The 288,358-nt window shown below is 37.8% G+C and overlaps 7 protein-coding genes across 11 annotated transcripts in view; 6 read left to right on the top strand and 1 right to left on the bottom strand.

The window, feature by feature from the left end:
* The window catches only part of elapor1 (endosome-lysosome associated apoptosis and autophagy regulator 1), a 20,709-nt gene extending 5,306 nt beyond the window's left edge, over positions 1-15,403 (top strand). Inside the window, exons 3-22 of the mRNA XM_036578398.1 lie at positions 739-919; positions 1,520-1,667; positions 1,856-1,936; positions 2,511-2,616; positions 2,815-2,964; positions 4,132-4,220; positions 4,513-4,690; positions 5,641-5,769; positions 6,750-6,840; positions 7,052-7,157; positions 8,571-8,708; positions 9,030-9,293; positions 10,309-10,482; positions 11,460-11,610; positions 11,724-11,817; positions 11,921-12,022; positions 13,385-13,511; positions 13,652-13,830; positions 14,083-14,248; positions 14,556-15,403. Coding sequence (XP_036434291.1) covers positions 739-919; positions 1,520-1,667; positions 1,856-1,936; positions 2,511-2,616; positions 2,815-2,964; positions 4,132-4,220; positions 4,513-4,690; positions 5,641-5,769; positions 6,750-6,840; positions 7,052-7,157; positions 8,571-8,708; positions 9,030-9,293; positions 10,309-10,482; positions 11,460-11,610; positions 11,724-11,817; positions 11,921-12,022; positions 13,385-13,511; positions 13,652-13,830; positions 14,083-14,248; positions 14,556-14,624 — 2,723 coding nt within the window. The 3' untranslated portion in view covers positions 14,625-15,403. The remainder of the gene's footprint in view (positions 1-738; positions 920-1,519; positions 1,668-1,855; positions 1,937-2,510; positions 2,617-2,814; positions 2,965-4,131; positions 4,221-4,512; positions 4,691-5,640; positions 5,770-6,749; positions 6,841-7,051; positions 7,158-8,570; positions 8,709-9,029; positions 9,294-10,308; positions 10,483-11,459; positions 11,611-11,723; positions 11,818-11,920; positions 12,023-13,384; positions 13,512-13,651; positions 13,831-14,082; positions 14,249-14,555) is intronic.
* A 3,544-nt stretch (positions 15,404-18,947) lies between these two features.
* mapk14a (mitogen-activated protein kinase 14a) lies at positions 18,948-45,763 on the top strand. 2 transcript variants are annotated; one of them, XM_036578397.1, is made up of 12 exons: positions 18,948-19,380; positions 22,237-22,366; positions 24,060-24,118; positions 31,110-31,221; positions 31,445-31,474; positions 31,790-31,837; positions 32,130-32,244; positions 36,143-36,214; positions 39,405-39,484; positions 41,620-41,698; positions 41,980-42,153; positions 43,633-45,763. In XM_036578397.1, exons 1-12 carry the CDS (start codon positions 19,262-19,264, stop codon positions 43,698-43,700), a joined length of 1,086 nt encoding a protein of 361 aa, XP_036434290.1. In that variant the 5' UTR covers positions 18,948-19,261; the 3' UTR covers positions 43,701-45,763. The 2 variants fall into 2 exon arrangements, with proteins under 2 accessions (XP_036434290.1, XP_036434289.1); XM_036578396.1 differs by lacking the exon at positions 39,405-39,484 and adding an exon at positions 38,472-38,551.
* Positions 45,764-47,577: 1,814 nt separating this feature from the next.
* On the top strand, positions 47,578-64,805 carry srpk1a (SRSF protein kinase 1a). Of its 2 annotated transcripts, none has more exons than XM_036578391.1 (16): positions 47,578-47,652; positions 48,556-48,610; positions 51,417-51,544; positions 52,591-52,699; positions 52,888-52,975; positions 54,007-54,094; positions 54,524-54,630; positions 54,878-55,043; positions 55,502-55,527; positions 55,773-55,989; positions 56,210-56,551; positions 56,773-56,873; positions 58,177-58,284; positions 58,658-58,727; positions 61,747-61,839; positions 63,698-64,805. In XM_036578391.1, exons 1-16 carry the CDS (start codon positions 47,601-47,603, stop codon positions 63,880-63,882), a joined length of 1,935 nt encoding a protein of 644 aa, XP_036434284.1. In that variant the 5' UTR covers positions 47,578-47,600; the 3' UTR covers positions 63,883-64,805. The 2 variants fall into 2 exon arrangements, with proteins under 2 accessions (XP_036434284.1, XP_036434285.1); XM_036578392.1 differs by lacking the exon at positions 61,747-61,839 and adding an exon at positions 61,157-61,249.
* Positions 64,806-64,928: 123 nt separating this feature from the next.
* On the bottom strand, positions 64,929-67,913 carry lhfpl5b (LHFPL tetraspan subfamily member 5b). The gene is made up of 3 exons (XM_036578393.1): positions 67,327-67,913; positions 65,588-65,824; positions 64,929-65,163 (listed from the first exon to the last, which is right to left on the bottom strand). Exons 1-3 carry the CDS (start codon positions 67,736-67,738, stop codon positions 65,153-65,155), a joined length of 660 nt encoding a protein of 219 aa, XP_036434286.1. The 5' UTR covers positions 67,739-67,913; the 3' UTR covers positions 64,929-65,152.
* A 2,519-nt stretch (positions 67,914-70,432) lies between these two features.
* On the top strand, positions 70,433-73,524 carry LOC118813190 (colipase-like). Its single transcript, XM_036578394.1, has 3 exons — positions 70,433-70,639; positions 71,117-71,239; positions 72,251-73,524. Exons 1-3 carry the CDS (start codon positions 70,433-70,435, stop codon positions 72,377-72,379), a joined length of 459 nt encoding a protein of 152 aa, XP_036434287.1. The 3' UTR covers positions 72,380-73,524.
* A 4,095-nt stretch (positions 73,525-77,619) lies between these two features.
* Positions 77,620-79,735, top strand: LOC118813191 (colipase-like). The gene is made up of 3 exons (XM_036578395.1): positions 77,620-77,842; positions 78,324-78,446; positions 79,172-79,735. The coding sequence occupies exons 1-3, from the start codon at positions 77,663-77,665 to the stop codon at positions 79,298-79,300; spliced, it is 432 nt and encodes a 143-aa protein (XP_036434288.1). The 5' UTR covers positions 77,620-77,662; the 3' UTR covers positions 79,301-79,735.
* A 45,092-nt stretch (positions 79,736-124,827) lies between these two features.
* On the top strand, positions 124,828-262,058 carry cpne5a (copine Va). Of its 3 annotated transcripts, XM_036577976.1 has the most exons (21): positions 124,828-124,937; positions 144,263-144,303; positions 149,157-149,203; positions 161,352-161,455; positions 165,676-165,715; positions 166,647-166,661; positions 166,828-166,904; positions 199,495-199,558; positions 209,206-209,309; positions 210,940-211,044; positions 217,520-217,561; positions 218,765-218,840; positions 224,603-224,656; positions 227,729-227,790; positions 240,185-240,231; positions 243,332-243,513; positions 245,975-246,102; positions 248,976-249,078; positions 257,437-257,494; positions 257,898-257,971; positions 261,817-262,058. In XM_036577976.1, exons 1-21 carry the CDS (start codon positions 124,828-124,830, stop codon positions 262,006-262,008), a joined length of 1,725 nt encoding a protein of 574 aa, XP_036433869.1. In that variant the 3' UTR covers positions 262,009-262,058. The 3 variants fall into 3 exon arrangements, with proteins under 3 accessions (XP_036433869.1, XP_036433868.1, XP_036433870.1); XM_036577975.1 differs by lacking the exon at positions 166,647-166,661 and having other exon boundaries at positions 165,676-165,736; XM_036577977.1 differs by lacking the exon at positions 166,647-166,661 and having other exon boundaries at positions 124,861-124,937; positions 165,676-165,727.
* The last annotated feature ends 26,300 nt before the right edge of the window (positions 262,059-288,358 follow it).

The raw sequence follows: 288,358 nt of genomic DNA, 5'->3' as shown, positions 1-288,358 counted from the left end.
TAGGACTATATGCATGCTAACATATATTACAATTAGGGGTGTTAAAATGAAGCAAAAACATTTAACTACATCTGCCTATTCGGCCTACAGCAGTTTAATTCCGCCGCAGTTCTAGTTGTGTTTCAGCTATTTTTGAATGAAGGGCAGTCAAAACAGAACAGAGCTCATTTACATGAGTCAGTCTTAAAGGCACAGAAAAAAAAATGCCAGTTTAATTCTAGGGATAAAAAGAGGTAGGAAAATTTTGATACTAATAAAGTAACTGATTAACTAAAGTAATCTGATTGATATTATAAAGGTATTGGATTTTGATGCCCAGCCCTAATTGAGTAAGAGTACAAGTAGTCAGTTTCAATAATACTCCAGTAAAATAATGCCTCAGTATAGTAAATACGTTCAATTACTCGAGTATTTTCCACCCTTGTGTATCAATAAAGCTATTATAATGGAAGTACCTAAAGCAGAGTTGCCTGTCTGTGGTTCTGGTTGGTGTCCATCCCTGTCTGGTGATTTTCATGCTCTAATGCACTACCTGGTAACCAAGAGATAAGGTGAATGTGTATTTTAGCAGAGAGCAACATTATCAGATTACATATGGTGTAGTACATTTACTCTGCCTTAGCCTTTGCCTGCCTAATCTATTTTACATTGACAAAATCTGATTCATTAGTTTATTTAGGGAGATTCCAAACCAGCACTCAGCATTACAATAACTACTGTACCAACTTCTCTTGACAGCATTTTCATGTAAAGAGGGTGAATACCTGGACATGAAGACTCAGGAGTGTCAGAAGTGTGCAGCAGGGACGTATTCTCTAGGCACAGGTGTGGCCTTCGATGAGTGGGACAGTTTGCCTGCTGGGTTTATTAGCCATGGCATCAACATGGATTTAGGAGACATGTACACAAACTGCACCAAGTATGTAGTATTGAAACATTGTGATTTAAAGCCTTGTGTGAGTTGATTGTCAAAAATGACATCTTATTGGCCATATCGCTATGAAAACCAAATAAATTGTTAGATGTTGTCTGTTTTTTTCACAGTAGAAATAAAAGATGTTGTAAAATATCTTCGCTGTCAGAACAAAACCTTGTACCTCCTAAAAGTAGCTTTACATGAGAAGGAAAATCATTCTGAACTTTCAATGGAAGTTAATGTAAAGAGATTTTATTAACTTATTTTGTAGCTTTTCTATTCAACACAAAGTTTTAACATAATAAAAAGGCCAGCTGGTGTAAATAAATAATGTAAAGAAATAAAAAAATACAACAAGATGCAAGGTTTTGTTCCAACAGCTATGATATTTTTAAAATATTACTTTTTAAATGGGTCATTACCTTGCTGTGTGTAAAGGCTGCCAAAGAAAAGGCATTACAGAATATTGTCTGGCAATAAACATCAGATAAATGTTCTGCTGCAATCAGATGCATTATATTTTACTTTATTTCTGGTGGTAGAAAGTTTTCCGTTCCTGTTGTTGACTGTACTGTGATTCATACTGTGTGTGTCCTTATCCAGTTCAACCTGGACTCCTAAAGGTGACTACATAGCCTCCAACACAGATGAATGCAGCTCCACACTTTCGTATGCTGTGAGTCTAAAGCAGCCTGGCTCAGTGTCCTTTCAGTACTTCTATCCCGACACCAACATCTTCTTTGAATTCTATGTGAGTATTATTTTAAATATCAACTCAGTTTAATGTAAAAGATAAGATAAAGCTATTGTGTTCAGCAGGGTTAACTGGAAGGAATGTTTTTAATTCCTGGTGTGACAGAAGCAATGTGACTCAAATATAAAAAGGTTAAAACTATAACAATGTCACTCGTCTTATTCAAGTTTGCTTCATTTTGTCAGGTTCAAAATGACCAGTGCCAGTCTACTGACTCCCAGAGTCGCTTGATGAAGAGCTCAGAGAGTGACTGGGACTCTCACTATGTAAGTGCATCTCTGTGTGCTGGTTTGTGTGGAGCAGAGATAGAAATAATGTGGCCAATAGGAACCATATCTTGAAAGAAGTTCCTCTCACATTTTTGAAATGAAAGGGTTTGATATACTATGAAAACAATGGTAAAATTTCAAAACATAGCTTTCTCTCCTTTCTCTGCAGTCTGTTTTTGAATGTATTGTGTGATGTCACTGTTGATGACACTATTGTGTCATGTGACTGTTCATTCAGCTTGCAGCAGTTTAGTGATACAGTGAAGTGATAAGGGATGTTGTTACTGCAGACTGTCTAAAGTAGACTTATTGGAGTGGAAGGTATCGGGTGTAACTAAAACAGTGGCCATTTACATGAATTAGTCGTAAAGGCACAGAAACTGAAAACAGCCTGTTTAATTTTAAGGCATAAAGAGAGGTTGGAAAATGATCATGTAAAAATTAATTTTGACTGTTGTTGTTTTAAAAACCAACTAAACGTTATAAGTGAAAATGTAACATTTAAGAAAAGAAATGTAGAATGTGGAACCTTTAGGCTTTCATACTGATTTGTCCTGTGTTCTTCAACAAGGTGCAGCTGAGTAGTGGGAACAATGTTTTGTTCTGGAGAACCACTGGGTTCTCTTTGTCTAACAATGCTCCTAAGCCAGTGCTGCTAAAGAACATTGCTATCTCAGGTTTGTATTCTGTCATCATGATCATCATTATTAAAACCAGAACTGAAGTCTACCCAATTTCGTTAGTCCTTTTCAATAGATCTTCAACATAAAATTACATGGCTTTTGTCTATTTTTGTTGGAACTATCATTTCACTTAAGCCAGCTGCCTAAAATAAGGAGAATGAAATCAATAAACACTTGATCCATTCTTCACAGGGGTTGCATACACATCTGAGTGTTTTCACTGTAAGCCTGGCACCTATAGTGTTAAACCTGGAGCTGCCCGCTGCGCCCCCTGCCCGGCTAACACCTACTCCAACAAGGGAGCCACTGCTTGCCAGGACTGTGATAAAGAGAAATACTCAGGTATGTTTCTTTTTGAATCGTCATGTATTCTACATTTTTATTGTATTTTGTGATGAATTTTGTTATCATGATAGACGATATGCTTTTGTGAGCATGTCGTTAGAGATCATCAGTATTCAGAACACTGAATAACTGCATGTTTGATTAAAAAGAGATCATAATTAGTCCTGTTTGATTGGTTTTAGTGCAGTGCAGAATGTGAAATGTTGAATAAATATCATTGTACCAACAACTAGTGCATTATGTCTGTGTGTCAAAATATATTTATATATGATATGTATTTTATATTGCAAAAATGTCTTTCAGTATCGTGATGTGATATTTTTGCCACTCATAGCTTTATACATATAAGAATAATCAATGTTATATTACAAATAATACCACCATTACTAGAGTAAAAAAATGGTTTCCATTTTACATTCACTATTATTTTTTCCAAAAACTTGTTGTATGTAAAATTATTACAAATGTATATACAGCATTGTGGAATAAAACTCTTCATATTTAAATGAGCTCTGTTCTGATTGGCTGTCCTATATTGCACCTCATTCAAAAATCAGTCCGGGATGAAAGGCTGCTCATAATATCAAATTGAATTAATTGAATAAATGGATACATTGAAGTATACAGGTATTTGTTACCTCACAGAAACATTGAATTCTGAAGTTTCCATGTATGTCCTGCACGGACTGGAGAGTGAAAACTACATTTTAAAACTGCAGTGCTTATATACTACACCATACTCTTTTATCTCAGAAAAGTGAGAAAAAATGTTTTTCTGTAATTTAGACCCTTTAAAAATGTAAGCATGTTTAAATACTATCTGTATGACTATGTGTAGGCATTGTTTGGCAAAAGCGCAAATAATGTGCTTTATAATGCGTTAGCATGTTCCAGAGATTCAAGACAAACGCACTGTCTTTACCTGTCTGGTCACTGTCAGAGAGAAAAAGGCTTATTACAGTTCTTGTGACAGTTACATCTGCATAGATAAAACATTTGCAAGTAATCAAGAAGGTGTAATGTGTATGGAAATTGGTTGCACACCTAAATGCAGAAGCAATGTGGATTTGCATAGCGGAGTATTGTGCACTATCACCGAATCTAAATGTGTGTTGTTTTTTCCTAACGCCGCTGGCTCTTCGCTCTGTGTCCATGGCACTCTAGGGATCGGATCAGGAACGTGTCAACAGAGGCCACCCTGCACAGCCAATGACTACTTCTACACACACACCCCATGTGACTCCGCAGGACAGGTGCAAATATGAAAAAACTTTGATTACTATGACCGCTGACCAAATGATCAATTTCTGATATGACAACTGAAATCAGACTGTACGTGTACACAAGAAGCTTCAGGAAATGTAATCATTTTAATTGATATGGTTTGCCCCTTATTTTGTACCAGGCTCCTCATGACTGATCAAAACCACATAGACTTTGTTAGCAAACTGTGTACTCCAGATACTTGACTATAGTTTTGTTGCAGATATTGGCCATCACATTGGTTATATGCATAACCTCAGATCTCTGTGTTTCTCATTATAGACACAGCTCATGTATAAGTGGATTGAGCCGAAGATCTGCAGCGAGAATGCAGAGGGAGCAGTGAAGCTTCCGGCCTCTGGAGAGAAGCAGACCTGCCCTCCCTGCAATCCTGGATTCTTCTCCAGCAACTCCTCTGTCTGCAAACCCTGTCCTAAGGGATCCTACTCCAATGGAACAGGTACAATACGCACACAATTCACAACCCAGCAAACTTTCCAAACTTTTAGCGGTAGTATATATACTTATTTGCGAAAATAAAGATAAATCTTTTAAGCTCTGACCTGTACATAGGCCGCATGATTCCTCATTGCTACAACTACAGATTAGTATTCTAGTATCTTGTATCATTGTAAATACCCAATAATTCATAGTAGTTACTAAGAAATAAGTAAAATAAGACTAATAACTGAATAATAAAACTGTAGGGTTCAAGAGGTTAAATCAAGGATGCACATGACCGCTTTAGTCATTAAAGGCTTGATCATTAGGTGCTGAGGTGAATTCCAGTTGTATGCAAAAGTTTGGGTGCCCCAGGTCAAATTTCATTTTGTTAATTATATAAGTGAAAATAAGTGAAAACATCCTCTACACAGTACACTCTTTGGCACATTTTAATGTACAGTTGCTGTTTAATTTCTGAATTTCACATATTGACAACAAATAAATAAATAAAATGTTGTATTTACAAAGGTTATGGCATATTTAATATGTTATGCTTTATTTTTTCCAGTATTGTGCACTAAAATTATATTTATATTATATTTGTTTACTTTAGAGGATTTGTTAACTTTTTTTTTAACAAAATGTGTAATTTGACAGATTTTTGCATGCAACTTTGTATGAATTTACCACAAAATCCCTAGTGTTGAATCGTCACTTAAAGCGTTAATTTAACACAGATTATTTTGCCATGTATGGGAAAACACCTATGCAGGAAAGAGTTGTGTGTCCTTGCTTTTTCATTATTTACACCCATCCATCTAGAACAGCCTACCTAGCATTAAAGATTTTGCTGATTACACACACAAACACACACACTCACACACACACACACACACACACACACACACACACACACACACACATACAGACACACCACAGATTAACCTTCATGTTTTGTTTACACAGAATGCTCAAAGTGTCCTGTTGGAACAGAGCCGGTTGTGGGTTTTGAGTATAAGTGGTGGAACAGGATGCCTAGCAACATGAGGAGTTCCGTCTACAGCCGAGAGTATAGTGACAGTCAGAGGAGCACAGGTAAACACAACCTTATGGTGCTCATCTGGTCCTAAGATCAGCTGTCTGCAATTCAGTGACCCTCGCTGACTGTGGAGTAAACACTACTTAGCAAGACCTTATGGTAGTAATAAGACTGAGACTCATTCATTCCCAGTAAGGCAGACAGGTGGGATTATCAGATAATTAACAGTGCCTAATTTGATACTACTTTACAATTAGACAACCTTTTTAAAGGCTTTATGAATGGCTTTCAAATTAGCTTAGTAATTAGATCTTAAACACCTTAAAATCATTAGTAGGTACTTATAACACATAAATAAATTATAACACATAAATAAAAAATGCAACAGTGACTTGTTATAACTGATGAATATAAATACCTGATGAGCCTGACAGGTGTAATGCTGACCGATGGAGAAGACAGAGTAAGAATCAGTAAGATTTGGGGTTTAATATCCTAAATGAATGTGGGCTCACTATGTGGGAAGTTATAATTTCTTATTAATGATTTTAAGGTGTTTAATGACCTAATTAATAACCATAATTCCAACGATTCATAAACCCTTTCAGTTATTTATTTATTTTGTGCCATTAAGTTGGTTCCAACTCATGGTGCGTATACGGAGGACCTCAGAAAAGGCTATAGCCTGGACAATTCTGATCTTTATTTGTAGAGACACATCATTACATTTAAAGATCTTTTTAGGCCCCCTCATCTTTGTTTTGCTGGGTGCCAATCTGTGTTGTGCTTCTTGAGTGCTGGATTGTTTATTACTAGTGGCACCTCTAATTCTTCTGTTGAAAAGTTAAAAGAGTCCATTATTGTTTCTAATTCAAAATCCCTTGATTCTATAACTTAATTGCAAAGAAGTTTTACACTGAGTCTAGAAGACCTGTAGTTAAAGATTATGTGCACAAGCTGAGGCATATAGAACTCATTTACTATGTATTTTCACTGTGGTTTAGTTGTGTTACTGTGTTGTGCTTTGTTATGACAGGATGGGAGGTTGCGGGAGAGTACATTTACACCACACCAGGAGATCTAGACTCGGACTACATGATGCTGACACTTACTGTTCCTGGTTATAGGTAAACAAATTGCAGAGATAAACACTCAGCTATTATTCTCTGCTCAAAGAATAAACATGCATAAACTTAATTTATATAGTATGGATAGTATGTAATTAATGAGAGCTGCATGAACAAGCAGTGTTTGACATATTCTTTTGTAATATAACGAAGCTAAAATACGCTTTAAAGGAAACTCTTCATATCTTTTATATCTTTTCACTTCCCTCAGCTTGTCGTATTCTGCGGACAAAAATAATGAGAGAGCAGAATTCTCTGAAATCACATTTGTATTTGAGACCAAATGCACAGCCGACTGCAGACTTTACTTCATGGCAGTGAGTACTTCAGTTTCTGTAGTTTCACAAGCTCATTTTAGTCATAGTAATTATCAAATATTTGTATGACTAGTACTTGTCCAGTTTATTTATGAAGTCAGTGAAGCTCTTTAACAATGGAGTTAATTTTGTGCCAAAAGTTTCAAATAAATTTTAAAATCCACAAGCAGGATATTGAGTATCAAAATGTCCACAATTTTTGCAAATACAGATAATGAGATTTCTACACATTTTCACTCATTCTTATATACATTTATTACCCTTTTTGCCACTTTTTGCTTTCATTTTTTCTGCTTGCTGATTTTGCTTTGCACTCTTTTGCTTTTGAGTTTTGGCACTTTTTAAAAGGGGACAGGTCTTAAAAGAGGGCAATCACTTGCACTCTCTAGTGGTCAACTGATTTGGAGTGACAGGTCTTCTGGCACATAGCCATTCAGCATAGCGGAATATCTCAAACTGAGTGCTGCTAGGAGTGCAGCGTTTTACTGGCACACTCGACATTATGAGCAATGTTTGTCATATTCCTTTTAAGTTAATGTAAAATATTTTTATGGGTCCTGTGCTGACGGTGTAAAACAATATAACTATTATTTTGAGCATTAAATAACATAAACTTAGTCATGTACTGGTATTGGAACTAAGCTGCTTAAATAGCTAAAGTTACTTTACTACATTAATATGAAGACAGTGATTTGGGCAGCAGCATTCTGTGACTTCAGTGACTGACATAACAGCCTTTATAACCTCCAGAATGTAATAGCCAACCATGACGTATCGACTTCATTCCCTTTGTAGTGATTAAACATTACTGTCTGTCAAATATCTCATGGCAGCAGTAACTCATAGCCGGCAGTAATCAGTATTTTCCACTCTTTACTGTGTTTAGCCAGTGCTGCTACGTTATACATATTACACAGCACAACATAGGACACTGTGCAAGTGCTACATTAATAGATATGACAAATATTGTTCATAAGGTCGGACATGCCGGCGCAATCCTCTCAGGTAATATTACACTCAGTACGACATGTTCCGCCATGTTCAAGGCAGATCACAGCTCTTGGAGTGGGCATGGCCACATGTTCAGAAGACCTGTCACTCCAAATAATTTCACCAGTAGAGTGCAGGAAAATGCCCTGTTCTAAAATCCACCCCCTGGATCTTGCAAAATGAGCAATAAATTTATATCAGAATGAGTAAAAATGAGGAGTAATCTTTTTGAAAAAATAAGTTTGATTTAACTCTCATCATTTGTATTTGCAACATATTTTGGACATTTTGAGACTTAACATTTTGCTTGTGGATTTAATTATTTGAAACATTTGGTGAAAAATTACTTCCATATTCAACACCTTTGCAGTGTAATAATGCATTGGATTCACTTAGAGTATAAATGTTTATGTTTGGTTACAGGGATTAAATGAGAGGAACAATGCTGTAGTGGAGAGTTGGAGTGGCACCAATGGGAAACAGTCCTACTCTTACCTCATTAAGAGTAATCTCACTGTCAGTTTTACATGGGGCTTTCAGCGCACTGAGGCCTACACCACGGTGAGAGAAGGTCCTTGTAACTTATATTTCATGTGTAATAGAGGTTGTTCCACATGCTGCAGGCAACTGTTGCAACTGCATCAAACCGTTCAATTTCTATAAAAGATACTATTATACATGATGACAGCAGTTTATCAGCTAACATGATTTATAGCACAGATGAAATACAGCCACACCAGCAATATAACAAGACATTAAACTGAACAAGTACATTTTTGGAAGACATTTTGTTTTGCATAATTCACAATACCTGGAGGCTCAGCCATCTGGCACTGTAACCCCAAACACTGTGCTTCATAATATACATTTCTTTCATCTCAGGAGAGGCAGTACAGCTCTGACTTTGCTAAAATCTACTCTATTCACGTCACTAATGTGATTGGTGGGGTGGCCTCAGAGTGTCGGCAGTGTGCACTGGACTCTTCCCATAAAGACTCGGCCTGTGTGCCCTGTCCTTCTGGTCACTACATGCTAAAGGGCACGGGAATGTGCAAGAGCTGCCCACCGAACACCTTCATCAGGCCTGAGCAACCACTGGGAGAGGAAGCCTGCATCCCATGTGGACCCAATACTAGGAGCAACAAAGTAAGCACTGCTTAGCACTTTACCCCTTAAACCCTTCAGGCCAGTCTATGTGTGCACATTTTCTTTCTCACTCTCATAACTACATTGCACTTACATATTACTTTCATAATAGTTACTAAACAATTTATAGTAGTTACTGAATTATACATCTAGGGAATGAAGGGTGATGCTTGTTTTTAGATACTACATTTTGAAATAATTAATAGAAGACAAAACAAAGGTGCATCTAATAAGTATAGCACACAGCTGGTGAATTCAGTGTTGCATTGGTGTTGCATCACAGGGCAGGTGTGAGGCACACCCAACCTAACATGGCACGGATGTTTTATGTAGTTAAACTGGTTCAAATAGAATGTGTTTTTAATAATTTTCTCATATTGCTGTGGCAATGTCATTTGCACATTTTGACAATACAACAGATCTGATCAGATGAGATCTTTTTTGGATGCATACATTTATTCATTTAGGTTGTAAAACTTGTCTGGTTCACACACCATAGAATCATATTGAATTAACTTTGGTTTGCATCAGTGTACAAGATTTTTTGCAAATGTTACAGCTACCCCCTCAGTCTGTTAACCCTGCCTTTGGGGTAAGTTGTAACATTTGCATTCATTCCACTTTTAGCTGAATTGTTCCCAAATGGTAGGTGCACTAAACAAAGTTTACACTTTCATTTGTAGCAGAGATGTCCATGTTGTTTGTTTAAAAAATATGTATTTTGATCTAATCCTTTTAAAATGACTGAGCAAAAACCAAAATGTATTTGGTTGTGCTTCAACCTCCCCTATTCATTAATCCCTTAAACTGGCTTGTTATTCAGTTTTTAAACCTTGAGACGTATTACTCAGTAACTACTATACATTATTCATGAACTACTATGAAATGTTAATGCAGTTGAGAGTGAGGAATTGAAGTGTGTGTCCACATATGGGCACCTGCAGTTTAAAGAGTCAACATATCAATGTGTGACATCGAAATATACAGACCAATTCACCCTGTTTTCTGTTTTCAGGCGCATTCAGCCTGTGTCAGTGACTGCACTCTGGCTGTGCAGCATAAAGGAGAGACTCTGCGGTATGATTTTTCTCCTCTGGCCAATGTCACCCACTTTGAGAGCAGCCCTCGCTTCACCAGCAAAGGTCTTCGCTACGTCCATCAATTCAGTGTGGGCCTGTGTGGGACTGAGGTATGTGTTGCTGTCAAATCAGGACTTTATTTTTGCTTTTTTTTTGCTTTTTTTTTCTTGTTTTAAAATGCCAGTTGCCCTTTAGATTTTGTGAACCTTTTATGAAGAGTGGACCAATTAAAATGGTCCAGAATGCCTGAAATAAAAAACAGAATAAGCCAGTTAAACTATGTATAATGCACACCGTAGGTGATATCACACAGCAATATTATTCCAGAGTGAATGCAAAGTGGATTTGAAAAATAGGGAAAAGTAGGGCAATTTAAAGGTGCTTTTTTTATCGAAATCGAAAGAAGTAGAATTACTGAGTCAGGAGAGAAAAACATAAAGCTAACTTATGGTGTGTCAACACTGCTGCGATTCACCCTCTAGAGCCTAAAATAGTCATTTAAAGTCAGAGGTGTGGGGTAAAATTTATTAGTTTTTTGGATCATGTCATACGTCTTTATGTATTAATGTCACACACACAGGCTCAAAAAGAAAGTCCAGCTCGATGTTTTAGGTCTCAAATGCAAAAACATCATTATACTAATGAAGATATGATACTCAGAAGATATGTCCTTCTACAGGTTTTGACTGAGTTCTCTTTGAAAAGTCTTTCAACATGCTTATAATCATCAGATTCATCCCCTTGGGGAAGGGGTCCAAAGCACAACCGACATTACAAAATAGTCTTTCACACATCGCATGCAATTATGCATTTACACCAGAGAGATCTGCAAATGCCCAAAACTTACACAAGGTAGCTTTAATTTGCATTAAAAGTAAATATTTTCTTTTATATTTTGCAGATGCAATTTTATTCCCACAGCATTTCAGTTCTAGCATTTTCTTTTTGAAGCAGCAGGAGAGACTGAGGGTCTAAGTATATATTTCAGCACTGGCAGCTCACAGCAGCATCACAGTAACCTCATCACCTTCTATTATAATTAGGCTGCTTTTTCTGTCTGTCTCTCCATCTGTCTGCATTTTCCCAGGGTCGTGCTTTAGCTTCCTGTGTTGACAATGTGACAGACACTACAAAAAAAGTGAATGGTTATGTCTGCCAGTCAATCATAATGCCCTCAGAGGTCAGAGGTCAAAGTGTGGTGTCCTCACAACCCTTTATTATCGGAAGTACATTGATTGGTGAGTTATAAGTGGTCTTAAAGCAAAATGACTGTTTCTGTTGCAGAACTAGAGTAGTTTTTAGGCCAGTAGAGTGACCTGATGTTTCATTTTTGTTTTATTTTTTACCATAGGGGTAACAACTGAGTCCACACTGGATCACATCTCATCTTCTGAGAATAGCTTCCCTGCTGAATCCTACCTGCCTGATGTTATATTCTACTACAGGTAAGATCTGACTGAATTTGAGTAAGAATGCGCTCTTTAACAAGGCTTAACCGGACCATGCCATGATATTCTAAGCTCTATGATTCATCCTTTATGTCCTTAGAGCAGGGGAAACAACACAGGCATGTAAAAATGGAAGATCAACCTCCATCAGACTTCGATGTGATCCTACAGTCGCAGCGATGGATCAGCTCACTGCACCAAGGTATCACGCAAAGTTATACTGTGCATTTAAAACTGAGATAAACTATAAATGGTTCACCTTATAAAGGTGCAATGACAGTGAAAAGACCAACATTTACAGCTCTAACTGTATATAAGGAATTCCATTTCACATGATCTGCTGTGTGTGATTGAGACATGACAGAAATTGCTGATGATAGCTAAATTATTTTGCACATGCTGACACCTTCTGGTAAAAAGTAAGGAATGCATCTCATGAAATGTTGATAAACAAGATCTTTAAATATTTACAAACCCCATTTCCAGAATTTCCAGAGTTAAAAACATTAAATAAAAGTTGAATAAAAACAAGAATCCGTGATTTGTTAATTCTCTTTAATGTTCATGCTATGCACCATGCTATGCATCATGCTACTGTGTTAAATATAGCCACATGGGCTCAGGAATACTTCAGAAAACCATTGTCACTTAACACAGTTGCTGCATCAAGAAATGCAACTTGAAACTCTTCTACACAAGGAGAAAGCCATGTATCAGTTCTGTGCAGAAATGCCGCCGAGTTCTCTGGACCAAGCTCAACTCTGATGGTCCAAAAGACAGTGGAAATATGTGCTATAGTCAGATGAGTTTCAGCATTTCAGCTTGTTTTTGGCAAAAACGGATGTTGATTTCTCTGTGCCAAAGACGTATGTGTGAAGGTACCATTGACGCGAAGACGTGTTGCGATTTTAGAGAGACATATGCTGCCATCAAGATAATGTCTTTTCCCAGGAGGTCCATGGTTATTTCGGCAAGACAGTACCAGGCCTCATTCTGCACATGCTACAACAGCTTTGCCTCGTAGACACAGAGTGCATGTGCTTGACTGGCCTGCCTGCATTCCAGATCTGTCTCCTATAGAAAATGTAGGGTGAATCATGAAGAGGAGTATCAGATGACAGCGACCACAGACTGTTGAGCAGCTGAAGTCTTGTATCAAGCGAAAATGGGCAAAAATTCCACTTGCAAACCTGCAACAATTATTATCCTCAGTTCCCAAACAATTAAAAAATGTAGTTAAAAAGAAAAGTGGTGCAACACAGTGATAAACGTGCATCTGTGCGAACTTTTTTTGATTTTGTTGTAAGCATCCAATTCCAAATTTGTTTATATTTCCAAAATACAATTAAGTTGGCCAATGAAAACATTGAACATCTTTTCTTTGTACTTTTGTCAGTGAAATAATGGTATGGAATAGAATAAACAAATCACAGATTGTTTTTATTGCATTTTAGAAAATGTCCCAACTTTTCCGGAAGTGGGGTTTGTAATTACAGCTCAGAAACAGCATGAGGATTGCACTTTTTTAAAACTTAGTCTTTCTCTCTTGTTCGTTTCTCTGCAGTAAATGTTCAGAGGGAACATGTGACGGCTGCTCTTTTCACTTTTTGTGGCGTTCTCAGCATGCCTGTCCTCTCTGTTCTGAGAGGAACTATAAAGAGATAGTGAGTGCGTGCACTGAGGGAATTCAGGTAGGCCTTACCTTTAAAATAATCACCATATATTGCAATACTTTATGACCCCTGATCAGTCAACTGGTAAAGTTTTAGTTCTTGAAAGAATACAGTTTTACACACATATAAGAAATGTGTGTGTGTGTGTTTGTGTTTAGAGGACTACCTATGTGTGGCAACAGCCCCTCCGATGTACAGGTGGAGTTCCTCTGCCAGCTCCAAGGATCAGTGCCTGTGTCACTTTGGACTTCTGGCTGAAATTTGGTGCTTCTATTGGAACATTAGCAGCTGTTTTGCTCATTGCCATTAGCTGCTACTTCTGGAAACGGACACGCAAGTAAGTGCCTGTACAGTCTGACCTTGTCCACCACATCCGATTCCTATCACCACCACTGTAAACATATCTGACTCTGTAAGTTTCTGTGGTACGGCACATTTCATGTCTAACCACTTTAGATGAGTTTGCTCACATCTTAATGATTTAATCATGCAGGTTTTTTCAAAAATTGGTGGAATTCCCCTTTAATAAAGGTGCATAGTGCTAAAGTATAGCCTATGTGGTGTGTAACTTTGCAAATCCTCTCTACAGGCTGGAGTATAAGTACTCAAAGCTGATGATGAATGCAGGGGAGAAAGAGTGTGATCTGCCTGCTGCGGACAGCTGTGCCATTATGGAGGGAGAGGATGCAGAGGATGATCTCATTTACCTCACCAAGAAATCATTCTTTACTAAGATTAAGTCCTTTTCCAGGGAGGTGAGCAGAGCTCCATGGTCATTATGAATACTCTGAAACATAATATTCCTGTCTTGGATAGAAATTTAGGTTAAATAAATGTCATATGAATAAGGTAAAAGACAGATTCTGCTTAGTTGTTTGAGTAAGATGTTTGAATGGAGACTCATCAAGCAATAACACAAGGAAAAAGTTCAACAGACTTGGCAAATGCAGTAGTACAGTTGTTATAATGTTGTAATATTTTATTATAACGCTTAGCTGTTGAAAAGTTGTTAAAAAGCTTTAATGTTATAGTAATTTAAAATTACTTTTTGTTTCTTTGCAGAGGACATCTGATGGCTTTGACTCTGTTCCTTTGAAGTCATCCTCAGGCATGGAGATGGAGATGAACTAGACCTTCAAACCAGCAACCAACAGGAGCTACTCTAATCAGATCAGCAGATTGGGAAAATCATTCTATCACAGTGTGTTTAGATGCAGGGAAGAATCACTCTTAGCTCTGGGATAGACACTGCAGTTTTTCCTGTGCAGTGTTGATTTTCCTCCCAAGCGTGTGTGGTCAGATTTTCCAATTATGATGAAGCTCTTGTATGGGAAAACAGTGGAAATGAAGTTGTCATCAGTTTCCATGGCAATTTTACAATTAGGAATTAATAATGATTGGTGAGCCATAATATACAACCAGTCCAAGCATTACATTTGATCTTTATGTGGTTTATGTTTCTGTGTAAATAAACTAGAAAGAAACTAGAATCTTCTGAAATCTGCACCACAGAGAAGTAACTTGAAAAAAAATCTTACATGTTTAGTAAATACTGCAATTGACTTTTCATCACGTCTATTGCTTCATGCTCTGTTTGAGCAAAATTACTGAGCACAAGTGCTTTTTGTTCCTTTTTGAAGAATTTTGTTTTGTTTTGTTTAAAAATTGTTAATGTGCTTGTACAATGTGCCTAAATATTCAACTATCTGTCTTTGAATGGCCATGTTTTCATTTTAATGTCAGCACAGAAGGATTTGGCTTAATTTTACCTGGTAATATTTATTGACTCTTATGTGTAAAAGAGACTTGGGTGGCCTTGTCCGTAAAGAATGTAAGATGCTATATAAAACTTGCCTTTTGAGTGTATTGTCATAATAAAACTAAAAACGTGCGTAAACATTGGCATTGATGAAGGGGTTGAATATTGCATTATTGCATTACATATATGATTTCATTTGAGGGGGCATTTGCCCCCCCTTAAAAGAAAATCATCCCCGTCACATTTTTTCTATTTTTCCATTCTATTCTTTTCATCCTCTTTACATTAATACTGCTATGTGATACCACCTATGATGTGTGTTATTTATATTTTAAAGCATATACGTTTCATGGTTTCTTTTCCTTGCAGTCCACTTACGGCATTTGTGTGATGTACATGATCATTTTCAAACCTCTCTTTACTGCCTAGAATTAGACCGACTCTTTTTGTTATTATGCCTTTAAGATAGCTATGTGTGTAAATGTGCTCTGTTCTGATTGGCTGTCCTGTACTACATTCAAAAAGCCTGGGCTGAAACACATCTTATAACTTCAACATAGAGGGGCGGGGCCAAACTGCTGTAGCTGAATGGGCAGATATATGTAAATACATTGGTTTTTGTGTCATCATGAAAGAGCAAAATTAAAACAATACTTTTTATACACACAAGTTCCTTGACCGCCATGATTATATACTCAAGCAATTAACTACAACATACGTTCATTTTTATCGCATATATGTGTCACACATATCATATGATAAGTAATATAAATAAACTAGAAAAGTGCATTTCCTAAAGGAAACGCGGAATGGTTGCGCCGCAGTTACTATGGAAATCTACAGGAGGAATGAGGGATGAAGAAAGTACTCATAGAGGAGTGTGGGTCAGTATGGCTGTGGTTTAGAGCTTGGAGACTGGATCTGAAAGAGTACATGTACTTTGGTGGCTGTTGAGAAAAAGACAGATTAGGGCTTTGTTGCGAAAGAAAATAAATGGGACTCTATGGAGGGATGAAAAAATGACAAATAGATGAGTGCGGGTCAGTGTGCCTGTGGATTAGAGCTTGGGAATGTGCCCATGCATTTCGGTGTCTGTTGCACAATGGAAAAACAGGGCTATGGTTTGGCCGAAAATAAATGGGATTCTAAGGGAGGAACGAGGGATGAAAAAATCAGAAACAGAGGAGTGCAGGTCAGTATGGCTGTGGATTAGAGCTTGGAGCGGTGCCCTGATTGAGTACTTGCATTTCGGTGTGTGATGTCGGGCAAAGAAGTAATAGAGTTTGAGTGGTAGTAAAAATGAATGGGACTATATGGGAGGAACGAGGGATGAAAAAACGACAAATAGAGGAGTGCAGGTCAGTATGGCTGTGGGTTAGTGCTTGGGGACCTGCCCTAAATGAGTACATGCCTTTTGGTGACTGTTGGGCAAAGAAGTAATAGAGTTTGAGAGGTTGTAAAATGAATGGGACTCAATGAGAGGAATGAGGGATGAAAAAACGACAGAGACGAAAGAGGAGTGCGGGTCAGTATGACGGTGGATTAGTGTTTGTGCTAGCTAAGTGCATTTCCACCTTAAAAACAGTTCCACCTTAAAAAAAATCATTATGTGTGCTGACACTGCTGAGCATTAGGCTGGGAGCATGTGAGACATTGGGCTCCGTGCGTGAGTCTGAATGGGTGTGTGAGTTAACGGCCCATTGTGACATCATGTCTGGCATGCTGCCAACAGTCCGCTCAATTTAAGTCAATGGGAGGAACAAATGATGGAATAAAACGAGAAACGGATGAGTGCGGGTCAAAACGACAGTGAATTCATGTTTGGGGGCCTGCCCTGAGATAGTGTATCAAAAATGGTGTTGTTCGGGCAAGCAGAAGTATCTTAGATTGGCATGCAATGTTCACCCCATTTATTGTCTATAGGAAAAAATTCCGCAAAATTCCCTCGCTACACGGAATCCGTGCATCAGAACAAAAAGCTGTATACAAGCACACATCACACAATCAGGGCGGACAATTTGGAGTTGGAACGGTGTTGATATCTCGAAAGCTGCGGGACTAGTTAAGCGGCGAAGAAACGACAGAAAATAAATAAATAAATAAAAATAATAACTAGAAAAGTGCATTTCCTAAAGGAAACGTGGAATGGTTGCGCCGCGGTTACTATGGAATTCTATAGGAAGAATGAGGGATGAAAACAGACAGATTAGGGCTTTGTTGCAAAAGAAAATGAATGGAACTTTATGGGAGGAACGAGGGATGAAAAAATGACAAATAGATGAGTGCGGGTCAGTGTGGCTATGAATTAGAGCTTGGGAATGTGTCCCTGCATTTCGGTGTCTGTTGCACGATGGAAAAAACAGGGCTATGGTTTGGCCGAAAATTAATGGGATTCTAAGGGAGGAACGAGGGATGAAAAATCGACGAATTGATGAGTGCGGGTCAGGGAGGCTGTGGATTAGAGCTTGAGGACCTGTCCTGAATGAGTACATGCATTTTGGTGACTGTCGGGCAAAGAAGCAATAGAGTTTGAGTGGTGGTGAAAATGAATGGGACTCTATGGGAGGAACGAAGGATGAAAAAACGACAAATAGAGGAGTGCAGGTCACTGTGGCTGTGGATTAGAGCTTGGGAACCTGCCCTGAATGAGTACAAGCATTTTGGTGACTGTCGGGCAAAGAAGTAATAGAGTTTGAGTGGTGGTAAAAATGAATGGGACTATATGGGAGGAACGAGGGATGAAAAAACGACAAATAGAGGAGTGCGGGTCAGTATGGCTGTGGGTTAGTGCTTGGGGACCTGCCCTAAATGAGTACATGCATTTTGGTGACTGTTGGGTAAAGAAGTAATAGAGTTTGAGTGGTGGCGAAAACGAATGGGACTCAATGAGAGGAACGAGGGATGAAAAAACGACACAAAGAGGAGTGCGGGTCAGTATGGCAGTGGATTAGTGTTTGTGCTAGTTAAGTGCATTTCCACCTTAAAAGCAGTTCCACCTCAAAAAAATCATTATGTGTGCTGACACTGCTGAGCATTAGGCTGGGAGCGGGTGAGACATTGGGCTCCGTGCGTGAAGTTGGATGGGTGTGTGAGTTAACGGCCCATTGTGACATCATGTCTGGCATGCTGCCAACAGTCCGCTCAATGTAAGTCAATGGGAGGAACAAATGATGGAATAAAACGACAAACGGATGAGTGCGGGTCAGAACGACAGTGGATTCATGGTTGTGGGCCTGCCCTGAGACAGTGTATGAAAAACGGTGTCGATCGGACAAGCATAATACCTTAGATTGGCATGTAAATGTTCACCCCATTCATTCTCTATGGGAAAAAATTCCGCAAAATTCCCTTGCCACACGGAATCCGTGCATCCGATCAAAAAGCTGTATACAAGCACGCATCACACAATCACGTCGGACAATCTGGAGTTGGAACGGTGTTGATATCTCGAAAGCTGCGGGACTAGTTACACGGCAAAGAAACGGCAGAAAAATAAAAATAATAATAAAAAGAAGAAGAAGAAGAATATAAATCGGATAACAATATAGCTAAAGCAAGGCGCAACCATAATAATAATATAAATCAGATAACAATATAGCAAGGCGCAACCATAATAAACGTCTGTGAGTTGATGTCTGCGTTTTGAATTGCGGCAGTATCTCCGTGTCCTCGCGAGATTTGGGAGCTGCTCACGGTAACAGCAGTTCGCAGGGAAGTGAGTGTAGTGGCAGGAAAGGCGCATTGGAGAGAGAGCGAGAGAAAATTTCAACGCAGTGGAGCTAAACTAATCCGAACTGCTGAACTTCAGGACATTTTGGAGCCGCGGGCATGAGCTAAACTTTTAGTTTAAGACGCTGACTTTAGCACGTCGCCCTGCTTTGAGTGTTACCGCCGCTCCTCGCCCACCTTTCTGCTGTTTCTGCTGCACGGAGCTGAGCTGAGCAGCGAAGTGAAGCGGGCTGAGGAAAGCAGAAGTTTGCACTCGCCTGGGGGGCTTTGCTCTGCAAGAATGTCGCAGAAAGAAAGACCCACGTTTTATCGACAGGAGGTGAATAAGACGATATGGGAGGTGCCACTGCGTTATCAGAACTTGTCTCCGGTCGGCTCTGGTGCATATGGATCCGTATGGTAACTACTTTCACTAGTTTTTCCTTTTCCTCAAGGGCGGAGAGTTCACTCCATTCATTCTTACAGGCCCGAGTGAGAGAACCTGCCTCTAGCCGCGTAGCTAGTTTGCTAACTTGGCTAGCAAACGGACAAACAGGGGCTATGTAAGCTGTTTAAGTGCATGTTTATGCTGTTACTAAAAGTAGCTGAATACAGAACGAAATTAAGTGTTTACGCTAAGTTTTCTGTCTGTGTTTATTACATTACAAGTAGCTTTTCAACTCTTGAACAGAGTAGTTAGCATTTTTCAGTCATTAGTACAAACAGTGATTTAGCTAACCTAGGTTAACTGTCTGTTTTTTGTATTGAGACTCTTAGCGCAGCAACCTGAACACTTAAGATCAGCTCATAAGATTAGAGGCAAACTATGATTATAACTGTATAGCATGTAGTATCATGCAGTTAAGCCCTCTTTAAACAGTGCGCTGTGATCTCAGGGTCTTGTCTCATCATGCTGCCTCACTATGCTGAATGAAGTCACCTTGTTGATTACTGTTATGAGTCATAACTGGTCTTTTCATATAAGGCTACTTCAGTTTGATATGACATTATGCATTGGAGTAGTGCTTAAGACCAGTATTGATCATGTTTGTTATATTTAAATATATAGTAACAGTAGTCTGATTTTGTGCTTTGCTGTTGTGCACAGTTAGTGATTGAAGTGAACTTGATTTGTGGAGCCCAAAATTGGGAAACTTTGATCTAGAAACTACCTATAAGCTAAAGCTACACTTCCTAAATTTGCTTCCTCTTCGTTTCAGTGACCCATCTAACTGTCTTTTAGATTTTATCCACGAAGGGCTATTACATGTTCCCTGTTTGGTTTGAGAAGGCAATGAATAACCAGTTTCATTACATTTTGGAGTTAACTGAAGTAACTTAAGGACATAAAATGGATTTTCATGGAACGTGGTTGTCCACTGATGCTGACCTTACGGTGGGGTGTTTACAGCTAAGGTCTGATACGTGTCTTTAATGAAAATGGACATGTGTTGTTTGAACACCACAACTCATTTACTAAATGACTCTGCTCCCCAGGTAAACAGATTGTATTATGGGCACCAGTGAAGAATGTGAGGAACACGGTGCTAGGCAACAGTGTCACCTGGCTTATATTTCATGAGCCCTCATATCACCCACCATTATCTGTGCGTAATTGGATCTGTGAAGAACAGATTGGGTCAGGTTTGGAGTACCTTGCTTTTTGTGTGACAGCCGAGGCCTTTAAGCTCCGAGGTTTAGTTAATAGGGGTCACGGAATGATATGAGGCCTAATTAGACGTAGCAGGAACTACAGAGTGTCTTCCGTTGAGGAACAGCTTCATGACAGCTTAAATCCTTGCCCTTTCATTATTTTTAATGCCTTTCACTGTAGAATTGTAATCACTTTATTGGTCGCACTTGCATGCACAAGGAATTTGTCTTGGTGCAATTCCCTTTTACCTAAAGGAGCAATACAGAAGTATAGTAAACAAATAGATATGCAGCCACAAGGGGTACCTCAGAATAAAGATATACATGTAAAAAAGACTGTTTCACCCTTACAACAGTGTACAATACTGTGCAAAAGTCAGAGACCACCCTTTATGTATTTAATGTCTGGTTAAAACAGGCAAAGTCCAAGTTATTCATTTTTCAGGAGATATTTTTGAGGAGATTATATATACATTTGCCCTTCTGTATAACAGAGGAGCAAATCAAAAACAGCATTTTCCAAAACAGATGTTTAAAAAAGTATTAAAAAATGTAAACAAAATGGAACTTGAAACAACCATGCACAATCTGGTAAACCACCAAAACTCTGAGATAAAAAAACATGAGATAAACACTTCATGAGTCTACTTGATGCTTTCAATCAAGCTCCACTTTTGCTTCAGATCCACAGATGTTTCTGTCCACCCTTTTGCTGTGAGAAGCCATGTCATTGCTCTGGGATAGGATGAAACGTCATTTAAAGGTCAAGAGGCCAGTACTGAGAAAAAGATGTAAACAAAAAAACAATCAAAGAAGCTACTGATGTTGTCAGAACCAGGAGCCCTGACCTCAACATCACTGAATGTGTTTGGGATTACTTTGATTATGAGAAGCAGAAAATATAACCAACGTCTAGGACTTTGGAAGTGCGAACAAACAACCCTGCAGATTTCTTTGAAAAACCAAAAGCTCTCAAAAAGAATGAAAGCAGTAATAAAGGCAAAGGTGGACAATAGTTTTTGAGGCTTCTGAGTAATTTTTATGAAATATATTTTTTGCTTTTTTTTTTTTACTAGAAAGTACTGTACTGTAGATTCAGTAATATATGACTGAAGCAAGTGCAAACATGCCAGGATTCTGTTAAGCTGTTGCATGTTACTCACTAAAATACCATTATGGAAACCAAAATGGACCATAACAAATGTAGCATCTACAAATGACATAGTAATGTTGTTATAAAGATTTGTAAGCCTTTTACTTTTTCAAGGCAATACTTAAAGTAATACTTAAAAATATGCTTGCAGCTATTCTTACCTCTGTCTCTGAATGTTGTTTTCACCATAGAGAAGTGAGAGTTTAGAGGGTAAAACTCAGGATGAACTGAATCTACTGAGACAAAACTATTTAGCACCATTTAGCACTTGTTAATCGTGCCTTAATACTGTGCAGTCGCTATGCATCAACTTGATCTTGTTATATTTAGAATGTTATGAAATACGTAGTAACCTTACTTATGTGTGACCACTGGAACATATGAAGTGCAGCTCATTCTGTGAATTAGTCAAGCAGAATAAAACATTTAGCTCGAAATATAACCATCATGATTTCTTTTGTGTTTTGCAGCTCAGCACATGATGACAAGACAGGTCTGAAGGTTGCTGTGAAAAAACTCTCGAGGCCGTTTCAGTCCATCATTCATGCCAAAAGGACGTACAGAGAATTGCGGCTTCTCAAGCACATGAAACATGAAAATGTAAGTGTGGGCGCTAACTTTACCAGACTGGTGTCCTGCATTCCCAAACTGGCTCAAATCTTTTAAAATCTGTTTAATTTTTTACTCTCTGCTTTGTTTCCTTTTCATTTTTAACTTCTGCTTCTCCCTCATGCCTTTGTGTTGTGAAAGATTTGAAGAACCTGATTTCAAGAAGCAAACTTGGTGCTGCGTGTCTTGAGTAATCTCATGCTTATGAACAACAGAAAGACAGAGTAATTTGAGTAACCCGCAAATTGGATGCGTAATCAAGTGGAAGAAAGCCAATGAGAGCTGTGGTGCTCTGAAAACTTCTGAAGTTGTGAAAAAGAAAACCCACAGTAGGGTGGGGGGAGCACTTATATCAGTATACATTTTGGTAAATCAGAATGCCAGTGTTTAATTGCCTAAAATCTTGTCTAACTGTAAGTGAGTAATTTTAGCATGTTTGCTTGGACTACAAAAAATACATGGTCTTGTATTTACAGCACATTTGAAATGATCAAAGAATATAGAGCTTATTACAGATGTGCTGTTGTTTTTGCACACATGCTGCTAACCTTTCCCTACAGTGCTATGGAAAAGTGAGAGAACTACTTTCATTTATTTCATTTTCAGTCCAAACCACCATTAAGTACAAGTTATTCATTTTTAGGAGGTATTTCTCAGGAGATCAGATAAGAGATTCCACCTACCAAAGGAAAAAGTAAAAATGAAAAAGGAAATAAACTAAAAGGGAAAAAAACTTCAAGAAAATATTTGAAGTTACAGAGAAAATGGGACTCCAGTAACTGTGCAAGACCGCCAAAACAGTCACCATCAGATAAACAGTACTTAGAATTTCTGAAAACCCTCGAATGTTTCTGTCTGTCCTTCCACTTTGAGACAGCAGCTCGATGCTGTGGGTCTGAAAAGATGTGTAACTGTCAAGAAGGTATTACTGAGAAAAGGAAATAGACAAAAAGGAAGACATTTCGCAAATCAAAGATACTGGTGTTCTCAAAATAACTGAATTTCCACCCCTAGTCCTAACCTCAATTTTAGTGAATATGTTTGGGATTATGAGAAGCAGAAAATGCAACCAACTTCTAAGACTCAACTGTGGAGGTGTAGAAAAATACCTCTGCAAACTGAAAGCAATCTCCCGACAAGAACAGTACACGGTGTCGTATTTCAATGCATATTTTAAATGATCAAGGAATATAGAAGGTGCTTAAAATAGATGTGCTGTTGTTTTTGCAACCATGCTGTTGCTGACCTTTCCCTACAGGACTGTGCAAAAGTCAGAGACCTCCCTTCATTTATTTAATTTCCAGTCAAAAACAACCATTATGTACAAGTTATTCATTTTTCAGGGTTATTTCTCATGAGATTATCATAAAAGATAATCTCATGAGAAATGTACAAAAGTGTACAAAAGGCACACTAAGGGGAGCACAGTATGAAGGGTTGGCACACTAAATACTGAACAAAAAATGATATTATATTTAGTTGTGTAATTTCCGTATATATATATATATATATATATATGTATATATTGTTTTCCTGACACTGAAAAATGAACTTAACTTATTTAAAACTATTTTGAATGACAATAAAATTAGTTTCTAACTTTTTCACAGTACTGTAAATGTTTTAAACCACATGCTTTAGTGGTTGCAGGAGCGAGACATTCAAGTTTGTTTGTCTTTTACAGGTGATAGGCCTGCTGGATGTTTTCACACCTGCTACCAGTCTGGAGGAGTTTAATGATGTGTGAGTGAGGCTCTTTCTCATTTTCAGCTGTCAGTCCTTTATTTACTCCCGGGTGATTCAAAGATAACAATTAGCTTAAATGGAATTCCAGAGAGACGACTGATAGAATCTGCACATACCATTGTTTGTGCTGTTCCTTTGGTTTTGTCATGTTGACGCACAAGTAGTCATTACTGTGCATCCGTTTAACAGCATTAGGTGTTTCAACATAAAATATACACATAATATCAGTTCTCCTGTGCAGAGTTATTGAATGCGTTGTGGAGGAATGGTCTTTCTAGATAGTGTCTCAAGAAATTACTTTGATGAATCTCTTGTTGTCTTTAGTTGAGTCGATATTTGGTGGGCAATGGCGGATAGTTTTGTATTATGCTGATGCTTGAAGTATTTAGCATATGAGCCTAGTGAGTAGTGGGCATTGTCACTCTGGAAGATCACTAAGTGGTGTCTCAGAATAGAAAAGACTTTGGCATGATACATGAGTAAAGGATTTGGAACGGGACAGCATGTTGTTTTTTTTATTATTATTTTTTTTATAAAGAAAAAGAGAACACCTCCAGTCAAATGATATGTTTTATTGATTTTCTAAATGAAAGTAAGTTAACACATCCTCTACAGGGAACACACTTAAATATGGCGTTTGTTTCCAAAATTGTAGTGCTCAATTTCTATTTGTTTTTGACAAATAGAGATTTGTTAAACTCATATTTGTCTATGAGTTTAACATATTGAGGAAAAAAGTAAAACTTAAAATAACTTTCATATTTAACTTTTGCACCTGCCACATTTTATGTTTCTTTTTTTCGGAAATGTTAAATTCAGTAAATGAACAGTAATCGAGCATTAAAATGTGCAGAAGTGTGTTCTCTGTAGAGGATGTGAGCTTATTTTCAAATCAACGAAACGAATTATTAAAAAAAAATTACAAAAATGTAATTGTGTAAATGTACTTTAAAAATGTGCCCAGACTTTTTCATATGACTGTGTTACTGCTTACTGGACATAATAACACACGCTGTGCTAAACAGACAGATCATTACACGGGTTTTTATTACATAATAATCACTTAAAAGGTACTTCAATAAAACTAACGTGTACAATCATCTCAGAAGCTATTCATCATAAAGTTTGACTGCTGCAGGAACAAAAGAGCTCCTTTGTCTTAAAGTCAAACCGTCTGGCATCAACAGTCACTCACTCAGTGAAATTTATAGACCACTAAAATACAGAAGTGAACGGGTTTCTATCTTGTGGACAGACTGCAGTTTTGCCTTTGGTCTTTCTTTTCATGTGACTCAAAGAGTCCTCTAAATTTATTTTTCCTATTTGTCATTCACTGAGACGGTTCTAATCCAACAAAGCACAGCATGATGTTTTAAATAGTAGTGACTAAAATTAATTTGAAAGTTCATTGAAATTTGCTTAAAAGGCATTAATGCACATTTAAATCAGTTCAGATATTATACAAATTTAGAACACCCAAATAAGCAACTATAGTTACAAGAAATATGAAATTATCACCGTATGTATTATCTGTTAACTGTTCAAATTGTAGCTGTATAAATGCTTGTCCTGGAGCATATTTTGCAGGGAAACTGTAGCAGCAGGCTGTTTAGACCTACTTCCACTCTGGCTTTTTAAAAAGAGAGTAATTGTACTTATTCGAATTTGAAGCAGCATAATTGTCATTGGGTTTTGTGTGTATCACTGAAACTGGTCAAGATCCATACCTGTGTTGAAGCACATACTTTCATATCATTTGCATGTGTCATTTATGTAAGTTGAAGTTCTTTGTCAGTTACCTGTGGTATTTATAGATTAGGTGTGGTCACATACACTAAATGAGCAAGTAAGCACTGTGCAATGCAACTCTGCTTGAGTGCTGAATGTTGAAAACTATAAACCAAGGCCCAATCCCATTTCTTCTTTTTACCCCTATCCCTTGTTTTTTTGAGTGTCACCCTAACCCTTTCTTTGGTGATACGAAGCTGAAATCAGCTGTTCACCAGCTTCTTGTTCGAATTTTCCCGTTCCACCTTAAATAGTGCAGCAGTTACGTTGGACTATTTAAGGTGGAACGGGAAAGTTAGCTAGCTAGCTACCAAGACATTAGCATGCTATCAGTGATTTTTATGCTTGTTATGAAAACGACCATAATAAATTGAAATGACGTTAAACTAAGATAATACAATGGTTATCATAATTTTTTAACGGAGAAAATACATTTGTGGCTTTCTTTGGTCGCTCGCGCAGCCATCTTGCCGGTTTTTCTTTTTTTCTGATAACACTTCATTTGGAGTGAGCCTCTGAAAAACCTCCGTTTGGAGGGCCATGTAGCCCTAACTCTTCGCCCTACCCCTTTATCTCAACAAAAACTGGGACACCCTAACCCTGTCAACATATGAAGGTGCAGGCTGGAGGTTTGTGTTGTGCTGCTGCTCCAGATTACCGCTCAGGTATGGGCTGAGATCTTTTCAGGTTATTCTGGGCCTCTGTGGACTTGTGGCCTAGAACTGACAGTTCCTGTCTAAGCCCACCCTCTAATCCGCAATCATCCCTGTGCCTTTACCCTGCTAGCCCCAATATCAGTGAAGGCTAACACGTACAGTCATATGCAGAACGTAGTTTTACCAGGGATGCCCAAACTTTTGCATGTTTTGTTGTTATTTTTAGGTTAAAAAGGTACACATCCTCTACAGAGAACACACTTCTGCACATTTTAATGCAAAATTACTGTTTATTTGCTGAATTTAACGTATTGGAGTAAAAAATAAGACATGAATTTGTGGCATGTGCAAAAGTTATAGCACATTTTATATATTATATTTTATATATATAACATGTTAAACTCAAAACGTACAGCCCTAAAACTTCTGGCAAAAAAATGCCATGTGTAAGTTTGTTCCCTGTAGAGAATGTGTAGAGGACGCTTATTTTCACTTCATCAAAACGCAATTTGACCGCGGTGTTTAAACGTTTGCATATGTCTAAATCTGCTTCTCATTACCAATATTAAGCACTTTTTAGCATTGAATCTCTTTAATGTTTTTCTGATGAACTGTAAGAATGTGAACTAAAACAAGAAAATGTTAAGTAAAAAATAAAACCTAAATTACAAACTTTTTTGTGAAATATGTATATTTTAATTAGTACTTAGTCGGACAGTATACACATTATGAGAAGAAAAGTTGAGGAAAAAACACATTTATCTTCAAGTTTTATTGTGTTGCAAAGAATTTGATCACTTAAATTGACAGTTTCTAAAAAAAAAATTTTAAAATGAGTTGTTTGATCAAATACATGAGGACATTTTCACAATATACAAGTTGCAACAAACAAAAAGCACTAGTAGTGCCTAATAAATTATTTACTAACTGTACTGCACTGTCTAATTAGAAAGGGATAATAATCCTGTGTTTGTGATGAAAGTTGTGCAGTTGGTTAGTGTTTCTTAAAGTATTGATATATTGCGTCCCAGTATGCTTTTCTGAGTATATCAACAATGATACAATATTGTCATATTACCCACTCTGATTATTGCTACTACTACTGCTGCTAATAATAATAATAATAATAATAATAATGATGATGATTTTTATATTGCACATTTTATATATATCAATGCAGATCAAAGTGCTTCAGTATGCAGTTGTATGCGAAGGTTTGCGTGCCCTGGTAAAATTACATAGTTTGTAGATTTTTTTTTATTTTTTATTAATTTTATTAAATTAATGTTTTACAATTAATGTTTATTTGCTATTTGTAATGTGTTGTTCGTAATTTAACATACTGGGGGGAAAAATCTAGGGCACATGTAGCCTGACATGATTAAATTAGTTTCATGTAGAGGATGTGTTAACTCATTTTCACTTACAAAATCAACAAAACGTGATTTGATTAAGGGTGTTCAAACTTTTGCATATAGCTGTAAAGCATTAAATTTACTTGTTTCAAATGTCTATCATTTTCATATTCATAAAATGTTACCTCAGCAAAAGTATTACCAAAAATGTGTGAAGTAAAAGACAAAATTCTTTTCTAAAATTCATTTATTATTTGGACGGTTATTATAGCATTTGAACCAAGTCAGTTTAGCCCATTACTTTCTCATCAGTGTACAACAAAACATACAATTAAAAGAATGGGATCTGAAAACCACAGCAACAAATGGTTTGCTGAAAGGTGAGATTGTAAAGTGCAGTAGACTGCTGCAGTAAAGTGCTGTATAAAGACTTGTTAGGAGTCTGTTATCCAGGCATGCTGTGTCTTGCTCAGAGTTCAGGTAGTAGGAATAAAGCCAAATGTGCCCGGGCTGAACACATGAGCTCCACATGAAAAGGCTCAGAAGTGACAGGAGTGCCTGAGCCGGCCAGCTGGACCGGTGTCATCAGTGTTACTGGGTAAGACAGGTCAGGAAAGGGCCAGGGTGTCACTGCAGGAGTGCGTGTAGTGTCTGCTGTAGCCAAAAATATAGATAGACTCACCTCTCTGAATGAAGGGCATCCACTGCTAGCCCCCCCACTGCTAACTTTGTCTGCACTGGGACTTCACAGCAAAAACAAGATGATTTTCTATAAACACCACAGTTTCTGGTACCAGTTAAGTGTGAATACATACATACAGTGTACATGAGTCAGAGACAGTGCTTGATTTAGTCCATTTCCAGTCAAAACGGTGGTTAAGTACAAGTTATTCATTGTTCAGCGTCAGGAAAAGAAAGCAGGAAACATATTTAACAGGAAATTACACAGAAGCTTCCAACATGGAGTTTAATATCAAATGTGTCAATATTTAATGTGTCCACTCTTTACTTTCGTGCTCTCTACTGACACTCAACTCTTCCATTCTTCCAATCTTAAAAACAACATTCACACAAGCGATTACCCAAAAAACTAGACATTTCTTTCTCATGTACTTCTTAAATGACTAGGGAATATTTCTGAAGAGTTTAGATACAAGATAAGGCACCTGCATAAGGAAGGGGAAAGACAAAGGAAAATAAGTTTGAAAACGGGAGATTAAAAAATTTATTAAAAGATATAAAAAGAAAATGGGACTTCTAAGACCTGGTAGAGCACCAAAACTGTCACCTTCAGATAAACAGTACTTAAAGCTTTCATCTTTGAGAGAGAAAAATCAAGCGCTGCTCTTGCTCGTTTTTTCTGTCCATCCATCCACTGGGAGAAAATTCAGTGCTATGGGTTTGAAAGGATGTGTAGCTGTCGAGAAGCTGTTACTGAGAAAAGGACATTTTGAACAGAACACAAACTGGAATATGAGGTGCAAGGTTTTATGGACTGATGAGTCTAAATTTGTAATTGGGATTATTTGGGTCATGAGAAGCAGAAAATGCAACCAACTTCTAAGACTGGACTTTAGATGTGTCAGAAAAATATCCCTGCAGATTTTTTAAATAAATGGAAAGCAAGTCTCTTAAAAAGAATGGAAGCTGCAATAAAAGTATGTAAAGGATGTAAAATTGTATAATATATTTAATTGTTAGGTCTTCTGTGTAACTTTCTGTTAAATTTATTATTATTTTTTTTCAGATGTTGAAAAATGAATAATTTGTACTAAATGATGATTTTGAAATTAAAAAATTGAAATTAGAAAATTAAATAAATTAAGGGTACTTTTTTTTACTTTTGTGCAACATGGTGATACATAACACAGTGCTGCTGACGTGCAACTGACACATGTTGAGAGGATTCACCCAGATGGTCATTGATCATTGCCAGTGCTTTGCATGAAAAAATTCATTAAAATATTTTGGAACAAACAAACTCCCTGTTTTTAGTTTTGCCGCGTCACGCTGATGTTGCACCTCAAAAAATACTCACACCTCACAAAAATACAGCTGATAAATCAGCCGCCATTTGTTAAAACACTGTTAAACTGGTCGAAAATAGATGAGAAAGTAATCCAGCTAATTTTATAAGGATATTGGCTGAAATGACAGTTTAGAGTGCTGGATATTTCAGGTAGTTATACCACCTTTTTGTTACCGGTCATAAACTGTCCCATTCAGATGTGCTACACAAATATTAAAGCTGTAGCTAAAATATCCTAATCTTACAAAATGTTCAGAGAAGAAAAGACATGTTCTAGTTGAGCTGAGCGTTTGTTGAGCTGAGCGTGTCTACTTTTCGATTTGACTTGCAGACTTCCACTGTAGACATCCTGAAGGCTGACGTGTGTTGTGATTCTATTTAAAGGCTCGCTTGCCGATAGAACGAGGTGTTAGTGTGTCTACTGTGCATGTAATGTTAGATGCTTTCATGTGTGGGTGTGTATTGTATGTGCTTGTGGGTGGAGTTGAGTGTAGTTTTGTTTGTCTCTGATGTTTGTGGATGTGTTTGTATGAGAAAGGGAGGGGTCTTTTGGCTTATTGTGTCTGTGTGTGTTCGTGGAGGGAGTAGAGAATCTCTCTCCAGGGTTAAGCTGGACTTATTTTAAGCCGTTCTCTGTAGTGCAACGGAGGCCCTGTTCAACATTAATACCAGTGGCTCCATGCATGTGTCCAAGTGTGTCATGCTAGCCATTGGCTTTAGGTCTGTAAACAACGGAAACCAAGTTCAGAGTGATCAGGAGGCGATTGCAGTGGCTAATGTTACGTTGCGCCGTAATTAAGTCTGATCAGGCAGTGTTGGTTTCAGAGCAAGAGCCTTTGTAAGGCCTCTGCATGTGGGAGTTAATGGCAGTAGCCTTGACAATACCAGCTGCTGAGTCATGCTTCTCCTGGAAAAGTGTTCCACCACATCAGGAGAGCATTAGGTTTTTTAAGCTTTTTGATTTAGTTGTGTGAGGTCCAGTGTTAATTTCAAAATGCCGTTTGATGCAGTTTGCTTCAGGCATCCATTCACTCCTCTTAAGGATATTTACACACGTATATATGGTTTTATATGAGTGTAGGAGGGTTCTTTAACTACATCTCTGGAGTGAAAGGTAAAAAGTCCAAATCCTCATCTCTATTCTGTGCTGTGACTGGCAGATATCTGGTGACTCATCTGATGGGCGCTGACCTCAACAACATAGTAAAGTGTCAGAAGCTGACTGATGACCATGTGCAGTTCCTTATTTACCAGATCCTTCGAGGACTCAAGGTGAAGTAGTACACAGAATATAGTCTGTCAGAGACTGAATAAACCCCTGTTAAATAATAATTGTGGTGAACTCTTCTTAAAAATGTTTCCAGAACTGTAGTTTACTATAAATTATTTAGTGAAATTAGTTGTGTAAGGTATTTTTGGTTCATGTTCTAATGTACTTAAGATGTGAAACAGTTTTTTTTTTTTCAAAAATTATTCTTTCCTCTTTGATTTGCAGTACATCCATTCAGCAGACATCATTCACAGAGTGAGTGTTCACTTGATTGAACTTTGCAGTTGATTAATTGCATATTTTTAAATGCATCTTTTTTAAACACCCAATAGGATCTCATTTTACCAGATTTTATATATATATATATATATATATATATATATATATATATATTATATATATATATATATATATATATATATATATATATATATATATTTACCATTCCACTAAAGTAGATTTACCTAATGTGCTTGTATATTTGTGTGGCGTTCTTTTAACAAGTTAAAAGTCTTTTTGAAAAAAAACCACCAAAATGAAAACACCGATAAGATATTTCCTTTTTTTCAGGACCTGAAACCCGGTAATTTAGCTGTGAATGAAGATTGTGAACTTAAGGTAGGCCAATTTAGTAAGCCTTTTCAGACATGTGCCTGGGGAACATCGCCTCAGTAGGGGTCATGATTGAATCTGAATGCAACTTTAGATAAAGTTGCTGAGCTCTGGTCATGCTGTAATACAATTTCCAGTTATATTTTGTTAATATTTGGTTGTGGAGTTGGTTGATAATGGTAGTTATTACATTTAACATGGCTATGTTTTTTTTAATGCGTGAAAGTGTAATTTGTGTTACTTCTCAAGCCTAAAAATATTTTAATACTGTAATGCTGTTGGTCTTTTCTTTTATCAGATCCTTGACTTTGGCTTGGCGCGGCACACAGACGATGAGATGACAGGATATGTGGCCACCAGGTGGTATCGCGCTCCAGAGATCATGCTCAACTGGATGCACTACAACATGACAGGTAAGAAAGGATTATCTAGCTTGGATGTAAAAAAGAAAAACTAAGGCCAGTGGGTTCTGAAATAAATGTATCCATGACTAATTACAGTGTTAACCGGACCATGTGATGCGTGTAGCTATGCTTTTGCCCAAGTTTTTTTTTTTTCCTATTGAATTATGAACAAGCCAGTAGTAACAACAAATACAGGTAGGAAAGGCCATTGTCAGTTTCCTATCCTGATGTCTATCCTTTAGATTCTTTAAAAGGACATTTTAAGGTGGATGTTAATATTTCTGCATGATGTAATTGTTAAGATGTAAACAAAGTCATTCAGAGTGGTTTGATGTAAAACGGTTCATTGTAGAGAAACTTATTAACTTGGCTTGCAGTACAACACAAATATAGTCATTTTATTATGATCCAAAATGTCTGGTGCACCTACACAGGTCTTCTGAGTTTTTATATGTTGATCATGGTAAAATATTTGGAAATCTGAAAAGAAAAAGAAAAAAATAGGGACTGTTTTGCCTTCCATGTTTCCCTCCACCATGAATGAATTTTAAAATTTCTCAAAACTGTTGTAAAACATTACAGGCATCAGGCAGCATATTCATAACATTTCACATTATAGTCATCTTTGATGTGGCTCAGTTAGTTAGTTTATCAGTAAGTTTCTCTAGAATGAAGCACATTCACGTCAGAATACTCTGAATGACTTTATTTACACCGTAACCATTAATTATGCAGAAATTTTGAAAAAATAATGGAATTCCTCTTTAAATATAGCATTAAAGACCTGTGTAAAAGCCAAAAAAAAACATTCAGATGAATGTCATAGCTTTTCTTCTCCTATTTTCTTGTAATGATTTGCAGCAGACCACACATTGCCAAATGTAGGAACTATGGTTCGTTGCTTTCCTCAGACTGTAACTCTGGGTTAAGTGTAGGCTTTTTTTAAATTCATCTCAGACACGTGTGCATACCTGTCTGCTGTGGTTATTCTTATGTAATATGTGCCCCTCACTCTGAATGACATTTGACTTTAAGACTGCAGTTGAATTTTTAAGAAAGCAAAGTAGAGTTTTTAAAGACTGTTGTTCAGAGAAAAATCAAACATATACAATTTTCCCCTTAACCTGAATGTGGGTGATCAGTTAAGTCATACTGACGTACAAGGGATGTAAAGGTACACAAAATTAAATGTATAGGATACAGTGGTGTCTGGATACAATACATTTTTCGATGCAGCAAAAATAAGGAGTACCTGAACGTGTGCCTTGTGATCATAAACACATTAATGTTGATATGTTCACATTTGCATCATGTGCACAGCATACATGCATGCGCACTACGGGCATAACAATGCACATATTTTCAGGTTTAATAAGAGGTCAAGATTGGTTTAACTCAGATAGTGAAAGTATAAAACTTTTTTAGTGCCTGCCGTGCTGCCCTTCACAAACCCCAAAAATTACTACCGCTTTTATTTCTAATCGATTTATAAAAAGTCCAGTCAGTTGAGTGTGAATTAGAGATGAAACGATATTAAAATTTCATATCACGATTATCATGACCAAAATTATCACGATTATCGGTATTATCGCGATATTGTTCAAACGTGTTGAAAAGTAAAATAAATAAAAAAATAAATACTGATACACAAACTGAAACTCGTTTCACCAACTTTTATATTAACACAAATAGAATTGGCAGCAATGTGCACTTTTTGTTTGCATAAACATTAAAAAATAAGGTCAATACAATTTTAGTATTACTTTTGTATTACTTACAATACTTGTAATACTCTGTAAACAAAAGAATAGCAAATGTATTATTATTACTGTTATTATTATTATTATTACTATTCTTATTCTTCTTCTTCTTATTATTATTACTGTTGTAATTGTTATTATTATTATTATTATTAGTAGTAGTAGTAGTAGTAATAATTACAATAACTAGGGATTTCCCTGCATAGAGAATTAAATCTAGACCAACTCTGAGGTGGGTCTTAATGGATTTTAAAACTAAAACATACCTTAAAATTAACGCGCATCTGAACTGCGGCAGCAACACTCCTAAAGTTTAATCTCAACTCTGCTTTTCCTAAAAGCGGCACACAGCGTTTACTCGCGCGAGGTCCCGTCTCAAAGCACACTATCTTCTCTATGTAGTGCACTTCGTGGATCATGAAATAGCAAATCCTTCACCCAAAGAGTGCAGGAAACGTTCGACTAAGTCATCTATAATCAACATTAACAACAGGCTACAAATTCCCTATTTAAAACTCAACTGCTTGTTAATGATGATCGTGTTTGTTTGAAAAGTAGTGCTCTATGTGTGTGACTGTTAACTCAGAGCTCATTTTGGAGACTCTGCTCCACAGAAATGTGTGTTACAAGCTTTAGTTTCGATTCACAGTTGATTCACCGATTGTTCTTTTTTTTGACGCTAAAAGCTTCATTTAACATTATTAACGAACCATAAGCAAAAGTTAAACCACACAAACCATGACATTTCTTCTATTTCGAAGTCCCCACAGACTTCTTCATTAGATGATGACTTGTAAGGTTTGATGTGTTGCCCCCTTTCGCCGCTATTTTATTTCGGCCTGTTCTGCAGACATGCTGGTCATCTTCAATTAACTTTCCTTCTACATTCTTATAAAACCCAAAATATGACCAAACGTCAGACTTGGTCTTCTTAGAAGGCTGAAATATCTCCGAATCTCCGAGTTTTTCACACCGCGGTAATCGACCGCGGTTTTAACGATACTGTAAAGTTCAAACGATACTACTAACCGTCATTAATTTTACCGCGGTTTACCGTGAAACCGGTAACCGTTTCATCTCTAGCGTGAATGCATCTATAACATAAGCCCTGCTCATTCCCTGTCTGCTTTACTCTAATAGGATGCACCCAGGTAGTTCCCATTAAAAAAGAGACCGCTCATATTGACAGCACTATTTTAAATGAGATTTTTTGTCAAATATATTGTATGTGTTCAAATGTATTGTCTTTCAGTATATTGTATGTATTCAGACATCTTTATGACATACTGGTATGTACAAATATGGAAAATAGAAAGTAAAGAAGCAACAGGTACACATATTTAAGTGAGGGTAATGGATTTAAAGATGTGATTAGTCTGGTAGTTTTTAGAGTTTTAGATATACATAAACTGGATTGTACATGTACCTTATCTCAGTTCATTAAAAAGCTTCGCTACACACAGGAGTGATTTTTTGCTATTTTTGCTTTTACTTGCTGTATTTACTTCTTTTGTGGTTTTCGGTTGCACTATTAGGTTATGTTTGGAGTCAGGTTAAAAAGTCTACATCCCTCACACACTACTTGATTTACTCTCCCAACTTTTGATTCCAAATTCCAGATTCAGCCAGACTTAGAGTCAAGGCTAAAATGCGTTAAAAGTTGTATAGTGTAACCCTGGCTTTATTTCACCAGAGCTTGATTCAGTATGATACAGTGGTGTCGTGATAGATTCTTAATAAAAAAGAGTGCCTGAAAATGTGCGTTCTGCTAGTACATTAATGTTTCTATTTTCAATTTATTAGAGCATTTAATGCTCCAGGCTCAGATTAACGTTAGCCACAAGCTAAAACGCTAGCCACAAGCTAAGTTGCCAGTCACAATACAGCGATACAATACATTGTGATACAGTTTGATAAAATACAATATTTTGTATTGTTACATTTGTACAATTAAGTGGACATAAGCTTCCATTACTTGTTAGCAACATTACCCTTATAGCTCCAGTGCAAAACTAAAGCTCTTTGGACTCCACACGTCTTGGCTGATTGGTTACATTGGTAAGGGGGAAATTGTGTACGTTTGATTGTTGGCTAAGCCATTGTTTTAATGTGCTGTTGATGCTTTATTGTCTGGCTTCATTTTGCAGTGGACATTTGGTCGGTTGGCTGCATTATGGCCGAGTTGCTGACGGGGAGGACGCTCTTCCCTGGCACAGACCGTATCCTTCAGTTGACATGTTAAGCACATGCAATCTTTGCACTAGTGTTTCAAGTCCTCAGTTGAGAAAGCACTTGGCTTGTTTGAACCTTGCATGCTGGCTTGTATCTGTACAGATATCATACATTTTTAACACATCAGTATAACCTTTAACATATTTGAGTGCTCTTCCTCTCTTACTTCCTTCAGTGCTAAGTGTATGTTGTATTAGAGTAGAAAGTTCAGCCTCATGTTGTTCTTTTTCCCTCCTCTATTATTCTAGCCTCACCGCACCAGTGCTAATAAGGAAATGTGATCCACACTTCTGAGAAAAGCTACAAGCAGCCTTGTGAGGAATGCTTTGCCCCTCTCTCTGCCCCTTTGCTCTCTCTTCCCCTCTCATGCTCTTCCTCTGACTGCAACCTAATGATTAATGCTCCTTTTTTCCATTCCAGCACCACATCGTATTTTCATCCCACAGATGCATACATTTGACTCAGAGACTCAACTGCTTGGTTCTTCTTAATGCCACTGGCACTAAGCTCCACTTCAAGCCCATCACTACATAGAACACACCTGTGCTACATCTCTGGGCTTGTTTTTTCGCTCTGGGCGAGTTTTTTGCTCTGAAAGTTTGAGGCCTCTTCTGTTTTTACCTTGCAAGTCTCTCTGGGCTTTCTACAGATATGGCCAACAGATATTGTACATTATCATGGCTGTGCGAAAGTATGAATTTGGCAGTATAGAATAATTACGTTCTCATATGCAATACAGTGTATATCAACACAGTGATGGTTCTGTTTTGTGTTTTTTGCATGTAAGAATGTACAGCTAAATCAAAAATGTGGCTTGGTTAAAGACTGCCCTGCATTATTTTTGCCAGTTTAAATTATTGATGATATTATTTATTAATATGACTGTGATTAGTCAAGATGCTTTCAGCATTTTTATTGTATAAAAACATTGCAGTAATGATTAACATTGATATACTGGGCAGCTTTACTTTATAGTGCACACTAGGGGTGGGAATCTCTAGGCACCTCACGATTCGATTCGATCACGAGTCAGAGGGCTGTGATGCGATTATAAAACAATTATTAGCCCTGTTTCGCAACGACTGAGAACCGGCGTGCAGACTGCAGGTCACATAGCAATGATGCGTTATTCGCATTTATAAGCAGCGCAGTTGGTTTCCCGGTCCGTTAAATCTGCAACGAGAGACTGTCAAACAGTAAAAAGTGGCGAAGCTGAAGTCGCTTCTCTTTCGAATTGGAACGGGTGAATTCGAACAAGAAGCTGGAGAATGAGAAGCGACTTCAGCCTCGTAAAACAGTTGAACGTTGAGAGACATTTAACCGATCTACTGAGGAAAGGTTTTCTGGCGGTGATGGGAGGAAAGCGGCTATAGCTAAAGCTTAAAGCAGAGCGAAGTAAATCTGCGTTTTCGTTTATATTGTTCAGCCTATACTAGGACATTATCACATACTGAGACATACTGGACATTAAATGTTGCGGCTCTGAAGGTGGTTTGATTTTTGTTGAAAGGACAAAATGGCTCTTCTTAACATTTGTGTTGTGACTCCTGACCAGACCTGGCTTTAAAGAGGGTGCTGGTCGGATTTCTCGCCCATCCAGTTGTTTTTGTTATGTGCCGCCACAGACTGTCTGGGCGCTGCACTTCCGCACTTCCAAGTTCCGCCTTTTGCGTTCCGTCAACATTACGTTATAAAATAAATATTTAGAAAATCGATTTTTGACATTTGTGAATTGATTCATTATCATTCATGTCCGCATCGCGATGCATCTAACAATCAATTTTTTCCCGCACCCCTAGTGCACACTATGATTTCTGTTCATGTATAGTATTAAAGCAAGGTAGCTGTATTTTGAAATCTTCTCCCATTTCTATACTTTTCCAACACTCTGGAGCCAGTTACTGTATTTCCATCGGCATGAATGGGTAAACTTCTTCATTCAACCAACACTAAACACTGAAAATATTTTATGCTTCTTTCAGTGATCAAGTCTAAAATGCTGTCAGGACTCTGAAAGCCCAGACTACATTGCAGTATTCAGTCTAGGAATAAAAAAAATTAAACTGGAGGTAGTGTTTTCCTCTGACAGCAACATTATGTAGCTTCAGGCTAAACCTGTAAAATCCTGTTCTAGGAAATGCCATGCCAGTGATGACAGCTGCATGGTGCTGGAGCCTGTAGTACTCTGAGCTGTGGCTACAGCCTCTGCCTTGCCACTGTTTTTCCTTTATATTCCAATGGTAGACATTGACCAACTGAAACTTATAATGATGCTTGTTGGAACTCCAGGACCCGAGCTGTTGATGAAAATCTCCTCAGACTCTGTGAGTGTAATGTTTGGGAGATGTTTTCCTTTTGTGCTTTTTCAAACGAGCTGATGCTGTGTGTCCTTCCTGACCTGCGTGTTGATTTTTGAATCTCACCAACAATCAGCCTCTTCTTGCAGCATGCTTTCACATTGTTGCATAATCTAGTGTGTGTATTTGACAGTAGCTGTACATAGCCTTCTATATTTTCCTATCAGGATTTACCTAGTGGCTGGTATGTAATCCATAGTAATTGGAGGACATAACACTCACTCACCCACCCACCAAAGAACTCACTCACTCACCCACCCACCCACCAACCAACTCACTCACCCACTCATGTTTAGCAGGCTGAAAATGTTCCACAGGCCGTTAGCATTCAAATAGCTTTTGATGCTTCACAATGCTTCGCATCAGTGACACTGTGTGTCCTTTTCCTCTAAATGATCTTAATAGGAAAATAAAGGAGGCTCTGTATAAAGCATACTGTGTATTATTGTGTGACATGCCTTCTTCAAGTTGCAGACCTAATTTTGGTCATCTGTTTCAATATAATGGACTTAATGTTCATTTTAAATTAATTGTTTGATTGAAATTGCTTTTGGTGCTGGTGCTAGCTGTGTTTTCTATGGGACTGACCACGATTTGTAATTTCAATTGCACATCTTTATCTAAAGTATTACTTTCTGCAGTGCCATGTCCATAGTTTGCATGCCAAACCTCTGTGTTGCTTTGTCTGTCTCCTAGTCTTTCCCTCTATTCTCTCCCTCTCTTCTTTGTTCCTCTTCCAAATAGAGGACAAGCAAAAGCTGGTAGTTTGTAGTGAATCAGTAAACGTGTCTGCTATAAGCCCTTGACCCGGCCCTCAAAGATATAAACCAGCTACAGCAGATAATGCGGTTGACAGGAACCCCCCCTTCCTCTCTAATAAGCAGGATGCCTAGCCATGAGGTGAGCTTTCTGTGGTCCAGACCCCATGTACAGCATCTCAATCATGACATACCACCTGCAGTCACAGGTTTCTGTTTGTGAAAGGGTCCCAGGTTTAAGACTCTGACCATTGACAGTATATACAAACTGGACCCAGTCATCCCACAGTTTTCTGTGGCGACCAGCTGAGGTCAATTGTGTCACTTTCTGATGGGCTTCTTGTGTGGTGGATAGCGGGAATGTGTGAGACTCTCCAGCATGCTGTGTGAATTTACCAAACTGTTTGTAGAAGCTGCCCAGCAAAAACTGGTGACTGTGTTGAAGAGAAAGTAAATCATCACAAACATTCAGCACCACAGTACACTTTCACCACCTAAAATTTCAGTTACTGCCTCCATCATTAGTTGTTTGTGTTAAATATGTTGTAGAATTGGAGAACAAGACAACATAGCAAGAGAAAGACAACACAGTGAACACAAACAGCTTCAACTGAAAGTCTGAAGTATTATATTAATCGTTATAAAATAAAGCATGATAACAATAGCAAATAATATGAACAACAACAATTGTTATTATTGTTGTCATTGTTATTATTATTATTATTATTATTATTATTATTTTTGTGTAAGTTGTTTGTTGGCGTCTTCATGAAATTAATTGTTAATTGAAGCAGCAGCTAGGGCAAAAATCTAATTTATACAGTCTTTCATTTACTGTAGATGCAGTCGATTCACCAAGACATGTTTGGTTTTTGCGCTAGAGCTGTGAGGCTAGTGTGGCAAGAGAGGAAGATAGCCACCTGTTAGCATCATACAAACTGCGTACCTGAATCATCACTTGTCTCACGCCACATCAAGTTGTTAGGTAATCTCGAATAGAGTTGCTTATGTAGTACCGGTAGTGGCAGCCATCTTATAAAGCCTAAATTTTGTCCATACTTTTGACCATTTTTATAGATGACAGTGCGTCATGCGATGTCAGAAACCACATGAGCAAGTCTGTTTAAGATCACTTGACAGTTCACAATTTTTAGGCAAGTCTGTTATATTCTAGATATGTAGTTATTTGGAGGTTATAAGCTTCAATTACTGGTTAGCTACCTTAGCCTTATACCTTGTCTGAACAAGTGATGCAAGTAAGCAACAGCAACAAAAAAAAAAATCCAAAACATTATAATCCAAGCTGTCTACACAAGCTGTGAGTGATGCAGTGCGATGTGACATGCCATTTTTGACAAACGTCCCCTTTTCTGTTTTTGCACGCTGCATCGGTCTGCTATTCCTCTTCAAAATGGAAGAGGAGAAACATGAAGTGGAGAAAAGGAGGGATCTCTGTGACCCTTTTAGTAAATATTATTAGGATGTTAACAGAAAAGAAAGAATAGAAATATTTATTACTTAGTTTTTATTTACAGCTGCACTATATAAGATTTTTTGTTTAAATTGAAAGAAGTAGCATAACTGAATTATGAGGGAGGCAAAGATAAAATACTGTGTACGTGGGCTGCTGCAAGTCACCGTGTAAAGCCTGAAATAATAATTTTGGATTATGTGTTACTGTATATTTTCTCCTCACTCTGTCTTTCTGTGATTGGTCTTATTCTGAATCTGAGGTGTTTCTTGACTAATGATTTGTGTTGAAAACTGCCTGCTTGACACCTGCTACTTTCTAAGAAAAGTTGTCTGCATTAATTGTGCGGTACTGCCTACTAACAATCTGTTTTCCAGTTCACAGCTTTCAGTTAATGTATCTAAAGATGCATAAGTTAATCATGGCAGCATTTATGAAACTTCTGTATAATTACATATGATTTAAACCTGAAAGTTGGACTTCATCTGTTAAAGCTTGGGTAGCTCATATGGTTTAATTAAACTAGATTCAAAGACTGTTTTTACCAAGAGACAGGAAAATTAGCTTTTTTAGTTATCCTGTTACTCTGTTAGCTATCCTGGTCTCTTCTTAGCTTCTTACCTCTATTTGCAAAATCTCTTATGTTTAGTACATCCTTTATGTTCTGTTTAATCAATTTAAAAAATCCCAGTGGAAGTAGTAAATGCCTTAAATGGGATTGTCTTTGTGTAAATCCTCTGATTAAGTCCCATTGCTCATCCTTTAAATGTCTGCTTGGCTTACTAGTCACCCATTTCTCTCTGCAGGCCAGGAATTACATTAATTCCCTGCCACAGATGCCTAAAAGGAATTTTACGGATGTATTTATTGGAGCCAATCCTCAAGGTAAGAGAAACAAATGTTAAGCGCAAAGCAGGGGCAGTTTGGTCTCATAATGATTTATAGAGCTGTTTATTGTTTTCCAACGTACAGTAGGCATGGTGTTCATACTTGTGTGGGTGTTAATGTCTACTGTACACAGCTCATAAACAGATTATAATGTGTTTATATTACTGAAATTGTGGCATCTTGAAGACTGCATCTTCACAATCATAAATCATACATTCACTTTCCTTGTTGGTATATAATCGGAATGTTGGTTGATTGGGATTTCTGTGCTGTTACAGCTGTGGATCTCCTTGAGAAAATGCTGGTTTTAGACACAGATAAGCGAATAACTGCTGCAGAAGCCTTGGCCCACCCATACTTTTCCCAATACCATGATCCAGATGACGAACCAGAGGCAGAGCCCTATGACCAGAGCTTTGAGAGTCGAGAGCTGGACATTGAAGAGTGGAAACGTGAGTATAAATCTGGAACCTATAATTTATGTTCAGGTGCAGTATTAATTTTTACAGCAGTAAAGTTTGACAGAATCTATTTCTGTATGTGCAAATTGATTGTTACATTTTTTAAAATGAATTCAGTTAGAGCTGCTGCAACAGATGCCATTTGTTTGTAAAACTACTATAGCTTTGTGTGTTGCATGTACAAATTATGGTAGTCCATATTTTGGGAAAAAAAGGTTTTGGCCTCCTGTTCAGGCAAAAATAGTTCTAAAACTGAAAATTTTGATTTTTAAAATTCCTCCATTTTTACTGTTGTGTGGAGGGGGAAATATCATTTATTTATTTATTTTTTTTAAAGCGCTGACTTCATGCCTGTGCTCAGTGCTGTTCGCCTGTGTTGAGCTTCAGTAGGAGTCGTGTGGAGCGTTGATTGCTATGCTTTTTTGTAAATAAGATTTCAAAGACAGGTTATTAATTTAATGTTTGAAAAAGCATTGCGCTAAAGCAGAATAATGCTTAATTTTTACTTTTTAAAGAACATTGTTAAAGAGCAACATTGGCTGCTATCAGTGATATGTGATTTTACAGCTATCTGCAAAAAATCAGTCACATTCTGCAGACATTTTGGTCGTGGCATCACTAAGATCTGAACTCAAGATCTCTCAATGATTGGGCAAGACCTTAGATTTGACACTGAGACCCACCCTATTTGACTACATCACAGCAGTCCAACACACAACACTAGGTAGGCACTGCTGTGGGAATTGTGAACCGATGTGGATGTACGATATTTTCATGTACATATCAGCCAGTGCTGATACAAAAACCTTTATCAAATATAAAAGTTAGCATTACGGGGAATATAAAATTTCTGTCTGTAGGGTTACAGTAGCAGTGAAATAAATAAATGCAGATATTTTAGTGCAGTAACTTCCAGACTACAATAAATACATAAATAAATGTCAGTTTGAAATATCGGTCAAATCTAGACATCTGTCTGATAATGCAAATTTATTTTAAGCAAATATCTGCCGATACCAATATGATTCTGATATCATTGCGCATCTCTGCAAAACAGCAGCATTGTTAAAATAACAAAAAAAGTTTATCTAAGCCTACCACTTAGCATGTGAAAAAACTGTTTTTGTATCACAAAAAAATAAAAACCCTTTATTATGAAGAGAACTAATAAAAAAAAAAAATTATAAAAATAAGTAATTAAGAGAAACTAAAACCGCAAAGAGTTATGGGTAACACTATCATTTATTGAGTTTCTCTCTTAATAATATAAATCTTGCATTGGCCAATATTATCGGTTATTGGAATTTTTAGTTTTTATATTGGTCGGGCCCAGCTCTAAATAGATGCTCTTTGAAATGGCATCACATTATCTATGTGCAAATTGGTTACATGTTTCTTTGAAATTAATTAAGTTCATTCATTATCAATTGCAGTACAAGCTCTAATGGTTTATTGTTCATTCCTGCACAGGTTTGACGTATGAAGAGGTGATCAGTTTTGAGCCACCGATTTTTGATGGAGATGAAATGGAATCATGAGGCCCATGTAAGACTGGAGTACAACGTTAGCCCAGTCTTTCTGCGTTTGCAGTTAACACTGTCATTTTTGCAGTTCTTTTACCAGACCGAAAGTATGATTTTTAAAGTGCCTGCCACTTTACTTTCTTTGTCTTGCTCTTTTTTAAATTTTATTTTTTTATGTATATAACTGTTGTCCGATGAATTAGGAAGCAAAAAAAGACTTTAGGACAAAAAGGGACACATTTACCAGGAGTTTTTATATGAGGAACCTCTAATGGAGTTAAGTAGCATTTGTGTTAAACCATTGTCATGTTTCCATCCACTCCCCAGGCAAATTTCATGCCAACAAGTATGCACAAAACATTCACATGGCAATAAAGCTTGCTGCTAAATCATACTGTACGAGCCCAGGATTGGAAATATCACAACTGAATAACATTTGGGTAAAAAAAATGATGTGTAAAATGATTATGGCATTTCATTCAGAGATAACAGCAAACAAACTGTTGGCTATGCAGTACTGAGCTAAATTCAGAGACCACTTATTTAGTTTACAGTCAAAATGTTATTCGTTTCCAGTAAAAGTTATTCATTTTTTGGCATTCAGGAGACTTGCTTTCAGTTTTTCAAAGAAATCTGCAGGAATGTTTTTCCACACCTCCAAAGTTCAGTCTTAGAAGTTTGTTGTAATTTCTGTTTTAAGTAATCCCAAACATATTCAGTGATGTTTAAGGTCTGGACTCTGGAGTTGCTAGTCTGCTGATCTGTTAATTCGCACCCTTTTCTCAGTAATGGCTTCTTGACAGCTACCTTTCAGACTCATAGCACTGAGTTGTCTTCTCACAGTGGATGAATGGACAGAAGCACTTTTTCAGAAAGTGGAGCTTAATTTTCTTCTGTCGCTTAAAGATGAAAGTTTTAAGTGCTGTTTATCTAATGGTGACAGTTTTGGTGCTCTACAAGGTCTTGGTTGTTTGGAGTCCCATATTCTGGCCCATCTTTTAACCATTTGTAGATCTCCAGTTTTGGAAACTATTTTTTAAACTTATTTTCCTTTGATTTTCACTGTCCCCATGCAAGTGGATCATTTTACGTAATCTCAGAAATATCTCCTGAAAAATTAATAACTTGTACTTAATGGCTGTTTAGAATTTAACTATGTGAGGGGTAGTCTCTGACTTGCTGTACAATACTGTAGGCTCTTGCAATGAAACAAATGCAAAGCTGTATCTGGCATTAACTTGACCAAAATCTGAACAAATGACCATACACTTTGTGCTGATTTATTATATTCATATTACAACAAGGCAAATATACCCACATTAAGTGTGTAATTTGACATAACGTGACTTGGATGGAAAGATTAAGATTAAAATTGTAACCTTAGCCAAATTTGGTTTTAACAACACAATGTTTCATGTGGATCTAATGTTGATGTACAAAAGTTTTCAATTTTACTACCTGCCTGGTTGTAAAATGAGGTGTTTACATCTGTGACACATGAAGCTACATTCTTGTTTTGTTCCACTGAATAATGGATCATGTTGCAGAATCTTTGTGTCCTACTATCAGAAACGTTGTTCACATTCAAAGCAAATTATATGGACTGTAGAGCATTAGACCCTGCATGCAGCAATATAATTCCCATTCAAGGCCAGAGACAAAATAATAATTTCAAACAGTAGCATATGGTTGAACTGGAGACCAGACAGATACTCCAAAAGTTTTGACAACATCGATAAGTTCAGGCCTCCTGTAAATACCAGTTCTAGCCTTGTATTGTTTTCATTACACCATTTCTTTCTGTTTTATGTTGTGTTCATCACTCAAAGCTGTGTGTAAGACTGAGTGAGCAACTAAGAGAGAACATGAGCACATGATGTGAATGGAATTGTTTTTAAGCTGACAGTAGAGAAATTAAATGAATGTCAATATCGTACCAGTGTGAAATATTTATATACTGCTGAGTTGATATGAACTGGTGTGGCTGCTTCTGTCTGCTTTATTTCTGATATCACACTGTAGAGAATATAATCAAATACACATTGTTTATTAAAGAAAATAAAGGCAGATATTTTTCAGAAATGCGTTGTTCGTTTTTTTTTCCAAGTAGAATTGACCGCAGTGACCTCTTTCATAGCAAACATGGAGTAGTGAAAGTCATACCTCAACTGTAGTGTTTATTGTAGGCAACTTTTAAAATGTATTGAAGGGCTCATATCATTGAAAAATGAATTTTCCTAATTTTACTCCCTCTTTTTTAAAAATAAAATAGTTTTATGTATTATGTAAACATTGTTAAAATTTAAGACTGTACCATTCACTCCCCACTCCTTATGGACCATAGGCAGGCTGTTTTAAATGTATTGTTTTATGACATCACAAAAAAAAATAACTTGTTGATATAAATCTGCCTATTCAGTCTGCAGTGGGTTAGCTGTGTTTCCATGTGGACAGAGCAGCCAATCAGGAAATATTGGCAAAGTTTGAGCACCCCTGGTCACATTAAATGTTTTCTAGGTAAAAATAAGCCAACACATCCTCTACAGTGAACAAACTTAAATATGGCATTTTTCTGCAGATTTTAGTGCACAATTTTTATTTTTTCCCAAAATGTAAAATTCAGCAAATAAACTAATTGTGCATAAAACACATGCAGTAGTGTGTTCTCTGTAGAAGATAAGTGCTTATTTTCACTTCAAGATTAACAACACATTATTTGACTGATGATCTCCACACTGATTGGATGCCCTGTAGAATGCCTTTTTAAAAAGCAGTCCACACATAAACACTTCAACGTAAATGAGGGGAGCTAAACTACAAGGTGTCCCAAAAAAATTGACATCATTTGAGATGTGAATATCTGAGTAACTACATGTCCTAGGCCAATGAAATTAAATAGGCTTTATGTTGAACAATACAAGATTTTTTTCTCAAAATTCGAACAAGAAATTCGGAGGGCTGTAGATTTTATAACCGATTTCACAAAGATTCACAAAGCCTGATTGACAATATCTTCCGATACTGGTGGTTGTCCAGATCCCTTTGCCCTGCACAGACAGCCTTCCTCTTTGAATTTTTGTGCCATGTCCAAATCTGCTTTCCAGTTGGTGCATTTTTATTGAATTTTCTCAAAATGCCTGCTGCACACTCTTGTTTGACTGTGCTCAAGCATACTCTAACACACAAAATGCCTTTTCATTTCTAGTGAACACCATTCTTCAACCTGAAAAAAAAAAATTAAAAATTAAACTTGGTTTGTTTTTACATTTATATTTTGTTAATTGTTGAGATCATTTGAGGGAGAATTGGCTATGTTATTAGACTACGAAATGATGTCAATTTTTTGGGACACCCTGTACTGTAGGCTGAATAGGCGGGTATATGTAAATAAGTTAATTTTCGTGGCAACATGTGACATCACAAAAACAGACATACTTTATATAAGCCTTAAAGGCAAAGTGACAAAAGCAGTATGTTCAATTCAAATACATAAAGAGACGTTGGAAAATCACGTAAAACTGAATTACTTAAATTTTGCTAAGCTCAACACAACACAAACGTCATTAATTGACATCAGGGGGAAAAATAAAATACACTAAAAATGGATATATGGTCCCTTTAATTAATATTCAGTCACGTAATTAAACTTTTAATAAGACTATGGCTTATAACTTCTGTGTGCTGTTGTTATCAGTCCACTATACAGATTTGTGAACATGAACTGTTCTATTATTACCCCTGTTCAACTACTTCTTTGTTCGGTAAATGCTTTGGTCAGTTCGTGCTCGCCTTCATAATGTACAACTTGAGTTGACTACAGGTCAGAGCTGCCTCAGTCCTTCAGTAATGTGAGTAACAGTGAGGATTCCTTCTTTACTGAAGGGGTGTGGAGGAGAAGCAGCTCCAGAGCCGCGCATGCGCGTGGGCGCTCCAGCCACCAACTACCGGGCCAACATGGAGAGAAAAGGTAATCTCTTCTAAGATTATCCTTAAATGTTATTGACTTTTTCGGCCCTTTTTGGGTTACATATCCAGCACGTAAGTGTCCCACGATCGAATCCGAGTTAACTGCGTTGTTATTTTATCTCGCATTATCACATTTCCATCGCGTACACCGCGACTCCTGCGACAGAGAGCTGCCGAGCCGAGCGTCCCTCAGCGGGCAGGTTAGCTTAGCCAGGCGGCTCCGCTAGCGTTTAGCTTGTCATTATCCAGGCCCTTTTTCACAGTTGTTAAATATGTCCATACCAAGTTGGAATACATGCTGAAAACTTGGTATGACTGTGTGTACCAGCTAGCTAGACGAGCCCTGGGTCTGGCTAGAGCTAATTTACCTCAGACTGTCCGTTCCCTACATGGAAACTTCAGGAATCTCATCGGTTAACAACCAGTCTAGCGTTAGCTCCCCACGTCGTTTTCCTCAGCTGGCGACAAAATGACTCTAGAGGCTATAGAATATATGATTTACGAATAATTTCTGACTTTACTGGATGGTTAGTTAACTGTAATGCTTGATACGAGTGGTCTGTTTTAGCTCCCCCTTTCTAAGAGGTTACTAACCAATGGCAGTGTGTTCAGGACATCGTGGAACAAACAAGCTAATGTTCCTCAAATTAAAATGCACTGTCCTAAATAGCTGTATGGGTTTTTGCCAGTCCTAAGTTTGCAGAAGTCTGTCTGAAGTTTGTGTTTCTCCTGCGTAACTGCGTGTACTGTTGTTTCCTGAAATAACGTTTTTTTTTGTGTTATTTTTAACGTGTGTGTGTGTGTGTGTGTGTGTGTGTGTGTGTGTACGCACACGCACATACATGACATTCCCTGTCCCTGTTTAATAAAAGTTAACATTTTGTTGTCCGTTTTTCCATAACAGTTCTCGCACTTCAGGCGAGGAAGAAAAGGGGGAAAGCCAAGAAGTCAACCAAGAAGTGAGTTTATTTTCTGTACGTTTTATAAGGCTCAGCTCAGTCTGGAGAGAAAGAGGAAAAGGCTTACTTACAAAATGTCAAGAACATCCATGGATTTTTCAAAATCTCCGCATAATTCAGTCACTGATGGGTAAACAAAGTCATTGTGTGTTTTTTGTTTTTTACAGTAGGCGGGATGTCTACAAGATGGATATCGCCATTTTATTTACTTGTAGTTACTATACAAAATGACCAGTAAACCTACAGTGTCTTCTGTTTTATATGTAATATTGGTTATGGTAAAATAGTGGTAAATATAAGGGGATTTTTCTTTGGGTACAAATTTGCCTGTCAGTGCCCTGCATGTACCTCTCAGCCATGAATCCATTTTGAAAAAATATGTTTTAGGCCAAAACCTTGTTTCTGAACTATTGTAAAACAGTGACACTTGCATTACTTAGTGTATTTATCACAATTTGGTGTAATAGCTTTCTGTGAGGTAGCTTTTACAGTCATTGAATGCTTTGGATGTCTGGTTCCTATCAACACTTTTGTGGAAAATTCTGTTTCTGAAGACTCTCAAAACTCTGAATGCCTTTGTTTAGATGTAAGTGATTTAATATGTAGAACGCTTGAAAAATCTGTGGATTTCTCCTTTGTGTTAGGAACCTAAAAATGGGCTGAGCTTTATGACTTTTACTGGCCAAGGCATGCCATGCAGGTCCTCTACAGGGCCGCAAATACACGTGCAAATCTATGGATGATTACTTATTATCCACTAATTTTTCATACTTTGTTTGCAGTACACATTCTACCCAGGGACAAATACAGCTTGACTTACCTTCGCATGGAGCTATATAAAAACACTTTGGCTAAGAAAATGGTGCATTCCATATATAGCCTGTTGTCAGAGAGCATTTGATAAAGGTCAAATAGATGCTGCTGCTGTAGGTTGGGCCTATATTCACTTGTTCAGGTGTCATACCTGGGTTGTTTTGGTTTTGATGAATCTGTCAGCATGTGGGTTCTGTGAAGTTTTGTGACTGGCCTGTACAGATGATTTTATTCCTCCCTGTTTCAATACTACACAGCCTTCATGATACAGGGCAAGTGTCTACTTGTTTGACTAGTTCATTTGTTTTGAAAGTATGGCTCATTTAAAAGCCGAGTCAGTGTGGTTGATGGCCAGTCCTAAACATAAAAGGTATGCTACCCCAAAGTCTTTGGTATGAATCTTTCCAAAAGTACATGCTTTTTTTCCAGTCCACTTTTATAGATAAATGGTTGTTTTTTTTTCCTCAGGAATTGTGTTAGCATGGCATTGCTGTATTGTGGTGTCTCACTGGGGATAAAACTGAAAGTGCCTCAGTATTGGCAAATTCTTGTTTAAACCTGCTATTAACAGTTTGTAGTTACCTATCCAGAATTCAACATGGAAGTGTATTAAGGAACCTGTTAAAATGGAAAAAGGTTGTTGTTATGCACTTTATTTCATTTTTTTCATTTTCGTGGCAGATTGGCTGAACTGATTCAGCTGTCAGCCATCAGGCCTGTCACAGTTATTACATAATGGCCTTATTGCAATTATTTAAACTGATTGTGATTGTGGAAAATAATCATATTGCATTGCTATATGCATAATGTGAAATGGATACATTTTCAGTCAGTTGGATTGAGACAAATAAATTTAAATAAGTAAGCAGGAAACACATTAACTGAGATGAATTATGGGTCTCACAAAAACAAAAAAGTATTAACTTTTAATTGGATGCTTTTTTAAGGAAAGGTTTGTTTATTTGCTGAGGGGACAGCTAAAGCTAAGTTTAGCATGTACACTTGCAGAACAATTGGTTTTCGCTCACCTTTTAACAGTCTCAAGAAAAAAACGTAAGCTTTGGTGCTACGTACGATTTTTTGTAACTATGGACAAATTGTGCACACAGTAGTGCATTATATCATTTCACGTCAGTAGAATCTGTTGTTCGCTACTAAAGTAAGGATAGCTTGAAAGCAAGGTAGCTAAACAGCCGTCGTGGCTGCTTTAGGCATATACTTTGCATACAATCAACAAAATAGACAATTAAATTGTTGATCTTTATTTTTCGACAGTTAATCGTCAGCTAAAATTTTTATGATTTTCCCAGACTTAGTTGTCATCCTTGTTGCTTAAAAGTAACTGGTATTGCTAACTGGAGGGGACTTCCTGTTATGGGAGAGCCTAATTGGAGAGAACATGTCGGGGGACTGAAATATGCCCACTCATTTGTAGTTTAAGGTTATTTAGGAATTTGTAAACTGGGTTATTTATTTTTCATGTACAGACCTTTAGAAACAATTAGTTTTTATTGAATGTGTCCCCCGTTTGAATGTTTTTTGTTTTTGTTTTTTTTTTATATTTTGCTGTTGTGTAAACGCTTGATTTTATTTTAAAGGTTTGATCCGTCTTACATGATTAATTGAAGCTTTGCTATGTCAGAAATGTAATTCATAAGAAAGTAAGGTATCCATAGAATGTTATAAAACAAACTTTCCTATGTACATGAGTACTTTTAGTATTGGACTCTGTAGTACGATGTTAGACTCCATTCAGTCAGAAACCTGTGCAAAGGAAGTTTATTTTTAAGGAAGTAAAGGTTTTTCCTCACCATTTAATAACGATTACGCTGACTGCTCAGTTCATTTACGCTATTCGCTCAGAACAGAAAGGAAGTTACCCAATTTATAGCCCATGAAATGATAGGCGTGCTCCCAGAATCTGAACTGCATAACTTAAGTGATAACTGTCGAGCTGCTCTAGTACGAGCCTAAAATCCTCTTTCTTCTTTAGGCCTACTCATCAACCGAGAGGAGCGCCTCAGCAGCCACCACCTGCAGAGCCTCAGCAGCTGGAGCCTGATGAAGAAATCCTAGGCTCGGATGATGAGGAACAGGAAGATCCCAACGATTACTGCAAAGGTGAGCTGCAGTGTTGTATTAGCAGTAATGCTGAGTCCGAACATGCATCACATGTTCTTAAATACAGTGTCTTCTCCTGTCTATGCCTGTCTGCCCTGTGTATGTGTCTGACGTTGTTGTATTGTTGCTTCCTAACCTTGATTTTGGGTCCTGTCACACATTTAACTTGAACAAGGTTCCTGAGTAAGTTTAGCTTCACAAAACCTGGCGAATGCACCCAGGGTTAAAACATTTCACAATGAAGGTGAACAATTTTACTCTGGAAAGCTAGGTTTAAATACACAAGCTATGATTAAATCTTGTGCACTTGCAAATGTGACATTAATAGTGAACAGTAACTGGAATATGAGGAGTCAAGAGGCTTATTTTTAAAAGAAGGAAGAAGAAATCTTGTCATGTAATAATGTAAAAAGTAAAGCATTTATAATGCTAAAAAGCAATGCTGTTGCCATTGCCATTGTATTAGTGCTTATTGGAGTAACTGCATTACCTTCTTGATATCTGTGTAGTATGATTTTGTTTCCTCTGCTGAAAGATGATGTTTCTCATGTGATTGACACAAACACCAAAAAGGTCCACCTCCCTCAGAAGGTTGCCCTTATTGGTTCAGCAGCTGTTTATGATCCATTATCCCAAACTTAACCTGTCCTGGAGCAGGTTAAGCGTCCAGTATAAGTTGTTATGGTGATGAAGCTCAGTAAAAAGTGAACTGCTGTCATGGGCTAGAACATCAAAAGATTCTTGAGACTTATCACTGAAGAGTTTGCTCTGATGCACCCATTTCAACTCAGGAAAAGTTTATCGATTAGCTGGTTAGTTAGAGCGAGAAAATAGTAGCATATGCTAAGCAGCGTTACTTCAGGACCAGGGTTGAGGACTATAGTTGTGGGACTGCGCTTACTTGATAAATCTTTGAGGCATGTGGCGGGAAATGATAAGGAATTGGGAAATTTAGATAATCACCTAAGGCACATTAGGACTAGTGTAGTTTAGATACTTAGGTGCTCTTTCATTTTGTTACAAATGTTGTTTTCCTGGCTGTCTAGGTGGCTACCACCACGTGAAGATAGGGGACCTGTATAATGGGAAGTACCATGTGATCCGTAAGCTGGGCTGGGGCCATTTTTCAACAGTGTGGCTTGCATGGGACATCCAGTGAGTTATACCATCAATGGTCAGAGGAATTTAAGAAAACCGATTTTAGAATCTTAAAAGCGCTCTTAATTTTTTCTTTATCTGTTTGTGTCCTATCTTGTATATTTCTTGAATCTCAATCATTCTTTCCTCTGCTTTTCTGTCTTTTTCTTTACAAACTTTTCTCTCTGTTTCCTCTCTGTGTCCAGAGGGAAACGGTTTGTGGCAATGAAAGTGGTAAAGAGTGCAGAGCACTACACAGAGACAGCCCTGGATGAGATAAAGCTGCTGAGATCTGTGAGTCCTGATTTACTCTCATGCACCACCACATCCACTTTTCAGTGCCACTGTAAATGAGTTGTGTATGCTCTTACTAAGAAGAATGTGGTATGTGTATTTGCTGGTTAAATATTTTCTCTTTTAATTGATATTCTAGTTTGATTAATCAAACCATATTTATGTGTATTTCCTGTGCATTTATGAAGACTTTAATGTATGAAGTCTATATAATCAAATCCAGTCTGTCCCTTTGCATTTTCATGCTTGTGTGCACAAAGGTACAGTTCATTTATTTAATTTCCAGTGAACAGCCATTAAGTACAGGTAAGAGGAAAGTCAAAGGGGAAAAAAAGAAATAAAAACTGAATTTCAAAATGTAATTAGAAGATATAGAGAAAATGGGACTCCCATCAACCGTGTATCTTGTAGAGTATCCCAACTGTCACCAGCAGATAAACAATACATCTTTTCATCTTGGTGAGATAGGGAAAAAAAGTTTCTGCCCATCCTTTCACTTTGAGAAGACAACTCGACGCTATGGGTCTGAAAGGATGTGTAGCTGTCAAGAAGCCATTACTGAGAAAAGTAAATAGACAGAAAAGAAGAAAAAATGCAAATCAAAGAAGCAGATGGTGTTCTCATAACAATGGACGAAAGTCCAGACCTCAACACCACTGCATGTGTTTGGGATTACTTGGGTTGTGAGAAGCAGAAAATGCAACTTTTAAGACGGAAAAATATACCTGCAGATTTCTGTGAAAAACTGAAAGCGAGTCTCCTGAATGGAAGCTATAATAAAGGTAACAGATAGATGAACTAAATACTTTTAAAATGTATATTATATTTCATAGAAGGTGACACATAAGCCAGAACAACTAAATATACATTTTCTGCTTTTTCTGATGCTGAAAATGTGCTTAATGACTTTTGACTGGAAATTGGATAAATGAATCATGGTCTCTGAGTTTTGCACAGTACTGTAAATTGGCTGTATTTTCTGTATGAATAAGTGACATGGTTTACTCTGTGCTTTTTTCATGTCTGTTCAGGTTAGAAACACAGACCCTAATGATCCAAATAGAGAGATGGTTGTTCAGTTGTTGGATGACTTCAAAATCTCTGGAGTCAACGGAACCCGTATCCTCTACTATAAAGCACGTATGTGTTCGTGTGCATGCCGGTGTGCATATGTATTTATTATTTTTTTAAATGTTTAAGAATGCTGACACATGCTGGAGGCCAGGCTGAGTTTAGTCTGTTTGTGAATGCATCTGTTACATTGCTTTCTCAAGGTGTTTTCACATTCCTCTCATTACCTACAGCAACCACACAACCGAGCAGAGCACGGTATTTTCTCTTGGATAATCTGTGTTGTCATTATGTGAAGTGTAATCGATTGTGTATAAGCATCACATTGTGTGTGTATAACATTATATAGTGGGTTGAATGCACTCTGTCACTGATGTTCTTATTGGAACAAATGTTCTTAACCTGTAGTGATCTATTTGTGACTCTCAGTAATGTTTGCAAATGTTTGAAAGGTTTGTTCTTAACTTGACCTCTCAGATGTGTGCATGGTATTTGAAGTGCTGGGACACCATTTACTTAAGTGGATTATCAAGTCCAACTATCAAGGCTTACCCTTGCCTTGCGTCAAGAGCATCATTCGACAGGTAACGCCACCCGTTCTTGCATAAATGTCCCACTGAGCATGGCTAATGATGGTCAGTTATCGTTAACCGCTTGTAATGTACAAACACCCTTTTTACTTATGTTATTGATATCAATACTGTAATAATAAGAATTCTGTGGAGTTTCACCAACCAAAGACTATTAATGTATTGTTCAGTTAGTCTACATTTCGTGTTTTGTTTAATTACTTAATTGTGGGATTGATGCTGTATTTGTTTACTGTCGCAGGTTTTGCAGGGCCTTGATTACTTGCACACAAAGTGTAAGATTATCCACACTGACATAAAGCCAGAGAACATACTAATGAGTGTAGATGAGTCATATGTGAGGAGACTGGCAGCCGAAGCTACAGAATGGCAGAAAGCAGGAGCCCCCCCTCCATCTGGATCAGCAGGTCTCTCCTCGCTCTCTGTCTCTCTCTCTCTCTCTCTCTCTCTCTCTCTCTCTCTCTCTCTCTCTCTCTCTCTCTCTGTCTGTCTCTCTCTCTCTCTCTCTGTCTGTCTCTCTCTCTCTCTCTCTCTCTCACCTCCACATCCATACTGTTCATATCATATGTGAATATTTTCTTTTGTTCCACTGTCTTGATAAAACATTCACTTTCATAGCATATTACAGACCTGATAGAACTTGCTCAGTTATTTTTTTTTTTTCTCGCTTTTTGTTTTGTTATCTTATTTTCACTATGCCCTTTGATCTTGACAAAGTTCCCTGTGCTCTCCAGTACAGCCAGTTGGATCACTTTCTTTGGCTCTACAACATTGCTATTGAGCGACCGTGGAATCTGTGATGTGCATTTGTTGTGTAACCCTCAGTCTATTTTTGAGCTGACTTCACCCTTTTCCTCTGTTTCAGTGAGTACAGCGCCAGTACCCAAACAAGTAAGTTTGCTTGTGGTTTTAGAAGGAGTTCTAAAGTGTCCAAAACAAGTCAGCAGTCTTGCAGACAACTGGGCATGTTGGTTTTCCTAATTATGGTCTCAAAAAAAATCTTCTCAAGAAAACATGCTGCATTTCTTCCACCATACAGTTGTAGGGCTCAGCTTACTTAAGTCCCAATTCTGTTACTGCCTTCTTGTACAAAATTTGCATTAGTACAATTAGACTGCGTCATCCTTTTTCCCCAGGCACCCAAAATGTCAAAGAACAAAAAGAAGAAGTTGAAAAAGAAGCAAAAGCGGCAGGCAGAGCTGCTAGAGAAGTGCATTATGGACCTGGAGGAGATGGAGAAGGGGCCAGAGGGAGCAGAGGAAGAGGACGATGACCCACAATCCCCTAAATCACCTATTTGTGCACCTCTGAGGCATGCCTCTTTTCAGGACATTGCTGAAGAGGAAGTAATAGGTTAGTTTGTTTGGGTAAAATGGTTACGTCTTGTGTTCTAAGTAGGATTCAGCTCCTCACAGTTCAACTTCAGTTGTATGGATGATGTGCTTTGAGTTACTTCCCTGAATGTTTTAACAGACATGATGTTTTCAGTTAAGATCTACTCAGCATGAGCCAGAGTTTCATAAACCGCCATGTCAGACTCCAGAAGAGTAACAGTTCTGTCCTCTCCACTCAGATAACCCCAGGGAACGGCTGGCCTCAGACACCTCAGCAGAGCTCAACTGCAATGGTCACTTACCCAGCAACCAAGCTCTACCTGAGGAAGATGGTGAAGAAGACGAACAAAAAATACAGCTGAACCAGGAAGACGACCACAATGCTAACGCGGGACCTTCAGAAGAGAACCCCTATAAGTACTGTAACGGAGCCAGCTCTCCTGTGCCAGGGCAGGAGAACCACAGCAATGGAGACGTGAGGGAGGAGGGAGAACTGGGGCTCGAGGAGCAGGACAAGCTACAGGATGGGCCAATGCCTGCAAGAGACAGCCAGGCCACAGCAGAAGAGAGCCTAAAGAACGGTCAGCCAGCTGCAGACTTCAGACTGCTGTTTTTATCTTAAACTTGCTTTTAAATGTACCTTTTTTGTAAACTAGTCTATCTTTTAGGTGTTGTTTGTTAATGTGTAGAAGATTCTGTGTTTTCCCCTTTTTCACACTCATTCATTATCTTTTTTTTTCAATTACTTTAGAATGCAGACATGGGCCTAACTTTCTGTTTGCCTCTCTTTGACCCCACACAGCTAAGCTGGCAGCAGCAAACCTACTGATCAATCCCCTGGAACCGCTAAATTCAGACAAGATCAAGGTCAAGATTGCTGACTTGGGCAACGCCTGCTGGGTGGTGAGAGGCTTTACCTTTCCCTTCACCTGTTGTGGATCAGCCACTGTCAGCACAGTTTACTTTTAACACCGGTGCCATCAGCACTGGCCGGTGCCATCTAAAAGCATTTTCCAGTCTTTCATTTTCCACTTGCAGATTTCGACATGCGTGATCACCAGTGGTTCCTTTTTTTTATCTAGTAGAACACAGTAGAAAGAGCATGAGGAAATACTTAAAATTTGGGGCAAGGTAATACAGTGGACATTAAAACCCAGTTTGCAAATGTATCAGTCTAACATCAGATATTTCTGACATTAGTTAAACCAAATTGTCACATTTAAATCAAAGAGTTCACGTTCAGAAATAATCAGTGTATTGCCTTTCTTTCTTTTTATTTTATATATTTTTTTTTTTGAGAGTGTTTACTTTCATTATGTTGTGTATGATATGATGGGTCACACGTACCAAATAAACCCAAACTTATGATTGTTGATAGTAGAATTTTGGTCGATTTGATGTGGCCTTAAACTTAAACAGTATTTATAATATGATATTTCTGCTTTTACTGTGGTATCAAATTGGTCAAAGGATCATCAAATGTCAGTAGTATTGGTATCAACTACCAAAATTGTGATTCACACAGTGATTTAGACAGATTGCAGTACATTTACAGGAAGTGTTGTAGGAAATGTGTATGCTATAGTTTTGTTGCATCATAAACTTTGATGTTGAAACTTTAATTGAACCGCTGTGTGACAGGGGCAAAGTGAGAGGAAATTGCAGAAGTCATAGTGGTTTGATTAATTAATTAAATAATAAGATTAATTTGTTAACTGGTGTTGACCAGTGCAGAATATATTCCTCCTTTTAAATCTTGGTTCCTCTCCTATTACTTCCTTTTGCTCTTAGTGAGATTTTCTTTGCCGCTATTACCTTTGGCTTGCTCACTAGGGGCTGAAACACAGATCTCTCTGAAGCTGCTGTGTGACTATGTCTGTTGTAAAAAGCACTATACAAGTAAATTATTTGATTTGATTAATTGGTATATCAAATGCTTTGAAAGAGCATTATAGTTTAAAGTGAAGCTGCTATGAGCCCAGTGCAGGGAGTTGAAGCATAGCAGTTTTGTTACAGCGTAACCGAGCAGTAACAGTACTAATCATGTCTTATAAGGTGATGTTTTGTGATTGAGGACTCACATTGGTATTATTCATGGGAGGGATTATTTATTTGCTTTTTCTGCTGCTTGGTGTTGTTAAGAACACATCTGCCATATGGCTGATCTGAACAATGGCCCATGAATAAAATCTGCTCTCTCCTGCAGCACAAACACTTCACTGAGGACATCCAGACAAGGCAGTATCGCTCCCTAGAGGTGCTGATTGGTGCAGGTTACAGCACACCAGCTGATGTATGGAGCACAGCTTGTATGGTGAGACCAGCACTGTGTATTGTGTATAATACAGTACAAACATCAGTTACAGCACTAATGTAGTTTTAACATGACAAAAGAAATATATGCTTTATGTCTACTTTATTTACTTTAATTGCATTATTAGGTGCAGTTTTTAACTGTTGTTTGCACGTAAACTCTTATTTAACATAGTGTGTGTACCTGCACCTACCAACATGTTTCACTAAATGTAGTGCTTTACTTGGAATGCTCATTATGACCAAGTGAGAGCTTATAGGAGTGGATGAAGAGAAACTCTCACAATTTTCAAATTATTTCCTGAGATCTCTAAATCTCTCTCTCTTTCTCCTCCCCTCCCTTCCTCCCTGCCTCTCTTGTTCCTCCAATGCAGGCGTTTGAGCTTGCCACTGGGGATTACTTGTTTGAGCCCCACTCTGGTGAAGATTACTCCAGAGATGAAGGTAAAGTTGCTTCTTCCTTTCTCCACTTTCTGTTTGCTTTTCACTTCCTATTCCAGTTGAGAAAAACGCTTTTAGCCCTGTGCTGATTCTCCTTTTAAACCCTTCATGTGCTAAAAACAACTGAAGTCACTTCAGTTTTAGGGAGTTGTCCCATCATAAACTAACTTCAGTTCTCAATTTGACTGAAGAACAAAGACTAAGAATGCTGAATATCTTGCTGCAGGCAATATGCTTTAGAACAGAATTTACTACTGTTATGCTCTCTGTGATCCTAACTGCAAGTGCAGAGGATATGGCTGGTCTTGAGGTGTACTATTACAAGAACATGAAAATGTTACAGTGTCTGTATTCCTGGGTCTGTTTCCCTTCTCACAGAGCTGCATTATTCCGAATGGATTTGAATGGGATTCTTCATTCTTTCATTACTCACCTCCATAGTTCTTGCTTTTTTGCTTAATTCTCACTTGTCTTCTTTTTTTCTTGGTCTTTTGGCACGCTTTGTTTGTATTAAGAACAGCTACTTATAAAAATTATATCACATAGTCTGAGACTTTTCGATGTGATTCTCAAGTTTAAGATGTCTGTGTAAAGCAGCGCTCTTGCCTGTAGAGTGCTTTTATGCAAAGCTGTGCTGAGAGGTTTATTAGAATTAGGATTTGTGTGTCTATATGGATCTCATGGTGATGGCTAGTATTCTGGGGGTCACACCTAAGGAACATTTTGGCCTAAAATTAGCATTTCATGTGTTATTTCTCATATAATGTAATATTGTGTGGTGCAAAACTGCTTCCCTCAGCCCTGTATCCATATTGTGTTGTCATCCATCAGTGTTCTTTCACTGCAGATCCCAGCATGCATTATAAAAATACATCATGCAGCCATAGAGACCACGCCCACAGTAGAGCACTTTTAGTTTTTTCAAAAATTCTTCACCTCTTCAAGATACATCATCAGAATGGGTAAATCTCACTCTTGGGACTACCACTGTAGGAAGCAAGTAGGCATGTTTGCAGCAGATGCAGCAATCGTCATATTTTTTATTTTGGCTGGAGTGTCCCTTTAACCATCTGCTTTTAATATGCCCTACATTACTATGTTACTACTACATCACAATCATTTCATGTTTTTAAGGTTAGAAATCAACCACAAAAAATCCTTTTTGTCTCTTATTACTCAACAACACTTGAAAAGGCTGGTCTTACAGTGCAGGGAGCTGGTGTTCAGTGAGCTCACAGATTTATAGGAAGTTATCATTACTTTGTATGCTTTTCAGTAATTTTTCCACAATGCAAATACATAACTACTTAAATTAATCTGGAGTGACAGAAGCTGAACTGGCAGTGGTTAGAAACCAAGTAAATCTCTTTTTGTACGTTATGTTTTTAGTTACATGTATAGAAGCCAGCAAGGCGCGCAGTTAGTGAATTAGGCTTGAATATATCATTATGCAATTGCCAAGTACAATTACGCGTATGCTTTTGGAGCAAGATTTATTTGAAACAAAAACACATTGGGTCTCATTCACCAATATCTTCCTAAGCGTACGTCAGATTTATGACGTGTTTTTAAACCGCAAAACTGTTTGCACCTTTGTGCTCTTGAGTGTGCGTAGATTCAGTTCTTACCTCAGAACAAATCCCAAATAAGAAAACATTGGTGAATGTCAGAATCTCCATGAAAACTGCTTGTGTGTTTGAAGAAGGAATTTCTTCTTCTCATCAATGCTGTACCATTTGTTACTAGGACAATGCCCAGCGTCACTCTCCCTTTCTCGACTTGAGTATTCAATTGATTGTAAAACTGAATTTCATCATGAACTTGTTCTGTTCCTCGCATTGCGGCAGCGGTAGATTGACATAGTTAGAATATGTTATCAATTGACACCAAGTACCTTTAGTACTCAGCAAACTGAATGTGACTGTTAAAGGGTTAGCTTGCTATGCTGCACCCAGGTGAAAAAGTCCACTCAAGGAAGGACACAGCATTGCACAGTGTTTTGTTTTCCTGTGTAATGTCCTTCACGGTTTGGAACGTCCTATCCCTGACCTAGACCAATTGTTCTATTAACCAACATCATTAGATCCTGAATGTTAAATTGCAGAATTTTAGACAGTTTCTAACTTTTGTGTTGTGGAAAAGATCAAAGCAGATTATGGGTAATTATACTCCTTGTTAAACCCCAATCTGTCAAAGATCAATCTCCAAGAAAGTGCCATAGCAGTTAGTGTGAAATGTTCTTGTATTTAGGGAGAGCAAGACACTGGCCTGTTAATTGTTTTGAGCCATCATCATCTGTTTAGCTGCTTTTTTATTTATTTATTTTTTTTACACCATGCCCATTGCTTCTTATCTTGCTTCTCTCATTTTATCCATCCATCCTCTCTTTGCTTCCACTTGTTCTCCCTCTCCCATTCCGGCTTTTCCTCCAGACCACCTTGCTCTGATCATTGAGCTGTTGGGTAGAATTCCCCGTCACTATGCTCTGTGTGGGAAATTCTCGCAGGAATACTTCAGCCGGACAGGTACGCGCGTCGTGCTGGCAGAGCTCCACCCTGGGCCTTGGTGAAAGTGGAAAGAAGTCTGCAGGTTCTTCTCTGACAGCACATCTTAAACATGGACATCACTCTCCAAGCTGCAAAAACATGCTTAACCATTCTATGTTAGATACTGAACATTCCATCCAGTGAAAATTGGATGCTCTTATTAACTCAAAAGCTGCACACTAGTATTTCAGATGTATTGACCTTTTGCTTTAGAATTTTCTCCCTGACCAGTCATCAGGAGTTATAAGCTGGTTAGAGAGAAGAAGAATGGAAGCAGTCAGATTGCAGACTCTTTTCTCTATGCTGTCAGAGTTGAGCAGACTCCTTTCTTGCATCCTCCTCCTCTCCCAGGGTGGATAAATGACTATTAACTGTGTCTGATCAATTTGTCGTTTGTTTCGTCCACCCCCTTCCTCCCTCCTCTCTTCAACCCCTTCACAACACCCCCCTTTTTGTGCTGCCGTGCAAAATGGCAGACCACATTGCTTTGATCATTGAGCTGCTGGGGATGGTCCCACGCAAACTCATAATGGCGGGAAAATACTCCAAGGACTTTTTCACCAAGAAAGGTAACTGTATTTTGTGAATTCCTTGTTTTTTCTGATCACTTTACTGTAGGGCAGTGCTCATAAAGCTACATGACACCTACATAAGCTGGCATAAACCTACATAAACAGTTATAAGAACCATTCTAGTGAATTATTTCTATAACTGTAGTCCCACAGAAAAAAACTGTTAAAAATAAAACTATATTTTCAGACCGCATTTTAGAGCAGGAGGTGAGACCGCATCCCTGTACTTTATGACCACATGGTGAGCAGTTAGATCCCTTTGTTTTGAAGTACCTAAAGTCCTAAACTTTAGTTTGAAATCAGTGTGTAATCTTAAGGATTATTACTACACACATTTTTGGCAGTTAAGTAAACTTTTGGTGTTTTATTAAAAAATGTTGATTTTATTCGTTAAAAACTGTTCAAAGCTGTGTTTGCTGATCGTATATTGGCTAACATTTTTGAATTATAGTTTCAGTAGTGTTATGATTGTTTTGTGACCAAAATGGATTGTCCAATCATTGGTTTTAATAAAATATAAACATAATTAAGGTATAAAGTCACTCGGAGCAAAAGGATTTTAGTCTAAAAGTTAGTTCAAAATGTGTTTTCATCTCTGATTTGAACTGGTTTGGTTGATGGATCCATGAATCTTATTCCAGTAAGCGTCATTTGTCATAAAGGCTGCTTTTGTCAACTTTGATGTTGACATAACACCTATGTCAGGTGACAATAATTTTGTCCAACCTAATGTTAGAAAAGATCAGAGCTGTCAAATGCAACCTTTATAACAAATGACGCCTAATGGACTAAACTGTTCATAAATGTCAGTGTAGGCCTATTTAATTTGTCATTAAGGGCTTATGTAGGTATCACGTAGCTTTATGAACACTGCTGTACCTTAAAGGGGTAGTTTTTTTTTATGACCTGTTGCTAGTAGAAAGGAAAATGACGGATATTAAAAATGTACAAATGAACTAAATTGTTGTCGGTGGACAGGAATCGAAGGTAAGATTGAATAATCAGGTTTTATGAATGTTTATATAGAGCTCTGAGCCTAATATCTTTATTCAAGAGGTATTATGCCTTGGCAGAGGAAGTATCTGTAGTGCTGTCATACACCATGCAGTGGCATCAAGGTGTTGTATGTGTGGAATGCCAAAAAGGTGTGCATGTATGTGTTTGTTTGTGAGAGAAAGAACAAAAGTGTTTCTATCTGAAGTACAGCTGCTCGTTAACACCTGAGGATGTCCTTATCTGCTCCTGTAAATATTCATTTGTAAGGGCTGCACGGTTTAAATTGTGACTTCTTACACAGCAGCCTGTTTCATATCGCATCATACTTGGACATCTCCAATTTCAAAGAGCACTCAAACGCTCACCGATATCTGTGTGCACTAATCAGCATTAGATATTGACGTTGAATAAAGTGTATCCCTTGACATTTCACAAGCTTTCATACATGACAAATGCTTCTTTCACTATGACTGCACTGTGACTTCATGTTTGTTTCTATTGTGTTGGTTTTTGTCCAAATCATGTAGCCCTAACACACGTGCATCTTTTACTAGGGATGCACCGATATGGGAATTGTGAGCTGATGCTGATACATAAACAACAAATTCAGAAATTTAGATTAGATCCTGGATTAACATTATGGAGAAATCAAACATTTATTTATTATGCAGTAAAATGAAAAACAGTCGCAACCCAGTAGCCCAACTAAACAGTCTGCTCTTCCGAAATACATTTTTATAAGCCGTTATCTGCCGATAAAGATACGATTCCGATGTCTTCGTGCATCCCTGTGTTTACTGATTAATCTGTATTCTGCATGTATTAGTGAGTCCTGGGCGTGAACTGTTTTTCTCTACAGGTGACCTGAAGCACATCACGAAGTTGAAGCCGTGGGGTTTGCTGGAGGTGCTGTTGGACAAGTACGAGTGGCCGCGGGAAGAGGCTGAGAGCTTCACAGACTTTCTGCTTCCCATGCTGGAGCTTGTCCCTGAGAAACGAGCCACAGCTGCTGAATGCCTGTGCCACCCCTGGCTCACCCTCTAGTGGCTCATCCAAGCCATTACATTTCCATTCTCCTTCACTTCCATGAAAAAGAGAGACTGCAACATAACACTTTCCAGATTTGAACGCATATCGGAATACTACTTGTCTGTGTATTTGTGTGTGGTTTTCTATATTTGTTTCACCTGCGGAGTACTTTGTTTCCAGGTAGTTTTTAAAGTCTTGAGACTTCTTTTCATGAGGCAGGGGTTCTTCCGCACACTCTTTGATTTATTTTTTTTTTCTCCCCTCCATCTTGATTTGCACAACACATTGAAGAGTTTTAGGGAACATCTTCTGTAGTATTTCTCCTGTGTTCTGAAGACCTGAGTCCTGTATATTTGCTAGATAAGTGGCTTTAATTGAACTTGGGGGTAGTGTAAGGCCACACCCAGAGGATCATTTTGTTACATATGTTGCCCAGTTTTGGGAAGATGCACACCGGAGATAGCAAGCTGTATAAAGGGAACTGTTAGGTTTACATTAAAACTATAGGAATTGAGTTTAGACAGTTTGAAATGGTTTGTAGTTTATTTCAGGAAATGCCATACCACTGTGTACTTCTGGCTTAACTCTAAATGTCAGGTTTTTTTCCTTTTATGTGTGTTAAGCCCTTTTTTGGTCAGTCATATCTGGAAGTTTTCTTTCTCACTGTTTTGTTCAGTAGGTAATTATGTTCAGGAAGCTTCCACACAAAGCAAGTAGCCGTTAAGTAACGTAAAAAAAGAAAAAATTTGTGAAAAAGAAATTCTGTGAGTGTGTGCGAGCATGATGTGTGTCTGTGTATATATGTGTACCAAAGAGTTTGCCTTGATCTGTATATTACAGCCATGTACAGTTTTTAAAGAAATCCTACTATTGTATCTTAGCTAAGATTATTTAGCTTGTCAGATTGTTTTAATAAAGCATTTGGAAGATGGGTGCAATTTCGTTTGTCTCATTTGGTCTTGTATAAATATTTAAAGAGACACAGTTACCTCTGCCTTGGAGCCAAGCTCAGATGAATGAGATTGCATAATAAAACTAAATATTCTGTATTTCTGCATGCACTAAAAATGTCTCCGATACAAGTGGGTGGAAAACATTATCAAATTATAAAATACAGCAATTACTGCTGTAGATGAATTTTTACATGGCGTTTCATTGAATTAGTGGCAACTGGATTGAAGTCAGAATGTAATCCATCCATCCATCCACCTTGCTGGTCTATGTTCAGGGGCTTGAAGCTGTCCTCTTCATACTTAATGCTGTCACTCTTTTCTGGATTTTGGATTCAGGCTTTTCCTGTGGTGACAAAATTGAGTTACATTGTGAGCACCTTAAATAAAATCTGCAGAGCTTTTGAAAGGATATGTTTTTTGTTTTGCTTTTAAAGGTAAAATGTTGGTGCACAACATACTGTGGTGCTCACCAGATAAAAAATAAAATTACACCATGTAATTTCAGAGGCTCTGTATAAATTTGAAATCTTACACTGAATTACCCCCCCCAAAAAAAAAAAAACCCACAAAGCAACAAATGGTGGTGGCTGCTAGATTTCATTAATCGTTACCAACACTAGCATATATGATTTAACTTCTCCTGACGATCACTGCAGGCTACCTGGACTTTGTAGTCCAATCTACATCAAGCAGTGTGCTACACCGTCTATTTTCTTAGTTCTCCTAGTTCTTGTTTTAAATACTGGAGATACAGGTGTGAGTCTTACCTTCTCCTTCCACCTGAAATTCGTCAGGTAGCAGTTTGTCCTGCCGGTTGCCTAGAGTGAAGGCGAGCAGAGACAACATGAGTGCGTCCAGGATGCAGATGATGGCGAGGATGTAAGCCCAGCGGACAGTGCAGTTGCCCAGGGTGTATTTATCCGTCCTCTCTCCGCACATTCGCTTTACCTCAGCTGAGTCCCAGCCGTCCGGGTAAATCATACAGCCCATCACCAACAGCACAGCTGCAGCACAGAGACCGAACACCGCATTAACTCACTACTGCATTCACTCCCTGCTACTGCTACTCTTGTACTGTAAGACTGTAAAGATAGAAAAAAGTATACACTACGCTTCAAAAGTTTGGAATTAATATTCTGAATAAAATCAAACCAATTTATTTGCAGAAATGTATAAAATTATTCTAATATACCCTGTGCTACTTCACTGGTCTCAAATACTTAGTAGGACATTATGAAGCTGAAAAGAAGAAATAAAAAACAGAATTGCAGACATTTCTAAAATGACTAGCATTAAGTTATAATAACATTTTGTAATAAAATAAGCATCCAGAATGTCTCATTTTTATGTGGCAAAAACCTGACAAAATTATTGTATATTTATCATTTAATAAACTCTTCTTTATCACAAAATATGTAAGATATTGAATAAAACATGTAAAAACACCTTTTGGTGTCTAGATCACTACACTGTATTAGTTATTATTGACCCTAAAAGAAAGCTTTTCAGCAGGGAGACATCCTGAGAAGTTTGTCCGTCATACACGTAACCAAAAAAAAACAAAAAAAACAACATACCAACATGTCCAAAACAACATACCATCGCTATTGCAACAAAACCTCCATTGCAAAAATCTCAATTTTTGCAGAATTTGAAAGCTCCACTTGCCCTTTATGTTGTGTTAAAACTGGTGGTAATGAACATGCCAAAGGAACAAAGAGAAATAGTCCAAAAATACTTGAAAACCTGTCTATTGTTCACTGACATGCATTTTTTGTGTCCAAGTCCATTATTTTCCCAAAAGATTATTTAATAAATCCATGACAAAGCAAATTATTCAACAATACCTCTTTAATGTGAAACAATTTTAAGTGCATCTATATAAAATTTATTTTAGCTTCTTTTTGCCTCCATGAGTCTAACAATGTCAGTTGATGCAGCCATCTAATCATATATGTTGATCAAGTAAACCATCAAAAAAAAGGTGATTTAATTATATACAAGTCTAAATAAAATTGTTCGGCAAGTTCAAGGACAAAGGTTTCTACGGGTGTCTAAGTAGATGCCTGTTTAATTTTAAATTAGTCTGAAAAGGTGGCACAACCAGTAAGTCAAATGGTTCAACCAGACCAGTACGGTTTTAATAACTGAAATAGGCAATTAAAAGCTTTAATAAAACTAACTATATTTAAAAAGAGAGTACACACAGATATAAAAGCAAATATATATGCAGATATAAAAACACTTTTTAAATCAAATTTTTAAAATATTGTAATTTTTGAAAACCTTATTTGTCATTGGCCCTTATATTAACTTCAGTTCAAAGGTAAGAATGTTTTTTCTTCACCTGTAAATTGACCATTTTGGAGATTTTGTTCCGACAGTGACAATATGCTGGTTTTGATGATGAGCAGCTGTTTTTTCTAGTAAGGGGGCTTTTAATATGAGCCTGTTCTTTGGAAGATACTACAAGTCAGTTTGAAAAGAGAATAACGTTTCCTTTTACCTGATGCGGTTTGCATCCAGGCACATATCTTGTAGACGCTGCCAGCATTGCAGAAGAAGAAGAGACTGAAGCAGATTATGGTGCCCACATTAAGCAGCATAGAGGTGCCAACGAAGAACATGGCAGTCTTGAAGGCCCCTGAAGGACTTGAGTTAAAGTCCAGGACGCTCCCCTTACACACCAGCTCCGAGGTGATGGGGTTGCCGATGCAGTAGTGGAAGAGACCGAAGTATCCCGATTGCGGGGTGTTCACGCTGTCACCAATCCAGTAGGGCTGGATGAACACCACCACGGTGATGATAGCGAAGCAAATTGTGAAAATGGCCCAGAGCACACCTATAGCTCTGGCGTTTCTCACATAGTTGGTGTGGTAGATTTTAGCCGCCTCTTGGGCAGGAAGCATCTTCTCCATATTGACAGTGAGTTAAAGCAAACCGGCAAGATGAGAAAACCCAAAAGCCTGTGGTGGGCTCTTTGTTCACTGGCAAGAAAGGCACATCTTATGTCCATCAGCAGCACCCACTAGTTATTCTGAGCTCAAATTGATTCCCTTAAAATTTCTCTAAAAATTCCCAGTATTATTATCCCTTCCAACAGAAAGGTACTGTGAGTGAAGAGTCAGAGAACACCGTAGACACCTGTTCCATGGTGTCAGAAACAATATCCGAGCCAACAAAGGTGTCAGATGTAAATTATGCATGGTAACGTAACCAGAAGAATAAGGTGACGAAACAGTTTATCAGAGTAATTAGATATACAATAGGCATTGGCTTCAGGTTCTGTCTAATACTAAGTGAATGTCATAGAGCGGTCTGGCCAGAATTTGTATCTGCTTTTATCTCACTGTAATACCTGACTAAAAACCCATCACAGCCCAAAATTAACTTTAGAAGTATTTAGAATTTTCACTCCATTCTAAAAATGCATTTCTAATTGAATCCACTGAAAATCCAGCCAATGTTGGAGTCAATAACTGCCTGAAGTTTCAAAACCCATGGACATCACCAGGTGCTGGGTTTCTTCCCAGGAAATGCTCTGCCAGGGTCCGCAGCTGCAGCTGTTTTCAGCTGTTCTTGGGGTGGTTTTACCTTCAGTTTTGCCTTCAGTAATAGAAATGCATGCCTGATTGGACTGAGGTCAGGTGATTGACTTGGCAATTGCAGAACATTTCATTTCATTGCCTTAAAAAAAGTCTTGGGTTGCTTTCACAGTATGCTCTAGGTCATTGTCTAGCTGCACTGTAAAGCACTGTCCAATGAGTTTTGAAGCATTTGGCTGAATCTGATCAGATAATATAGCCCTATACACTTTAGAATTTATCCTGCTGCAGTCAGCAGTCACATTGTGAATCAATACAACAAATACAAGAGAACCAGTTCCACTGGCAGCCATAAATACTCACGGCATAACACTACCTCCACCATGCTTGACAAATGAGGTAGTGTGCTTTAATCAGGAGCAGTTCCTTCCCTTCTTCATACGCTTCTCTTCCTGTCATTCTGGTACAAGTTGATCTTTGTCTCTTCTGTCCAATATGCTGTGATAGACGACTGAAGTAACAATAGGCCTCATTTACCAATCATTCTTAAGAAGAAATTTCTTCTTAAAACCCTTTTCTTCTTAAAAACCACCCAAAGTTTTCACAAAGATTTCACAAAAAAGCATTTCACTTAAGGTTAATATATTAGACCATCATGCTGAAAGTACACAAACATTTTACTACACCACAGGAAGAACTACACAGCCAACATCATGTCAAACTTTTCATCAGATTCAAAGTGTAATAAAAATCTCCTCGTTTCCTCACAAACACAAATGTGGATATGAACAGGAAGTTTAGAATCTGCACTTTCAACAGAATTTTCTCCGCTTATTTCAATGAGCTTTTATGTAAGCGGATTATCTTAAATCTAATCTCCTGAATGAATAAGTCCTACTTATTGACTGTTTTGACAGGAAGTTAAATAACTATCTGTTTTAAAGGTAAGATATAAGACTTAGGTAATTTATATTTAGTATGAATAAATGACCATATAAATACAAAAGCAAAGTATTAGATTTAAAAAGAATTAAGATTTTTAGGTAAAAATAAAATAATCTTCCTTTAGTAAAATAAAGCTCTGTTGATCGTTCTAACAGTTTTAACAGTAAATGGTCTTAAACATTGGAGTTAATATATAACTGCTAATTCACCCTTGAACCCTGAAGGCGTGCAGAGTACTGGTCACACAGCGACTCAGACAACAATCTCATCTAGCTGGTAGCTAATGAAAAGGCAAAGAGAAAAATGTAAGATGAACATTGATAATTCAGAGACAAATGGACTTATTTGCCCTGCAACCCAGAAGGATAAGCGGTTTAGAAAATGTGTGTGTGTGTGTGTGTGTGTGTGTAGATTATGTGCATTTACAAGCACTGTAGCTGCTTTCCTGATATGTTTCATCTGCAATGAGAAACTGTCACTAAAACACTAAAAAGTCACAAAGCTGAAGTCAGCTTCTCTTTCACCAGCATCTTTTTTCCGTTCCACCTTAAATGGTGCAGTAGGCACTATTTAAGGCGGAACAGGAAAATTAGAATGAGAAGCTGGTGAATGAGAAGCTGACTTCAGCCTTGTAAAAAATTGAACATGGAGAGACATTTTACATGAAACTATTCTCGTTTGGCAAAGTTTCCTGCTGGAGATGCGAGAAGTGGCTATAGCTGAGCTAAAGCTTAAAGCAGAGCAAAGTAAGACTGTGTTTTAATTCATATTAAATTTGTTAGCCTATACTAGGACATTAGCACATACTGAAACATATTTACAGCCAAGATGATAAAATTGACATAAACTATTGTGGCTCCCAAGGTGGTTTGATTTTTGCTGAAAGGACAAAATGGCTCTTCTTAAAATTTGTGCTGCTGACCCCTGGTCTGACCTAATGGAAATGTTGCTCTGCTTGTACAGCTGTCAGCTGATGCTTGATGTCATAGTTATGTACTTTAGTTATGTTTGAGAAAGATGACCTTTGTTAACATTGGCCCTTATGCATGATAGCAGCTCTGATATATAGGACCAGCTTGTTCAGTGCCAGTGCGATTGGACAGCTGATGATCTAGAGACACCATGTTGGAGGCTCTGTTAATGACCACCCTGTGCCTGACGGCCACGGCTCTGCCGGCTTCTCCTGAAATTCCTCATATTCCTGCTCCACCTGCTGTTCCTGATATTCCTGATTCTCCACATATTCCTCATATTCCCGATTCTCCACATATTCCTCATATTCATAATCCTCCTGCTGTTCCTGAGAATGAGGGAATTATCATCAACCTGGTAAGAGCTGGATTATTTTCCTTTGCCTGCCAAAAGCCATGTGTCCTTGGCTTTGCTATATACTCTTAAATAAATGTGCCAAAAAGCTTTCTTCAGAGTGATGCCATAGAAGAACCACTTTTGGTTCCCTGAAGAACCTTTCAGTGGATGATTCATTAAATGACTTTTATTGTAAATGAGTTTGAAGCACTTTTAAGAAGTCTTTTTTAACGGTCTTTAAAGAATCTCTGCATAACGTGAAGGTAGTATATATCTTTTATATAAAGTTTTTAGAACTGTCTGTTCAAGCTGAGAACCAGGAATGAAATTTTTATTTTAAGAGTGGAGGGTGTAGAATTATAAATGCTTCCTCATTTCAAAGTAATTCATTTCATTGTGATCTTCAGATTAATCATCTTGCATATTACTGTGTCTGTATTCATTTCTGATTCTGTATTTCTCTCTTTCTCTCTTTTCTATATAACTTTTGTTATATAGAAAAATGGAGAGCTGTGTATGTTCAGTGTGCAGTGTAAGAGCTCCTGCTGCCAGCGTTCCTCTGGTCTTGACCTCTTTCGCTGTGCTCCACGTGCTGCAGAGCGAGAGACATGTTCCAAAAAGGTAAAGACCAGCACCACCAGCACCACACATTAACTCTCAAGACCACTCAGACAGTCCAACTATGTGTGAATCAGTACAGCTCAATTCAACTTAGGTTAAAGCTGTCAAAGAACTGCATTAACTTGTTAAAACTTCGAGTATTCAGAGCTGTTCCAACTTTTTAATACAGCCTTCAAAGTATAATTTCTTTAATATATAAATTCAAATGCAACAGCATTTGACCTAAGCGACTTTTCAAGGGTCGACTTTTCACAACTTGGCCCTTCAAAAACGCATCAAGGTTGTGGAACATCTAATCTGAATATCGGAGTCTAAAGAGACTGATAAGAGTCACTTAAAAGTCTAATCTGTAATTGTCGCTAATGGCAATCCAGGTTTTGGCATTGGTACAACCTTCCTACAACACTGACTGGACTAGACCAATGCACATTAGCTATGTTTCCTATTAATTAACAGTAGTGCCTTTTCCTCAGTTCTTAAGTCACCCTGTAAAGCCTAACATAATCATTTAAAAGTCAGAGGTACCAGAACGAATCTGGCCTCATGTGTCTTTATGTATTAACATCACACACAGATTCAAAAAGAAGGTCCGGCTCGATGTTTAGGCCTCAAATGCAAAATCAACCTTACTGATGAGGATATGATGAAAGTATTAGATAATTCACTTCCATTCTTGGAAGATGCGTCCTTCACCAAGTTGACGGACTTCTTTTCGAATAGTCTTTCAACGCACTTGGGTGTCTGAAGCACAACCACCGTTACAAAATGTTCTTCGGCACATTGCGTGCAATTATATATTTCCACCGGAAAGGTCTCCAAATCCGCAAATCCTACATAGTGTTGCTTAAGTTACAGTGTTGAAAGAACCCAAGAACGACTGTTTAGTTTTGCAGAGGCAAAGCCTACAGTCGAGTTTGAGGAAATGCAGGTCTACACATGATTTCAGATCAAGAAAAATGTTTAGTGGCAGCATCTCTGATATCTAAACATAGCATTTTCTACTCCACACAGACCCTGTATGGTACGTACTACTACTGCCCCTGTGAGAACGGACTTAAGTGCGATGGTGACTGGTCTATTGGAGGATCCATCACCAACACCAACTTTGGAACCTGCGTGGACCCCAACTCTCCTGTCTAAGGCTGTCTGGAACATCCTTAATGCCCTTAATGCTCTAATGATAAAATCATGCTGGTATGCTGTGCGTAGTACATTAGATATGATGCAGAAAACATAGACCTATAAGAAATTGTGAATTAGCTAAATGCCAAGTCAAAATGAGTCAGTTCCTCTTTACATCAGGTGATGTGTCTCAATTTTTGTCTCAGTGCAATCTCAATGTTTTCTTTCTCAGTGCAATTTTTAAAATATTTTAATAGTGTACCTCAATTTTCAGCATAACACATTCAAAGCATTTTGGCTCTTATTCATCAGTGTTGCATATGGTCAAACTTGATCATGAAATGAGTGCAACTAACAGACATCTGAAGCATCTGCATGAATTAGGGAGTGCTTCATGTAAATAATATGTAAACGAGGTACTGGCAGGCTGGAGCTTGATTTCACGCACTGTAGTCAGTGCAACTGACAGTTTTAATATTCGTCAATGTCATTTTTGTCGTAAACTCTAGTCTAGTAGAAATATGTGTAAATTTGAGTGTAATAGTTTAACAACTTGAAAAAAGTGCTTGTATCACAGTTAACCAAAACTATTATCACTATCATCTAAAATACCTGATAAGATAAAAATGATAACAATAATAATAATTTGTGCACATGGCAAACCAGTACAAAGAGGTGCACTGATTTCAGTTGTTATAAACATTATACACATTGGTATAAACAACTGCTGCAACTATACCAAGTTAAAAATGTTTTTTTTATTTTATTTTTTTTTGGGGGTTGGGGGGGCAGAATAGTCACACTACACAATCACATCATACATTTTATTTATGTCACATCTTATTCTTTCCAGTCATTGTAATTTTAAAACAAAGTTTGGTCTGTAGGGGGAGTTGTGCACTCACTGCTCAACCTCAAGCGCCGCCTACAAGCTGAGACGTTGGCTTATGCTGTTGTTTTATTGGCTTCATACTGAGACATCTGCATGAGTTAGGGCATGCTTCATGTAAATGAGGTACTGGTAGGCTGGCGCTTGATTTAACACATTGAAGCTGATTTACTATAATTTTTGTGCTCAAATCTCTACTCGTTTCCATGTTGTGCGAAAGTTTAATGAATCAGATGCGGAGCTGTTCGTATGTCATTAAAGACAGTCAAATCTGCGTTCTGTTTTATACAACATTAATGAATAAGGGCCAATACACTTAAAGTTTTAATATATCAAAAACTATGCAGTCAGAATGCACAATATTAATGTGTCATGGAGTATATGGTGAAAAGACCATTATTCGCTACATGTACTATACAAGGATTTTATGTACCCAATAAGTCACATTTTTGGAGCACAACAAGCAAGAGTGTATTGTGAAAATGAAAAGGGTTGGATTACTATGTTCTGGCTTAAGATATTTTTCTTCTATCTGGTCTGTGGCAGGGTGGCAGACTGAACATACCCGCTTAGCTTGTAGATGGAGGGTATGCGAGATGATTGGCTCTGGCAGGTCAGAATCAGGGGAGAACAGCAGTGAGTTCAGGAATGCTTTGTCATATTCCACCCTGTGTAGCTTCCTGCAAACCTCTCTGCATCCTAAGTTGGCCTGCAGCCCCATGCAGAGAAGCAAAATATGATTTAGAGTCATGGGATTATTAAAACCTGGGAGAGAATTATTAACAAATGTAATGGCAGAGATCATACAGGGCCCGTAATTAGAGGAAATGTGTATTAGATAAGGGAAAACACAAAATTGGAGTGCACAAGACCAGGAAACTTCAAAACTGTTGGACTGAAGAAAAGATTTGCTTTTTTAATTCTTTAGTTTTGCACTGAAGGCTGAAGTACCTAATAAGTAATGGAAGTCACACAACTGATTGTATATACATTAAACTTAGATATAGGACCAGTTTCCCAAACCCAGATTAAGCTTGAAGAGAATTTCTAATGGTAAATAAAGTTTAGCCCAAAATTAAGGAAACCAGCAAATAATGAATAGAGCAATAAAACAGACCAGTCTTGCCTCCAATATCCCAGATTACAACATACAGATGTGAAAAAGGTCGAACAGGTGAAATCGGTCATAACTGTTTTGCACAGTGTTTAGTCTTAGCCCTTAGAAGACTCTACTTCCACATTGCACCTGAAGAAACTCACCCAACTTGCTGAACACATTTACCCATATGTTTAACAGCATTTCCAACTGTTCCTAGGCTTGAAGCTGTCCTCTTCATACTTAACGGTGTCATTTTTTTCTGGATTCAGGCTTTTCCTTTGGTGACAAATTGAGTTACGTTGTGAGCAACTTAAATAAAATCTGCAGAGCTTCTGAAAAGAAACTATTTGTGCTTTGTTTTTTAAAAGTAAAATTTTGGTGTGCATCATACTATGGTCCTCACCAGATCTCCTGAGCACTAGATAGTATGTGGTGCTCACCAGATAATAAAAAAATACACCATGTAATTTGAAAGGCTCTGTATAAATCTGAAACAGCATATCATCGCTGTCACAACAAAACCTTGTATCTCCATTTTTGTAGTCTTTTTTGCAGAATTGACATTACATTGTGTTAAGATTTTATGGTGAATGGACAAACAGAAATGGTCCAAAAATACTTGAAAATTGTGTCAAAGTCCATTATTTTCCCAAAAAACTATTTAATAAATCTATGACATATATTTAATTATTATTTTAAAATACCTCTTTTAGGTGAAACAATTTTAAGTGCATCCATATAAACTTCGTTGTAGTTTTTTTGCCCTATAAAAAATATCACTTGATGCAACCATCCAACCATATATGTTGATTAATTAAACTATCAAAAAAGGTAAATTATTTATATGCAATGCTGAATAAAATAGTTTGGCATGATTTTATGTTTGAACTTAAAATAAAAACCATGTTGCAAAATAAAGCAACTTTTAAAGTACTCTTAACATTTGTCTGTAAGTTCAGGCAGCACAACCAAAAACAAAGGACTTTTATTTTGATAGAGGGGCCAGTGTATTCCATTATAAAGACAACCCCAAGTGACCTTCATGGTACAATTGCAAGTCCAGTAGCCCTTTCACAAGTTTTGGAAAAAATGTCAATTTTTTGTCATGGTTAGAATGGTTCAGTGTACAATGTCAGGTGGTAATTATTACAATAATATTTATTTACTTGAAAAAATGTAAATCTAAACTCAAGTTCAAGGACAAAGGTTTCTACAGGTGTCTAAGTAGATGCCTGTTTAATTTGAAATTAATCTGAAAAGTCATGTGGTACACCCAGTAAGTCAAATGGTTCAACTAGACCAGTACAGTTTTAATAACTGAAAAAGACAGTTAAAAGGTTTGATAACACTAACTATATTTAAAATATAAAATACACATAGATATAAATGCAAATATATATACAGATATAAAAATGTACTTTTTCATAATTTTTTTTTAAATTGTGATTTTTGAAAACCTTATTTGTCATTGACCCTTATATTAACTTCCATTAAATGGTAAGAATGGTTTTTTTCTTCACCCGTAGAAAGGATTTTGGAGATCGGAGGTCTTGTTCAGCAACAATATGCTGGTTTTGGTGGTGAGTAGCATAACAACTTTGATTACTGCTGACCAGAAAAAGCTGTTTTTTCTAGTAAGGGGGCTTTTAATATAAACCTAGATAATTTAACATAAAGCCAACAAAGGTGTCAGAATATAAGTTATGCATGGTAATGTAATCAGAAGAATAAGGTGACAAAACAGTTTATCAGAGTAGTTAGATATACAGAGTCGTTATGTTATAACTGAAGTTTAGGGGAGGAACAGGCCTTAAACCCCTCCTTCTTCATATCTAACACCGTATAAATTCACATCCTCACCTTCCGTTCCCATGACGAAGCATTCGCAAACACCACCACCACCCCATCTCCTCCTTGTTCCTCAGACGTACATCACTCCTACTACAGCTATGAGGGGGGGTCTGGCCTTCAAGCTACAGATGGAAGCTGCCCAGAACTCCAGCCCAAGTACTTAGAGTTCTTCCCCCTCCCTCAATCAGTCTTCCCTCATGCTACCACTGTGTTGTAGGCATGGTCTGAACTCACAAAATAGGCATTGGCTTCAGGTTCTGTCTCATACTAGTGAATGCCATAGAGAGGACTCTGGCCAGATGGGGCAACAAAAGGGCATCAATGCCTACATAGCATCTACTAGCATCTTCAGAACAGATCTGAGATAAGCGAGATAAACTGGATGTCTAGTTAAAAGTGTGCCATCTGGCGTTGAATTATTTGGAATGTGTATCTGCTTTTATCTCACTGTAATACCTGACTAAAAACCCATCACAGCCCAAAATTAATTTTAGAAATATTTGGAATGTTCACTCCATTTTAAAAATGCATTTCTAATTGAATCCACTGATAATCCAGCCAATGTTGAAGTCAATAACTGCCTGCCTGAAGTTTCAAACCCATGGACATCACCAGGTGCCGGGTTTCTTCCCAGGTAATGCTCTGCCAGGACTGCAGCTGCAGCTGTCTTCAGTTACTGCTGTTCTTGGGGTGGTTTTACCTTCAGTTTTGCCTTCAGTAATAGAAATGCATGCTTGATTGGACTGAGGTCAGGTGATTGACTTGGCAATCGCAGAATATTTAATTGCCTTAAAAAAGTCTTGGGTTGCTTTCACAGTATGCTTTAGGTCATTGTCTAGCTGCACTGTAAAGCACTGTCCAATGAATTTTGAAGCATTTGACTAAATCTAAGCAGATAATGTAGCCCTATACACTTTAGAATTTATCCTGCTGCTTTTGTCGGCACTCACATTGTCAATAAATACAAGAGAACCAGTTCCTTAATGGCTGTTTTGACAGGAAGTTAAATAAGTCTTTGTTTAAAAGGTAAAATATAAGACTTAAATAATTTATATTTAGTATGAATAAATGACCACATAAATACAAAAACAAAGTATTGCTTAGTTTTTGTGTCTAGCTGACAACAGTTTTAATTTAAAGCCAGTTTTGTTTCAGATAGAGTAGTAAGCAATGCCATGGCTGTAACAACAAAGTATTACTTGTAGTATAACTGTAACTAGTACACTTGTTGTAGGGGGCCTGTTGGGAATAAACCTTCTGTCATTAGTCTGGCCTAGTGGAAATGTTGCTCTGCTTGTACAGCTGTAAGCTGATTGCTTGATGTCATAGTTATGTACTTTAGTTATTTTTGAGAAAGATGACCTTTGTTAACATTGGCCCTTATGCATGATAGCAGCTCTGATATATAGGACCAGCTTGTTCAGTGCCAGTGCGATTGAACAGCTGATGATCTAGAGACACCATGTTGGAGGCTCTGTTAATAACCACCCTGTGCCTGACGGCCACGGCTCTGCCGGCTTCTCCTGAAATTCCTAATATTCCTGGTCCTCCTGCTGTTCCTGATATTCCTGATTCTCCACATATTCCACACAGTCATGATCCTTCTGCTGTTCCTGAATCTCAGGGAATCTTCATCAACCTGGTAAGAACTGCACAATTTTCCTTTGACTTTAAAGTTGCCTGCCAAAAGCCGTGCATCCTTAACTTTGCTATACAATCTTAAAAAAATATGTGCCAAAAAGCTTTCTTCAGAGTGATGCCATAGAAGAACCACTTTTGGTTCCCTGAAGAATTGAAGGAAAAATTAAGGATGATTCATTAAGTAACTTTTACTGTAAATGAGTTTGAAGCACTTTTTTTCAAGTTTAAAGAATCTCCACATAATTTCTCTACAATTTAAATTTCACTATGTCGCTTAAAAGTTTTTAGAACTGTCTGTTCAAGCTGAGAACCAGGAATGAAATCTTGATTTTTAAGAGTGGAGGGTGTAGAATTATAAATGTTTCCTCATTTCATGGTAATTCATTTCATCATGATCTTCAGATTAATCAATCTTGCATTTTACTGTGTCTGTATTCATTTCTGATTCTGTATTTCTCTCTGTTTAAACTTCTTTTCTACAGAATAATGGAGAGCTGTGTATTTTGAGTTCGCAGTGTAAGAGCTCCTGCTGCCAGCACTCCTCTGGTCTCGACCTCTTTCGCTGTGCTCCACGTGCTGCAGAGCGAGAGACGTGTTCCAAATATGTAAGAACAGCACCACCAGCACCACACAATAACGCTCATGTATGGATCAAGCTTTAAATATTCTGACCTGTTCCAACTTTTTAATATAGCCTTGTCAGCACATAAAGTATCACTTCTTTAATGAATTCAAATGCAACAGCATTTAACCTAAGCGACTTTTCAAGGGTCGACTTTTCACAACTTGGCCCTTCAAAAACGCATCAAGGTTGTGGAACATCTAATCTGAATATCGGAGTCTAAAGAGACTGATAAGAGTCACTTAAAAGTCTAATCTGTAATTGTCGCTAATGGCAATCCAGGTTTTGGCATTGGTACAACCTTCCTACAACACTGACTGGACTAGACCAATGCACATTAGCTATGTTTCCTATTAATTAACAGTAGTGCCTTTTCCTCAGTTCTTAAGTCACCCTGTAAAGCCTAACATAATCATTTAAAAGTCAGAGGTACCACGACGGATTTCGAGGTGGTTTTTCAAACCACGTCATACATCTTTACATATTAACGTTACAGGCCTAGACTCAAAAAGAATTGTTTAGGTCTCATGATTAGCTATCATTAAAAAGACATGAGACTAGTTACTCCATGTGCAGCCCACTACCCACAAGGTTGCAAAAAAAGCACTTCTGTAACACATTTTCTTCCTGATAGTCACTTCAACTCAAGGAAAATGTTTAGTGGCAGCATCTCTGATACTTAAACATAGCATTTCCTACTCCACACAGACCCTGTATGATACATACTACTTCTGCCCCTGTGAGAATGGACTTAAGTGCGAAGGTGACTGGTCTATTGGAGGATCCATTACCAACACCAACTTTGGAAACTGCGTGGACCCCAACTCTCCAGTCTAAGGCTGTCTGGAACATAATTAATGCCCTTAATGCCATAATAATGAAATCCTGCTGGTATGTTGTGCGTAGTATATTAGATATAATGCAGAAAACATAGACCTATAAGAAATTGTGATTTAGCTGAATGCCAAGTCAAAACGATTCAGTTCCTCTTTACATCAGGTGACGTGTCTTAATTTTTTCTCAGTGCAATCTCAATGTTTTCTTTCTCAGTGCAATTTTTAAAAATAGTGTACCTTAGTAAAAGACCTCAATTTTCAGCATAACATATTCAAAGCATTTTGGCTCTTATTCATTAATGTTGCATATGGTCAGTGCAACCCACAGGCATCTATTAGCATGTCATGGAGTATATGGTGAAAAGACCACTGTTTGCTACATATACTATGCCAGGATTTTATGTACCCAATAAATCACATTTTTGGAGCACAACAAGCAAGAGTGTATTGTGAAAATGAAAAGGGTTGGATTACTATGTTCTGGCTTAAGATATTTTTCTTCTATCTGGTCTGTGGCAGGGTGGCAGACTGAACATACTCGCTTAGCTTGTAGATGGAGGGTGTGAGGGACGAGTGGCTCTGGCAGGTCAGAATCAGGGGAGAACAGCAATGAGTGCAGGGATGCTTTGTCATATTTACATTCTGTGAGGCTTCCTGGTATATCTCTGCATCCTAAGTTGGCCTGCAGCCCCATGCAGAGAAGCAAAATATGATTTAGAGTCATGGGATTATAAAACCTGGGAGAGAATAATTAACAAATGTAATGGCAGAGATCATACAGGGCCCATAATTAGAGGAAATGTGTATTAGATAAATTATTTTTTATGTTGAACTGACAAACCATTCAGAGTGTAATCCACATTTGCTTAAAAGTGGAATCCAAATAAAATGTTAATTGAATCAGAACTGCAACAAGTTTAATGAATCACAACTATGGCAATGCCTAAAACTTACTTTCAGAACTTCATATAGTCTATGTGTCTTCAAATAGTCCATAAGTCATTTAACAACCTCTCACAACAAATCTTTTCATGAACAACGTCAGCGTTGTTTTGAACCTGTAAAGTTCACAGGGATAACTAGCATCTGTGATGAAATCAGACAGGTTTTGCTTTCTGGGAAATTTTCTGCCCCCCAACTGAAACTGAGTTTTTAATTTTATTATTTCATGGTTTGACTCTCTGTCTGTTCATGTCTTCTGGCCACTGATCCATGCAATATTTTACCAAAGTAAATTTCAACTTGGCTACATGTCACATGTCAAGGTCATGGAACATCTAATCTGAATTTCGAGGTCTAAAGAGATAAGAGTCACTTAAAAAGTCTAATCGGTAATGGTTGCAAATGGCGGTCCAGGTTTTGGCACTGGCAGATTTTGTCTTTCTCTAACTTACAACAGTGCCAGTGCCAACACCCACTGACTAACTGCTTTCAGAACTTGTCCTGGCATCCATGCAAAACAATTAACAAATAGCTAACCTGAATAGTATCACTAAATCAGTAGACATAAAACAACAAAGCTACAGCTTAGCTCAAGACTTGCTGGACAATATAAGATTACTAATTGAACAACTGCATTTAGAAGCTATGATATTACTTTATTTATAGCCTAATCTATATGTATTCCTAGTCAAAGCTGGATAGGAGAGACAGTTTCCCCTCAAACATGTAAAAGTCAGTCTAGTTTATTCTCAATAAATTTGGAGCTTAACATCATTAAATTAATTTATCGATTGGTGAGCCAGCCAGAGGAAGAATCTGGATTGGAGCCAAAGTTTTATTCCAGAAAGAAATCAAGAAGAAGTCTGTGAGATGCAATTAGCACCAAAACCGTCTCTGCTGTTACTGTGTGAGATGAAGGGCCCTGTGGGAAACATCCATCTGAACCTCAGACACAAGTTAAGCTGTCTTTGCTGAAGGAAATAAAAATGAATGTGTTAACTGAAAACTTCATTAAGAGTGAGAAAGCACAGCTATAGTATATAGTGCTAGTGAGTCATAAATTAGATCAATGCTAGAGTTAATTCATAAGTTGTTGAGGAAAGTTTCTCTTTGTCAATAAACATAGTTAACAATGAAAATGATAACAGTCAACTAACTGACAGTTAATTAAAAATACACCACGAGGGGGCCCTCTTACCAAGTCAGAGCTCAAAGTCTATTATGTTTCAACACACAACACAGGCCTTTCATATTCATGCCATTGTGGTGTCTGTGGTTATGTTTAACAATGTGTTTATTTATTCATTCATTCATTAATTTAAGTTTCTACTTTCATAACAAACTGAATGTATCATATGCAATTATATGTATTACATGCATAAATCTAGCCTGTGGTTGCCCTTAAAAAATGCTGGGTTAAAAACAACATATGCACTGGGTCATTATATAACTTAACACCTGCTGGATTAATCTGACCCAGCAATGTTGAGTTATATGGATAACCCATGGTTCCCTATTGTCACTTTGACCCAAAGTTAATTTGAACTCTTTTGTTAGGTTACTGTCTGATTTGTTTGCTTGTTTTTAATTTCTTTTTTTCATTTTTTGTTTAAATTTATATTGTTACCTTCTATTCAATAAAAACATGAAATAATCAAAGTAGTTTTGTTTTAGTCTGTGAAAAGAAAGGATAAAAAAAAGAGTCTTGTCAAACCAAGTCTGTCTGGTTAGCTTACATTAGTAGGCTAATGTTAGCCACATGTAATAAAATTATTACACTGATACTATTAATGTTTACTTTAAAACAAATTAATATTCAGCTATAAATATCGACAAACATCACATAACTTTAAAGGTCTAATGTTAATGTTACAGCTACAAGACCAGCGAAGAAGAATTGTAGCAAACTAATGTTAGCATTAACTAATCTCACCTCACAACCAGAAAAATACAGTTTATAATATCAGGTTTTCTCAATACAAAGCACTTATATCATTGGTTCCACTGAAGAGTATGTATAAAAATATATATTTTATTGTCAGGTGTTTTTTTTCCTATCAGAGCGACTCTGTGCTGCTGTCTTATGAAGAGCCATTTAACCAACTCTGCGCTAACAGGCGCTGTTATGATTTTAAAAAATGAAGCCTTTGGCTGGGTTGTTACTGCGACAGAGTCACTAACCCAACAGCTGAGATCCCCAAACACTACCTAAAAACTACCCAGCACTGTGGACCCAGAGTTTGGGTGCTTTTCCAGATGCTTTTAAAACTGCCTTGGTGAAGCCTCTGGTAAAAAAGAGGAGCATGGATCCTTTTGTACTAAATCATTTTAGACCAATTCCAAACGTCCTTATTAAATAAAGTCATAGAAAAGGTTGTTTTTGAATAACTAAATGCATATCTAATAGGGGTGGGAATCTCTAGGCACCTCACGATTCGATTCGATTACGATTCAGAGGGCTGCGATGCGATTATAAAACGATTATCGATGCATCTCAATGCATCTTTTTTTTTTCTATACAGGATTTCTATTTTCTCACTGTCTGAGGACGTGGTAGTTTTAAAGCAAAGTATTTGTAATGATCCATAATGAATTTACTTCCAATATCTTTTATTGATAAATCAAATGGAAGTGATGTGGCAAGTGAACTGGAAGGCTCTCATTCACTGCCTTTGGAGCACATGAGACGCTGCTGCCACTCATCTGCGATAAAATGCGCAGTTACGGTGAAATAAGATCCAGTGGTAATGGGTGTCCACGCAGCGCGTTACAGCCGTCCTACCCGTTTTCTTTAGTGATTTTATAACTTCGGTTTTGGTCTCGTGGTAGAGACCCGGGGGGGGGTCACTGTGTCAGTAAAATATCCCTGGGACGGGACATGTGCAACACAGCGCAAAAGCCCTGTTTCGCAATGACTGAGAATTGGCATGCAGACTGCAGGTCACATAGCAACGATGTGTTATTCACATTTATAAGCAGCGCAGTTGGTTTCCTGGCAAGTTAAATCTGCAACGAGAGACTGTCAAACACTAAACAGTTACGAAGATGAAGTCAGCTTGTCTTTCTAATTTTCCTGTTCCACCTTAAATGGTGCCGCTTTTACATTCGGCGCCTCAGTCAGAATTTAAGGTGGAACGGGAAAATTCGAACAAGAAACTGGAGAATAAGTAGTGACTTCAGCCTCGTAAAACAGTCAAATGCTGAGAGACGTTTTACAATAAACTGCTATAGTTTTGAGGAAAAGTTTTCTGGCGGAGATGGGAGCAAAGCGGTTATTATAGCTTAAAGCAGAGCAAAGTAAATCTGCGCTCTCGTTTATATCGTCTAGCCTATACTAGGACATACTGAGACATTAAATGTTGTGGCTCCCAAGGTGGTTTGATCTTTGTTGAAAGGACAAAATGTCTCTTCTTAACATTTGGGTTGTCGACTCCTGACCTAACCTGGCTTTTAATGCAGAGGGAGCTGGTCGGATTTCTCGCTCATCCAGTAGTGTTTTTGTTATGTGCCGCCACAGACTGTCCGGGCGCTGCACTTACCCACTTCCAGGTTCCGCCTTTTGCATTCCATCAACATTATGTTATAAATTAAATATTTAGAAAATTGATTTTTGACATTTGTGAATCGATTCAGAATCGTTCAGGTCCGCATCGCGATGCAGTCAACTAACTGTCAGTTAGTTGACTGTTATCATTTTTCCCGCACCCCTAATATCTAATATCGCACAAGCTATATGAGAAGTTTCAGTCAGATTTTCGTTCTAACCGTAGTACTGAGACAGCATTGGTTTGTGTTGTCAGTGACCTCAGGCTCAGCACTGATGCACAAAATCCTTCTGTTCTGGTCTTATTGGATCTTAGTGCAGCTCTTCATATTGTTCATCATAAGATTCAAATCCACCTTCTTCAACAATTGGTAGGATTTATGATTTAAATCATATTTAGTTAATAGACGGTTCATGTTTTACTGGGAAATAGATCAACAATTTTTTTTTTTTATTAGGAAACATAATATCAATTTTCATAGCTATGCTTATGACACCCAGGTATACATTTCCATTCCTTCTGATAGTCAAGACTCTGTTGACAGGCCTACCAGCTGTGTGTCAGATATTTCTCAGTGTATATCACAAAATTATCTACAATTAAAAACTGAAATACTTTGTACTAAAAGCTCAGAAAAAGCTCATTTATGAGAAGCTTGATTGTTTAGCTTCATATACCAAACCTGAATTAGAAACCTGGGTGTGATCTTAGACTCTGAGCACTGTTTTATCCTAAAGTGGCTCTTTATCATTCGAGAAATATTGCTAATGTTTCGGCCTTGTTTAACTCAGAGTGATGCAGAGAAACTTGTTCATGCATTTGTTACAAGCAGAGTTGATTACTGTAATGCTTCTGCTTACTGGGCTTCCTAAGAAAACAATACAACCTTTACAAAATGCGGCAGCGCAGATCCTAAAAAAAAACGAAAAGAGAGATCATATCAACCCAGTAGTTTTTTAACTCACCAAAACTGTTGCTTAGCTTAGGCCTAAACGTCCAGTAAAATCACCTTCGCATATAATCTCCTAATTATTAGCCTCCTGAAACCTATAATACAGACACATGTTTTGCATTTTCCCTTTGTGAGTGCTTTTCACAAACATTGTGTCACCTTCTTCTCCTCCTTGCCAACATGAATGCCAAATTAACACTGATAGTGTGTGTGGCCTCCAAACAAGGGCAGGAATTTGGCATAAAGCAGTTAGTGAAAAGTGACACCTGTTTCATTCATTTGTTTATAAGCAACATCTTTTTTGACTGGAGATTTCGAGGATTGGAACATTTATTTTGGATTAGGTACAAAAATGGTGTACATTATCAAAAAGGCTGAAAGTTTTCAATGGAAAACAGGTGGTCCCATGTACACAAGCCAAAAATGGAAAGGTCCATGTTATAGAGAAACATCCAGCAGGCTGCTGTGCTCAGTGTGAGTGTGACAAGACATTAGACAAGACAATGTTTAAGGCTTTTTTGGTCTTTACTCTGTGCCTGATGGCCATTGCTCTATCCACCTCTGTTGATTCTCCTGAAACTGCAGGCATTATCATCAACCTGTCAAGAGTACAGAAACCTGATAGCAAATTATATAATTCAATAATTGAAAGCAATGCATAAGTTGCTCTGCTATAGATGCACATCTACAAATGCTTCTGTGTAGGTGCATTACTGCATATGTATCTGTCTCTGAATCTGTGTTGTGCTCTCATTAATCATTGGTTCTACAGGAAAATAGAGAGCTATGTGGCATCAGTAGTCAGTGTAAGAGCTCCTGTTGCCATCGCCAGAGCACCACCAGCTTAGCTCACTCTGCTTCACGTGCCGCAGAGTGAGAGACATGTTCCAAAAAGGTATAGACCCAAGAGCACCACCACCACACAATAGCCACTCTCAAAACCACTCAGACAGTACAACTACATGTGGATCTGCAGAGCTCAGTTCCATTTGAGGTTGAAAAAGCTGAGAGATAGTTACATTAACTGTTCAACACTTCTGTACAGGCTTTTTAACACAATGGTAATTTAATATGGAAGCTTGTTTGTCACCTATTTATTAAAGAATTCTGCTTATTCTGTTTACATGAAATCAAGAATGAAAAGTTTAGTGTAAATGTGATACAAACTTCAAAAAACATTTTAGTTGAGGCAATGCAAAAGCAAAGCAAAACTCTTATCTGAACATTGACGTTTGAGGAGACTGATAAGAGTTACGTAAGTCTAATCAAAAAGGTTTTAATGGCAGTACAGGTTTTAGCATTGGTAAAGGTTCTGGAATTGGTCCAAGTTTTGGCCTGTTTGGGTTTGAGTAGGGACATTTGTTAGAAAGCATGTGATGGCAGGTGCTGGAGGAGGGCCATCAACATCTAAATTAAGCTGTACTTAACCAAGTACTACACTCTCAAAATTAAAGGTGCAGAAAAAGGTTCTTTAGAGTGATGTGCTGGATTGGTTCAGTGAAGATATTATTTATTTACTTATATTTATTTAATACTTTAATAAAAGTCAAAAACTGTTTCAGCTGATATATCATTTTGGCTTTCAGCACACTCCTTTTTCAATGCTACACCTTAGCCAAAGGCTTTTTCACAGTATGACATTCAAAGCACATTATGGGCCAGTTTCCCAAACCCAGATTAAGCGTAAATCTAGATTTTCCATTGGTCTAGATCTAGAATTTTCATTGATGATTGTCCATTGATACTGAAATTTTAGTCCAAGATTAAATTTAATCCTTGAAACCAGCACTATATCTGAGTTAAATCAATACAGTGTTTCCCAACCCTGCTCATGGAGCGCCCCTGTCCTGCACATCTGAGCGTTTTTCTGCTCTAAAACACCTACTGCAGCTCAGAAGGGGTTTATTAAATAACAAATGAGTTAAACCAGGTCTGCGGAAAAACACCAGCATGTGTACTCAAGGACCAGCATTAGGAACCACTGCCATAGTGTGTCAAAATCAGTGGAAGACAGCGGTGAGTGCAGGGAAAGTTTGTTGTGTTTATCATTATAACACCTCCCGGTGTTTCCCTGCATCAAAGTTGGCCTGCAGCTGCACACAGAGGAGCAGAGTTTGTTTTGAAGTTGTTGGAGCAGCAGCCTTAGAAAAGCAGCACAAAAACATGGTGCAGCTCACGGAGGGCTACATCATAGAGGGCTGTAGATACATAAATCTACACCACTGGATTAAGCTCATACAACATACAAACATAAAGAATAAAGCAATAAAGCAGTACAAGTTCTGTCCTGCATTCAATAGCCATTGAATACCTTTCATTATAGAAATCTTCACCTCCGCTTGTCTCTTAAAGTTGGACAGTAAAGAGAGGACGAGTGGAACACACTGTTGGCCTTATTGCTTTATTGTTTCCCTTTAAAATTTAAATTCTCAAAAACTGTTTTCAATAAACCCCCCTTAGGGCAGGCCCTGCCTGTAGCCAATGTCTGTTTATTCTTTAATATTTCTTTGCAGCAACCAAATATGCAGCTTTTTAAACAATGGTTTCTGGCATCAGTTTGACTTTTTTAGAGTCTCAGTGAACTAGAGCTGTGAGAGTTAGCTTTGTGTTGGCTTTTAAAACCAGGCTGATGATTAGACCTGTAAGTGAGCACATAGCATTTAGTGTTTTCTCTTAATTACCATGTTTTTGGTCTTTTTTGCACTTTCTTGGTGGTTTCCATTGATTTCTCTAACCTTTACAGAGAAGTCACTTGATTTCACATTTGAATAAACACGTAGGTTTATGTATATATTATTATGTATATTTATGTATCACACTAAAAAAAATGTGATAATGTGAGAACATGTTCACATGTGAAAAAACACTTGAAAGCACTTCATATGTGAAATATATGTGACTTTTCTGTAAAAGCATATTGCTTTTTAACAGAGGAAGCAAAATCTACTTCAGGCTGTAGAGACAGCATTGTTTTTTACTGTTTAATGAATGCGTTGCTTTCTACATATTTGTGTAAATCTCCTTCTCATTCTGTTAGTCTTAAGTGTCACACTTTCATCTGCACATGCAGGAGGATTAATCACAGCTCGAGCCTCTATACCTGGGTTGACCGCTGTTTTATTTGTTAGGTTTTATGAAGCTAAAATTTGGTCATTTGGTTTGAATCTGTTTAGGTTGAACTAACTTTGTGAGACAGGCCCCAGCTCTACGTCTCCCAAAATCACACCATGCTTTTATACAGTTTGTAAAAAATAAAACTCTTGCAAGAATGCCAAGAGTCCACCAGTTTGTTTCTTGTGGAAGTCTATGCAGGCATACAGGTCTCTGCAGGGCCCCAGGCCTTGACCTTCAACATATTGGGAAAATAGCATTAGGCCTTTTAACATATTGGGAAAATAGTGTTTTGTGTACATTTTGTATTTTATGTTTTATTTTTTGAGGATGTTAAATTCAGCAAAAAAAAAAAAAAAAAAATAAAAAATTGTGCACTAAAATTTGCAGAAAAAGGTCATATTTAAGTGTGTTCTTAGTAGAAGATGTGTTAACTTATTTTCACTTCAAAAATCAACAAAACATTTTTTTTGCACACAACTGTAGGCCTGCTGTGACTACTTGCATGTTGACCTCATTCAGCCTATCAGGTTTAGGCATCTCGCCAAGCTGCTGAATAGGCTAGAATCACCTTCACCTAATCACCTGAATCCTTGCCGACCTGAATTACAAATAACACTGGAAGTCTGTTTGACCTCCAAACAAGGGCAGGAGGAAGTCTGACGTAGATCAGTGGGAGAAAAGTGACACCTGCTTTATTTGTTGTTTTATAAGTGAGATCCATGTCCCTCTTGGCTTGAGATCATGAGGTTTGCACCATTTGTTTGGGATTGGGGCCAAATAGGAAGGTCAACATTTATCAAAAAGGCCAAAGGTAAACGGGTGTGTCTATATACACAAGCCAAAATTCAGAAAGGTATGTGCACCCTGCAGTTTGCTGTGATACTGTTAAAACCATTCACAGCCTTTTCTCACAGTATTGTGGAGGAATTTGATGGATGTCCGACTGTTTGCTTAGGCCTCGAGGCACAGTGCATCAGCCAGGTGATTAATATTGCTAGTTTGTTGAAGCTGCAGCTTGATTCACTTCAATCGATCATTGCATTGTAGAATCTAATGGATTTGATTAGAGTTAGCTATAAGCGTATCAAGCATCCATAAGGTGTTCATGTGACTTTGACAAACTAGAATTACTGTTGGATGCTGTGAGAAGACATTACAGGGCCTATATCATGGAAAACTGAATATCCTTTATATTTTAAATTATACAAGTGCTTGATGCAGTGCATAAACATTTTCAAAATTCATATACCACCAAGTCCATACAGTCCATATATGGAACTTAAGCTTTAATTACATTATTATTGTATGTATAGCACTTCTACATTCCTTTATGTATGTATTATTGCATTATTTATATTAGTTCAGCTATATATTAATCCAGAAGACCAATCTGTGCGCTATGGACCCCTCAAGATACCATTAAGCAAGCTCATTGTTTGGTGTAAGAACTGTAAATCATGTCCAATAATCCAAAACAATAGCCATGCTAATGCGAAAAAGCCTGGGGCCATCATGACAACATTGGCACTTATTGCATTCATGACTGGGTTTTATCAACACAGCACCCTTTATTTCATTTTACGCTAATGGTTTTACTGTACATAAATGAGATATTGCTTTTGGACCAATGCTGGAAATTACATCTGACATGTGGTAAACATGATTAGATTTCTGCAGTAAACAGTGGATTGCCTGTGGTTTGCTTAACAGCTGCACTCTGTAAGTCAGATGTAGTCATTATTTTAAACTTGTTCTTCATCCTTGTAATATATTTTACTTTTGCTTTGTGTGAACATAAGGGCCATTCACCTCTAAAACAACCCACTGTATATTCCATTATGGAGTCAGCGGCAAACCGTGACTATTAAAGATATAGGCCTTAAGTTCAGGCCATAACTGTCAAATATACCCCCACCACCCGCACTCCACAAAAAAAACTCTACAAATTTCTACTTGCACCCCTATGAGATTCTAGTTGTATGTTAACCAACTGGCAATTCACATAAACATTTTGGCTGTGTTCAAATCTCATCAGTGGGACCATACTATGTAGAGATAACCTTCAGTGAATCCCACTGGTGGGACCATATTTACAAAAGGGTTAATCTTACATGTTAGGTCTTCAGTTCAGCTTGGCTGTACTTACCCAGATACCACAGAGAAAAAAAAATCTGTTGGGTGTTTCAAGAAGCGAACCCTTTTGTGATATATATTGATATATTTATAAATATATCGTCGCTGTCCAAAGAAAAACAAGTATCTCCAAAATAGTAACTTTACATGTAAGTTAATGTAAAAAGATTTTATTTCAAGTGATTTTAGAACATTTCTATTAGTCCATTCATCATTACATTTTTCGCCGCTGAGCTGAAATGATGCAGAAAAGTATATATATATATACATATATATATATATATACAGAGTTCTGTGATAATTATATATATATGTATAATTCCTAATGCAACAATCTCCATAAATTTCAGCAAAGAAAGAAACTCCAGAAGGTTACCTCTGTCAGCCAACTTGTCTTTTAAATCAGACACCTTTGAAGATAATCTCCAGTAGTGTTCTCTGTGCATTAGAATGACGATACTGGTGAGACCAGTGGTGTCTATGAAGTTTTCTTCTCCCAGATCAATGATCTTTCTTCTTCTTCTTCGCTGACCTTCTGGCCTCCTTGCAGCTTTCTCTAGGATGATTGCAGCATCACGGCTTCAAAGCTGAAGTCCAGCATGGGCCTGGGACCAATTTTCTCTCACCTCTCGGCTACATCTGATGAGGCTCACCATTCAGCAGAAACACACAGACTTACTTTAGTTGGCTTCACATTTTCTGGCCCAGACATAGCACTGGTCTAAGGGGTGAGAACAATAATCCTAATAGGCTGGCCCAATATTGCATTCAACACAATGTGTCCATTGAATTCCTTGATGGAAATCATTAATGAGCTGAGGATCAGAGGTCTCAGAAATGTGAAGAAGTTCATTCCTGTTTAGTGTGAAGAGAGCCAGACATGATGCGAGTTGAAGTGAATAAGGAGTGTACTGCTAATGTGCCATGAGAGGGCAGTGTTTCTTTTTGAAGAAAACGATAGAAGAGACAGAGAACTCAACAACACCACTTTTCTGTGTTGCTTTGGCCTCCTTGGCCTCTACATTAGAAATAATACTTCTGTATAACTTCCCTCTCACTGATAAACTACCATGCAGCAAGCAATAGACCAAATACCATCTCCACCATCTCCATTCATTAGGACTGGAGACATGCACAGCCTTGATGTAATGGTCCTCTTTTGACCTGGTAATGCCTCTGTTCTGTCTGCACGCCGTGATGATGGATAGGTCAGCTCAGCGCGCAAACGCCTTATGTGGTCATCTGTCACCTCTAATGACAGCAGCAAACTCTCCAACAACAGCAGCCTGTCATCCTATTTATGGACAGCTGCTTGCACAGACTGGATAACAATCTTGCATGATTACTGCTGGGTATTAAGTGGAGGGGCTTTGGCACAGGAAGTGCAGGGGCAGCTTTATCATTAAGGTAAACACTCATTACTATTCATGCTCTTAACCTGCCTTACAGCCTGCCCTTTGGCATACACACAGAGACCCCAAGTGCGCAAAAATTTAGTACCACCACAGAGGTTTACTCCAGCTGTAAAACACACAGTAATGTATTATCAAATGGAGCCTGGGGCCAGCCGCAAACAAAAGCTGCAAATCAAGAGTTTTACCCATCTAAAGTGTCACCATTCATTTGTTAGTCTCCACTAACTTCTGTGTGCTGCTGTGAATATGATTATGTCTAAACTGGCTCTGGATATTGCTCTCATACAAAAAGTAATACACTGAAATACATAATACATTCCAAAGTGCCGTATATACATTTGTTACAAGAAGAAGTTTGAAAACAGCAATTTTTAATGGTGTTGTGTAAGTCATTTTTATTTCTCTAATAATTTATTATGGTATTATTATGGTAGTAATCATAATATAGCATTGACATTTCCTGTATATATAAGCCTAAACGAAAACTGATGAAAGTGATGTTTAATATGTTTTGAAATTAAACCCTTCATTTAAATAATACAAAATCGTTCAGAGTGGTTTGTGAAATGCCCTGTTCTACAGAAACCTGCCAAGTCAGAATTGTTCACAGTGACAGTGACAGGAACCAGATGTCTGAAGAGTTTAATGCCTCTAAAAGCTACACTATACAACACATTAGGAAGTTATTACTACAAATACGTTGCCTGATGTCTGAGTCATTGTTTAACAATGGTTTTGAGAGAAAGTTTTGGCTTAAAATGTATTTTTAAAATACGATGTACACAAAGGGGAAAATAGTGCCCAAAGATAACTTCAGATTTACTACTATTTTGTATGAAATACAACTTCACATCCTTGGGGGTGTGGGACTCCCTGAATTAACATCTTGGACACCCTGAATATCTCAAAATCAAAGTACTGGGGGGATACTTTAAATAAACTTATTATGGTGTTATCCTGGCTGTTAGGAAAAAATAAACGCTCAAATAAAAATTTAGGGATAGATTATCATTCAGCTGCTTCACCCATAATCATTGAGCGTATGTCTTTGATATTCTTAACTAACTATAGATGCAGCACTGGTCTGCCTCAGGGTGGCGTTGTAGCATATTGGATCACCCAGTTGGTCCTGCATAACCTAGCAACTGTAACAATGCCTGGGATAGTTCTGAAAAACTTTATAATATGCGGTAGCAGATCTGTAAATCTGAAAACTTGCTGAATTTCCCAAGAGAGTGACGGAAAGCGTGAATTATTACTCTATTTTCAAACCAAAGACAAAAGAGAACATGTGTAAGATCTTAATTAATGTGTGGAACAGCGCATTCCTAAAGCAGAAGAGAGCATGTTCGGCAGAAGAATTGTTAATAAACCAATCAGCGCCACCATGATGAGTAAGTTAGCAGCCCACCAGCGCTGGAGAGGTGAGCCAACATGGGACCCCTGAATACCAGGGGATATTTCACACACTGATTCAGAAGACACATGTAGGTTCACTGGTGGTTTTAGATGGTAATGATTTGATAAATGTTTGGTAAATATTTGCGTTGTAGAGGTTGGGACCCCTGTTTTCTATCACTAATACCATTTCACATCAAACCACTCTGAATGACTTTTTTCATATCTCAACCATTGGATTTTGCAGATATTTGGAAAAAATGGTGGAATTACCATTTAATTTTTGATGTTACATTAATGCAATGAGATTTTATTACAAGTAATTTTAGATAATTTTGATTGGTCTATTTATAATAAAATGTTCACAATTTAAAAGGCATTATGAATATTTCACGATGATCCATGAATGAATAAATAAATAATAAATGTTTATAATCTGACATAACATAGATGCCAAAGGTGAACAACAGGTTTCAGGTCAGGCCTCTGTGCCTGGAATTCCTCCACACCAAACTCATCACACTGCGTCTTTATGGTGCTTGCTTTGTGCACAAGGGTGCAGTCATGCCGGAACAGGAAAGTGCCTTCCCCAAACTGTTGCCACAAAGTTGGAAGTTAAAATATCTTTGTATACTGTAGCATTAACATTAATCTTCACTGGAACTAAGGGTCCTCATCCAAACCCTGAAAAACAGCCCCAGACCATTATCACTCCACCACTTTACAGTTGGCACTATTCATTCTGATAGGTAACATTCTCCTGCCATCCGCTAGACCCAGATTCGTCCATCAGACTGCCAGATAGTGAAGCATGCTTCATCACTCCAGTGAACATGTTTCACTGCTCCCGAGTCCAGTGGCAGCGTGCTTTACGCCACTCCAGCAGGGCAGAAATTTCACAAACTGATTTACGTCAAAGGTGGCTTCCTGTGGCAGTGTCAGGTTTAAAGCCACTGAGCTCTATAGTACAACCCATTCTACTGCCAGTGTTTGTATACATACATAGCTATAATTATATAATCTTATATATATCGCTGCTGTTGGAAGAAAACCTTGTATCTCCATTTTTGTCGTATTTCAGTTTTTGACATAATTTGAATATATCTGTTATCCTTCACATTGTGTATACATTTCATGATGAATGGACCAAAAGAAATGGTCCAAAATGACCTGGAAAAAAGTCTGATTCCATTGACTTACATTAAAAGTAAAGTAGGTTTTTCCTTCTCCTGTAAAGGAATATCTGTTCTTCTGGGTTCGGATGTGTGTGTGTGTGTGTGTGTGTGTGTGTGTTGTTTGTTTGTGTGTACACAGCCTTTCTATGTTGAAAAGAGAAGAAAGATGTGAAGTCAGAACTGACAAAGTGGTCCTTATTTTGTAAAGTGCTTTTTGTACAATGACAATGAGCTTCATTTTTAATTTTGTTTTCTTTTTTGCTTACTCAGGTGATGTTTATGGGTTAGACTTACTAAATTCTTGTTACACCTGTTAGAACTCTATGTATTTAACAACCTATACAGTCATATGAAAAAAGCTGAATACATCTAATCAAAGTATGTTTTGTTGATTTTAAGTATAAGTGAACACATTTAAATATGATGCAAAGTTTAATATGCAATTTCTATTTATTTGCTGAGTTTAACATGAATAAATAAAGCATAAGATGTAAAATATGTCGTAACATTTCCACAGGCAACATTTTATGTTTCAATTTTTTCCCAAAATGTCATATTCAGCAAATAAATACATGTGATAAGGGAGCTAAACTGTTGCATACAACTGTGTGTAGTTAGAATCATCACTGTTGTAACAAAATGTAACATCTCCAAAACGGTGAATTTAGTCAGTCAGGGGCATTTTGGAGCACTGCACTGCATCATGAACTGTTCACACAAAGTAAAGAACATCTGCTGTTATTAGATTATGTATTGAAAACGACTATGAGGAGTTGATGAGTGAAATTATGTGTGACCCAATGCCTTTATTCATGGGTGTGTGCACTGTATGCTTTGCTGCTGAATGTGCACTAGAAAGACCATCTCTAAAAACTAGGATATTGAATTGACACTACAACCTCATCCAAGGACAGCTCTACTCTGACCTTACACAACACTCACACACACATACACACACACACACACACACACACTGTGTGACAGAAATTTGCTCTGTTGCAGTGGCAGTGTGTATTCTGCAAGTGTTTACACTAGGAATGACCGATGTCTAAACATCACAATTATCGATTACATTGCCCCCCCGCCAAATCACACGGCCCACTACAGCTTAGACCTACTTTATATATTTTTATATGCTACTTTTTGTATACTTTTTTTGAACATAAACTGTTTTAATGAAAACATTTCATAAAAATGACATATTTAATAATGTAGCATATTGCTACTGGCTTGGCATGGCCACGCACACAGGCTCACAGGATCGCCACATTTGCAGTAGGACAGATTTTAAACCTTGTAAATAGCTGTCATTGCTAGTCTAGAATGCGTGTGCATGTTTCTTGTGCTTTATTGCGCTGGGCTGTGGGGCTGGTTAGTCTGGTTGTGTGACTATAACAAATTGACATTGTATGGAGATGGGTTACCTGCCCTGCTGTCCCAGCTGTTTGCTAGTGCTGAGCAGCAGTTCTTCACTGCTGCTGTGTTTAATAAAAGAACATGTGCCTAAAGTGATACGTTTTCCACATCTTATTTTATGTCAATGCCACAATAATATAATACTGAGTAACATATTTTGAAAATCTGTCTCAAAACTCAGTGCTTTAAAAGGCAGCTTTGAGATAAAGGTACATGCAATGAATCACCCTTCAAAAGAAGTGATACATCATGACGTTGTCATGGTACAGACAGCACATTGCTAACTGTTAGCATTTAGCTGTTTAGCATTAGCCATTACTACTACGTCCTTTACCTCCATTCTTAAAAAAACTGGTTCAGCTGCCCAGTATGGTAACGCTAGTTGACCAACATATTGTAACGTAGGAGGCAATGAGGCTGAATGCAAATGCTAGTTGCATTTATTTAAATCAGATATAACAAAGTCCAGAAACTGAGTAGCCGAGGTTCCTAAAACAGACAAGTCCATGATGAAACAAAACAGAACAACAAGACCAGTGAAAACAGGATAACAGACAACACAAGACAAAGGGACTGAGTAAACACACTATAGATAAATAAATACACTGTGGGGAAACAAGAAACACCTGGGAATAATGAGAGGGTGGGGCTACAGAATACATGCAGGTGGAGCAGATGACAAGGGGGCAGGGCCAGGGAGGAGACACAGACCAAAACAACAACAAAAGCACATGGCACAAGAAACAAAGACACATGGCAAACCTAACCAAAAACACATGGCACTGGGAATCAAGAAAACCAAGGCTAAAACAGAGAAAGACAAAAACAGAACAAGACAGGATTTTACACATACCATTATCCAACATATGCATATTAACTTCCATTGCTGCTGGTCAGCATATCAGCATCCAAAATACAACATATGTTGGTTTTGCTGGTGACCAGCCATGCTAGTTTAGTCTATGCTGTTTTTTTAGCAGGGCTAAAAAAATGTCTTTTAAGAAGCCTAGCATACTGTACAGTTTGTAACCAAAATGTGTTATTTTACATAAATTAAAAATGTGCCTCACAGAAAAGAAGCTCTAGTGTTCAAAAAACACAGTTTCACTGGGTTTACTGGCTAGACTAACTCAGCATTAGCTTAAGTTAGCTCACATTAGCTTAACAAAGAGCAGCTGTACTTGTTCTAAAATGACACAATAAAATACTAAAAGATAACAGCAGCTATTATACTAAGATTAGTATGATTCAGCATTTTTCTCCTAACTGCATCAGTGATGACAAACAGAATTATGGGAAATGTTGGGCAGAGAACTTTACATCTGCACCGCCTTCAAAAAACATCTGAACTGAGGAGCTGAGGAGGCAACATTTTCCACAAACATTCGACTGAGACATGACTGAGTGCCTTCCTGTCTTAGAATACTGTCTGAATAGGTAGCGCTTGTCACATTTCAGCCAGATGTTACTGCAAAGACATGCGATCATGAGCTTCCGTTGCTGTAGCTTCATAGTGAATCGCTTGCTCACAGTGCTCCCCGCTGGACAAACTTCTGTCTGCAAGTGATTTCCAAAGCCATGTCCACACACTTTACATGTTAAAATGTGTGGTGTTTTCCATCATTATAGCACTCTGCAATTCAGCTATAGATGCCTGGAAAACCATGTAGTATTATATTTTTCACAGTTTTCATAATTTAACTAACAACCAGGGACTTTTTAGATGTATGCAACAAATTTTTCAGACAGTAATTCACACAATGGGAAACCCTCAGCAAAGATAGTGGGAAATTTACCATACAGCTTTTTAAGGCTCCATAATAACCCAGTGTTTTAACAGTAAAAGTAAATAAAACATTACATATTATTCATATTAATTAGCAAGCTGTTTAAAGGTGAATTATTCCTCTCAGTTCTTTCTGCCAACACATCGATAATGACCTTTTGAGCACTGTCATAGAGTTACTTGTCTATCATCGACAACATCTGATTACATCACCCTATTGCCCAAGCCTAATGTGTATTCTCCTAAAGCAGCCCTGTTTACAGAACTCTTCTGGTATAATTTATAATTTATCTGTAAATTCTGTTCAAGTTTTAAGTTTGCACCGGTTGATAGTCAGTCCATACAGTCCATGTATGAAAAATGAGCTTTTTGAATTTATTGTTTTGTGATATCACTGAATACAGTCCATTTATATATATATATACCCCCTTATTCACTCTACAGCAGTTTAGCTCCACCTATTCATGCTGAAGTTATAAGGAGTGTTTCAGCGCATACTGCTTTTTGAATGAGGTGCAATACAGAGCTGCCAATCAGAACAGAGGTAATTTACATAAATCAGTCTTAAAGGCAATTCTAAGGGATAAAGAGGCCATGACCCCCCCCCCAAAAAAATGAATCCTGACTGCTTTTGGCACATAAAACCATATAAAGTGGACCTGAAGAAAACAAAATTGCAGGAATGCAGGACACTGACCTTTTAAGAACTGATCTAGGACTTTGATATGCATCATGCTTCACCTGTTGTTTATATGATGATTCTGAAATTAGGCAAGTCTACTTTAGGATGACTAAAGTCTTCATTAGCAATGATTTTTAGACCTGGTGAGGATGGATCACTTGTTTTTCTTAACGCATGCACTATTGGCTTACTAGCTGTACATTTGCACACACGCTCCTGTCTTCAATTAGAAATAGGCTAACGAGCTCTTCTAGATAGCACTAGCAATCTTAGAAGTCATGCTGTTATTGGATATTGATTATTTCTCACTCACAGCGCATTAAAACAAGCAGAGAAATTCATTTGGAAGATCCTAAACTTTCAATCAATACCACATTTGTGTTTAGAAGTAGAAGAGGAGATATTTTATTATGATTTGAATGTGATGAAACGTTGTTGTCTTGTTTAGTAGAAAGACAAACCATCCATCCGTTTTTGTCATTTCTTGACACTCAAACATACAGTTGACTCAGACCTAATATAGAACGTCACATGACTCAAAATAGAAGGTAAATGTAAGTGTGAATCATTATTTATCTATGTAATTGATTATGTAAGTTGCATTTAAATAGTATAGCAAAATGACATATTTTTAACTTTTCAGGGTTAAATGTTGCTAATAACCTTTTCACATGGTAAGTACTGGTTCTACCCTTGCAAAAAAGAAGCATACTTAAGTACACCAATACCATACCTATTATATTAAGTGTGTGTGTGTATATATATATATATATATATATATATATATATATATATATATATATATATATATATATACATTTTTTGGAATCATACCTAAAATATGCTTTTCTGTAGTTTCGAAAAGCACTTTTGAAGTAACACATTTTAAATTAAAATCTATTATGCTGTAAGAAAATACACTTGGAAATTGTACATTTGGAAATACATTAAAGAAATTGATATCATATTAAGTGTATTATTTAAAAGTATATTACTTGAAACAATGACTTGAAGTATGTGTTATTACATTTTGCATTTTAGTCATAATATAGCTTGCAATCAATCTCATCAGTACACCCGAGAGCATACATTTAAAATCATGTTTCATGTGTAGTAAAATTTGTGTCTTACCAATTTACCAACTTACCAAGTTAATTTCATTGCAACTTATGTTGTTCCAACTGAGGACAGAAAAGCACTTGTAGGTATAGATGATATATTTCCACATTACTTAAATATAATTATATTATAATTATATAAGTGTATTGTTGCTGTTGGGACCAAACCTTATCTTCTTGATCATTTTTGTTTTAATACATAGTGTTGAAACCCCAGCTGCCCTTTACAATGTCTGAAAATTTCACAATGAAATTGTCCAAAATTACTTGGAAAAAAATCTGACAGCGATGATATATATATATAAGTTGTGTTTATTCTTAATACAATATAGAATAGAATATTGAAGTATATGCTTAATTATTTCATAGAAAAGTACACCTAAATACATTTTATTTGTTGAATATATCATGTAATTTAAAATGCATTTAAGTGCATTTTAGTTGCAGTATATCTAAATAAGTTGTGCTGAAGTGTATTAGCACATTAGTGTATTAGTGTAATAACACTTATATCTAGAAATTACACACAAGTGTGACTTAAGTTGTTCAACAGGTTGAAAAAGCATTCAATATATATTTAATTATAGCCCAGTTACAATTTAAACACACTTAAGTTGTTGCAAGTTGTTCCCAAATAATACATTTGGTATGTCTTAAAGCATGTTGACACTTTTTATGTTAAAGATACTTTTGAAAAAACACTTAAATTATTTTTTTCTTCACAAAATTAGTCCAGCTTGCTTTTTGGCATTTTTCAAATAACTGCACCAGAAAGCAGAGCTGAGAAATGAAGATCTTGTGTCTGTAGTTAAAAATGAGTCAGTAGCTGAAGCGCTAATTGTTTCTGGCTCATAAGAGATAATTACATGAAATGACTCTAAAATTGTTTTTCTTGCTGGATGACTGAATCATTAGTTTTTGAAAATGTATCACAAAGCTTTGCTGTTTAAGCCACTGAGTTAATCTCTGCCCTCTGGAACAAGAGCTGATGAAGCAAGCTCATTAAGGTTGCAAAATGAAACGTTTAATAGCGAAGCTCGGTAATATTTCAGCAGTTTTGATATGCTGTCACTGAGCCATAGTCATGTTCAGGCTCTAAAGCAGTCCAGAATCGGTATGAAAAATGTGCCATGCACTTTTAAGGGAGACGTTCCCAGTGGAAGCCTGAGAATCAGTCTGTCCTCTCCATCTCACCTTCTCTGAGGGCCATCCTTAAAGGTGCTGACAGACTGATTTATAGTCCTGAGGTGATCTAAGACTCCAGACTGCCTCTCTCAGGGACAGAGAATCAGAATAACTTCAGCAGGAGTCGGGAGATCTTCACTGTTGTGATCAAAGCCTTCATTGTCTCCTATGAATCATCTACAAGGCAACTGTTGTAACAGCAGTGTATGGTAAGGTGGTTTTCCTACAGCGTAATTAGAGCCTGATCCAAATAGAACAAAATACGAGCCAGCATCAAACAGCTGGAAGGAAGGGAAACAGAATATATCTCTAACTTCTTAAGCACAAAATATAACCAATAAAGAAGCATAATTGAAAAAAATAAGGACTGTACCTTTTATATCCAGCATTATATCGCAATAAAGTAAATTAATAAAAGCACCTGATGAAAGGGTGGCCACAGAAACACAGGAGAATCAACATATCTGCATAAACAGACTGCACTGAACAATTAAACAAATGAACAAAGAGACTTAACTAAGAAAAAAGTCTTAAAAAGGACCAAAGAAATATCAAAGCAGAATAAAATACATGTTTACATGCAAGAAGAGATGATACATTGGGTGAGAGACAGAGACACACACAGAGAAAGAGGGAGGGAGAGAGAGAGAGAGAGAGAGAGAGAGAGAGAGAGAGAGAGAGAGAGAGAGAGAGAGATGGAGGAGTGTGAACTAACATAGACTTTGACAAAGCAGTTACATCTTTATGCAAATGATATGTAAATTAGGCAAACTATCATTTCTAATTTGTTACGTAGTAGAGACTTTGATGGTGACTACACTTCACATTGTTAAGCCCTGTTCGAGCTGGACTGGTTTTTCCAGAGGAGGTCCAGTTATGTAATCTGTGTGTGATTTGATTGTCTGATTTGTACAGGATAAAGGATCTGAGTAATTTCCCCAAATTACCCCAAATAGCCTGAATCAGCATTATGTGACAGGCAGCCACAATAACAACATGTTGCGCGGCTAAACGGCAAAAATGGCACCAAAAAAAAAATAAATAAATAACAATACTAGATTAGGGAGATGTCAAATGTGGATTGTCTTCAGGTCACAAAAAGAAATAAAAGGAGTCACTGTATTCTATTAGCTAGTTTTGTTATAACATTACTGATATTAATGTAATGATGTAATGACTTTTATCTACCTAAAGCATCTCCTGCATTTTTAATATTGACTATAATATAAACATGATATTATTAACCCATAATATCATGTTTCATCCCCAAGTTCTTTGCTGTTTTATGTTGAGAAACATTATTCTCGAATTGTTACCCTATTTGCCAGTGCAGTCTTTCACAGAGCGATGAACCCCTCCCCATCCTTACTTCTGAAACACTCAGCCTCTCTGGGATTCTCCAGTAATCTGACCCAGTCAGATTACTGGTTAATAATTTAATTAGTTGTGAAATGTTCCACCAGGTGTTTGGCATTACACAACTTTACGAGTCATTTTTTGCCTTTGTCCCAACTTTTTAAAAACATGTTGCTGGCATCAATTCAAAATGGGCACATATTTTTCAAAAAACAAGAAAATTTCTCAGTTTCAACATCTGATATGTTGTCTTTACACTATTTTCAATGAAATATATGATTGAAATGATTTGCACATCATTGCATTCTGTTTTTATTAACATTTTGCACAGCATAACAACTTTTTTGGAGTCGAATATATGGAAAAGTTTGATCAGCCCCATTGAAATTACACGTTTTGTTGATTTTCTAAGTGAAAATAAGTTAAGGCATCCTATACAGAGAAGAAAGCTATATGTGGCATGTATATGCATATTTTAGTGCACAGTTTCAATTTATTTGCTGAGTTATGTGCCATAACTTTTGCACAGGGCACATTATATGTTATATTTTTTTCAAAATATATGTTAAACTCAGCAAATGAATAGTAATTATGCCTTGAAATGTGCAGATGTGTGTTCTCTACAGGACAAGAAAAGAAAAGAAAATCAACAAAACAGGTTGACTGTTTCACAAGGGCACACAAACCTTTGCATATGTCTGTATATATGTGAGAATGAATAGATATTGACTCCTCTCTTCAGTATACAATGGCTCTACATTCATCAAATTTAGACAACATATATCTATTAGTGGAAAGACTCCATCAGAATTGGTAACCAGTCAGTAACCAACATGGACTTTCTAGGAACGTTCTAGGAACAACTATGCGCAGCTCACTTTAATGGGCCCTGAACACCAGCAAGATGATCAAGAGGGACCTGCAGAGTGTTCAGGCAGCTGAAGAAGTTAAAGCAGTAAGGACTCGGCTGTGGAGACAGTTCTGCTCTGCAATCATCCAAACCATTCTGACATCCTCCATCACTGTCTCGTACAGCAATACTGACACTCACACCAAGAACAAAGTTGAGTGGACTGTGGGCAAGGCCTCAAAAATAATTGGACGTGATCTCTCATCAGTGCAGTCCTTGTACATCAAGCACATCAAGAAAAGGGCTTTAAGAACGATCTCTGACCTCCTCCACCCAGCACACTTCCTATTTCAGCCCTGTCCCTCTGGCAAGTTCTACAGACTCTTGGTCAGCAAAAAGAGCCACTTGTGAAAAAGTTTCTTCTCCTCAGTCATAACTTCTAACTTCTCTGCAGTGCCTGCCGCATTGAGTCATTATTATGTTGCACTTCAGCATCCCCCTTGTCATTACCTAAAGCTTTTGGCATTTAGAACATCTTCCTGTATTGCACTTTATTGTTTACCTTATTGTTTATTGTGAGTCTATACATATAAACAGCTGAACCAAATTCAAATAAGACAATTGTAGACACAGTTTCTAAAAGCTAGCTCATTAAGAACATACATATAGTCTAGATATTTTGGCTTGTTACAAATTCATTTTTTTGCAGTGTACCACCAACATCATTATGTGGCAATACAAGAATCTTGGTCTTCATTTGTTTACTGAGCTTCATGTCTGTGTGCTTATCTAAGCTGCCTACAACACACCAACATGTAAGAACAAGTTAAACAGCAATGAGGAATAGTGAACCCTTCTTATACTGTACTTTCACCGCTCAGAGAAATAACCTGGAATAGATCATACAGCAATATTTCAGCACCTTTCATGTTAAAAAATGATAATAAGATATTGATTTGTAGCTAATGTATGATCTCTTGTTTCTCACACTGAACATTCAGGAAGGGTTTTTCTCTGTGTGCTTTGTCAGTATGGCAGTGAATGGGGCCTGGGAGTGAATAATGTCCGTGAGAGCATCAACTGGGGTATGGATGGAGGACTACAGGGACGTTATAAATACATAACTTTGGCTCCTTTCCACACCCATTTATTATACTCAATCAATTCTTGCTATCTTCTAAAGATTTTGTTATTTTGTCAAAACAGCCATCGAATACAAGTAACTTATGCTTTAACATCAGGAAAAAGGCAGAAAACATATATTTAACAGAAAGTAACACAGCATTTCATGTGTCCATCCCTTACTTTTATTACAGCTTCTATTCTTTTCAGGAGTCTTGCTTTCAGTTTTTCAAAGAAATCTGCAGGGATATTTTTCCACACCTCCAAAGTTCAGTCTTAGAAGTTGGGTATATTTTCTGCTTCTCTGGATCCAAATAACCCCAAATACATTCAGTGATGTTGTGGGCTGGACTCTGGGGTGACCAGTACATTGTTCTAAGAACACCAGCTGCTTCTTTGTTTGATTTCCTTTTTCTCAGGTATTGTTTCTTGACAGTTACACATCCTTTCAGACTCATAGTACTGAGTTGTCTTCTCATGGTGGAAGGATGGACAGAAACACCTGTAGATTTTTCAGATCTGAAGCAAGAGTGGAGCTTTATTTTCTCCTGAAAGTTGTAAGCACTGTTACATTAACAGACCTACTCTGGTAAAACTAATCCAGCTGGAATAGGGCTTTAGTAAATTTAGTAAATGAGATTTTCTCATGTGTTGTCCATTACTCTTTTTTTGTCAAAGGCTTATAGTTGGTCATTTTGCATGTCAGTCAAATGGCCATTTACTGTGGAAGTATGCAGTTCTTAGTCAAATTAAGTGACAAACCCACCTTCTCTGATAGTAGGCAAAAGCCTGGCATGCGAGGATATTCATGCAATAAAGAAAAAGCTCAGAATTTAAAACATTAAATGGAAATGGAGCTTTGATATTTTGAAAAGGCATCTAAGAAATACTTGTTATTCACCCACAGTACCATTGATCATATGTTAACACTTCTCCAGGGAGCTAAAAGCTCAACCTTGACCATCAAATTCCTGTGTGTTCACAATGAAGAGATACGCAGATGTCAATGTTTCTGTCTCATGATGAAATATTGCTGCGTTTATTGTGTTTTCAGGGCTCTGAGTCATATTCATCATCTAAATTGACTGGAGGCAGAATTGCAGTGTGCTGAAGTGGTGCTGTGAGTTGAGTTGGGGAACACTTTCCCACAGGCTACACACAAACAGACACACACACACACACACACACACACAGTGTGAAACAGTGTGAATTTCCTTTGACAACATTAATGAATGACAGTGCATTGATGTGCATTAGCGTGTGCAGGTTTGCTAGTGGGAAAAATGATAATACCATATGCTGATCTGGCCTCGGCCTGTGTGTGTGCGTCTGTGAGTATGAGCAGAAGTCACACTCATCACTGTTCCAGTTGGGTAACAGAGCTGTGGAGGAGCCAGACCTTATCACTGCCATTACTTTTCTATGAATGTCATCATGGAGGGGTGTGTGTGGGAGGTGATGTTGGGGTAGAGGTGGACAGAATGGGTATGCTGAAATCTGACCCCAAAAGAAAGCAATTGTTTTCTCTGATGTGATGCTGATAGCATTGCAATATTCTGTTATTGCACTTGCAAATGTTGACCAAGATTTGTCGAAATCCTAAGACTGTTCTGATATAGACTGACCCATGTGGTTATGTGGGCCCTGTATGACACCTAATCAGACTTCAAGCTACTACACTGAAAAAAGTGTACATCATTTACGCATGAATAACATGTACATTCGTAAGCAATATAGATCACCCCGGTCAAATGACATGTTTTGTTTATTTTCTAAATGAAAATAAGTGAACATGTCCTCTACAGAGAACACAGTTAAACAGATTTTCCTGTGATTTTAGTGCACAGGTTCTATTTAGCCTAAGTTTAACAGATTGGAAAAAAATAAACGTAAAATATAAAATGGCCATAACTTTTGCACAGGTCCATTTGATGTTAAATTTAACAAATAGACAGTAATTGCACATTTAAATGTGCAGAAGTGTGTTCTTTGTAGAAGATGTGTTAAATTGTTTTGATTTAAAAGAACAACAAAATGTAATTTGACCAGAGGGGTCCAAGCTTTTGCATACGACTGTTTTATATCAACGTATGTGTCTTTCATTTTACTTGCTAGCAATTGTGTTGGTGTAATATAGTGCTTTGATGTGGAAATGAACTGAGTGAATGAATGTCTTTGAAATTATAAGGAGTTCTATGCATTTCGGTTGGTTGTATTTAATGTTTACCCTTCATTATCTGCATTTAACAATTATTTTCAAATGTTTTTCCTATTTTGATTTAGGAAGCACTGAGCGCTTAGTCACTGATACATCAAATACATCAGAAAACCCACCTAAATCATACCTGGTAGTCTAAAGTGTAGTTAAAAATTAAAATGCTTTTATATGTTCACCCACAGGTGAGAAGATCGCAACTTTTTACACACTGACCATGGACAGATCACATTTCCAATACTGTTACCACAGTGAACATTTTCTTAAACTTATTCAATATAAAGTAAAAAATTAATTGTTAGGACTAATACTGTGAACATATCAGAAAAGTAAAAAAAAAATTAGCAAGACATGTTGAACTTCACTACATTTTTGCATGTATCCTTCTGTTCTGCTGACTGACTGCCACTGTGTGGCTCTAGTTTCTCTCAGGTACACTGGAACAGACAGGTGATAGGAAGACATCAGCACCTTTCGTCGGCAGTTTAACATAGTTATTGATGTAATAATAACATGATAAAAGCCATACTGATATTCAACAACCATATAAAACCTAGGCTCTCAAAATTTTATGAACACTACGTGAATATGAGTTACATTAAGGCTAGCCAGTCAGCTAACAAACTAGCAAACTGCTCAGTGTTGTGCATCAGTCATAGTCATGTGCAGCTGCTGTAGCTCAGTAGCTCACAGTTCCAGCCATGTCATTTGTGATGCTCAGACGCTTACTTAATACTAAATATGATTACACCTAAAAGGAATTTAGGTGTACTTTTGTATTCAGAACTTACTTCTAAAGGGGAGGCAGTAAATCTTAGTAGGGTGGCAATGTAAATGTGTGAGTGGGGGTGTGGCTGAAAAAACATTGGACAGTTATTTGTTAATAGCAAAACCACAAAACCACTCTCCCCTTAAAGATGTAAACACCTGCCCTACAGTGAGGTGGAAGCCAATGACGTGGCAGAAATTTTGGGGTGGCCAATCAGATTTCAGGGAAGGCTTTGCTACCCCTTTAGAACTGTATGTGGTTTTAAAGCACACATTGTAACCTGATCTGTCTTTTTTCACTCGACTATTTTATAAACTGGCTGTTCACTGGACTACAAAAAAAGGCAACTAATCCACTGCAACTCATCCAGAATGCAGCAGTCAGGACATTAAAAAATAATATGCAAGACTGAATGTAATCCTTTCATTGGATTGTGGCATTTTTCTTGTTCACTTTCTTGCAATACACCCTCAGAGTCTCTGTCTATCTTGTGATGGCTACATAGTTTATTTTAATTGATCTGATAACATTTCAGGCTATTCTACTGAAGCTTATCACTGCCTTAACTGAATAAATTTATTTGGCTGTTTTCAGCACCTTCTCCTGAAAAACTTTCAGTAATTTCAGCCTCCTCCCCGAGTAAATGAAATGATATGACGTACAGTGTTTCATTTCAGTTTTTTTTATTTGACTCCCAAATCCTTTTAATTTAATCTGCAGAGAGGAGCAGCTCCCGTACAGTCTCCAAAACTTCATTAGCATCGGTCGGTATCTGGCAGTAACAGGATTAGCATCCGCTGTTAGCGCTGCGCTTACTGCACTGTCACGGCGGCTCAGCGGGATGTTGACAGCTGGAATTGTGGCGACGAACTGCGGATGAAATGCGTACATGACTGTACATCAGGATTGTAATATCATTTTTATAAATTTGCTCCACAGCCTACACTGAGAAAGACCTCCTGGGTTTCAAACTGTGAAAAAAGCGGCATGATTAAAAGGGCCAGACTGGTAATGTTGGTGATGGATTGCTGTATCTTCACACTGGTTAAAGGCCATGGTACGGGGATTTGCCTTTCATGTTGGAGGTGTTTGTTTATGAGGCGTTAGACCACATCTGACATTTCTGACTCTGTTTTGCTGTGTGGGAGTTCTCAAGAGGCTTTTGAAGGAACAGGCCATTTTTGAAGAGACTGATTTTTTTCAGCTCCTGCCCTTTCTCACCGCAAATGACACATCTGCTACGGAATGGCTGCAGGAAAGGAATAGGAAAGAAGTAATGATTGAGTGAGGCTTTTTTTTGATGGTGTGTGTGTGTGTGTGTATGTGTAGGTGCTTGTACTTGTGTATGTCATGTCTGTTGTAGCAAATATCTTTTTATAGAACTTTGCAGGAGAAGGAAAAAAACGTTCTTACCTTTAATGAGCGTTAAAAAGGGACAGGGATGGAAATGACCAGCTTTTATCAGGGGATCCCCAGTTTTGACATCTAAACATACCTTAAAAAGAACCTTTCTATTAATAGATTTCTATAATCAACCAAGAAATGCTTTAAAGACCCTGTACTGTTGTTTTTTTAATCTGTGCGAAATTAATATTTCAGCCAACAGTTTTATATATTTCAATTACCTTAAACAGAGTGTTTTGTATTTTCTTTTTTGTCTGTCACCTTTTACCGTTCTGCTGTGTGGGCATGAACCTCAGCAGATTGATTGACGGCCTCTGTGTCAAATGTAACTGCCTTGATGGGCGGGAACAGGCAAAATGTAACTGCTGCCACATTTAAGGTGATGAAGGAAAGTTTGAACAAGAAGCTGGCGAGTTAGAAGCCGACTTCAGCTTTGTGTCAGCATCATAGTTGAAATGCAAAACCTTCGATTAGCTGACTAATAAACAAAAATCTGACCCTAAACAGTACCACTGAGAAGCTACTACAAGGCTGCTATTTTCTGGTTCAGGGCCAGGTTCATGTTCAGAATCTCCCTCTTCAGGTTCAAACAAGTGTGGATGCACTGATCCTATTTCAGCCTGCGGCATACTAAGGTGCCCACACTATAGGTTTCTGATTGTTAGCTCACCAGTTGAAGGTTTTGTATTTTTGTTTCATTGCATTGCATTATTGTTAAGACAAAACTGAACTGAGCTTCCTATTTGCCAGTTTCGCGTTCGAATTTTTGCATTCCACCTTAAATCGTGCAGCAGGTGTTAACTGCTGCACCATTTAAGGTGGAACAGGAGCAATCTAACAAAAAGCTGGCGAATAGAAAGCAAACTTCAGCTTCATATTGTTAACAGTAAATATGGAAATCCAAAATGATCTGAATATGAGCTGGATAAGCATCATACTGGCATGCCATCTCCCCTTTATATGGGTGCGTGTGTCCTATAGACAACAAGAGAAAGGTTAGCTTAAGGGCCTCAGTCAATGACTGAGAATCCACAATGTGATTAAATTAAGGCTAATCAAATTCTCTAGTTGAATTAATTTAGAGGATGCCGCAGTTCATAGTTTCAGAACATAAGAACATGCATTTCTTACATATTGATCGATCTCTTTTTACTCCGCCGTTGACTCAATGATAGCTAACGTTAGTTAGCATTTATCTGGCTGGTTAACCAGGTCTGGCTAAAAGTCTTTAACTATACATGGCGGGAGATAAACGTGGGAAAGTCAATGACTGTTGGCAATTTCAAAAATATCAGCGTATCTCATCACATAACGTAAAATACATTAGTAGCTGTCTTGCATCTTAGAAGCAAAACATTTGATGGCAGGTAGCTAACGTTAACCCTCTATTGCACAATGTTGCCTCATTTCCCTCACTTTACAAAAACATTATACATATTTAAAGGCAACAATAGGGTTAACATTAAAGGGAAGAGTTTGAGTATGTCAATAAAAAGCATGTGCTTGGTCATACTATCTCTTTAAACCTCTTTTTAAACATTAAGGTCTCACCACTTTAGAGAATATGGCTCTATATCATTTCTTCCCATTGTTGCACAATGTTGCCTCAAGGCAACATACTCCAAAAGAACCCCTGCACACATTATTATTATAATTTTTTTTAATGTTTTTGAATTTAATAATAGGGTCTGAAAAAATAAATCAAGGACTATTTTATGCAAGAAAAGTGAATTGATTTTTTTTAATTGCTCTTATAATGCATGCAGTAGAGGATTAATGTAAGGTTAGCAAGCTAAATTAGGTAACAAAATTAGCCAGCTAATGTTAGCCTGTACATTTTGCTACATTCTCATTGTTAGCTACATTATTGAATAAACTTTCACATGAAAATGATGACTTTTATTTGAAAACAAAGATTTACCATCTTTTACCAACCAGTGTTGAGAAAGCTGTTCCTTTCAGCTTGAGTCAGCTGGCAAATCTGGAGCAGTTTTGAACCCAATTTTCAAATGAGTCCACAAAAAAATCACTTTACTTCTATGCCAGAAAGAAATTTGAGCTATTTTGATTCGGTCTGGTTATTTGGAATAGAACGTGGAGAGTGACCATTTTCACTCTTGCCTGCAAAACTGAGCATTTGTAAATGAGTGCCATTCCCTAGTAGCTATATACTACAGTAGAATGATGCAGAGCATGTGAAGTGTGGGAGGGTCAGTTGATTTCACAGTTCATGAATATACAATTTAAGGTAGCTTATGATTTGCTGTAGTCAGTTAGTGTTTTCTGTGCCCTCTAAGATCTTCCAAATAAAGTGTAATCCCTAAATGGTGGTTAGGAAATATACAAAATTACAGGTCATTTTATGTTCTTTGCAGTGCCTAATAAATGTTAGACTGAAGCAGAAGTATGAAGATAATCACATACTTCCTGTTAATATAACATTTTGAGTAAGGAGGAAAAATACTGTGCTGGGCCTTTAATCTAGTGCACTTCCTGCATTAAAAATACTATATAGTAAGATATTTCAAAAGGCTTGAATGTTTTATAACACTTTCTGTGAGGCCTGTAATACTATTCATAAATAGTTATAAATGTGTCTATAACTCTTTGTAATTTGGTAACAATGCTTTGTAAGAACATTTCCAATAATGCCTCATAAGGCTGTAATAATGTGCTTCAAGTAGTTCTTTGGTGACTTTGAGTTTAGTGTTTATTACAAAAAGAATGTTTACATTACAATATAATATAGTGTTGATTTATATATAACACAGAACAACATAAATATCAATCACTTTAGTTATATATCTATAATTTTTATAATGTTTATGTTTTATTTGTTAATTATGTATTATACGTGCTTTTAAATAATGCACAGGTCATTATCCATTTAAAAGGCATTATAATGAATTGTGACGCTTGTGTAATTAGAGATATAAAATGAAGGAATCCAAACAAGCTTTTTTAGCAAAGCAGAGACTACAATGAGACAGAGGAATGCCAAAAGCATGTCAAAGCAACCACTGTTGTAACCAAAATATTAAACTACATTTATCATGATGTGATCTGGACTGTCAAAAACATCCAGTGTCCAGTCACCTTTACATCAGAAGAGCTGCTATCATAGACTGTTTATATTTACATGCCTATCTAGCTTATAATGAATGGCTGACATAAGCCAGCATGTTAGCTCAGTATCAGTCATACCTTTTACTTGAATTGCATTGGCTTAATGTGCTAGTTTATCATGAACAGCTCACTGACAGAATTTTTTTTAACACATGAATCGCCAAAAATATCAGTTACACTGAGTAAACTATATCTCCAAATGAAGGTCACCAAGGCTTGAAAAAACAGAATGTGGATCACCACTTTTATGACCTGTTGTGGAGTTTTTTGACTTTCATGGCTCCTGTCAGTTACCATGGAGACTGGGTGGGCAGATGTTGCTGCAGCACTCTGACATTCTATTGGCTGAATGGGCTGTAGGCTGAACTTGAAATACAATCAACAGACACTTTGTTTTATGCACACACTTTGTAACAGAGTAAAATGATTACCCTATAAAAAGTAGTAGAGATTTTTGAAATCTGAGCCAGAACACTGTTCTGTGCTGACTTTTACTCCGGGACCAAGGTTCTGCTGCATTCTGACCCATTTTGACCCCTGATTAGGATGGCCTGAGTGTTTTGAATATTTGGGTAAAGAACCTTTGACTTTTTTAGGCCACAAAAAACTATAAAACATTTCATCAGCAAAGGCGTTTAGATGAAACAGTTATTGTTAATTTGACGTAGCAGGTCAATAGTTTGAGAAAATGGATTTTTGTTCACTAATTTATGCTGCAGTTTTCTAGATATTGCCACTGTTCCAACACTGGAACGTTTGGTCTAATCGGGAAGGGTGTGCTTGTATGCAGCTTATTGATTGGACACATGGTTTTCATACAATCCTCATTAAATAATGATTTTCTTCTCTTAGGAATGAATGGGATGCAAAAGTTTGTGCACCCAACATGTGTCATGTTGATTCAAGTCCATTGTAAACACCCTATAAACCATGTGGGGAATCATAGCAAGCAATTGGGATATTATTGGGATACTAAATTAATTATCTTGTTCCCTTAATTTTCTTGCGGCCACGACTTAGTAAGGCATGAGAATGAGTTCCTAATGCATGGCCACGACTTAGCAATGCATGATCATGTTCCCACGCCTTACTAAGTTGTGGCCATGTTTTATTTTAATTTATACAGGATGTCACCAGCAGGGCTCCGTAGGAACCACCTAGCAACACCCTTAGCAACCATCTAGCAGCACCCTAGCAACCACCTGGGATACCATAGCCAGAGCTGGTTTATGAGGAGCCTGGCCACTTCCTATTTTCCCCTGTTATGTCAAAACAGGGCTGCTAAACAGCAGAGGGCGTCCTCAATGAATGGGAGTAAATGGAGCGCAATGGCTAAAAACGAAAAGTTAAAAAAGTTTCTAATCACTCGCCCAGAATGTATCTTTAATTTTAGAAAGTAGAAAGATGTATGTCACTAAAAAAAACAAAGAAATCTTACCTATATATTTACCTTTTTCTTCAGCAAACGGGTTTTTGGCAGCAGAAGGTGGGCATTACTGCTAGAATGTGATGATTGATTGGTGAGCGGAGCAGCTCATTGGCTGTTAGCACTCACTAATGTCATGGACGTACATGAGGTGCCGTTTTAAACTCCTATAATTTGAGTTTAAAAGCTCTTAAAAATATAACAGCAGTGTTAAAATGTTTTATGCTGTTTGGTGTTCAGGAAATGATTGTATGCTTTTACATTAAAAATGTTTAAGCATTTATAAACTATGATTTTGCTCAAATGCTCCACATCAACCCATTCATTTTGTACTCACTCGGCAGCTCCCTCTAGCGTTTGAGAAACCTGGAAGACATTGCAGAGTGGTAATTCTCCTCTCTACAAGTTCTCTGACCATAGCAACCAGTTATCAACATTTGCCACCATCTAAAATACCATAGTAACCGTTCGGCAACACCCTAGCAACCACCTAACAACTACTTAAGCTGTGCAATCACTCTGCATTTTCTTCAGGAAATTGCACGTTTGTAGTTTGACCACTGCTACCAGAAACAGAGAATGAGAAAAAAAAACAAAGGTGTTTATTTTTCTACTTGACCTGTTGAGAATGGGCTTCCATACTGTTAGATAGATTGAATGTAGATGTAGGATTTTGTAATATTGTCGAACTTGTGTGGTGACTAATTTGTCTTTGTTGTTTCCAAAGCTGCAGCAACATAGCCTATACTACAGCACAGCATTTTAAACTGTAAACTCAATGTTATATAGTGACTCTAAACAAAGAGCGCTACAATTCCCCAATAGGCTGAACGGGTATTTTGCCAGTGTTCTGTAAAGCTTGTCCAAGCTCACAACAATTGCAAATGAAAAAGGGCATTTATGGGAGGAGACTTAACATCTGCAACAGCAACACTGACACGTCTAGCAGTTCCAGCACATTCTAAAATGATTGTGTTGAAACATGATGACAGTTTCTTTAGTCTGGCTGAAGAGGACAGGCCTGAGAGAACTGGGTTGCTTGAGTAAGTTTTAGTGTTCCTTTTAGCTGCACTGCAACATCTGAAGCATTCTTGACCCAATTTCAACCTCTCCTCCGCTCACACATACATATTTATAAGCTTTCTAATCACAAGCCAGCAATGAATATGAACCGAAGAACATTTTAATTATTGTTAAGTCAAGAAGCCTAGCATGTTTCACTGGTGCCTCAGCAGCTGCTGCATCTGGCTGACTGTATGAATATGCCGTCTCAGAGTACATTGTTTTGTACTGTATTCTAGTATTGGCATGTTTTTCTACCGCAGGGGACATTTAGTAGATCAAAAGTGGATTTTTTGGCAGTAGACACATAGTCAATGTTAATCAAGAAACATACTGTATTCTACATGAGGAGAATGAGTTCACGGCATGTGTTCACACATTTCAAATACTGCGCAAACACAAATCTGAAAAAAAAAAATAGGTGGGAATTGTTCAAAAATTGCAATGTGATAAAACCCTCAGAATAAGTACCTTTACTCTCATAAAGTATGTAACATTATTTTGCACCCTTTGAAAGCACCAGCTGCTCATTATATTGTGTGAACATTCTGCTGATGAATGGACCAATAGAAATGGGCCCAAAATTATCTGGAATAAAATCTTGCCACATTAATGCTACGGGCTAGCCCAAACAGTGTTTTACAAGCTTTGAATACTGACTGGTATTTCTGAATGAGTATCCAAACACTGGTTCTCATTATTTTCTCCATTATTCAGTCATTTTTGTAAACAAAGTCATTCAGAGTGCTTTGATGTGAAATTCTCCATTCTAGAGAAACTTACCAACTCAGACTTCTTTACAGTGGTGGTGATAGGAACAAAGAGTTGTGATGTCTACAATACAAATATGGCCATTTTATCTCCTATCCAAGACTACCAGTGAACCAACATGTGTCTTCTGAGCTTTTATATGTAATGTTGATGATGGTAAAATAGCAGGAAATCTGAAAATAATAATATTTGTTGACTATTTTGCCTTACATATATCCAGCCATTATGAACAGATGTTAAAAATATGTTTTAGGCCAAAACCTTCTCAAAATTAGCTTATAATGATGTCTCAGACATTAGCTCATCTATTTGTACTGTTTAATGTAATACCTTCCTGTGAGGGAGCTTTTAATCAAGGGTTTCTGGTTCCTATCATCACCACTGTAAACAATTCTGATTCTGTAAGTTTCTCTAGAACAGAGCATTTCACATCAAATCACTATGAATGACTTTGTTTACATCTTAACCACTTAATTATGCAGAGTTTTTGAAAAAAAAAACCCCTGAAATTTCTCTTTAACAACAATATTTATGTTTAATTATTAACCATATGTTTAGGTATATTACTGCAGTTTCAGAATATATCGAGTAGGCAACAAAGATGTAATAGAAATGTAAACTGGTGATAGAGCAGATAAACTGAAATCAGCTGTGGTATAGGGCCTGTATCACCCAAGCTGTACTCTGATAAGTTTCTCTACACATACGTATTTGAGACAGTTTATCAAACTTGTCATGCCTTCATACCGACCTCTTATCTTGAATTTTTCACTTTTTCGTCCAATAATTTAAACCCACCCCTGTGATTTCAAAAGCGCCTTTGATCTTTTAGCTTCAATAGCCACATGGGAAGCAGAGCTCATTGTTGCGCTCTGATGCAAGGTGACGAGGATGCCTGGTGTGAGTTTATTATGCATTGATCTAAACCAGCTATCATTGTATTCATTAATATTTCCCATATGTTAACTAACTACATGGACTTCAAGCTGGCCAAGTTATTTTTAGGTTATATATAGAACCTTTATAGAACCTTCTACAGAAGTGTGTAGTAAAACTGGCCATTTAATAGGATAATAACTTGCCTTGTCAAAATAATGACTTATTATGTCAAAAATAAGGCAAACTATCTTTAATAATGTTGTATTGAACTAATAATGTTGTATTGAACTTTAATAATGTTGTATTGAACTTGTTGTATTGAACTAATTATTTGCTTTGTTTTAGTAACTCATTATTTTAACAAAATCTCTAGAAAATAAGTCATCATTTTGAGATATTAAGTCAATATTCTAAGAAAATATGTTCTTCACAATTCTAAGTCAATATTTTAAGACAATAGGTAACATTTTTGAGATGTTACCTCAATATTTTGAGAAAATAAGTGACTATTTTTAAATAATCAGTTAATAGTTTGAGACAGTAAGTCATCATTCCAAAATGTACCTGTCCATGCTTCTCCCACAAATGTGTTCTTTCACTGCACCTGTGCAAGGTTGGACAAGGTTTACAGAACATTGGCCAAACCCTGTTTATTTTTATTATTAAATTTCTATTAAATGAGAAACTAGCAATCTTTGTTTCGAGTCACAAAATTACATTGTGTTTAGAGTTTAGAGTAAAATGCTATGCTATAGAGATGGACTGGCTATGGATATGGGTGGAGCATGGATAGATCCATATCGTGGCACAGACATACTAAGTATGAGCTGGTGTAGAAGTTGTGCTTGACATTAATGAAAACAGTCGCTCTAAAGATTTATACCATGTCTGCTGCCTAAAAGCTGGTTTCCCACTGAGGCTTCAATTTGCTGTCTTGGATAAAGAAACAAGAAGAAGCTGTTTGGTGGGGCCAGAGCTGTTTGGTAATTTAAAAAAAAGCAATCACTGATCTGTTTCCCTGTTTGTTCAGGCTGTTCATGTGTTAAATCACTGAGCTTAGACGTGTCTGGGAGAATTACCTGTCAAATATTTGTTTCTTTTCTGTACTAGACTAATGGAACTGGTGTTACATAGAGCTGTAGGAAGGGTAAATGATACAACCGAATTGTCCCTCCGTCAGTCATTGTGATATAATATGACTGTGACTCAGCGCTGTTATCTGGATTCACTGTGGAATGTTGTGCTGAAATGGAAAAGTCATCATCTGTCCATTTTGTATATAAATTGTCTGTGTTCAATTCTACAAAACCAGGGTTTGAAACTGAATCTCAGCTCTGGAGTGCATGAGGTGAGTGCTGTATGCTGTTTGTAACTCACTGCCCTGCAACCAGGGGCTCATTTGGTTTTTTGGAAGGTGGTGGAATTCCTAACAGTGAGTGGAAGAGAAGGCAACGCTGACATGGATTTAGTAAGCTGGTTTATCACCAAGTCACAGGTTAGTCTACATAATGCAAATACCAAGTCAACTAGCCACCTGGTAATCTGACAAAAGAATTATAAGACATTATGAGGGCTGAGTTAGATCAAAACATGTATGTTCAAAAGTTGGATTAGGTGGACTCAAAATGCTGGCATGGTTAAAACAAACTTGATTTCAGGTGATCTTGTGCATGCATGATTCGATTGAATGTGAGGCCTTCTGTCAGATCTGAAACTGGACTGTCCCTTAATTTTTCAGTGACAGTGAATAGTTTAAATGGCTCAGTTCAGTCATGCTGCAGGTAAAACCAGAGACCTCAGGAGAAGATAAATGGCTTGTCTTGTGTGTTACATGTTTTGCCCTTTTTGCACATGTATAAACAGTTGTGTCTTATATGCCATTATGTACTTTAGACTATGGCATTGCCAATTGGTCGTACATTGTTAATTGGTGTATATCCTTTTTTGTCAGTAGTAGGCTTTTAATTGCAATGTCCTGGTTTAAGATCATGTGCTTTAGCTTTAGATAAAGACCTACTGAAATCCTCCGATGTTGCTTTTAATCTTTTGCCATGATGAAGGCAGCTAGGCTGAAATGTTGACATTTTGACTTGACAATGACGTGGCTTACTAAATTTAAGTGCATTCAGAGGTGGTGTCTGTGCTTAACCTTTATTCTGATGTTAGTGTTCCCCTTTGGCTACTGTAATGTTATTATGACTTGAGGTGGTAGAATTATTTTCCCACCCAAGAAAGTTGTGTTTTTATACAGTAGAAAGTAGCAGAACTTTTCGCACTAGAACTTTGGAACTGTAATTGTTCATTTTTGTTTTTTTTTGGTACAAACAGTGACCAAGGGTATTCAAGTGTGTTTTCTCTGTATTTGGGTAAAGCTTACAGCTGAAGTCAGTGGCTTTTTCAGGTGTGGATAAAGTCACCAAGCAGTTTCAATGACCAGTATGTGCTAATGTGTTGATTTCTATTTTTAGAGTTATTGCTTCGCTAAACAGACATAACTGGTTAGAAAGCTAATACTAATGTTTCTAGTTTATGCCACCCATGTTAGCAGTGTTCTTATAATACTAATGTTTCTAGTTTATGCTAGCCTTCACAGAACATTGGGCCTCATTCACCAATATCTTCCTAATTTTTTTCTTACATTTGTTCTTGGGAAAGGTCTTAAAAAAAAAGTCTACATCAGATTCATGACGTGTTCTCAGAATTGTTCGCACCTTTGTGTTCTGTGTGTGTAGATTCTGTTCTTACCTAAGATCAAAATATCCCACATAAGGAAACATTGGTGAATATCAGAGTCTTCATGCTCCACAGAGATAAACATTTGATTCTACATATGATTCTATATAATTGTAGACATTTTTGTGTGTAAGTGCAGAAAAGTACACTGTATTATTTCATGTCAGCAAAGGAGTGTTAAGCTAAGATAACTAGTAAGCAAGATAGCTAACAGGGCTGCTGAAACCACGGTGGTGAGCAGGCATTTGACCCACCGCTTTTCAAAGTACTGTGGCGACACCCCACTACTTTCTGACTTCAGGACACACACAAAAACCTCTGCTTTTCCCTAAACTGCATGAAGTGCTGACCAGCACAACAAGACAGAGCAAAACTCAGCAGCAGAGCCAATCAGATCTGCCGTGGTTGGTGCGGACCTGTCCAACTTTTTCTTTAGTTTGGTTTTGACATGCGACTCCACCTGAATTCAGGTCTGCATTAAACAACTGAACAGTGCTAATTCATGAGGGAATTTAACACCAGAGCCATTTTTTTCCAGTGCATATAAAAAAAAGGATATGCCTTTGATTATGGATTGTGCAGCAAAGGTTTCATGGTGGTGAATGTCAGCGTAACAGAGCACTTGTTTCCCTGCAAAACTTCCCCCCACGTGTGTAATTTAGTCCACCTTAGCCCTTACAGTCTACCATCCGAATCAAAGGAAAGAGATAACGCAAAAAACAAACTGTGGTACGATCTTCAGAAAATAAACTGGGTATGAAAACAGCCTGATGTTCTTCAGAGATGTTAGCTATCAAATACTGCTATCTGAGGCTGTACCCACTGAAGCAGCATCAAAACAAACACTGACACTGTCCATGATCAGGCTCAGTGGTGCGTAGAGGAGCCTAAATCCATACTCAAGTAAAAGTATTGATATTCACATAAAATAATTAAGTAAAGGTATCTTCCCAAAACAACTTGAGTAGAAATACAAAAGTAGCAGGTTGAAAATCTACTTAAGTACTGGGTACTGCAGTGGAATTTATCAGCATAGGAACAGAAGACTGTGGGTCTCTTTTTGGGATTTTTTGGGTCTAAAATATGAAACTCCAAAGTCAGAGATGTAACCAAAGCAGTACAAAAGAGTAAAAAAGATTCCTTTACTCACTAATTTCTTTACTGTACTAATACTTTAGTAGAAGTAAATGTAATATGATTTGAAAATACTCAGGAGAGTAAAAATCCATCAATGTTTTACTGAAGTACATGTACTTGAGTAAATGTAACTAGTTACTACTCACCTCTGGATATGTTTATGAAGACATGTCATTAGCATGACATAAAAGGCAGTTTTAGTCAGTTACCTAATTGCATTTCGTCACTCAGCCGGCTGCTTTTTTTTTTTGAAACAATGTTTTGCCCCACCACTTTTGGAAGTGTGGCACCAACCCTGATAGCTAATTAGCCAAATTAGACATTTTAGACTTGTATGCATAAAATGACCCAAAAAGACAATTAAATCGATAATTGTGTTTATTATGACGGTACCAGCTGCCTCTCAAGCAGATGGAAAATAAACTAGAACCTTATGTTCTGCTGATTCCCGTTTAGGTCAGTTCTTCTTTTTGATTGTGTGGTTCAACAAATGCCCTTAGAAGTTGCAAAAATGCCATTCTGGATGGTTCTAGCTCAATTTAACCCAAGTCTGCAACCTCTGCACCTCATTCCTGACACCGTCTCGGGAAATCAATAAGCTTCTTAAAGATTTCAATGTGTAGACACAATTTATTGATAATCAGTTGTCAACTCACTTTCAACATGTCAACCACATGATCACACAGGAAACACTGTACTGTAGAATACACACTCTATCAGTATATATCATCAGATCACTCCTGTACTAACATGAGCAGCACATACTATGTGTGGTTTTTGCTTTTGCTGTAAACATCCTGATAGACTAAACAAGCTGTGTTACTCCCACCTCCCTTCAACCGCTGCTTCCTGACAAGCCCCTAATGTCACAGACATTATCACAGATCTTCTAACAGGGTCTAGCAACCAGAGCCATTGATTTTGTGTCATGCACCCCAGCCACATCTCTAAATGCCTGGGCAGTTGGTTTTGTTTGTTAGTGCAACATTTGAATGCTTCAGAGAAAGAGAGAGGGGGGTGTAATTACTACAGCCTAGTGGGAGGCACTCCCAACTCTAGTTCGTAGGGCCACTCCACAGTTTAGTATTACCCCAGCTAATTACAAAGGGCGCCAATGAACTAAGCAGTCTCGTTAATCCCCTTCATGCTATGTTACGCTCATTAGTTTCTGTCATCACCTTGAGGGAGTTTCAAAACGATGTTTGCTTATTGCTTATGCCACACGATGACAATAAAATAGAATTGAAATCAAGCCGGTGCTAAAGGAGACACTGCTGTCAAAGCATTAATTCCACACCCATCATGCTTCTCAGTCTCATAAATGAAGCCCCCCCCAATCCCGCTCTCCAGCATTCATCACAATATCTAGTGCCAAAAATGAGAAATGTAGCTGCCTCCCTATTTCGGATATTGAGCTTCGCTGCGCTGGATTCCTGAGGAACATTAAACCTGAACTGCTGCATCTCTCAAGAAGGTGAATGGCCTCCAATCAGGGCTGACAGTACAATTTTTAACCCTTTGGTGAAAATAAACAGAAAACCAATATGACTCATTGTGAAATGCTGATACCATTGTGTTTCTGCCAGGCTGCTTTCCAAAGCTGTGACACGTCGGTCAGCTACATTAAAGAAGCTCAGGGCTGACGAAGAAAGGTCAGATGGTCACAGCACGCGGTTCAACTCATCTCTCTCAGGATCAACTGCAAGGCCGCAACTCATTCTATTCTTCTCCCATAGCCTAACCTTCCTTCTTCAGTGCCTCGAACTGCATTAGGTGTAGGAGCCGCCTTGGAGAGATACATGAATTTCCCGCCTTTCAATCAAGCTAACAGATAGCCCATTTTCTCGCTAAGGGATTGTGGCATGTGTTTTCCAGGCACCCTCAGATTTTCTATCTGCTTGCCCACTGTGTGGTGTGCAACACAAGCAATTCTTCTCGAGAGAAGAAGGACAGTTTCTCCTCCTCTTTAATGGGCTGCTGTACTGTGATTGAGCTCCACTTGGATTGCAGCGACAGCGAACCAATGTCATTCCTTTTGTCCACACGTATTCTGATAAGCCCCGCCTCCTTGATGAAGAGTCAATGCTCACAAAAACCCCATTTCAATACTGTTTGTAAGACTCACCATAGGAGGTCACACTTATGTTTCACAAGTCACTGCAGCACAAAGGAAGGAGGACAGTGAACAGTGAGGAGTGAATCATTCAAAGGAACGCACTCACACTTAGCTAGCCACAGTAAGCTAATTCGCTAGCTATGTGAAGTTTGCAATGCAAAACACTTTTTGAGCCTGAACATATGGCACATGAAGTTTGTGAATAATTTCTTGCCTGGTTATAAGTTTTGTTTTAAAATCTGTTGTTGCTAGGTATGTAGCCTTTAGCTTGCTAACTAGCAAGTGTTGTTTATTAAATAGCGATGATGTGAAGATGATGAAGAAGTCTCCGCTGACACCATCTTGCTTGTATCAGATGTTTATTACAAAGTAAAACAATATCATATCAAGCACCATAAAGTACCTGAGAGGGGATCCGTGCCAATTCTAAAGTGTCCCCTCCAGAATAATATAGCCAGCAGCTTATATAGGGTGGTTGTTTTCGAAAAAGGGAACAGAACATATGGTCCTTTTTAAAATGATCTCATCCATCTGAAACTAAGAGAGGAAGGGAGAGGAAGGGAAAAGGGCCCACTCCCTATGGGGCCTTTGGACCAGGGGCCCCCTAACTTAAACACTCCAAACCTGCAAAAACAGATAACACATAGAACTCTAGATACCACACAAGCTAGCAGAGTAAAGTAAGGAAATTGAAGCCTATTGATATTGGTCTCTACTTGGACTCGAACTAGAACTATTCAGTCCTAAAAATTGTTCACCTGCCTCGTTCTCACCTGAGTTCTTCACATATTCATACTAACACGACAGGATTCTAACAGTTGTGACTAGTTTTCATAGACCTGTTTCTCTCAGGTCTGTTTTCTCTCTCACAGGCCTCTAACAGCACTCTTTGGTCATCACTGGATAATCTAAACACTTCTGTCCAAGGACTGGCTGGTTTCTTTTCTCTTTTTCCACATTCAATATTGTATATTAATGGTAAAATCTTATTGTTTATTCATCTTGCTCTTGTTGTATTACTGTTTTGCTATCTGATGTTGACCAGAGCATGAGTTCCCCCTTTTGAGTCTCAAGGAACGGCCCTTAAAATGGCGTCAGGATTCCCCTGAGAGGAAATGGTGATTCCAAGTCAACGAAGGCTTGTTAAAAACTGGCAAAAACAGTCAGCCGCTTGGCAGATGAAATACTAGCCACTCAGCACAGTAGGCTGGGTTTGTGCTCTCGATCTTTGAATATAAAACACAGTTTTGTGAGCTGCTGCATAATAAAACAGAAATGTTAGGAGTCCATTTGAGCAGCAAATTAGCTGCAAGTAATAGTTACAAGTAATAGTTACCTACTTTTTGATCATCTGAATTTATTTGTTTATTCTTACTTCAGTGTGGGCAAAGGAGTAATGTGGGCTAAATTTGAATTTGCTTCCAAACCTTTCTCATGTTTGTCTGACATTGTAGTCATGATATTATTAGCACAAAATTTTAAATGTTTAAAACAAATAAATTAAAATTTTATTAATTTAGTCAAATACAAATTAAACATTCATCAATAGAGCTTTTTACATATTTTTTGTAAGCTCATTTTTCATTTGTGAACTTGAAATATTTTGACAAGAAGGCCCTTTGGGCTCCCATTTATTGTTTGCTACTGATTTGCATGAATACATGAATACAGTTCCATCAGAATGGCAGTTTAAAGAGAAAAGTTGGCCAGACTAACAGCTGAAATCCTCTGTGGAACTGAATTCAAACCAAAAGAAAAATGAACAATGTGACATTTCAGTCCCTCTCAGTGCTCCACAATAGTACAACACAGAGAGGAGAGAGAGAGAGAGAGAGAGAGAGAGAGAGAGGAAAAGAAGAAGAGGAAGAGCATTATTTTTATCTGTATTGTACCTTAGTCATGGGTGGTAAAGCTGGAGGGAAGCTGAAGTTCCTCTCAGGGGTCTCGCTGCAGTAAGGCTGGGGGGGCAGTAGGGCTGTGTTCCAGTTCAGACTGGACTCTACTCCCTCCTGTTGAGCTTTATTAGCAGCTCGAGCTGCAGGTGCAGAGAGTGAGAGAAGAGATCATAGATTTGTTTCATGAAAGACTCTTGAGGGATGATGAAGCAGAGCGACAACGCAGATACAATTACATATGACAGATGATTAGCTAAGAATCAATGGACCTCACTGTGTGCTACAGGGACCAACCACCCCCCTTCCTTTCCTTCTTTCTTTCTTTCTTTCTTTCTTTCTTTTTCACTTTCATTCTTTCTTTTTCATCTTTCTCTCACCTTTTCTTTCTTTCTTTCTTGTTTTTTTCCTCTCTCTACTCTTTCTCTCTCTCTTTCTCTCTCTCCCTCTTTCTTTCTCACTTTCTCATGTCTATCTTTTTTTTCTTTCTTGCTTTCTTTCTTTCTTTCAGTTTCCCTCTCTCCTTCTTCCTACTCCCTCTTTCTTTCTTTCCCCTTCTTTATTTATTGCTTTCTTTCTGTCTCCTACATATCTTTTTCTTTCTTTCTTTCTTTCTTTCTTTCTTTCTTTCTTTCTTTCTTGTTCATCTCTCTCTCCTTAGCTTTCTTTTTTATCTCTCTCTCCTTTTCTTTCTTTTTCTTTCATTCTTTCTTTGCCACTGATCTCTCTCTTTCACTCTCTCTCTCTTTCTCACTCTATCTCTCTTTCTTACTCTCTCTCTCCATCTCTCGCTCTCTTCTTTTGTTCTTTCATTATTTTATTTCCTTCTCTGCCTGTAATTGTCTTCTATCTTCCTCTTGTATTCTTTAATGCTCCTGTTATGTTGATGGCTCTGGTGTGTAAAAGCTGAGGCTGATTATAGATTATATAGATCAGAAGATGATCCTCTTGTTTCTGGTGGATGCAGATTGTTCTCAGGATGGTCCAGTTTCAGAGTGACGGAGCGGGGGAGCTGTCCACAGCGGTGGTGCTGAAACTCGGCGAAGCTGCAAATTGTCCGTCCACATAGCGGACTTCTTCATCAAAGCGTGCAGCAATTCAGATCTGCTTCTGACTGACAGCGCTGTGGAGTCGCGTGTACAGTGTACAGAGTTTTCCACACTGAGCGCTCAGAAAGACTCACAGTGACCAACACTTCACCTGCAGTGATGTCAGCGCGGGGGGTTTAGGCGGAACCCTGTAACCGTGTTTCCACAGAAGGACTAAAGCTTTACTTCTGCCTTATTTTCAGTCTCTTTAGGCAAAAGTTCGGCTGTGGAATCGAGCGCGTGAGCCTTGTAGTGCGCGGTGTTTGTGCTGTTAATAGCGGTGCGCAGTGTGGCTCGAGCCAGAGCGGCGGATCGATGCTGTGGCGCTGCATTGAGCGGCAGTCGCAGCGCAGCGGGCGTGTGGAAGAATGCGAAAGGGGTGGAGTTGAGCTCTTTACTTTAGCAGCGGTCCAGCGGGGGTGAGAGAGAGAGAGAGAGAGAGAGAGAAAGAGAGAAAGAGAGAGAGAGAGAGAGAGAGAGAGAGAGCTTCTCTTCGCGGACTTTCGCATTCCTCTGTAACATCAGGCGTTCCGCAGCAGCTCCACTCTCACTCAGCGGTGTTGTAGTTGTGGAGCGCATCCCGGTTCACCTGGTTCTCCTCCGTTCTCCAGCCTCCTCCGGCGCAGACTCCTCTACTTTCTCCTCGCACGCTCCGCTTGCTTACCTGCGCCTCCAGGCTTTAAAACCCCCCAGCAAAAAACCCACCCGCGCTGCCTGCCCCATGGAGGGAGATGTTACGGACAAGCTGGAGGACATGGCCTCGGTGTGTGAGTTCGACCCCATCACCGGGAACATTCCCGCCACCAAAGTGGAAATCTCCGTCTCCTGCAGGTACGGTGCGCTGCTGGAACCCGAACCCTCACTTCTCCCGCACTCCTTCACCAGCAAAGCGTTCAGCGTTAGCGTAGAATCATCTATAGTTGTCAGAAACGGAAGAGAAGTCAGTCTGTAAGGCGTCAGTTTGATTTCAGTTGGTGCTGATTTCTGTAAAAGTGTTGAAGCAACACCTCGTGTGTGTCCAGTTGCACTTAACCGTTATGTTCGCGTCAAAAATTTTAAAATCCCACCCAACAGTATACACTTGTATATATTATAAAAACAGAGCGTATGCAACGTTTTAAAATGAATATAACAGCTGTGCAGGTAGAAACTCGAAGCAGGTGGTTCGAATGTCCGAACCTGACGGTTAAATGGACACAACAGACGCTAATTCAACATTATAGACGCTCATTCAACATTGTGTAATAAGACTAATTGAAACGCAAAAAAGTTGCGTTTGCGAAATAATCGATTATTCGAACTCGTTAACCGACTTCGTAGAAGCATGACCTGAATACGGAGCGCAACTGCAAGCCAGTGTTGTTCCACTCTACCATATATGCTGTTTAACATTTGCTGACCTTAATAGGCTAATGAATCTATATATCTGCTGCTATAAGTTGGCTGGTGAACATCTTAACCTACAGAATATGTCATCAAATCTGTAGCATCAACATTATTGATCATCTTCAGGTACGTATCTGCCCTCTGGTTGAGCTCTGTTCCAACTGGGATGAACAGCTTTGATGATATTTATGAGTCAGAGCACAACACACCCAGCTCCATGGACTCATTGAATATAAATACGCTCCAGCCCAGTGGGGAATTCCAGTATTTTACTTGTCCTATATTTGCACTGTATGTTGGAACAGTATGCACTCAGCTCAGACTCACATTTGTCTTTCCTCCATGGTATGTGTCACTATATGCGGCACCAGAACTGAACATGTACCTTCGTTATTTCCCCACAAGAAGTCTTGATGATAGAAACGTGTTCAATTAAAAGGCTGGTGTTATGATAAAAGTCAGAGATGGAAGGATAAGAAATTCAATCTCCTTCATGCTGCTTTGCCATCAAGACCTCAGTCGGCCAAATTGCTCGCAGTAATGGGCTGGGCTGTTGGTGTGGGGTTTTCAATCATCTTGAGGAGAAATGGATACATCTGGCACATTTAATGCCTGCTTTGCCTCAGTAATAGTCACTTACAGTAAATTATGCATTCCAGCCCAATTTGGACTCAATCATGTCACGAAAGCCCCCAAGCAGACTGCCCAAATCATTCACCGAGCTCTAATAAGAGTTCTCTCCTCTCTCGAACCATAAATTGACCAACTTTGCAGCTTAATCTGCCCTGAGAGTTTTTGGTTCTAACTGAGAAAGCACTCCTGTGAATGTAATGGGATGTAATTATAAATGAAGACACTTGATAATCAGTTTTAAGTGTGGAACTTCAGATGCAGCCTTAAAAATAAAAGGTGGTTCAATTTGCTTTAAGCACCACATCCTTAAAAAAAGGTTGGTTCTATGCATTTAACAAAGATGATACTTCAAGGGTTCTTTAGTACAGGCATACATATTTAGAGCCATGATTTCATGGCTCTTCTCACGGTGAAATGGTTCTTCAAATTGATGGAGAATGTGTTACATATGGTTATATATAGAACTTCTTTGAAAATGGTTCTATGTAGCACCAAAAAGTGTTCTTCTATGGTTACAAGATTGACATTGTAACAATAGAAGAGCACTTTTGGGTTCTTCTTTTAGGTTAAATATCCATATACAACATATTCTCCAGCAATCTGAAAAATCACCATGGTTTTGAACCTTTCTAAGCATGAAATGGTTCTATATAGAATTCATGGCTCCAAATATTTATGCCTTTATAAAAAACCCTTGAAGAATCATGTTTGTAAATGTGTAGGAAAAATAAAAGTTGGTCCTAAGAAAATTTGCTTCTAGCCCCACCTGCTTAAAATGTTTGGTTCTATACCCTTAAAAAAGATGGGTCTTCAAGGGTTCTTTTGCAAAGGCATAAATATTTAGAACCATGAGTTTTATATAGAACTATTTCATGCCTAAATAGTTCTTTGCATGGTAAAATGGTTCTTTAGATTGATGGAGAATGTGTTGTATACAGTTCTATATAGAACCTCAAGCTTGACATTGTAACAATAGAAGAACACTTTTAGGTTCTTCTTTAACCCTTTTTTAAAAAGGTTCAATACAAAACCATATGCAAAGAACCATGCAAAGAACCATTTAAGCATGAAATGGCTCTACACAGAACTCAAGAACCCTTGAAGAGTCATGTTTTTAAGTGTGTGGTAAAAAAAATAAAAGTTCTAAGAAAATCTGCTTCAAGCACCACACCCTTAAAAAATGAAACTGATCTAGAACATTTATGTGGATGTTCTATAAGCTTTAAAAAGTTCTTCACTCATGCATCTCATTTACAAAAATGGTCTATTGAAAGGTTCCTTTATTTATTCAAAAGTGTTTCACATTGCAAGAACCTCTTTTTGGCCCTTTTTTATAAAGAATGTACTTCTGAGGCTTTTGTGGCGAATCTTCAAACCCAAAATCAAACGTAAACCCAAAAAGCAGATACCAGGTTTGTGTATCATATTAGAAATAGCTTTATGTTTCCTCCTTAACTGAAATGATGAAATGCCGTTGCACGGTAGAGCCGTCCCTGAATACCAGCATTCGTGCCCACAGAATGTTTCTCTGACAGACCAAAGAGCCCGGGCACACTGGGGTCAGAGATTGCTTGCGTTTGTTTCCTGTAATTGATTTAGCGCAGGCTCTGAGCCTGGAGATGGGGCCGGACATGGAATAAAATTGCTCTCTGTGCCCCCTCCAGATACTCATAACCTGCCGCTGTTGTTATTGGAGGACAGAGAATGTGGGCTGACAAACTAGGGGAATTGAATCGCATAATGCTCATCACAAAAGCTGCACTGTGGCGCAGCGATGCGAGCCATTTATTAGCAGTGATTATGCAGTGGGTCCAGGCAGGTTGAAGATGTGATGGACTCAGCGGATCACAGGATTAAGAGGCACTGAGTAGATTTGGGGTTCTCACCTTTCTAGTTACTTGCAAATGCTATATTTTCAACCTTAGATGAACTACCGAAGGCTGGACTACGTGATGCTGAAACATTCCCTTTTTTTTGATGGTTAGGATTCATGGAAAAACAACAACAATAAAAAAGAAGCACTGTAACCCAGTGAAAAGTTCATGTTCAACACAAAACTGGGTGGCAGGGATGCTGTATCTCTGTTCCCACTTCAGAGCAGGGTGGAGGGGGTAAGGGAGGACACTTGGCGCCAGGCACAATGTTCTCAGATGTGAGGGAAGAAATGGACTAAATAATTCATGCAGTTCTTGTGTGAAGGTAAAATGGGGCATAATGAAGAACCCTAGTTTGGTGCTCTCCTGAAAGACTTTGTAGGCGTTACACTGTCTTTTGACCTGCACCTTAACACAAAACCAGTTTGGTACAATAGGAGAAGGAAAACTCCAAGCTGGTTTCAACTCGAGATGTGACAGAGCCTTCATGTTCATGCAGCCCTGAAGAACCCAACTCTTTTAAAAATGAAGGTGCCAAAAAGAGTTCTTCATAGCAGTAGCAAATATGTGAGTGTGAAGAAGCTTTAGGTTAGAAAACCTCCAGTTAATGTAAAGATTCTACACCAGTTAAAAGTTTTTCATTTACCTGTTTTTTTAAGTGTTGCTGTAGAGGAACCATGATGCTTTATAATGCTGTTGTCGGAAAAAAACCTCATATCTCCACTGTTGTCATTTTTCAGTTTTTGACATAATTTGAAAATGCCTGTAGGCCACCACGTCAATGAATCTTGAGGCCAAAATTACGAATTTGTGGCCCGAATAATAGAAACATGCTTTTTGTACATACAATGTATTTACAATGAACCAAATACCAGTGAGGTGTTTTATTGAAAAAGGGAATATTTATTAAAAACTTTACTCTAATAAGAACATTGGACCTCATTCACCAATATCTTCCTACGTTTTTTCTTAAATTTGTTCTTGACAAAGGTCCTAAAATAAAAGTCTATGTCGGATTCATGATGTTATGAAACTGCAGAATTGTTCGTGTTCGCTCTTGAATGTGTGTAGATTCTGTTCTTACCTAGGAACAAATCCCAAATAAGTAAACATTGGTGAATGTCAGAATTTTTGTGATTTAAAGAGGAAATTTACTAAGAATGGTTGGTGAAAGAGGCCCAATGTTGTGGTGACCATGGTGGTCCCCCTTGCTGTGCTAGTCTGACCTGATGTCATCCAGTCCAAGTTATTTCATCAGGTACTGCTTAGCTACCGCAGTGATAGCCTCTCAGTATAACACCATCTTCTTCAACATCCAAATTTACTTGAGATCAAATTTCATAGATTGATATTAGCAAACTTAAGCCAATGGAACAGCATCTATGTTGTCGGGTGTACCAGCTCACAGGGGGTCCACTATGCTCTCTATCTTACCTATCGTGGTGGTCATAGTGAATGAATCGTCAGATCAGTTGCATGTCTGACCAAACCAGTGTATTAAAAGAGAAAAAAAAATCTCAAAAGCAAGTGGCCACTCCAAAATCAGAAATGTTGTTGCAAGGGGCAATATGCAACCTCTTACAGGTTCTTTTCCAATTTAAGGGTTATTCCTAAAAACTTTACATTGTTAAACTTTTAAAAAGTTCTTTACATTCATATATCTAATTTACAAAACCATACATTGAAAGGTTCTCTGAGGAACCAAACGTGCTTCTTCCATTGCTCAAAGCACCTTTTTGGGCACTTTTAATTTCAAGCAAATAAAATCAGTCAGCTCTCTCAAGATTCCTTCCACAGTGGTCAGAAAATTGGGCTGAGATGTTACACCCATAAGCCACCAACTTTTGGTACCTTGACTTGGATTCAACACAATATTCTTCCAAGCCCACCAATCTATGTGTTCTATAGTTTAGAAAAAACATGGATTCCCACCACTTTCCATGTCCCCGCAAGTTACTGCTTAGACCAACCCAAACCATCATGTTCTCTGACAAAGCAAAAGAAACGTTTGGAAGTTTGGAACAGCAGGACTGTGCCCTTTTCACAGGTTGTTAAGCGTCTTTTTTCTTGAACATTCCTAACCTCAGTGGTCACATCGATAATGCTATCGACTGACACAACTCGCACGTTGTAAGCTTTGTTATTGTTCCCTTTTGATTGAGTCCTGGCACCACACATCTTCACCTTTCCAACTGAAAATGTCATATTGTGCAAAATCATAGAAGTACTGAGTAATATCTCCACCTCTGGCTGATTCTGAAACGCTGGAAAAACGCAGTAGCGATAAATGTCAGCACATCCCTTAAGGTGGCTTGTTGGTGTTATTTCCTTGCTCCATTCCTCTGAATTATATGCTTCATGTTTTCTGTTGTTTCTCTGACAAAGCAGACACCATTATGTGCAATTACCATAATACGGTGGTCGTATTCCAATCCCCGTTGATATGAGCAGAAAACACATCCTGTCTGATTAGTGGTTACACACTGGGCTTGAAAGAGCACTCCCCCTGTAGAAGACACAGGATGGAAGCATAATAGAGAGAAGTCTGTTGCTGCAAGCATAAGAGTTAGCTACAGATTTATGTAGGGAGCCGCGGCCAACTATGGTGCAATTTATGTCGAATAGAGCGACACATTTTGCTTCCGAGACAAAGTTCTCATCAGTTCCCCTTAGGGGACAACAAAATAGTGAAAACAAGAATATGCTTCAAGTAACTCGACATTAGACTGCAGAATTTATACCAAGAAGGGCCCTCAGGTCTATAGGCACCACACACTGTTAGCCCTCTTTTTGCTTATTATCCTCACAGTAGAAATTACTGCAACTTGGTGAAAGAATTTCGTTATGTTCTGGCAAATTCCTGCATCGGCTGCTAAGCCTCATTTCCACTGCAGTCTCTTGGTTGCCGCTGCCCTGACCTTGCAGGTGTGCTGAGTTTTAAGTGCTCTTCTCTTCTTCTTGCTTTACTTTCTTCAGTCTTACTGGACTGTTTGTTTGGAAGTCTCTTCTCAGACAAGTTCTCCACCTCACTGCCTGAATCATAAGCGGTCACACTCCCAACTTGTCCATGCTTTAGTGTATACTTTTAAAGATAAAGGCACCAAAAAGAGTTCTTTGAAATGATGCCATAAAAGAACCAGTTTCTGATCCCAAAAAAATAACTAGTTCTTCTGAAAACGCAATTAAAGCCACTCAGATGGGGCCAAAGGAGCTCACTCATGCCTAGCATTAACAAAAAATTCATGCCCGGATCATATATGGATATGCTTTGCCCGAATTCTATTTATGCCTTTTAACTAAAATGTTCCTGGCGTGACCACACGAGCAGGGACGTGGGAAGTGGGGGTGCTGAGGGGGCTAAAAATATACTCTAAAATATGATGTCCATGCACTGCTGCGAGTCATCCTCTAAAGCCTGAAATAGTAATTTAATAGTCAGAGACGCCACGTCAGGAGTTTTTCGGAACACGTCATGCATCTTTATGTATTAGCTTCGCTTGCACAGGCTCAAAAGGAAGGTCTGCTAAAGATATGATGACAATCATAGATAGTTCACTCACATCCTCAGAAGACACGTCCTTCAGCATGTTTTGACGGAGACCTCTTTGAAATCTCTTTCAACACTCTTGCAATCATCAGATTCATCTGCTTGGGGAGAGGTGAGATATTCTGCTGTCACTGTAAACAATATAAAATATAAAATTTGTAACAAAAAAAATGGCTCACAGTCAAACAACATTGCCAGTGTCAAAATGTCTGCCTATCTGTCGGAATTGAAAGAGGAGAATCAGGTACAACTTAGCCAGCTACGTTAATTTAGCTAGCCAAATTTCCTTGCTAAGGTCAAATATATCCACCTATCCATCTTCTAAGCAGCTTATCCTTCTGTGTTGTGGAGGGTGCTGGAGCATTATCGGGTGGATTGCCTGGCCGGGGAATCGAACTCAAGCCCTTCTTGCTGGGAGGCAACAGCGCTATCCACTGCAGCACTGTGCTACCCGAGGACTTTTTATTTTTCTTGGTTTTTGGAATCGAGATTATTGTGTGGAACAGACTTTTGGAATCTCCATCAGTTTCCCATCACTTGGAATCAGAATCCTGACTTCAAAAGTTCTCAAATCGAACAGCCAAACTCATGTTAATGCAATGTGTAAACAGCTTCAAAGGTGGTTTTTCTATGGCATCTTACCAAAGAACACTTTGTGGCACCTTTATTTTTGAAAGTATAGATGGATTTAGCATAACAGCTGATAGAGAGCATTACCTTTGTCGACTGACGTCTGTTGTTCTGTTTGTTTGCGAGCTCAATGCAGTGACTGCTAATTATCAGAGATACGAGAGATGCTTGGAATGGCACAAAGCGAGATGAGAGTGCCTTCAATAAATCAAGAAAATGTCATTAGCTGTTCCCCACTATGTGAATGACAGAGACCATCTTTCCTAAGGGCCTCATTTCTTAACCAAATGGTCATTGCACAACTTGAATAGCCATTGGTTAGAGGTGCCCTCGGGACTTGGTGTAAAACGAAAGCTTCTTTTGTGCTTCTCTGGTGTTTAAAGAAAAGGTCCTGGAGCAAAATCTGGTTTTTGATCACATGCCTTGCTTTAGTCTGGTTGGTTGATGGTCCATGTTGCTTTCAGCCATGTTGCTTTCAGCTCCTATCTCTGTTCTTGGACAACTGTTAGTTCAGTTTCATATCCTTAGAACACGCATCTGTGGATGGATCCTCATCTGACCACTGCTGCCCAGAAGAGGCAAATGCTTGGCCAGACTTATTAGAGCATCAGATCTTTCATGCTCTTCTCACCACGATGAAGGGGAGAACTATCAGTGCCAATTTTGCAGATATTTAGCAGAGCTTTAATAGAGTGGCCAGTGGAGTGAGTGATTATCTATGCAGAAAGAGATGCATGAGAGACAGGAGAGAGAGGAGAGAGTCAGGGTGAGAGAGAGACTGACCGACATTCCCACAAGGGTGGGTTGAGAGGAATTCTGATACAGCAAAAAAAGAGATATTTTCAGTACTCACAGCAATTTGCTGCATAAGCATGAATGTGTACAGGCTATATCTTTTTCTAAGGCAATTTCATTCTATCACTCTTCAGCTGAAATGATGATGTCAGTGGTGAACCAAGGCCTTCAGTTTGCACCATAAATGTCAGAAAAAAACACCTCTCTGATAATGCTTTTTTCTGCTAATGTCCCTCTAAAATTAAACACAGACATTTGAAGCTTGTGAAAGATGTTCCAGATGTTTAATTATTACAGACAATAAATAACATATATTTTACCTTGTATGTAGCAGTTTTTACAGTGACAACAACTAATTGAAACCTAGTTAGACTACGGTTCATATTCACTGTCAGTGATGTATCTAGAACAAATTTGGTCCCACACATAGTATGTCAAAACATGAATAACTGATGGCTTCTACTGTCACTTCCTAAATATGCTGGTAGATATTCTTATGTTTAAGGCCTTCTGTCCAGCTCCTGACGGCCTAACCCAATTGTAGAGCTTGCTTGGCCATATCTATCTAAATAACATAGGAAAAAATACTGATTGGACAATTTTCTGTTGGACATTTCTTTAACCCTTTGCTTCCAACCAAAATTTAAGATTTACTTTGTAGAGTTTAGTATTATGATTCTATGAAATTAAATTGAACAAACATTCCAGACATTACAATGACAGATTACATTACAGATATGTTTTTAACTGCCAGAAAATTTTAGGCTTTCTTCCTCTAAAAGGCCCTTGGGTTACCTGCCAGGTGACATGACAATGCTCTTAAAAATGAATGTTCCTAGATGGTTCTTGGCTTGAACATATAATGTAAGTTCTAGGAAAAATGTCCCTGTAGTTACTGAATAATGAGCCTTAGTATATAATAAGCCTGGGATTTTAAGGGGTTAAGGGCTTCAATGAGGTTTTTGCTCCAAAGAACCATTATTAGCACCTTTATTTTTAAGAGTGTAGATGCTCTAGCTGCACCTAGGAAGGATAAGCATGTGCATCAATAAGCTTGTTATTGTGCTGCATTGTGATAAGTGCTTTCTCCACACTCTTTGGGGATCTGAAATGAAGCGCATTTCTGGCTCTGACAGAGCTGCTCTGTTTAACGAAAATCAAACTAGATATTGGCTGTCGACTGTTAATGTGCTTTAAACAGCGAATCTGCCTGCTTCCCTTATGAACGTCACTGAGGGGGCACCTATGTTATGGTGAGTAACCAAACAGATGGTGGGAAAAAGAAACATCTGTTTGAAGGATCGATGGTCAGGGTGAGGGCTGGGCCAGTCGCTAATAGAGCTGCCAGATTGTGTGTGTGTATTTCTTCGTGCACGTGTGAATTTGTGTGTGTCTAGTGTTTAGACCTATTGTGGCTTCGATGAAAACAAAGCAATTAAGGCTCCGTACATTATTCCCATATGAGGTCTTATAGATGTTGCTGATTCTGACAGGCCTGAGCATCCAGCAGGACGGCTGATTATACGTTACAGTCTTTTGTGTCAAATGCTTGCTGGATTCTAACTGATGTCAAAAAATGCTGATCTGCTAGATGCTAAGAAGAACAGTGAGAATTCCATGTGAAGCCTTTCTATTCATTAGAATGTTGAACCCATTCACATATCTGTCCTGTCAATGGACCTGTCCATGCTCCGCCCACAAATGTCTTCGTTCTTAGCAACTGTTGCTCAGTTTTCGGTCAAAATATGTAAATTAAACAAATTGGACAACTACAGTGTTTCTTTAAAGTTGTTGTATAAGATTGAGTTTCAAGTTTAATATGCTATGATACTGAGTTAGACTTCAGACTAATCAAAACTATGAAGTTTAAAACAGCAATTATATAGAATTTGTCACCATGCAAACATTAGCTAGATTACAAAAGAACTGCAGCCATATGCAAAACTTTGTACATCCCCAGTCAAATTACGTGTTTGTTGATTTTCTAAGTGAAAGTAAGTTAATATATCCTTTATATTCCCACTTTCTATTAATTTGCTGAGTTTAATGTGTTGGAAAACAATAAAACATAATAAAACATATGTTTTTATTGTTTTTTTCCTACATGTTATACTCAGCAGATAAGATTTTTTTTCCCAATTTTCTCCCCAATTTAGTCATCTACAATTAGTTAGGACTCCCTCGATCTCACGATACCACCAGCACTAGGAGGGCGAAGGCTAGCACAGGCATGCTCCGAGACCTGTGAAGCGCCACTGCATCTTTTCAAACTGCCGCTAATGCAACAACATTGGACAGCTGAACAGGCTTGGAGGAAAGCGCCAACCGCCAGATCTGTTACGTCAGCTAACAGATGCCTGCGCTGACTAGCATCGTGTTGGGTGATGGGGGATAGGGGGGCCATCCTACCCACCCAGAGACTGAGGCCAATTGTGCTCCCATGCACTCCACATTTTATATTTTATATTTTATGTTTTCCAACATGTTAGACAATTTACAAAAGCACAATAAATAGAAATTGTGCCTGATCATTTGCAGAAAATGCCATATTTAAGTTTATTCTCTGTACAGGATATGTTAACTTATATTCAGTTATAAAATCAACAAAGCAAACCTTTGCATTCAACACTTATCATTAGGTTGAAGGTTCTGCAAGGCTTGTCCAACCTGCCAACAGTCACTATGAAAGAACACTTAGTACTTAGAACACAGTAGGCAGAGCATAGTAGGTCAGGTGAGGTCACACCATTTATTCTTATGCACTGGCAGACACTCTTATTCAAAGTGACTTACAACTGAATGATGTTACAGAGGTAGGCAAATGTAAAGCTAGGAGCCTTGCCCAAGGAGTCTTATTGGTCTAGCATGGTGTGCTTGCCCAGGCATGGAATCAAACACCAGTCTAACATGTGGAAGGCAGCAGTATTCCTCATTACACTATACCAACCACAAACTGACATACATCTGACTGGAAGTATGATATAGCCTTAACACGAGGTATCAAAAAGTTTGCTAAAATATCTGTATTTGCTGTTTAACTTATGTATAAGCTATGCAGTAAAGGGGTGGCGGGTCTAATACCAGGCTGAACCACACAGGGACCCTTTGCTCTTTCTCAGACCCATATTAAGCTCTGTAAAAAGCCTTTTCAATTAATCATTGGCAATTATTTTTATTCATTGGTAGAACTTGAGCCCCTTAGGCTTAAGCTTAAGCTCCGTGCTACACATATTCACAAATCAGATAAAGTGAGGCTGTAATTCTCTGTAAATGAGAATCATTTATCAATTCACTATAAAAGTGATTAGGCACTGTATTCCTCACCCTGAACATTCGCAAGCATACACAGTAATAAAGCATGACGAAGACTAATGTTACCCTATGGACCTTTTAACTGGGCCTGTGAGCTTTTGTGGGAAACCAATGTTCAGTTTTGACGTGAAGTAAGCAAAAGCGATGCTTCAGGTTCAATTATGCTGTATAAACACTATCCACGTTGCTGTTGATTAGTTACTGAAGTGCTGACGTTGTTTTGCTGTAGTATCTCGAAAACTGACGAGCAAGAAGGTGCATGCTTCACATTTCAGGTAATGAAACTTCATAATGGGAATTCCTCTCTTCCCGCCAGGGCAGGAAAAATTGCCATCACATTAAAAAAAAACAAAAAAAACAAAAAAAAAACAACCTTAATAACTGGCTGGCAAAATGCCAGCACTCAGCCCAAAATTGTGCTGGGGTGCCCATCCTCTCTGTTCACTCTGGGGGAATTCTCGCTCAGCCTTGCCCTGTGTTTTACAGAGCATCAATCAAATTGTAGTAACAACAGACCCAGTTCTGCTGACCTCAATATCTTCCAGGGGTATTGTCTCTGTATGGCCTGTCCCCAACAGAAGGAGTTTTTAATTTTCGACAGCGCAGCAGAACAAGCTCTCTCGCTTTGACTTACAGTTCAAGTGGATCCTGAAAGTTCCCCCTTGTCCAGTTAGCCCTTGGCCAGATAGGCCCAAACTCTCCAAATTCTCCTTTCATGAATCATGCCTTCTGCCTCTCTGAACCAATGAGAGATCAACTGCATGCTGAGGAGGTTAGAGTCTATTTTGATCTCTCGAGCTGAAATAGCTTCTCCCTCGCAAGGGTGCCAATTACGGTGCCATTGGGTTCTTGGAGAGCACGGATGCGAGGGGAATTGGATCACAGGTCCAGTGGTGTGATATTGCAGGTTTGAAGAAGGAAAAAGAACCGCTTTGCTATGCCAGAATCATCCTTCGTCACAAAACATGGTAGAACATGCTGGGGACCAATTATTTGTATTTAGGGACCGATGTGGGAGCTGTGGGCTGAAGGCAATTTCAGATATTTTTTCTGTACATGTCTGCTGATGAAGACACTGATGCCGATAAATATTTATAAAATTGGGTCTTGATCCACTTGCATTAGTGTTACAGAAAGTAATCAATAAAGTAATTTATTTCTGTGGGATTACAGATATGGTAAAAACATGCATCTCAGCATCACCTAAACATTCAGCTCTTCCAGTAAATCGGTCATCAAATATCAGTTGAAATATCTTCCAAATCTAAACATCTGTCCGATCTGCTGATACAAATATGGTTCTGATATCATCGTGCAGCCCTAATTTTAGGCTTGAAAAAGGGTACAAAAGTCCAGCAAGCATATGGTCATGGAATAGTATATGTTGCAAGTTCATAAACAAAATGGTCAAGCCTCATTCTATGGTTGGTTTTCCAGCTGTGTTTGGTTAATTAATGTTAAAGATAAGAATATTAATGTCTCTCCTGAATTAAGGCCTCACGTTGAACTGCTGCTCTGACTGAAATGTTGCAGAACTTCTTGCAGAGTTCAGTCAGGCCTGAAGACCCAAAGGAGCCAATTTGAGCTTCCATTATGCATTTGAACGTCAGAGATCTGTCAAAGCTTCTGACCTGTCTACCTGTTCATGGGTGTGTTTCCTATCCCAAGAGTCAGTGCTGTACATTCCAATTAGAGTACTGCTGCTTAGGTCGTTTCATACTCATTGCTTTAAAGTATGTAAATGGAGTGGTACGCTGACAGACTTTACTAAGTAAAATGAAAATGGCTTTATTTTAAACTAATATGCAAGCATGATAGACAAATGTACGGGAGAGCAGGGCACAACCTAACTCATTTCAGTTTTTGCAAAATATTTTTAAACATATTTAAGTTGAAATAATCATGTTTTTATACAAGCAACATATACATCTCTGCTATAAACAAACACTGGAACTTTCTAGCACCTACTGTTCAGGTACAATAGCAGCAAAAATGATGGGAAGTGCAATGTTACAATTTACCCCATTGATAGGTTTAATTGTAACAGAAAGGGTTAGTTGTAACACTTGCTGGAAAAGTCAGTTGAATTAGTGCAAACAAAGCTAATTTAATATAATTATATGCAGGAAGAAACAAATATATTTTCCAATTATCAAATTATTTATTTTTTTATCAATTGAATGTAGTGTAGGACAGCTAATAAAAACACCACCTAGCAGTAAAATATGAAACATTGTTTCTGAAGAACTACAGCAACTACAGAACTTTACCATATACTCTTATTATACTTGTTCTATTAAAATAAATGGCTGAACATTCCATTTTGTGACTGACAATACAATAACAACTTTACCAAATGTTTCAGTAGTGACTGTTTCGGTAGTGACAATATTAGCTCATTTTTAAGCATAATTCAGAAATGTTAGCCAGCACATAACTAGCAACCACAGCTTTGAACAGTTGTACACACATAAAATCATATTTGTTTTTATTAAAACACAAAAAAAGTTTACTTAATTGCAGAAAAATGCAGGGGTGGGGTTAAAATAAGGCTCCGCCTATACACTAAAGATCTGTGTTTCGGTAGTGACATGAAAACGTTAGACAGCATTTTTTATTTAAAAATTAAACTCATAATAAATCCAAACAAAAAAGCTCTTAAAAAGAAACTCCCCAAAAGTATAAGTATTATTTTCACAAATTCTGGGACAGCCACTTCCCAATACAAAGTTCCCTATAAATGATGATTTTGTATATATTCATTATATATACAAATATATAAATATACATCATATATATTCATATGCCTTGAGTTTTAATAAATCATAACATAATCATTTTCTTTCTACACTGTGAGGGCGCAGTTTGAGTTTGAACTTTATTTGTTTAGAATGGTCCTTGTAGCCGTATTTATAATGCCTTATCAGGTTTTTTCCTAGAACTCTATGTCTGAGAACCATTTAGGAATTTGTAAAAGTGTATTGTCTGTCAATAAAGACCCAAACACAAGACAGGATGTCCTGGAGAAACACTATGATTAGCCTACTTTATTATTACCAGGAGTCAGAATCAGCTTGACAGCACTCAATACAATTGTTTGTCAGACACATATACAATTGTATAATTGTCTGTCAGACACATAATTTGATTGATCATCTATTAAATGCACACATTCATTCATTTATTTATGCATTCATTCTCTCCCTCGTTCGTCCTCAGTGCCCTCATCCTTTGTTAATAATTTATGATGGGTAGGATCTACAGTAATCCTCTGGTTTAAGCTTGAGAAGACAGCATTGTGGATGGAAGTGAATGCAGAATGAATCATGGAGCATGAGTATCACCACAATGGTTCATGAATTACTGTGGAAAATGTTACAAAATCTGCACTCATATTGGATTTATGAGGCTGAATCGTGATGTAGGCCTTTTGTTCCACAAGTACAGCAGCAGAACTTCATTCGCTGCGTTACAGAGACTTTTGGTTATGTAACAGTCTTTGGCACATGTATATACATCAAACTAAAGCACATTTGGACTACTTTGTAATTCAGATTTGAAACTCAGTCATGACTTGAACTCATCCAGTTATCCCACATGGCTACTTTTGTGCAGGAAAGTGTGAGGGTTCTGATTAAAATGGCAGCTGTTTCCATCCGAAGATGAACTTGTTGTGGCGTCTGGGTGTAATTACCCACCAGTGAAGAACTGAGAAACTAATTGAAAAAAGTGAACTGTGTTCAAACTGCTTTAAGGGAGAAGTGACAGGGCTTTGTTTCCGCTACTGTCTGTTAGTGAGAGATTAAGACTGACTGGCTGCTTGAGCGGCGAATAGCTAACGTTAGTCTTTGTTAGCGCAGCGCTGATTCTGGATCCTCTGAAATTTCAAAATGTAAAATCCCAAGTCATACATAACAGGGAAAATAAGTTTCTCTGACATCAATAAAGCAAATCAGATTAATTAAAATCAAATACGATTTAGCCGCATGTGGTGTTCTTGACTTTGTAATGTCTGCTGCTAATTTCCCGGGTGTGCATGATTATCATATTGCTTACTAGCCTAATGGGGTAATAGAACCTTAGTCAGCCCAGTGCACACACAATTGGAAATACAGTATTACTGGACCGTCTTTTTCATTAAGTTCGTCAGATAGGAATGCTTTTTGTGCAGGACTGTTCGAGCTGTTCTCATTTTCAAAGCTGCCATTTATCAGTAATAGCAGGATTGGTGTATAAAAGAGGACATATAAAAAGTTATAACCTTTTCTACAGTAAATGACGTTTTATGTTCCTACAAGGGAAATTTGTCATTTAGCCTTCTTACTATGTTTAGTCTAGGAGCAGCACAGCATCACCAGCAGAGCAGCGCCACCCGGGGCAGTGGGCGTTAAATGCCTTGCTCAAGGGCGAAACTAAGAATACACCATCCTGGGATCTGAACCAATGACCTTCAGGTTACTGGCTCAGACATGTATTCCAAATATGTGTTTCAGACATGTAGCGTTTAATTTCTAATAGCACTCATTCACTTGATTTTCTGCCCCAGATTGCTACACCTGCTTCCAACTGTTAGAATGAAAGGAGCATGATAGTAGCTGAGGCCAAGCATAACAATATGAACATACACATGAAAATAGCACATTTCCATTAGTCCTACTAAACCGATGCAGTGAATTCACTTGATTCAAAAGCGCACATCATTTTCAAATGAATAAAATGCTGTATATCAAATCAACACAGATTTTATCTGTGAGTGTGCTTTGGAAATAATTGTGATGATGTAATATATCATCATCACTGGTGCAACAAAACTTTGAACTTACACAACGGTAACAGTTCAGAGGACGGAAATACGCACTTAACTAACTTAAAGTAAGTTAATGAACTAAATCAAAACAAAACATGTACAAAGGCAATACTGTAAAGTCAATTTGAGTTTGAAATCATTTCTGAGCTAGCTCTTATATGTAGCTTCTACCACAAGGCTAAATGAACTAAAGTAGTACACGTACTGTTCAGCCTACTGCAGTTTAGCCCCGCCCCTTCACACTAAAGTTATAAGTAGTGTTCCAGCTCTGAGTGTTTTTTTGAAGGACACAATACAGGGGAGCCAATGAGAACAGAGCTCATTTCTGTTTAATTCTAAGGGATAAAGAGAGGTTGAAAAATGATGAAGTAAAAGTGAATTATAACAGTTTTGTTACATTTAATCACACAAAAAAGTAGACAAAATAAGATACAAGAAAAATTGAATAGGAATATTAAATAAAATAAAGTCTAATTTTACACACATTTGCACTTTGATTTATGAAAATATTTAACCAAATTAAAAAAGCTAGTTTTTGTAAAGTCAGTGTTAATCACACATTATCACTCATTTTCCTTCTTTACCATGAGGTATTTCTGAGTGAAGCTAGCTGAGAGTTTTCTCTCAATGATAAGTAGGGCTGGTGGTAGGAAGAGGTGAAGCGTGATATTATTGGCTGATGCAATTTTCCACACCCACTGGTGCACGGTGATGTAATAAAAAATCAGATGTTTTAGAGGCAAGCAAAAGTCAATGCATTTTAATGGAAGATTATAGGAAAACAAAAATTTTGTCTTTTCAATGAAAAGATAAGAATTGTGCTTAATATGATCAAGTACATTAACCCTTAGAGCCCCAAGCCATTCCTAAACATATTTACCTTCATAATTAAGCTCACTCATAGTGCGTCCATGTCTGACTGCAGTATGTGAGTGTTGTGCATCTATAGAATCTAAAGTATATGTGGGGATCATTTACACACATCTGGGATGCAGTATAAAAAAGGGTTCTGCTATTGTTACAATGTTAAGCCTGTAACAATAGAAGAACCCTTTTTGGTGCTATGTAAAACCCTTTTCAAAGAGGTTCTTCTACATCTACAGCTATCTGCAATCTGAAGAACACTTTCACAGTGCAAAGAACCCTTTAATCATGCAAATGGTTCTTTGAGTGTTCATGGATCTATATAGAACCATTTTCTTTACTAAAGAACCATTTTTTAAAAGCATTTCCGTGTTAAAGCATTCTCTTGCATTGTGGGTAATCAGCAAATCTGTCCAGTACACTCTGACCTTACACTCAGTGAGGGGAATTAATACGTTTGTCTCTGATGGATAAGTGCTTACAGCTAAAGTTGGTAAGATCAATATGGATACAGTGTACAGATACACTATATAGGCCATATGTTTCAGTATCTTGACACTCAGGTTCAATATCTGCTATGAATCATGACAATGCTTTCAGAATAGCAATGCAGAACTTTGGACTGTATAGTAATTTGGGTGAGCAGCTTTGGTGCTGCACAGTTGCTGTTGCTATTCATGTGCTTGCTCTTCCGCCTTCAAGCAGCACTTAACTTTAGAGTCACTGCACACTGCAGCATGTGTGACTGAGAGGGAGAATAAGCGAGGAGAAGCCGCAGTACTGTCTGCAGTCTCCACACAGAGAGAAAAGAAATGCTATTTACTTTACATACATGCATTTATACACCTACGCATTTACAATTTACATACATACATTTATACACATACACACAATGTTCCAATTTGAGGTTGAATAGTTCTGCTGGAAATGAGATTTAAGCATAAATGGAGCACCGCTGCCGTAGAGATGGCATTAGCATTGAGACAATGCTGGATCAGCCATCGAGCAAGAAAAGAATTCATCTGATCTGATAAAAAAGCACCAAGTTAGAATTGCAACTCATTTATTTCTAATAGCCCAAATTTACACGCATTTGCTCACAATTGATATTTGAAAGTGCTGCGGCTTTGCCCGCATATCAAATTCATTGTTTCTATATATGTTTTTAATGTATATGCATGTCTGTCTGCCCTGCGATGGACTGGCGACCTGTCCAGGGTGTATCCTGCCTTCCACCCAATGACCACTGGGATAGGCTCCAGCACCCCACCACACAACCCAGAAGGATCAGCGCCTTAGAAAATGTGTGTGTGTGTGTGTGTGTGTGTGTGTGTGTGTGTGTGTGTGTATGTTTCTTTATCTTTGTAATAATACAGTACAGAAATACAGAATGTGTAGACTCCGCCCTTTCGACTCCATCTTACCACAAGATCGTATGTGACTCACTTCTGGAGTTTTGAGGCTATGAATAGGGGTTGAGAAACATATCATGTGCCCCTCACAGTGTGTAACTGGTGGATTTTTGTGGCTGTCTACATTTTGTGTAAAACTGACCAATAAAACCCTTAATACATGGTGTGATGGAGTAACCAAATAACCAATTTGGAATAACCAGCCAGTGCATTTTGCTTCCTTAATGCATTTATGTTGTATATATTTATTTTATGACTGGTGTAAACCAAGTTTGAAGTGTCCTGTGCTGTATGTTAGTTTAGTTTCTGTTGGAATGCCCCATGTAGGTGCGGGAGCGGGGTGGGAAGTGTGGATTGTTTGGCTTTTCTTTAAAAGAAAATGAATAAAAAAAATAATCACAAAAACACTCAGAAGACAAGATTACAGGAAAACAAGAATTTTGTCTTTTGAATGATAAGGATGATCATCACATCATAATATGAACAAAGACGTGAACTAACAAGGTGAAAAAGGCCAACTTTGATTTCAGGTTGATTTTAGTTCATGTTATTGGCTATATATTTCTTATGTATGTGTTTAAACTGTTTGAGTGTACAGAGACATCCTAAATTGGCTTTAATGAAAGCTCGCTTTAAAACTTATAAGTTTTTAAAGCTTTCAGTATTGGTATTGGAAAGAAAAAAGTGGTATAATGACTGTGATATCAAGAGGTATAGTTGGTTTCCCACAAAAGTAAACTGCAATTGTTCAGCAGTTTCTGGGTAGTTACTGAGTATCATCTTCTATGCCTGAATTAGTACTGAGCTGATTGTATAATGAAAGCTATCAGTGCTACACAGTTTTCAAATGATGACTGGACATCAGCAAGTAACATAATGACTTACTTTTTTTGCAGAAACCTGTTGGATCGAGACACGTTCTCCAAATCCGATCCAAGTGAGTATCACAGATTTATCTGTATTTTCAAATACTGAAGAACATACTTAATTTAGTCCATTATCCCACATGCTTGATCCCTAGAACAAATCTCTCAAAGCAAGTCCAACATACTACCACTGTGATATCAAAACATCATAACTCCATTTTTTTAACATTTTTATACAGTACTGTGCAAAATTCAGGGACCACCCTTCATTTAATTTCCAGTTAAAACAGACATTAAGTACAAATTCATTTGTACAATAAGTCCGTGTAAAGCAGTAATAAGTATGTGTACTTAGTTTGTCACACCACAGAAACCACCCAGCCAAATTTAAAAGATTAAAAAATCGCCAAGTATGTAAAATTAACTTTAAAAATCTTGAAAAAAATAGCAGTATTCACCGCTCTGAAACGCTGGGGGCGTGTCTGCTGGAGGCGCTGAAACCACGCCCACTCGCGAGAAAGGCGCCGACTCTCTTCGTTCGCCTGAATGTAACTGCTGCACCATTTAAGGTGGAACGGAAAATTCCAATAGGAAGGTGACTTCAGCTTCGTATCTGCCAGAACGTAAAGTTAACTGCTGCACCCTTTAAGGTAGAATGGGAACATTCCAACAAGAAGCTGGAGAACAGGAAGCCAACTTCAGCTTCGTACTAACGTTAGCTAGCATATCCGTTAGCTCGCTAGGTTCGGCAGCAAAACCGCTCTTGGATTCAAATGAAGCCGCTAGCAGCGCTTCATCTAACAAACACACACAATTCATTCCGTCTAGCAGCTTTATTGGACGGTACAGCCATACATGTTTGAGCCACCAGAACCAAAGCACTCTCATTGTTAGAACAATGACCTACCCAAGAACCAACCCCGTCCGTTCCTCTCAGTCTGAAACAGAATGGTAGTATTTTCCCCATTTATGCAAGTTAGCAACAGGTATTACTAACTAACATGAACTAGCCTAGTATAGTAAGGCTGGGAGAGGTCATCAAGCCATGATTTCAGCCCCCACCCAAAAAATCCTGAACACAAAATGATGAAGAACAGTTTAATGGTCTTACTCCACAATTCAGCACTACATAGTTCGCAGTCTTTTCACAGGATTTCAGCAGTTTTCTAACATGTATGAAGAGTTTCTCTGAAATTACACAGACTTCATAGTGTCAGAAAAAACACAGGAAGTATATATTTAACAGAAAATTACACGAAGCCTCCACAACTAAATATAATATCAGTTATTTTCAGTATTCAGCGTGTCCACTCTTTGCCGTTATTACAGCTTCTATTCTTTTCAGGGGACTCGCTTTCGGTTTTTAAAGAAATCTGCAGGAATAGTTTTTCACACCTCTAAAGTTAAGCCTTAGATGTTGGTTGTATTTTCTCCTTATAAATACCTCCTGAAAAATGAACATCTTGTACTTAATGACAGTTTAATGCCACTGTTTGACGCAGTGTATATTTATATTTATTTTGCATCATTTGAAAACACAAGACACAATGACAAATGTACCTAAAGAAACAGTCCAAATTAACTTGGAATAAAATTTGGGTACATTAATGTACATTTAAAGTTCACCTGAGAAGTTACCATTCTGCACAAGAATCTTCAGAAGTCTGATTATAAATGGGTAAAAACAATCATTTGGAAGCTCAGACTATGTTATGAGGCTCTTTATGTGGTTCTTAATTACATGTTTGATGGTAACCTCAGGGTTCAGTACAGACCCTGTTTTTGGCCTTGCCTTTTCCGTGTACTCCTCTAACTTTGCTGCACTCTTCCACTGCACTTAACAGCTATTCTGTCTACTCGGCTGTTTCGGAGTGTTCCCTCAACACGTGCATTGCATTTGCATAGTAATTTGACGGTGTTTCTTCAACGTCAACAGAATGCCATAATGTATGCAGAGCCCAAGCCTGGCCCTTTGAATACTAATAGCAGCTGTGGGGGCTCCGCTGCTCACTGTGGCTCGGGCTCTTTGCACTTTATCAGAAGCTACTGGCTTGTCCGTGGTCTCTCTCAGATTGAGGGCAATGAAAGATGAGTCACGGTGGCTGCTTCTGAAATGCAAGATCTGCAGATCTGCAATTTCTGAACCTCGCTTCAGTTGACTTTATCAGCTGTGTAGATAATCCAAGATTATGATATCTAGCAAGGCGTAGACGCTTGTACAAGATTTATCCAAGTGTTCAAATGAATCACACGCAGTATTTCAGTGTTTGATCAAGAAGACAAGGAATCCTTGATCCTTGATGTGTTGACACAGTTTCAGATTTGCCAATACTACACTTCCATTAACATGATACAAATGAAACATTTTCTGTTTGTTAAACCTTGAAACTGTAGGCTTTTTATTTAAGTAAACATTAAGATCTGTTGTTTATCATATCACCACTGTTCTAACAAAACTGTATAATATTACTGGAGAAGAAAAAAAAAAGTTATTCATTTTTAGGAGATAATTCTGAGGAGATTAGATATAAGATATTTCACTTGTAGAAGGAAAGAGGAAGTCAAAGGAAAATAAGTGAAAAAAACAGGTGTTTCCAAAACTAGAGTTTAAAAAAATTATTAATAGTTACCGAAAAAATGGGACTCCTAACAGGAGTGTAAAACCTGGTAGACAATCAAACACTGTCACCATCAGATAAACAGCACTTGAAGCTTTCATCTTTGAGAGAGAGGAGAAAGTCAAGCTCAGATCCGAAAACATCCACAGGTGTTTCTGTCCATCCTTCCACTGTGAGAAGACAACTCAACACTATGAGTCTGAATGGAGGTGTAGCTGTCAAGAAGCTCTTGCGGAAAAAAGGGAATAGACACAAAAGAAGAACATTTGCAAATCAAACAAAGAAGCTGCTGGTATTCTCAGAACAATGTACTGACCACACCAGAGTCCAGACCTCAACATCACTGACTACGTTTGGGGTTACTTGGATTGTAAAAAGTAGAAAATATAGCCAACTTCTAAGACTGAGCTATGGAGGTGTGAACAAATATACTTGCAGATTTCTTTAAAAAACTGAAAGCGAGTCTCCTGAAAAGAATAGAAGCTGTAATAAAGGGAGAATGTGGACACATTAAATGTTGAAAGAATTTAAATTATATTTAGCTGTTGATGCTTCTGTGTAATTTGCTGTCAGATATGCTTTCTGTTTTTTCATGATGAAAAATTACTTGTACTTAAAGGCCGTTTTGACAAAAAAAATACATAAATGAAGAGTGGTGCTGCACAGTACTGTATATGAAGTCATTTTACTCTGTTTCTATTTGTCCATTCACCATGAAATGTTAGAACAATGTAAATGATAGCTGCTGTGCTTGAAAGATGTAGAAATACAAAAAAGATTACATGATTTTGATATGACAACAAAGATATGTACAATATGTCAAGGACATTCATCCAGTCCACTGAAATGCTTGAGATGAGGCTCAGATCACTACTGTACAACTGTACAACACAGAATAGCAACAGTAGTAAAAACTTGTGTCACAATTTTTTTGTTTTGGTTCACATCCTTACAGCTTACAAGGAAAACAGCAAAGCATTAAAGAAAAACAATTTGACAGTGAAAAGTAATAGAAGCCCTTCTTTTCTTAGCAAAATGCAAAAAATGCTAAATATTGGTAACCAGGTATAATTGTATGAAAAAATCTGAACACCCTGGACAGATTAAGTGTTTTGTTAATTTTTTAAGTGAAAATAATTTAACAAATCCTCTACAGAGAACACACTTAAATATGGCATTTTTCTTGCAATTTTATTGCACAATTTCAGTTTAACATATTGGAAAAAACATAATAATGCATTAAAATGTGCAGAAGTGTGTTCTCTATAGTGGATGTGGTAACATATTTTCACTTACAAATGCAAGGTGCACCTAAACTTTTGCATCCCACTATATGTGGGCATATTGTGATAATGGAAATTTAATAGAAAGATTTTCATTACAAATTCTCTTATTAACAAACGAATTTGAGTGAAAGTAGAATCTTTGAATATTCACATGAATTTAAGAATTTTTCAATATTTGGTGTGTCCCCTTTTGCTTTAATGACAGCATGCACTCGAGCTGACACTGTCTCCTTGTGCAAGGAGTTTGTGCAAAAGCCTCTGATCAGTAGATTAGATCCACCTGAGAGTCGTCTAAACACGTCTTTTAATGGAAGGAATAAAACTAAAAACATCTGGCCTTTTTATACAAAGTTCTCAACATGGTCAATATTGCAAATTTGCTTCAGTTTAGAATAGACTTAGAAATAGTGCAGAATCTTGAAAATGTCTTCTTCATTTTACCTATTTTTTGTTTATTTGCAAGTTTAAATGGAAAAAAACTGTGGTTTTCACTGTGGTTTCCGACTTTTGGAGCCCACTGTACATATAACAAAACATAAATTTCAAATTAATTTTGAAAAATGAAGATTTTTCTGTATCATCTAGCACTCCAGTTCATCTACTACATAATATGAATGTTATTTATCTGCATGATGATTATGACACTTAAATATGGACATGGTTTGAGGCGGTTTCATAAGAATGACTAACGAACTAAGCAATAAAAAAGAAGTGGGAGACCTTAAAAAGTTGCATTTATATGTTTTACTCTTTACTATATATATATATAGTGTATGTAAAATATATAGAAATATATAAATACAGTTAGTACTATTGTACTGTTTATATAAATTACTACAAAGTATTCAGTAACCTGTATGAAACTAATCTATATGTAGTTATGAGAGGTAGGAATTGAAGTGTGAACACAGGGCCATGCAGTTACAGGGGTTAATCTAGTATTGATCTTTCTGTTTTCTCTCTCTCTCTCTCTCTCTCTCTCTCTTTCTCTCTCTCTCTCTCTCTCTGTCTCGCTCGCAGTGTGTATCCTGTATACTCAGGGAGTGGAGTCGAAGCAGTGGCGAGAGGTGAGTGATTGTATAAAAGAAAAGGTCCAGAATCAGCTGTGCTAACGTTTCCTTCATTCCTGCTAATCAGCTCTGTGTGTCCTCTCGGTCCCTGCTTACTGCCCCTCTCTCAGCCCTAGCCTTCAGGTGCTCATCATTTCCCATTGATTCTGCTGCTGAATATTCATGCAGCGGCCCTCGTGTGGCCCTGCTCCCAAGCAATTGGTGTTAAGATGATTGTACACATTCTCATAGCGCTTAGCATTAAAGTCAATTGCTGTCCATCAGCCAATGCATTTATAATGGGCTTTGGCCTCAACGGTGCTGATTTTTCACGCTGAAGTTGTCGGTTAGATAAATCCCTATCAGATGTGGCAAGTCAGCTTAAAGACCCGCTTCCTCTGGCAGCCATTCTAGTCAATGGCTAAGCAAAAAAGAGACCTTGAGCATGATCTAAATAGGCTAAGAGTCCTCTGCAGCGAAGGTCATGTGGTGTTGTTCTAAACTGGACATGGCAGCCTTCTTAACCCCATACACTTTTTATCCAGTGATTAATTTTAAGATTTCTTATGCAGCGACTACTATAGTTTATTCAGTAACTACTATGAATTATTTAGTCACTACTGGAGATCCAGTATTCGTATCAGGCCAGTACCAGAAGAAAGTGCTGGACCAGACATTGAAGAGGAATAAAGAAACAAATTTGACCAAATTCTGTCATAAATCTAGTGTGAAATATTACAGAATTGCTTGTAACCAAACATAAAGTGAAGTGACAAGCAGGTTTGGACAATAATGTAAATTCAGTCAAACCATTATCATCTGCAGAATTATTGTGATAAATGATAACTTTGTGGTTCATATTCTCTTGCGCCACGTGTGAGCCTTCCTCCATAGTTCATATTTTCCCTAATAGTAATATAGTTACCATATAATTATCATTTGGGCTAGCTTTTAATATTACTTAATAAATTGTATTGATAACTGTATTCTGTAATGATAAATATATTCTATACACACTGAAAATCTACATTACACTGATGTATAAGTTGAAGCAGCCCAGGTCAAGAGACGTTTTATGTTGATTTTTTTAAGTGAAAATAACAGTGAACACATCTTTTACAGAGAACACACTTAAATATGGCATTTTTTGGACACTTCTGCATATGACTTTATAATGTTTCTAACTGGCAAAGTATGTATGTTTGTAATTGATGAGTTATGATTGTTCTGTTTATTGTTATGTATACCCTATAAATAACTACAGTCTTTTTATTACACTTTTGAACTAATCCTGGTATCATTGTATAAAAGGAATGGTTCAGTAAAGGCAATAAAGAAGTGGCACTTGAAAGAGAGCAAAAGAGTGATAATTTGCGTAATTTGTAATAATATCAATTATCAGCTGGACAACAAGTAGCTTACATAGGAGCAACAAATAGATAGCTAAGTATCGTACTGGAATTAAAGTTACTTTATTATATATAGTCTAAATTTGCACATATTTGTAAGTGATGTTTCTGCATTTTTTTTGTGAGGGATTAACTGAAAATAAAAGAACTGGACTTTTTTTTTTAAAAAAAGTGGTATCATTTCATATTTTTTAGCTACTATGAAACTAATATGTAAATATGTAAACGAGAGTGAAGAAGTGGCTCCACTTTCCAGTGAATCCAATTTCCAGTCCTGGATTTTGTAATCCCTGCTAGGTATAGGTATGACACTGGGTGGCCAATCAGTTCAACAGTTCAATGACCCACTAGCGATTAAGAAATCCAGGACCGGAAACTGGATTTGAGGATTCAAGACTTCTGGTTTAAGGCTTAATTAAATCCCACAAAAGCAGATGACAGCATTGTTCAGGCAGTGCTCTCCTCTTCTTTCCCCTTCAGGCTTGTTAGTGTAACATTTTTCACAAAGAGGTCAGTGAACACAATACAAGCAAGTAAAGCAAATCACTTCCTCAGATTAGTCATGTAGACTCTCGCTTGCTGTCTTCACCATGAAAGAGGGTGTTTTGTGATAGCATCGGTCAGACAGCAGAAGCATTCAAGCGGCGTGACCATGATAAAGCTGGGTCTTCCTTCTCAGGCTGAGAGGAGGTTTGACCATGCAGAGGAAGACATTGACGGTGTTCTCTCTGTGGCATTGAAGCTTCTTAATTAACACTTCTCCAGCTCAGAGGCGGTCCTCCATCTTCATCCTCCATTCCTACGATGTCCTCCACTACTCCGACACTAATGATTAAAGCTGTGTAGACCACAGACTGCCTGACAGACCGGATGTTCTCCCATCGTCCTCATCCTCTGTTCTCTCCTCTTCTTGTGTTTTTTTCCACCACTACAAAAGAAATGCTGAGGAGGTAGAGCGTGAATCATTCCACTGTTATTTCCTCCCCTGTTATTTCATATTGTCAGGCCCTGGGAACACCACTGCACGAATGTTTAAGATTATAAATAGTTTCTCCTTCAAGACCAGCAGTGGTCTCCTAGGCTTTTGAAAAGACAGAGATGTTTTCGTTTCCTCTTGCCTGAGATAATATATGTTTTCTGCACAGCTCAAACAGGAAAATCAATTTCCTCATGTTCCAAACGCCCGAGAAATGTCATGTTGTTAACTTGCCAGTCATATCAAAGCCTTGTATTTCATTTTTCTTTTCTTTAGAAAGTCATTTTTACACCTTTTAAAAATATCAGCTGCTTTTTGCATTGCGTGAACTTTTCATGATGATTGGACCAATAGAAATGGTCCAAAATGAATCTCCTTACATTAACAAGCATTAAAATTGGTTATATCGTAGCCAATTTTAATTTTATATTGTTTACATGTATTACATTTTACTCCATTGATGTTTATATAGGTTTATGTACACTGTAAACCCCAATTTGAAATTCATAAGTTCAACTAAATAAAAACAACTTAAAACATACTCAACACTTATACTAAAGTAAACATAGTGGCGTTTATTCATTACTTACTCATCACTGACAGTTTTGTTATTCATCAGTAATACATCAGTTTCATTGTTGGAGGTAGAATGCGTGTAAATGATCGAATTATTTTCAGTAACATCAATAATGTCAACAATGGCAATAAAATTGAAAATAATGATAATATTCATAGCGTTGCACACAGCAAACCTTCTACTAAAGTAGATGTACTTATATTTTATGTGTACACTGATATAACTGCAATTATACGTTCCCCTTTTTGCTTTAGTCTGGCACAGTACATAGCTACTGCCCTATAAAGAATGCAAAATACTAGTACAGTAGAATCCACCACATATACTGCAGTATTATCACTCAAGCAGCCAGTGTTTATGGAAATGATCAGTCACACAATCACATCACTCTACCATCTGAAAAAAGCCTGAATTTTGTTTGTTAAACATTTTAATCTTTTAAATTGTTGTAACTTTAACAATATAAAGATATTTAACTTTATAAAGTTGAAAATATCAAGGAAACATTTGAGCTCTGCTAACTTATGCAGGTTTACAGTATCCCAAAAGTCATTATTTTTACATGACCAGTTTCCAACCTCTCGTTATTCTTTAAAATTAAACGTTCTGTTTTTGTTACTGTTCATTTGTAAGACTGATTTATGTAAATGAGCTTTGATTCAAAATACAGTCCGGCCTGAAACACTTCTTATAACCTCAGTATGAATGGGTGGAGCTAACCTGCTGTAAGCCAAATAGGCAGATAATTGTAAATGCAATGGTTTTTGTGACATCGCAAAAAAGTGAATTAAAAACCAGCTGTTGCAGATTACTTTCCATATATGGATCGTATGTACTGGAGAGTGACTGGTATAATTTGAAACTTTAACAGTGTTTTCATACTACAGCAAATTGTTTAGAAAAATTTGTCTTCCCATGATCTGTTTACATGACACATTTCTGTTTTCTGTTAGAAAATGAACATTCAGGAGATACAAGGTTTTCTTATGTCAGCAATGATTATTCAAATGTCCTTATTTCTTTCAAATTCATATTAGAGCAATGTTACGTTCAAGCACAGGGACGCAGCTAGAATACAGTATCCATGTTTTCTATAAAGAGCTGTATTTCCACAAAAATTTCTCAGCTTGAAGGCTCTGCAAATCTCAAGGCAATGCTTTTTCTCTACAGTTTATGATCTTTCAATTTTATGCTTGATGCCATTTATATTAACAGCAGATGGCTTAAGGTCTACCTTTTTACGCACCTTTTTTTATTAAGTCTGAGTTGTCTTCCAAATGTCAAAACTTCAAACTCAACCTCTTTATCTTAACTCCCTCTCTCTGCTAGGCTTTAATTTCTCCACCAAACTGGATTTGCCCGCCCAGTCACTCTCTGTCTGTACTGTGATGGGTATCTACAATCAGGTTGAGCTCTAGCGGTGGTTCCAGCTGTCATGTGTTCTGCAGAGATATCAGGAAGTAACTTAATATCGCTATGGAGTAGAACAGGGTGGAATTGATTGGTTATGTGCTCCTCTCATGGAGGAAAAAACTTGAGTGGCAGCACTATGCTTTTATATGCCATGACAAAATGTAAAATTACACAATTGCATGGAAAAATCCTTCAAAGGAGAAGACCAACATTAGTTTTGTGGGGCACTGAGTCAAGACTAAAAATGGAGGTCAGCTAGGCTGTGTTTCTGATAGCATGTCACTGTAAGAGTATACTGCCGTACAGTGATGGCTGGTCATAATATTGAATTTGACGGCTAAAAAAACAACACCTACACTGTATGGACAAATGTATTGGGACACCCACACATTACAGCTACAGGAGCTTTTATGACATCCCATTCTAAATCCATAAGTGTTAATATGGAGTTGGTCCCTCCTTTGCAGCTATAACAGCTTCCACTCTTCTGGGAGGCTTTCTACAAATTTTAGAGTGTATCTGTGGGAATCTTTCTCCAAAAAAAATCTTCCTCCAGAAGAACATTTGTGAGGTCAGACACTGATGCTGAATGAAAGGGCCTGGCTCGCAATCTCCATTCTAGTTTATCCTAAAGATGTTCAATGGGGATTGTCCAAAATTGTCCAAAATGTATTGGTCTGCTGAAGCATTAACATTTCCCTTCACTGGAACTAATTATCCCTCCTCCTCCAAACTTTACAGTTGGCACAATGCAGTCATGCAGGTAACATTCTCCTGGCATTCGCCAAACCCAGACTCTTCCATTAGACAGCCAGATAGGGAAGCATGATTCATCACTCCACAGAATGCATTTACACTGCTCCAGAGTCCAGTGGCAGTGCGCTTTACACCACTCCATCTGATGTTTGGCACTATGCATTTTGATCTTAGGCTTGTGTGTAGCTGCTCAGCCATGGAAACCCATTCCGTGAAGCTCCTGATGCACAGTTCTTTTGCTGATGTTGCTTCCAGAGTAAAGTTTGGAACTTGCTCTTGAATGATTCTACAGAGAATGGGGACTGTGCGCTTTAGCACTCGGCGGCCCCAGTCTGTGAGTTTGCGTGGTCTACTCCGTAGCTAAGTTGTTGTTGCTCCTGGGTGCTTCCATTTCACAATAATAGCTCTTACAGTTGACAGGGGCAGGCGCAAACTGACTTGTGGCAGAGGTGGCATCCTATGACAGTGCCATGTTTGAAGTCACTGAGCTCATCAGTATGACCCATTGAAACATTGCACTTTTTTATCAACTACCACATAAACAGAACATGACAAGAATGTCTGTTACAGGCGATTATACAAATTATATATATATATATGTATATAATTATTTTCATTATTGGACTGGTGGAAATCAGATAAATACAGATTTATTGTAAAGCAAATTAAAATGTTTTTGCTTTAAACATCGCCATGTAATGACATGCCCACATGCCTACAGAGGTAAGAAGTCCATAATGTGTATGTTGTTATAAGCAATGTTTTACAGCGGCTTTGATTGTGTCTCTGCCAGTCAGATTTCAGCACCAGACATATCCGTCCCAACTAGTACTAGCAGGAATTTGTGGGCTAAGGATGGATAAAGCTATCTGGGGCACTTTACTGCATCTAATACAGCACAACACACTTCACATGGAATCACAGATTGACTGTGTGAATCTGTAGCTAAGGCTAGATGTGATTCAAAGCCAAATCGCAAGTCCAAAGTAATCAACTTCTAGTTGTTAACAGCAAGTTAAAAGATGTGGATGCTAAAAATGAAATCTTTTTTGCTGCCTTTTGTTTTCTTTAAAAGAGAGCGAGGAGCCTTACTAGCACATTTACATCAGTCGTCCCTGGACTGGAACAAAACTACCTTTATACATTTACATTTCATTGCAAACTTTTGAACACTTCCAATCAAATGACGTTTTGTTAATTTTCTAAGTGAAAATAAGTTAACACATCCTCTACAAGGAACAAAGTTAAATATGGCATTTTTATGCAAATTCTATTGCACATTTTCTATTTATTTGCTGAGTTTAACATAATGGAAAAAAATAAAACTTAAAATATAAAATCAGCCAGAACAGTTTTATTTTTTCCCAATATGTTAAATTCATCAAATAAACAATAAGCATGCATTAAAAAGTGCAGAAGTGTGTTCTCTGATTATTTTAATCTTAAAAAATCTATATTTGGTAAAAAATGCAAATAAATAGTTGTCAATCAAGCTCAATTTCTTACTGTAAGAGAGAATTTAAAATATGCATTGCCATTGTACTAATTGTCAACCTACATGAGCTACTCCAGAACTCAGACCCTTCTAAGTATGCACTTTGCCCTGACTTCAAAAAGCAGGTTCATACCAGAACCACCAAGCTAGCTTGCAGTCTGCATGATAAAACTATCAGGAGTATGTAGACTGTATCTAGGTTGAGATGACAGAGATTAGATATAAAGACATCCATTCTAGTACCAAGGCCGGTTACATAAACAAAGGCATCTATCTTAATTTAAAGACAAATGAGATCTGGGGCCGATAATGACTGCTGGGTTTCTAGAGATTAGCTTTGGAAATTGGGAAACAAAATGATAATGAGACGAGAACAGCGGTGATTTATGGGTTTAGTACGCTGAGTAAGATACACATTTTGAAAGGGGTGGTTTGATGAATAAAGCTGATTTAGGTGGGATGGTGGTCTCCTCTTAGATAGCTACAGTGCTCAGTTGAGGCGGTCTCATATGTTGACAGTGATAAGGAGAACGCTGCTCTCACAGATCAGAATCTGGGAGTGTTTAGTTGGTCCTGGCTGTGTGCCATTCTCTCCACTCTGGGTCTTTTGAATGTGAATACCTCTCTCTGACATGAAGTGGTCTCACTTACTTCAGCATAATCAAACAGACCCCAGCTGTAATGTTGGCCCAGAGATCTCAGAACTCTATTTACATATCAAGTATGACTTTTTAAATATGAAATATAAAAAGAGGACCTCTACTTTTTACTTGAGTAGTATTTTTCTGAGGGGCATCTCTACTTTCCATGAAGTACAGAAGTACTTTGTCCATCACTGTTCTAAACATGACATTAATAAACCAATGAAACATCAATAAATGTTAATTCATTATTGGCTTAATTGTTAATGAGTTTAATTGGTTTAAAAAAAAACTTATTTGTTTGCCTTCAAGTTTATATTTGTCTATTTGTTGCTTTATTCTTTGAACCTATGGCTCTTTAACATTGTGCCAACCATCTCCATAATATGTGCTGACCAACTCCATGTTGGGGCTGGTTGGCGCAAGTGCATAACTTGAATTTAGTCATAACTACACTGCTTCCAGGAAATATTTTTTGAGATTGAAAGTGTCTTTTTTAAGATGTACATCTTTTATTTGTTGCTTGTTGGGTTATCCTAATGCAGAGGTCGGCAATATGCAGCTCTGGAGTTGCATATGGCTCTTTTACTGCCCTGTTGCGGCTCTACAGCAGAATTAGATTTTTAGGTAAAAATTAAATGATCGTTCTTTGCAGTAAAATAAAGCTCTGCTAATCGTTCTAATACAGTTTAACAATAAATGGTCTTAAACACTGGAGTTAATGAATAAATGCTAATTCACGCTTTAACCCTGAAGGTTGGCATGCAGACTGCTGGTCACCATAGCAACACAGACAACTGCAACCAGTTTAGTGGTAGCTAATGAAACAGCAAAGCCGGTGAACATTGTGTTTAATCTGCAATGAGGAACTGCCGAACACTAACAAGCTGCAAAGCTACAGTCAGCTTGTCATTCTCCAGCTTCTCGTTCGAATTTTCCTGTTTCACCTTAAATGGTGCAGCAGTTACATTCTGGCACCTCAGATGCCATTTAAGGTTAAAAAGGGAAAATTCGAATGAGAAGCTGACTACAGCCTCATAAAAAATCGAACGTTGAGAGACGTTTTACTAAAAAAACTATTCTACTTTTGAGGAAAAGTTTCATGCCTAAGATAAAAAGATAAAAGCGGCTATAGCTGAGCTAAAGCTTAAAGCAGAGCAAAGTAAGTCTGCGTGTTTGTTTATAGATTTTAGCCTACACTAGCACATATTGAGACATATTTATAGCCAAGATGGTAAAATGGACAGAAAATGTTGTGGCTCCTAAGGTGGTTTGATTTTTGTTGAAAGTACAACATGGCTTTAATTAACATTTGGGTTGCTGACCCCTGTCCTAATGTATAGTGTGTCTGATATGTATGGCACAGGGTAAAAACTGTGCCAACAAACCCTGCCCTCCCCTAATTATGCAGTCAGCAGTTATGGCAAAGTATCTGCATCTGCATTTTTTATGTTTTCAAAGCTCAGATGAGGACATGCGTCAACTTTTTTGCTCCACTTTTCCATATTTATGTTCTGATATTTATGTTATGCTCTGATGTGTGAAATATTAAGTATTTGAAAAGTCCTTTATTGTAGTCTAACAGAGAAAAAATCTATATAGAGACGTACTGCCAAGACATCAAAAATCACAACGAAAATCTCCCAGCTGCCTCATAATCTGCATTTCAACCACGCCATCGTTATTGACTCCTCGAACTTTCAACCCTTCCTTTTATTCTCCTCACCACTAGTTTAGCTCTCTTTCTGACCGTTCACACTGTCAGAGCCTGCTAACTCCTGTGAGGGATATTTTATTTATACACATCTGAAAAGTTGCCTCTTTAGGTTGAATTATTCATGGTAAACACAATTAGCTGAGGGAACAAACTGCTGTCTCTTGGTTGAGCAGCAGTTCTGAGGGGAGAACAGCGCATCCTTAGAGAGGACTGGCACCTCGGCTCCTCTGAAGAAACATCGCTCTCCTCTCGCCTCATCATACAGCCCAAGATCACACAGCTTACAGCCTTGAGCTGTGACAAGCCACTCTTTTCTGGAAAAAAAACAACCACCGAGCCTTCTTCAACCCCTTAAATGGCTAGGGCCCACTGGTGAGACCAAAGTTTTATTACACACTTCTATAACCTAAGAATAGCACAGCCAGTTTGCATTAAAAACCCTGTAGTTACTAAATAATAAGGCTTTGTATGTAATAAGCCTGGGATTTTAAGGGGTTTAGGACTGCAGAGCAGAGATGGTTTTAGATGTGGCGTTCTGTTAGAGATTTGCCATTTGCAGGTGTTAACGTGATGCATTTGAACTCACAAACTTTCTCTATCTCTGCTTTTGTGCACAGAACAAAATTTTTACTTTTAAACACCACTTGTAGCGCTCTCCATCTATTAAAAGAAACACTGCTTTCACACAAGTTGTGGTGCTTTATTTTCCAGCAGTTGAAGGCCACGCCATACATAAGCAGAGTTGTTCTGTAACAGCTTGCTCTCTAACCAGCTCATCCCTCTCTAAGCTATCTCATGGTAACTTTACAGGAGAAGGAAAAAAGACATACTTTACTTTTAATGTAAGTCAATGGACCCAGACTTTTTTACAAATCATGTTACTTCATTTCTTTTAATCCATTCATCATGACATTTACAAACAATGTAAAGGGTAACAGGTATTTTCTAATTATGTCAAAAACTGAAAAATGTCAAAAATGGAAATACGAGGTGGAGGATTTTCTGGTATAGATAGTATGGATACCTCTGCTGCCTTGGAGGCTGTAATCGACTTTTTCTATTGCTGATACCAAGATACAGCCCTGCAGAAAACACATTAGCTTGCATACGAGTAAACAAAACCAAACGTGATATCTGAAACAGGCTACTACTAAAAAAGCCACCCATAGCAAACAGTCAGAGCCAAGTTAAAGTGCTTGTAACCATTGTTTATGGAGCTGTGTGGTCAGTTTACTGAGTGAACTGCAGTGAACTAGCTAGTGACTTAGCTTGCACATCTGAATGATTTGGGAAGACGTTTTCCTGCTGTTATGTTTAAGTGTACATTTGGCGAACATATTATAATAATTTAATTCTTACCTGTTAACGTGTTGGTTTTCGGCTCCCAAAAGACCAACATGGAGGATTGTGCAATCCTTTGTTAGACAGTGGAATTGCTTTTTTGCTGACAGTTTTGCTCAGCTCTGACTCTTCACACAGTGCATCATGGTGCGTTTAGTGTCTCCCTGTCTACTGAACTGACAGGCAAAGCAAAGTCTTGAAAACAGAAAAAATCATTGAAATTATTGAAAAGGAACAAATCTTAGGTTCAAACCTACTTTTTGAGCTTCTCTGAATAATGCATTTATATTCAGGGACAGCCTGTTTACAAAGAACCTGAGTGTTCTTTGTACATGAAAGTTTGATGGACAAAATCGCTGAAGTTCTTTTCAACCCAATACCAAATTAATATATAAACATCAGTACTGATAGCCTACAATTTATAAAATATGTGTGATTTGTATGTGATCATTAAAGAACTGGTAAAAATTTGTACTGTGCAAAAGTCAGATACCACCTTAATTTATGTAATTTTCAGTGAAAACGACCATTAAAGTACAATTTATAAATTATATCAGAAAAAAACAGAAAATATATAGTTAACAGAAAATTACACTGAATAAATATAACTTTTTTCAGTATTTAGTGTGTCCACACTTTGCCTTTATTACAGCTTCCACTCTTTTCAGGAAACTTGGTTTCAGTTTTTCTAAGAAATCTGCAGGGATTCAGAGTTCAGTCTTAGAAGTTGGTTGTATTTTCTCCTTTTCACAATCCCAGTAATCCCAAACACATTCTGTGATGTTGAGGTCACTCTGGGATGGTCAGCTTATTGTTCTGAGAACACCAGCAGCTTTTTTGTTTGATTTGCCACTATTTCCTTTTCTCAGTAACAACTTCTTGACAGCTATACATCCTTTCAGACTCATAGTGTTGAGTTGTCTTCTCACAGTGATTCTGACAGGATTTTTTCAGATCTGAATCAAGAGTGGAGCTTGACTTCTATGTCTTTTTTCCTTTGACTTTCACCTTGTTTGTGCAAATGGACTATCTTATATCTGATCTCCTCAGAAATATCTCCTGAAGAAAATAACTTGAACAGTTTTTTCCATTTTGACTGAAAATTACATAAATGAAGGCTGGTCTCTGACTCTTTCAGGGTCCTGCAGTTGTGTGACTTTGAGGAGGACAGCAAAGGCAAGAGTAGTTTCTGTCCTGTGCAGTTTTTTGCTGCGGTGTTTTTTCCACACTTTTTCATCATCAAATTCACATTCCATTGCAAAGAAAGTGAATGTTGATGTTTTCATGTGAGAACTGATATCAGGATAGGGCATGTCAATACTTCAGACCCACCACTCCCTAATCCAAGCTGGTACACTCTTTGCTGCAAAGTCGTACAGGACCAGGTGTTTGAATAGCTTGAAAGGTGATGTCGTTGGCCTTTGTCTTGGGAAACTTTCATGGCAGACTTAACATATGTACGAGCTAGGAGCCAAGCCAGGAACACCATGTGCAACCTTCATGACGGTTTGAGAATATTCATTCCGTGTGTGCATCTCATTAGCGGACGGTGTTATCACACAAAAACATACACACAGACTGTACTTTCCTGAGAGGTGATTACTCGCTCAATTCTCGGTAGCAGAGAAGCGCAGAGCCCTCGAAAAGCATGCCAACATCCCGCTCTCTTTGTTCCATACGGCTGCGAGTCTGCAGCTGTGACTACAGAGCCACCGAGAAAAAAAGAGTAAAGAGATATGTATCTGTCAGCTTTCTCTGTGACTGAGATTTTTATCAATGCTTTGCTGCTGTTCTCTCTCCCTCTTTTTCTTGCTCTCTCTCTCTCTTTCTCTTTCTCTCAGTTTGGCAGGACAGAAGTGATTGACAACACACTGAACCCAGACTTTGTGAGGAAGTACATTCTGGACTATTTCTTTGAGGAGAAGCAGAATCTGCGTTTTGACATGTAAGTTAATCCCTTTGATGCCGGCACAGAGGAATCAGCCTCTCAGATGTGCTGGCCCACTTCCTTATGCTGTGGGGAGTCCTCTGTTCATTCATTCATTCATTCATTCATTCATTCATTCGTGCTTTCTTTCATTCATTCATTCATTCGTGCTTTCTTTCATTCGTGTCCTCTCTTCCCCCCTTCCTGTCTCTAATTTCCACCTCTCACTTTCTGTCCCTACCTCTTTCTCTGCAACTCGTTTCTTCCTTTTCTCTCTTTCTCCCTCTCTCGCTCTCTTCATATCAGTTTTTCCCTGTATCTCTCACCTTCTCTTCTCTCAATTCAATGTAGTTGAATTCAGTTTCTTAAAACAACAAACCAGCTCCACTACAACATCCCATTACACCATGCAATCTCTTTCACCCTTTCTCTGTCTGTTTCTCTCCTTTCTGTTCCCCCTGCTTGCCCCCCCATCCCCCCGCTTGCCCCCCGTTTATCTCTTGCCCACCACTCCTCGGTTCTGTGTGTTCTTTGTAATTATTAATTGTGTATATATGTCCTCTTTGTCATGTGTTGAGGCTGCTGGTTGAATCAGTAAAAAGTCTGCTAAATATTTTAGTCGAGTTTTGTCCTCAATCTTCTGGAAAGTGCTCAACAAAAGAGGCTGACACTCCGTCCCGGATGAATTACACAGTGCTCTTCCATCCTTCCAGCTCACTTTCTTTAGCCTCAATAGCTTTCCCTCAGTTGAAAGGGGAAAGCGCAGAGCTGGCCAGAGGTGCAGGATATAATTGCAAACCTCTGAGAGTTGCCGCTGAATCACATTACAGCTCTGTAATGACACTTCTTCTCCTTAACAAGGCAAATATGCACATACGGTGAGGGCCATGTGGCCCTGCGCTACTGAATCCAACTGCACTTTTTAATATCGTGAGTTATTAATGCTCAACCCACAGGGATTCAACCACTGATATAAAGACTTAATAAGGGAACTTGGATGTCTGAGTCAGGGCATCAGAGTAGATCTGAGGATAGCACAATTTCTCCAAAGTATGGTGCTGTGGCTCTTGCCATTAAGTTTTAATTATAAGCAGGTGAAGCTGTCGTCTGTTTGATTGATGAGAATTGCCATCATTGGGGATTTCCAGCTGAATATTACAGCCAAATACAGCCACTCCATAAGTAATTGGACAGTGAAAAATGTTTCTTTTAGCTCTGTACTGCAAGCCACTGGATTTGAAATGAAGCACTGAGGTTAAAGTGAAGAACATCAGCTTTAATTTGAAGTTATTAACGTTCATATTGGGTGAACCATGTGGAAATCATAGGCTTTTGTTTAGATAATATCAATTTAAACAGACTGTAAGTAATTGGTCAAGATATTTAAATCTTAAATGATTATGCTGCAGATATTGCTGATGATTGACTGAAGTTGACCCATGAGCATTGCTATGGGTTGGGTATCTTCTTTGCACTGCAGCCATTTTCATGTCCCTGCTTGTTTCAAGTGCTCCTTGCCTTCAGTCTCGCCATCAGGAAACAATTGCTCAATGGGGTTTTGATTGAGTACCTAATTTGTCATATCGAGAAAAAAAGCCCTGAGAATGTCCATGGTTGCTTCAGCAGTGTATGTTGTCATTGGTCTGATGCACAGTAACATTCCATTCACCAAACCTTGTTGGATCTGAGTAGTTATGTGGATTCTGAACACTTCAGAATTCATCCTGCTGCTTCCATCAGTGACAGCTGAGCTGATTTAACTGGCAGCCATATATGCTTTGGATCTTTGAGCAATTCTTTTCATTCTCCAGGATTTCCCCTCATTATATCACTCTGATACTGGTTAATCTTCGTCTCATCTGTCTATACGACTTTGTCCCAGAACTCAGTGGGTTTTTGTGAAAAGTGTTTACCAAAGGTTTACATCTTGTGGTTGACTGAGGTCATGCTGGTGTATTTTTCTCTTTGTGGTGGTCCTTGACACATGTATCCTGGAGAGTGTTTTGCTGGTGCTGATCTCACCAATGTTTCCCAAAAACAGAGCCTTTTGGGGGCCCTGAGCAAGATTTTTCTGGGCAGCTCCCCATTTTGCTAGTTGATATTAGCGGAACTGATAACTATGACCACCACAAGCTGTCTAAATTATATAAATTTATAACTGGCCATCATAAAACATGTTAACCGAGTCTGTGTTTGTGTGGTTTTGTGAAGCCGAAGCTTAGTCTGAAAACCTGTCTAAGTTTAACTTGCTTTATTAGACAGACCCCAGACTGACTACTTTTTGGTGTCCAACTACAAGCCAAAAAAATGGCATAACGTTAACTCCACAGAAACATAAAACATACCTTTATCTTTAAGCTGTCTTCACTTTTTCTTTGGCTCCAGATGTGCACATTCTTTTTTGAGACAGTTGTTTTTTTTCCACTCACTCCAGCATCTTAGACAATACATAATGGTACAATAACCCAGAAGTTGTTAAGCTGCTTATGATGCTTATTATGTAGAGTGGGCACTGCCCAAAAAGTTGGTTTTGGCACACCTATACTACTGCTTACATCTCTTACTGATTTATCCGAAATTTGATGGCCTGCTCTACTGGCATTGATACTGCTTTTGTCTTCATGTTGAGTGAGACTGCAGATGCAAAAGCCACATCTGTCATCAATGGATGAAATAATGATGCAACAACATTCAGCTAACCAAGAAACAACTAAGCAGCTAAGTGACCTGTCCATGACCTGTCCGGGCACTCTTTTGTAGCTACTGCTGCAAAGTTGGACATGCTTTACAGAACGTTGGCAAAAATCCGTTTCAACCTAATGAGAAGCTGTACCACAAAACTCACTGTCAAAAGTGACTTTAGAATGCATTATAAATTTCAAATAAAATTTACTTAATATTAGTGTAAAAAGCCACTCTGTAAAGATAGATTGGATGTAGGTTTTTTGTCATGTAATCAAGCTAATGTAATTTGTTGCTGTCATTTCTAACCTCCTTAGTTTTGATTAGTCTTGCTCGGTCAGACGTGATCTTGTAACAAGACTCGTTAAACTTTTGGTGCTGAATTACAGAACATTCTGCTGCAAACAAGGGTCTGGTCCCTCTAAAATCTGCCCCCAAAATACTCTAGTCCATGCTCCCTTAGCATCCGGAATACAATCAAGAACAAACTAGTTACTGAAACACTATCATTAACTAACTGTTTTTCCAATGCAAGAGGTAATGTTTATTTTTACCTCATTTAATGTGTTTTCTGCACATGCAACACACGTCTGCATGCTTAATTTTAGTTTGATTGACTATGTTTGTATGTTGACTGATCCAAACGAATGTAATTTAAAAGTAGAAGTGTTTTTTTGCTACTGTTGACAGTGAGGAGCCATGTTGATTTGCTGTCATACTCTGAGCTCAGAGTCGAGAAAATCATCCCGAAAGTCATTTCCCTAGATTTTTCCCATTCTGAGCGTAAGTATAAGCTTTAATGCAGCATATGTTTTACATAGCTACAACAACAAACTGAAAACTCATTGTTATTTAGTGGCTCTAAAGATTGTTAGGTTGAATAGGAATTTTGCCAGTGTTCTGTAAAGCTTGTCCAACCTGACAACAGTTGCTATGCATTTGTGGACAGAGCCGTGATAAGTTAATGTCTGATTATTTATGGTTCCCTGAAATGAGAGAACCATAAACAAATAGCATTGTGATTTCTATGAGGTTCTGTGTTTACATGGTGTTTCACCCAATATAGAAGTAAATACAATAAGGAATTAAAGCTACACTTTAACATCATAGGCAGAGTCACATTTCCAGTGTAATTGTCTCATTTTAGATGTGCTGAAGAAAGAAGACAATTAAACAACTAAAAGCCAAAAACAACTAATATTATATCGCTGTGCAATTATGAAAGGAATGCATTGTATGTGAGGTTTATCAAGACAGGATTAAAGTGGGCTGTGCTCGTATGTGATGACGTTTTTCCATCATGGTGAAATCAGACATTGGCACAATAACACTTATGGCACATGTTGGACATGTTTCAATTTGGATTCACTTTGATGGACCCATTAGTGGCACACAGGCTTCATTCTCTGCATATAATCCCCATGAATAAATGAATCAAACTGCAGCTTTGAATGAATGTATTCCCAGTGATCTTATAACACTTAACCTTGCAGACAGTGGGGAAATGATCTCTAATATCGTGTATGAATGATCCATGTACAACTCTCTGATTTCAGATATGACATTGACTCCAAAAGTCCAGATCTGGCCAAACATGTAAGTATGCGAGTGCGCTATGCGTGTGTGTTTGTGCTTGCCTGAAGAGGAACCTGAATGCATTTAAGCCCCTCTGCACTTCAGACACTGGACTCATCAGTTTTTACACGCATGTTTTTTTCCATATGACTTTTGGTTTTATGCAAATGAGAGTTACATGTTCACATGTTGAAGTATGTCTATAAATCATGAGCTTAATGCTTCATACACTATGATTCATGGTTTTTGGATCACTGTCTGTTAACTAATAAGGCACCATCTGCACACTGCTATTAACCAGTTACTCCTTATTGATGGCAGTTTGTTTTGAAGTCTCAGTCAACATCTTTTTATGCGTGCACACAATGCACACATAACGCACTGTAATGTGCAAGTTCATTTCAACAGGAAATGAAACAGTTCCATTTATAAGTACAATTATCAAAGCTTTCAGTGCTTGTTTCCTAAGAATATTTGTAATAGAAAAAGAGAGCTGGGTCTTAACTGTTAGACATAAGAGTTCCCAACTCTTAAATACAGTTTGGAAAGTAATATTTCAAAAGTGGAAGCTTTGATAGTTATTATTTGTCACCCCTGGATATTAATAAAGAATATATTCGACCCCAGCCAGTGGTTTGCATATCACCAAAACAAGTTCATTTCCATTTTTTTTTCCTGTCTGGTTACGATTTATGATTTGGTACTCGCATTAATGTCTGTAAATGGATTATCAGAGTGGGTGGTTATACCCCCTGCTCTCTCGCTCGCTTTCTCTCTCTCTCTTCCTTCTCTCTCTCTCTTTTTTTTAGCCCACCATCTTTTGTACCTGACTACAACAGCCTTGTTTTTTTCTTTTCTTTTTTCTTTTTGGTTTATTTTTGTCCTTTTCTGTTACATGATGTACTCTTGTTGTTGTTAATGCTGCTCGCTCGCCCGTTCTCCCTCCTGGAAGCCCTCCGAATTCAACGTACGTGTATGCCTTCCTAGACTTTATTAGCTGTACAACGTGTTTCTACGAAAAGCACTGCTCTGACTCAGTGTGCTCTCTCTCTCTTCACTCCATTTGCTGCGCTCCGGATGCGCCTGCGGGGCCCTCTCCCTCTCTCTCCCTTTATGCCGCCCTGTCCTTGCAGGATTTCCTGGGTCAGACCTTCTGCACTCTGGGAGAGATAGTGGGATCGCCAGCCAGTCGTCTGGAAAAGCCTCTGGGGTAAGGAGTTAATGCACTGCACTACAGCACCCACTTACCTGCCGAACAATGGAAGCGACCGCATCAGACAGAGATATGCTTAGATGAAGCCCGGTGGAATGGATGCAGTTGTCATGCCTAAAGCAGGTCTGAGAGAAAGAACAACCAAAGAAAGCACATGACCCTGACTCTTTAAATAGCAATTCATGCATTAGCCAGTTTCTGTGTACCTATCCCTCTTGTTCATTACGTTATTCTGTGAATAATCCTAGATGTTCCGGAAATGCATTGTGGGGCAGTGGTACCATGTCCTTATGCTAACCTTAATGTACAATCAAGTTATCAAAAAGGGTTCTTTGAAGCATTACCATAGAAGGACCACTTTTAGTTCCTCAAGGAACCTTTCAATTTTGTGATTTCAATTTCAACCAATCTTTCCGAAGGTTCTCTAGGGGACCAAAAGTGGTTCCTCTGTGGCATTGCTCCAAAGAACATATTTTAGTCCATTTGTTCTTAAGATTGTATTATTAGGTTGGCCAGATATTCAGTGGTTCAACACAGCAGAGAGGAGTTGATAAGATGGTGAGGATCATACAAATATAACTAAATTGGTTAGACTGCATATCTTATCTGACCCCATTATTTTGCATAGAAGATGGTATACGCACTCATTATTTTTAAACACAGCCACATATTGACTGCAGCAGCAGGCTGATTTGCAGACTCAGCAGAAACAGAAAGCTGTGAACAGTGCCTAGCAAATAAGATTAAGTTTGCTAGGAGAAAGCTAAAAGAAAAAGAAAAAATTTAGGTAGGTCTAGAAAGTTTCACAGAGCTAGAGAGTATATTCAGTGGATATAAAAAGTAGTTACACCTGGACTTAGCGGTTTTTGTCCAGTCTTCCGTGCGAAAAAGTTCAGGCTCCTTCAAATTACCAGGTGATCTCATGCATACAGTACAGTATAGGTCATTTCACAGGGATTGAGATTTGGGCTCTTACTGGGCCAGTCTAAGACACTGATCTTCCTTCCTGAAGTCTTTCCATGGTTCCTTTGGATGGGGGCTTTGGATCATAGTCATGCTGGAAGGGGAAATTCTTCTTTGTCTTCAGCTTTCTGACACAAGTTTTGTGAGAAAATGTCTTCATACAGGGAGACCCTGTCCAAACTGAAGAAAAACAGCCCAAATCATGATACTCCCACCATCATGCTTCACAGTAGCTATGGTGTTCTTTAGTTGATCAGCTGTGCCGCTGTTGCTGTTGCACCAAATACATCTTTTAGAATTCAGTCAAAAAACTTTTGTCTAATCTAATCAGCTACAGCTCCCATTATAAAAGGGTGTGCATGCTTATGCACCCAGGGCATTATAGGCTTTCAATTTGTATTAATTTTTCCTAATAATGATCTGTTTGTTTTCTCTTGAATTTTGTTAGTTGCAAGATTCCATCAAAGATGGAAAAAGATGATTTATCTTAATAGTTTTTTTATACCACAAGAGTATTTAGACATTTTATTTCCACTGTTTGTATTATTCTAAAGAGACTGAGAACATGAAATAGCATTCTTTGTATCTTAAATGGTAATTAAATCTCAAGGCAGATAACTTCACACAAATCATTGTAATATGGGACTGTTCCAGTATATATGTCTAGTCAGGCTATGTCTGGCATATGAACATATATTAACTGTCAAATATCTCAAATGAAGTGCTTGTTGAAATATCTTGTCTAAAGTAACTAAATCTTGAAGGGAAGTCTCCAAGTTCAAGTCACTTAACATCACTATCACCAAGCACATTCTCAAAAATAAGGGTTCTTATATGGTTCTTGGCATGTACAATTTTAGGAAAAAAACTTCAATCAGTATATTTTCTTTACTTTATATGAAGGTTGTTTAAACTTTAAAAAGGTTCTTCACAATCACACAACTGACTACATCTCTATAATTTACCATCTGTTGAAAGGTTCTTTAGGAACAGAAGTGGTTATTTTATGACTTTACTCCAAAAAAGCTTTTTGGCAGCTTGATTTTTAAAATTGCTGTCACAAATATCAGATACAAGCGTGTATTAATTGCCTTTGTTATATTGACATTAGGGCACTAACACTGAACTCTTTACTTTTAGACACAGTCATGTTTGTTTTTGGTCAACAGGACTTGGATTAGCTATAGTCTTGCCTTTGTTCTGCTTTTCTTTCCATTCTGGCTGCAGACTGATGATATTCCTTCAAAGCCTCACCATCTGCAGCCTGTGTTCACACAGCAGATGAGACTAGTCTTGTGTTGGTGGCCAATATTATTTAAACACAACTAGAGGCCTTTCCACTCTGCAATTACTGTCACCAGGACAGCTGTGTGTGCTGCTAGCTGCCATACTCCTGGTTAAGAAATGCATAAATGCAAATATAATGGACAAACCATCTCAAAAATAATCCATCAGTTAGTCAGATTAGTATGCTGAGCTTATTATGCTGGCCTTCCTCCTGACACAGCATTTGACTGGGAGAATAGTTTATTGATAACAGTATTGGAAGAAAAGGTATCAGACAAGCTGTATCTGGTACTCTTGACCCCAAGAATTGGTGCTTACAAGGTGTTTTAGTTAAAGTACATGCTTGAAAACACCAGAGTTCAGTAGTCTTGTGTTATGTGTGCAAATCAGCATTCTCAGCATCTATGTCCAAAATTCTGTAGACACCTGCTCGCCATGCTCATTTTTCTAAAATGAAGGGTGTTAGTAAGGAGATTGTTCCCCCTTAAATGCAGTAAAAGCCTCTTCAGGAAAAACTTTACAGTAGATGTTGGAACAGAATTGCTGTGAGGGTTTGTTTGCATCCATATACAAGAGCATTAGTGAAGTTGGATGATTAGTACTGGACCACAAATGTCACTCCAACTTATCCCAAAGGTATTGGATAAAGCTCCATTAGTTTAGATAACGCAGTTCCAGTGCTCCACTGCTCAATGCTGGGGGGCTTCCTACCCCTCTAGCCAACACTTTGAGCATGGTAACCTTATACAGCTCCAGAAAATCCTACTCTATTCGCAGTGCTTTTCTGTTGAGATCATACAAGCTCAGTTGAATGCCTGTGTCAGTAATGAGTTCACGTTAAAGTATTTAGTAATTCATTATTTAGAAATGGTGCATATAGTGTATTTTTGTAGTCTGTGAAATTCAGTCAAATGTATTTTATTTGTGATACTGGAACAGGGTTTGAAACTATTCAAAACATGCAGAAATTTCAAATCTTGTTCTTCAAAGCTGTTTTTCACTGTATGTGTATACATTCTGAAGTAAAGGTTTTAATCCCATATAGATTATCTACAGATGTTTAAATCATTAAACTTCATCGTAGAAGATTTGGGGATTTGGAGACCTCTCTGGTGGAAATGTATAACTGCATGCAGTGTGCGAAAGAACATATCGTAACATGGGTTGTGCTTCAAACCCCTTCCCCAAGGAGATGAATCTGATTATTGAGAGTGTTGAAAGAGTTTTCGAAGAGAACTCAGTCCAAACTTTGTGAATTATGTGTCTTGTGAATTATGTGTGTAAGTGAATTATCTACTATTGTCATCATATCTTCATTGATCTTCATTCATAGTATAATGTTGCTTTATCATTTGAGACCTAAACATTCAGCTGGACCTTCTTTGTGAGCCTGTGCGTGTGACATTAATATGTAAAGGCATATGATGCTGGCTCAAAAACTCCTGTGACGTCCACCCAACACCTCTGACTTTTGAATGATTGTTTCAGATTGTACAGGGTGACTCACAGCAGTGCATGCACACCAAATTTTAGCATATTTTTCCCTCCTGCCTCAGTCATGCTACTTCTTTCAGTTTTAACAAAAATTCTTACAAAGTGCTGCTTTGATAAATAATCTGGTGAAATGCTGTTGATTATCATCAGTTTAGAGGTACTTCCCATTTAATCCATAATCCATACCATATTGCATATCCCCTACCTTTTTATGTGTTATTTAGATGTAGTTGACCAGGTGATGTTAAAATCTCTATGCCTGTCTATCCCTATGTATAGCATGGGGTACTTTTTCTTTTAATGTGTTTAAATATTTGTAACTTTAATAATATGAAAAAGACTATGTTCAATCATTCTAAACTGAATAAAAGAACCTGGTAGTCAGTTGTAAATTTACATAGAAGCCGTAGCCGTCGGTGTCATGTATCTTAAAAAAATCATCAACAGAGAAAGAACATTTTCAAAATGCAACATTTTGCTAGAGTGTATCAATCAAAACACAGGTTTAAGGAGCAAGTGCCTCAGATCACTGAAAAAACGCTTTTCAAAATCTTTGACGTCTGACTGAGAGGTTTCAAAACACTTTCGTTTCAAAGTCTCAAATGTGACATAACACTGCAAATGGTTTTAAAACACACCACAAAACCCTCGTTCTCATGAACCTTATGTAACTCGAAAGCACTTATGAAAGGCTGTGCTTTTTATGTTTAGCGACAGCTTTTCTTTTAACTCTTGGAAACCTAGAGTTATCACTGTTTTGTTATAATTTGCATTACGTACATAATTATTTAATATAATGATATAATTATATATGATGTAATGATATGATATATAATGTAGTGATATAATTATAAAGAATTTCTTCATGTTTCAATGACGGAAGAGTGAGAAATAGGGCCATCAAATAATTACACAGTTGTGATTAATTGTATTATATTGTGTAGTTAATTGTGATTAAGTGCAGTTGTTTACTTGCTCAAATCTGAACTTAAGGAATTTAGATTTTTTTCCATTTTAAAGGCACTGCATTTTGTTCTGGCCACGAGAGTGGACAAAATAAGCTTTATTGGAATATAATAATTATTTTCTCAATAGTTCAGTGACATTACTTTTAACTTGTCTCATCTTGCCTGCAATCATGTCACTTGTGCCTGTGTAGTAATGTTCGGTTCAGTGTTCCACTGATTTGTTACATCCATGAAACACTTAGTGTCTCTTTTCTGTGTCCATTACAATTGGAGCATGTAAAAGCTCAAGGTAATTAGTAGTCTTAGTGAGAGCAACCGTGGTTGCCTGTTCCAACCCCTCCATAACTTTAGGCTTCTCATTATCATGCAGCTTCTGTATTCTTATTACATTGGGGACACTTGAGTGTAACTGTGTTGAGTTGTTCAATGCGGTCTGAGTGGCATTAAAAATGCACTTTGACAGCCCTAGTGAGAAATGATTAATGTAAAATTACATCATGTTTTGTTATTACCAGCATGATCCACAACTTTTAAACTACTTCTTAAAGCCAACCTGAAATCAAAAATGAACTTTTGTTACCTTGGTAGTTCATGTCCCTGATCATATTAAGCACAATCCATCATGTTATGCCATTTAAAACACAGAAATCCTGCCTTCAAAACATATTTTTTGAAGTTTTCATTGGGATGGAAAAAGTACTGAAAATTCCTACTTAAGCAAGAGTACTGTAGCCTTAGTACAAGTACTTGAGTACAAGTAAAAACATTAATAAAGTAAATTACTCCAGTGAGAGTAAATAAGTTGTTTATTGGAAAGCTACACCAGTAATTACTTGGAGTTGACTTGGCTATATCAATAAAATAACCTATACAAACAAAAGTAAAGCTATGCATAATATTACATTTGATTATTTACACATCCTTCTGTAAACTTGTGTAAGACACAAGGCACATTAAACTACATACATTTCATGATTACATTATTAAAAGGCTTCATATATTATTTGTTTCCAAAAAAGTAGATTAGAATTACTGGAAAGTGAAGCAAAGTTTGTAACTGTTTACTTAAACCTATTTTTTGGTTTGGACTTCAGATTCCAGATTTCTTGATTAAGAGTTAACTAACAGGTAGTTTACTCAATGAATAATGTAGTTTTTAGTGACAGCCCTACTGTCCTTCAGGCCCTTGAACATTACATTACATTACATTAAGGCTGGAGTAGGTGCTCTTGTAGGAAGTAAGCTAGTTTTTGGAAAAATACTTTCCCTACTTTCAAAGCTATGAATGAACACAGCCTACACACAGATTAAATATAAGATAAACATAGCTAGCTAGCTTACACCTACAGCATTAGTGTTGGACTAATATACTGGAGTAGGTAGCTACATTGGCTATATAATTCAGGAAAATAATTAATTCCCCCCTAAACAAAACAAACCAGATAATTACCTGTCCAACAGAAAAATAGCAACCTTGGCGTCGCTTTCCAGGCCTTCCTACTCTCTCAGGTTTCACCACCATTGGAAAGCCACACTCTGGTTTGACCTTGTGCTTTATGCAACCTCTTTTTGTTTGAAGGCTTTTCTACTTCTGCCTTTCTTTTCTTTCTTCTTTTAGCAGTGCAAGCTGTTGTAGGTAGCTGTGTAACTTTCTGTGCCTTTCTTGTGATCTTAGCTGTGTATGTGTGTAGAGCCGTATGACGCACTCCGCACATGTGCAAACTAGTACATGTGCAGGGCAAGTGCATGTGGGCAGGTCATGAGGTAGGTAGGTAGTCAGGCAGGTAGGCCATCCAGTCATTTCATTCGGTCTAAATGAAATGATTTGGCAGGGTTTTTACAGTTCTGTGGCCTCCACAGTTAATGATTTTTTTCATTGTCAGAACTTTTGATTTATTGGTTGCTTTTGGGATGTAAAGATTACTTCAAGAAATATAACAAAAACGGTTCTGAAATAAATCACCTACTCCACCTCTGCAGTACATCATGGTGTGGAAGGAAAATGCATTTTGATGTTGACTTTAAGGGTTCACAGTGAATATTGTCACTATCGTAAAGACACCATGCACCTCTGAAATTATAACTTAACATAAAAGCTTTTGATTAGACAGCAGTGCTATGCAGGTTGTGACGGCCAGTGACCGTCTGAGCACAAGGATCCTGAGGAAAGGGCTATTCTCTTCCACTCTGGACTGGAATGCGTGAAATCCTCTCATGCGTTGGAGTGAGTGATGGGGGATTGAGGGGGGCACAGAGAAAGAGTGGAGGAATGCTTTCTCACTGATGAGCTCTGGTGGAGGGTCTGCAGACTGGCAGGGCTGCAGGGGGAGTTTAAGAGCTTTGCAAGGGATTTCATTCTGGGCTGCTCACCTCTCTGTGTGTGTGTTTGTGAGCTGGAGATGCAGACTTGTGTGTGCACACTGTTTGTTTGCCTGTGTATGTGAGTGAGGGAGAGAGATTGAGGAGAACAGGGGGGCACCAGGAGGTGTGTGAAATCTGTTAGCTGTGGCTAAATGAGTCTTCCTTCACCCCGAGCTCACAGAATGACCTGCTTTAGAAGAGCGCACTGTATCTGTCACACTCCTCCACCATCTCACAACAGCAGCTCCATCCACATTCTCTCTCCCTGTGTCTTTGATGCTCTTTTCTTAAATATTGCTGTGTTTCGCCTCATACATCAAACCTTTCATTGCGGCATGTGCAAAGTTTGGACGCCCTTCCTGTTGTAAAGTCTTAGAATTTGCTTGTTAGGCCTTAATTGATTGGTTAGGCAGGTCAAGAATTGTCAATTGATGACACTCAACCACCATGGACTCCTCTAAACAACTGGTTGAGGATCCAAAAATGTTGATTGATGCCGACAAAGAAGAAGTCTATAACAGACGTTGCTTCCATCTTGCAATTTCCCATTGTCCGAAATGTCATTAAGAAGTGGCAGTTAAGGGGAACTGTGGAAGTCAAGGCAAGATCCCAAAAACACAAGAAAACTCATGTAGAACTGCTCATATGCTGCCCAGAAATGTAAAGCGAAACCCCCATATGAGTGCAAAGGACCTGCAGGATACAGAATACGTTTAGAATACATCTTAATAAAGCAGATGGGAAAAATTCTGCTGGTGTAATTTATATTCACACTGTTCCTCTCTGTTACTGGTTGGCAGTTTTCTTTGTGTAATTCTTCTGTCAATATTTTTGATGAAAAATTCACTTATTTAAAAGAAGTTACACAATCCTCAACATTATTTTGGCTCTATGAAACAAACAATTCACCATATCCCATAACAAAATCTTGCAAATTTGACTATAAAGTGGGTAGCTATGTGATTTTCAGTTACTAGAGGTAACTTGCCACAAACACCTGCACAGGTCCAGTACAACACAGATACTAAGCTTATCACTGGTAAACAAGTCCGCTACTGAGGAAACTGTTCAGTTCCATCATCCCTTAAAGAGTTTATTAATGATCAGCTCAATAACTGACTCATCAGTTTGGTTCATCAGTCTACTCAGGCTTTAGCAGGAACTTTTACTGAGTTCTTCTTTGGAGTCTGTTATTACACTGTATGCTGATTTTAAAATAGTTAATAAATGAGTATTTGTGATATTTCGTTTAAAGATGGTAAATATATATATTTTTAAATTGTGTCTCAGAATGTCCTAAAAATGTAAAAGGTAGCTGTATTCCGAATACTGCCTTTACAAAATGTAACTTGGACTGAATACAGATACTTCTGTGTTCTGAATATGTATTTGCAATTCTTGGATTCCGTTACATCCCAAAACTGTGCACAAGCATTGCTTGCACAAACATGATCTTCATGAAAAAATCATCAGAAGGTAACCTTACTCATGACCTCATCATGAAAGTCGATGTTTGATGCATCCAAAACAATATCTAGATCAGCAAGGTGCATTTTCAAAACAAGTTCTGTGGATTGATGAAGTAAAAATAGAACCGTTTGGTTCACACAATCACCAAAGTTATATTTGATGAAAAGAACACCTCACCAACTGTTAAGCATGGAGGTTGTATCTATTATACTTTATACAGTCCACCGACTTGGGCATCATTGAGAATCTGTGAGTAGATCTCAGACATGCTCAGCTTGCAAGACGGCCCAAGAATATTGCCGACCTTTTGCCTCGTCACAAAACACAAGTCATCTCAAACAGGGTCTATGAAGGTGCACTTCAAAGCACTTTTGGGATGCGGCAGAACGAGAGATTTGCAGCATGAATGTGTTGTTCACTGAAGCTGCTGATCAGTCCTGCACAACATTTAGGAGGTGTCTGTGGACCATTCCTCTACACAAAACTGTTCTAAATATTTTGGGGTTCCTTACTTGCACAGTCTGCTTCACATCAAGCCTTAGCACTTTAATCTGATTGAAGTCAGAACTGTGATTTGGTCAATACCGAATTTCTAATATAGAGAATTTCCATTGCTTGAAGTACTCTGATTTATTGATTTGTTTTTGGTGGTTTTTAGCAAACATGAGACTGCAAACTCAAGAAGTAAGCCATATTTGGTAAGCAGTGGTTTCGTCTGTGGTAACCTGCTACCTGCAACCAGTGATGTTCAGTGTTTTTCTTGTGGTAGACTCATGAGAACAGAAGAAACAATTGCATGAGATGCCTGTAGCTGCTTATTTGTCAGCCAAGGGTTTTAAGTCAATAGGCTGACCTTGCACTGATGTCTATAGCATGCTCAGTTCTATGAAGAGTAGTAATGGTGCTGAATTTCTTCCATTTGTAACCATTTGACCAGCCTGTGAATTCCCATATAAATAATCGCAATTAACAATTTAACTGTCTTTTTGGTTTGTTGTATTAAAGGGCCCATATCATGGATAACTGGGTTTGATGTAGTATATAAACACAGTTTCGAAAGTACCATTTACTTCCATACAGTCCATATATGGAAACTAGGCTGCAAAAATGTTTTAAATCCACCACTTCTGTGATGCCATGAAAACCAACACATTTACATACACTGATCAGCCATAACATTAAAACCACCTCTGTGTTTCTACACTCACTATCCATTTTATCAGCTCCACTTACCATATATGTGCACTTTGTAGTTCTACAATTACAGACTGTAGTCCATCCGTTTCTCTGCATACTTTGTTAGCCCCCCTTTTACCATGTTTTTCGGTGGTCAGGACTTCCACAGGACCCCCTTGCAGTGACACTAAAGTGGTGGTGGTGTGTGTTACGCTGGTGGGTCAGACACAGCAGTGCTGGTGGAGTTTTTAAACAGTGTGTCCACTCACTGTCCACTCTTTCAGACACACCTACCTTGTTAGTCCATCTTGTAGATGTAAAGTTAGAGACGATAGCTGATCTTTTGCTTCACAGTTTGCGTAAGTCATCTTCTAGTCTAGATATTTTTGGTTGGTGGACTATTCTCAGTCCAGCAGTGATACTGACGTGTTTAAAAACCCCAGCAGCACTGCTTTGTCTGTATCTCAGCCAGTCAGAACAGAACACATTCACATATATTAGTCTTAAAGGCAGAGTAACAAAAACAGCCTGTGAAATGTAGGATGTGGGCCCTTTAAAGCACAAGCCTAAAGTGACCACATTGGCTGATTAGCGATCTAATATGTATTAAGTAATGAGTGTACTAAGTATTGTCGATTATGTTGTGGCTCCCAACTGATGACAGGCTCAAATAAACAAACATTAGTCATTACTGCCCTCTAATACCAATGAGAAGTTCGAAATTTTGTTGTTTTCGTAAGACCCACGACATGTCTCAAAAATGTGCTTTCTGCTTTCCTTCATTCACATGCCTGTACCGCAGTCCAACGGATATAAGCTCACCCAATTCACATTCTGTTTGTTGTGACATAAACATATGATCATGAAAGCTAACAACTTTGGAAAATAACTGCAGTCAGCTCAGATTATTGCAATCAGGTGATGTAATCATTGTGACAGGCATAATCAGTGTCCACTGGGGCATGCCCCCCAAAAAAAGGAAAATAACTTCAGTAGGTTTCGACGTACATGGCTTAATATCTCCCTCTGTCTACTAGTCACCATAGTCTCAAACACAAACTAAAGCTCAGTCACTGTAAGTCTTCCAAACAGATCTGGCCCCTGTGGGCAGTCTGAAATTTGCTCAAGAATTCTACTATACAGCCAATACAGTTGAAAGAAAAATATGGCTTTAGCAACAGAAAATGAGCAGCTTCTCGGCTGAACAATGTCCCCAGTGGGCCAGCAGTGACCACTGCCTGAGGCTTGTGATATAAACCGGCAGCCAACAGAATCTCAAATAAAGCCCCCATTTATCTATCTGCTATGTCTATCTGCACTCTCAAAATAAAGATTTTAAAAGGGTTCTTTGGGGTGTTGCCATAGATGAACCATTTTGAGTTCCTTAAAGAACCTTTCAATGGATGCCTCTTTAAAGAACCATTTTTGCAAATGAGACATGTGAATGAGAAGAACCAAGCTTAAAGCTTACGAAACCTTCGATGTAACCAATCTATACCAACTAATGGTGGTGCAGTGGTGAAAGTGGTGAAAGTTGGTGAAGCAGATTGTATTCTTGGTGAATATAGCTTTAAATATATATTGTGTGACACAACCTCCACACTCCAAAACAAATAGGGGACAACACATCACCAGAAGCTTGTTGTGTCCATCCCTTAACATAACAAACAAGGAAATGCACAGTCCCTCCTCCTCCCTCTTCACTCCTTTCCTTGTTTACTTACCAGTTTAGAAGAAATGTTGCGTTGAGTTCAGCATCAACCTTTATCCTTTCTCTCGCCAAGAGCTGTCTCCAGTGGTGGAAAGCAACGCCGATGTTAACGCTTGTTTTGCTTCTGTTTGTGTCACTTGTTTTCTTTGCTGTTGAATGTGTTTTTCTGCCAGAAGCAGGTGGCGTTGGTGATAACTGTTGCTTGCCAAGAGCTTCAGCCACTGTTTACTTGATTTGCTTTTCCTTTCATTGGCTGCCCTCAAATGGTCTAAACTGGGGCGATACCTGATTGACAAGAGGTTAGAATATGCCCTCAGGGCAGTGCTACATCTTTATCCCCTCATGTTGAACTGATGGCAGACTTGACATTACAGTGACTCACTGTCGCCTCTTGAGGTACAAAGTGGTATTACGAGACAGGATGTAGCTGGTTAGAATGCTAACTTAGGTAGATATCTCTGCAACGCTTTACATAGACGTGTTTGACATAATGTCGAAGCTGTTATATCTTTACATTCGGTTGGTAATTTTGGTTAATTTTGGAATGTTTTAAACATTGGGATGTCAAATACTTAAATTCTGAGAAGGGTCTTGCTGCATCTTGGAGCTGGGCATTTCCTGACAAATGAAAGCAAAGCTGTGTCCAAACTAGGGCAGCTTGCCTTGCTGCATGTACTTTTGTAATAGTCAGTGGCCTAGAAGGCAGTGTTTTGATATAAAGGTACCTATAACTGAATTTCATTTGAGAAGCACTTCGAAGGCAGCAATACGTCACAGTGTTGCCAGGATCCCGACAGCTGTTAGCATTGCTGTTAGCGGCTTTTTACACACGGGAAAAAGTCTTTTGAAAAGGCTATGGTATTGCCCTCCCAGAGGAAAATTTAATTGCTCAAATGTTGCTCTTTGATGGCTCAGGAGACTTAATGGTGATTCTCCTGATGATTTCTTAGGAGGAATAGCTTTAGACAAAAAGGAGACATAACAGAGACATAGGAGAGATAAAAGAGAGATGAGAGTTTAGTTGCAGATAAGCATGGGTGTTACTGGTAAATCTGAGCTCAACTTTATTGAGATCTTTACTACAACTGAAGAAACTACAGATATTAAGAATATCTTTTTAATTTTTCTTTCCCATGGAGCTTTTTCACAACAGAATGTGGTATTTTGCATTAATTAAACCACAAATGTAAATTTAGATGTGAATAAGATAATACCACACTTTATGTACTCCTGCAGGCAGTGACTATTGTTACCAAAGTGGTAATTCACTTGAAACCATATTTTAATAAAGAAAATGATTCAAGTAAGAGTGAATAAGTTCTTTATTAAGATACTCAAGTAATTACTTTGACTTAACTACTTTAAGCCATTTCCCTCACAGACAGAAGCTCTAAAGTAGAAAAAGTTTCACTGGGTTTATTTGCTAGGCTACCTAAGCATTAGCTTATCTTAAATGGTAGCCTGCATTAGTTAGCCCCTTAAAATCCCAGACTTATTACATACTACATTACATTACATATTACATTACAGGCTTATTACTCAGTAACTACAGGGACTTCAATGCAAACTGGTGATCTATGTTATAACAAAACTGCATGCTTTTCATATGTCTAGGCAGGTCAAAGCCAGACCTGAACCGATTGGAACAGCTGATTCAAATTACCCTCTTTTCCAAATGCCACTGTTCTAGAGGTTCCCTCAATGATCTTTATTGTTTAAACCATTTGTTCAATGAAGATATGGCACTGTGAAATAATGTGTTTGTTAGATAAGATTGTCTTTATTTCTTGTTAGCAAGCCCAGAGCACATGAGAATGACTTTGATGCAGACGCTGTTCGTGCAGGAATCGAGATCCTTCAATTTTTTTTCCTCAGAAGATGCAAAAACCTTGTTCTTTCAGCAGAGCTCAATAATTCACCACAACCACAGTGCTGTCATTCTGCATCTGTCCCAACATAAGATGTCGTTGGCGTTTTCCGGCCCGCCCTCGTTGCTGTGGATTTTTACTCAGTGTCTGATCATGTTTATGTCTGTTTTCAGGGAATTACGAATCACAGGCTAGAGTTTTGGCCCTTGTTTCCACACATGACTGCAAGCGTTCAACGATAAAAAGGGTGCTTGACAACTACACTATTGTCTGATTTGCCTCAGGAATAATAGAGGCAGATCAGAAATAGACTTCTTGTTGTTGTTGTGGTTCTTGTTGCTGTCTTCTCAAGGCTAAATTATCCCAATTTACATTTTCATCTAACTATAGTTTGAGCCACTCGTTCTTCTCGTATTCGGGTAAACAAACTCACACTGGGCTCAGTAGGAGTCAGAGTTCTAGATGTTTCCCTCAAGTAGAGGATATTGGAGCGGTGGTAACCTTAACGCTAATTTGCAGCTTTGGTGCAGTTCTACCTGCTCTGCCTCATGTATCTTGCCTCCCAGTGGTATTGATTTAGTTCTGACCGCGTTTCTATCTAAGAGCTAAGCTTTGAACAAGAGGGAGCGGAATACAGCCCCTAGACCTGGACGTGTCTCACTGCATATTTAAACAGTACAACATGTTATAGTTCAAATCTACATACTAAATTTACTGTAGATTGAACCCTATGGTGACGTCATTAATAAAGGTTTAATGCAAGTCTCTTAAAGCATCCAGGCCTTACTGTTTTGGCACACTGTCATGTCAAAGTTAAATAGGACAGGTATTCTTTCGCTCCGGGCAGCCATTATGTTGGATAGCAATGAGAGAAGTGGGCGAGCGAAAGGCATTTTGTCTTATCTGAACTTCAGACGCTGCACATTTTCCCATAGTAGACTGAAATCACAGAAGTTTGTTTTTGACTTGGGGCTATTTGAATTCTTTATAGAAGAAAGGTTTTTTTTCCACATTTAAATGATGTCCAAAAAGAGAGTTGAAGCTTTTAAATGCAACAGCTATAGATGGACACGGGTTTATTCTAGCAGTGCAGCCACACAAAAATACAGTGATGTGTTGAATGCACACTGAATGGCCGAAAGTATGTGAACACCCATCCTAATTATAGAGTTCAGGTGTTTCAGACACACCTATTGCTAACAGGTTTATAAAATACGGCACGAGACCATGCAATCTCATTAGACAAACACTGACAGTAGAATGGGTCATACTGTGGAGCTCAGTATTTAAATGTGTCACTGTCTTAGGATGCCACCTTTGCTATAAGACAGTTTATGAAATTTCTACCCTGCCAGATCTGCCCCAGTCAACTGTAAGTTCAATTATTGTGATGGCCTATTTTCTGTTGCATCCCTCGCTACAGAGTTCCAAAGTGCATCTGGAAGCAACTTCACCACAAGAATTGTATGCTGGGAGCTTCATAAAATGGAGGGAAAATGGTCTGGGGCTGTTTCAGTGTTTGTGCTCGACCCTTAATTCTAATAAAATGTAGTGTTAATGCTACAGAATACAAAGACGTTTTAAACAATTATACTTTTCCAACTTTGTGGCAACAGTTTAAAGGTCTTTCCTGTTCCAACATTAGTGTCTCACTTCACAAATGTTTTTAACTGAATGGACAATTCCTGCATACAAAGACTTCTCAGAAGAATCAAGGCTGTTATAGCAGTAAAGAATGGGGTCAACTCCTTGCTAATGTCTATGGTTTTGGGAAGAGATGTCCAGAAAGTTCATATAGTTGTGATCGTCAGGTGTCCACATATTTGTCCACATATAGTGTACTTGACTTAAATGTGTACATCATTTCTATATGAATAAGATGCACTGTCTCAACACAGCTTTGTCTTTTACCTTATTTACGTTTAGCAACAATTGATGTGGAAATGTAGTACATGTTTGAATCAAGTAAATTCAATAGTTTTTCAGTTTCAGAGCTAATTTTATAGATGGTATGTGGTGATGTATGGAAAGTCTAGGGAGGACACTCTCTCCTGACACACTTTACCTTCTTACATATTAATGCTGCTACATCTGTACCATCTTGGCACTATTAAAAATTAAAAGCACTTACAGTACAAAGTAAGTATGTCAGAAGTATGTCAACACGCTAACCTATGAGACCTGAAAGAATCTGCACATAAAAGACCGAATGGGTTATCTGGAGAGGCGAAAATCCACAAATATAAGCCTCATGCAATTTAAATGCACTGCGCACAGGCTACTGCTTATTTTCCCATCCTGGTTCCATATTATGCAGATGGCATAAACAATTGATTCTGCTCTTTGGAGTTTTTAGAGATGCCCTTCAGAAGCTGACATTTTAACTGGATCTGTCATATTCAGGGAGCGCACAGAGGAAATGCATTTTCTTTCAATCTGCCAATGTCTAATGTCTCCAAAGAGAAGTCTTCTCTTAATGTACACAATGATTGATGCAGGCCAAGGTTTAAATTGCAACCAATCAAATAAAAAAAAAAATCCATTTATTGAGTGCACAGGGGTGAGTGTGGGAAGTGCCACAGTCTCCTTACCTTGAATTAATACAGTTGTACGCAGAGGTTTGAACGCCCCTGGTCAAATGACATGTTTTGTTGATTTTCTAAATGAAAATAAATTGACACATCATCTACAGGGGAGTAATCTTAAGTTATAAGGTATTAGAGGCCAATATGTTACATTCAGCAATATTATCTTTATAATTATATTACGCAATGTGTTACATTCAGCAAATAAACAGTAATTGTGCATTAAAATGTGTAGAAGTGTGATCACTGTAGAGGACGTGTTAAGTTATTTCACTTAGAAAATTAATCAATTAATTTGACCAGGGGTGCCCACACTTTTGCCTACGAGTGTATGTCACTGTAGTCTAAAGGTCCTTATGTCAATACAAAGGCATTTACTTCATGTTGTGATTACGGATGTAAGCTCATATGTAATCAAGTATTGCATTATAACTATATTGTCAATGTTCATGCATGTGTTACAGTTCTTATATAGGTAGACTGATGAAGTGTTACCATATTTATCAAACCTATCAGAGTAAAAATGCTGATGGTCTCTGTTTATGCCTTTTACATAGCAGTGAATAGAACCAGATGGACTGATAGAATGCAATATTAGATCAGTGAGTGTTTAATCTCTGACATAATAAATATGGAAACTTTATCAAGGTTATGTAACATCCTTAGAGGTTTCCATTAATATTATTTTAAGAACGTTTGCTCCTAACATTAAGAGAATGTGATAGTTGTATGAATGCTCTCTGTTAGCTAGGTTCCTCCTATTTATTGCCTGCTCAGCATTAGCTGATCTGTTCACCTTGCAGTATGGGTGGGCTGGTGAAAGGGGCAAAAGTGCAACGAGCCATAACATTAGCTCCATCTTGGCTCTGGTCCCATTGTGGCAAAAATGGAATCTCCATTTTCCTTTGTGGCTTTTGTGGTGTGTATCCCTCGACTAATAAATCTTTGACATGGTGGTGCTGTTGGTTTTAACCAGTGCTCTTTTAACCCTCCTGAGCTTCAGACCCACACTCTCGAGTAGCTCACAGGCAAGTGGAGAGTAAGTAACAGAATTATAGATATGAATGCTATCACTCACTGCACACGGCTAGGGCCATTACACCCAGGCAGCGGCGGCAGAGGGGACAGATAAAGTGCTTTAGCTATCATGCAGGGCTTTGCAGTTAAAGCAATAGTTGCTGAAAAGTAGCCCTTGCCGCCGAGCAGTTTTACCACAGCTGCATCCTACTTAGCTCACCTCTGCTGGAGTGGGTTTGTCATTTACTGATTTCAGGCTAGTAATTTTGCTCCTACCTTGCTTAAACCTGAATGATTGCTTCCTTTCCTTGTATTGGTGCATTTGTTGAGATCTGGAGACACAACTAAAATTTACATACGGACATCTTAAGTGCATCTTTCCACTATGAAAAATGATAGTACATTTGTAGCAGCCTTAAGGTTCATTTAACAGCAAAGTGTTCCAAGATGAGGAAAATGAGAGCTCATTAAGATCATGGGGTTGATGACTCAGTGGCTCAGTGGCTTCTATGCTTTTTTGTGCACACATTATGCAAGGAGCTGTAGCATATGCATGAAATATTTAAGGATGGCTTTTTCTTTTAAATATCTTCTCAGCTTTAGATCCCTCCATAAGCTCCAGTTTGTCCAGATATTGACTTCTTACTAATGCTCAGTCCAGGCACCACATCAAACCTGTACTTCAAAATCTTCACTGACTTACCCATTCAATTAATCTTTCTTCTTCTTACATACACTATATGGACATAAGTATTGGGACACACCTCTTAATCATTGAATTCAGGTGTTTGATTCAGTCACATTGGTACAGGTGTAAAAAGCACCTAGCCATGCAGTCTGCCTTTACAAATATTTGTGAAAGAATGGGTTGTTCTGAAGAGCTCACCGAATTCGAGTGTAGTACTGTAATAGGATGCCACCGTTGCAACAATTCAGTTCGCAAAATTTCTTCTCTTCTAGATATTCCACGATCAACTGTGAGTGGTATTATTGAAAAGTGGAAGCATTTAGGAACCACAGCAACTCACGAAGTGTAAAGTTTGGTGGAGAGATAATGCTATGGGGTTGTTTATCAGGGGTTGCCCTAGGCCTCTTAGTTCTAGTGAAGGGAAATCTTAATGCTTCAGCATAGCAAGACATTTTGGACAATTGTATGCTTCCAACTTTGTGGGGAGAGTTTGGGGAAGGCCCTTTTGTGTTCCAGCATGACTGAGCCTCAGTGCACAAAGCAAGGTCCATAAAGGCATGGTTGGGTGAATTTGGTGTGGAAGAGCCCTGACCTCAACCCTGTTCAAACCTTTGGGTTGAACTCCTCTGTTTTTGGTAACACTTGCAGCTTAGGCCAATGTCAATTTAGTGAATTTTTTACTCTTCCAGTTGAGGATAAAGTCACAAAGCATTGTTACTTGTTAGATAAATGCACTAGAAATTAAACTAGAATGATGTGTTGATGTGTTGATCGCTATTTTTAGAATTATTACTTTGCATAATTTCCTAAGGTGACATAAGTTAGTTATTGTTAGCATTTATGCTAGTGGCTTTGCTCATATTTTCGCCTTTGTAGAGAAAACTGTAAGCTTTGTTTTGATTCTACGTATGATTCTGTGTAATTGTAGATATTTGTGAATGTGTGAGTGCAGAAAAGCTTGCTATATTATTTAATGTCAGCATAACAAGTAATATGTGCTAAGCTAACTTGTAAGCATCAGTGGTTATTATGATTTTTCCAACTCTCAAGCAGGTAAAAAATGAACTAGAACTAGAATCTTAAGTTACATAAGTTCCTGCTTGGGTCAGTTCATGTTTTTCACTGCGCAGTGGAAAAAAACACTTAGATCTTCTACTGGTCTACTAACCTTACATTGTAATTCTGTAGAAACCTATAATTGTATAGAACCTTTACATTATGTTGAAATATTTTTGAGAACCATCAACTGAAAAGTTCTCAAGAAGCAAAAGTGATTCCTCTACAGCAGGGGTGCCCATACTTTTGTAACTTGAGATCTACTTTTTTCCAGTGGACAGGTCATCGTGATCTACTTTAATAAAAGGCCTCATCCTTTTTTAAAAGTTTTGAAGCTTTTCTATACTGATATTCAGCATTACAGGGCAAACAGCTGACAAATCCCACTTACTTAATTCTGATGATTTGCACTGAATGGTGTCAGCTGTTTTGTGTAGTCTGGACCACTTTTGTTCACTTTTGTCTGGGAATTTGTCGTATTCTGTGCATAGTTTGAAAACGCTTCTCGACATTCCCCTTCTTTGGAAGTGTGATGGCTACTTGGCAAATCAAGCAGATGGATTTTAAGTTTGACATTGTAAAAAAAGAAGTCCTCCTCTCGCTCTGCATGGAAGTGATGAGTTTTCGTTTTTTCGTGCTACGTCTCGTACGCGCACTTTTCTAAAAGAGTCAGTGTAAGTTACAAAAGGAAAACCGCAAAAATGATGCTACACAAACTGTCTACCGATAAATGAAAACTTTCTAGATTGCTAGAGTGGCAAACTCACCGCAGTGCTTCAGGCAGGCTGTGGCGTAGTTATGGTAACAATCAGTAGTTGTCACGTTTAACGTCAGTCAATCGTGTTGACCTGCCCACCGTCAGAAGCAGTAAGAAGGTTTTGAAATTTGATAGCCTGTTTGAACGATGCACGATCTACCAATGTGCACTGTACGATCGACTGGTCGATCACGATCAATGTATTGGGCACCCCTGTGCTACAGCATAGTTCTAAAGAACCATTTTTAGCACCTTATTTCTAAGAGTTCCTTTTCACCTAAACTATCCATAATATGTTTCTTGCTCATGACTACACCATTTATTGTCCCTTTTTTAAATAAATGTCCTTTCTTGATTGATGTTTTTCTATTTTTTTCATTGTCTTTGTTTAACATTAATGTTGTATTGTATTTAAATTCTGAGAACAGTGAAATCACCTCATTTGAAAGCACGGGCCGAGCCACAATTTATCTTAATTCAAATCCTAGTGTATCTAGGGATTATGGATGTCTATCCAAGTGTGAAAATCAGCAGGATTAGGGTTCTAATCCTATTCAAAGTCCCCTACCGAGCCCCGAGCCCTTCTTTAATGCAGTTTTGCTCTGATCAGCCTCGTGTTGTGTTTATGATGGCCATGATCCAGCAAATTTCTGCCTAACCTTTATCTGCCTGCGTTTCACATGATGAGTCAGGTGTTTTCTTTCATTTAATCCTTTTCTAGGTGAAGTTGGTCGGTAATGTTTCTGATGGTCCAGTGGCCTGTTTGCATAGCTTATCTCACTGAAACAAGGATGTTTGTTCAGATCAGGCAGGGAGACCCATAACTTGGCACTACATACTGAAATCACACGAGGTTCCATTTTCTGCTATTCCGTTCAGTCACTACTGCTATTCAGACTGTACTTCTGAACATACTGAGGGGTCCCTCTTTCTCTTTCTCTTTCTGATTCTCATCTTTCACTCGCTGTCTTGTATTTATTTTATTAGCTGTCAGAATCCTTATTTTGATTCTCTACATGTGTTTGCTATAAAATTAGTTTTTTTATTCTAGATCACTGTACCACACACTTCTGTCAAAGTGTTCACTTCCGTTTTTTATTCATGAATTTTATGCATCAAATCCAGATGTCCAGCAATACAGTGATTCAGTATACTATTAGAAAACTTGAAATCTCAGAATTTGATTCCCATTTTATGATCAATTATTTACAGCTGTAATGATCATCTTATTTGTGACATTGGCACCAAATGAGCAAATGCTAGCAAATCTGTGGTTTCTTACATCAAAGCCTTGCCACTATCCACAGAGGAGAAATAAACTTCTCCTTTCTAGCCTCTGTTACTCTGTGCCAGTAATTCATACGGTAGTTATGATGGTTGGGACAAAACCTGAGAGTGCTACCTTTCAAAAGAGATGAAGTCCATGACTGTAGCCCAGAGTATATGGGAACAGTGCTCCTTTGACTTTGGGTATGATGTTTCAGGCAAAAACGAGGCGACAGTTAAAAGGTTATTATATGAGATCCAAACTTTGATGTAAATATAAGGATGTACGCTAGCTATCAAGGTGTAGTAAGGTTGAACCATGTTCAATAAAGCATTTAGTATCAAGTTGTATGCTTACAGTTGCGTTTGATAAGATTGTAGCTGGCAAGCTTGCTAACATTTTTCAGCAACTTCTTTAAAGCTGGAAAAACCTCCATGATGACAGTGACAGCACATAATTGGAGTATTCAGACTGCTGCTGTAAGCATTAAAGAAAAAGACAGCAGCAGTGCTGAATCTGCAGGCAGGTCAGTGTTAATGTCAAGTTCAGTAAAACTGTGATTGAGCTATGATGAAATAGCATGTTTGTTTGTTTTTTTAGACTAGTTAGATTGCAACCAGACAAACATAGCCTCATGATTTAGCTAGCTAACTTAATTTTATGGTTTACCTAAATAAATATGATATTGTAACTATATTAGTAAGTATCTAACATATAGTTTGTGGACAAAAGTATTAAGACACCTGCACATTAGACCTACAGGAGCTTTAATGACATCCCATTCTAAATCCATAGGCATTAATATATAGTGGGTCCCCCCTTTGCAGTTACAACAGCTTCCACTCCTCTGGGATGCTTTCTACAGGAATTTGGAGTGTCTCTATGGAAATTTTTGCCCATTCATCCAGACGAGTATTTGTGAGGTCAGAGACTGATGTTGGACGAGAGGCCTGGCTCTCAATTTTCGTTCTAATTCATCCCAAAGGTGTTCAGTGGGGTTGAGGTCAGGGCTCTGTGTGGGCCAGTGGAGTTCTTCCACACCAAACTCACCAATCATGCCTTTATGGACCTTGCTTTGTGCACTGGGTTACAGTCATGCTGGATAAAAAAGGTTCTTCCCCAAACTGTTCCCACAAACTTGGAAGCATACAATTGTCCAAAATGTCTTAGTACACTGAAGCATTAAGATTTCCCTTTACTGGAACTAAGGGGTCTGTTCCAACCCCTGATAAACAACCCCATAGCATTATCCCTCCTCCACCAAACTTTACACTTAGCACAATGCAGTCAAGCAGTTAATGTTCTCCTGGCATTCGCCAAACCCAGACTTGTCCATCAGACTGTCAGATAGAGAAGCGTGATTCATCACTGCACAGAATACGTTTCCACTACTCCAGAGTCCAGTAGCTGAGTTACTGTGGTTCCTAAACGCTTCCACTTTTTAAAAATACCACTCACAGTTGATCATGGAATATTGTAGCATCCTATTACAGTGCCATGCTCAAATTCAGTGAGCTATTTAGAATGACTCATTCCTTCAAAAATGTTTGTAAAAGCAGACTGCATGGCTAGATGCTTGATTTTATGCACATGTGGCAATGGGACTGAATGGAACACCTGTATTCAGTAATTAAGAGGTGTGTCCCAAAACATTTGTCCATATAGTGTAGTTTTCCCACTGAATAAAAAGATATTTTGGCAAATAAAATCATTTTAAGGCAAGGCAGTACAGGCAGAAATGACACTTTTGGTGTCATCAGTCATTTCTGAGGTTTTTAGATAACTTGCGACTGTAACGTGTCTTAAACTGTAAGCATAAAAATGTCAAAACAGAAATATGTTTATTTCAGCATGTTTAATCAGTTCATGTCTACTCTCGACTTACTGTATTTTCCAAAATTTAGCAACTTTAATGAAGGGTTAGCTCCGACACACTCCGGCACATTCACATCATGGCATATCACTGACAAACCTTGTTTTCTGTAGAATCTACAGACAAGCATTCAACACGTCTACATTTTTTTATTAAACATTTTTCCAGTGCAACTATTCACATGCCATTTAGACCTGACACTGGTATTAATTCAGTAAAACTACACAGCAAGAGAAATTGTAACATTCCAATCTATACAACAGTTATGTGCAATAAAGTAACTGACACAGGAAACAATATTGACCATGCTACCTGAAATTTAATACTTGGTGGAGAAGCCTTTGTTTGCAATGACAGCTTCAGGACGCTTCTATGTGTCTTATTTCCTTTATTTCCTTTGTACTAACAACAACATTCCCACAAGTGACACATGTTTTCTGAGACCTCACAGAGTAACACAGTTCTGATACCCATTTTTTATAACATTTTTCTTTTAAAATCAGCATTTCTTTACTTTCAGAACCAAAATTCTAGAAGACCTGCACTCATCAAATTTTGCATGTCTATTCCTAGTCATATTATGAAGGATATCACAAAAGGATTTCTTCATATATTGCTCATAGCTGGATTTACGGTACAGAACGACCTGAAAACAGTTTACAATAGCAGTGCGTAGTGTTTTCTCAATTAAACAATAAAACAGTGAGATTTCAGTAATGTGTTTTGTAAAATTCTTTCTCTGCAGTGTGAAACATTTTAATTGTAACCTCATCCAAAGGCTAAATACATGCATATTTGATTAGATAATATCACATTTGCATATCTAAGTGAGGGAAGAAAATTTCAAATAATATATAAAATAAAGAAACTAAAAATAAAAAAAAATACTTGTAAGAATGAGTATAAGAATAATCAGTAGGGCAAAGATTCACTGTGATATCTATTGTTTTGGAAAATTGCCCTATTCACCTGTGGTGTATCACTTTAAGTCTAGTTAGTATGTCTAATATTTCTTATTATAAGACTGTTGTAACAATATAACATTCAACCTATTTCTAGACATTTCTGAACATATTTTATTTTCTTTATTTACTTCATTTTTCATTTTCTAGAGAAATGGCCTTCTCCCAGCAGATCATTTTGCTTGTTTTAAGAAATAATCCTTGAAACAAGAAAAATGAGTTGCCTATTGAATACAAATGTCTACAGACAAGTTGAATAATACAATATTCTTACATCATCATTTCATCTAATAATGAGAAATATTAGACATAGTGACTAAGAGTGAGTTTGATTTCAGAAGAGTGAAATTGAAGAGTGAGAATGATTTCACTTGCCAAGACATCATTGTGATGGCTCTTTTAGTCGCTCTATATTAGAGTACACATAATTTATTTATTAATTCATTAATTTTGACCCTGCTAAACTCTCAGTTTTGGAGTTAGAACCGCTTTAAAGGAACAGTTAGTGGTATCAGAATCTGAAAATTTCTAATAATACCCAACCCTAGTGACAAAGTCTGGTGTTCATAGTAACTGGCATATTGAATAATGCAGTTTGTTTTGGAGCTGCCTGTATCGTATCCTCAGCTACCTGTCCAAACACCAGCCTTCTTCCAGCTGCCACCTGCCTGCTTGGCTGTTTAAATACCAGCGTCATTTTTCATCCTAATGAGAGAATGTGCACGCCTCCCCAGATGCCATGCTTCCTGCAGCTTCATATGACAACGCTGCTTACAATTAAATTACATTAAGGTTTTTTTTTCCCCTCAGTCACAGAAGAGGACATTATCCACTTGTTTTTGGATAGCTCAATAACCAGAAGGAGCCAGGAAAGTGTCGGATAACCCGGCGTTTAATTGGAATGTAGTTTCATTGGCTTGGGAGTTAACATTTTGCATCCTATTGCGGGACAAGCCTGAGCAGAAATCAAATTGCAATCGCGGGCCCTGGCCAGAGCTCTGCCACACTCTGATGAATGGCTCCTGATGTAGCATGTAGAATTTGCCTCACAAACAGCGCGCAACTTATTAGGCTCAGAAGTGCCTTCATAAATCACATCCTCATCTCAAATCAGGCCTGCCCGTGCGAAATTAGATGCTAAAGCGCGACTGGCGCAAAAGGAAGAAAGGGGCTCTGTAAATAGCGCCAGTGAATAACAGGCATAATACTGAATCACGCCCCTAGCCTGGCTCTCAGACCTTTCATGTGTGATCAGTATGGAAAAATATTCTCCCCAGTCCATTACGACTCTGGCTTCGTTAGTGCGCTTTGTTAAAACCTTGTTTGATCAGGGCTGCTTTTGTGCAGCCGAACAGGGAATGGTGTGTGTAGTATTGACTTAAAGGTAATCTGGCTTTAGAAGCAAAGCAGCGCAGGCTCGGGATAAAAACAGCGCACTTTATAGTCTCAGCTCGCTTCACTGTAATTTATATGTTGTGCTTGGCGCTGTCTCACCTACACTGACATTCATTCTGAATCAATATCACTGTTTATCATGACGTTGTATGGAATGCTTCCCTGACACCAACCTTGTAGCTACATGTATGCCATTCTAATGTGCAATGCTGTACTATTTGTGCTCTCACAGCAGGGTTTAGAGGACACAGGATGTTCGGGTTATGGGTACATATCTGAATCATCAATTAAAACACTACTTCATGTATTGTGAATGCTTCATTGCTGCATAGCTGCTGTTTTATCCTAATGCTGTTGCACTGGCAAGGCATGTGAGTCACTGCTATTGAGTTTACTCACTTGAAGGCCATTTCACTGAGCTTAATTGACCCATGCCTGTCTGCTTAGTCTGTACACTTCCTCTCTGGCAAACAGAAAGCTCTGGACCTCTGTTTGGGACCTGTGTGAACTAGCTAGTTCAATTCACCTATGTGCTACACTCTTAAAACGTTGGTTCTTCAAGCATTCTTCGGTAAAGGGAATGGTTTCATTTAGAACCATTTCATGCTTAAATGGTCCTTTGCATGGTGAAATTGTTCTTTAGTTTGATGATGGTTCTTCAAGGGTTCTATAGTAAAGAAAATGGTTCTTTGTAGAACCATGAACACTCAAAGAACCCTTTGCATGATTAAGGGTTCTTTGCATCATGACAGCGGTCTTCAGATTGTTGGAGAATGTGCTATAGATGGTTCTATATAGAAACTTTTTGAAAAAGGATCTGTATAGCACCAAAAAGGGTTCTTCTATTGTAACAAGCCTGACATCATAACAATTGAAGAACATTTTTGGGCGCTATGTAGAACCCTTTTCAAAAACAGCACATTCTCCATTCATTTGAAGAACGCTTCCATAATGCAAAGAACAATTTAATCTTGCAAAAAGTTTTTTGAGTGTTCATGGTTCTGAATAGAACCATATTCTTTACTAAAGAACCCTTGAAGAACTATTTTATTGAGTGTGTAGCTCTTTATTGAACCTTCTTCTATTGTTACAATGCTAAGCTTTTCAAAAAGGTTCTATATAGAACCATGTACAACACATTCTCTATCAATCTAAACAATTTCACCATGAAATGGTTCTATATAGAACTCATGGTTCTTAATAGATCCATTCCCTTTACTAAGGACCCCTTGCAGAACAATCTACAATATATAAACATCATAAATGGTAACATACTGCAGTGTGTACTGGGTTTAGAAGGTACAACATCTAGACGTTTTAGAGGTTTGTTTTTCATTTTAAAGAGTCAATATCTTAAATTGTCTTGTGCTTTATTTACCCATGAGGTCCATTTATGGTATTTGTGTGAGTTTATGTTAATTATCAGGCATAATTCATTTTTACATGACCATTTTCCAACCTCTGTTTATCCTTTGAATTGAACAGATTGCTTTTGTTAGTGTGCCTTTAGGCTAATATACAGTGCCCTCCACAAATATGGGTACGCCTGGTAAACATGAGCAAAATGGGCTGTAAAAAACATTCTTTATTGCTTATAGCTTTGCTCTTTCATTCAAAATATTAACAAAAAACTAACCTTTTTTGAAGTACAATAATTGAAATAAAAATTCATACTTGGTCCAGCCTCCTTTTTCAATAATAACAGCTTTGGCTCTTCTCCTAAAATGCTTATTGAGACTGGAGAACATGTGACAAGTGATCTGAGACCATTTCTCCACACAGAACCTCTCCCGATCCTTCAGATTCCAAGGTTCACATTGTAGACTCTCGTCTTCAGCTCATTCCACAGACTTTCTATGGGTTCTGGATCAGGGGACTGGGATGTCCATAGCAAAACCTTGATTCTGTGGTCAGTGAGCCATTTTTGTGTTGATTTTGAGATGTGTTTTGGATCATTGTCCTGCTGGAAGAGGACCACGTCCCAGTTTGAGCTTCCTGGCTGAGGCAGCCAGGTTTTGATTTGATTTCTGCTGGTATTTAAGAGTCTGTGATACCATGTATCCAAATAAATTGTCCAGGACCTTTGATATTAAAACAGCCCCACAATACCACAGATCCACCACCATATTTCACAATGGGGATGAGGTACTTTTCTGTATGGCTATTTTTGTGTCCACCTTTGGTGTTGCCAAAAAGCTTTATTTTGGTCTCATCTGACCATTTAGACCATGGTCCAACTGAAAGTTTCAGAAGCATCTGGCAAACTATAGGTGCTTGAGTTTGTCGGTTCTTGACCACAGAGACTTTCTTCTGGTAACCCTCCCAAACAACTTGTGATCATGTGGGTGGCAGCTTATTGTTGTCTGGGAGATGTTCTGACCCCAAGATCTAACTAATGTCTGCAAGTCCCCAGCTGTGATCCTTGGAGATTCTTTGTCCACTTGAGCCATCCTCCTTACTGTGCGTGGCAGATTCTTAACAGCTCCAGTTGTTTTTTATTGCCCTGATAGTGGAAATGGGCATTTTCAACTGTTTAGCTATTTTCTTGTAGCCATTTGCTGATTTGTGCAGCTCAACAACCTTTTGTGGCACATCATTGCTGTTTTCTGTGGTCTTTCTCATAAAGATGGATTACTGAGGGAATTTGGCCTGTTTGTCACCTCATATTTATACCCCAGTGAATCAGGAAGGCTGACTATTTAGGTGTGCCTAATCCCTCAGGTTAAAACATAAAATATGAATGGGAAAATACTTCAGTTAGATTTCACTCATAAGAATTTCTAGGGGTGCCAACAATTGTGGCACACATAGTTTTAAGAAAAATATTGATTTCCTGATGAGATTTAGGCTTTCTTTTAAATAAAGGTTAGATTTTCATTCATATGTTTGAGGAAAGATCAAAAGGATAAGCAATAAAATGTTTTTTAAAGTCTGTTTTGCTCTCGATTTACAGGGGTGCCAGTATTTGTGGAGGACACTGTATGTAAATGAGCTTTGTTCTGAATGGCTAACCTGTATTGTGCATCATTCAAAAACCAGTCTGTATAACTTCATTGTGAATGGGCAGTGCTAAACTGCTGTAGGCTGAATAGATGCATGTTTGTAAACACACAGCATCACAAAAACAATGAATTTACAACAGGCTGTTAGCAAGTTATTTTCTATATAGGAACTGTATGGGCTGGGGAGTGAATGGAACAGATAGAATTCAATTGAAAGAGGAAAAATTGGGATTTGCATTATATGGACCCCTTATGGCCAAATGAGTTGCCAAAATTGGCCCATGCCACACCTGCAAACACATTTGTTCATTGCAGCTGCCTACTGAGAAATTGTAGCATGCAACTCAAAACAAGCATTCAGAGTTCATTATTAGTTTATAATAATATTCAGTCTGGAGGCATGTGATAGGTCACACTGTTGGGATAGATCAGATGCTAATGACATGCGAATGACAAAATTTTAGGATTCACTATGGAGCTAGCATTAGAATGGTTGCAAATTTGTCATTGTTGTTAGAAACGTTTCTAGTTTAATTAGCTACAACATGGTCCAGTATGGTATCATAGCTACATCTAAACTGGTCTTTCCTAAACTTTTATCAGGTTCGATAGGACGGCAGACTCTATTATCCAGAGCGGCTTACGATTTCATTATGTTACAGAGTTACAGCAGATTAGGAGTCTTGCCCAAGGACTTCTACCTTGTTGGTACAGCATGGTGTGCTTGCCTTTTAAAGGTATGAAGAACTTTCACATAATGTAAAGGTTCTTTACCGATTTAAGGGTCCTTCAAGACTTTACATCCTATGGAGGTTCTTTACAGGTTCTTTAGGTCCAGTGATTCTTAAACCAGTCCTCATTGCCCCTTAAACTGTCCACATTTTTGCTCAAAACTAACTCACAAGGAAAGAACAAAAATGTGGACAAATGTGTAGTTTGAGAACTACTGCTTTAGGGAACCAAAAATGGTTCTTCTGTGGCATCACGCAAAGAACCCTTTCTGGTACATTTATTTTAAAAAGTGTCCACCAGCCGCTTTACAGAATGCCTGCCAAAATTCTGAAAAGCTTGCAGTCGATAGTTGCTGTGAAAGAACTCATTTGTGGGTGGAGCATGGTCAATTGGTTGCTAGTGACCTAGCATAAATTAACGCTAAACATTACACAGCACTTCTAGTGCAAACTGAAGCCAGTAGGACATTCTGATGTTTGATCAGATGCTAATCTGTTGGGAGCAGAGCATGGAGAGGAATGAGTGTGATTGATTCTGCCCGGCTCTGCTGCAGAGCATTGGCAGCAGAGAGCAGTAAAAATCACATCCATAATAAACAACCTGCCGCACCGGTGGGGGTTGTAATAGGAAATTGGATGGTGCATTTCAAATGGTTTCATCATCTGAGACTTTGGTGTCCCATCGGAATGAATAAGTGCATTTAGGGCAGCCTGTGAATGAATGCAGTATCAAAGGAGCTTTTTTAACACTGAGACATGCATAGTGCCTCCTCCATCTCCAAGTGTTCTGTTCTAAAGCCCATGCTCCATGCTTAATTCCACAGAAGTCCAAGAATTTTCAGCCGATTGTGAATGATTTAGGCCTAATTCTGGAGCTCAGGTTGATTTTCTCCGCCTGGCTGACAAGTGCTGAGTTCAGGCAAATAGCTGGATCGGTTGGTTGGGCTTTATGTGCTTGTTGATCATTCAGAGCTTCATTAAATGTGAATGAAACTACATGCACTTACAGCAAGCAGGGGGTCCAGTGCTGCAGATAACCTTTGCTTTAACTCTCCTTTATGGCACATCATTTGAAGCTTATCTTAGAGAGCAATATTGTTTTAGGCCCTTCGGTTGGACCTTGAGAAAATGAGTTAACCTCTTCTCACGGTTGGCTATAACCTCTTTAACTTGTCTTTGGTTCATAATCCAACAAATTACATCAAGGATCCATTTGGTCTGGAGTCGAGCCATTGTGTTAATAATTCAAGGGCAATTAATTTTGGCTGAAATGCTACCCCAGAGACAATGGAGGGCTCAAAATGAAACGCCAATGTCATTTTAGAAAATAAGGCCATGTAATGACTGCTGCTATGTGAACTGCTTCGATCTCACAAGTCTTCACTGGTGCCTTAATGGAAAAAAAGACCATGAATGGTGGTAGCCTTTCTGGAGTGCTAGACGGCAAGATAGAGAGAATTAAAGATAACTCGGGTCACCCTGGAGACTGAGGGAGGTTCATAGAGAAACGGGTGTGAATTCCATTGTGTTCTTGAATTATTTACCATATATAATTAACTTATGCTATTGGATCTCCTAAAGGACAAGAGTGAACCGCCTCTCTCGGGTCTCAAGGCTGTATTTAAGTGCTTCCCTTTAGTATCACCGGCTAATGCTATTTTTGCTTAGGTCAAGAGTTTATAGTCATTTTAAACTGCGTACATACACCTAATTAACTCGGCTAATTATCCTCCTCTTGCTGGCCAGAAACAGATGTCCAGTCGATAGAATGTATAAAATGTGTGGAGTCAGTTTTGCGCCTTCAGACTTACCGTTGCCGTCCCTGACCTGTGACAGTTTGAATAAAGTCTGAATAAAGCGTGGCACACTGCTAAGGGAAAAATCGCCCAGATCAGTTACTTTAATTATGCCCAGCAGGGATACGTTTTGTATAAAACTTGACCTTCTAATAATGTACCTCTAGCAGTGTTCAGCTAGGAGCAGATAATCAGATATTATCCTTGCTTTCCCCTTACTGACGATCTCCAGAGACAAAAAAAAACCCTTCTCATAATAATGTAACCCACATCCAGTTAGCTCAGAATAAAACTGAATCTAATTTACTGCAACTGTGTAGGTATAACCTTTTCTCAGTGTGAGTTAATTACGAATGATGATTTGAATATTTGCTGTGATCTCTTTTGTCAAACGGAATAAAAATGACATTGTTATGATAATGCGACTGTCGCTTGTTTATCCATAGTGACTGGAAGCCTGATGTCACAAGCAAATTGAAACAATAACGTCGTGTTTCATACCCAATCATGTTGAAATGCATATTAAAAACAACAGGATGAGAGTTAACAATCACAGTTAAATTTCCCTCAAATGCATTATATCGGCATTTTGGGTTAGATTATCCCATTGTAACCACCACTAGGCTAGTCTTCACTGAGCTAGTTAACCTACAGATGAAATAGTCCATTTGTACACCTGAATGTCAAGGAAAATGGTTGTGAAATGATTATTATTATCATTAAATGCCGTCAAGTCTGTTCTGACTCTTGGCCACCATTTCGATAGTGTTTTTCCAGAATATTCTGTCTTCTGTTTGGGTCTGATTGTATCCGTCCATCTGGTCAACGGGTGGCCGTCTTCTTCTTTACCTTCAAATGTGTCAAGCATAATCGTCTTTCAATTTTCAAAAGAAGGTACTCTCAAAAGTTCTCACCAACGTCAAAGGTCGAAGGCATCAATACTTCTGCTCTCCTGCTTTTTTATTGTCCAGCTTCCACATCTGTAAGGAACCATAGGCTGGACAGTTATGATTTTGACAAGTGATCATACAGTCATATGCAAAAGTTTTAATACCCCTAGTCAAGTGACATAAACGATTGCATACAGAGAACACACTTAAATCTGTCATGTTTCTTCAAAATTTATTGCAGTTTCTACTTGTTTGCTGGAGTTGAACATATTCACTGCAAAAAATGGTATCTTGTCAAGTAAAAGTATCTTAAATATAGTCATTCTAATATTCCTGTTGAGATTGTTGTAAGTTTCATTTAAGATTATTTAACCCATTTCTAGACATTTTTTACTTATTTTAAGTAATTTTATCAAGTAAAATTATCTTACTATGTCGGTAGATAATTTTGCTTGTTTCAAGAAATGTACTTGAAACCAACAAAATTATCTGCCAGTGTAGTGAGATCATTTTACTTAATATAATGACCTAAAACAAGTAAAACTGGAAATAAGCTAGATAATCTTATAATAAGTGCACAACCATCTCAAAATGGGAAGGTTTAGATATATCGACCAGGTTTAAGATCATTTCACTTGACAAGATACCATAATGAACAGTACATTTTAAAGTGTTCAGAAGTGTGCTCTCTGTAGAGGATGTGTTGACTTATTTTTACTTGACCAGGAGCGCCCAAACTGGCATATGACTGTATACAATGTTTTGCATTTCATAGGACATCTCTTTGATGCGATATCAGTATTGAGAATAGTCACTGTTATACTGTCATATCATCTTTGCAAGGGCCCGTATACTACACTGACAAATCCTACATAGTTTTATTTTTTCCCTGAAGTCCACTTTATATGTTTTTATGTACCAATAAAGGGCTCTTTAAGCTACAACACTCCTTATAACTTCAAAGTAAAGGGCTGTTTAGGCTAAAACACTCCGTATAACTTCTAAGTAAATGGGTACAGCCAAACTACTGAATATGCAGATATATGCAAATGAGCTGTTTTTCGTGACATCACAAAAACAGTGAATTCAAAACCAGGCTTTTTTTACAGCTTAACTTTCATAGACTGACCGTGTAGACTGGAGAGTGGGTCATACATTTAGAACTGTAAGTGTGTCAAGCTCTTCATTTCAAAGGGCAAGGAAAATTCAGTTATTCACAAGAAAAAACTGTTTTATGACCGATATTGCATTTCATTTGGCTTGCTTTCAGGGGCATCCCTGGGAAGAAATGTGGCACTATCATTTTAACAGCAGAGGAGCTGGGAAACTGCAGGGTAAGTAGCACTTCTTTTAACTTATGTATGTAATAGACCACAGCCATAATAGGAATAGTTTGTTTTGTGACGAGACACATTTGCTTGTGTTTTAAGATGAAATTCTCATTGATTCTGGTAAATAAGCAAGTAACAGCTTTGGAATCCAAGACACACTTAAACGCCTGGACACTCGCAGCTCTGACCAAAGCTAATCAGTTCTTTAAGTCCCTGTAGGGTTGCTGCTGATACATCAGCTTCCCTCTCTGGTCAGTGCAAGAGCAGCTGTTCCTCTGAAGTCAGTTTCAAAGGCCTGGATGCTCTAAGAATCCTGAGATGGCCTTGGAGACCCACAGAACTTTGTACAAATTTCCAAAGTGCATTTGGCTTTAAGCCTCACATTGATAGAAAGGGATAGGAAAAGCTAAGCAGTGTGCTGGAGAGGATACGTTCTTCAAGTGTAATGTATTTCAACTATGTGTAGATGCATCCTGTGTGATTGCTCTTTGATTTGAGAGTTGCTGTGAACAACGCTGGATAGAAGGATTTCTTATCAAAAGGCAGAAATTACTTGTAGTGAAAAGGTGTAATCAAAAAGCTAATTATGAGCATCTGAAGGAATCTGTGTTTTATGGAGGTGCATTTTAAATGACGGAGGGTTCAAGCAGGTTAAGGCTCATATGCATGTTTGGGAAGAAGCAGAAGATGCTTTGTATCTCAGGATATATACTGATGTATACATGATTTATACTCAAGCTAGTGTATTCAGTTGTAATTAGTGCTTAAAGTAACTAGATAGCTTACTTGCAAGGTCCGTTTTGCAGGTTGAGATTACTGAGGCCATTTTTTGAGCAGCTATAGAAGGTCTAATGAAAGCTGGCAATGTTCCTACATCCTGTCTCCAGTAGTTTAAGCAAGGACTAGGCTTAGTGGGTGTGAAGAACTTGTCCATAACTGTCCAGTGGATGACAAACGCTTTAAAATCGTCACATTCCAGGGTTTTCTCGACATGCAGTGCTAGTCTTTAAGACATATTGAGAGTATTGTCAGTGATATGGTAGCTTACAAAAATAGACCTCTCTGTCTGATGAGCTCAAACTGTCTGATATGGTGGAGCTAAAAAGATGAAGATACAGTACTTTGTTTTATTTCCAGTCAAAAAAGCCATTCAGTACATTATGTTTTTTCTAGGAGATTGAGTAAGTAAGAGGGAAGTCCATGGAAAATAAGAGTAAAAACAGGAATTTCCAAAACTGGAGTTATAAAAAATATTCTTGTATTATAAACAATGGGACTCATAACAACTGTGGAAGACTTTATAGACCACCAAAACTATGATCATTAGATAGGCAGTGCTTACAACTTTTATCTTTGAGAGATAAAGGAGAAAATTAAGCTCCACTCTTGATTCATGTGAAAAAATCTGCAGGTGTTTCTGTTACTGAGAAATAGAAACAGATTAAAAAAAAAATCTAACCAAGAAGCTGCTGGAGTTTTAGAACAATGGACAGTCCACCCCAGAGTCCAGACCTCAACATCTCTAAATTACTTAGATGTAAGAAGTAGAAAATGCAACCAACCTCTTAGACTGAACTTTGGAGATGTCAAAAAATATCCCTGCAGATTTAATTGAAAAACGGAAAGCAAGTCTGCCAAAATGAATTAATCTGTGAAGGCAAAGTGTGGATGCACCAAATACTGGAAAAGTCTATTATATTTCCAATAACTTGTACTTAATTCCCATTTTGACTGAAAAGTAAATAATCAAAGGGTGGTCTCTGACTTTTGCGCAGTACTGTATATGGACCTATAGATGGACGTCCATGTAGCAGTGGCCACATATAGAGGTCAAGCTATATTAAAGTACAGTCCAGTCAAAATGTATTGGATGGTGACATTTTTTGCCTCTGTAGTCTAACACTGAAACAACAATTATGTGGTTACAGAATGTCAGTAGTGGTAATGCAGGGATTACAGCCTTTTATACATAGCCCCACTATTTCAGGGAAACATGTAATTGAAAAAGTGGCTATTTATTTTTGTCTAGCTATATGATATTAAATGATTAGTTCATGACACTAACAACTAACTGAAGGTCTAGAATTTAAAAGGTCTATAGAATTTTGGAACAAAAACTGGTGGGCAGATGGCATGAAGATTAACCTGTACCAGAGTGAGGTAAAGAGGAAAGTGTGAGCACAATAAAAAGCTGCTGCTTGATGATTATGGGCAGGTGTGGCTGCCAGTAGAAATGGCCCATTTGTGTTAATTGGAAACCCAGATGTACAGTATAAGTCTACCATTATAAATGTTGTTTCTGACCAAAGAAGAAGAAGCAAACCCTCATCCTCTCCTTCTTTTTCTCATATTGCATTCAAGAAAGAGCTGTGTTCCCCCATTGTCTCATTAAATTCTCTGCCACACCAATATTATGGTATTCAATAAAACGGAAGCAGCAGCTGGGAGAGTGTTATAGCACACCAGGGATTTACAGAGACACAGATACACGACTCTCCCCACCAGCTACACTTCCTGCTAGGACAAAAACAGTGCTAGGGCAGAAAGCTATTTTCTCTATATATGTTCATGTTTGTCTATAGGTGGTCCTGTCATAGAACCTTACATTATGATATTATTCAGAAATACAACTGCTGAATGCCACAGGATACTCCTTTCTTTATGTATTATAATGATTGCTAACGTTGAAAACACAGAGCTAGCTAGTAAGCTTTAGAATGCTTGGTCTTGCTCACTTGAGGCATTATTTTCTCCACAGTGTCCGATTAAATCCCCCCTTCATCCAGTGTCCATCTTCAAAGCTTTAAACTCAGACTCTCTAAGGTATGTGCAGGTAGCTGGGCAGTGACTCCAGAGGTTTCACCATTAAAACTAATGATGATGACCTCTGCTGTGCTAATTGTAATTCTATAACCAGGGGAGTCCGTAACTGGCTGGATTGTACAGTTAAAGTCACTGTGGAGGACTGGACTAAAGTTCATCATCCTGCATAATGGGCAATATGACAAATGAATGATTGCTGAGGTTATGCTTCCCTTAATGAAGTTGAGTGTAAAAATAATAATAATAATAATGATAATAATAATCTTTATTTTTATAGCACTTGTCAGGCTGGTGGCAGCTCAAAGTGCTTTACAGACAGGTGATAAAACTAATGCAAGAAATCATGGATACTAATTTAAAACCATACAATAAAATGACACAGATCAAATTAAAAGATAAATACCAAGAGTCATGGAGTTTTAATTAAACACTAAATTAAAGAGATACATTTTTAAATGTTTCTGAAAAGTGAGCACTGAGCTTGACTGTCTAATAAAAGACGGAATTGAGTTCTACAGTTCAGAAGCATAATAACTGAAACAGACCTCTCCACGTTTTCTGTATTTTACAGAAGGTATTTGCAGAAGGTCAGTACCTGCAGATCTAAGATCACGTGCTGGAACATAAACAGACAGACACTCTGCTGTGATGTAGGTGGTGCTTTAAGGTCATTTAGAGTCTTAAAAACTAGTAGCAGAACTTTAAAATCTATCCAGAAAGATGCAGGCAGCCAGTGCAGTTCTTTCAAAATGGGAGTGATATGATCTCTCTTTTTTGTTTTTGTGAGGATCTGCGCTGCTGCATTTTGCACGAGTTGTAAGGGATGTATTGTTTTCTTAGGAAGTCCAGTAAGAAGAGCATTACGGTGATCAACTCTGCTTGTAACAAATGCATGAATAAGTTTCTCTGCATCGCTCTGAGATCGAAAAGGTCGAACTTTAGCAATATTTCTCAAATGATAAAAAGATGCTTTAGTGAGTGTTGATGAGGCTGTACTATTGAAAAAAAGATTCTTGAGTCTTGGACCTGACACTTTGATTCAGTTCTGATTTTTTAGGAAATGAGTCACTGCACCCTGAAATCTCAATTTGCACTGCAATTTTTAAATTTGATTTGGTACAATTCAGAATTATTTTCAAAATTAATATTGAAAATAAATTAAATTGTTTGCAGGAACTATTCAAACAGTAGTTTACGCAAAAGTTTTGTACTACCCAGACTCAAAAAGTGGAGATTATGTGAAATGTTAATAAAAAACAGAAAGCAGTGATTAATAAATTCTGTTTGACCTCTTATACGTTGAAAACAGTACAAAAACATTTTTTTTTAATGTTTTAACTTATGAACTTCATTGTTTTGTAAATATGTGCTTATTCTAAATTAGATACTTGCAACATCTTCCAAAGATGTTGAGACAGGAGCATGTTTACCAGTGAGTTTCATCACCTTTCCTTGTAACAGCGCTTATTAATCGTTTGGAGACTGCAGACACCAATTGATCCAGTTTTAAATATAGATTTTTCTTGCCATTCCTCTGTTATACAAGTCTTCAGCGGTGCATTTATACAAGGCCTTTGTTGTTATATTTTGAGCTTAATTAGACACATATTTGTAAATGAGAGACAGTTCTGGACAGCAGGCAGGTCAGTCTAGCACCTGCACTCTCAGATGATGCAGCCATGCTGCTGTAACACATGCCGAATGTGGCTTTGTGTTGTCATGTTGAAATAAGCATGACTGTCCCTGAAAAACGGCAGCTAGACAGCAGCATATGTTGCTCCAAAATGTGTTCAGAATTAATAGTTCTTTCACAGATGTGCAAGTCACCCACTAGTCCCCCCCCCCAACCATGACCGACCCTGGCTTTTGAACTTGCTGATAATAATCTGGATGGTCCTTTTCTTCTTTGGCTCAGAGGACACAACGTACATTATTTCCATAAACAATCTGAAAAGTCGACTCGTCAGACCACAATACAGGTTTTCACTGTTGTACTTGTGGATGCAGTGATGAACAGTGTTTACTGACAGTGGTTTGTCAAAGTATTCCTGAACCCATGTGTGAGACCATCACAGAATCATGCTGACTTCTAATGCAGTGCTGTCTGTGGGGTTGAATGTCATGGACATTCATTTGTGGTTTTTGGCCCTGCCCTTTATGCACAGAGATGATATTGTGCACCACAGAGGGTGATATACCTAAAATAAAATCCTTGCAATCTCTGTGGAACATTATGTGTGGAACATCATTTTCAACTTATTGGATTTTTTGCTGATGCATTTTTTTCAAAGTGTTGAGGCTCGACCCATCCTCGCTCATAAAGGACTAGGCTTTTTTTTGTATACTCATTTTATCATCTGTTTAATATGTTTTTTAACATTTCACAATGCTCCTAGTCTTAAATTGACCCACTCCAACTTTTTTTGGAACATGTTACAGACATCAATTTCAGAATGAGCATATATTTACAGAAAAAAAAAACAATTAAGTTGGTAAGATAAAACATTACATATCTTTTTTGTACTCTTTTCATTTAAATACAGGTCAAAATAGATTTATAAATATTCTGTTTTCATTTGTATTTTATCTACTGTCCCAACTTTTTGGAACATCATTTAACCAGCTTGGATGAGATATCAAAAGTAGGCTAATGTTTGCTTCCTATTGTTTTTTAATGTGGTATTCATGGTTTCTGGCCAAAACTAAATTCTCATTCTATTTTCAAACATAAAGATGCACAAAATTCAGTTACCAAGACCAGCACAAATCCCATCATTGATTGTTTGGCTGAGGCAAGATGGCTTGTGCTGGAGGAACAGTGTGTAACTCTAGACATTTTCACAGAATTTCTTTATACATAAAGAACCATATTTTTTTTCTGAAAGCAAAATATTAGTTTGGTGGCTTTATTGAAATAGGGTATTGTACCCATGTATATAGCATTATAAAAGATAAAAAAATTAACATTTGTTGCTATAGCATTCTTCAAGGTTTGTTTTACTAGGTATGTGTTGTTTGCCCTTTGAGGCAGCTGTTCTTTAATGTGAATGGTTGGGGCTGACTCACATTCAAGAACCTTTGTAAAGTAAGACAAGACAAATTGTACTGTAGCTGAAAATCACAAGACACCTCTCGATCCCCTTCATTATCCCCAAACCTGCTGCTTCTTTTGTTAGTTTGTCTCTGGTTTTGTAGTTATGTTTCCAGTGAGCCTCACAGTTCTTCACATTTTTGACTTTGACCTGCCCTTGTTTGTTGATGACTGATGGATTTGCCCACATTTTGCCTGCAAATCTTGTCATTCCTGCCTCTTGAAATTCATCCAGTGAAACTATCTAATATCTGTCTTAATTACATTTTGCACAATGCCTTCATGTTAATTAATTAATTAGAAGGTAGACTAAAGTTTTATTGAAAATGATAGATAATATCACTGACTTGGCTAATTTTGGGAACAAAAAGCTGAACCAGTGCTACAACATGAACCACTGGAGAGCCAAAAATACCAACTCTTGTCTTTTTTGTTTTTAATTTAACCTTTAATTTAACAAGCAAAGCCTTTAAGAACTGATTCTTATTTATAATGGCAGCCTGTGAGCTGAGCCAGTTGTTTCAACTCACTGAAAAGAGCTGGAATGCCCATCCTATTAATCAAATGCAGATCTATTTAGACTTTCTTATTGGCTTAACAGTCCAAACAGTATTTAGTGTTGTTTCAAGGAACAGTTAAAACTATTCTTGTATAATTCTATGCAAATATATGGAAAATATTTATTTTTTCCCGGTACGAACTGTAAAGCATTCAGTCGCACATGAGTTGCTACATATTAGATAGAGATACTGATGTGAGCAGCCGACATGTCCGCAGGCATTGATAATGATGGTTGTGCAGAATATTTCGCCAGACTGATTAAATCCGCAGATATCTCACACGCACTCACACACACAATTTGCACTCCAGATCAATTCATCCATAGGTCAGAGGATCGGCCATCATCGCAGAGCGATGCAGCTACCCCCTATCACTGCGACTGTCATGGGCGACTGGCCTATCAAGAGATAACAGACAGCTAGATTAGATGAAGTGGGCTCAGTTGACACACCAGAGCTCAGATAGTAGACTCAGAAATGCACACACACACTGTGGTTATACAGAAAGATTCTTTATTCCTATTGCATTCTGTGCACGTGCAGCGCTAAGGGCTTTCTCAACCTAATCTAGGCCTGCTGCGTCTGTACACTCATAAAAAGAGATGTTTTTTCAAGGGTTCTTTAGTAAAGGGAATGGTTCTATTTAGAACCGTGAGTTCTGTATAAAACCATTTCATGCTTAAATGATTCTTTGCATGGTGAAATGGTTCTTCGATTGATGGAGAATGTGTTGTATTTTTTCCTATGTAGAAGCTATTTGAAATTGGTTCTATATAGCACCAAAAAGGGTTCTTCTATTGTTACAAGCTTGACATCGCAACAGTAGAAGAACCTTTTTTTTGATGCTTTTAGAACTCTTTTCAAAAAGCTTTTATATAGAACCATATACAACACATCTCCATCAATCTGAAGAACCATTTCACCATGCAAAGAATCATTTAAGCATGAAATAGTTCTATATAGAACTCATAGTTCTAAATAGAACAGCTTTCTTTATGAAAGAACCCTTAAAGAACCATCTTTTAAAAGAGTGTAGCATATAGTCGATTACTACAGACAGTAATTTCAAAGCATTTTCTTGTATTTAGCCATAGGACAGAAAACATGTTGAATTAAAACACTAATATATAACTGTGCTTTTCCCAGACTGGGCATAGGCAGCAAAATGACAAATATCTCTAGTTGGAAGTAGAACATAACATATAACATAACATATTACATAACATAACAATGGGCAGATCCTGAAGCATCTGTCTCTTGACATCTATTATAAATGTCTAGAGTTGAGTAGAGAGTTTTCTCTTCTTTTGCTAAAAGAAATGACTGTCTGTGGTAATCAGAGATTAGGAATGAAGATACTAAAATATTCCTTCAATTTTTTATTGAATAATGCAGGATGTTTCACACTATGACATTCCACAATTCATTTTCTCCCTTTTGAATGGGTAATAATATAGATACAGTACTCTGCAAAAGTCAAAGACTGCCCTTCATTTATTTAATTTCCAGTCCAAACAGTCATCAACTAGAAGTTATTCATTTATGAGATATTTCTGAGGTGTAGATGGTGTAAGAAAGTGAAACTCAAAGGAAAAAGTTAAAAAACAGAAGTTTCCAAGACTGAAGTTCAAAAAATGATTAAAAGATACAGAGAAAATGGGGCTCCTAACAACTGTGCAAGACCTGGTAGACCACCAAACCTGTCACCATCAGATAAACAGTACAACGTAACGCTATGAGTCTGAAAGGATGTGTAGCTGCCAAGAAGCTATTACTGAGAAAATGAAAGAAAAACTGCAAATCAAACAAAAAAGCTATTGGTGTTCTTAGAACAATGGTCTGACCACCCCAGAGTCCAGACCACATCGTCACTGAACGTGTTTGTGATTGCTTGGATTGTGAGAAGCAGAAAATGCAACCAACTCCTTGGAGGTGTGGAAAAATAATCTATGCAGATTTCTTTGAAAAACTGAAAGCAAGTCTCCTAAAAAACAGAAGGTGTAATAAAGGCAAACAGTGGACACCATGTACTGAAAAATTGGAAATTATAATTAGTATGTTTAGTTATTGAGGCTTCATGGTTGTTTTGACTGAAAATTAAATAAATAAAGGTGGTCTCAGACTTTTTCATAGTACTGTATATACAGACATCTTTGTGCTTATCAAACATATTTTGTAGGCTGGTTGCACTGCCACTCATACCACATACACACAGGCTCACAAACAGTCAAATACACAAATACACATCAAGTTCAGCAACACTTTGGTCATCTGAAAGATGTTATATGGCAGCTCCGCTCTGTTAAGACACTGGCGCCGGCCAGAGCTCTAGTTATCTTGGCTGGTGGAGTGTGCTGGATTGTAACACTCTCTTTAACACCCATAAAACTGTCATTTAGCTCAGACCTTTAGCAGTCTGCTGGAACCCCTTCTCTCTCTTCTGTCCCTCCTCTCTTCTATTTCTCTGCCCACCCACCCCCCCCCACCCCCATTTTTCTTTTTTCTTCTGTTCTGAGCTGCAGTCACGTTATATGTTTTAATGGCACCTTCACTGTATGGAAAGATTTGGCACTTCAATTGGCTCATGGTGCATTCATTGGGGTAATAATGGGAATGAAATGTGCAAATGCCTTATAAATTGTAGTAATCACTTTAACGCTAGCTCTGCTAACGTGTCATTACTGCTGTTAAAAGCAGCCCCCGGCGTCCAGTTCGTGCGCACACACACACACACACGCACAAACACACACACACACACGCACAAACACACACACACACGCTCCCAATCATATCCTCTGCCTTGACATTAAGGCAGAGTGTTTTGTTTTTCCTCACCCGTTTCCCCAATGAAATTATGTGCTTCTGCTCATAAACATCTGTTAGGTTCAGGGTAATTTTTAAATGCTCATTATCTCCTTTCCTTATGCTGTAGATGAAAACCCTAAGAAGTATTTTAACAGAAGCTGGGGAGGGGGAAAAACTGAAAGAATGAGACATGCACTCATGCTCAGGCTTCATTAAGATGCACAGTGTGTCTGCTTTTTATTTGATACTCTTGTTCCTGTCTACCCAGGCTGGGGTTCTATGGCAAAACAAGCTAGCGTTTTGACTGTAATCCTACTAGATTTATAACCTCTCTCTCTCTCTCTCCTCTCTCTCTCTCACAAACCCCCTAGGACTGTGTCACTATGCAATTCTGTGCCAATAAGCTGGACAAGAAAGACTTCTTTGGTCGCTCGGACCCTTTCATGGTGTTCTACAGGAGTAATGAGGACGGAACGTGAGTTAGACACTTCATGTTCACCCTCAGTTCTAAAACATCACGCAACAGTGAGTGAGAGGTGTGCTATTTTAAATGTTAGCGCAACATCAAAAGCGAGAGAAAGGCCCTTGGCTTGCAGCGCACAGAGCTTACTTCATGAAACCTCCTGAGACTGTGTTTAGAAATTCACTGCATCTCTGTGAAATGCCGGAGCATGGAGAAAGGAGTTCACTTTGACACAACATATCGTTGCTGCTGGAACAAAACCTTGTATCTCCAAAATTGCCTTTACAAGAGAAATCTTTAATGTAAGTCAATGTAAGATTTTTTTTCAACTAATTTCGGACCATTTCTTATGGTCCATTCAGCATGAATTTTTGACTCAGTGTATAAGACAGCTGGTGTTTTCAAATCATGAAAAAAAAAGAAATATAATTTGAGATACAAGGTTTTGTTCCGACAGCAATGATATGCTATTTCATTTCAATTTCTTTACCTCCATATTTGTCAATTTTTTTGCTTTTTTGCTTGAAACTCACATTGTGTGAGCTACATGAATGCATGAAACATGCTAGCGTAAACAGACATTTTGAATCCTTAAATGAAAAATCATTTAAGTAACATGACATCAAATAAAGTGCTACATTAGAGTAAAAGGCAACTGGCCATTTTGCCTTACATAATTATTCTATGACTTTTTGGTATTTGTGTAGCAAAAGCATTCAGATACAGTGTCAGTGTAATTACCTAGCTCACGTTATTTACATCATTAGACTGGATGTAGTTTTATTGTGTAATTAAGATTACAAATTCACAGTCTGTTTTTGATTAGCTACAACAACATAGTCAATAAACGTACAGCTTAGGTGTTCCAACTTGTGAAAATATAATACTTCTTGGTTTCTTACAGGCATTAATAGTGATATAATTGATAGCCTGATTTTTATTCTAAGCAGAAAAATATTGTGCTAATTATTTTTAGACATTGCCAAGGCCCATGCTAGTTTATTAACTTTAAAATTAACTCACAGTGTTTTGCAAACATACTTGTTAGACTTTAAAGATCTTAACAAACAGCTTTTTTCTTTCTACTAGAGCCTGTGTAGACTGATAAATCAATGTGATGCATCAGTTATATCTCAGAATTACTTTAAAGCACAACTTCATTCAAATGATAAGCAAATTTTTATAATAAAATGTGAAGAAAACTGCCAACCAGTGACGAGGAACAGTGTGAATGAATTAATGAACTACAACAGCAGAGTATTTACATGTGCCTATCAAAATGTATTCTAAATGTATTCTGAATATGTTACTGAATACATTTAGAACGATGTATTTGGCCACACAAAGTGTGCTACTTAATCCCTTAAAATCCCAGGTTTATTAAATGCTCAGGCTTATTATTCAGTAACTACAGGGACTTCAATGCAAACTGGTTGAGCTATTCTTAGGTTATAGAACTGTGTAATAAACTTTGGACCTGCCAGCGCGCCTGGCCTTTTAGGGGTTAACTCTATCAATTGCCAACATTTCTTAAAATGGATGTATCCAATTTTGAAGAGAAACCCATCATGTAATTCAATTCCTATGAATGAATATGATACATGCTTGGAAGGAGCTGATCTGAGTTATACCCTGTGTTCAGGTTTACTATTTGCCATAAGACGGAGGTGGTGAAGAACACACTGAACCCTGTGTGGAAACCTTTCAGCATTCCTGTTAGAGCCCTCTGCAATGGCGACTATGACAGGTATGCACACAAATGATGGCATTCAACACTGAATATTTGCCCCCTGTAATAGCCTGACATGTACAATTTCTGTAGTGTAATCATCCCAAAAATGGCGAACGGATCCAGGCAGTAATGATTTGTGAGTGTTATTGTATCCATGAGTGAAAAGGGGAGTTATTATGGAGGCTAACTGCTGAGAGGAGCTGGAGCCTCTTTTCATTGATTGTCACAGATAGCAATCACGCTGCTGATAAGCCTCTGATTGACTGCATGAACTGCACTGGCGATTATATCTGAGAGTGAGCGAGAGAGGGACTGAGGAGTCTGAATTGCACAGATTCTGTGAGGAAAATCAGCCAGAGTGTGGGTGAGTGTGTTTGTGGCTCTGGATGTGTGTCGGTGGGCCAGGTGAGCCTAGCATGCTCTCAGGCAGCTGCGTGTAGTCTGAGCACTGTCATATTCAGTCAGAGTTTCAACAGAGCCACCTGCCACCTAATCCCTACCTGAACCCTGGCCTCTGATTTCCTCTGTGTGTGTGAGTGAGCGCATGTGTGCATTTATGTGGGTCCACACACTTGCCTCCTGCTCTCCTGGCACGGTGCCAATTCAAAATGACGCTGTAAACAGAATGTGTTAGGGTCTAGTTTCTGTATTTTGTTATTGAAGGAATATTCCAGTGTTTTTCAACCTACTTTCCTTCTATAATGTATGATCGATTTCCATAGAAAATTTCCCTGAGCAGAAAATCTGTTGACTCAAATGTACTGAAGCACTGACTCTTGTTCTAAGCATATTTTCGAGCCAGTACTGTTATTTTTTAAGTACAGGAAAAACATTGTCAATGTGCAACACTATGTTTTGGGGATTTGCAGGCCTCTGTGGTGGAAATGCGTAATTGCATGCAGTGTGCAGAAGAACATTTTGCATTGTCTGTTGTGCTTCGGATTTCTTCCCTAAACAGATGAATCTGATTATTGTGAGCCTGTTGAAAGAGTATTCAAAGAGAGTAAAATTAGTGAAGGACATGTTTTCTGAAGATATAAGCAAATTATTTACTAGTCTTCATATCTTCGTCAGCATAATGTGGATTTTGCATTTGAGACCAAATTTTTTTGACGTTTGACGTTAATATGTGAAGAAGTTTGATGTAGTCTGAAAAACACCCATGAAATTGCACCTGACACCTCTGACTTTTAAATTATTACTTCAGGCTTAGGGCAGGGCCCGTGCACCATATCTTAGTGAGGTTTTTTGTGTAGCTAAGTGTATTCCTTGTTTGTCAGTTTGCTTCTTTTGTGACAAGATTCTCCTCAAAACTACTGCAGCCTTCCTACTTAAACAAATAACCAGTTTAACGCTGCTGAATTGACAGAGTAGGCTAACAGTATTAACACTATTAGCTTACTAGCTACGTACAAATGTGTGCCTTTGAGTACAGTTATCAACAGTCAGTTGGCAAAACACTAATATAATCATAGTAGTTTTGCAAATCTGTCAAACTTCATAAAAACCCATTTACGTGCACTAGGCCCACTCTGTGAACAAATGATTAATTTATCTTCCACAGGTGGACTGAATGCTTTACAATTACTTTGGATTGATCAGGATAAATAAGGACAAATTATCTAGGCTACCTAAAGGTTGAGGCATAGTTTACAAGTTTATTTAGTTAGGTATTTAGTTTAAACTAAAACATCATGAAACAGCAGGGAGGATTCACTTACTTATAATTGTGAAAATAGGTAGAATGGTACAAGGCTGTGTACTGCGTAACATGCTATCATGTGCAGTAGCAAAAACTGACAAATTTGGCTCTTCAACAAAGAACTGTTTAGAAATTTCCTGTGCAGTTTGTCATGTTGGATAATTAAATGGATTTCACAAACACTGTACTGGAAACAGTTTACGTTTCTGTCAAGTTATGGTACCGGAGCTCGGCTCTGTTTGCTGTTCACACAAGCCAGTTTAGCCACTGGCTACAGTGCAGTAGGGTGATAGGGCAATGTGTGACAATGATGATGATTGACAGGTAAGCTAATGATAATGCTTCCAAGTCAGTAATCACCATGTTAAGAAAATATATGAAATAATATGTACATGTAATGTTTTATTCCCTTTTACTGTTAAAACGAGATTATTACTGAGCATTTATAAGCCACTAGGCTATGGAAGAGTAAGTTCCCCACTGGTTCTGCTGGGGGATTCCCAGAGTACAACACACCATCTGAGGAAAAATTTAAGCATTTTCTCTACAGCTTAAGTGTCCCAAAGGTTAAGATGTAAAACCTATGAAAATATTCGACCTCTTGTTTTCCCACAGGTATCTACAGCTGAGTTCCAGAGCAATTCCACTATAATGATGGAAAACACTGTCATTATTATTTTTAGTAATATGTAAAGCTTATTCATGTGGCTTTGGAACTTTACTCATCCATATGTGGCAGTCTGACATTTGAACACACTAACCAGACTTGAACAGACACCAGCAGTCTCGTGAATGAACACGTTTGTAACTTTTAACCATAAGAGAAATGAAATATGTTTCAAGTTATTCAGTAAGATGTTATTAATGATAAAAGCGGATAAACAGACAATAACATAGAAAGTAAGTCTAAGTTAATTGTGTGTATATGTATGTTTGCTGGAGGGGTGATGGCAATATAATCAATAATCCCAATCTTTAAACAAGAAAATATTACTTAATATGCTTTTTTTTATATATATAATGCCCAGGCCTACAGTGGAGCAGATAGAAATTAGGTTGAAAAGCACTGGGTACTCATATACGCTTTATCAAAGAAAGGAGGCTATTTCACACCATTCCACAGTTCAATTCATTTTTACCTTCTGAACACACTTTATAATGTAGATATTAAATGTTACATTTGTGTCAATATCTTTTTAAGAGGTATTTTTTTGGTTAATTTATTGGTGTTTATCAATTCAAACTATGGTTGGACTGTGGAATTAAATATTATGTACAGTACACTACTGGATGAACCTTGGAATAATTTTGTGTTGGGCAGTGCCAAATATCAGAATCCTATGATAGTTTGTCACAGAGTTCGTTAAATTTATGTTGGCATTGAAGTCTATTTTAAAAGCTGATATAGGTAGACTGAGTGGGCTCAGAGTTACATTAAACATCTCTGTTCACATGTTACAGAATCTGGAGATAATATACTTATACTGAGAATATATGAGCAGAGATAAATCTAGATTTTGTATAACAATACACTGTAATGGTAAATAGTCCAGCAGCAGGGATGCCAAACAAAACCCATTCATTAACAGTAAAGATATGTTTTCTCAGTGGTGATAATAATCAGTAAGTTAATTTAGGATTATTATTATTAGAAATACCTTAAAAATAGCCTTTTACCATAACTAGTTGTTCTGATATATTGTATTTTACAGTAAAGTACAGTATAATAACAGTAACAACCATTAAAATAAACACAAATGTCTGTGAAATAAAGGTTTTTGTGAATGCACATTCTATTTCTGTAAATTAACAGTAACAACAACAAGTGCTAAAATACAGTATATATATATATATATATATATATATATATATATATATATATACATATGGTTTACTTACATGCATTTTACCTTTAAAAAAACAGGTATTGTTCATTAAATTTGCAGTACTTTTACAGTAAACGTCTGTTCTTTTCAGCGGAGGCTTGTGGGGAAAAAAATAAAATAAATGCAGCCCAGGTGTCCCCTCTGAATGAGTTTGAGTGTATTGTTGGTACGCTACATTTTCCAAGTTTCTTAATATTATTTTCTCTATCGTTCATATTGCATCAGTCCTAACCTTTGAAAAGATGACTGCATTAGTTTTGATTGACACATCAGGAGGGTGTCATTTTATCCTGCGTGTCAAAGCTGATGTGTCTGTCTCTGTCTCCCAGCAAGACTCTCTGACACAGCGGTTGACCCTGTCAATCAGTCTAATTCCTGATGTGTGTGGTGCACGCTCTAGGATTTTATGGCTGCAGGATTTCAATCTGAGCTGCGGCATACTTCCTTAAGCTATTGATTTCTGTGCCATGTCCTGTTTATAGAGGACCCTGAAGTCCAGTTGAGTTGAACCTAGATTTTTTAGTGTGGCAGTGGAAGGTTTGTGTATTTTTTTTTCTTTAGACTTGAGGCTTATAATTGACTGGCTTATGTGTGAGCACAGTTGGCTGATGAAGACCTTGACATAATTTGACCCCAAAATTTCACATGAGATACCCAGGCCACTGGCTGTGACCAAACGTGTCCAGCGTCTCACAGTCAGCCTGCCATGCTGTGTCACGAGCTGTTGTAAAGCTGTCAGACAGAAAGTTTTGCTGTTTAATGAAACTCAGGGACCTACGTTGGCCTCATGTGTTTTCCTCAAGTTCTGGGGAAATGTGTGATGTTCCTGCTAATCTTCGCTCTCCAGAAAGAGTAAACAAGCCACCCACAATTTCCTCAATTCTGGCTGGTTTCTCACAACTTTAGAACTGCTCTGCACTGTGGAGGCTGCATACTGTCTTTATAAGTTAATCAACATCTAACCCTCAGAAGAATTCAACAAGCTTCTGACAGACTGACTGAATGCAGCTTAGCAGCAGCATCTCTGAGGTTGTTTAGGTGTGATTTGTGTCCACAATTTAAACTAAACAAGATCATGTGCTCAGTCAATGCCAGTTTGCCTTGTTTGATTATCAGCAGTATAGCTAACAAGGCTGCAAAGATTGCCCCGGTGTAACTGACGATGTGAGCTGTCTGTGAACAGAGAGAGATTGTAACTAGTCAAATAGTAATAATAATGAAATGGAATTTTTTTCGTGTTTTAAAAAAATGGATAGCTCCAGTCCTAAAGTCTGATTGCATACAAACTCATTGTAAAATACCTGATATGTGCACACCTGTGAACACCTCTGTCCTGTGAATGGACTGTTATGCTGCTCATGTGGACCATAGATTGAGAGCAGACTCAGCATTGCTAACAGACTAAATTGCTCCTCTATTATTATTCAGTGTTAATCTTTGAATTGAAGTTTTTACTGAATGATTCACTGTAAAACTGTAAAATAAAGAATACAGAATCTGCAATTTGAACCTTACACACTTTTTATAGATCATTAAAGGTTCAATAGAATAGAAAACTGTATTTGCACTGGCATAATTGAATCAGGAAAGACTGGTATATAGACCTGACTTACAGTAAACCTCACACACTACTGTCTCCTTCAAATGCAGATCCTGCATTTGCAAAAGAGCGTGGCAAAATGGGCCAATTCCAAAATCCTAAAATGTTACATAACAATCTTGATTGATATTTGCACTAGCCCATGTCCTAGACCAGTAGGTATTGTGAACAGAGCAGCAGCAATAAAAATGACAGACTATGTGCAGAAATGTATCGTTCTAGGCTGTGAAGGGGATATTCGCAGTTTCAGCACTTTTTAGACTATATTATGATATTTTCAATATTATATGACAAAAAGGTTCATGAAATGGCTGCAATACACGTTGATGGATGACTGAAAGTTCTTGTCCTCCTTCATCAGCCTGTTGTTACTTGGCAACAATAGCATACTCTAAACAGACGTTCATTTTACACAATATTTAGATGCTTCCACATTGTAGGCTGAGTATTCTTCTAAAATTTTAATGCAATTGTTTTAATCTAACCTAATGAAATAATAATGTAAAAATATCACAATGTTTTAAGAAGAGGTAGCTCTTTTAATTTGGTTATGTTTCTGTATGTTCTCTTTAGACTGTAGCTGGCTTCCTCTTTTCTTAATGACTTGGTATGCTATGTGTAGTTCTGTAAATTGCTCATCATGTTAATTGCACTATTGGGCTAGATGTTGTATGTTGCTGCTGCGTGTCATTGTGTGTCACTGAATCAGACATTCAGTTCATTTAAATAAACAATTCAGTAGAATCGGCTCAGCAAACTGAGTTGAAGTCTCACTAGGAGGGCAATTCCCATCTACTGCTGTTTAATTCCCTGCATGCTTTCTGGCTAATGACTTGTAATTGGCTGGTTTCAGGGCGAAATGAGAAAGGAGGTAAGAGTGAAACTGTAAGAGCTACTTTTAATCACAGTACTCTCGTTTTAAAAGTCATGGTAGAATGGCTCTCTTTCCAAGGTTAGAAAAGGTGCAAATGACCCACACACACTTGCTTCTTGTTTACTCTCATTACTTTTCTTGAAACCACTATTGTGTATCTTACGATTCAAAGTGGAAGTAATATGATTTGACACTTACGCTACAAGATTGGGAAAGGTGCTAATAACACTTGCTTCTCACTGGCTTTCATGACCATCATTCAAACCTGTATTGACTATCTAAAAAAAGCTAGTTGAGGTGGAAATATATATGATTTTAAGCCTCTCGCTACAGTGTTTCTCTCCAAGGCTGGAGAAGGTGCTAATGATAAGCACACTTGCCTCTGACATACTCTCATTATCTTTAACCCTGTGTTGTGTATCTTACAGGTCAATTAAGGTGGAAATATATGACTGGGACAGGGACGGAAGGTGGGTCTCTCTTGCGCACACACACAAACACACACACAAACACACACACACACACACACACACCCACACCCACACACACACACACACACACACACACACACACACACACACAGACTTGTTTCTGTGGGCCCATTACATAGACTTCCATTCATTTCCTGGAGACTCACCCAAATCTTATTCAGAACTACTAGTAGCCTAATCCTAATCTTTACCATAACCCTAACCTTAACCCCACCTTTACAAGTAATGATTCACATAGTGGGGACCTGTAATAAATAAATAAATCAGGACATGATCTTTATTATTTAGATTATTTAGTCAGAGACAACTCTTTATTTGTTTCATTTCCACTCAAAAAATTATAATTTTTCAAGAGATGTTTCTGAGGAGATTAGATATGGATAGAGTTCAAACAATTATTAAAAGATCGTTTATCATTAAGAGGTAGGAGAAAATCAACCTCGACTCTTGCTTCAGAAAATGCAACCAACTTCTAAGACTAAACTTTGCAGGTGTGGAAAAATATCCCTGCAGATTTCTTTGAAACACTGAAAGCAAGAGTCCTAAAATGAATGGAAGCTGTAACAAAGGCAAAGAGGGGACCCTTTAATACTGAGAGAAATGTGATGTTATATTTAGGTGTTGATAATTCTGTGTAATTTCTAGTAAATCTAAAATAGAAGGTAAATTTATTTGTTTAAGATCTCTTGCTCTCTGAATAGTTCTGTAAGTCTTATTTCATGGTTCTGATGTCTTCCCTGTTATCATAAAATAAATACTACAAATAAAATAAATACTACAAATAAAGAAAACCCTTCTATGAGTAGGTATCCAAATTGGCTTTTGGCTTTCAGACATGTTTGCTCAATTCTTCGCTCAGTAACCAAACCTGGGTCAAGAAAAAAAACAAACAGCTTTGTTGATTTTGCTTGGAATTGTTTGAACTCAGCAGATGAGGATTTCTTACATACGCAAGAAAATCACGTAAATAAAAACATATAAAAAATAAAAACACTTAAAAAGATCAATTTTAGCTATTTATTTCATGGCAGGTAGCTATAATTATCGCTAAATCTGCAAGTGGTTCTAGTTTTAGCAAGTACAAACATCATTTCAGTTGACACAAAGGCCTGAGTTTGAACTCATCTTGCTATTGGCATCTCGCTGACCTGCTAACATGCTCATTTCTCTCTTGGATTTCAGTCATGACTTCATTGGAGAATTCACCACAAGCTACAGGGAGCTATCACGAGGCCAGAGTCAGTTCAATGTGTATGAGGTGAGTGGTGGCACCATTTATTTCTTTGTTGAAGGCAAAGTTAAACACTGGGCAGCTATCATTGCCAGTTTTGGTACCAGGGAAGATCTTAAGCTGCTGTCATAAAAACTTCATACCAACAAAGTAGATAAAACCTTTCTACTGAAAACACTGGAGCCCTGAATGCTTTATTTCAACTGTGAAAGTAGCTTTTTTTTCACCACTCATTGCTCATGCTAAGTTATTACATGTGCTAAATCTACTGCATTGGCTGGCATACGTTATCCTAGGGATATTATTTGGATAGTTTAGAAATGCAGATCAGCTGTGGGGTGCTTGGCTGAATGATCTGACAGCATTATTGAGTAATATTCTGCCAGCGACGGTAGGTAATTAAACCAGGTTTCATTCACCCTGCTGTGCTGAGGCACCGGCAACTGTGTGATATTACCTGCTCTTGCGCTGGCGGCCCTATTTGACTCACTCATTAGACAGTGTGTCGAGGTGGATTAAGCGCTTAAGGAGAGTCGTGTCATGTCTAAATGGCTGCAGGAACAGAGATGGAGATATGGGGTGTGAGAATGGGGCGGGGGTGCAGTTCAGCGGGTGAACTTGCTCTTCTGTATCAGAGGCATGACACTAAGAATCGTATTAGTTAACCTTCACAAGGGCAGACTTTTCAGAGAGTACTGCGCAAAATGCACTGGCTTTAGAATCAAATTAGTTAGGGATTATGGACTGGCAGAAGTTTTTTGCCCAATCAAATCGTAAAGCTAGAGATGGCAAGATCCCACTTTTATTTTCTGATGCCAATACGGATACTGAAGCCGTATAATGAGCTGTTTTTAATTGTAGCATTTTATTTAAGATGGTCTAAGGTGTGAAGTATTTCCACACAGACAACATAATAGGTGTACCTACTCAATTTTCTTAAGTCAGTGTTAGGCTACAGCCAGACTTCTGGCTTTCATCACAGTCTGGAGCGTTTTGTTTCTTAACGTGGCCAAGGACCACGCTAAGAAGCTTGACAAAAAAAAACAAAAAAAACTGGTGGACACTCAAAATAACTAACCACATACCACTGTTATATCATGCCGTTTAAGGGTACTAATACAGAAAAGAAACACATGGTTATGTGTTTTTGTATATGTGAGATACATTTTAAATACATTTTTTCATTCCAAAATATATTCCAAACACTAAAGTACATTAAGCAAAAAAAAAACAAAACAGAATTAAATTTTTCTGAAAGGTGCTACAAGAAAATAAAAGCTGCATTGGATTTCTCACTAAATGCTGCAAAGGAAACTCTTTTGGGGTGTGTTAACACTCGGCAGGTTCGGTTTAATTAAAACTGACCCTGGTGTGACTGCTCTGTTAGTGCAGCTCATTAGAACAAGTGAGAACTCTGCCATGCAAGCCGTGGTGTGGCCCACCCATATACAAAAAAATCTTTGGGTGTGTATTTTTTATATTTGAGATACGTTTCAAATATATTGTTTCATTCCAAAATGTATTCCACACACTAATTTTTTTTTTTTTCAGACATTCTCTAATGTATTTGACAGATACATTTTACATGTATTTCTTTTCTGTATGGAAAATAAGCAGACCAAGACCCCCTGAGCAAATCATTCTCAATTTGCTTCCAAACAAATTCTGCGCATTTTGTGTCTAAATAGGGGAAAGACAGAATAAATGATTGCTTCTTCATTGTATAACTTTTTTTGGTGTGTGTGAAAGAGGAAGTTCTGTTACTGTGTTGACACGTGTTGCGTCTTGGCATGTGTCGTGTCTTCTCTTCCTAAACTGTAATCCTGTAGTAGAATGGATAGTTTTGGCTTTAAAATAAGGCTAAGGTACATTCAAAGCCGTTGTGAAATTCTTGATAAAACAAACTGTGGCATATTGTTCTAGAATATCTCAAGACAGATAAAACATGTCATTAATAAAAGCAGCAAGCCCAGATAGAACTGAGAAAAGCATGATTCAGGAAGTTTGGTGAACAGTATCACAGTTATATTACATTATATAATCTGCCCAATCAGTTTTGACTTCTTACCCGTATAACTTACATTTATATCTTTTGGTTTGATGTTAAATATGTCAAAGAACGACAAAGAACCACAGCACACCAAAACTAAAATTCAACATTGTGTCATTTTCTCAACTGAGGAAACAGACACAGCAATAAAGATGTTCTCCTGTGAAATTTCTTCACTCCAGCGGCTATGTCTCGCTCCAACAGGCTAAGTTATGGCATGCAAAGTGGGGACCTGCTTACAAAAGTGTATTTCCCATCAAACTATAGTGATGAGGAGTTGACACCAAAATAGTTGATTCTTCAACTGTGACATCCAGGTTGACTCTTGGCCAACGACTGTGTTAGCAAAGACTCTTGGAGTCGACTCTTTGATTCCCCATTATTTTAAATGTGTGTCACCCAGCCAATGTTTTTTAAACTCTTGGTGATCATCACTGTGATGTGTAACATTTCTAAGGACTGGGTAAATACATTTTTCTGGATCCTGTTTATATATGGTTTCTTCTTTGCGTTTTAGAGTTTTTACTTGCATGTGTGGATGCAGTGATAAACTGTGTTCACAGACAGTGGTTTTCAGAAGTGTTCCTGAGCCCATTCAGTGATTTCCACTACAATCATGTCTGTTTTTAATGCAGTGCCACGTGAGGGCCCAAAGGTCACAGCCAGCAAATACTGGTTTTTGGCCTTGTCCCTTGCATACATAGATTTCTCTAGATTCTCTGAATCTTTTAATGTTATCATGTACTGTAGATGATGAAAAGCAAAAGTTTTTTGCTATTCTATATTGAGAAGTGTTATTCTTGAATTGTTGCACTGTTTGTCCATGCAGTTTTTCACAGAGTGGTGAATCCCTCCCCATCTTTACTTTTGAAAGACTCAGCCTCTCTGGATTACTGTTTTTATACCCAATCATGTTACTGACCTGTTGCCAATTAACCACCAGGCTTTTACCATCCTTTTGTTGCCCATTCAATATGGGCATATACTTTTCAAAAAACAGTGAAATTTCTCAGTTTCAACTTTAGATGTATTGTCTTTGTAATATTTTCAATTAAATATGGGGTTTCAATGATTTGCACATCATTGCATTTGGTTTTTATTTACATTTTGCACAGCGTCCCAATTTTTTGGAAATGGGTTGTACAATAAGTTGTATGAATACTGAATTATGATTTATCAGTAAAGAGCTCATTAGCTATCAAGGTCAAAGAAGCATCTGAGTTGCCTTAAATTATGAGATTATTACAGTTTATATAATAAATCAGTATCAGCCTGTATGACAAAAGGGTGCATGAATGTATGCTTTATGTATTTGTTGAACTGTTCTTGTGGCTGGAAAGAACAGAGAGAGAGAGAGAGAGAGAGAGAGACAGAGAGGGAGAGAGCATAGGTATGAGAGAGGATGTGAGTGGGTGTAGCCTGGTATTATCCCTGTGGGGCAATGGAGGATGTGAGCGCTAGTGTAATTGAGCATGACAGCCTCAGCAGGGTCCAGTGAGGAGGAGAGACCTCCTGGAGGTCAGAACATCAGGATCAGTCAGGGAAAGCCCCAGCACAACATCAGGGCCTGGACCAGTCTCAGTGTAGACTTGTCAGGTTTAGCATGATTCTCTTTTTGGGAAAGCAGTAGACCAGCATGCAAGTACACTTTACCCCCACACTTTAAAAAGGGGTCCTAAAGAATTCCTGGCATGGAAGAATGGTTCTAGCAAAATCCTTTGATTGGTATAGAACCTTTGTATTTTAAGGAGGTTCCTTGAAAAAGTTCTCCATATAGTGTAGAGAGTGCATTATTAATCTCAGACACTGTATAATTAACTGACTAAAAGCCTATAATTTACAGCCTATATGCGTCAAAAAGAGGGATTTAGTGGATTTCAGTGCATTGAATAATATTTACCTGAAAATCCTTAATAGATTTTTCAATTTAAAAGTTTCCATTAGCCAGTGACCTGGACCAGTTTAAGTTTAAAGTATGCTTGTGAACCCCTTAAAATCCCAGGCTTACTACATACTAAGACTTATTCAGTAATAACATGGACTTCAGTGCAAACTGGCTGAGCTGTTATTGGGTTAAAGAAGTGTGTAATAAAACTTTGGGCCCACCACTAGGCCCTGGCCATTTAGGGGTTAATTTTAGCCCACTTGTCTGATGTACAGGCAGTAGACCAGTAGACCACTTACACTACACTCTTAAAAATCACTGTTCCAGAACCATTTTTGGTTCCCTTAAGAAACTTTTCAGTGGATACTTTTTTAAAGAACTTGTTTTGTATATGAGATGTGTGTGTGTGTGTGTGTGTGTGTGTGAATAACCTTTTAAAAGTTTATTTTTTAGTTTTTATTTATGCACAACAGACAAACATAGTGAATATCTAAGGGTGAAATAAACAAAACAGTGCAGGGAAGGTACAAAAAAAGCCCACAGGGCTAGTACTAGGCACTTTCTTGGTTGGGATATAAAAATAGAAAACCTTTTAAAAGTTTAAATAACCTCCACATAATGTAAATCTTTTTGAAAGAATTCTTAGAACCTGTGTGTTATAAGAAGATTCTTTAAGCATCACATTTACATATCTTTTTTTTTTAAAACATGGGTTTTAGGAAATTAAAGGTGGTTCTTCTATCACTCAAAGAAGCTTTCTGGCACCTTTTTTATAGAGTATAGGATTCAAAAGTGTGGAATCATTTGCCATATCCCAGGCATTTCACTGTATATAAAATATGTAATATATTTACATTTATTTCTATAATAGAAAATATTATAAACCATAAACACGTAAATGTACCTTTTCCACATATTTCATTTGACAATTCATTTATTTTGGAAACAAAAAATTAGGAATTTATGAATTTAATAGGAATATTCTACAACTCTGTTCATCATTCTGGACAAATGAAATTCCTTAATGTTTTTATAACTTCCTTCTAATTTAATCGTACATCTGAAACCTTTAGGTTGTGCAGAACTAGCACATTGCTTTTGTACATTTATCTGCAACCAATTAAAATTTATATTAATATTAAAATTTTTTTATATTAAAATGATTCCAAACTTTTGAATGGTTGTGTTAGACAGGCAGACACACAGACAGATACTTCTAACTAACAACCTAGCTAGGCCAAGTAAGGCCAGTTCAGTGCATTAAATAAAGTGAACCCAAAATTTCTTAATTTTTCATCTGAAAGCTAAAGGTTAGGAACATAAACAGCACTAACCCGGAATCTGCGTCAGCCCTAGCGCTCTAACATCGAGGCCTGGACTAGTTTCAGTAAGGACTTTAGCTTGGTTACCTGTTGGGATAGACAGGAGACCTGCCTCCAACTAAGACTTAGTCTAGGTAGACGCTGTATTAATCCCTGGATGGAACAACCTATAACCAACAAACTAGGTAGACCAATTGAAGAGATTTTGTAATTATATTTTTAATGATTCTCTAATATATTCCTTTCATTTGCTGAGCTGTGAACTCAATTTGTGTAGTGTCACCTGTATGATTTCTGGAAGCCTGTATGTGCAGAATATACCTAATGTTTGATATGCACAGGTTTTGCTGTGTTACAGCTGAAACAGACTCCTGTATAGATGCATGTTATTTCTGCTTCACCCTCTTCTGCAGTGAATGGAGCGATTCTTTGTAGTTATGATATGACAGCTGTGAGAAGAGATTTCACACATCTATTGTTCTTTCAGCTTGTCTAAAATGTCTATGTCATATGTAATTTTGTGGGTTTTCAGGTGGTGAATGCCAAAAAGAAAATAAAGAAAAGAAGATACATCAACTCTGGAACAGTGAGTCTGCCCTACATACTTTTTGGTCTGTCTTTGCCATGAAAAACTATACATTTACAGCAGTCGTGAGAGCTTTTAGACATTACAGAGCTCTACAAAGAGCCTTTAAAAGCTAAACAGTTCAGTCAGATGGATGTGGAAAAACAATACATCATCACTGTCAGAAAGGATGAAGGGAAAAAATCCATTACTTTAGATGTATTTTTATTAGGGCTGCTCTTTTAGCTTCAACAGCCACAGTGCAGTTTGTCGTGTTCTGAGCTGAGGTGATGTGGAAACCCAGCATGATGCAACAAACCAAACTAGCTCTAATTTTATTTAATTTGAACATTTTCAATACACACTTAGCAAAGACGGTTCTACAAGGATTCTTTAGTAAGGCAGTGGTTCTGTATAGAACCGTGAATTTCCGTGAGCTTAAATAGTTCTTTGCATGGTGAAATTGTTCTTCAAATTGAAGGAGAATGTGTTGTATGGTTCGATATAACACCAAAAAGGGTTTTGCTATTGTTACGATGTCAAGCTTGTAATAGAAGAACCATTTTTGATGCTATGTAGAACCATTTTAAAAAAGGTTCTATACAGAACCATAGAGAACACATTTTCCATCAATCTGATGAACTGTTTCACCATGCAGAGAACACATTAAGCATGAAAAGGTACTATATAGAACTCATGATTCTAAACAGCACTGCTGCCTTTATTAAAGAGTGCGATATATTTATAATAAGTGTTCTATCTAAAGGCCCTTGCTGATGAAATGTGTTGTAGTTTAGGCTACAGTTTTTGTGGCTTGAAAAAATTGAAGCTTTTTAATGCTAAACAGAGAATTGAATACGATCATAACAAACCAATACTTGAGTATTCAAATTAATCATGTTAAAAGTTAATAACAAATTTTAATAACAATAATATATTTTAATAACAATTAATGCTGAACCGTTTATGTTGGTTTATTTATCATAAATTGTTCACACAATGTGAAATTTTTAAATTGTGTTGAATAAACAAAACATCATAAATGGAAATATATGATGATATGTAGTCTCCATCTGTTTATGTGGAGGGTGTATTACTATTCACAAGTTTCACAATTCAATATGTATTTTGATTTTGCAGCGTGACATGATACATTTTATATAGAAGTAATTACAGGTGTTACAATACATGTGTTAATATATATATATATATATATGTAGTTGTTATGAGACGATACATGCTATGAATACGGTGTGATTTCATGCTATAAAATGGGTGATATTGGGATTGGTTTCTTTATTTCCACTTAACACAATCTATAACATTCCTAAAACTAACAACCATCTATGTAAAAATACTCCACTGCACAGCTCTCAGAACTGGACAAGTATGGTGTGGCTGGCCTACACTAGACAAGCTGAAGTTAGCTTCTTATTTGCCTTTTAATTCTTTTCAAATTTTCCATTCCACCTTAAATGGTGGAGCACTTACACTCTGTATAATTAGGTATGATTTAAAAATAAGATGATTAGCCAGGTTGTTTGAAATAGCAATCTGAAAAAGCAAGCTTTATAGCTGGAGGATGTAAAGTTATCCTCACATTTATCTCCAGTTTGGGAACACTTCAGGTTCCCATCTGAGTGCACACAGCCAACTTGGGCTTCTCAATTATGGCTTGAGTGCCGACTACGGCTGCTCGATTAGGGCAGGAATTCTAATCATGATTACTTTTGTCAATATTTAGATCACGATTATTTAATTATTTAACATGATTACTCATTGACTTATAAAAAAAAACTTTTTAACATTGAATTTCAGATGATTAAACAAATCGATTGTATTGCCTTGCGGTGCAGACACCACCATATAACAAATATTGCGCAGTATTTGTTCTTGTTCTTCATCAGACTCTTGGACGCCAAGGTGTTTCCAAACGGCTGTATTGGTTTTACCTTTCTTGTTGACCAAAGGCTCTCTTTTCTTTATTTTGGCCTTTTGGCCTGAGCTGAACTACACAGTCTGACTGAGAGTGAGTTTGGCGTTTTTAATGAGGGGTTTAAAGTCTATAATACTATAATAAGTCTATAATAGTCTAATACCTCAGATATGCTAACTGTTTTGTGAAGACATCACCCAAATGTCTGTGTTATATGAGTCACAGCAACTGCTTCGCCACACAGGATGTAAGCAGCGATTCTGATCAGACGAAACAAATAGCTACATGCGGATATGTTTGCCAAAAACACATACAACATGTGTTTTTGGGAAACAAATTAAGAAATAAATAAAACACAGAAGTTATGTTAGCATTTCTCTTGTAAATCCATGTCAAAAAATGCATCGTATACGTATCATAGTGTGAAATGTGCATACTGTTACACCCCTAGAAGTAATAAATAACTTTCATTTTGCTATTTTTCTGTCAAACTGCCAAAACAAGACTGTAGCACCTGGTGAAGGGTAGCAGGTGTTTTGAAGACAACAAATGTTTTTGTGTTTTTAATATAACAGTGCAATCTTTACATATTATGTCAGTATGTGTGACATCACAAATATTTCTATAGCATGAAATCTAACTGCATTTGATTCACACCATGTACTGTCCCACACCCAGTTTGCAGAAATGAATATTAATATGCATGTCTTAACACCCCTAGTTTATGTTTAGCATTCAGATTTGGAGAATAGATTTGTTTCCTCAGCCTTCAGTGCTGTTGATGTGCTAGAACAAATTATTTGAAAGTGCATAAGTGTTTTGCTTAGACTGTACTGTTGTGGCTGATGATGCTGTGAGAGGCCCTGCATTGAGCTGTGTTGTAATTGTACGACTCAGAATGCATCTGTGGAAAACTCAGGCTGCGTAATTGAACTCGTGCGAATAATCCGTCATCTGCCTGTTCTGTAGCACAGCTAGGCTTCTCCTTTTGTCATGACAATACTAATGAGCAGGAATGCACTGCTTTGGCAGTCGGAGGCTTGTGTAAGTGTGTGTGTTGTCGTATTGACGGGTCGTTACGAGGCAGATGTGGTGTGTGGGACATATGCTGTGTGGTGGCAAGTGCTGTAAATTTTCTGTTTTCTTAAATTCCCAAGGTGACATTGCTTTCATTCTCCGTGGAGGCGGAACACACTTTCCTTGACTACATCAAGGCAGGGTGAGTACAAACCACACACACACATAAGCACAACAAAATGATTGTCTTCTCTGCGTTCCTTACTCTTTCCATAGATGAAAGTGTCAAAGCAATTTGAACAGGCATTTTCCATATCAGTCCTCAAATTTGCGCTGCACAGTAGGCCTATAAAATGGTGTGAAAATGCATCATAACATGGAAGCGGTGTATGAATATTAAATGTTTCACATAAATTTAGCCTTTATTGGACTGTAGTTGCAGAGCTGGTGGGGTTTTACTGATGTACTCTGTACCTACATCTTTATTGGACATTTTATCAGAAACCAAATGTGCTTTGTGAATATTCTGTTTCTGGCTGTAGGCCGTCTGTTACTGCATGGTTTATTAGCCCCGTCTACCCCATCCTCAATGGAAAGGGACCACCACAGGATCACTGCTGACCAGATATTATTTGAGTGTTGGGCCTTTCTCAGCACCACGGTGACACCATCATAGTAGGGTTTGTGCTTGGAGTTTTTAAACATCTCACTATTGGGTTGAGAACAGCCCACCAACAAAAGAAATCCAGCTACCTGTGGTCCCGTGGTCAAAAACTGACCACTGATGAAAGGCTAGAAGACACAAATTGGGCATGAAAAAAGATGAGCCATAGTCTCTAAATCTGTTTTGAAATCTGGTAATATCTGCTTTGAGTTGGGCTGTATTTATTCATTATATTGGTATTTGGTTCCCTGAGAGACAGAGACAGAGATAGCAGCCTAGCTAACTGGTTTAGCTGATTCCATAAATCCACACGAATCTGGTATGAAACACTGAAATGACTATCTGAGTCATAAATGTGGTTATATTTAAGTTAGTGCATTCATGATGGAATTGAACCAGGATCACTAAAGTAGCAATGGTATATGAACTTGGCTATGCATTCAGCACACATTTACTACACTTTTGTCTCTGATAATGGGCTGCAGTCAGTGATTGTAAACCTACAGTCTCCACGTATGTGGTAATTGACCAATGGGTGTGGATATAAGATAGATGTACATCATAAACTGGCAACTCTGTGTGTACAGGATCAGTGAAGAACATAAAACGTTGGCAACAGCACAGCCACAGCCAGACACAACAAACAGAGCTATTGTCGTGAGTACAGTAATCATCACTTCAGGTTGCCGGGTCTTCTCCAGCTTGCTCTGATGAAAGGCTCACTTTCTAAATGGAAGTGTTGATTGCAGGAAAACATTAATCTCCCTGTCTCTGGCCTCTTTCCACATAGACGTGCCCTGACATTGATTTTATGTGCTGGCACAGTCTACTGTGCTTCCTTACTCACCATCAGTTGCCCACAACTTTGCCTGTCATTTATAGATGTGTTTGCTGTCACTTGCTGTCACTAAAAGGGCATCATACTCAAAAGTAAGTCAGTAGTCAACTTTATTAGATAAATAAAAATGTGTTTTCCATACATCAGGTAGTATTATTTTCAAAAACATATCCAAAAGTGGATATACACAAGCACTTTGGATATATATGTACACAAATATATTATGCTTTACTGTATTTATGTTAATCACATTTAATTTATTAATATACAATGCTTTTACAAGCACACACATGCTTATTCCCAAGAATAATGGTTTTAATTAATGTGCTTAAGTGCCTAACACCATTGCACAGTACTCTACATATTTTCACTGGACACTGGACAAAGCTACATGAGAATGAATGGCACACAGACACATTTTCACCTGATAAGTAATAAGTGCCTTCATTCAGTAACTCAGTAGTTTTGAATGTCATTACACTTCAGCTAGGCTTAGTTTTGTTACTTCAACCGTGCCTTTGACTGAACATCAAACCTGACAAATTGTATCATAGTTTGTATTATTGTTTTTTTTTTTTTACAAGAACCAGAAACCATTGTACTGGACAATGGTAAAGAAGACACACAGTCACATAACATCACTGATCAAAGAAAAACATTTGGTTTTAATTTTTTTCCATTTTTTTTTTCATTTTTACTTTTCTACATCATCTGACACTGGCAGCTGCTCTTCACATTGTGTGAAAATTTCATGAAGAATGGACCAATAGAAATGCTCCAAAATAGCTTGAAATAAAATCGTTTCAGATTAGAGCAGAGATTCATTAACTTACACTGAAAGTAAAGAGCATTTTTGCCCTCTCCTGTACATGTACCATTTTGGAGATACGGGTTTTTCTTTGGACGGTGGTGATAGGTGAACCTTATCTCTTAACCTAAGTCTTTTTCTAGATAATAATTGGCTTCATATTACTGCAGTTGATAACAGCTCTAAAGTGCTCTAATGGTTGTGCTATCTCAGCGCTGCATGTGTTTTCCTATTGATCGGTGGCTGCCCTGGTTTATGACCCACGCCTGCAGGTCTTCCTGTGTCCTACATCAGCTAGTGACCGAATTCTGCTCTCACTGTGTCAGTCAGTCTGGAATAGAGGGTGTAGGCAGGGCTGAATGATGCTGAGAGTCAGTCACATTGCAATATTTTTATAGTTAAATTTGTCTAAATGTGGAAAGCAACAGAAGCCAAAATGACACAAAGTACCTAGAGAAACTCTGGGAGTCTGTGACCAAGAGGCAGAGGTGGGCAAGGTGGCCTGAACCCCTGTTTATTTTAAAAGCATTTCACTTCTGTAAAAATAAAACTTTCTAAAAAAATATTTAAAAAATGACTTCAGTAAAAATATAAAATTACCAGATCAAAAGGCTACTTAAATACTGAATAACTTGCAGCAGAACTTCTTAGTGCATCCAGCATCTGTTATCAAAGGAACTTAAGTTTGTTTTTCTCTTGTTGATGTGCTATTGTTTAAATGTTTCTTTAATACATATAACTGATTACACTTAATTAATAGCCACCCCAAGACCACCCATTATTTATTTGATTTCCATTTATTTAAAACAGTCGATAGGTGCAGGATATTCATTCCTGAGGAGATTATAAGATAATCTAATTGCATAAGGAAGGAAAGTCAAAAGAAAAAAGCAGAAGTTTCCAAAACTGGAGGTCAAAAAATGATTACAAGATACCGAGAAAATGGGACTTTGAACAACTGAGTAAGACCTGGTAGACCACTAACACTATCACCATCAGACCAGAACCTAAAGCTTTCATCTTTGAGAGAGTGGAGAAAATCAAGCTCCACTCTTGATTCAGATCTGAAAAAATCCACAGGTGTTTCTGTCCATCCTTTAACTGTGAGAAGACAACTCAACGCTATGAGTCTGAAAGGATGTGTAGCTGTCAAGAAGCTGTTACTGAGAAAAAGAAATAGACACAAAAGAAGAAAATTTGGAAATCAAACAAAGAAGGTGCCAGTATTCTCAGAATAATGGACTGTCCACCCCAGAGTCCAGACCTCAACATCACTGACTGTATCTGAGATCACTTGAATTGTGAAAAGCAGAAAATTCAACCAGCTTCCAAGACTGAACTCTGGAGGTGTGGAAAAATATCCCTGCAGATTTCTTTAAAAAATTAAAAGTGAGTCTCCTGAAACGAGTGGAAGCTGTAATAAAGGGAAAACGTGGACACATTAAATACTGAATATTGACATATTTAGTTGTTGAGGCTTCTGTGGAATTGTCAGTTGAACATGCTTAATGTTTTTTTTCTAGATGCTGACGAATGAATAACTTGTATTAAATGGCCATTTTGGAATTTAATTAAATGAAGGCTGATCTCTGACTTTTGCACAGTACTGTATTTTCCTGCTGCAATGTCAATATTTGGAAAAAGCCCATATTACACTAATGATTAATACGTAATATATTATGTAGCCACAGGTGTAGGAGCAGGTAACAGATGTAAGACATATGAGAGCTAGAGAGGCAATGACAGGGGGAAATTTTAACTGTGAAGGATGTAGCTGACCTTTCACTCTCAAACGATTCACGACAGACTGCTGTCCCTCATGCACAGCATTTAAACACGTCCTGATCCGCTTTTAACCTTTTCCTGTTGAGTGTCCACTGTTTTCATTCCCTGCCATCAGCTCTTGACCTTTGGTGCTGGTTATACTGTCAGACTTCTTTCCACAGCAAGTTTCAACCACTCAGCTTCTCCTAACAGAGTGGTATCTTTACTACCACAGACTAAAGGCCTAAATGACATCCAGGTACTTCAGAGAGAATTCTCATGAAACGGCAAACTGAAGGTTTCATTAATCTTTGAATATGACCAGGTGATTATAAAGCTGGCCATTAAGGCTCTCAATCCATGTGCTCCTTAGTCATAAAAGTTAATGTCAAATTTTTTGCCATTCCTTAGCAAGTTTATTAAATGTTTAATTGCATTTTTGAAAAGAAATGACCTAAAGGAATCAGGGCTTCTGCACTGAATGGAGCTTCAGCACATTTGTTTTAGATCAGTGGCGAACCTTGACTATTACAGGCCTACATTTCGGGCCATAAATGTCAAAACTTGGTTAAAAACAAGCATTCGTGTAAAATACCTCTACACGAATGCTAATTATACTAGCATCTGTATAGGATGAGTATGAGTATGATGGCGCTAAGCTAACGATGCCTCACATAAACATTTTTTGGCCATTCAAGATTAAACATGGATCATTGAGGCTTGTAAAAGACATTCCATGTTTTAAGCGTATAACATATGTAATGACATATATTTTATAACCTCCATATAAATAAATCAGGTTGTTGTACTATTTAGTTAGCTATGCTAGTTACTTGAGCTTGAGGAGCTTGCTACTAGCTAACATTACCTATACTAGCTACTTGCTGAGATCTCAGCAACAACATAAAGTAAGTTAAAGTTATTAGTTCACTATGAAACTTTCAATTTAAGCTGGTCTAACTTCAACAGTCCAAAAGTGGGTAAAGTCACACAGCATGGCTGCTGCTTCATGTTACAGTAGGGGTTGTCATGCTAATAAAGTTAGAACTGCCCCTCCATCTCTTCAGTGTGAAATGCTGAGTGAAGCTGCTCGATATTGTCCAAGATTTGAGAAAGTGTCCAGAGTGAAATGTGCAAAGCAAACTAACAACTGGTACTGAAGTTGGCTATTTCACTTTAAAAGGCATCACAGGTACATTCTGGCACTGTACATTCTGGTGCTTGTACAAGCTGTATCATTTAAGGTGGAATGGAACATTCCATTAAGAAGCTGGTGAATAGGGCAACTTCAGCCTTGTTTAAAGATGAGCATCAGCCATGCCCGTTGACAGTTTGGTTCTTTGGGAAGGGTATGAAAAGTGCTGACATCCCCTTCACAGCCTGGAACAGTACATTTTTGCACAGTCTGCCACTTTCATTGCTGCTGTTCCGTGTTGTTTTGTTCTTTACAGTAACTGCCGGGTAGGACGTGGGCTAGTGTATGTAAATTGTGAGGCCGTAAATATTAATGAGTCAAGACTATTATGTAACAGTTTAGTTTGGAATAGGCCATTTTGCCTCCCTCTTTTGCAAATGCGGAATTTGCATTTGAAGGAGGAGATAACAGTGTTTGAGGTTCATGGTATGTCAGTTCCATTTACCAAACTGTCCTTATTCAACGACGCCAATGTAGATACAGTTTTCCATTCTATGGCATCTTTTTTTTTTCTGGTCATCTCATAAATGCAGTAATGACACAGTTGGAGTGGATGGGTTGGGGTTAAGGGATAGCTAAGTTGTTGCCAAAACAAGTGCAAATGTCTTTATATAAATTTAAGATAAAAATCAATAAAAAAATGTTAATCATACATTTAAAAAATATGATTTTCTACTTTTTTAATTACAAATCGATAATGGTGACGCAATATTAAAATGCTTATTATATTGTAAAAATATATTTAAAAATAAAGAAATATACCAAAAAAATGTACAGATTTTTTTTTAAGTGTTTTATTGTATTTTATTAGTTATTAGCAGCTGATTTATGTATTAATGGTTAAGCATCACTTGCATTAGTTTGTTTATTCTGAGCTTTGTAAGCAATACATTTGATGTAACTGCACCTTTGCAAATTTTAGTTGAATACCTCTCACAAAAATTGCTCCCACCTATTATAAATCAAAGCACAATTGGTTGATTCCACTGTCAGTTCCTAAGTTGGCCTTTGGTTCTGCTCTTGAAGTCCTAACCCATGGGAAAGCTTTGTTGGCTGTATCTACCTAGATACCACACAGAAAAAAAAATCCTGATTGGACAATTTTCCGTTGGGCATTTCAGAAATGTAACCTAACCAAACCTTAATAATATAAGAATATACTCAAGTTCAAATGTAAACAGTATGATGATTATATTTAATAAAAATGACCTAAAAACTACAGGTTTTTGTCACACGGAAATCATAAGACTGGAAGCCCTGAGAGTTCCCCACTGTTTTAGACCAAGAGCATGCTAGGAGAACTGTCCAAGAAGCCAGATCCAATTCATCACTGAGAGAGAAACAAACAGCATTTGTATTCATAACATAACCTATTGCAGGCAAATTGAATAGATGGCTTGAGCAGAGCATAGTAGTGTTTCTAGATCTTGAGCATTCAAGTGAATCCTTTAACCATTGTGTGTATGTGTGTGAGACAGAGATGCATCACAAATCAGTAGAAAGATTGATGACTAATAGTCAGTTGGGGTCATTTTTTATACCAGTACTCACCTGTACATTTTGTTCATATTCACTAAGAACACTGCTCTGCGCAGTTCCCAGCACAGTGTCCATGCAGCTTCTGTCTAAATCAGATATGGAGCTCATACACAATGTGACATTCATAAATAAGAGCATTGAAATAAATCCTATTGTAATTTTCGATCACTGGCAACCTGTGAAACTTTCTCATTTCAGCCAGAGGCTGCAGTATAAGAGATGTCCACTCTAACACAGATTAATGTGCAAGCCTAGACTTTCTCCTCAGAGAAATCAGCAATAATCGAAAAGCCTCGCAATGGTCCGAGCACTAAGAATGAAGATAAGTGACCGTTACTAATCACTGTTGTGCTCCTGACATCATTTCCTGGTGGCTTTGCACTCAGGAGAGGGCAAAATATCCACACCTCCCAGTCAGAGTCTTATCAACATGTGTTCAATGTTCTTGTGGTGTGAATAACATACAGTTGGAGGTTTTAAAGTGCTAAATTGGCAGAAAGCTAAACATATCTTCCTTCATTCTTACACAGAAGTGTGTTGCATGACTAAAAATAGTAGCACAAGTGACCTTGAAACCTGAATGCTCCAGTGCACAAGGAAAGACACAAACGTCAGAACCCAAACATGTTGTCACTGTCTAAAAAAACAAACAAACAAAAAAGTACCTCTAGTTTTTCTCTTTTTATTTTCATCATTTAAACAGCAGCTTTACATTGTGTGAAATTTCCATGAATGAACCAATAGAAATACTCCCAAATTGCATTAACATTAAAGTCTCTGTATATTAACTGACATTAAAAATAAAGAACGTTTTTACAATCTCCTGTAAAGTAGAACGGCAGTGATTTGGAATAAGGGGGAATTGTGTAAATATGATTTTTCAGAGGAACTGCCTGATTCAATTATAGATATTTCATAATGATTTCTAGTAGTACACAAATAAGAATAATGTAAATGTTGTCACAGTCATGCTATCCTACATTTACCTTCTAGGGCTCTGGGTGAACATTTTGTTTTGAGAGACACTCTTTATAAGTAGTCAGAAATCAGAGCCATAAAAAGTACAGCAACTTTAGTGTAACAAAATTAAGTGTAACCATGGGAAGCAAATAAAAAAAAAGTTACTTCATTGTAAGTGGAGGCAAAGAACCAAAAATATATTTGAGTCAAAATGTATTGACATTCAGAGACACTCCAGCAGTAGTTTAGGTGTTATATCCACTCAAAACTGGACTCTCTGGTCCAAAAGCAGATACCTGGCAACCCTAGTTAGACATAAATAGAAGTACTCCTGTAGAAGTAGAAGCTCTTTTCTAGGTTTAATAAAATAAGGGGACATGTGCTCCCCACCTTCTTAAATCTACGCCTCTGCACTCAAGTATATAAAAGTAAAAAGTGACCATTTCAACAGATAAAATTAAGAATTAGGACATGTGCTTATTTATTTATTTATTTATTGATTGATTGATTGATTGTACTGTACTGTGCACAAGTCAGAGACCACCCTTCATTTTTAATATCCAATCATTATGGCCATTAAGCTTCTTTTTTTTTACTTTCCAGTTAATACGGCCATTAAGTTATTCATTTTTCAGTGTCAGAAAAAAAAAGCAGAAAACATTTAACAGGAAATTGCACAAAAACCTCAAACACTACATATAATATCAAAGTTTTCAGCATTTAATTTGTCCACACTTTACTTTTGTGATTCTACTGCCATTTTAACTCTTCTCTCCTTCCAATCTAAATATTAACCAGTTACAGCTGTGACCTCCAAACAAAAGCTCTTCCCAAAGCTCTCACTGACATCACTTTCCCTTTAAAAACATTCACACAAGCTACTACGCAGACATACCTAAGCTGCCTTCACATTTTTTCTTCTGTACATCTTAACTCAACACTGTGGGTCTGAAAGGATGTGTAGCTGTCAAGAAGCCCTTACTGAAAAAAAGGAAATAGACAAAAAGAAATTTTGCATAAGCAAATCTCCTAAAAAGAATCAAATCTTTAATAAAGCAGGGACCCAGTAAACACTGAAAAATTGATATTGTATTCAATTGTTGAGATTTCTGACCAAAATATATATTATGTTTTTTTCTGACACAAAAATATTAATGATATACATAATTGCCATTTTTAAAGGAATAAAAACATGAAATCTTGTCTCTGTATTGATATGTTTATTTACACCACTCAATAAACTCTCACATAAATGAATTAGATACAAGCACTTTGATTTTGCAATGATAGTACTCCTGGACTCGGAAATGTATGAGGTCTAAATGAAAATTAAAAAGCAACAAAAAGTATATTTTTTCTCTTAATAGTGTAATTGAGTTATAGTATTTAATTTGAATAAAGTACAGATCTTCCAAAATAATACCTAGGTTTACTAATGAAGAACCTTCAGAAGTATTGTCCACAGCTTCAAGCAGCAGAGAACAGTAACTTCCACCAAGACAAAAATGGTTAATAAACTCACTTCAACTTTGGCTTTGCAGAGACTTTAGCTCTGCTGTTATATTCTGGGGTCTCTCAGTGGCACTGCAAGCTCTGCCCAGCACGACTAGAGCCGAACCCAGTGATTCGGCATGCCTTCAGTTCCCTCAGAGAACTCTCTTTCTCTCACAAACGCTGCACTGAGCTGCCCTGAATAATGCGCAAACCGCATTCATGACTTGGGAACAAGTCATGAACCAAACGTTCTGCCAAAAGGGGGAAGTAAATAGAATTTTTGGATACACAGTTTTCCCAAGGCTGAGCAAAGCATTTGGTGTAAAAAACGTTGCACAGTAGCAACTAGACACCACTGTGTTTTTGAGATACACGCAGTATGTTTTCAGTTCTAATCCCTGCTGGCTCGAGCTGACAGGTTTTACACTGTGTCTCTGGACATCTGTCAGTGGTATGCTTTCGCAGTAAGCGCTGACATCCTCATAAATTTGTAATGGCTGGTTAGCGGAGTCCGTGGGCAGCTCCAGAGAGCTGTCTGAGGCAGGTGAATGGAATAAGCCGTGATCCACGCAGGCTCTCTGTTGGACAAGCAGCTGCAATCAGCTTCTGGGCTGCAGCCCCTGCTGTCCTGAGACCGGCGCTCTGCTGGGGGGAAACAAAGAGGGCGATTTTGCAGGTGTTGCTACAAATTGCCCTTTGCAGGCTGATTTGAGATCTGTTGTGCAGCCTTTTTTTCTTTTCTGTAAAGGCTTGAAGAAAGGTTTAGGCTGGTAAAACTTATTCATCTCCTCCGTATGTTCAGTCTTGCTCTTGTCTTTGAATATAATGCTAATGTGCTTACGTGTTGCTGACTCACTGTTCACTTAGTGCTGCCTCATATGTTGTCTTATTGTTGTTATCTCTTAGAAATTGAGAGTTACTATTGTCATCTTGTTATATAATCCAAATGTGATTACAAAATTATGTATTTAATTACATAGTAATCAGTATATTACATTATACAATGATTTACATTTACATTCTATTTGCCAGCAATTTAACTGATTTTATTCAACAAAATTACAATGCAAAGCAAACAAAATAGGTTAGATGAAACACTTCAAATCAACAGCTGCCATATTCCACTCTTTACAGTGTTTTTTTTTTGTTTTTCAGAAGGAAATGTTCCCTCTTGAATATAGATATTTAATGCTTAGAAGTCCAGAGTTATTGTTATTTTATACATTTGATTTACATGATTGGCACCACTTTACAACAAGACACATAAATAAAGGGCAAAAGTGAGCTGGAATATGAATATCCGGAGAAGACAAATTAAGAAAAATAACAAGAAGGAGCTGAAGTGTAAATGAATGGGTGTTTTACATTACATTTACCTCACGTCTTCTTCTGTAAGTTCATTGGCTGGTTGCAAAGCAGAAATCTGATTACTGCCTGACTCATGTAGACCCGGAGTTTTCCATTATCTGATTACTCAAGTGCATGTAAACGCATTGATTGGATTACTGACACAATCTGATTTTCTGCAGTTATCAGATTATTAAGTGCATGTAAATGCACTCATTGTAAAATGGTACCTCACAATTACATGACTATTATTACTAGGGATGTCAAAGGATTAAAATAATTAATCATGATTAATCACATTACTTTAATTTGTGTTGTTAATCACGCTTAATCTAAATGATTTGTCTTATTTGCTCAAATTTGACCAGTGAGTGGACCAGTGGCTGCAAGTTCTGACTGAATTGTAGCCCCTCACTGTCATACTACTACATTATGTCTTGTTTTTGAGCGGAACTGTAGTTTTCTACTTTGCTGTTGCCTTTGTTAGTTTGCTGTGCGTAGGCTTAGTTATAGTTCTCTCACAAGCTTTGTCCAACATAGTCTGCTGACCGCCAGTGCTAATCCTACTGATATTACTGATATTGCTGCCTTGAATCTTGAGTCTTGAATCTTGCTTGTAGATGTTACTGTGATTCACTCTGGCAGTAGCTGGAAACTTCGGTTTTATCAAGAGATCCGTCAACAGAACTCCATTTAAAAGCTCTATCTGAATGAAAGAGCTGCAGTAGCAGGTTCAAGCTACAGTGTGCAAGGAGCTGGGCTTTAGGCTCTTTAGGTTGGAACTACAACAAAGCTGATGTTGACTTCTTATTCAGATTTGCCGGTCTGCATTAAATGGTGCTGCAGTTACATTCTGGCAGCAAAACTTAGTTGCTGCACCATTTAAAGTGGAATGGGAGAATGTAACTGCTGTGCCATTTAAGGTAAAATGGCAAATTTTAAATAAAAAAAGAACAAGAAGCTGGCAAATAGAAAGCCAACTTCAGCTTTATGAAACTATGATTGATTCAAAGGGTCAAGATAGGAAAATGCATTGACAACATTAGAAAAATTAATAATATAGTGCATAAGGACATTAACAACACGTTAACTTTGACTCTATATGTTATTCCATAGGTAAAGGCATAATAAATATGTAATTACATAATTATTTATATATAATTACATAATTAAATCACATAGTTGTGCAATAAATTATGTCTACATACAATTTATATTCTGCACCAACAGGTTCAAATCAAACGGCTTTTTGATGTTTTTTTTCCCTGCAAAACAAGATGGTAAACGCAACAATGGTCCATTAAATTCAAATCATAAAAAAAATATATCCTTATGCATACTATGTGGTATCGATTGAAGGGTTACAATCTACTCTTGTTTTTTTTTTCTGCTTGTTTCAATGAGCTAAAAGTGAGGAATAGGTAGCATTGAAAGACATCAGGCTTTTTTGTTTGGCAGTAACTGCAACTCTAAGCTTTAAATGTATTGCTACAAGTGACAAATAGTATCCACTGTCTAGTCTTGAGGTGGTTCCTGTTTGAAGTGTTTTGTGCTCTATGGTTGTAAAGCACTCCTGATCACAGAAAATGTGCTATATAAATAAAGGTGATGAAGACGATAAAACTGACTGATCATTGCAATGGAGCAGCGTTTCTCCACAGCTGCTTCTGAAGGGTTGTTGGGATGGTATTGAGGAGGGAGTGTATGGCAGGTGAGAGAAGAGCAGCACAATACACACCCGCAGGGAGCGGCTGATTGCGCTCGCTGTTCAGACAGATGGTCTCTGTGCTGAGGCAATGGCTAGAGAAATGGAGAGTTTATGCTTTGAGATGAATAGGACTGTATGAGCTCAATGCAATCTCTCCTCGTCATTGTTTCTCGCCTCTCCAAGCAGTGCTTGATTTGAAATCTGTGACTTTTCTCTTATTTCTTCTTATTTCTCCTCTCTCCCTCTTCTTCTTATTTCCCCTCCACCTCTGTTTTCCAGCACTCAGATCCATTTCACCGTGGCCATTGATTTCACAGCTTCTAACGGTGAGAATTTCTTCCAGTGTTTTCATGATATTTTCTTATTTACCTCCTACCAGATTTGCTAATCGATTCAAAGCTTTGAAACTCAGATATGCAATGAGTAAAGCATTTTAGGCAGTGAGTTAAGGCTTTCTGTAGATGTCTAGGCAAATGGACACCAATTGTGCAAACCGAATTCTACTTATGTTTATTTACATACTGTAAATAGTTGCTTACAGACAGCACCTAAATATGGTGAGTTAAGCCTACCCTCTGAAAAACCATGGTTTTTCAAGTGAAATATTTAGTAAACCATTTAAGCATGCAAATGAGTGTTCAGGGTTTTATATAGAACCACTGTGTATACTAAAGAACCCTTGAAGAACCTTTTTTTTAAAAGCATAATGCACTTTATAGAGATGAATGATAACTCAGAGACGCTATTTAGACTATTTTGGCTACTAAACACTATGGGTTAGCTTCTCGGACAGGGATTGAGCCTAGTCCTGGACTGCACAGCTTTCTGAATGGAGATTTTCCATTGAAAGAAAATATACAATACTGTGAAAAAGTACAAAAACAGCCAGAGTTAACAAAAAATACAGTTTTAAAAAGATCATTTCATTTATTGAAGGAAAAAAGTTATCCAACACCAACTGGCCTTGTGTGAAAAACTTGTCCCCTTAGTTATTCAGTCACTAAAGCTGTGTTGAATCTAAACACCACTGAAATAGAACATTTCCAGCAATGTGAAGTAGGCTAGAAGGGCTCAACAAGCAGCACACTATGCCATGATCAAAAGAAACTCTGGAAGAGATGAAAAAAAGGTTATTGAAAAATAGCAGTCTGGAAAGGGTTACGAAGTTCTAAGGCTCTGGGACTCCAAACCACTGTGAGAGCCATTATGAGAGCCATTATCTCAATGGAGAAATCTTGGAACAGCAAAGACTCAGTCTATCAAACTTCCTCAAAAAACACAGTGACGACTCATCCAGTATTGACTCATCCACAAAAGTACCCAAACGACCACCGCTTGCTTTCCTCAGATAAAGCCAGTGTTCATGCTTTCACCATTAGAAAGAGACTGGGCAAAAATGTAATCTATGGGAGAGCAGCAAGGCAAAAACCACTGCTAACCAAGAGGAACATAAAAGCTCATCTCACACTCTGAGATCCCCAAGCCCTTTGGAATAATGTTCTGTGGACCAAAGAGTCGAAAGTGGAACTTTTTGGAGGACAGGGATCCCATTACATCTGGTGTAAAGATAACAAAGCACTCTATAATAAGAGCGTCACATCAACAGTTAAACTTGGTGGTAGTAGTACACAGCACTCGCAAGTGACAAACACAGTTAGAGTGTTTTGTACATGCTTCTAGGGACATAACACTCACAGCAAGTGGCAAAAAACAGTCCTGAAGCATAAAATTGTGTTTAGTTTACACATGACTGCCTGGGCAAATTGTGACAATTGAAATAACCACGAGTTCTGCTCTCTAACAGAAAATCCTGCAGGAGAATGTCTGAACAAAAGTCTGTGATCTGAAGCTCAAGCATAATTGGGTTATGCAACAAGATAACGATCCGAAGAATGAATGAAAATTCACTTCTGAATGGCTTAAAAGAAAAGAAGAAGAGTGGGTCAGAATTTCTCCACAGCAATATGAAATATTGATCTCCAGTTATAAGAAGCGTTTGGTTGCATCTGTTGCTGCTAAAGGTGACAGAACCAATTATTAAGTTTAGGGGCAATTACTTTTTCACAAAGCTATTGCAACACATTTTTTCCTTTAATGAATGAAATGAGCATTTAAAAACATTGTTTTGTTTCTCCTCCTCCTTGTTCTATATTTCATTTTGTTTAAAGATTTAAAACAATTTACTGTGACAAATATGCAAAAATAGATGAAATCATGAAGGGGCAAATACTTTTTCACAGCACTTTATATCAGGTCTTCAATTAACATTATGTGCCGTATTTAATATTGGTGGATTGTTTTAGTTTTTTTTTTTTTACACCTCCACTAGATCTTAGTCATTTTCATTGGCTTAAGCAATACACATGAAAGTTTTTGGACTTCGGATAAGAACTGCAGGTACACCACCCGAACATTTATGTAGAAAGAGTCAACTGCTACTTGGAAGCATGAATGCTGCTTTATAGTTTAGCATAGAACTTCTCAAAAAGCTTCATCTAGCAATGCTGACATTGAATTTTAATGGATTGTATGGTTTCTTTTGTTGCAAAACCAGAAATGATGTGCTCCCTAACTTAGAAAGCTTATTTTTTTATCATTTTAGGGGCAGTGCGTTTGCATGCATTCAATAAGCCGATCATAATCGGATTTCTGCAGATATCTGATTATTCAAATGGTCATGTGAACAGCATACTCTAATTTCTTAAATCAGAGTAAGGTCTAGAAATCTGATTAAGAAATCTGATAAAGAGAGCTGGATTTAAGCTCAGTAATCAGATTTCTCAGTGCATGTGTACTCTTACTCCTACTCTTTCGGATTTCTCAGTCTGCGCATGTGTGAAAACAGAGCATGCTACCAGAAAATAACAAGCAGCGTTGGAGCAGCTCTGAAACCAACTACATGCTTGACAAAATGACGGATATAAACATAAAGTAGATTATGCATGCTCATATTTTCAGACAAAGTGGCACAATGTTTAAAAAAAAAAAAGCTGATGCATGAAGTTTAAGTTTTACGTCCTCTTCTGTGAGTTTATTGGCTGGTTGCAAAGCAAAAAACTACCTGACTCATGTAGACCCAGAGTTTCCTATTATCTGATTACTCAAATGCATTAATTTTCTGCAGTTATCAGATTAAGTGCATGTAAATGCACTCAGTATAAAGAATAGTTTAGTCTATTGTTGCTAACAGTGAAGAAAAGTAAATAGCCAGCGATTAGCATGAGGCAAATGATGTCATGCCAATTGGTCTTTAATAACTGTTGTTCATCGCTAGCCCTGTTAGCATATTTGGTTAAACTACTCCTTTAAAATGAGAAAAAATGGTTTGGGCAGTTTTCCTTTTGAATCACCTCAAAAGTGTTTTTCCCTCTCCACTGAGCAAAACCATGTTTTTCATCATTCTTCTCTCTGCTTTTGAACTCTAAGGAAACCCATCTCAGTCCACATCTCTGCACTATATGAACCCGTATCAGATGAACGCGTACGCCATGGCGCTGAAGGCTGTTGGGGAGATCATTCAAGACTATGACAGTGATAAGATGTTCCCTGCGCTGGGATTCGGAGCCAAACTGCCCCCCGATGGCAGGGTGTCCCACGAGTTCCCTCTGGTAACTGCTGCACAGTCTCTAAACACTTCTGCCTCAGTTTTACAGCCAGCCATAGAAAGTTATTTGATCTTTTTTATGTGTGCAGTTTGCTGAAAATCACGAAATATTAGTATTGCTCAGAGCTGGGAGGAGCAAGATGGAAGGCTTTAGAGACATCGCTAGTATTGACTCATTTGCCATCTCTAGATTTCAGTGCATGAAGAGCTTCCTGCACATACAGTACCAGTCAAAATTTTGGACACACCAGAGTGAATATGTGAGAAATTCTCACAACGGCCTTAAAACAGGTCCATAAACATCTGAGTGTCATAAACCTCATAGAGAGAAACAATATTTGTATCATTTAGTAGATCAATTGGAGCTCTGTGTGAAACAGCAAAAGTTCTCACTCTCATTACCCCAGTTTGTTCACATATGTTTTTTTAACTGTTGTTTAGCATTTTTTTGCTTGTTAAGTAGAAAAAATGGTTGTATTACTGTTGAATCTCTTTAATGACCTAAATAATCTCAGCCACAAATCCACAAATTAATGTATTGAGGCCACGTGGCCATGAGAAACATAACTCATGGTATCTATATATTACTTTGTGGCCTCAATATATTAATTCATGGCCATGCCACTTTAAAGACTCTGTAGATGTGAACCAAAACAACAAAACATTTTGTGACACTATTAAAATAAAACTCAGTGGCTGTTACTGTGTTGCAGTAATGAGATACATTTGCAAAATACTAAATATGTTTTAATAATTAGCTTTAAAATACTTAGTCAGACAACAGTATAGAGATTATGTAAAAAAAAAAGTAAAAAAAACATTTTCAGATTCATCTTCAGATCTTACTGTGTTTCAGTAATGAGCATTTGGTCACTTGAACTGTTAGATGTTACTAAAAGCCAATTATTCAAAGAGGCAACATTGTAATACCAAAAAAAGAGAAAACATTAAGTTTTAATCATTTTATTTTTTTAATTTAGGTCTCAGTATTTTATCATGTTCTGAGTCACCCTGCTGTGAGTCACCCTGTAAAACCTGAAATAATCGTTTAAAAGTCAGAGGTGTTGGGTGGATTTTGAGGGAGTTTTTCGGACCACGTCATACGTCTTTACGTATTAACGTCACACGCACAGACTCAAAAAGAAGGTCCAGCACAATGTTTAGGTCTCAAATGCAAAATCAACATTATACTGATGAAGATATAATGACAATAATAGATAAATCACTCACATCATCAGAAGACACGTCCTTCACCGTGTTCTCTTTGAATACTCTTTCAATGCTCTTGCAATCATCAGATTATATAGATGTATATATATATAATGTAAAATTAATGTAAAAGTAAAGTAAAAGTAAATATATTCTAATGTAAATGTCATGTAGATACTGCCTTTACAAAATGTAACACAGACTGAATACAGATACACATTTCTGTATTGTTGATTTGTATTCCCAATACTTGTATTCTGTTACATCCCAACCCTGGATATGTTATGATATAATATAATGTTATAATAAGATATGTTGTATTTTTACACCCCTAGTAAGCAACTATTTAATGTTAATGAGCACTGCATGCATTTTTTCTTACTGATTGAACAGTGATAAAATTCACATTTCAAAAGAAGCCAAGATGTCTCCAAACTTTACATGGACAGTGTACATATGCCATATTTTGAGCTTCCATGTCAGAGTTTTATCTTTAATGTGTAAATATGACTCTCTGAAGCTCCATTAGCTTGCTCATTATGCTCCTTTCAGTATTCATGATATGTGTGAACTAAAACCTCAGCTCATCAGAACCTGAACACTCTCAATTAGTCCTCTCTGTCTCCCTCTCTCCCCTCTCTCCCCTCTCCCTCATTCCCCCATTTTCTCTCCTTCTCTTCCTCTGTTAATATTGTGGAGCATCAGCATAAATCTACTAATGAGGTCCGCAATGTGTCAGCTCATTTACATATTATACAACTGATGGAGGGCTTCAACTCTTTCAAAATTGCTTATTTTAGGAACCACGCTGTGTGCAAAGTCTTGACAGTATACCTCCACCTAACTTTTCCATATGTTCACATCTGCATTCACTAATAGTGTATATTGCTGAGATTTTGACTCATGCCTTATGGCAGGCATATGGTTTATTACTGACATATGACAAACGCTCTATTCAAGCTGAGTTAGTTTTACCAAGTGAGGTACTGTAATTGAAGTAATTACTGAATAAATGTGTGATTATAATCCAGTACAAAACTACAGTGTCCATGTCCTCATGTTAATGTAAAAACAAAACCTGCTAATATACATGGCCATGCAGTGTGTTGTTATTGTTATTGAGTGTTGCTCTTTAAATTGCACAGGTACTTTATCCTATACAAATTGGTCAATCAAATCCCTTACAAATTACATTATTGACCTTTTTCTTTACCTAACAGATATCCTAATGTTTGATCTCTTGCTTTTGGTTTAAGAATGGTAATATAGATAATCCATATTGCAACGGAATGGAAGGCATTCTAGAAGCGTACCACCAGAGCCTTAAGACGGTTCAGCTCTATGGACCAACCAACTTTGCCCCCGTCATCAATCATGTGGCGAGGTGAGTTAAGACGTTCAACGTTAGCATAAAAATGTTAGCATTAGTATATTACAGTAAATGGCTCATCTTCTTTCAATGTTTACTGCTACCTATGAGAAATCCTCTGGTTGGAAGAAGCCATATGAGAACATACAGTTATCATTAGTTCCATATGAGTACTGTACTGGTAAAAGGATAGATTTATACAATTGAAAATCAGATTTACACAACTAACCCCACGAATTGTCTATCAACCAAGTATTCGGTGTTGATTTCTTTAGTTTTGCTTGAGCTATGAGGCTAATGTAGCTAAGAAGTAATAGACCCTGCCAAACAGCATTGTGTAAACCTCAAACTAGAACTAATACTACTATTAGTAGACTTTAAGTAGACTTGCTTATTTCTGCTTAGTTTCTGACACTGTATGACAATATTTTCACTGTAATCTATCACTGTAAGTAGTAAGGACATATTTTGTGCTTTGAGGTAGCTGCTACGATCACTATACGTCCATTTTTTATACAGCAAACCTCGAAAATGTAATACCAAACATATCAAGGCTAATTGACTGCATCTTGGAAAAGATATTTATTTGCCAAATTATTGCTGAACATCTATGCAATAATGAATTAAATGCTGTCAAAACCTATTCAAACTAATTATACTGCATATATAATTTCTGCCGCATGCAAATATTCTCATTGACTGAATAAGTAAAACAATTACAAGGAATAACAGTGATTAATAGCTGCATTTGAACACAGAACACAAATGAAGGGGAAAATAAGGTGTCAGTGAAGGCTGACACACGTTCTGTGCTGTCAGCTAATGAAGAATAAATGCATTTTCCAGCAAACTCAAATGAACTGTGGTGACCCCTCTTCTCCAGCTTTTAATTAACCGTGTCATTGTCATGGGCCAGACCTTGACAAGGCACAGGAGATATGATCCCATGGGACCTGCTTGAGCACACTGTCCATTTTTGTGAAGGTCTTTATCTTACACTAATGATAGGGGCTGCCATTTCCCCTGAGTCTCCCTCTCTTCATTCCAGCTCAAGGCTCGAGGAGCAAATGACGACGTGCTCGTCAAATCTGGCTGCCTGATTTAACATTAGCCAAATGAACCCAGAGTCACTGCAACAGCTTGCACACGTCAGAGCGGTTCAATCTACAGTGTGATCTCGTGGCGTTTCATAACGCGCGTGAACTGATTTGCATCGCAAAGCGATTTTGAGGATTCTGATGGTGATAAAAGTGAGGAGTCGCAGATCAAGAGACAACCAAGAAAAAGACCCATGCAATTGAGCCTGGCTTTGAAAATGAATTATGTGGTGACAGGGTTTATTGGTTTGTTCCACGGTCCTTTTAAGTCTTTCTAAATGTTAAAGCGAAGGTTTGGTGAAAAATCGAATTCACACGGTTTACCCTAAATGTAGTTGACCAAACATGATCAGCGGTTGCTTCTTTAGTTTTGCACTGCAGCTATGAGACATAGCTTTGTGCAATCTCTAGACTTGCCTCAAACCACACTGAGTTGTTAAGTAATTTCAAATAGACTTGTTTATGTTATTTCTGACTCTGTGTGACATACTGTTATCTGTGAAATGAGAAAATGGGACTCCTAACACTAACATGCAAGATCTGGTACCATCAGATAAACAGTACTTAAAGCTTTCATCTTTGAAATGAAGGAGTAAATCAAGCTTCACTCTTGCTTTAGATCTCAAGAAATTCACAGGTGTTTCTGTCCATCCTTCCACTGTGAGAAGACAACTCAACACAATAACTGTGTCCCAATTCAGGGGCTGCATCCTTTGAAGGCTGCATAGACCCACGAAGGTTGAACTGAAATGAGACGATCTGCTCTACGGCGGATATGTTGGCTGGCAAAGGATCCACCCATTGGATCCTTCATTGCCATGTAAAAGAAGGACACATTTCTCAGCTGCATATGAAGGAGCCTTCGAAAGGGGACAGCCTAGTCGCGTCACTGTGGCGCAATCGGCCTTCAAATGTAGCCTCTGAAGGACACAGCCCCTGAATTGGGGCACAGCAAGCAAGTCTAATAGGGTGTATAGCTGTCAAAAACTGATACTGAGAAAAAGCAATAGACCAAAAAGAAGAACCAAACCAAATAAGCTGCTGGTGCTCTCAGAACAATGGGCTGACAATGGGCACCCCAGACTCCAGACCTCAACATCACTGAATGTATCTGAGATAGATACATGGATTGTGAAAAGCAGGAAAAATATCCCTGCAGATTTCTTTGAAAACTGAAAGCAAGCCTCCTGAAAAGAGTGGACACACTGAATCCTGAAGAATATGATATTTTCTGTGGCTTCTGCATAACCCTTCTGTTAAACATGTGTTTTCAGCCTTTTAATCCTAATTCTGAAAAATGAATAACTTGTGCTTAATTGCTGTTCTGGCTAAAAATTAAATAAATAAAGGTTGCTGCAGATCATGTACGTTTGTACATTTTTTATATAATAGTTTTCATGGTTTGTCACAGACCACATATGCAAGACAATTTGGGATTAAACTCAAAACTCAATATGGTTTGATGCAAACGTGATGATTTTTCCATGCAATTATGCTAACAGATGGCTGTAGCCTTTCATTATTTCTCAGCTATGTTAGTCTTGTAGCTCCAGTGTAATACTACAGAAGCGAACATCAGAAACTAAACATGATTTAACTGATTGATTACATAAAGAGGAAATTGTGTAAACTGCTTCTGCCTTGAACCGTTAAACTGCAGGCTTATTATTCTTACGTTGTTAATGAATTATTATGTTAAAGGATTTAAGAGGTTAAAGGACTGAGGGTACAAATAGCTATTTGAGCCTTTATGACTTTGTCCTATGTCTGCCTCTGTGCCAATGTGTATAGATATGCAGCAGCGGTGGAGGACGGATCTCAGTACTTCGTGCTCCTCATCATCACAGACGGAGTCATATCAGACATGGCTCAGACCAAAGAAGCCATCGTCAATGTGAGTGCCTTTCCAGCTGTGTGTGTGTGTGTGTGTGTGTGTGTTGTCTGTCTGTCACACACACACACACACTTGTTTCTGTCTCTGTCAGCGCCGGGCTCTCTGTTCCACTGCAGGTGTGTGTCAGTTTGTCCGAGTTTGTTGCATCATGTTGTAACAACATACCTTCAGGCCAAAGCTTCTCTGAGATGAATGAGGTCTCCATCAAAGGCAGAGTCTCCAGAAGCTCTTCTGCCACTCTTCTGGAACAAGAACATCATCAGCCTACAATCAGTTACCCAGCAGACTGGATTTAAAGGGAATTTGCGACTGTTAGTCAAATCATTAGAACAGCCACACCTTCCTTTTAAGATCTTGTCTGCTGCTCTGTCTCTTCACATCAGGAGGATCTTCCAGAACACTCCAGATCTTGTAAATGAGCTTTTCGTGCAGGTTAAATATTTATCTTTGTGGGAACATTTTCACTTTTAACCTTCAGATGTTGCAAGACAGACAATAACAGCATGTCATAGTTTCATTTTATTTCTCACCTGTAGCTCATTGAAAAAAAGTGGAGAAGTTCTAAAGTTCTGTCAAATGTGCAGATTCTAAACTTCTACTCAGTACCAGATTTGTTTGTAAATAGATGCGGAAATGATTGTTATTTAATTTGAAGTTATTATCATGAACATCTCATTTTGCATAAGGAAAACCCGTGTTTTTTTTATTTATGCCACATTTTGTCATTTTTTGAAACAAATGAAAAAGAACCTGTTTATGTAAATTGCAAATCAAAAGTAAGTGTAATTCATTACATAACTAACTATATAATTAAATAATGTAATTACCAGTGGTGAACCATGATTATTAGCACTATATGTAATGTAATGTAAATTATTATATATAACAAAATGACAATAATAAGTCTATTAAGAGTTAAATACTTTGTCATTGTCCTTGTCTCTGATATGCTAACTTTAAAAGACAAAGAAACAAAGGTTCTTAAAGGGAAATTCCACTGATTTTTTTTTTTTAAATCTGTATAATTAAATGGTTTAGATGTAAATAAAGTCATTCAGACTGGTTTGATGTGAAATGCTCAGTTCTAGAGAAACCCATTTTGTTAACAGTGATGACAGAAATCAGACACCCGAAGCATTTAAATGCCTCTAAAAGCTTCCTCACAGAAAGTTATTACATAAAATGGTTATGAACATGCTGCCTGAGGATGCCTTGTTTTAGGATAGGATAGTTTTGAAAGAGTGTTTTGGCATAAATCCATTTATGTCTATTAAATCCATTTATGGCAGAGAGGTACATGCAGGGTGTTGTAAGGCAGAACAGTCCCCAAAGATTCATATTGACCACTGTATTACCATTATCAACATCAATGTAAAGACATACAAGTTGATCTCTGCAGTGAATGATTTTGCATCAAACTACTGTGAATGTCTGTTTACGTATCCACGATTGAACTATGCAGAAATTTAGAAAAAATGGTGGGATTCCCTTTTAACATTTACTGTACGTTAATGTAATGAGATTGTATAAAGTATGAAATAATTTCTCACAAACTGTTCACACAGTGTAAAGGGTAGAAAAAGTGGAGTCATGAGGTTTTAATGTAGCAGCACTGATTTGTACTCAAGTGGGAACCTTTTGTTGATGAACAGGCTCATGCACTTTTAAAGTTCTGAGAATTTTTTTTTTTTTTTTGAAAATATATTTTATGAGTGCACCTACAGAACAGATATCACATCCTGAATGTGTCAGGCTGTGAGCAAAACTCCTCTTCCTTTTTCTCTTTTCATGTTGAATAGATTAAACTGAGCACTTTTACCATGTGAAGCTGTCTCTGTGTGCCTCTCGCCAGCTGCTGCTTAAATTATGCAGCAGGATTTCCTGACCTGACAGGCCGAGGTGACAGTCGGTGACTGCACTCTAATTCATTTTTGCCAGTACCAATACCCAAACACTCTTGTCTCTCTCCCTTGGCTCTGTCTTGCTCTACGTTTTTTTTTCCTCATCCGCTCCGCACGTTAGAGAGCCAGCACCATGGACTGATTAATCATTCTAGGTTTGCACTACATATATAAAGGTGGAGCCACTAGGACAGATTGTTTTGCGGGGCTGGGATAGTGAACAAAGAGATGGACTGAATTTGCTCGTTTCACATGTATACATCATTTCCATGTAAAAAAAAAATGTTATATATATTAAGAGTATAACAATTCACAGAATTCATAATTTAATACAATATGATATGGTGGTGCTTTGACTCAATATTTTTTCAGTACCAAAAAAACAGGAGTGCCTGAAAATGTGCTTATTGTTAAGATGATAATGTTACCATTTTCAGAGTGGTTTGATCTTAGACTTTAGAATAGCGCAGTGGAGTTTTGCCTGATTCATTCAGAACAGTTTCTTAGCAGCATAAAAACACTAGACAGCTATGCTTTACATTGCCCTTATCTAATGCCCTAGCCACCAGTTAGCATGCTTGTCACGATACAACAGGATAATACAATACAGTGCAATACACTACAGTACAATACAAAACAGTGCAATACACTACAGTACAATACAATATGATTAATTATGATACAGTATGATATGTTATGAAACAGTACAATACAATATACTGTGATATATTGCAATACAAGAGAATAGGATATGATACATTATATGTTCTGATATAGTACAATACAGTATATTACAACACAGTGCAAAATAATACAATACAGCATGACATGTTACAATATTGTACAATACAATACAGTGTGAGACAATACAGTACAGTGCATTACGATACAATACATGTTATGATAAAGTACTATACAATACAATGTGATACAGTGTGATACAGTACAATACAATACAGTATGACACAATTAAATACAGCATGATGTATATGGTACTGTGCAAAAGACCCCCCTTCCTGTATTTATTATTAATTTATTAATTTCCAGCCAAAATGACCATTAATTTTAAACCTATTCTTTTTCAGCATCAGGAAAACATATACTTAACATAAAATTACATGGAAACCTCAAGAACTATATGCAGTACAAATTTTTCAGTGCTTAATGGGTCCACCCTTCTGTTCCTCTGTTTTTGTCCCGTTCATTTTTCTTTTTTTACCATAATTTGAAAATATATATTATATACAGAGATTTGTTTCCCCACCTCCAAAGTTCAGTCTTAGAAGTTGGTTGCATTTTCTGCTTCTCACAGTTCAAGTATTCCCATGTTCAGTTGTGTTGAGGTCTGGACGCTGAGGTGGTCAGTCCATTATTCTGAGAACACCAGCAGCTTCTTTAATTTGTATATCTCCTTTTTGTCTATTTCCTTTTCTCAGTAACAGTTTCTAGACAGCTACACATCCTTTCAGACCCATAGTGCTGAGTTGTGTTCTCACAGAGGAAGGACAGACGGAATCAAGAGTGAAACTTGATATTTTTCCTAATCTGATCAGAAATATCTCCTTAAAAATGAATAACTTGTACTTACTTGCAATGTTAATGAGAAAATTAAATAAATGAAGGTAGTCTCTGAATTTTGCATAGTGTTCTAAGTATGCAGAATATGTCAGCTGTGAGAGTTCTGTGATGAATGGACCAGTAGAAATGGTAGCTGATGTAATATGCTTAGTTCATGTTCATTCAAGTCAGTGCATTTCCTTTTCCAGTGTAATACTTTAATCATTTATATTGATGATAGAATGAAGCAGATGTTGATCTATTAATAACATCTTATAGAGACTAAGCAGTGTTGTTGTCACTTATACCTTACATACATGTCAAAATTGTAGATTAGAATGAATATTTATTTTGATAAAAAGATTGTGATATAAAAGAGTTTGATTGACTTTTGATTGACTGTCTCTTTACTGTGTAAAATCCACTCTGTGTTGACTGTAAATGTATGTAAATGTATTTGTGTCTTGGACCCTTAAAAAAGAGATGGTGGAATGAAAGTAGTTGAAGATTTGTGATAGTGAGCCAGTAAAAGGTTCTGATTTGCATGTGTGTGTGTGCATGTGTGTGTTTAGATTCATTTTCCCAATTCTGTTTTCTTCTCTCTGTGACCGGCTCTGTCTCTTGAGAGCTTTCCCGAGAACGCTGACCTAATTCCACCCTCATAAATGCAAAAAGTTCTCAGACTGTATCTGTATAATTCATGTCTTAAATTTGGGAAAATGTCTCTGTAACATTCTTGATACATGACCTTTTATATACAGTACAATGCGAAAGTCAGAGACCACCTTTCATTTATTTAATTTATATATATATATATCCATTATATAAATCTATATATATTTATAAGGTTTTAGTATTTAATGTGTCCACTCTGCCTTTATTACAGATTCATTCTTTTCAGGAGTCTTGCTTTCAGTTTTTCAAAGAAATCTGCAGGGATTTTTTTCCACACCTCCAAAGTTTAGTCTCAGAAGTTGGTTGCATTTTCTACTTCTCACAATCCAAGTAACCCCAGACACATTCAGTGTTGTTGGGGTCTGGACTCTGGCGTGGTCAGTCCATTATTCTGAGAACTCCAGCACATTCTTTGCTTGATTTGCACGTTTTTGTCTATTTCTCTTCTCAGTAAGGGCTTTTTGGCAGCTACACATCCACAGACTCATAGTGTTGAGTTGTCTTCTCACAGTGGAAGGATGGACAGAAACAGCTGTGGATTTTTTCAGGTCTGAAGAGTGGAGCTTAATTTTCTCCTCTCTCTCAAAAAATGAAAGCTTCAAGTACTGTTTATCTGATGGTGACAGGTTTGGTGGTCTACCAGATCTTGGTTGTTATGGGTCCCATTTTCTCTATATCTTTCATTTTCTATCATTTTTTGAAACCCAGTTTTAGAAGCTTTTTTCACTTCTTTTCAGTTGATTTTCCCCTTCCTTATGCAGGAAGATATCTCCTGAAAAAATGAATAACTTGTACATAATAGCCATCTTGACTGGCAAGGAAATAAATGAGGGGTGGTCTCTGACTTTTGCACAGTACCATACTAACAATGCAGATTGTTTTCTGAGTCATCACCATTAGTATTGCGCTTATATAACATAACTCTTTGAATCATTTGGTCCATTGCCTGAAGCAAAGCTCAAAGTGATTAGATATGGACTTTGAACAGCCTTAATAAATGTTTTAAATTGTTGGAAAGGCTTGATTGTGTCCCCAGACAGCTGTGCTTATGGTTGAGGTTGTCATTATGGGTGAAGGGGAGAGGGGGTGACTGGTGCTGTGTGTGCGTGTATGAGTGTGGGTGGGTGGAATGGGATTGGAGCGAACCTCCCATACATTTATATTCCTGTGTAATCGGGATGTGAGTACAGTTCCTGGAGCCATTCCAATTTAAACTCATTTCATCACAGCCCACAAACTCATCTATAGCCTGTGTTCACGCCACAGCCCCCATTACCCAGCCTTCTCTACTGGAATGAGCGTGTACCTGAAGAGAAGTAGAAATCTAGTCTTACTCATGCATTAAATGAATACTTCACCAAAATCTAATTCACACAATTTTCTCCCTTATCTAATTTTGCACTGCAGCTATGAGGCTAACGTAGCTAACAAGTAATGGGAGCTTATTCGCTTCTTGCACTACATTGGTAAATTGTCACACACTTGCTTTAAACATGTATGTATGTATGTATGTGTGTGTTTGTGTGTGTGTGTGTGTGTGTGTGTGTGTGTGTGTGTGTGTGTCCAAAAGTTTGTGGACACCCCACCCCTTCTTATTAGTGAATTCAGCTGTATTAAGGTCCACCCCCTCACTGTTTAAATGCACACACAGCTTGTATAGTCTCCATAGAAATGCACTGATAATAGAATGGGATGCTCTGCAGGAGCCGCACATGAGCCTAAGGTTACCATATCCAAAGCCAGGCGTAGGCTAGAGGAGTATTAAGCCCCTCCAGCACTGAGCTGTAAAGCAGTGAAACTGCATTCTCTAGAGTGATGGAGCTCCAACCAGTACCTTTGGGACGAGTTGGAGTGGCCTTTGTGATCCAGAACTTGATTTTGGATGAGTGGGTGTCCACAAACTTTTGGCTATGAGAGAGAGAGAGAGAGAATTCATTTTATGACAGAGGTTACACAAACACAAATAATGAGAATCAAATAAACTTAATTTTTCAAAACCATTATTTTCTCTAACATTTTGCCAGCCTTTTCTCTATGTACTGTAAAAATGCACCAAAACTCAGAAGCAACATAGATCACGGAAGCAAAGAAGGGAATCCAGAAACAAATAACATATTGTAAAATCCACAAATAGAAAAAATGAAAACAAAAATGGGAATATGCTACTGAAAATGAATATTGACTCAATTAAAAACGAATGAATCTTTATGAAAAATTAACTTGATTCTCACTGTTTGCATTTGCAATTTTTTAAAAACATTTTTGATTTTCTTGTGCATTTTTATAGTTTCATTTAAAATCTATTTCATTTTTTTACCTCATAAATTTTGAAGACAGAACTTTTTCCATGTTTTATAGTTTATAGTATCATGTTAGAAACCATATAAGCGAGTCTGTCCATCTTGTTAGTTACATTAGCCTCATAGTTCCAGTACAGAACTAAAGAAGCCATGAAAAGAAAAAAAAACCAAACACATCCTGGCTGGTCAACTACATCTGGGGTGAGGGGAAAACTGCAATTACATTTTTTTGCCGAACTATGCCTAAAATGAATGAAATGCCTTAACCAGCTTCCATTCTCTCACTTGTGCTAAACGCTTTATGTATTATTTTTTTATTTTTTGTCTCATCAAACTAGGACGATGTTTTATTCATTATGTTCATTTGTCCTGTAAAGATGTCCCTGTGGGAAAACACTCATATTTATTCTTCAGCCTCCTAATCTCTCTCGCTCTGCAGTGTTCTCTTGTTTTCTCTGAACTATTGGAAAGTTTATCACTTAGCCAGCTGAGGACCAACACAAACTTCTGCTTCTTTTTAATGGGGTGTCTGTCTTGGCTGTTAGGCATCACATCGACCACTGATACAGCATATAGACACAGGCTGAATAATACATGACTCGACAAGTCAGGGTAGTGACACGGCGAGAAGCAGCATTATATTTTCAGCTGAGGACAGAGATGCAGTTATTGGGCACAAAGTGTTGTTCCCCAAGTGCCAAAGCAATGTTTTAGTTTGAATGTCGAGTAAATTGATTATAGTAGATACATGTTTTGTTTCCAACTGTATTCATAATACTGAAACATATTTGTAAAGGATGTTCATTGTTATATTCAGCTAACATAATGTTTACTGTAGTCAGAAGTACAGCTAGTCAGGAATCTTAGAGTTGTGCCGGCTTTTCTTCTTTGACATTTACAGCATTTGGCAAATACTTAATTTTGCACAAAAAATAAGTTATAGTGGATGTGTTAACTTGTTTTCATATACAAAATCAACATAACATGTAATTTGTCCAGAGGCACCCAAGCTTTTGCATATGACTGCATAAACTAGCTATAAAAATTATAGAGATGGCACTTGTTTGAATGTGTTTTGAACTCTTTCAAACAACTTTTTAGAAGAATAGACGTCCAATTTTTGCTAAAAGGCAGATGCTTTACTGTATATTGCGCACAATATGACAGGTTCTGTTCTGCCTTTGCAAAGTATCTCCTGTATGTTCAAAAGAGATAAATGTAATCTATTATGATCTTATCTAATAATATGATGCTATCACCCAAAATCCATATAGTTGACTAAATTAAGTCAGGGTGATTAGTTAGTAAGGTATGAGATATTCATCAAACTTCTTCATTTTACGAAAGAAGTGTTCGTGTGAGAGCAAGAAAACCTATCATTGCTAAGACTTTTTGAGGCCTTTTGTTCAAATAACCTGATAAAAATAGCTATCCAAACTTTTTGTCAAATTGTTTTCTATGGTTTCTGTTTCTAAATCCTGTTTAACTGAATGAGTTTAGAGTTTAGTTGCTACATAACTTAGAGTGCCCTATTTAAAATGCTACACACTGAGCTGGACGGTGTTGTAAGAATGTACTTAGTATGTTAGTAGAAGTGACAAAGCGAAACGAAATAGGTTAGAAAAGAACATATTTACTAACATGCTAACATTCAGTTATTCCACAACAACTGAACTGTATGCTACGATTTCTCATCAAGTTGAACAGCATTTTGCCAACATTCTGTAAAACATTTTCAACCTAGCCACAGTCACTATGAGCCTAATTGTGGGCAGAGCATGGACATTGTTTCCAAACTGTAAAGTACTATAATGTACTATAATACTGTAACTTATATTAAGCCCTCAGTTCTTGCACATTAAAGTATGTAAATGTGGATGGTTCTGAAATGGTGTATTGTCCTGTATCTTACTTATGTCCTGCAGGCTGCAAAACTACCCATGTCAATCATCATTGTTGGAGTTGGACAAGCTGAATTTGATGGTAAGTTTTAAAAAATGCTGTATTTACTTTCTTCAAAGCTCTCTCTCTACAGAGACACTCATTCAAGCTAAACTGAGTAAATCCACATAGAATTACAATCTTCTCTCTTAATCCTTAAAACAGTGCACAATTTGAGCCAAATAAAGAGGAATTTTTGGGTTAGAGATGACTAATTGGGGAGGATTGGGGTCTTTGGCTAATAAGCAGATGTCAACCTGCTGGAGTTTGGGCTTGGTTCACAGCTGTTGAACGTAATGAGCACATAGCACCATCTGCCTACAGCGCTCACATTGGAACTTTCATTACATTCCAGCAGAGAAGATAATGTGCATGTCATGAATGCAGTTGGTGGACTGAGTCTTATTGGCCAAAGGGCTCAGAACATGTTACCTTTTCTTTGCAGCCATGGTGGAGTTGGATGGTGATGACATCAGAATATCCTCAAGAGGAAAGCTGGCAGAAAGAGACATTGTCCAGGTAGATTGCTGATATAGTTTCTGATTAACATTATTGGCTGCATGAGGCATGTATCAGTAGAATATAACAGATGTCTGTAGGTAACAGTTTTAAAAATAAGCCAAAATGGTCAGTTCTTTAAATTATTCATTCCCTTCAAAAGTCTTCTTAAATGCCCTCAATGATATTTCTCTATCTAGTATAGATTATCTATAGTTACACCAGCTACATGAAGAAAGACTATTTTGGCATAATGCCATTCAGGAACTGATACACATGGCAGCACTGGGACTGTACATGTGGGTTCAGTGTAAGGGTACACTCTTAAAAAGATGCTTCTTCAAGGGTTCTTTAGTAAAGAGAGTGGTTCTGTATAGAACTATGAAGAAGCACTGGCATACTTAAATGGTTCTTTGAATGGTGAATGGTAACAGCAAACAAAGTATCAGATTGTTTACTGTCACAGATGTGTTCAAGATACTTGAACACAATTTCCATAACAACATACAGTAGAAATGCCCATCAGCGGCGAGCACAGCAGAATGCGACAAGAAAAAGTGCAGCCGGACATGAAGTGTAAAAAGCGAGGCATTGAATTTTATTCAAATGTGTGCATCTACATGAAATCTGTATGAATTAAAAATGACGTTATGATTATGGCAAAAATTATCACCAAAGATATAGAATTACATGTTTTATTTACATTAATTTTTGTCAAGAGATGTGATAAGCCTACATATTAATTTTATTATTATTATTTCATTCTCAATGTTATGCAAATTCCTAAGTAATGTTCAGACCCATCTAAAACTTCTAAATTTATATTTACAACTTGGTGTGATGTTGCACAGGACTAAAATGTTAGAATCACATTATACACCTGTCTGCAGCCAAATTGGTTTATATTGTTGAAAACATTGATTGCAAACTTCCAAATTTATACAGTCATATGCAGAAGTTTGAACACACCAGGTCAAAATATATGTTTTGTTGATTTTCGAAGTGAAAATATGTTAACAACTTAACTATTCCATTTTCTGCTACTTTTGTTTAATATATTGGAAAAATGGATATTTGTTAAACAAATAAAACATAAAACATAAAATGGACCAACAAGTTCAATTAAGCAAAAAAACAATGATTATGCATTAAAATGTGCAGAAGTGTGTTCTCTGTAGAGACTGTGTTAACTCATATTCACTTAGAAAATCAGAAAGTCATTTGACCAGTGGTGCACAGACTTTTGCATATGACTGTGTAATATAATATGGTCTGCATATGGTGTAATATAACAGTATAATCATTGCATGGAAAAAAGAAATCTGAAATGAATGGGTTAAAAATAGATCATTTAAGCATCTTTTAATAAAGCATTCAGGGTGAAGATGGATGTGCATGGATTTTTTCCAAGTGTATCTCGGGGTGCCCTACATTTTGTGGCACACTGTCACATCATGCATAACATACTGAAGACTTTGGTTTGTGTAAAAAGAGTGCAAAAATAGTCACCTTCAGCAGCCAGAAATATTGCCAGTGCTTGCTCCTTGTGTTTATCTTTACCCTTTTGCATGCTTGTCTGTAAATAACTCTGTATTATGGTGTTGGTTTAATGAATCTGACTGTGTTAGGGGTGGGCAATATGATAAGATGTTGTTATCATTATGATAAATTATGCCACTGTATGTAATTTATCATCATTTCTGAGTATATCTTGAATATCATTGGTGTTTCTAGAACACTGAATACTTGTATGGATCAAAAGACAGATTTAGAACAGTTAAAGGCTTGGGATGTGCACGGGTTCTCGAGTGCGCGGTTGAACATTTGTGAATACTAAAACTCTGTACTGAAGTTCTTTACGTTCTTTCTATTTCATCATGAGAAGATAGGGAAACTATACATGCTAACAATTCACTGAAACCCTGATTTTATGCTTTGACTGTAAAATGTGATTGTATGTACAAGTAAGAATATTTGATTTTGGTACTATGAAACACAAGTTTCTTAACATGAGGGTGTTTCTCATAGATGTGCTGTTAATGACGTGACTGAGAAGGCAGAGATGGCCTGGCTGGCTCTGATGCAGCTTTAGCTAGGCTAACTACTTAAGAAACTGTAGTGAGGTCCAGAAACAACAGCTATGTTTCCATCCAAGGAATTTTTTGCTAAAAATGTTTTACTGCTTCAAAAAAGTGTGTTGATGTAAGTTATAGTTGTTGGTAAAATTTTATAAAAGTTGACAAAACTTGTTTCCATTCAACTTTGGTGAAAAAATAGTTTATCGATAACCGAATTGCAAAACCTACACTGGAAACAAAATGTAGTTATGTTATAACTGAAGTTTGAGGGGAGGAGCATGGCTGAAACCCCTCCTTCTTTCAATCTAATGCCCTATAAATTCACATCCTCGCCTTCCGTTCCCGTGATGACATGTTCGCAATCCCCACCGCCATCTCTTCTCCCCATTCCTCAGTCCTGCATCAGTCCTACTACAGCTATGAGGGGGGATCTGGCCTTCTAGCTACAGGCAGAAGCTGCGTAGAACTCCAGCCCAAGTTCTCAGAGTTCTCCCCCCTCCCTCAATCAGTTCTTCCTCATACTACCACCACATGTTGAAGGCATGATCTGAACTCACAAATAACACATTTACACATACAGCTAGTGTCATGACAGATTTACCTCATGTGCCTCTAATAACATACCTAGAGAGCATGGCGAAGAGGTAGAGCTGGACTGAAGAGGAGACGAGAGCACTTTTAAAAGAATGCTGCCACTTTTCAGCTCTTACAGAGAGAGATGTCTAAGTAAACAAGTACACCTTTTCTAAAGGGCAGCGCTCAAACAGCTCTATTTGGCAGAGAAACATGATCTCTCTCATAAGTAAAAAATAAAATAACAAACAAAACGTCTTTAGCAGTAGGTTATGGGGAAGTCAGGGAAGCCAAAATACGCAAGTTGCAACATACATGAAATTAGAGATGGAAACGTGTCCACTAAAACAGTTTTTTGCAGGACATGATGTGATTACACAAAGCATTTTATTGCTAAAGGTCACTTTGATATAAAAGAAGGTGCCGGGGAGCAAAAACTGAATATTTTTTGTAAATATTTTCATTTTATTGCTTGCAACATGCACAGAAAGTCGATGGAAACATAAATAATGGAAAGCAGTTTCTCTGATAAACTAATATGCTGGCACATTGTCCACTGAGGAGAAATAACTTGGCATAGATGACCAGTACTTATCAGCATCAAATGTTGTATATGTGAATGTAAATGTATTGGTTTGCACTAGGGTTAGCTCATTCTAACTCATTAACTGCTTTAAAGAGGAAGCCTGAATTACTCATCCAACATGAAAACCTAAGTTTCCCTGTTTTTCCATGTTTTCAAATGTAGTCATGAGATCACACTTTTTATCACACTTTTTTTGCCTCCTAACAGCGCTTAACAGAATATCCGTTCAACTGGATATTTGAATATCAGAATTAGTCAGAATGCACATCCCTACAGACTCATAAACAACAACAATGACCAAATTATAGTAACTGAATAAACTATATAGTTGGCTAATGAGTTGCTAATTCAATGACAATTAGTCCATTATCTTTTTTTTCTTGTTAAATAGCTTATTTTTGTAAACTTTGAAAAAATCACCATAGTTTTCGTAGCCTTTTTAAAAATGTGGCACTGTTTTACTCGTACATTTCATCTTGTTTCCAAAAACTAAATATCATCAAACATATCATGTATCATGAAAGTGTCTTCAAGTATCACAATGGTATATTTGTGGTCATATTGCCCACCCCTAATCTTTGTTATTTAGTACAAATAAACTGCCATGCAAACTCTTCATGTGTCAATAGTTCGTGCCGTTCAGGGACTACATGGACCGGACGGGGAACCACGTTCTCAGCATGGCTCGGCTGGCCAAGGATGTCCTGGCAGAGATCCCTGACCAGTTAATCTCCTACATGAAATCCCGAGGCATCAAACCCAACCAGACTCCACCAGACTGCAGCCCGGAAGCTGGCCTTAGCCCAACCTCCACCATATGAGTTTACACAGGCCCGGTCCAGAGTGGATGAGACAGGCTGTGACCACAGCTATTCTCTGTCCATGTCGGGATCTCATTCACAGTCAAATTCAGCAGACTCCATACGAGTTTACTTGCTCTAGAGCACAGGAGACAGGCAGTGGCTCTAGCTCTCCCTTTGGGGTGTCTTTTACAACCACTACTGCAGACGCTTACCTCGTCTGATCCAGTGGCGTGGACAGGCAATGAATTAAAACGTCCATTTTGGACATCATACACAGTCAGTGTAATGTTTGTCTGCTTTGGACAAGACATGGATGTTCTTATAGGCATGATTTTAACTCTCAGTTTTGTGCCACAGACTTTGAGGCTTATTAGAGACGTATTTGTATAAGTCTGTGCGCCCTGAATAAGAGAAGATCTCCAGAGGCAACAGCCTCTTTCCTTCTTTTTTTCCTTCTTTTTCCTTTTTTGATCTTATGTTACAGTAGCATCAGGGTGGGTTTAGAAAACAGTAATGATCCAGCTAGTCTCAGGCAGCTACATGCCTAGCAGAGCAGGGATTTGGTAATAAATGCTGAGGAGAACAACATGCGGGGAACTGCTAGTTAGAGCAGTAATGATGTCAGGTGATTGTTTCAATTGTATATGTACACTCTCAAAAATAAAGCTTCCATGGAGTGTTCTGGGGCGCGATATTACAGAAGAACATTTCAACAGATGGTACTTTAAAGAACCAGTTTTATAAATGAGATATGTAAGGGTGAAGAACCTTTTTTTAAAACTCTTAAATTACTTAAATAACTTAAATTGCCAGGCTTATTACATCTTAAGGCTTATTTTTCAGTATCTACATGAAAACAGTGCAAACATTAGGGATTAAAGAACCTTCCCATAATGTAAAGGCCTAGAATTGTATGTCCAAGCCAAGAACCATTAAGGAACCATTACGGAGCCTTTATTTTTAAGAGTGTACTCTACTTAGGTATTTGGTGCAGTAGAATGTTCAGTTTGTGTTCAGTTTGTAGATAAAGTTAGGAAATGGCGTTTGTATAAGAACTTTGGGAAAAGTGGTGGGACTATATGGTAAATTATGAGTAATATTTTTCATAGTGGTATTCCATTTTTAGTTTTTTAGCTCTGTGACATGATAAGCTTTTCTATTATAAAGCATGACAGATTATTTAATTGTACAGTGTACCTACTGTATTGTATATGCAGAGTGTAGACATTTGATTAAGTCCAGTGAAAAAATGATACAAATACTGATTCCCAGAAGAAACAATGATGTCTTTAGCTATAAAATGATCATTTAACAAAACCTATGGACCCAAGCACAAGAGAAGCACAAGTATTTTCTTAACGCTCTAATCTTAAACCAGCACAAACTGATAAAACAGGCATATATAACATCATCAACTATACTGAAGAATTTGTGTTGAATATAGTTGAATTAAATGTGTACATTGGTTCTACAGTTATGAAATATATTACTTTTTTTGGACATTTTTTTTCACCAATAACCAAAAACACTTTCACACACACATATATATATATGTGTGTGTGAAGGATGAATTCTGTAGTTTTGCCTTTGTGTTGAGAATTTTCAACTGACATTGCCTGATGACTTAAGCAATCTGTTTCCATCTAGATCTGTCATGCTTTAGCTAGACAGTGAATGCAGTTGAGCAAACGTTAACAGGGTTCACGTAACTTAAGCAAACACTAAGTCAGTACTGATTAACCCCATCAAACAGAGGTATGTGGCTATTACTCACTTTTGATGGTATATTTGCTTGCAAAGACATCAGCTCCTGTGCTGTATAGGCTAATGCAGTATTTACAGGGTAATTATAGCAGTAACACATAAGCGGGAGTCGAAGATAACTTATCGATTTGATATCTGATCAAACTGACTTTCTATTGATGTCTTGATTTGGAAGTCATAGCAGACATTGCCTGTTCATACACATTATGCTGACGGAATGTCAACAACATGGCGGTGGGACGCTTCCTCCAGGTTTAGCAAAAACGGTCTATTATACTTTGCTACTTTGAAACACGATTGCCTGAGCATGCATTGCTAAGGATGTGACTGAGAAGGCAGAGAATGAGTTTGTCTCTGGTGCAGCTTTTTCGCCAAGCTAACTACTCTGGCTGGTGTTAACTAGGTTCAGAAACAGGGATAATATATTTTTCTGACAAACAAACATGTTGAAACATCATCCACTGGAGAGGAAAGACCTCTTGTAGAAGACGATGAGTCCTCATCAGCATCTAGCGTTCTAGCGGTTGGAACCAATGTACACATTTGAATCCTGACAATTCAAAGCACTAGTTTTCAGTGCACACTATACGCCGAGCAAGTGCTTCAGCCAACGTATCTGTTCTTATAAAGTTTTTGGTATCTTTGCTCTTTTTCTTCCCATCTTCTTCAGAGCAGGTGTAATTTGAAACTCTGGCAGATGTACAGAGACCCGTGAAGAAGTGAGCGAGCGGAACAGTAGGGCTCAGTGATATGGAACATCAGCATATTTCACAGTTAGTGACAGATCAAAGGAGAAAAGTGTTGAGAGAGAGAGTGTGTAGTGTTTTAAGCAGTGGGCACTTACTGGAAGACTCAGCACAACTGCTGATGAACAGCACAGCTCAGTCGCTTCTGTGCATGTCCAGTTATGCAGTAATTTTGCCCCAGATTCCTAACGTTTTAAAATTTGACTGCCTGCTTTTCTGTTATGTAAGATCTGCCGTGATTATCAGCGATTATGTGAAGCTGACTGAGTGGGAAGCTGGACAGGGGCTTGTTTATCAAAAAATACTGTGGGACGATGATGATTACAGAAAGTACAGATGAGGACAGTCTCTCCTATTTTGCAAACCCAGACCAAAATGTATACAATTATGAGTGAATAACTATTAGTGAATTATTCTAATTTTCTTACCTGCATCATATTTTCCAATTATATATGATAATGGCCTCATATAGTTTAATATGACCTTTGACTACATGGACTGTAATTGCTCCATTAGTTCAATCGAAGGTCTGTTCGTTAGAGTGACCTGTGGATTAGACATACTGGCCCTATGGCTGAAATATTATCCCATATAAAGCTTTTTTATGAATGATTTCTGGTATCACTTGGTTGGCAATAATTGATGTCATGAATGTTTAATAAGGATATGCATGTTTAAAATGACCTCAGCAAGTGTATTTGCCCAAGGTAGCAGGTTTATTAAGTAGGCTAGGTTTTCCATCATCAGTTTGAAGCACAATTAACAGTTCAGTCAGAATGATTTTGTATGTACTTGAATTGCTTGGCCAGTAGTCACATATTATTTTGGAAAAACCTTTACCAGAGAAATGTATGAGCTGAATGTCCTATTTTCAGTCCATTTCCTTCATGCCAGTTTCTTGTGTTGATCTGGTTTTACACACTTTCAATCCTAGTCCCCTTGGTATCTTTTTTCCAGTGTCTCCTGATGTGTTAACTGTATGATAATATTGCATTTAGTGTGTTTTTTGGATTTGATTTTGAGGAGTTATGGACATGTTCTCAGTAGCTTTTACTATTTAATTTGACATGCTGAATTGTTCTGCTTCAGGTGGCCCATAAAGTCTCATCAATGATTCTCTACAAGGCCGCATTCACAAGGACATTGTGGTATTATTTTAAAAAGGCCTTGCCATTTATTTCAATGAGAAGAATGTGCTGATGGATAACAGACAACACAGCCAAAGCAAAATAGGAAAATTGTGCTCAATTGTCCGCTGAAAACGTCCGACAGAATCTCTGATGTAACCGTGCATCAGTCAGTAGGAGACAGTCTGTGTAGGGCATCAGAGACTAATCACTGCTGTCAACTTACAGATGTACAATTAAACTCTAAAGACCTATAAGGACAGCCCCCAGCGAGCCTGGTATTCTTCGCTGGCTTCTGTGAAGAAGAACAGCAGCTATTAATTTTTGCTTGCAAGCTTTCATGTTTGAATAAGTTCCCCCTCACAAAATTCTGTGTAATGGGGGTCAGAACCTCACACCACAAATATGCCTAGAGCTACTTTCACCAAGACTTTTTGATGCATTGAAATATATTGCTAGTTTATTGTGGCCATGTTTGTGGGCATGTTTGACAAAGTACATTGGGAAACAGAACAAACCTTTTTCACACTGCTATGCGTTAATAGCCAGGTTTCCATCCAGGGAATTAAATTCAAGCAAATAATTGAAACAGTGCAAACAGAAGGTGTCCATACACTCTACAGAAGAGAATAAGGCTATCCAAAATAAAGCTGCCCAGCATGTTGGCCCATTCTTCATGAAATCACTCAATGCTGCTGTGCTCAAATGATGTAGAATGGAGAAACATGTTTTTTTTTGTTTTTTTTTGCTTGGAAAATGATGATTAGAAAACACTCTTGAGAAATATGGAAAATATGGGGAGGAATCTTTAATGCTGGGCAACTTCTCTTTGCTGTTTTGCTTAATTTTATGGTAATATAAAACCAAAACGTCCTGCATATATAATGGCTCAAGACCAGCAGCAGGCACTTTATGTCTATTTACTATCCAATTTCACCATTATGTTTTTCTTTGATAAGATAAAGGTACATTTTCTTCATCAGAGCATTTATACCTGCTGATTTCTGTCATGTTTTGTAGCTACAGCCAGGCTAAAACAGAATCAGCTGAAGAGTCATACGACATTATTTATTCGTATTTATGTTATTTATTTGGCGAATGCAATTTTATCATAATTGCATTTGTTTTTTTAGCTTCAAAAAAAGTATCCACCACAAGCAAGTTTACAAAACTTTTATTCTATATCAGATGTTGCCTATTTTATTTGATATTTGCAGTTTCCATCTAGTCATTTTTACTCAATATATCAGCACTTTAAAAACATTACAAAAGTACGTGGATGGAAACCCTGCTAGTGTCTGTTGTCCATCAATGCACTGTTCTCATTGAAATCAAGGGCGAAATATACATTTGTCTTTGTGAATGTGGCCTGTGTCACAGCCAAGGAATCAATGCTGTATTCAATTCATAACAAGTAACAAGGAATCAACCATCACTAGGACATGTATGGGTCACAGCCACATGGTTCAGCCACAAAGAGCACAACTCCTACCAGAAGAAAAGAAGAATGGAAAACCTACCCACAAAGCATGTAGTGACAGATTTATCCCTGGACCTTTATTTTTCCTGCAACGAGGTGCCACCCCTAAAGTGCCAATGGTTGCTCAATGAGAAGTGCATGTTGGTGCCAAAGTGACAGGTTTTTATGAACTCTGTTCTCTTAACGCATAACCCTACAGCGCAGGCTCCGTGAGCAACTTGTTGAAATCTCCAGTATGATGATGCAACTCCTCCTTTTGGCTTTGTTTTCCTTTTTCTGTGCTCCTTTCTCTACTTCACCTCTCTAGATCTCAGTCTTTTTGCATGGTGAGCAGTTCTCCCAAACTGAACGTCAAGCATCGCTGTCGTCATTCCAGTGCTTTTTGTGAAATTTGTAATGGATTGCCTTAAAACGAAAATGAATAAAAAAACAACGAATACTTTTACAAAAATGGCCAAGTAGTGTTTTTGTATGTTTGTGAATAATGCATCAGCCTTCACCGCTAAAGCCTGAGGATGGCTTTAATGTAAGAGTGGAGAGATTCTTCATTACGGCGTGAAGTCTCACTGGAGGCAGGTGTGCATTTACATACTTCTGTTTACTCAATTTCTTTTGCATAGGAGCAATCAGGTAGTGGCTTACAATGCTCAGATGAATGTGTCACTGAAAACTTATTCAATCCATGTCACCTATTAATTAGCTAGTTTACTTTGTCTCGAGTATGAAGCCCCTGTGTGAACATAATTTAGATCTTCTTGGGTAATCATGCCTGGACAATCCACAGGCGCCCGAACTTCTTATTTCGCCCTTCAAAGTGTTTGCATAGGCTCAGTTCCTTAACGTCATGACTGCAGTGTTGCCACAAAAACTCTGAAATAGCTTTCACAAAGAGTGAACGCAAAGTAATGAAGCATTTCAGAAATAAATGGAACCTTAAAAGCCAGTTTAAAAAGCTAAAAACATGCTAGGCCTGTTGTTTCTTCTGCATAGTTACGTGCCAATATTCAATAATAAGGTACACTGCCATATTCAACACATATGATATTATCATGGACACTATTAAGTACTGTTACTTCATTTTAGTAAATAATGTGCAGTTTCACCAGAGATTTTGTAGTTATAAAGAGTAGCTCTGCTTGCGCACCCACTACACTGTCACCAGATGTCCACAAATTGCTTCATGCATGTCTGAGTTTTGAGTCTTTAGTAATGAATTTGAGCTGCAAGCTTTGCATGGTACAAAAATAACCCCCTTTTAAAACATGTCCAGTTCAACACAGCTTCACATAACCAGCCATTCATTCTAGAAAAAACCTTCAGTCTGCAGGACAGACCTGAGGAGCAACAAGCAGTAAATGCAGTGTTTAAAAGAAAAGCAGCAAACAACTTAAAATGGTATGCTAGTCTGTTGCATGTATAGTGTGCAAGCTAGCTAGCATAATAGCTAATCTCACTGAAGTTTTAGTGGGTTCTATAGAATATTTTATAGAATACATGTGATTTGTAACTAGAGTTTCACCTAACTGCTTCAGCTAAATTAGCTATTGCATTAGCTAGCATACTTGCTGTTTAAGCTACATGCTAGCCAACCAGTTCAAAATGTTTTGTATGTAGCACTTCATTCTGTCCGTCAGACTGATGGCTTTGCTATAAAGAGGCTCGTTGTTTGAAGCCATATTGGACCTGACGCTGCCACACGCTACAGGAGACTGGCTTTTCAGAAATGATTGCTCATGATCGTAGCTAAACTGACACGCAAAGTCACACGTGTAAGTTTGGAAACAAAAGATTTTATTAATTTAGTCCTAATTTGATCAGGTTTGCTAGTGTTTTCTCAGGCTGAAATTGTATGAGTCTTAAGTCTCGAGTCTTATTTGTGTTGCAAGTCAGTCTGGCTGTCACATTGTGGTCTCATGCTTTATTTGATGTTTGTACAGCTCTTCAAGGGTGTCATTAGTCTGAGCCCTTCACAGCTCATAGAAAGGTTGCAGTGCTATCCTTTCATACTTCATATGCTACCTAAAGGGTCTACCTCCTGGTGTGAAAATAAAAAAATCCAGGGTAAACCAAAGATATAATGCCCATTAGGACTGTCAAGCAAAACAGAATTCCACAAATGAATGGACTGCTCTGCTGTTATACAAAGTGTCATCAGTTTTTTCCAAAAACAGAAATTCCCAAGATATATAATCAAGGTGAAATACACAGGGTGTATTTAATTAGGAGGCTGAGACCTCCTAATTATCCTCTTGGACCCCCTGAATGTCTCAAAATCAAAATTTTGAGGGTCCCTGAAAATAAACTTTATACTGTCCGTTAGGGAAACATAGATGCATCATTGTGCAGCTGGTTCACCCATGAGACGGAAAACTTCTGTCTTTGCTATTCTTAACTAACTAGAGATGCAGCACTGGTCTGCCTCACAGTGGCGCTGTAGCAAACCAGTCCAGTAATAATAACTATGCCTGAGATACCTCTGAAAACTTTCCCTGATTGAGTGAACTGTTACTCATTTCTCAAACCGAAGACAAAAGAGATGTGTATCGTCTTAATTAATGCGTGGAAGAACACATTAACAAATGAGAAAAGAACATTTCCAAAATAAGAATTGTCAAAGCAAGCATTTTGTAGCCATTGAAGCTAGCATCTGCACCGCTATGGCGTGTGAGTTAGCAGCCAGCCAACGCTGGAGCAGTCGGTCAACATGGCCAGACCCGACAAATACCAGTGGGTATTTCACACACTGTATATAGTCACCAACACATTACTGTGTATTATCTTATGTATGTGTATATATACTGTGTTTTTTAATGCAACATTGTGATAGTATTATAAACCATAATTAATGGTTAAGTCATTATTGGTATAACTGATTTTTATATGGGCACATGCTGCTATGTTGAAATGGCATCATAGAACCTGGAGCTCTGGATAAAAAGTTGGAGCTCTTGATAAGCTTACATTTTCTGAGAGGGAGTTACGAGTTTAAGGGCTGTTCAAGTGGATTTTTCCTACTTGGAAGTCAGAAACTCCTCATCTGCGAATTAGTCATGAATGCTGCCTAAGTACTCTACACTGCAGTGTCTCTCAAACCAAATATAGCCTCTTTGCCTCCTTGTTTTTTGGTTTGCTGGATTTTAGATGTGGTATGCAGTCAGAAGAGGATTTCATGGCTGTTTGATGTTATCTGCACCCACATGGTGAATAACTTCTGTTTGTAACAGTCTTGGCATGACAGATGCTTATGATTCGTCATTATTGGAGAAGAAAAAATCTATTGAAATCCAGGACAGCAGTAGAACACATTTGAACAAAGTGGTCTTGACTGAATGTTGGTGGGTGGTTCCTCATATAAAAAACATTTTTCACACTTGGCTGAAAGTTTCAAAGTACACTGCTGGGCCTGATACGCCACACAACGCACACTACCATGATGCTGTCACTGCTATGCTGAGAATGGTCAACTATCCAAATAATATCTGTGGTTGGTTCCTTTCCGCTGATGAGGGTTGAGGGTGGCTGATACATGGTGCAGCAACAAATGGACTACAGGCAGAAATTGCAGAACTACAAAGTGCACATATATGGTAGCTGTTTCCAATAAAATGGCCAATGAGTGTAGATACAAGGTAGCTAATAAACTGAGAAATCTGCATATGTAAATTTAGTTCTAGCAAAACATTTCTTTGGAGAAAGCACAGTTATTTTCCATGGAAAGCTTTTGCTGGTTGTTAAACAGTATTGCTAGAACCCCCTGCTGTGTGGACTTCCTGTCCAATCAGTGCAGCTTCCTCCTCCCTGTGTTGTCTCTAGTGTTCTTCCAGCATGTAATAAGATTCTACTCTGACATATCAGCGTTTCTACCTGAAGAGAGAGAGAAGCACTGCTGCAGCGGATATAATTGACTTTGAAGCAAATTCTCTCTCACTCTCTCTCTCACACACTCTGTCTGACTGTTGTATGTCTGTCTGTCTCTATCTCTCTTTCTCTCTCTCTCTCTCTCTCTCTCTCTCTCTCTCTCTCTGCTGTCTCACTCTCTACTGTCTGTTTACCTCTTTCTCTGTCTTTAAGTCTCTCTGCTTTTGTTCCTCTCTTGTCTCTCTTTCCCTCTCTCTATCTGTCTCACTCTATTAATCTGAAAGTCTGTCTGTCGTTATCTTTCTCTGTCTCACTCCCCGTCTCACTCTCTCTCTATCTCTCACTGTCTTGCATCTCTCTTACTGTCTGACTGTTGTCTCTATGTCTCTCTCTGTCTCTATCTCTCTGTTTCACTCTCTTGTTTCTCTCTCATTTTGTCTGACTGTTAAATGTCTATCTGTATGTCTCTCACTCTCTCGCTCCATCTCTCTCTCTCTCACTCATACAAATACATCTCTCACTCTCACTCTGACTGTTGTCTGTCGAAGTCTCTCTATGTCTGTCTGTATGTCTCTCTCACGCGAGCATCTCTCTCACTCTGTCTGACGTATGTCTATCTGTCCTTTTTTTTCTGTCCCTCTCTCTCTCTTTCTTTCTCTCTCTCTCTCTCTCTCTCTCTCTCTCTCTCTCTCTCTCTCTCTCTCTCGTGTATAATGGACAGGCACTAACAAAGCGAACACGGCTCTGATGACAGTCTGTTGTCAAAGCCTTTCTGAACAGAGACGGGCTGAATGAATGGAAAGCAGGCTTTGCGTTTAGTGAATGGCTGTCCAGTCTCTCCAGCTGTTCTATAATGAGGAGAACTCTTCTAAATCACATGTAATTGTTCACAGTGTGAAGAAGTTACAGATGTACGGTGCACTAGCACTTTTGATTGGCAGTCTTAAAGGCCTTAGTTCTTCTGATATTCATCCATAATTACCTCTACTGTTTACCACTGAAAAAGCAAAAGCAAACTCATTCAACAACAGCAGCTTCAACCATCTGTGCACAGAAGCACCACCAGGCTGAACTCAATGTGGTCAAATAGAGAATAGACAGAAAGAATGAAGAATCAGATTCATTCAACAATTAAAGTGATAGTTCAGCCAAAACATGTTTGTTGTCTTTTCTTAGTTTTACTAAAGCTATGATGCTAATGTCGCTAACAAGTAATGGAAACTTATATCCTATCGCATATTTGTCTCAACTTGATCTAAGGCAAGTATAAGCTAGTTGGTGTGATAGAGGTTTCTATTACTTGTTAGCTACATGGCTACAGTGTAAATGTAAAGAAGCAAACTTAGGACATCAAAAATCAAATGCTTGGTGGAAAAAAAATATCAGGTCAAATTGCCAAATGTTTGTTTCTTTAGTTTAGAGTTTAAGCTTGTCAATGTGGTAAAGGGCACAATATGACTTACTATCAGCTATAAAAATGAACAAAACTTCACCATTTAGCTTCCCACCATTTTAGACATGAAGTGTTGTGCCAATCCTGACTCTTCTTTCTATGTAATGTTTATTAAAAAAAAACAAAAAAAAAAAAACAACAACAACAGAAATTGCTAACGAGTCCATATGTGCGCAGGATGTTGGGAGCTGGATTCTTGGAGTAAATAAAATGGCTGCCTGCTGTGTTTAACTACACTGCAAAGTTTTGTTAATTTTTTTAGTTCACTTTATGTCACACTGTGTCCCAAACCATGTCAACAAGTCTGCACAGTCTCAGTGAAGACCTGGATGCAATTTGAGTGGTTGAGAGAGGTTTTGGGCATGCATTTGGGTGTCTATTGACTTAACTAGTGTTTGTTAGCAGCATTAGCCTCATAGCTCCGGCGCTGAACTCAAGAAGGAAAATTCAGACACCAAAAACGTTTCAACTGGGTTAAGAGAAAAACGGCCCAACCATTCCTGAGAATATGAAATATTGACATTGTGATAAAACATGACCTTCTTGTGAAGTTTGCTTTTAATGTACAGATCCAGTAAGCACTTTACTGAGGGGACGAATATTTACAGGAATCTACAGCTATAGAACCATAATGCTTCTTGTCATCATGGCTTTCAGCCACCTCCGCTTTTAAACCACAATATAGAAAAGCACTTAAAGTCAAAGGAGTGGAGACGTGAGACATTATCAGCTAGAATTCATCCTAATTTATCCTCCATTTGCATGGGTGCAAAACATGCTTTTCTGCATTCATGAATATTTCCTAGTTTAAGCATCTGATAAAGTCAACATTAACATACCACTGCAGCTCATTACAATAGGTATTAAGAGTTTATTGCTGAATACATTCATTATAGAAATGCTAAAATTATTAGATATTAGTAGTAGTGAATCTTTCAGTATATCAGTATCCACAACACAGTAGATTTCCAGGCATCATGACGTTAAAACCTCGGAGTAAAACTTTTGCAGATATCTGATTACAAATTAATTTTAGATGCCTTTGTTCTCAAACAACAGAATTCGTTTGCGAGTGCAGTGAGCAGTTAAATGAATTCTTTGCCTAACCTCTAGAAACGTGAGGAGCCTCTGTACACAGCTGAGCAATTTTTCGAAACTAAGTGAAATAAATTATACTGTGCTACACAGCAAAGTTATTCTGATTCTGACTCCAATTTCATTGTGTATTAGGGTATGAAATGACGGATTGAACAGTCAAACAGAATAACAATGATGTTTATGTAATTGGATTCATATGGCTCAGACAAATATAAGCATGATATCTAGAGTGCGTGTGATTCTGTGCGGGTGCAAAAAAAAAAAATACATTAGTCATAATCCACCATCAACCAACTGATCATTCAACTTTCAGTATTAGACTATATCTTTCAAAACATTGACATATACAAAATAGGTGCTGGGTTCCATTACATGTAAGTGAGAAGGAGAGCATGTTATCTGAATGTATAAATGATCTGATCTGGGAAAATGAGATGTTTTCTCAAGAGCTTTGCCAGGTGTGCAAACATTATGGCCATCCTGAATCTAGATTACATAAATAAACGCAATAAACACATAAACAGTGCTATAAAAAATGAAGTGCTTTAGAGTGCAGCCATAGAACAACCACTTTTTCTTCTCTAAGGAACCTTTCCATGCACTTCATCAGTCAGTAGCCACGTTTACATGCAGCCTATTAACCTGTTAATAATTTGACTAATAGCTCAATTGGAATAAAATATGTCCAGGTATACATCTCAGTTGGAATAGACTAGTCCGATTAAGGCCATTCGGAATACAATTTCTATCCAAATGAACGAGGGGGGTTATCCTGTCAATAATCTGTTAAATAGAAGAATAATAACCATGTAAATGCCTGTATCCGATTACATTCTGAATCGGAAAGCTTATGTTCTGCGCATGTGCGTTCGCATCATAGCAAAAGTTTATAACGTTTAAGATGGCGGGAGCAGAAACTGGTCTGCGGAGGAGATGAAGTTTATGCTTTGAACTTTAAAAGACGGGAGTCCAGCTTATGCGTCTCAGAACATGATGTCTGCCATGATTTTAAAGTAATTAAACACACAAGCACAGCTTACTGCTGCTCTTCTCACTCTGACTGGACTCACGTGATGCTCGTTGTCATGGTAATGTCTACACTAAGTGTTACTCTACGTATGTGTGTAATTTTGGGTCTGATTAATTATCATGTGCAGGTAAACAGATTGTGGAGTAGAGTGTGTATATAAACACCTCAGTCTTAATCTACAATTGGAATGTATTCAATCAAATTGGCAAAAATCTTTGCATGTACACACAGCCAATGGAAGGTTTTGTAGGGAACCTAGTGGTTCTTCTATGGCCAAAGAACCCTTTCTGGTACTTTTATTTTTATAGAACTACTGTTCACTAAGTGCTCTATAATTATTGAATCAGTGATCAGGATCACTGAGGTCTTTTTGTCAGGATAGTTCAGCTGGTAAATGCATTGTTAGGCCTTTTTGATTCCCAGACAAAATTAAATTTGAAATAAACTCAAACTTCAAACTTTAAACAGAGAACACAGTGTAAAATATTACGAATGTTTGCATGATACTCAGATTAAGTGTAATATTAAACATATAACAAAATTAAGAGTTAAAAAACAAGACAGAAATATGCTTAAAACTGCGTATCAGACCTGTCTGAAAACTGTCTGGACATGGTCCTAATATTCTCATTGACAGCCCTCAGTCCAACACTCTCGCCCTGCTACGCCATTGAAGCAGAACTAAACACTGCAGTGTGAACGAGGAGAAGTGAGCAGAACAGACTTTTATATATCGTGGCTGTCCTAAAATAAAAATGTGAATCTTCAATTTTGTCGTTTTTTTTTCTACACCATTTGTACACGACAGCTGACCTTCACATTGTGTAAAACTTAATGAAGAATGGACTGATAGAAGTGCTCTAAAATCATTTGGAATAAATCTTTACATTGATTTACATTAAAAGTTAAGACCATTTTTTCTTTCTCCTGTAAAGTTACCTTTTTATTTATTTGGATAGCAACAATAAGCAGCTCATGTTGTAAACCCCACATGTCAAACACAAGGCCTGCAGTCAGGTCTGTGGCACAATCCTATCCGGCCTGTGAAAATATTTTAATTTTCTATTAATATTAGCCTGGTTCACCATGAGCTGCACTACAATCCCCAGCATGCACTTCAATGTAATGTGCACTTTGACCCCCCTCCCCTAACAACAACCTGTGGGACAGGGTTACCATGGCTAGTTCAAGCTAGAAAGGCTCCTGGGTACATTTAAAGAGATTTAACGGTTATCTTGTTTTATATAAAACAATTAGTTTTTATTTCAAATCATTTTTGAATGGTTCAAGAATTCAGTGCCTATTATGTTGTTCTAGTTTTGGCACATTTTCAACAAACAATGGCCAGTTTGGGTCATGGCAAAATGTTAATTAAAAATGAAATAAAAACACAGCTGGCCCACAGATTTGTTGAGATTTTTTAATATGGCCCTTTTAGAGGTTGAATTTGACACCCCTGTTGTAGACTCTATCGCCTCTGTGCCCCTGACTCACTATAAACCTTATCCAGCTTTCATATGGTGATGAAGAAGGTAAAGTCCTTATTCACTTTATTGCTGGAAGTACATCCAGGGAATTTTGGCTTGGCTGATTGAACAAACAGATGGACAGATAATAGAGAGACAGATGAGCCAGCTTGATAGTTGGGTTTGCAACGTAAGCTTTCGCTTGGTTGTTAACTTTGGCTCAGTAATTTTATCCAACTCAAACAGAAAAGAATGGGGGAATGCAGTGTTGTTAAGCCTGTATGGGCAGGACCACCTGAATTATTTTGGGGTTTTATTTTGAGAATTTTGGCAAAATTCATCAACCATTTAGTGGACACTAGGCAGTTTCTCGTAGGACCCACTTCATACATGTATATTGTGTGCCCACAAGCAGAGGATTAACCTACTTAAAAGGAAAGCACAGATTCAGGTTCCCCAGAGCTTTAACGATGAAACATTACAATGACTTTTTAACAGCATCCTAAATCATTTTCATATTCCTGCAGAATGCTGGGTGGCCATTATTTTCCAAGACAAACAGCTTCGTATGGTAGGCCTGTGCTTTGGTTCTGCAGTGTGTTTGGAGTATGAGGTTGCTGAACCTGCTGAAGTTCACTCCTAAAAATAAAGGTTTTGAAATGATAAATCGTTCTTACATTACCAGTCAAAAGTATGAACACACCAACTCATAGAGGTGTTTTCCTTATTTTGTTTTCCACATTTTGGAATGCTAGTGATCATCAAGCTAACCAATCGTCTATTGTAGATTTATTAAAAGTAGCCACTCTTTGCTTTGATACAGCTGTACACACTCTTCATCGTTCTCTGAAGCAGCTTCATGAGGAGCCGCCTGAGCTGACCAAATTACATATTTTAATGATTTCTGAAGTGAAATGACGTAAACACAAAAACTGCAGCAAACTATTTTGAAAGGGAATGACTCTAAGATAAACCCTCAGTTGAAATAGAAACTTTATATTACATACAGCCTCTTTAAACTTTAATAAAGTCATTTACACTCACACATCTCATTTTTAAGCAATGTCCTTTAAAGAAAAAGCCATTTAAGGCCTACTTAGGGAACCAAAAGTTGATCTTCCCAGGCATCACCCCAAACAACCCAATGTGGAACCTGAATTTTTAAAAGTGTAGGACAGACAAATTGACGTCATCAGAGCTTTACGTCATTTGTAGTTGTCATGTTTTTAGGACACAATCAGAAAAAAGGGTACAGTCCAGGTAAATTTATTCCCTCAAAGGTACAAACAACATAAATGTGTCATCAAAGATGCATCATGGTCCAAATGTGAACCTTAAATCGCTGTAAAGGTACATTACATTCACTTTACCTTTTTAAGTAGAAAAATAAGATCAAGAGTCTGGCGTTGACACCAGATGTATGGAGTCTGTGCAACATCAAAATTACAACAGAATAGGTTCCAATTATCTTCCCTAACTAAAGGTACTGAAGACGTACCCCCAAGGGTCTCACCCTAATGACAGCGACTGTACCCTGAAAGGTGCAGCTTCTTCTGAGAGTGTCTGAATCCCAGAGCGACACAAAGGAATTTAGACGACCTCGATCACCGTACCCTTCAGCAAAGAAATCTCTCTCTAGATCTCAGCGCTTTTGATGTAGTGCTGGAAATATAGTTACACTTAATTACAATAATATGAACTTAGTGAACTGTGACTGATTAAACACAACAGCCTGCACAGATATATGAACATGATGTATGAACTTCTGATACATTAACTTTTTATTTTATGTAATGGAGAATCCTTGGGCACCTCGACTGAAGTCTCTCTCTCTCTCTCTCTCTCTCTCTCTCTCTCTCTCTCTCTCTCTCTCTCTCTCTCCTTCTGTGCCCCCTTACCCACTCCTTTTTCTCTCTCTGTATCTCTCTCTGTCACATACACTTTCTTTCAATCTCTTCTAATTCCCACTTTTCTTTCTCTTTCCCCTCTCTCTCTACCTTTCCCTATCTCACTATCTCTCTCACCTTCTCCCTTTTCTCGTTCTCTCTCCCTCCTGCTCCCTCTCTCTCTCTTTTCACTTTCTCTTCTGTCACCTTCTCCCTTTCTCTTGCTTGTCTTTCACCTCTCTCTCTATCTTCCCCTCACCATCTCTCTATCTCACCATCTATCTCCTTTGCATTCTTTCATTGTCCCTTTCTGTCTGCATCTCTCTCTCTCTCGCTCTCTCTCTATCTCCCTTTCCGGCTCTCTCTTCACTCTCTATCTCAATGTCTCTCTCACTGCATTCCTTTTCTCTTTCTTCTCTCACCTTCACCATTTTCTCTCTCTCTTTCCCACTCTCACTATCTCTCTACCTTACCAACACTCTCTCCTTGACTCTCTGCATTCTCTTTCTTTAAGCCTCTCTCTCTCTTTATCTCTCTCCTGTCTCTCACTTTCTCTTTCTCTAGCTTTCCTGCACTCTCTTTCTTTCTCCCCTTCACCTGCTCCCTTTTCTCTCACACTCTATCTCTCTCTTCTCTCACTCTTCTCTCCCTTTCTCTCATTCTTAATCTCCCCTCTCTCCTTTCACTTTCTCTTCTCTGTCACTCTCTCTGTCTCTCTCTCTCTCTCTCTCTCTCTCTCTCTCTCTCTCTCTCTTCCTTCTTTTTCTCTCTCTCTCCCTCACACCCCCTAACGCTCATTAAGTATAATATCTTGACTCAGACTGTGTAGAAAGCCCCTGTTCACAGCACATCAAAGGCATTGCAGAGGGGACAGGGACTGCTCCATGCCTAATTTATCCCCGCAGCCCAATGCCGGAACACCACCATGGCTACTTGATGAAATTTGCAGTCTTCATAAAGCTGCCCTATTTGGGGAATGAGGCTCGAGTTGCATATCTCTGCTCGTGACAATGCTGCCTCAGAGCGGAGAGGAGGAGGAGGAGGAAGATGATCTCAGGCTTGAGCACTGCAGATGTGCTATTCTGAGGCTGGAAATGGTTTCTCTGATTAGAGATCAAAGGGAGGTCTCTGAAGGGATAGCGGCCGTCAATGCTGCAGTGTCAGCCTCAATCACTCACTGTATCAGACCGGATGATCCGTGCTGCGTCACGCTCAGCTCTTCAACACTGTGTTTGTATTCAGTGTAAGGCTTCAGTAACGCTGAGGATCATACAGACTGGTGACAAATTAAAAAAAAAACTTGAATATATCAGTCAGGTCCAGAAGTATTTGGACAGTGACACAATTGATTGTAATTTTGTCTCTGTATACTATTACAATGGATGTGATTAAAGTGTAGCTTCAGCTTTAATACAAGTGGTTTAACAAAAATATTGCATTAACTGTTTAGGAATTACAGCCTCTATTTTCACAGACCCAAAAGTAATTGGACAGTTGACTGATAAGCAGATTCATGGGCAGGTGTGGCCTGTTCCCTCATTATTTCATTACAATCTTAAAAAGAAGGAATGCACTGGCCAGCTCAGCAACACCAAAAGGCCTGGAAGACCATGAAAGACAACTAGAGTGGATGATCACAGAATTCTTTCCGTGGTGAAGAAAAGCCACTTCATGACATCTACTCAAGTCAAGGACATTCTAGAAGAGGTTGGGTCTATCATTGTTTAAGTCTACAATCAAGAGAGGCCTTCATAAATGTAAATACAGAGGGTTTACCTGAAGATGCAAACCACTGGTAACACTCAAAACCAGAAAGGCCAGGTTAGATTTTACAAACATCTAAAAAGCCTGCCCAGTTCTAAAACAAGATTCTTTGGACAGATTAAACCATGATTAACTTGTACCAGAATGATGGGAAGAGCATGGAGAAGGAAAGGCAGGGCTCTTGATACCACAGCATACCATACCACATCATCTGTCAAACCTGGTGGAGGTAGTGTTGTGGCATGGGCATGTTTGACTGCCAGTGGAACTGGGTCACTGATGTTTATTGCTGATGTGACTGTGGACAGAAGTAGCAGGATGAATTCTGAAGTGTATAGAGCTATACTTTCTGTTCAGGTTCAGGCAAGTGCTGCAAAACCGATAGGACAGTGCTTCACAGTGCAGACGGATAATGATCCAAAACATACAACGAAAGCAACCCAAGAGGAACGTGAATGGAATGTTCTCAACCCCTAAAATGGCCATGGCCTGCCAGGTGGCCCAAAGTTTTAATAGTTACTGAATAATAAGAGGTTAATAAGGGGTTAAATGGCTGAGTCACCTGACCTCAACCCAATTGAGCATGATTTTTACTTACTGGACATAAAAATGAAGGCAGGAACACTCACAGACAAGCTGCAACTGAAGGCGGCTGCAGTAAAGGCCTTTCAAAGCATCACAAGGGAGGAAACTCCGCATTTGGTGATGTCCAGACTTCAAGCAGTCACTGTGAAAATGGAGGTACTATGTAAAATATGGCTGTAATTCTGAAACGGTTAATCCAATATTTTTATTAAACCCTTGAATTACAGCTGAAAGTCTACACTTCAATCACATCTTGACGGCTTCATTTTAAATCTATTGTGGTGGTGTACAGAGGCAAGATTACAAATACTTACGGATCTGACTGTCCATATCATCTTGCTTGTTTCTCTGTAGCTCCACCCACTGAGTTGTTATGCCTGTCACCTATGTTTTGTTTGCAACCCCACCTTCACTGCCTCCAGATGTATGTTGTTGCCTGTTTTTCTTGAGCAAAAAGACAACAAGAAAGACAAAAGGACATCAAACAATTTAGAGCAGAGAACAGTGGCACACACACACACACACACACACACACACACATCTGTATAGTGAACAGTGACAAACAGCAGACAATATATATGACATATATGACATAATTAGAAATATTTATAAATATATAGTTTACTTCCCTGCACTGAATTGTCCTTTTCTCTTTCCTGTCTGTTTTGCTCCAGCATTTTTTTTTCTAGTTTGTGTTCTGTGTTTGTTTCATGCTTTTGGTTTTTCGGTCTAATAACTGTATCCTACTTGTCAGTCTAGCCATGTAACTACATTACAATAAAGAGTGCAGGCGCTTCTAGACAGGTGTGCTGCAGGATACAGTTTAGCTATTCACATTTGACCATGTTCAGTGGCAGGGATAAAAATGCTGAGCAGGCCCAGTTAACCTTGATTTTGGATCAAGATAGCTAGAGGAAACGAGCTAAGAGACTTTGAAAAGGGTTCATTTTTGAGGCACAGATGGCAGGAGCTTCAGTCACAAAGACTTCTCATCTGACTAGTGCAATTATCTCTGCAAAAGGTCAGGTTTTCATTCCAAACCAGCAGGAGTACACCTGATTTCACTAGTCTCAGTGCACTAACTTCTGATCATGTGTGCTCCTGCTTTTTTTTATTGACAATCTGTAGCCACACCAGCTCTTTTTTTCTCCACAAGCCCTTTTTCTCCTTTGTTAGAAGTACAATGACTAAAAAAGGAATAATTCTTGTCATGAAATAAATATTTTTCTTAAATTTACTGTTTATGGTGCTGTGTGTCACAATTGTCAATTGTGAGCTTGTGTCCTAAACTGAACAGCCACTGTAACTGGGCTATAGCATGTGGATTTAGCTAGAAATATTTTGAGAGATTCAAATAATGGAAGGAGTTATGGCGTTTGCATTTTGCAAGCATAATGTTTTAACTGTCCTCACGAACTCTCATATTTGTCATAGCTATATCATGTTAGTCCATAGTATGTGTGTTGCATTCTTGTACACCGTTTTGAAACAACAGAGGCCCAGACCTTGATGTCCTCATAGCTACTTATGATCATGATGTATACCTTACATATTGTCTTCATATTAATATTAAGTCTCAGTCTAAAGTTCATTATTCAGTACCTATATGGTAAACAATGCAAAGTTTGTTATTATTAAGTCGTAAAAGTGAGAAAGTCTTGCCCTGCATGAATGTTAAAAGGTTAATGGTGAAAGATCAGCTGGATCAAGGATTCAGATGGAAAATAGGTTTGAGGATGAGGAGAGATCATTCAAATGCAGCGCATTCAGCGGATATCAGATTTTCCTGGTGGGCAGGTCCCGGCAGAATTTCAATGAGAGTCTCTCTCCCCATGCTCCAGCCTCCACCCCGCTGGGCTCTCAGCCTGCGCTGCCTGGGGTAGAGTAATAGGGTTTGCGGCAAGGCCATTAGGTTTGGCCCTGCTGCCCTGCTGTGGATAAAAGCTATATCTGCAGTTGGCTTTCATTTATCTTCCGCTTCTCCGATACACCTCTAAACGTCCGGCAGTGTGCTGAAAGCGGGCACTGTGGCAGTGAGTTACACACTGAATGAAAGCACTGCTGTAGGCAAGCAAACAGTACATCCATCAAACGTTGAACAAAAAAAGCTGTAAATGGTTATACATTAGTAGTGGCTATGGTGCTGTTTTGGTATTTCCTTGAAAAAAAGACCTGCCAGGATTTGAATAGGATGAGATTTTGATGTCATTAAAAGATCCTTGATGAGTACTCTCATTCTAATGATAATCAGTTGGTGGGTAATGGTGGCCTAGTGTGCTGTCTTTAGACTTTGCTGTCTAATAGTCTTTGATTGTTCCTGTACTTGATGGAATATACTAATTCAAATTAGATGATATAAACAATTAGGGCATGTTAATGTATCTTAGACATATGTTCCCCTAAATATTTTTAAGTTGGAATCACAAACTTACTGTTCGTCATTTTATTATTCTACACTCTTTTGCATCGTTTTCACAGGTTGCAGTTTTTGAACTAGAACCACAAATCTTTGCAGGATCATACAGCCTGTATGGGAATAGTGCCCTTGTGCTTTTGGGACCAATTGCATGTTTGGTTTTTGTTCAAACACAACTTTTTTTTCATAGGACTTTAAAGGCAGAATAATGAGAAAATTCGAATCTAACTGCTACAAATGATGTCACGAAGGACATAGCATAGCCATAGCAATGCCTCAGCAACACCTTAGCAACCACCTGGGATAACATAGCAATGGCCAAGCAACACCTTAAGCATTACCTGGAATATCATAGAAAAAAGCCTAGCAACACTTTAGCAACTACTTGGGATAACATAGTAATGGCTTAGCAACATCTTAGCAACCACCTGGGGTAACATAGCAATGGCCTAGCAACATCTTAGCAACCACCTCGAGTAACATAGCAATGGCCTAACAACATCTTAGCAACCACCTGGGGTAACATGATCTAGAAACACCTTACTTGGGATACCATAGCAATGACTGAGGAACACCTTGTGTGTTTGCCTTGTAGCCGTTTCACAGTGGCTCTCAGTATAGATCTGCCTCCACTGTTTTCCAATTCTAATGGCTCACTGGTTAATCTGCCACTCATAATGGCAGTCAGTGACATATCTAGGATTTCCAGAAGACCTAGAGTTCTGTTTTTTCCACACTAAATTTGTCCTTGATTTGGTTGATTCCTCCATCACTTTTTTAATTATGCTGATGGCTAGGCCAAAATGTTAGGCCTTCACTTCAGCTCTTGAAGTCCTGACCAATAGGAGAGCACGCTAAGCTATATCTACCTAGATACCAACTTCTGATTGGCTAATTTTCCCCTCAGTGTTTCAAGAACTTAACCTTTTTATTTCCATCCAAAACTTTATCAGTGAAACAACAATAAGTACTGTAATAAGCTTACTGGATAAAAAAGTAGTCACCTGTGACTGAAATGTACCTAATAGCATGTAATACGTTCACAAGCACAAATAACAGCTGCGGCTCTGTGCAGCCTTGTGAACGCAAGAATTGACATCTTGGAATACAGGGATAGGAATGTTATGTTCCTCGGTAAGATGATGAACAAAAGCCAAAACCTAGTTGTTCAGCAGCTCAATGTGGGCACTCTGGTTCAAATTTACTGTCACCTCAACCAAGGGACCCATTTCTGCATAATTAAACACCCCCAGAACATCACAGAGCCTCCTCCAGAACCACACCTTGCCCACAGTCCTCACTGAAGGCTTCCTGAGGTCTACGATGAACACGACACCAAGCATCATTCACATACAGGCAGAAACAAGATTCATCTGATATGGCCTTCGGCATTTGTCAATCATTAACATCTGCTTTGCGACCCATTTTCCACACATCGAATGAGACATTCACTGCACTGTACCACCTCTTCTCAATCTATGAATCCTGTCACACATCCTGCAGGTATTTATAGACCCATCATCCTTGTGCAACACCATCTGCAGGAGCCTGAAGTTACTACCACCTTAAACACGCAAGGTGACTAAAATTTTAAGGACCTTACTTGCAGAGTTTAAATACAAGCATGATTCTGTTGAAGAAAAATAAGCAAAAAATTATACATATTTTTCAGTTCCCTGAAATCATTAGGCTGTCTCTGAAGGCCATTAAGGCCCCGAGGGTTCCCCTCTGCTTTAAATATGTTTACTCCATGGGGGGACCTAGGAGAGTAACAGTGAATGTGAAATAAATACTGTATGTATACTATAGGCATACAATACTAATCTCATTCAGTCCTGAGGAGAAATTCCTATACTGACAGTTTCATAATCATGACTTTATTCTACAGCAGTGTGAAGTATATGAATAGAAGCTTATTTTAAGAGCCACTTAAAGCTCATTGCATTGTATGCAACTTTACATTTGACTGATGCTTTTGTCACTGCCTGTAGCTGTAAGTCAGTCAGTGCTCTTGCCCTGAGGGAGAATTAGCGGTTGGCCATCATTCAAGCGCGCATTAGCTGCGTCTCAGTGTGCCTGTGTGCTGATCCTAGCGAGCATGAGCTGTGTGTTAATGTGTTGAACTGACCCGCTCCAAAATGCAAAGAATCCTCATGAAAGCAGCAGCCATTCATTCTTTATGAGGGCAGAGGGACTGTGCTGGAGCCACATGTGAATTCAACTCTCTGACTGATCTGCACGCTGACTGGCTTTCATCAGTGGTGCACACGAGACATGAAAATGAAGCACAAGCTGTTCCACCATGGCCATGACCTGGAGTTCTCTTGGATCTGGAGACAATAGAGGACAAATGGAGTCAGAACTTGGCTAAAATTTTAGGAATAAAGATACCAAAAGGGCTCTTTGGCAATACTGGTAGAAGAACCACTTTGGTTAAAGAATCTTTAACGAATTGCTCGTTGAAGAACAAGCTTTTAATGAGATGTGTGAGTGTGAGGAACACTTTTTAAAGTTTAAAGAACCTCTATATCATGTAAAGTTTCTATTCCAATTAAACATTTTCCTAAAACTGAAGAACTTTCCTAGAATCTCCAAGTCAAGCACCGCTAAGAACCTATCTTAAGCATATTATTATCTGATATGTAACTGTATTACTGATACTTCAGTAGAGCACTGGTTTGCATATCCAAACTTACTGTAAATGTATAAGTGAAAATGATTTATAAAACCTTATTACATTAAATGATTTCTGCATAATTCAGTCATTAAGTTATTCGGAATGGTTTAATGGAAACGTTAAATTCTAGATAAATTTATAGTGCTAGAATTTTTCACAGTGTTGGTGATAGAAACCAGACATCTGGACTGTGAGATGAGAGTTTTAGTGAAAGCTTTTGGCTTAATTTTGTTTAACTATATTCTTGGTGGAGATGTATTTGCAGGGTGCTGTAAAGCAAAACAGACCCAAAGAAGACATTATTTTATCAAGTTAACCACTGTTTCACCATCATCAACATTATATATAAAAAGATGACGTGTAGGTTCACTAATGGTTGTAGAGAGCAAATTAAATGGCTATATGTGTATTGTATAGATCACGACCCCTGGTCCCTCTCACCACCACTGTAAAGAAAATCAAGTTGGAAAGTTTCCCTACAAGAAACCATTTCACATCAAACCACTCTGAATGACATTGTGTACATCTCAACAATTGAATTACACAGAAATTTAAAAATAAGGCAGAATTTCTCTTTAATGCACTTTTACTTCAGAACCTTTTTTTCCTTCTCCAGTGAAGTTACCATTGCAGATGTATGAGGTTTTATTACGACAACGATGACATACACTGAGTTGTTAGTCTATTAGGTACACCTTGTATCTACATTCATAAGCTATTTTATCAGCTACATCTACTATATGTTGCGCCGCCATGTTTCTACAGTAGCCCAGAGCCTGGCACTGAAGCGTTAGCTTGAATTTGATGGCACTATAGCATCAGTAGGAAGACACAGAAAGACAAAGAATCAGTGTTGCTGGTGCTGGCTAACCACTTTTTGTTGTGAGAAGTTTGAGAACCTGAATTTTGACAAATGGAGGATCATACTTATTATTTAGCACAAGAAAAATGAAAGGCAGGTGAATCTTCGTCATCAAAGAAGAGAAAACATGATGGCCAGTGTAGGTCCTGCTACACACTTGGAAAGAAAGGGTTGAGGGAGAGGTATTCAGTTGGTTGCAATCTGCATGCTCACTGCTAGATGCCACTAAATCTTACACACTGCAGCTTTAAGTAAGAGTGCTGTTACTGTAGTGATCATTTACTTGGGTACAAGTAAAAGTGTTAATATAGGAAACATGATGTTAAATGAAAAATAAATAAAAAACATCTATACACCTCTCTGTGAACTGTTTAAAGAACAAGATTTGTATTAAACTAGATGAATTTTTGGACAGATGATTCTATAAGGCTTCCTAGTTTATCTGTTTATAATAAAGTAGTTAGAATCTCCGAAAGGCTCTGTAGAGATTGTTACTGTTTGTGTTAACTGATCTGTTACGTATTTTTACTTAGAAAATCAAAAATTGTTAATAAAGTTGAACTCATAAAAAAAAGCATCAATACTGTTTCTTTTTGCTTTGAGTGGCTTTATACCTTCATTTTTTTTAAGTAAATGACCAAAGATTGCATTTTGTCACTACTCTCTATTAATGCCTTGGGTTTAAACAGATTAGTTGTAAATATCTAAGGTATTGTTTTTATTATTCTTTTATTCTCCTACTATGCGACTGCAGTTTGAACTAATCCAGTACAATGGTCTATAGACATATTTTCATTCATTCTCTTGGTCACAATGTGGTCCTATGTCTGTATTCCTCCTGTAATCCTGTAGTCCTTATGCACCACTATGACTAAGAGAAAGTACCAAATAAAGCCCCCTGGTTAGCTGCTGTAGCATCTGGAATCACTGTGAAGATTTCTAAAGTTATTTTTACAGAGAAAAATGTTGTTATTGTGGGCTATTACTGCAGAGCTTCTCTCCCCACTGTGCTAAAGACCTCTCAGTGTCAGACGTTGTTGGAGGCCGATAGCTTTGCTCAGCTGTAAAAGAGCCTGAGGCAACTGAAGGCATTTTGTACTTCGTGCTTAACTGTTGGTTATGGAAGGCAGGATAATGAGAAAGAAGACCAGACCAGTGTAAACAATTCTCACCAGTCTCACAGACGTAAATAAAATGATCCATTTACCATTGTTTACCATAATGTTTCAAGAACAATTTCTGAATGGCAGTGTGAACAATATAGATCAACGCATGATCACGCAGTGAACACAGTCAGCAGCTTTGTAAAAAAATAATAATTCTTGTTAGAATATTTTGTGGATAAATTAGAGTTACAAAAGTGAAAAGATTCAATTGCCTTAGTACTGCATGAACATAGCAGGCTTGCTGGGTGAAGCATTTATTTACTAGAGCTTATTGCACTCTCTTGAATCTACTGCCATCTACTGACAAACCTCCAAACCTGCAGATCATCCAGTCCAAAAAATCTTTTAACATTTAAAGCTATAATAAAGTAGACAAATGCTAAATTGAAACATTGTTCCCCTATTGTACATTATTTTTGCATTGTCTCCAGGGGTTAGACCAGGGAATATCAATGTTCCATGTTGGTTTAAAGCTAAAAATGTGAGAATGTTTTTGGCATGTTTGGTTCCTTGAAATCCAGTAACAAGGCCTTCTTGTCCAGTACTATCTCAGTAGAGCTTAGGACCAGCATGCTGTTTAGGGATTGAATAAAAATTGTCCCAAAAAGTCTAAAAAACCAAATTGCTTTTGTCAGATTGATTCAAAGACCACACACAACAACTATGAGAATATTATACAACTTATATACACACTTATGGGCTTAAAATGAAACAAACAAAAAAAAATGAATGATGAACAATTGAAAGCAATATTGATATGTGTCAGTGCATTATCAATAAAAGCAATATCAATATCAATAAAAGCAACACCAGAAATGTGGCAAAACGAGTTGAACACAATTTCAACAATAATTACATATTTTTTTTGACCTGCTCTTTGTTAAATGGAGAGCTTGGGTAATGAAACAACCAATAACAACCTACTGAAACAACCTGTAGCACCATTTAATAAAGGCATCTCTGAGGGTTAGATGTTTAGAAAATACACCT

The sequence above is a fragment of the Colossoma macropomum genome, unplaced genomic scaffold, assembly GCF_904425465.1.
Source record: "Colossoma macropomum unplaced genomic scaffold, Colossoma_macropomum, whole genome shotgun sequence".
Taxonomy (NCBI): Eukaryota; Metazoa; Chordata; class Actinopteri; order Characiformes; family Serrasalmidae; genus Colossoma; species Colossoma macropomum.
The sequence above is the reverse complement of the archived record's forward strand: the minus strand, read 5'-3'. Positions and strand labels throughout refer to the sequence as shown.

Excerpts from the sequence above, each read along its gene's own strand:
- mapk14a (XM_036578397.1), top strand. The coding sequence starts at position 19,262 with ATGTCGCAGAAAGAAAGACCCACGTTTTATCGACAGGAGGTGAATAAG. Across the intron at positions 32,245-36,142 it reads GATGCACTACAACATGACAG|TGGACATTTGGTCGGTTGGC; the intron begins GTAAGAAAGGAT and ends TTCATTTTGCAG. Across the intron at positions 39,485-41,619 it reads GCAGGATGCCTAGCCATGAG|GCCAGGAATTACATTAATTC; the intron begins GTGAGCTTTCTG and ends TTCTCTCTGCAG.
- srpk1a (XM_036578391.1), top strand. The coding sequence starts at position 47,601 with ATGCGCGTGGGCGCTCCAGCCACCAACTACCGGGCCAACATGGAGAGA. Across the intron at positions 48,611-51,416 it reads GCCAAGAAGTCAACCAAGAA|GCCTACTCATCAACCGAGAG; the intron begins GTGAGTTTATTT and ends TTTCTTCTTTAG. Across the intron at positions 61,840-63,697 it reads GGACTTTTTCACCAAGAAAG|GTGACCTGAAGCACATCACG; the intron begins GTAACTGTATTT and ends TTTTCTCTACAG.
- lhfpl5b (XM_036578393.1), bottom strand. The coding sequence starts at position 67,738 with ATGGAGAAGATGCTTCCTGCCCAAGAGGCGGCTAAAATCTACCACACC. Across the intron at positions 65,825-67,326 it reads CTGGATGCAAACCGCATCAG|CTGTGCTGTTGGTGATGGGC; the intron begins GTAAAAGGAAAC and ends TCTGTGCTGCAG.
- LOC118813190 (XM_036578394.1), top strand. The coding sequence starts at position 70,433 with ATGTTGGAGGCTCTGTTAATGACCACCCTGTGCCTGACGGCCACGGCT. Across the intron at positions 70,640-71,116 it reads AGGGAATTATCATCAACCTG|AAAAATGGAGAGCTGTGTAT; the intron begins GTAAGAGCTGGA and ends TTTGTTATATAG. Across the intron at positions 71,240-72,250 it reads GAGAGACATGTTCCAAAAAG|ACCCTGTATGGTACGTACTA; the intron begins GTAAAGACCAGC and ends TACTCCACACAG.
- LOC118813191 (XM_036578395.1), top strand. The coding sequence starts at position 77,663 with ATGTTGGAGGCTCTGTTAATAACCACCCTGTGCCTGACGGCCACGGCT. Across the intron at positions 77,843-78,323 it reads AGGGAATCTTCATCAACCTG|AATAATGGAGAGCTGTGTAT; the intron begins GTAAGAACTGCA and ends TCTTTTCTACAG. Across the intron at positions 78,447-79,171 it reads GAGAGACGTGTTCCAAATAT|ACCCTGTATGATACATACTA; the intron begins GTAAGAACAGCA and ends TACTCCACACAG.
- cpne5a (XM_036577975.1), top strand. The coding sequence starts at position 124,828 with ATGGAGGGAGATGTTACGGACAAGCTGGAGGACATGGCCTCGGTGTGT. Across the intron at positions 165,737-166,827 it reads TAAGTATGCGAGTGCGCTAT|GATTTCCTGGGTCAGACCTT; the intron begins GCGTGTGTGTTT and ends CTGTCCTTGCAG. Across the intron at positions 218,841-224,602 it reads GTCAGTTCAATGTGTATGAG|GTGGTGAATGCCAAAAAGAA; the intron begins GTGAGTGGTGGC and ends GTGGGTTTTCAG.